This window comes from Patella vulgata, chromosome 3 (genome assembly GCF_932274485.2).
Source record: "Patella vulgata chromosome 3, xgPatVulg1.2, whole genome shotgun sequence".
In the NCBI taxonomy this organism is placed as follows: Eukaryota; Metazoa; Mollusca; class Gastropoda; family Patellidae; genus Patella; species Patella vulgata.
Genome location: NC_065881.2, coordinates 60,052,180 through 60,280,128, shown reverse-complemented (window position 1 = coordinate 60,280,128; position 227,949 = coordinate 60,052,180). Strand labels below are relative to the sequence as shown.

The 227,949-nt window shown below is 33.1% G+C and overlaps 9 protein-coding genes and 2 long non-coding RNA genes across 20 annotated transcripts; 9 read left to right on the top strand and 2 right to left on the bottom strand.

Moving 5' to 3' along the window:
* Window positions 1-13,383: 13,383 nt before the first annotated feature.
* Window positions 13,384-14,302, top strand: LOC126815165 (IgGFc-binding protein-like; the record flags this gene model as incomplete). Its single annotated transcript, XM_056099295.1, has 3 exons — window positions 13,384-13,783; window positions 13,982-14,071; window positions 14,286-14,302. Coding segments are annotated over 3 exons (507 nt in total), but the record flags the coding sequence as incomplete, so codon positions are not given.
* Window positions 14,303-32,955: 18,653 nt separating this feature from the next.
* On the top strand, window positions 32,956-40,291 carry LOC126816798 (uncharacterized). 3 transcript variants are annotated; one of them, XR_007678602.2, is made up of 5 exons: window positions 32,956-34,085; window positions 34,386-34,424; window positions 37,157-37,289; window positions 37,989-38,064; window positions 38,865-40,291. It is a non-coding gene; the product is annotated as an uncharacterized LOC126816798 (long non-coding RNA). The 3 variants fall into 3 exon arrangements; XR_007678603.2 differs by lacking the exon at window positions 32,956-34,085 and having other exon boundaries at window positions 34,326-34,424; XR_007678604.2 differs by lacking the exons at window positions 32,956-34,085; window positions 34,386-34,424 and adding an exon at window positions 34,652-34,855.
* Window positions 40,292-59,650: 19,359 nt separating this feature from the next.
* On the top strand, window positions 59,651-63,411 carry LOC130012111 (uncharacterized). The gene is made up of 6 exons (XM_056099294.1): window positions 59,651-59,834; window positions 60,597-60,738; window positions 61,124-61,350; window positions 61,570-61,665; window positions 62,395-62,781; window positions 63,331-63,411. The coding sequence occupies exons 2-6, from the start codon at window positions 60,711-60,713 to the stop codon at window positions 63,409-63,411; spliced, it is 819 nt and encodes a 272-aa protein (XP_055955269.1). The 5' UTR covers window positions 59,651-59,834; window positions 60,597-60,710.
* Window positions 63,412-68,505: 5,094 nt separating this feature from the next.
* LOC130012110 (von Willebrand factor D and EGF domain-containing protein-like) lies at window positions 68,506-71,467 on the top strand. Its single transcript, XM_056099290.1, has 5 exons — window positions 68,506-68,612; window positions 69,114-69,263; window positions 69,616-69,787; window positions 70,286-70,423; window positions 71,463-71,467. Exons 1-5 carry the CDS (start codon window positions 68,550-68,552, stop codon window positions 71,465-71,467), a joined length of 528 nt encoding a protein of 175 aa, XP_055955265.1. The 5' UTR covers window positions 68,506-68,549.
* On the top strand, window positions 70,813-182,994 carry LOC126816797 (uncharacterized). The gene is made up of 158 exons (XM_056099289.1): window positions 70,813-70,987; window positions 71,463-71,577; window positions 71,805-72,071; window positions 72,778-73,032; window positions 73,479-73,726; window positions 74,130-74,222; window positions 74,342-74,749; window positions 75,086-75,162; window positions 76,003-76,066; window positions 76,647-76,859; window positions 77,378-77,489; window positions 77,906-78,014; window positions 79,348-79,505; window positions 79,872-79,987; window positions 81,132-81,287; window positions 81,937-82,120; window positions 83,123-83,313; window positions 84,214-84,429; window positions 85,133-85,247; window positions 85,410-85,673; window positions 86,786-87,049; window positions 87,914-88,161; window positions 88,550-88,642; window positions 88,944-89,330; window positions 89,529-89,605; window positions 89,811-89,874; window positions 90,097-90,306; window positions 90,717-90,828; window positions 91,304-91,312; window positions 92,314-92,411; window positions 92,743-92,898; window positions 93,411-93,591; window positions 95,755-95,972; window positions 96,705-96,797; window positions 97,126-97,500; window positions 98,114-98,190; window positions 99,209-99,272; window positions 99,967-100,173; window positions 100,657-100,768; window positions 101,424-101,532; window positions 101,886-102,052; window positions 102,674-102,780; window positions 103,168-103,248; window positions 103,882-104,047; window positions 104,623-104,813; window positions 105,179-105,391; window positions 105,814-105,928; window positions 106,210-106,445; window positions 106,738-106,830; window positions 107,883-108,281; window positions 108,599-108,675; window positions 108,868-108,931; window positions 109,542-109,766; window positions 110,377-110,476; window positions 110,640-110,748; window positions 111,517-111,680; window positions 112,042-112,148; window positions 112,453-112,611; window positions 113,166-113,346; window positions 113,750-113,943; window positions 114,176-114,385; window positions 114,756-114,870; window positions 115,079-115,302; window positions 115,882-115,974; window positions 116,864-117,253; window positions 117,607-117,683; window positions 118,015-118,078; window positions 118,741-118,938; window positions 119,163-119,265; window positions 119,675-119,783; window positions 120,009-120,181; window positions 120,473-120,579; window positions 121,055-121,216; window positions 121,879-122,059; window positions 123,774-123,964; window positions 124,631-124,840; window positions 125,769-125,883; window positions 126,115-126,750; window positions 127,294-127,517; window positions 128,046-128,138; window positions 128,650-128,916; window positions 129,429-129,631; window positions 130,342-130,405; window positions 130,718-130,921; window positions 131,206-131,326; window positions 131,775-131,883; window positions 132,156-132,322; window positions 132,615-132,721; window positions 133,650-133,805; window positions 134,434-134,611; window positions 135,257-135,447; window positions 136,101-136,316; window positions 136,985-137,099; window positions 137,414-138,010; window positions 138,636-138,871; window positions 139,485-139,565; window positions 139,810-140,202; window positions 140,466-140,542; window positions 140,849-140,912; window positions 141,582-141,782; window positions 142,463-142,574; window positions 142,863-142,971; window positions 143,673-143,842; window positions 144,637-144,740; window positions 144,941-145,090; window positions 145,673-145,853; window positions 146,204-146,394; window positions 146,776-146,955; window positions 147,317-147,431; window positions 147,595-148,230; window positions 148,714-148,931; window positions 149,444-149,536; window positions 150,089-150,481; window positions 150,682-150,758; window positions 151,058-151,121; window positions 151,471-151,686; window positions 152,036-152,141; window positions 152,386-152,494; window positions 152,917-153,077; window positions 153,187-153,293; window positions 153,659-153,805; window positions 154,299-154,479; window positions 154,821-155,011; window positions 155,394-155,603; window positions 156,126-156,240; window positions 156,950-157,594; window positions 157,923-158,152; window positions 158,816-158,908; window positions 159,238-159,624; window positions 160,274-160,350; window positions 161,003-161,279; window positions 161,686-161,909; window positions 162,164-162,324; window positions 162,670-162,785; window positions 163,281-163,436; window positions 163,836-164,028; window positions 164,538-164,725; window positions 165,405-165,617; window positions 166,030-166,138; window positions 166,410-167,048; window positions 167,605-168,210; window positions 168,887-169,122; window positions 169,365-169,457; window positions 170,017-170,406; window positions 170,623-170,702; window positions 171,513-171,576; window positions 171,868-172,071; window positions 172,690-172,792; window positions 173,910-174,024; window positions 174,968-175,110; window positions 175,219-175,334; window positions 176,012-176,167; window positions 176,714-176,909; window positions 177,509-177,693; window positions 178,368-178,604; window positions 179,018-179,132; window positions 179,717-179,885; window positions 181,914-182,994. The coding sequence occupies exons 3-158, from the start codon at window positions 71,849-71,851 to the stop codon at window positions 182,053-182,055; spliced, it is 28,320 nt and encodes a 9,439-aa protein (XP_055955264.1). The 5' UTR covers window positions 70,813-70,987; window positions 71,463-71,577; window positions 71,805-71,848; the 3' UTR covers window positions 182,056-182,994.
* Window positions 95,041-96,777, top strand: LOC130012137 (uncharacterized). Its single transcript, XR_008787435.1, has 4 exons — window positions 95,041-95,161; window positions 95,419-95,533; window positions 95,755-95,972; window positions 96,705-96,777. It is a non-coding gene; the product is annotated as an uncharacterized LOC130012137 (long non-coding RNA).
* A 1,307-nt stretch (window positions 182,995-184,301) lies between the features above and the next one.
* LOC126815512 (uncharacterized) lies at window positions 184,302-197,758 on the bottom strand. 7 transcript variants are annotated; one of them, XR_007677953.2, is made up of 7 exons: window positions 194,535-194,578; window positions 193,344-193,452; window positions 186,846-187,104; window positions 186,293-186,397; window positions 185,654-185,754; window positions 185,367-185,441; window positions 184,302-184,786 (listed from the first exon to the last, which is right to left on the bottom strand). XR_007677953.2 is itself a non-coding variant. In XM_050541198.2 (7 exons), exons 2-7 carry the CDS (start codon window positions 193,363-193,365, stop codon window positions 184,717-184,719), a joined length of 663 nt encoding a protein of 220 aa, XP_050397155.2. In that variant the 5' UTR covers window positions 193,366-193,452; window positions 194,535-194,578; the 3' UTR covers window positions 184,302-184,716. The 7 variants fall into 7 exon arrangements, 4 of the variants coding, with proteins under 4 accessions (XP_050397155.2, XP_055955573.1, XP_050397156.2 ...); XM_050541198.2 differs by having other exon boundaries at window positions 193,313-193,452; XR_007677954.2 differs by lacking the exon at window positions 193,344-193,452 and having other exon boundaries at window positions 194,535-194,576.
* On the top strand, window positions 189,253-193,026 carry LOC126815511 (cilia- and flagella-associated protein 70). The gene has a single exon (XM_050541196.2). The coding sequence runs from the start codon at window positions 189,627-189,629 to the stop codon at window positions 192,978-192,980; it is 3,354 nt and encodes a 1,117-aa protein (XP_050397153.1). The 5' UTR covers window positions 189,253-189,626; the 3' UTR covers window positions 192,981-193,026.
* LOC126816049 (UPF0489 protein C5orf22 homolog) lies at window positions 194,806-196,684 on the top strand. The gene has a single exon (XM_050542172.2). It carries the CDS (start codon window positions 195,046-195,048, stop codon window positions 196,294-196,296), a length of 1,251 nt encoding a protein of 416 aa, XP_050398129.2. The 5' UTR covers window positions 194,806-195,045; the 3' UTR covers window positions 196,297-196,684.
* A 539-nt stretch (window positions 197,759-198,297) lies between the features above and the next one.
* On the top strand, window positions 198,298-211,665 carry LOC126815166 (ATP-dependent RNA helicase DDX54). Its single transcript, XM_050540724.2, has 19 exons — window positions 198,298-198,599; window positions 199,518-199,632; window positions 200,105-200,175; window positions 200,557-200,742; window positions 200,989-201,038; window positions 201,492-201,533; window positions 201,880-201,975; window positions 202,454-202,637; window positions 203,039-203,170; window positions 204,022-204,232; window positions 204,663-204,797; window positions 206,051-206,142; window positions 206,760-206,895; window positions 207,345-207,418; window positions 208,319-208,507; window positions 208,791-208,933; window positions 209,780-209,992; window positions 210,591-210,697; window positions 211,397-211,665. Exons 1-19 carry the CDS (start codon window positions 198,351-198,353, stop codon window positions 211,663-211,665), a joined length of 2,694 nt encoding a protein of 897 aa, XP_050396681.2. The 5' UTR covers window positions 198,298-198,350.
* Window positions 211,666-213,861: 2,196 nt separating this feature from the next.
* Window positions 213,862-226,186, bottom strand: LOC126815062 (DNA endonuclease RBBP8). 2 transcript variants are annotated; one of them, XM_056099931.1, is made up of 13 exons: window positions 226,155-226,186; window positions 223,907-224,020; window positions 223,447-223,510; window positions 222,590-222,679; window positions 221,841-221,959; window positions 221,445-221,511; window positions 220,923-221,148; window positions 218,017-220,042; window positions 217,321-217,435; window positions 216,437-216,539; window positions 215,947-216,094; window positions 215,123-215,302; window positions 213,862-214,202 (listed from the first exon to the last, which is right to left on the bottom strand). In XM_056099931.1, the coding sequence occupies exons 2-12, from the start codon at window positions 223,992-223,994 to the stop codon at window positions 215,163-215,165; spliced, it is 3,186 nt and encodes a 1,061-aa protein (XP_055955906.1). In that variant the 5' UTR covers window positions 223,995-224,020; window positions 226,155-226,186; the 3' UTR covers window positions 213,862-214,202; window positions 215,123-215,162. The 2 variants fall into 2 exon arrangements, with proteins under 2 accessions (XP_055955906.1, XP_055955907.1); XM_056099932.1 differs by lacking the exon at window positions 226,155-226,186 and adding an exon at window positions 226,006-226,095.
* Between the last annotated feature and the right edge of the window lie 1,763 nt (window positions 226,187-227,949).

Sequence of the window (227,949 nt, the reverse complement as noted above, 5' to 3'; positions counted from 1 at the left end):
ATTGGACGAAAAACCGAGGTCCCGTGTACACATTGGCGTGAACGTTAAACCCCATTTCATTTCATTTTCATTTCATCTTATATAATTCATATTGTGATCAATTACATAGCTAATGGTTGACTTGTTTAGTGTTGAGTGGGAATAAAATCAATTTCTCTACATGCATGAAATTGGATTTATCTATGGAATTCCAAGCCGAAGGACCTACCAGTTGTCAAAGACAAGCATGGGATAGAACCACACTTAATTGGTGACATACATTATGGTCTAAAACACAAGTATTAGTCCAATCAGTTCCCAAAACCTTACCCCATCACCAGCCCCACCCAATACACACACACACCATACATGATTAATTTCATTATAGTTTGGTTAAATACACGGGGCTAGGAATCTGTAAAGGAAGAATATTTTGTAAAAGTACAACAAACGTAAGTAAACTCCTCTAATGATAAATGGTATCTGATAGGGACACTTTAACTGTTTTCCATCAAATCGTCTTCATACCCGTGTTACGCTGTCATAGGATGCGGATGGAAATCCCTGGATATCAAAGGCAGTACAATTTTAAGGTTTATAATGACAGATGTAATATTGAATATTCGAGTCCATTTAACCAGCCTGGTGATTTCCATGGAATCCTCGTCAATGATGATATATTTAAACTTTACATATTTTATATTAAATCGCTATTTCTAAGGTAATATTAGGAAATATTACGCGCCTGTCAAACACCACAACCATTGAATGGTGCTTTCTTCTCCCCAAAATGATACTGATAAGGTTTACACATCAACTACAAAATTACATAGCGTTTGAGGAATGAAGCATGCTCACCTCCAGTGGGTAAGATACACAACCCAGTGTATTAAAAAGAAACTGGCACACCTCATTTATTTTACATTCATTTTATAGAGCTATAGTTTCAGCCTCCAGCAAAACACCTAGTTTGCCCCTCAAATAGCTATACTCACCTAAAATAACCAACAGTTTTTAATGTTTGCCTATGAAAGAAGAAAAGTTACCAAGAGAGAGAGAGAGAGAGAGAGAGAGAGAGAGAGGGGGGGGGTTTAACGTCCACTCGACACAAACTAGGTCATTTCGGGACTAACATATGGTTTAATTTTATTTCAATAATTCGCTTGCGCGTAGGGGTCTTTAGTAGTTACGTAGTTACCAAAGAACAGACAAACCGCTTGGGTTTGGTATTGTTCTGGACTAATATTCGGAGTAATGAACTACCGCAATCAAGTAGTCCATAACATTTCGAAAATAATCAACACCTATGTATTTTGATTATAGGTCTATATGGAAGTGGTTAGAATATTCAGCTCATAATTAACGGTTCCCATATGAATAATTCGTTTTACCATGTGTGTTTTTACCCTTTTTGAGCATTCAAATAATTACTGTCCAAAAATATATTAGCGTTAAAAATGAAATGAGGTAGAGTGTTACTTCTCGCCAACGCCTTACCGGGACTGTGATGTTAGGTATGCAGTGACAATGCACCAATCTTTCCACCTTCTGTGCCATGCTTTTATGTACACGGCAAAGTGCAAGGGTATAGGACCTTTGGGTTACCATTTACTTCTTTGACTTAAAATGCTGATCGTTGTACCCTGATTTCATAGTCACTAGATGTTCAGCTTCTGGACAGGTCATTTTAACAAGCCAATTTCCTGATGATTAGAGCACCAGTCTAACTTTTCAGCAACAGTATGAAAACATCGTTTGTAAAATGCACATTTATGTATAAAACAAACATTTCTGGGGTCGGTCATCTTTTTTGCTTCATCGGGTTAAAATGGTCAGACCATTGTCAAAAAATAAAATTGCTTTTATGTGTGGAGTGAAAAAACTTTTGATACTGACAAAAATAAGAATTTGAGCTTTTAGGATGCCTTCGTATATCTCGCGGCTGTCATTGAGTCCTCCGGTTTCCTCCCACTGCTAAAGACTCCGACGCATAGGCGAATTATTGAAATAAAATTGGACCATGTCTTAGTCCCGAAATGACCTAGTTTGTGTCCAGTGGACATTAAACCCCAGTTCTCTCCATATATATCATTTCAATCTCAGTAATCCGATGTTCTAACAAGTTGATTATATAGGCATGTCTTAAGTGTCTAATTAATATACTGATGTCCAAAAGAAAGTATACACACTAAAGGTATGACTAAGTTTTGTTTAGATTTAAAAACATTTGATAAAGCATTACTGAGTTTGTCTCTTGCGTCCAGACTCAACATTTCTAAGCAAAATAAAAATGTGAAACAAATTGACATTCTACCCAAATTCCGTATTCCATGGAAAACGGTTGATGCAGCACAAAATGCACAGTGTATACTTTCATTTGGACATTTGTATAGCTTATATTGCATTTAACGACCTGTAATAAGCAACTTTATATCTTACATGATGCATCTTTAAACTAAAATTAGTAATCAATTAGATTTTTAGTGTGGCCTCAATAAAAGAAGTTTATCTCACGTTATTCAAGAAACACCATTCTTCTCGTTCAAAGCAAAAGTTTCAATCGTTGAACTTGACCCTTAGTCAAAGCTGTAGTTAAATATCTAGACAGTTAACGCTAATATAACATGAAAAGGTCAAACAGTAAAATACCAATTATCATGGTATTCTGACACACCTCCTAAACTAATAAATCCAAATAAAACCTTTTCACAGTAATTCATTGTTATATGATAGCTAAAATGCTTATATAACAATACTCCTATGTCTAAACTCGATATAAAAGTAGAATGTAGCGCCGCCGTTCGGGCAAAATTCCCCTCATAGCCCATTGTATGGTGCAGAAAAGTTTCCAATAACTTTACGGGGGTGCTTCGGGCGGGGTAAGTATTTTTATATGCCTTCTGTAGAAAAATTGCGTCTCCGAAGCACAACGGATGGTATATAGTTTTATGTGAATACACCCCTCACAGATCGAAATTATTAGAACATTTACTCCGATGGTGGCTTCAGTCGACTGATGTTTTGTTTGCCGATGGATGCATTAATTCAATTAACAAATGAAATGAAAAGTGGTTTAACGTCTTACTGTCCTGTTCCGACTGGGCATACGTCAGTGTGCTGTGAGGGAAATTTTGCCTGGAAAGCTGCGCTACGTCCTATTCTTATACCGAATTCCAACTGACAGGGATCTTTTACTTGCCAGCCAAAGTGTACATTGGAACTCGGTTTTTCGTCCCACCCGAACGACTATACGTTGTCCCTTGCCTGGCCCTCAGCCATGCACCATTGACAAGGAGGAAACGCGAAGGAAAATACCAGTGAACTTTCTCAGGATCGAACACGGCACCTCCAGCGAGCTGACATTCTACTTACTGAGCTACCGTGACTCCTTTAATTAACAATGAAGCCACGTATTAGTACATTTGATTCAAACATAAAACTTTAGGAATTAAAGTCTATTATAACCTGAAATGTTTTCACAAGTTCCAGATCTGTCTGATTGGTTTATAATCTGGTATTTACAGATGCATTATATAAGATTCATACAAAGAACTGGTCGTTATTTCTATAATAGTTCAAAAATAGATAATGAGAAATGAATATATTGAAAATTCCACCAGACAAATTACTTCATTACGATCGAATTTGTGAATGGTTACTGGTATCGAGTTTCAGACAGGATGCAATTCAATTTGTATCCAGTTTGTATTACTTTAATTCAAATAAAACTTTTAATCTATAATAAAAAAAAAAGCTATGAGCCGTACTATTGTCGGGCCTTTTATCGCCCGTCTTTATTTTCCCGGTTGGAGCAGAAAAGTAGGACGTTAAACCTCATTTCATTCATTCATTCATTCATTTGTCGACAGTCTACGTGAGTGACGTCCTGCATTTTCGGAAATTTTCGTCTAAACCGTTTAAAGCAGATATGACGGACATTGTATTATCCACTCAATATCCAAGCTATCCGGTGGTCTAAAGAGTTGATTATGGGCTTGACAACTTTTGGTCTTAGAAGGAATTATTAGTGAACCGAAATACGCCTGTGTATCTGTTATCACTCGTCACTTCAGTCAGTTACATAGACGGATAACTCGTGTTTACCTTTTGCATTCGTCACTTCCGTTTCTTGAAATCTTCACAACGCACCTTTCGTAACAATGATCTCTGCGTTAAAATTATTTTTGGAACGGGTTTCACCAGTTCTATTATGACCGACACCAGTACTTGGGTGTACTGAGTTTTAAGGGAGATAACTCCAATTTTGTGTTCAGTAGATTTATAGTCGATTTTACAATATAAAAGTAACAAACATGAATAAATAGTTTATTCCAGTAAGTAGGTCTAGGGCCCATAATTACAAAATATAATTATGTACAACAGTGATTTAAGAAATACGAAAATAGTAGACATATAAATGTATATAAATAATAAAATGTGAAATTGAAATTAAAAGAGATTTATTTTTAGTTGTACATAACTCATGGGACATATATCTATTAATGTTCACATTATTAACAAATTTTGCAGGTTTATATTTCCATTTGATACAAACACATAAAAAATGAACATTATCTTCATTGCTTATCTTACATAATGGACAAAATGGTGTTTTTTCTCTCTCAAATTTATGCTAGAATTTTATAAGAGTAAATATCAAATAAATTTACTTCTGAATACTTTTTTTTTAAATTTGAGAAGACATATCTCTAATACACTCACATGTACGGAAGCGTTATATATAGGGATCATGCAAAATTTTGTAGAAGTATCCTGCGACCCTGTGATACTTTCTCGAAATCCCGTGATCCCCTGGTAATTTTCTCGAGATTTCAATTTAATGTTCTCGAAATCCCCTGATAATTTTCCTGGGATAGTCCCATCCTGTATTAACGATCTCGGGAATTCGGGTTAATCTTCTCGAGATATTGACATCCTGTGTAAATTTTCTCGAGATGCCAAGCTAATATGAAACCTTATATTATGATAGTGTCTCCACGTTGTGAAGCAACCATTATTGGCTCAATACTTCGCACCAAATTTGTTTTAAAAAATGCTCTAGCATTTGTTACAAAGGAAAACTACTAACGCATAAAAGAATAAACGGGCAATCGATAGGGTTCACCCATTTTCTTATGATACTCATGATTTACACTAAATTTGAAATATGATTAAAACGATAGGGTTCATCGTCTTATTTTTTATCCCAATACTTCACACTAAATTTTAAAAATCTAAAACCTTATCACGTTAGCTTTTAATGTGTGAAGCCTTAAATTACAGACATGCTTGTTAAAGTTGCAATTTCATATTTTTAAGTTATATTTTTAAAATTTATTAATATAAAGCCTTAAAATAGATGTTATCTATAAGAATAATCTATTAATCCTATAATTCACTATTGCCAGTTGAGAAATTGGCAAAAATATCATGTTCAACTTCAAATTCAAAAGTTTGAAGATAGCTATTCCATGGGGGGGGGGGGGGATAGAAAAACAAGGGAGGTAATTGTGTTATTATTTCCGGGGTCAAAGGATTTTTAAGTGGGAGAATAATACCTATGATCATATAATAGTGAGTTGACAACCTATTGAGCAAAAGACATAGAAATAATTATGTTTTGACTTTCTTAGAAAATATGAAATTATCGCTTTAAATTATTCCAATTTAATGCGTGGGCGACGTTTATTGAAAATGTCATTTTTTGCATGATTTTCAGACCATATTATTTTTAGAATAAAGCTAGACACAGATTTTATTGTCTTGTGGCACAAATGCTTCGTGGCAGATTTGAAAATAAAAATCCAACGCGTTCACAAGGTTTACGGGCAATAGGAATCACGCCATAACAAAATGTCAGGGAGCGCTGCAAATCAATAAGGTTCATTCTCTATGGTAACAATTAATCCTTGCAAAAATCTAGATTCTATCCGTTCACAAGGATAAATTCCACGGAACGCCGAAAATAAAAAGGGTTCCTCTGCTTATGACAACACCAATGATTCAAAAGACATTTGAACGATAGCCACGCAAAGTGTGGAGATACGCCCACGCATCATTTATGTCTCAACAGCAGATTATTCGAAAGGAAAAAGTGGATATTAAATTGAATAAGGATCTAGCATTCTTCAAGAAATCTAATCTCCATCGTGTTCACGTGTTTGTTATATCTCTGGGACAGAAAACCTTATATTGTTGAAAATTAACAGGGGTTTTTAATTAGACATTAAAGATACATTATGGGAGATAAGATAAAGAGATGGCAGTTCTCGCTATAATAGTTAAAAACTAGATAGTGTAAAGGTAATTTGCTGAAAATTTCAGTCAAATTGATCCACTATTAGCCGAGAAAGAAGCGGGTGAAATTTTTGCATAGTCTCGGTCATCATTACTAAAATCATTAATACAAACAGCATAGTCTCGATTATCCACTTTTATTGATTTAATTATCAATAGCCGTTAGCGGCATATAGGAATCTAATTTAGATAACATTTCAGGCCTAAAGAAAGACTTGTAATAGGCAGATTTTGCTCTTGCATAATGCATGTTTAATTAACTTATCCAGACCATAATCAACTCTAGATGTCAATGCTAGCCTTCAATGTTTATTGTATTAGGTTCCGATTTGCTGTTCGACTTCCATTCATGATTTAATCATGAAGTGGATAATCGAGACAATGTTTTTTTTTATCGTACCAACTTTAGTAATGATGATCGAGGCCAGACCGAAAATTCAATCGTTAAAATCTCGGTTCAGAGTGGTTCAATTTGGCTGAACATTTCAGCAAATTCCCTTTACATTATCTAGTTTGTAACTACAGTATTATAGTGAGAACTGCCAGCTCTTTACATAATCTCCCATAATGTATCTTTAAGGAACAGAAGGTCACATAATGCTGAATATCGATAGGGTTCGTCCTCTCATCGTCCCATATTTAAAAAAAACGGACAAAAAGTGTAACTCTGAAACAGAAGTATGTGGAGTACTGAAAATCGAAAGGTCCTAGTGCTTCACGCCACGTAGCCTCTATTGCGTTAACAAGGTTTTCGGAAAAATGTGGGGGTGGGGGTAACTCCAGAACGACGAGGTGCGCTAAAAGCGACAGGGGCTGTCCTCTCATGGCCCCAATGCTTTACATTAAATTTGAAACAAATCTGTTAAAAACTGTAGGCTCTATCGTGTTATTAAGGTTTTAGGGGTGGGGGTGGGATAAACACCAAAACGACGGGTTGTAGGGCGCTGAGAATAAGTAACAAGAGCATCGCTAACGCAGCAATATACGTCCACATTCCTGTTTTGTTTGATATGGTCCAGTTTGCTTTGAGAGTCTGTGAAATAAAACTGGGTTGTAGGACTGCTATCAGTTTAACACTTCGTTCACATTAACAGAACACAATTTTTATTTTAAAACAATCGATGTCTTTATTCTAAAATCATGACGTTTCGAACAGGTATGCAAAGTTTCAAAAGGATCTGTTAAGAATTGCGGTCTGTTGGCAAAACACAAGACACACAAACATTAGGCGTGGCTCTGTCCCAAGGGGTCGAGCATGCACCAAAAATAATAATAGAGGTCGGCCTTAGGATTAAGGAATAAGTATAAAAAGTAGCCTTAGGCTATAAGGAATAAGTATAAAAAAGTTTTCAAGATGATCGATTAAGAAATGCGGTCTGCAAGTGACACACAGACATAAAAAAAAGAAAATGGGCGTAGCTCTGCCCCTGGGGGTTGGGTATTCACCACAAATAATAGGGATGTTCCTTAGGATAGAAGGAATATGTATTGCTAGGTTTCAAGGTGAAACGATAAGAAATGCGATCTGTAGATGACAAACAAATAAATAAATATAAGGGATGGGCGTGGCTCTGCCCCTGGCGGTCGGGCATGCACCAAAAACAATAGGGGTCATCGTTAGGGTATAAGCAATTCATATGAAATTTTTTCAAGACGATTGATTAAGAATTGTGGCCTGTAGGTGACACACAGACATAAAAAGAAAAGAAAATGGGCGTGGCTCTGTCCCTGGGGGTAAAAAAACAATAGGGATCATCGTTAGGGTATAAGCAATTCATATGAAAAAATTTCAAGACGATTGATTAAGAATTGTGGCCTGTAGGCGACACACAGACATAAAAAAGAAAATGGGCGTGGCTTTGCCCCTGTGGGCTGGGCATGCACCCAAAACGATAGGGATGTTCCTTAGGGTACAAAGAATAAGTGTGCAAAGTTTCAAGATGATACGTTAAGAAATGTGGCCTGTAGACGACAAACAAACAAATACAAAGAATGGGCGTGGCTCTGCCCCGGGGAGGCGAGCATGCACCAAAACAATAGGGATCATCCTTGGGGTATAAGGAATAAGTATGTAAAGTTGATACGTTAAGAAATGCGGTCTGTAGATGACAAACAAATAAATAAATATAAGGAATGGGCGTGGTTCTGCCCCTGGGGGTCGGGCATGCAGCAAAGGCAATAGGAATCATACTTAGGGTATAAGCAATTCATATGAAAATTTTTAAAGACGATTGATTAAGAATTGTGGCCTCTAGGCGACACACAGACATAAAAAGAAAAGAAAATGGGCGTGGCTCTGCCCCTGGGGTCGGGCATGCACCCCAAACGATAGGGATGTTCCTTGGGGTACAAAGAATAAGTATGCATAGTTTCAAGATGATACGTTAGGAAATGCAATCTGTAGATGACAAACAAATAAATAAATATAAAGAATGGGCGTGGCTCTGCCCCTGGGGGTCGGGCATGCACCAAAAACAATATGGATCATACTTAGGGTATAAGCAATTCATATGAAAATTTTTCAAGACGATTGATTAAGAATTGTGGCCTAGTATAGGCGACACACAGACATACAAAGAAAAGAAAATGGGCGTGGCTCTGCCCCTGGGGGTTGGGCATGCACCCCAAACGATAGGGATGTTCCTTAGGGTACAAAGAATGTGTATGCAAAGTTTCAAGATGATTAGTTAAGAAATGTGGCCTGTAGACGACAAACAAACAAATACTAGAAATGGGCGTGGCTCTGCCCCGGGGGGTCGGGCATGCACCAAAAACAATAGGGATCTTCCTTGGGGTATAAGGAATAAGTATACCAAGTTTGAAGAAAATCCATGAAGAATTGCGCCCTGTAGGCGAACCACAGACACACACACACACACACACACACACACACACACACACACATACATACATACACACACACACACACACAGACAGGGGCGACGGCATAATACGTTCACATTATGAATGTGGACGTATAAAAAGTACACGCACACATAAAAATAGCCGAGATCTCGAGAAAATCTACACAGGATGGCAAGATCCCGGGAAAATTAACTCGAATTTTCGAGATAGTTAACACAGGATGGGAGATTCTCGAGAAAATTGTTAGGGAATTTCGAGAACATTAAATAGAGATCTCGAGAAAGTATAACAGGATCGCAGGATTTCGAGGTCTTCTACAAAATTTTGCATGACCCCTATACGCTTCCGTACTTTTGAAAAACTGAACAGCCCTTTTTAGCCTTCGTTAAAGTCTCAAAGGAATGTACATGTACCTTTAATTTTGTAAATATCTTTCAATTCTTGATATTTATAAAACTTTCCTTCTGGGGATATCAAATCTGAAATTAAACTCACACCATTATTATGCCAATTTTGAATATGGTCCAGTTTCATATTATAGTTATACCATAATGGCTGCTCACTGATTTCAATATTATTGTCATAAAGTAAACCTTCTGAATACTTGCCTGTGCTATCAAAAAAAGAACACATATCAAATCTTTATACAAGATTTGATAGTTTTCCGGTCATTGCAACTGTCATACATACAGATTAAATTAAACATATATATGCAAGAGCTAAATCTGCCTATTGCAGATCTTTCTTTAGGCCTAAAATGTTATCTAAATTATTAATTAGACATTAATTAACTTATCCAGACCATAATCAACTCTCGATGACATCGTTAGCATGCGATGTTTATTGGATTAGGTTCTGATTTGCTGTTCGACTTACATTCATAATTTAATCATGAAATGAATAATCGGGACTATGTTTTTTATTGTATAACTTTAGTAATGATGATCGAGGCTAGGCCGAAAATTCAATCGCTGAAATCTCGGTTCATAGTGGATCAATCTGACTGAAATTTTCAGCAAATTCCCTTTATGGTATCTAGTTTTTACCTTTTATAGTGAGGACTATCAACTCTTTATCTAATCTCCCATAATGTATCTTTAAGTTTAAAGTGACAGACAGATTACAAAATTAAATCAGAATTCAAACTATTTATTATTTCTTAACAATCTGTCTCTCAACAACCGTATTATATAAATGGCGAATACTTTTGAAAGTGGTGTTAAATTTTACTGAATTATTACTGTTGTTGGGGATTTAACAAAATGCATACAATAAACCATTACATTGAATTGTCAATCAGTAACAGCAATGGTGATCTGCACAGATTAGCCATATGATAGATATATCCATTGTTTTACTGTGTAGAGATTAGGAAGATAAACGGATTAAAACCCTTAATCTCAGGGTTATCCACAATTGTCCAGTGGTATCACTGATCGTGTGCAAGATCAAGATTAAACCTGCATAAACATTGACAAAATATTAAATATTTCTAATTTTTGAGTAGAGTCGATGGAGATACGACTAACGTGAGACCTATTCAAAATGTCATCAAAATATGATAGTTTCTTTTTACATGGAATATTGATGTTAATCTGTCAATGTATAAAGATTGAAGGTAGGATTTCCACACGGCTATTTATATTAACTATCATTACGTGTGCATATGAAGGAGGTGGATAAAGAGCTCGCCGTTCTCTCTATATTATTTCAAAAATAGAAATTGCAAAATGAATATATATTGAAAATTTCATTCAAATTACTTTATTCTGAGCCAATGTTTGTAGTTTTGACAAGATGTATTCGTTGATCGTAACCACCGTACTGGAGATTCGAGTCCTAGCCTTGCTTCGCTATTTTTGAATCTGCCCTGGTCGCGAGGCTACGAATTATAGTTTTATTTTGAAATTGTCATTGGTGGTTTACCGTGTTGTCAATGATATACATGGGACCCGGTTTTTCGCCCCATTGACCAACCAGACGCTTTTCCCTGTGTTTCCTAAATATCTTTCTCGGCTAACATCGGGATCTTTTAGTCACGAACTTTTAGTTTCCGTATTAGTTGTCCATAATAAACCACTAATCCCGCCGGATAGCCATGTCTATATAATTGACATAATGATTATCATGTCACTTATATAACAAAAGAATAGAAATTAAACAACCGACTCTGATAGCCTTTCTCAGTGGGTATTTTGTAAACAAATGACATGGGGTTTAACGTCCTACTGTTCTGCTCCCACAGAGTTAGAGGGGCATACGCCAAACACTGTGCTATGAGGGAAATGTTGCCTGGGGAGCGGCACTATGGCCTACTCTTATATCGAATCCAACTGCCAAGGGAACTTTACGTGCACGCCAGTGTATACACGGGACCTCGGGTTTTCATCCCATCCGAACGACTAGACATCTGTGAACTATCTCGGCGAATGCAGGGATCGACCCCCAGGCTAGCGAGTCAGCGTCTTACCCACTTGACTACCTTGGCTCCCTATTTTGTAAACAAGATCAGGCTTATTAAATTTTAAAATTATAGCGCTGGCTAAATGCTATAAAAGAGAATGTCTGTTCGTTGTAAAATAATTTCACAATTTTCAGTTTCTTTAAAATAAATTTAAAGTGGCCATTTATTTTGAGAGAGAGAGCGAGAAATGGGGTTTAACGTCCACTCGACACAAACTAGGTCATTTCGGGACTAACATATGGTTTTAATTTTATTTCAATAATTCGCTTGCGCGTAGGGGTCTTTAGCAGTGGGAGGAAACCGGAGGACCCGGAGAAAACCCACGAGATTGGACAGGCGACCCTACTTCTTGTCACGTACAACCGGGGGTTCGAAACCACGCCAGTTGACTCAATGAATATATATTGAAAATTTCATTCAAATTACTTTATTCTGAGCCAATGTTTGTAGTTTTGACAAGATGTATTCGTTGATCGTAACCACCGTACTGGAGATTCGAGTCCTAGCCTTGCTTCGCTATTTTTGAATCTGCCCTGGTCGCGAGGCTACGAATTATAGTTTTATTTTGAAATTGTCATTGGTTGTTTACCGTGTTGTCAATGATATACATGGGACCCGGTTTTTCGCCCCATTGACCAACCAGACGCTTTTCCCTGTGTTTCCTAAATATCTTTCTCGGCTAACATCGGGATCTTTTAGTCACGAACTTTTAGTTTCCGTATTAGTTGTCCATAATAAACCACTAATCCCGCCGGATAGCCATGTCTATATAATTGACATAATGATTATCATGTCACTTATATAACAAAAGAATAGAAATTCTTGAATGAGTTTCGAACCTAGCGACCATTTAGACAAGGAAAATAATAATTTGTTCTTACGCCACATTTTGGTTTCTGATTTACATACTGAAACTCTATAGGGTAGAACATTATCGTGGGGATCACGTGGCTAAGTGGGTAAGACGCTGGCTCGCTAGCCTGGAGGTCGGGTGTTCGATCCCTGCATTGGCCGAGAAAGTTCATCCAGATTTTCCGGCGTGGTTCCCCCTTGTCAGTGATGAGACGAAAAAAACCGAGGTCCCGTGTATACATTGGAATGTACGTAAAAGATCCCTTGGCAGTTGGAATTCGATATAAAAGTAGGCGATAGTGCCGCTGCCCGGGCAAAATTTCCCTCATAGCACACTGTATGGCGTATGCCCGTCTTCATTAGCCCAGTATAGGAGCAGAACAGTAGGACGTTAAACCCCATTTCATTTCATTTCATTAAGAACATTTACGTCTTCAATGTAATTCAGTAGCCTTTGAGCAATATTGCTTTGTTCACAAAACTAACAGATTTAATCACCAAGAATAATCTTTATGTTCTTTCTTATATCCTAATAAATAATTCCTTATAGCTAATACCAAATTAGGTTATTTTTCATTGTTTCTTCCAGAAAATAAAATAACATCATTAATATTTCAGGACAAGACAGCAGTGGGACGGAATTTATCTTCGGGTTTCTAGAAAATTCTGGTTACGCAAATAGAAAACTAACTACGAATATGGAGATTTATATAACAAATATCGCAGACACGGGTGTTAATGTTTCTATAAGTGCCCCTTTGAGGAAAGAACTGGGTTTAGATTCCACATTTAGTATATTAGCTGGAGAAACCATTCGTAAAACAATTCCATTAGAACTACAACATAGTTCGAAATCTGTGGAGAACAATGGGATTTATATTACTGCCAGTGGTGACATTGCTGTTCGTGCCATAAATAGTGAGCGATTGTCCAGTGATTCATTTTTGGTCCTGCCCGTGGATGCTTTGGGTAGCGACTATTATCTCTTAACCTGGAAGAGTAAAGCTACTTTCAAAATCATAGGAGTTGTTGACAATACGAGTATCACCATCATGCTGCCAACAGACGTCAGTCTCGTAGTCGATGGTGTTGCATTTAATGATTCATTCACGGTTCAACTCAATCGTTTTCAAACCTTCACTTTCCTAAACGAATCGTCCGAGATTGATCTTACAGGGCTTCACATAATTACCAACCAACCAGTGTCCATTGTCAGTGGCAGCAAACGGGTATCTATTGACGGAACGAGCTCTGACCATCTTGTAGAGCAAATGCTACCAGTTGAATCCTGGGGGAAGACATTCATAACTATACCCCCATATAACGGTTGGGCGGACTATTATATAAAAATTGTAGTTAGTGAAGACGACACTTTTATAACAATGCCTTACAACGAAACCATAGGCCCAATACACAAAGGTTACTACACTTTAATTACCATTCCACGACAAACATTCGCTTTAATAACTACTAACAAACCTGTCCTGGTGGCCATGTTCGTTCGCTCAAAAACAACCGTGGCGAATCGTGGAGATCCAGCGATGGTTATAGTTCCTTCCATTGAACACTATTTCGTTAATTATTCATTCGCAACACCCAAAACTTATGATGGCAGTAACTTTTATAACTCTGTGTCGGTGGTGATAAGGGCTAATGACACTTCCGGTTTAACATTGGATGGAAAAACTGTATCTGACAAGAACTGGCAAGAAGTGCAAGGAACCGATGTGTTTCAAGGAATCAGTTTGCCTATTACCCCAGGGGGTCATACCATCTCCCATATAGATCCAAATGTAAACTTTACTGTCCTGTTGTTTGGTTCTAACAGGTTCGACTCGTATATGATGATGGCTGGTCTGAGAATGATATTTATAAATAAGGTACATTATTTTATTGTACTAGTAAATAACAAGTTCTAAAGTCATAAAATCTTTAGTCAGGAATCTATTTATAACTCCCAAGTATAGAGGTTTTAATAAAAGTATTAACTTACGGTGATGTTCAATAAGATATTGCTTTACTTTAAATTCAGCATCGATGAATTTTTAATTTTGTGACTGCCCTCACTCCCAATTGTAGTTAATAATCGCCCAAATACATATATTTACAATGATTTACCTGGTGGAATATATTTCAGAACTGCTCAGATATTGGACGCATGAAAGATACATATTGTGCAGATTTGAGAAGAGGTAAGATCTTGACATCTATTTTACATTAGAAAGATATATCAGTGTTCAGCACTAACGTAAATCGAGTAACCTCCCTTGACGTGAAAAATCCACATCCATTACCTACATATCTCGCCACACTCGGGACCCCTATTTCCTTGACAAACCAACTCAAAAGTATAGAACCATCAACCTCATTTATAAATTACATTTTAAAGACGATCATACTTGGACGAACTCTTCTACAAATTAGATTTCACAATGACCTATAAAAAAGTGATAATGGACAAGATAAGTGAGAGATGCTAATTGTAGCTAGGCCGGTTGGGGAAGTTCGGGTATTTCTGCCAATTTATATAAATGAGTATTTTGGGGAATACTACCTCTAACCCTAACTCTTTTCAAAGACTGAACTTGGATCTAGTTTACCTTTTACCCTTTTAAAAGGGCTATTCCCCAAAATATTAGAAACTTCCGTTTTGATTCTACGCCTGGGCAATCTGGTTAAAACACAGATCCTATTTCGTTTCGTTTTTATAGTACAAAATTTCGTTTTACTTGTCTTTACGACACTTGGATCTGGAAGAGTTGTTATTTAACTCGTGTTCTGAATGGTGTCAGGGATAAGCCAATGAAACGGTCTATTACGGCGAGCTTTAGGCGTGTTTTGCACGGAACTGTGGGTAATCCACTAGTAACATCAATGCTGATTGGTTAATCAAATGTCTGACATCATCGGGTCATAAGTCGGTCTTTTGACCCCTGACGTGACCTATCGCTATAACTTGTCAGATCTTCATGTAATGTAGGCCATCGAAAGTATAAAAAAACGAAACGAAATATAGATCTGTATATTAATTAGATTGACGCCTGGGAGGGTTTCTGGGGAATTAAACAACCGACTCTGATAGCCTTTCTCAGTGGGTATTTTGTAAACAAATGACATGGGGTTTAACGTCCTACTGTTCTGCTCCCACAGAGTTAGAGGGGCATACGCCAAACACTGTGCTATGAGGGAAATGTTGCCTGGGGAGCGGCACTATGGCCTACTCTTATATCGAATCCAACTGCCAAGGGAACTTTACGTGCACGCCAGTGTATACACGGGACCTCGGGTTTTCATCCCATCCGAACGACTAGACATCTGTGAACTATCTCGGCGAATGCAGGGATCGACCCCCAGGCTAGCGAGTCAGCGTCTTACCCACTTGACTACCTTGGCTCCCTATTTTGTAAACAAGATCAGGCTTATTAAATTTTAAAATTATAGCGCTGGCTAAATGCTATAAAAGAGAATGTCTGTTCGTTGTAAATTAATTTCACAATTTTCAGTTTCTTTAAAATAAATTTAAAGTGGCCATTTATTTTGAGAGAGAGAGCGAGAAATGGGGTTTAACGTCCACTCGACACAAACTAGGTCATTTCGGGACTAACATATGGTTTTAATTTTATTTCAATAATTCGCTTGCGCGTAGGGGTCTTTAGCAGTGGGAGGAAACCGGAGGACCCGGAGAAAACCCACGAGATTGGACAGGCGACCCTACTTCTTGTCACGTACAACCGGGGGTTCGAAACCACGCCAGTTGACTCAATGACAGGCTTTATGATACAGCATGCACGTGCTAACCATTCGGCAATCCACCCCCCACCCCCCATTTATTTTGTATTTGGCGCAGTATATAATGATTGAATTGACTTATAATCACTGTTTTAAATATCTTAATTGACTGAAGAAACATGTTATCTAGAAAAGCGACATACTAATGTATTTGTTTCATTGTGTTACTCGGGTGCAGGGCGGAGGGTTGGCAAGGGACAACGTATAGACCTTCGGGTGGCACGAAAAACCGAGGTCCCATGTACACATTGGCGTGTGCGTAATGAATCCTTGAGAGTTGCAAAATTTCCCCCATTGCACACTGCATGGCATATGTTCGTCTTCATTAGGCCAGTCGGTGCAGAAAAGTAGGACGTTAAACCCAATTTCATTCTGTTAAAAATGAAAAGCGCTCGTCTGTAAATTCAGCGTTCAAAACAAAATAGTAACAATTAGAAACTTTTGGGGAGAAATATTCCAATACTTGATCTGTTTAGATCCCTGGCAATACATCTTTCAACCCTGCCCATTTTAATTTTTTGTAGGAAATCCTAATCCGCGTGGAAAAACCACTGCTGGATAAGCGCTCGTTAAAAGGGCAACTTATTTACGCCGTTACACATTTTCATTAACACAGTCCCGTTAAAAAAAAAACTTCGGATGTATCACCGTTACACCCTACTGATTGCTGAGTTCGAATTCCGTGAAATTCGGACATAAACTGCCGAACAAAATGGCTGTCCCTCGTACACAAATAGTGTAAATATATAGTATATAAAGGTTGTGGACCCTTTAGGGGCAACAATTTTGATCAGATTTCGATGAAACTTGAAATACATGTTTATAACCCAAAGATCTTGGGTCCTTTCCATAATCTCGCATATGAGATCGTAACTTCCTGAAATTATGGCCCTTGATTGTACAAAAAATCGCGTTTTTAGCTTGTGGTCCCTCTAGAGGTCACACTTTTTATTCGATTGAAAAGAAAAGTTTGAATATATCTCTGTTACACCCTAATGATGGTTGAGTGCGAATTTCATGAAAATCGGTCCAAAACTGCCTGACAAAATGGCCGCCCCTCGTACGCAAATAATGTAAATATATGGTATATCAAGGTTGTGGAACCTCTAGAGGACACAATTTTGATTCGATTTTGATGAAACTTGAAATACATGTTTATAACCTAAAGTTCTTGGTTCCTATCAATATTCACGCATATCGGATCGTAACTTCCTGAATTATGGCCCTTGATTGTACAAAAAAAATCGCTTTTTATTTAGCTTGTTCTCTATCCATCTATCCAAAATTTGATTTTTAATAATGAATAAAATTATTTGAATAACAGATATTCCAAACAACGCAATCGGCGGGCGAGGCCACGGGAAAATATCTTTGAATGGAATTCATACAGCCCACCTCCAGTTCTGTTGTATTATATCGTGCAACCGCTTGAATTACAATCAATGCGTTGACGTCAACAAAACTTGTAAAACATTTCTAAGGTTGTTATCTTCATTTAATATACAGACCACGCTGGTCTATTCAACTTTGTAAAAAATGTGATTATATAGCCTTGTAAAGGAATGAATTGGTGTTTTATATGTCACATATTGCGACCTTTGAATAACGATCCACCACAAAATGACGAATACTTTTCTAGTACACTTTATATATATGTGCTTGTAAAATGAGTCAAGGCGAAGGTCATCATAATCCATAACACTCTTAGCCACGGTCCATGTAGAGGCCCAGTGATTATGCATAGTTTTAGGGCCGCCAAGATATTTTTTGTATGACGGAGCAAGACAATTTTTTGACTTAGGGAAGATGCAATGTCTGTGACACCAACTACACACCAACACACCCACACGTCTTAAAGTACAATGTTACCATCCACCGATTTTAATATTTAATGTGACGAAAATACAGGTGTTCAGTTGTTGTTACTGGACGAAGCGGATTACACATGGCAATTTATTAAAGATGGATTATCTAAGCGCTAAATCTGCCTTTTACACGTTTTTATTTTGGCTTCAAATTTTATATAAATTATTATTTAGACTTTTTTCACATGGCAAGCCTATAATCAACTCTCTCTACGATCGATCACCATTGAATGATTTAATTTAACAATGGAGAAGCTAGGCTGAGTCTCAGTCTATCTATGTCAAAACAATCTATGTCAAAACTGCAAACAGTGATAACGTCGCTGAGACTAAAGTAATTTGAATGAAATTTTTAATATAATGATTTTGAATTATCTATTTTGGAACTATTATAGCTCTTTATCTAAATGTTACATAATGCATCTTTAATCAAATATTTTGGTTATATTCATTATCCATCTAGAAGAAAAGGTTCTAAAATTTAATAGGGGACGCCTTATGACTAGCCAAACTGGGCGTTTACAAGGTTTACAATATCTCCGCAAAACTTGGTTTTTGAGATTGTGGGCTGCATAGCTATGAGTAAGTTCATAATTAACTAACTTCACATTGCGGTATTAAAATATTAAAGCATACTGTTCCTGAATCGCGACAGGCCTATGCATCGATGAAAAGGGTTTTAGATGGAAAATCGAAATAAAACATTGAGCACAACATTGATCAAAACTAGGTAATGTACTGACTGCTATTTCTCATCCCGTGAAAATCAGTTTTTATTTTGAATTGTCCATTACGACCCGATATCCTGTCATGGACACTGGATTCTCCAAACATCATGGTATTCATCTCGATGTTCTTCTTCTGTCTGATTATTATGAGGTGTGACACATGTGCTACCGCAGTACTTAAGCCAGGTTTGCGTTGCCTTTTGTGGCAACGTACCTTGCGTCAGTGTGGGTAGCAACGCCCACCTTTACGCAAGCATTTCTTGGTGTGCGTCACTATTAGCTTCACGATATATATATGTTATATATATATATATATATATATTTGGACGACGCATGCGCAATGTGAAAAGGCTGAAAGGCATCACTCAACCGAAGTACCACTCACAACTTGCGATGAACAAAGCCCATAATCTATATACGGCTTTGGGTGACGTTATGGTTGCGTCATCTAACGTACCTGCTTGCGTAAGTGTTATATATACCAGTCGGAAATATAGCGCCCATGGCAAGCACTATTATCTGACAGTGGCACCTTTACCATAAAATCAGCTCAAAAATACAAGTCAATTTCGTATATCCCGATGAGCTCGAAATTAAAAATACTACTGACAGTGACAATAACGCTTCCTACTTGGATCTGCGTCTCGATTTTGACAATTGCCATAAATAGTCCATGTGACAGACCTGGGATTTTGGAACATCATTACCAATTTGATGAATAAATTCAACCATGATTTTCAGTTAGCCTGGTGGCTGAAGTGTTGAAATTTGGTTGATGGACTTCCGGGTTACTTTGCTAAATTGCATTTTGGCGGCCATCTTTAAAGATGGCCGCCGTTATTTCATTGAAATTGAGCGCATCCAGGGAAACCTTCATAACTCCTGAAAAGATCGACCTATGGATATGGAATGTGGCTCACAATGTTCACAAGAAAATGCTTCTTCTGGTGCTATATGATACTTGTTGTTGAATGAATCATATATTTTCCAAATCAATAGATTATTCTGGAAAAAACAACCTTTTGGCATTTTTATTTTCCCAGGTTTTCATGATTTATTTTATAAGTTTACTACCAAATCCTGTTCAGAGTAATTTTAGCCAAATTATGTGTGTGGTCTTCTTACGTTATTCAATTAGCGTAAATAAATACGCCCAGTGGTCCTCCCTATACAGCTGCGGTGGCCGCAAACTCAACAAAAGTCGTAAGTAGACTGTCAAATTTAAAATGTTGAACGTCGGCGAGGCAGGGCACAAACTTAGTGAACTTTTAGCTAGTGTGTCACAATCGAAACGATATTTGGGGACGGGTTGTTTCTGTGTCAAAATTTGTCCCTAAAGACAATTTTGAGATTATGTCACTTCTGTGACGTCATTTTCGGTTGGGGTTCTGTCCGATGTCCAAAATGACCGCAAGGGAGCTAAAGATGATCCGAACAATTATAGGCCAATCTCAATTCTCCCCACAATTTCAAAGATATTCGAAAGGCACTTGAGCACTCAAATTCAAACTGATTTGGAAACCTTCAATGTTCTTTATGCTTACCAATCTGGATTTAGATCAAATCATTCATGTGCTACTGCACCGATCCGAATGACAGATAATTGGCTTGATGCTATCGATAATGGTGCGATGAGTGGTATAGTGTATCTTGATTTTAGCAAAGCATTTGATCTCATTGATCATAAGCTTATTATTGAAAAACTACATCTTTATCGATTTGATAATAATTCACAAATTTTGATTGAATCATATCTTGACTCACGGAAGCAAAAAGTATGTTTAGGATCAATTACCTCCTCAATTACTACAGTCAAATGCGGGGTTCCACAAGGGTCGATCGTGGGTCCTCTCCTATTCCTTATTTTTATAAATGATTTCCCACTCAATATTGAATCAAGTCAGATAGATTTGTTTGCTGATGACAGTACCCTGCATTGTTCACACAAAGATATTTAATCCATCGCCAATAATCTCCAAAATTATCTCTATTTGGTTGCTAAATGGTGTGAAAACAATGGGATGGTAATCAATCCTTCGAAAACAAAATCAATGCTGATTTCATCAAAACACAAAAGAAATCAGAAAAACCTAACTTTATCACTCCATGGTGAGAAAAATGAGACGGTTACTACCGCAAAATTACTTGGAATTCAAATTGACCAAGACCTTAATTGGGAAGCACAGATAGCAGATATGTCTAAAAAAACTTGCATCAAAAATATTTCTCCTAAATAAGATAAAAGATCATTTACCTTACGAGACAGGAATTTTGTTTTATAACAGTTACATACTACCAATATTTGATTATTGCTCTATTATTTGGGGAAATGCTACCAAAAGTAGATTAGACATTCTTTTAAAATTACAAAAGAGGGCAGCAAGAACTATTGTTGATGCACCGATTGAAACTCCGTCCACCTCTTTATTTACTAAACTCGGTTGGCTTACCCTTACACAGAGGATTCTTTACAATAAAATTGTCTTAGCATTCAAAATTATTACATTTAATACTCCACTTTATCTAAATTTCTATTTTATTGAAAAATCTCTTGTTTCCAAAACGGATATCTTGCTCAGTTCACAGACCAGTAAATTTCTTTTTCTTCAAAATTGCAAAACAGAATCCATGAAACGTACTTTTCATTATTCTGCATGTCTTTTATGGAACAATCTGCCTTTTGATATAAAGATGTGTAAAAATGTTGAAAATTTTAAGATTAAACTGAAAAGTCATTTATTTTGCACACTGAAGGAACCATAATATTCAACTGATGACATACTTATTATTTTTAACTTGCAACTGCATTCTATTTTATTTTGTGTGTAATTATAGTGTTCTTCCTATTTTCTACTTGTATAATGTATATGTTTTGAAGTTTGGGAGTGACTTATCAAACTTCCCACTTTAAAATGCTATTGCATTTCTAATGATTTTAAATTTATCCTGATATTACATGTATTATGTCTTTGTAGCTTAGGAGGGACCTATGGAAGATTAGTTTTTTTGCAAACTAAATACGTTGCCTCATTAAATAAAGTTATTATTATTATTATTATTATTATAGTATCATGCAAGGTAGGGCTTGTGATATATCATGTATAGGGTTTTCGTAGCCACTGAATTTAAAATTGAATTATTTATTGGAATTTTCGATGAAACGGAAAGGTTTGTTCCGCACAGGTATTAGCTTAGATGGGACAAATACAATTTGTAGAACCAGATATTTGATGTTAGTGAACCCATTTTTTCTAGGACACCTGTTTCACACAAAATCTTATTTTCTATCCAGACGAACCTTCAGTATAATAATCTATATGCATACAAAGTTTATGAAAATACACATTCAAGCAGCATTTAATATGGTCTACCACCTGTAGGACACTCCCTTCAACTTTAAAATAAATTGTTTACTGAAATTTCGATTAAACGTAAACTTTCTGTAAAATGTAAAATACTCGACTAATATACCAGTTGTAACATGTTTAACATCATATCTTTCCACGCGAATTAACAATAAATTGTTCATTCGATAAAACGGAAACATTTTTTATACTTGTAAAATAAATACCTATTGTGTATATGATACGTTGAAGTCTACCATGTAATACGGAAATTTGCAAGACGTTTATAAGCACCATATCTTTCTACATGAACTAACAATAAATTGTCCATTGGCTAAAAAGGAGACATTCTTTTTTATATATATAACTGTAAAATAATATATGAATTATCGTTTTAACATCATATCTTTTGCCTCCCTTTTCAGGGATGGACACTCAAAAGGAGTATGGTAGTTTCGGGGGTCCATAAACTAGTCAATGTTCTCGCGTAGTTATGAATTTATGTCGTTTTTGATGAATTATTAAGATATATGCATAAGCTAAAAACACCAGGATATACTCTAGAAAGTACCATTTAAATTACAGTCAGTTTTTTCAAAAGAAATTTCGAGTCTGGTTGTAGAGAACCCTGTCGTTCACCTCACGGAGCAAAGATAAGCCTGTCCTATCCTAGGTATCATATGTGTAATTTTATGTCAACTTCACAATTGTTAGTATAAATATAACATTTACTTGACAATTATCACAATTTTCATCTGGCCTTAAAACATTTTAATTGGATTTGTGTTCCTGGTGTTATAAGCTTTCCAAATATGTATAGTTTGTTTAATAGGGAGGACCTTGTAGCGGAACTGTGTTTCTAAGCAAGCTAAAAAATTTGGTTGCAGGCCTACTAGACTATACGACAAAAGTTGCCGGGCATAGAGGCGTTAATGTCAAAACGGACCACATTACCATTTCTGAACGAATAAGAGATCTTAAATTCTTAACAACTGGATATATCATAAATAATTCTCAATACGGCTTAAAATGGTGCAAAGGCATAGTAGATGAAATTAAAATGACTCACTATTTTGGTGAAATGTCTTGTGATCTGTGAGATCCAAAATAATCAATTCCATATTATGCCCCATTGTATTGTTTATGGGGGGTGTGTGTGTGTGTGTGGGGGGGGGGCGCATAATAAGATGTGTCATTTTTAGCAGTATCATTAACATCATTTTCAGCATTATTTTTGAGTTTTTATTCATGTTCAGTGACTCTGAAAACCTTATAAAAGAGACATTATAAGCTATATAAAACAGTCATTCTTGTTATGGAAATTCTGACCGCCATTTTGAATTTTCCCCATCTTGGATTTTTAAAACTCTTTGTTTAGATTAAACAAACATTGTGCAAGAGCTAAATCTGCCTATTGCAGGTCTTTCTTTAGGCCTGAAATGTTTTCTAAATTATTATTTAGACATTAATTAACTGAACCAGGGCATAATCAACTCTCGATGGCATCGGATGTCTCCGATATTAAATAAATTAGAACGTATCAGTCATATTTTGATTTAATCTAAAAATGGAGGAGCGAGACTTAGCTTCGAGCAACCAGTACAGTTGTTGAAATTATTGCCATTTTGTCGCCATTTTGAATTTCCGCCATCTTGGATCTGGGACACTCATATTTGAGATTATTTTTTATGATCAATGTTTCTGATATCTATTCAATCACTTAAGTTGACCAAACAGATAATTTGGCTTATATGGGTCTGAACACGATTTGTTAGTAAACATACGAACAGACAAGAAAAAAAAAATCGAAAATGTTGCTTTTTTCAGATTAATCTTTTATTTTAAAACTGATAGTATTGATTAAACAACATATATCATATACCAGCAGATGCAGAATTATATTATGAACATTTTGAGATATATTACATATCCATATAGGTGAAACTGTTGAGGAGTTATGAAGGCTTCCCCGACTCGCATTATTTCAAATAAGAAAAAAAACGGCGGCCATTTTTTTTAAAGATGGCCGCCAAACTGACATTTGGCAAAGTGACCCGGAAGTCCATCAAGCAATTTTGGACACTTTAGACCTAAGGCTAACTGAAAATCATAGTTAAACCAATTCATCAAATTGGTAATGAATATCTGCCTGTCACATGGACTAAAACTGAGTGTTAAATTGTACGATAAACGTGATGACTTTGACTTTCCGATTGTCAACTTTCAATTTATTAGTAGTAACAATCCACTATCACCACGGAGGGCCTGACAAGGACAGCTGTCTAGTCGTTCGGATGGTACGAAAAACCGAGGTCCCGTGTACACATTGGCGTGCACGTAAAAGATCCCTTGGCAGTTGGAATTCGATATAAAAGTAGGCCGTAGCGCCGCTGTCCGGGCAAAATTTCCCTCATAGCACACTGTATGGCGTATGCCCGTCTTCATTAGCCCAGTTTAGGAGCAGAACAGTAGGACGTTAAACCCCATTTCATTTCATTTCATTTCCACTATCACCAGCTTACGGAGCGTATGTGTCTCAGTTAGTTCGATACACGAGAGCTTTTTCCTTTTATTCTGTTTTAAGTAGATCGGGGCATTTGTCATCTAAGCTTCAACTATACGGGGATACTTGCCCAATAAACTAACAAAAACCTTTAAAAAGTTTTATGCCCGTCATATGACTTGATTATAGACTATAACATGTCTCTTTCGGCTATTATTCTAGATATATTTAAACATACATTATGCAAGAGGTAAATCTGCCTATTGCGGGTCTTTCTTTAGGCCTGAAATGTTTTCTAAATTATTTATTAGCCATCAATTAACTTATCCAGGCCATAATCAACTCTCGATGGCATCGGATTTCTCCGATATTAAATAGATTAGAACAGTTCAGCCATATTTTGATTTAAGCTAAAAATGGAGGTGCGAGACTTACCCTCGAACAACCAGTACGGTGGTTGAAATTTTTGCACACGTTTTGTGAAACCTTCAAAAGCTAATATCTTCAAATTATTCATTTTACATTATCTATTTTCGAACTATTATAGCAAGAATGGCTAGCTCTTTATTTAAATCTTACATAATGTATCTTTAATTGACGCGTATACTATCTTCCTGATAATGTCTACATCTGTTAACACTGTTCATTATGTGCATTTTGCATATGGAAGTCCATTGACCAATTACGCTATTTTACCGAGATGTCGTCTAATGGTTTGGATGCAGCTATGGCGGGTGTGGCGTCAGGCGGGGAAAGCTTACTCTTCCGGACAGTTGTTACACTGTTCGTCGTGTATTCTGTACACGGTGAACAGTCTTGCTGATTACAATATTTAGCCTTTACCGTTTTCAAATTTTGTCTAATGGTTTGAATTGTTCGTACATATTTTATTGATAACTAAAAAATTATGGCAATACATGAAAATTGCACTTTCCTTGCTGTCGTTAGTGCTACATATTACTGAAGCAATGGCCCGAGAAATCCCTCTCTGGCCATTGCTGGATTAGCTTCTGATACTTGCGCTTTTGAGGGAGTGTGTCTATTCTTCCCGTCCAATCAAATCTATCCAAAAGCACAGCAACATGACAGCCCTTCGTTTAATCAGGGGTCTTCCCAGGAACTTTGGACAATGATTTAAGGTATTAAAAACGGCGAAAGTGTTGTTCGTCTCAAAACAATATTGTTTACATTATATCCACAGAGTAAAAATCGTGTTGACAGTTGATAGCCTTGTTTGTCACACAATTAGTTTTTCTGCAATATTCTGCTATGCACTGGTTGATTGGGCATAATAAAATCGTGAGTCATGACGTAACGTTATGTAAACATATTTGGTCCAATTTGGAGCTCTGTTTCGTATTGTTACGCAGTAAGCTATTGGTTGTTAATCGGACTATTTGCCAGTCATAATTTAGAACAAGAATTTGCTTTGTTTACAGCAGTGAGTAATCATACGAAAGACTGCGAGGAGTATGTTGGTACTGTGGTCTTGCTGTCAGTGGTGCGCCCTTCATGTTGGGTCTAGGGCATACCGTAGAGTGTAGACTGATACGCCACTAGGTTTGTCGCAGAATCACTGCAGCGTTTCCACGGAGCCAGTTTAAATCAATTATTTTTCGGGCGATCATCAAAATTTAGAGCTGTGGCCAAATCATGAAAATAATAACATTTTTGTGGATACAAGAAAAAATATGAAAATTATTCCATCCCGTAAAATGAAGCGCTCTAGTTCCAGAAATTCTCTACGCTAGGATCTTTTTGCCGATTGGACGCTATCTGGTAAAGAAATGCAGGTTCATTTTTCGGGCGCTGCCAAAAATGATACAGCCCCCATGGAAAATCGGCCCGTATGCCCATGACTAAGCCTGAACTTAGTGGTTTATTTTATTTTATGTTGTGTAGACCTATCCGTTTACCTTTTACTTACCACTATATAGATGAGTATAAGCTTACTGGGTACAGTATTTTATTTAATGTCAGCCTGCCCTTCAGGTCATGGTCGCTTATTTAACGAAGTTAACATCTGATATGTCTACAAGTACAATTTAGGTGATTTGGGAGTTGCTACATTTCGTATTTAAAACTTTTTCAAAAATACGATGAAAACAGTTTTATTCACTGAAAAAAGTTCGGTATTTTTCAGGTTAAATATTCAGAATGGATTAATATATTATTATTGGTATAGTGCTCTCTTTTAGCGGGGCTCTTTATAGGTTAAAAAGGTGACCTAGGCTTCAAGTTTTTAAAACGCCCACCCTACAGCTTAACCGAATTTATTAATGTAGTATTGAAATTTCTATTGATCACCATGCGAATGAGAGTTTTAATATTAATATATCTGACTAAAAAAATTTTGATCGTGTAACTATATTTCAATTTAATTTGTCAAAAGCATTTTTTACATTATTATAGTGTTTTGATTAGAGTTTATATGTATACATAATGTTGCCTCAGATTTAAAAGGGTTTAGTTTATTCGTCAAACCCCCTTTTCATTTGCTCAGCTGAATAGTCTCATGAAATGGCTAAGATTAAATAGCCCGTCTGTAGAAAAGAGCTCATAATAGCGTGATTATTTCATTATATATCTTACGTGGTCCATAACTTAAGGCGAATGACTGTACTACTTAATAGGGCTCTCTTTTTTACATATCTAAGTAAACATGGGCGTGACATTATTAATATTGACATATTAGTATAAATTAAATAAAAGCAACCGTGTTTTTTACAAAATTTTCATTATAATACTATTGATTCTGTTCTCTATTGAAGGCTTAAGGAATTTAACTTTTCCGATAATGATAATAATGGTTTATTTAAATAAATCAGACTTGTGTAATAAGTTATCGCACTTGTTTTATTGTGGCTTTCTATTGAATTTGTTACCACCCTTGTTCCGTTGGTGACACTGACTTAAAACCAATGAAGAACAGCCGCTGGGAAAGAAAGTTGTTTTTATTTTTTAGGGATCTGCTTTAGATAATATCCTTTATGTATACCGTAATCGGTTTTTCCATATTTTTTTTTTATTTTTTTTGTAAAATGTGCACATGTTAAGGGCATTTGAATCATAGGTCCCGTGTTCGAATCCCGACGTGAGCGAAGAAGAACCGTTGAGATTTTCTATGCGAAGTCCGCCCGTTTCAGGAAAGACACCGACACCGTGTATCTAGTCGTACGGATGGAACGAAACACAGAAGTCCGTAGTGCGAATTGGTAGTGCACGTAAAAGATCCTCGGTTTCCTGGACCCATCTCTCCTCGCAGTTTACTAGAAACAATTAAAATAAAAAATTCCGAGACGTTAAAACTAATTTATTTCCATTCCGTTCATTAAAGTCCGTGAATCAGTTTTATTTCTCGCCACTCTGAAGTCCAAACTACTGCTATGGATAACAGCAAGGCAGGGTATTTATAAAACAGCTGATATCATTCATTTGAGGAGCTCACATGTACAGTTAATACTTTATATATGTGATATGTTGCACTTTTTAAAGAATATTTAAATATAATTCAATATGAGCTGTTGCGCTCATAGTAGGTTTAAGATATGAGGTATTGTTGTGAAATTTCATAGTTCTTTTAGATTACGTTGTATGAATAACCATATCTGCCAAATTGCGCAATATCTTTTTTTCACAGTAATGATATTTTGTCGGGTATCACATACCATAGATGATCCAATGTTTCCATCCCCTCCGGCTAAATACACCGATGTATATAAGTTCGGCATTTTAATGTTTGTTGGGGTATTATTACCGTTCTTATCTCTGAGCTTTTACCTTTAAAATCATGCCAGGTGATGAACACGACGCAGGGTATATTTATTTTTTTCGGGACGCATTTGTCTTGTGGCAGGTTCAAGCAGCCGACAATTTTATTTTAAAGATGCATTATAGAGCTGGTTGTTCTCGCAATAATGCTTTGAAAATATAGATAATGGAAATGAATGCATTAAAATTTATGTCAAGTTACAATATTCTCAGCGAAAATGAATGTTTGAAGTTTTGACAAGAAATCGCGTAAATACTCTCGATTGTCAAGTACCTTTGCTACAATAATAAACGAGGCCTTGGCTTTCCATCAGGGGCGTAAATGTGGAGTGTGTGTGTGGGGGGGGGGGGGTACACCCCCCCAGGAAGAAAAATAGTCGGTCGCAAAATCAGTGCAGTCGGTCGCAAAATAAGAGCAGTCGGTATCAAAATAAGTGCTCACTGCATACGTCACGCTACTCACGCAAAACTTTAGTATAAAATAACCTTGTCAACTTATCATGTTTGAAAAAAAATGTTGTGTTTCACTCTTATTCTGTTGTGAGTATGTTTGTCTATGAACAAAATTTCCCCCAGGGAGAAAAATAGTCGGTCTCAAAATAAGTGCAGTCACTGCAGTCGGTCTCAAAATTATGCATCGGCGACTCAATGAATTAATGAGGTAAACAAACAATGCCAGAATAGATCCCAAATACTATGTATGTGAATCCGTGAGCCTAAATTGCATACGCCACACAAAACTATAGTATAAAATAACCATTTGAAAAAATGTTTGTCACTCTTATTCTGTTGTGAGTATGTTGTTCTATGAAATGTTTCTCCCTCATGGCAAAAAAATAGTCAGTCTCAAAAAAAGTACTCTCCGCAGTCGGTCTCAGACTAAATGAATTAATGAGACAAACAAACAATTACAAAACAGGCGAAATTGACAGATAGGCCACAAGATTCTCTCTTGTTAGCGAGAATTTGGTTCCATTTGCCATGACAATGACTAAAATTTTCAGGCCCAGTTCCGAAAAATTAAAAGCTCGGTTACATATCTGAATTTTTTTCGCGCCTGCGGCGCTCGATTCCGTTATAACATTATTCTTCTATTCCTCTGTTTCTTATACTGTCTCAGCACTATCATATTCACAATTATAGTGACCTCCCCGTTATACTGGTGTGTAGGTCGTGGGGCGTCAGACTATACAAATGTTATGTCAACTCTTGCGAAACAGGCGGAATTGACAGGGGCAGATCTGTCCCATTGGCTCACATTTTTGGTCCTCTCGTCCTCAAGACTTTCTCCCAGCAATGACCTAAAATGCAAGGATATTGACTCATTTTTTCAAAATTTTCTCAGGTTGCTTAGTGTTATAGACACAATCATCATATGACATAAACTTTATGTCAACTTAAATAAAACTGCTTTCCGGGGAGACAACGATCGGCGAACAACTATATAATTATACAATACTGTCTATGTTCCAATGGGACGCTTAATGTTATAGCCAGTATTTTGTTGACATTCATTGTGGGGTGGGATTTTGGATGGCGCCCTAGATTTGGAACCACCCCACCCCAACCCCCTATTCCCAGCTTCTAGATCCGCTGTGCACATGGCCTCTAGAAAACTCTCACCTATGGTGCGCGGTTCCTGACTGTGTCACTCGTACTGGGGGTATGTGCATCAGTCGGTCGCATTTTTGCTAAACACCCCCCCCCCCCAAACAAAATCGTTATGTACGCCCCTGCTTTCCATGTTAACGTTTAACTAAGATGTGGCATATATTGTCGAATCCACACAATATCTCAGCCATCCGAAGACCTATACAGAGTCGATTTTTGACTTGTCGTTTGAATAAATGTCTAAATAAGACTTTCTATGAGATATGAAATATGACGAAAGACCTGCAATAGGCAAATATATCTCTTACATTATGCATCTTAAATCTTGATATTCAGATTAATTTTGGGGCTTGATTCATTGTTTCAAATTCGTGTATCTCCATAGGGCGTAAAGCTTTACATGTAACTCAACATTACCCAGAGTCTTCGACATTACAAACACGAATGTGTGGTGCAGTCCCCCCGCACTTACTTTTCAATAGTGATGGTGTTATATTGCCGTGAAAATATGGAATCCGGATATAAAATATTTCAGACACAGTGAACAAACTTAAAACCAGTACACGCCGCTGTGTACTCTATGCTTTCGGTCGCCTTTTGTAATGAGGCGCCTTTATAAACGAGTCTAAACGTCAGTGCGTAAGCCAAATGTCAAACCGTAATTTGGACTGCTCACGTATTTCGACGAACAAAAACTGATTAGAAATTACAATAAAAGTTTTAAAAACTAAATGTAAATCAGCTTATATACACTCATATTCCGTTAATATGTGCCTTTTGGCCCATTTTCGTTCATTTTATGTTGCAATATATATAAATTTAGCTCCGTTAACTTTGATATTTTGTATTATCTGTGTGGGTTTTTTGGGGTTTTTTTACTTTTTTTTTTTTTACTTTTTTTTTGTCGGTTTATTGTTGGTTGTATTGCACTGTAAACTATGCACTATTAGTTCACGTTTTCCCCTGAACTGATTCATAAATATATTTCTGTGAACTATAAAGTTTATTATCGTTGATTAAGGTGATGATAACCGATGTATGAGAGAGTTATGTTTTTGTCAAAATTTTGTTGTCATTTTTAAGGTCCATGCACACACATCCACACTCTTAGAACACCCTTGCTAGCAATTTCATAATCTTAATGAATGAATGAAATGTGTTTTTAACGGCAAGCCAGAACCAACCGGGCTATATTGCATCAAACATATCAGAAAACAAAATGTTTAAATAGGTAAAATTAAAGTATTTAATTGGGTTGATAATAATGTGTTATTTCGAGTAAATAATTGATAATGTGAATTTTACCTCTCGTGCCTAAAATCAGTCATAGGCATTGTGAACTATGGTATTTTGTTCCAAAATCCAGTCTAAGGAATATTTATTAAGATTTATTGAGATTTTCCATACAACTAACTGGTCAGTGTTGTATTAGCAGGGGTCATTTTACCGGTCTGGTTTATTCAAGCGAAGGCGTAAACACCAATCAAAGCTATCGATCGTTCATATCATTATTTTGTGATACGTTTGATATATAATCAATTTTATCGATACAACTTCTCTAAATCGATATGAATTCCCTACATGGTTTGATAATTATTAAATCTGCTAATTAACTGTCTATACGCTATGCTGTTGTTATATAATTGCATATAAAATGTTATTTTGTATTGCATTATAAACAATACAGAAATATGAACGCGGGGGATTTTGGTACAATGCTATCATTGAACGCTCGGGTGTGTAGGGTCTGTGCTCATTGTCAACGTCACGCATATGGGTCTTACCTTTTTCACGCGGTTTTATACTCACCTGTGGCTAGAAACTGCATACGGTCTATCGTACCGGTGAATAATAGGGTGTAACGGATATGAACTATCTTCAAAATACACTTATATAAGATAGGGATTTAGCAAGGAGTATCTGTCAATCGGCGCACATTGTTGGTAAGTGCTGATGTCTCCTGAGTAACTTGTGTGATATGAAATTGATGATATGAAATACAGAATATTTGTTTGGCTGCTTTTACAGCAACTGATATCTTCAATAAAAACAGACGAAGGTATGCAATTATTAATTTTATAATTTATCATTTTTTTATGTTTTATTATTTTCTTTCTTACTTTATATTAATATAATATAAAATGTTATTATTATGGAGCCATTAAACAGGTATTGAACCACAGGTGTATTATCACAGCTCATTATCTTTTTCATATTTCAAACAACTTCTTATCTACTTTATAACCATCAAAAATAAGAATACTTTATACAAATTAAGTTATGGTATTATTTGGCCATAACATTTATTCACGTATAAATTTGTTTGTGTTGACGCCTGTTATTGCAATATTATTTTCTTCTATCACATATTTTGTACAATAGTAGACTACTGTTGCTCATCATAGTTATTCAACCGTGTTATAATCTCTTTCTACGTTCAACTATAAAGACATTATTTCTACCAGTAAAACTTACATTAATGCTGATTGATTGTAAACTCTTCATTGGGCGTAAAATTGTCAGGTCTAATGACACGTTTATCGATTAACACATACATTCCAAACTGAACTGAATTATCCGTAGTCCTTCTGTACCAGATATAAAATACGCCCGATCAAAAATCAATCAACTTTTATTTCTTCATTCTAATGAACATATTTATATAAATAACACTAAATAATTACCAAAATATCACCCATTTTTTTTTTTACTTTTCGTGAAATAACCTCTCATATTTTTAAGGCAGTCTGTAATATAAATTGTTTAACGAAACTTTAATGCTGTCACGTATCTATTACTGATATTTAATATGACGATGTGATGAATAGCCTGAAGGAAACTGTATACAAGATAATTGGTACACTGAAAAAACACTTGTGTTGGATCTCAACACAAGTACTTGTGTTAAAACTAATCTACACAAGTTATGTGTTGTTTTGCATTGCATTAACACAAACTTGTGTCGATTTATAAAATCTTGTGTGTTTTTTCATATCATTAACACAAGTAATGTGTACCTTCCACGATTTGTTTTCTTTTTAAGAAAAAAACTCCATACAAAGTCTGAATTCGGGAGTCGTCAAGTTTTAAGAAAAGTAATAAAGGGCTTAATTCACATCTCGAAAATCACTGGAAGGGAGTGAGTACCAATTAATCAGACAATTGCCAGACAGACTTGAATGTTAATTGGTGTTAAGTTGTCTGTATAGTTAAAATGTCTGTCTTTTTTTATTGACCCAATAAACTGATAGACCAAATGAATATATAGTGTACATGTGATTTTCAGCACCCTGGTGTTTTCGAAAATTGATTCAATGTGCAATGAACAACAAAAATGAGTAAAACTCTTAATAATGTAATTGGTTGATGTAATCGAAATTGGACAGTATTGGTTAACTGAAAAGTAACCAATCAAATTTAATTGATCATCCACGTGTATCTCATAATCGACTTATTGATATAATGGTTCTCCAAGTTATCTATACTTTTTGTCTGCGATATCACTTCGGTGGAAGCGGGCGTAAAATACAACTAACTAAGAAGAAGTATCTATACTTTAGTCATTGCGACAAATTCTTTCTTTGATATTATATCAGCGACATTCAGTTAGATGTAGTGACGTTAGCATCAACAGAGTGCTTTAGCCGTGATATTTTTTAAAAAAAAATTATAATGGTCACATAGAATACCAGACCGCAGGTTTGTAAATTTTTACAAAAAATAAAACCGTGTATTTAATTTAGCATGTATATATTGCTTCTATGTATATAATAATTCGTTTCGTTTAAAACAGTCAGATTTAGAACGACTGCCACTGACTGCACCGAAATTCTATTTATATAATGGCGCCACAAAGAAATTTTTTTTGATGTGTTCTAAAAGTGTTCCGCTAATTCAGCAATCTAATGAACCTGTCTTAATTTTTCTGAAATCGTGCTTAATTATTATTAGCTAATCGGCGCTACACCGTTGTTCAAATACTTATAATTGCAAGAAACCCCCGACTAGGACCAGCAGGTAAGAATCTGTCTTGATTTTATAGTAATGCCCGGTTGCAATTATTGGCCGCCATCTTTGATTTTTATAGACGTTCGGGCCAAAAAAAAAGGAGAAATGTATATATCCAGACATGGACTATAGCTAGATACTAACTTTTGTGTTAGTTGTTTATTTGAAATGTAATCTTAATATTTCTGTAAAAGAAAAAAACAACAACAAACAAATCAGCCTTTTTTTTATATCAATGTGTAGGCCTTATAATAATTAGACTTTCAATGATTCAGAAGTTTCTCTACAGTTTCGTTATTTTTTTTCCAGTCATTGATGTTAGCATATGTACTACACAAAGAAAAACAGGTAACAGAATTTCATTTCCTTTTAATATATTTTTTAAATAATGGCCAATAATTGTTATTGTATGTAACAGGAAAAGTATTTATCTCTGTAGAGAGAGGGCGAGTAAATGGGGTTTAAAATTCACTAAATTCACTTGACACAAACTATGCCATTCATTTCCTTGTATTAAATTGGTCGAATCAATGATGGGTTAGTTGTATTTTACGTCCGCTTCCACCGAAGTGATATCGCAGACAAGGTCGAATCAAGTAGGCCCATGCTTTATGTCCTAGAATCAAGTAGGACGGGTAGTCTTCTTCCGTTTCCGCCCTTTTCCTGAACACTGTCTCATTCTATTGCCATCTGTGTATGTTGTGTTATATTAATTCTGCATAAACCTAGAGTTGTTGTTAGTGTTTGTCGGATAGATCCTTTATACTTACTGGCGCTAGGTAATTTTGAGGCTAATATTGTTCAATTTTATTTGAATGATTTGCTTGCGCGTACCGTAGGAGTGTATTAGAAACAGTGTTCGCGCAGGTTCGAGAACGGCTGAAGAACATGAAAACACTTTCATGAGTCTCGAACATGAGAGAACGGTATCCAGATTAACAAGATGAATTAAATTTATACAATCTGTTACGATAACTTGTTTGGTATTGACTTCGCTATTAGGCATACTTATGATAAATTATGACTCCATTTTACTCCTTTTCAATTCTTTGGATGACGATTACATCACCTTTTGATACGCCCACATGGAAATGTGGTCGCATATTGTCATCGCCCTCGTCCGTAGGTTGTCCGTCGTCTACAGACCTGATTATTTTGAAATTGATATGTTGTTTATTTTAATGAGATGAATCCTATTTAATTTCAATAATTTCCGTTAGTTTCTTCTGGAGTTATGGCCCTTGTTTCACTTTGTGAAATTCATTTGCATCTTTTAAATTAGTAAAACGAAGACGTCTATTAAATTTCTGCGATTTCCGTGAATTATGTCTAGAGTTGTGGCCCTTGTTTCACTTTTTCGAACCTTGTGAACGCGCGAACAACAAAATTATCATCCGATTTGTATGCATTATTTAAATTAGTAAAACACAAAACAAAAAAATCTGTCAAATTTCAACAATTAAGGCCCTTGTTTCAGTTTGTAGAACCTTTGTAAACCCACAAACGACAAAAATTATAATCTTTTCTTGTAAATGCCCACATTACCTACAAAAGAATGAATATGCGACAATCCCTGTTGACTGAGCAAACGATTAAACTGCTGTGGGCATATGTTTCGTTGCCTGGCAACCTAACTTATTTGATGTTATACTGGCCACATACTACATCCAATTTTCGAACGGTATTAAACTTTTAAATTAATAAATGCACCCATGATGCTGTTTTCTCAGCAGTTATCGATGCGTCGACCATGTTTGTTCTCCCTCACACCAGCTATGAGGTAGTGTGGGATTTGAGAACGGGAACGTGTTCGTGAACGCATTCCAGACTGCTCAAGTCCGACAAGAACCCATTCTCCGTCCGTTCTCTGCACCGGAACACTGTTTCGAATACACCCTAGGGGTATTTAGCAAAGGGAGGAAACCGGAGGACCCGGAGAAAACCCACAAGGCTGGACAGGCGACCTTATTCCTAGTCACATTCAAGTGGGGAATCACATAATAATGGCCTATTTCAAATAAGATATTTGCATATAAAGAAAGTAGGCCTACAGCCTCTTTCAAATGTGATATTTGCATATAAAGAAAGTACAAACTTAAATCGTCAGTACTGGATAAACTAGCCAAAGGATTCGGCTGAATCAATTGGCGCTAAACTTCACCTAGTTTATCCACTGACATACGCCCGAATCAAACATGTTTAATATATTTGGTCGAATTGTATTTGAGTGGTGTGTCCTGCTGTCCGCTTCGCCGAAGCATTCGTCTGATTTTAGAATTCATTAGCCAATCACCACTCATTTATATCGAGTGGGTATCACAAACTAGCAGTCGAACTGTGACACGGGTGCTACAGCCAACAAATTCCAACTACCATACTATCGGCTTAAATGCACGCCAATTGGACCTCAGGTTTTGTGTTCCATTGAAACTACTAGAAATGAAATGGGGTTTAAAGTCCTACTATTTTGCTCCGAACTGGGCAAATGAAGACAGGCATACACCACACAGTGTGCTATGAGGGAAATTTTGCCCGGACAGCGGCACTGCGGTGTATCGAATTCCAACTGTCAAGGGATCTTTTACGTGGACGCCAACGTGTACACGGGACCTCGTTTTTTCGTATCATCCGAATGACTAGACAACTGTCCTTGTCAGGCCCTCCATCCTGCATCACTGACAAGGGGGAACCACGCCGGAAAATCTGGGTGAACTTTCTCGGCCAATGCAGGGATCGAACACCCTACCTCAAGGCTAGCGAGCCAGCGTCTTACCCACTTAGCCACCATGACGACTAGACAGGGAATCCATGCTAAAAAATCCAAATGAGCTTTCTCGGTCAACACTGGGAGCAAACCTACAAACTCCCGGGTAGCAAGCCAGTGCCTTACACACTAAGCCACATGGCTCTCTTCTAATTACTGTGACAGTCCAGTCACATGACAAACAAGGGTTATTAAAACAGATTTTCACGGCTTCGGTAAGATCTTCGGGATTCAAATGGTTTTAGATATCACACAGTTTGTATATGGTAAGGTATCTTAAACAGTTAATTACATGTCACATATTTATATTTTTCAGTTTCCATATTAGATGCCATAGCAAATCAAAGATCATATAATAAAATAAGTCAAAAAACCCAAATATGGGAAAAAAAAGAGCTGAAGAAATGGTGATTTGAGCACCTATGATTTCTCATAGTTGTTTTTTGAGGGTGAGTGTTCAATTCTAATAGAAAAGATTGTTGTTGTGGTATTTTAGAATCTCACCATAATGTGTTTGGCACAATATAGCCCGGTTGGAGCTGATGTGACATAAACCTTAATTTCATTTTATTATTTGGAATTTAAAATTCAGTTTAGTATAGTAAAACTGTGAAGTACATGTATGTGCACAGACAGAATCTTACTTATGTCCAGATACATGTAGATATGACTATCTCATCTGTGGGGACCTACGGTGACCAAGTGGGTTAGACACTGGTTCGCATATTTTAAGGTCGCGGGTTTGCAGTAAGACAATGCAGAACGGAGGGCCTTACAAGGACAGCTGTCTAGTCGTTCAGATTGAACAAAAAAACGTGGTCCCGTGTACACATTGGCGTGCATGTAAAATAGCCCCTGGCAGTTAGAATTTGATACAAGAGTAGGCCTTAGGGTCACGGTACCCGGCAAAATTTCTCTCATAGCACACTGTATGGCATATGCCCAACCTCATTAGCCCAGTCGGAGCTGAACAGTAGGACGCCGAACCCCATTCCATTTCATTTTTTTCATTTTGTCTCATCTGTGACAAAGCAAACCAACACATTACAATACAATGTAATTAAATTAAAACTTTCATCTTTTAACTGTCGAGTCGATTTAAGTCAACTAATACATAGTATGTTTTTTTTCTCCGTTAACTACATCAGAAAGATCAAGACAGTTGAAAATGGCTATTCATATTATGGAAACTTTTTCTCACAGAGCTTGATAATCAGGTAAAATGTAAGTAACATACATATTTGTATTTTTAATCATCAACTAGTTCTATACACTTGCTTGGTAATCTAGTTATTCTTCTTGGGGCAATGCCTAGGACTCAGCTATTTCAAGTACTTGGCATGCTTGATTTTTGCCAATCACATCCATTACAGTAAATAGCAGTAAAATAATGATGGACAATATTTTACTTTTCAAATAGATTTCAATAGATTTTAAAGGGTAATATCCAATTTGTTGTCAATGGAAATAAAATAAGAATGGGTCCAAAAATAATTAGACATTGCCAAGTAAATAGGTGCTGCCAATGATGTAGTAGGGAATCTGGATTTGCAGACAATACATGTATGAACCGGGTGAATAGTTGACCTATTATGAGACTTCAGTCCCAAATCTCAAGACTTTTTTCTGACTTGGCCTGACAATGACAGCTGTCTAGTCCTTCCGAGGAGACGAATATTGGAATGCACGTAAAAGATCCCCTGGCAGTTGGAATTCGATATAAGAATAGATGATAGTGCCGCTGCCCGGGCAAAAATTCCCTCATAGCACACTGTGTGGCATATGCCCGTCATTATTAGCCCAGTATAGGAGCAGAACAGTAGGACGTTAAACCCCATTTCATTTCATTTTTCTGACTTTTAACCCATTTGATTTGAGCATAATAATCTGCCTGGGTCTTTAAGTGGACAAGACACAATAAGCGTTACGCAAAGTTGAAACCAAATAGAGACTCAGTCTCGATGTGGCAAAATAAATTGTTTATTTAAACATTGTATTCTTATTGCCTACTTTTTATTTTTTAGGCTGGAACACCCTTGAAAGAGTATTTGGTGTATGATAACAACAAGAGAACCCAAGCATCAATTTATTTTATACTTCTGGGAAAGAATGCATTTGACCCAATTTTTAAATATTTATTTTTTGTTATTAATGTTAAATTTTCTTCCAAAACACAATTAGATTTTAATTCTCTTCAAATATGTATGTATAATATAGCAAGTAAACTGACATATAAATCACTTAGAATTTGGTCGGAAATCATAAAGTATTTAATAGGCATTACTAGAAACCAAATGTAGATCAAATACACCCAGAATTACAAAAAACCTTGACCTACATTAAGGTGACTTTCCCTTGCTTATGAAATGAAATACGTTTTAATATCCTGCTTTTCTGTGTTCTTAGAGTGATTCTACCCTACCCTTATATCAAATATTTCAACTGTCAAGGGTTCTTTAAAGGGTACCCAGGGGGGCCGAATGGTTAACACGCACACATTTGATCAGAAGGTCTGTCATTGATTCAAATAATTCAATTTTCAAGGGTTCTTCAAAGTGTACGCAGTTGGGTTGGTTTCAATTCTGGGGGGTGGGGGTGGATGGCCGATTGGTTAGCACGTGCATGCTGTATCATACGGCCTCCTGTCATTGAGTCAACTGGCATGGTTTCGAATCCCCGGTTGTAGACAAGGAGTAGGGTCGCCTGTCCAATCTTGTGGGTTTTCTCCGGGACCTCCGGTTTCCTCCCACTGCTAAAGACCCCTACGCGCTAGCGAATTATTGAAATAAAATTAAACCATATGTTAATCCCAAAATGATCTAGTTTGTGTCGAGTAGATGTTAAACCCCATTTCTCTCTGTCTCTCTCTCTTTTGATTCTGGGCTTGTACCCAATTATCCCTTGCCATATCCAACACTGAAAAGTGGGAACTATGCCGGAAAATCCAGTTGAAATTTCGCGGCCAACGCCTTATGCTCACTGAACCACTGTGGCTTATGACTTGTGATTGTATATAAATCTTTTGTACATATGATATTTTTTTATTTCAATCCTGTAATCTTGATGCTTTGCTTCTTTTATTTATAAAATATTCATTTTGTTTGGGTTTTTTTTAATGAGGAAAAGGCTCTACATCATTTTATTACTCCTGCAAAATAGAGCAATTTTCTTTTGTTAGTTTTCTGTGTATGCTAGTTATTTCTAGATGCCTCACAAATCACTTGTAGTGTGATTTTGTAGCATTTTTCAGTTTTTGAAATTGTTTCAATTTAGTGCATAATTAATCTTATTAGTGCTTAGTTTGGATGTTATTAAATTTAGATATATTTGAATTATATATTTTGGGGTATGGGGTAGGGATACTGTGTACATATCTTTATATTCTCAGTTCTTGTTTTGGGGTAAAGAACAATTTAAATAGCTATTTTATATTTTGTGATGGGTAAAGTGGGGGGGGGGAGGGGTCATTATATATAACACAACATAATTTGTATTAGAATTGAAGTCTCTGTTTTTCTGTTAACATTTCAAATATCTATTTAGTTTTGATGTATTAATTTACTTTTTCCTATGATTTTATGAATAAATAATAATCTTACAAAATTTTTTTTTGTTTCCTTCTTTTATCAAACTTTACAGGTCTAACAGAGCAAAGAGAGGGGTCCTGCATAGAAAGGTTGCTATGCTGGATATAAATTGGGGAAAAATACAACACAAGTTTTTGATGATGGTTATACACAAGTTTGTATGAAACCACACAAGTTTCAGAAATTTCAACACAAGTTTCAGAAATTTTAACACAAGTTTCAGAAATTTCAACACAAGTTTCAGAAATTTCAACACAAGTTTCAACACAAGTATTGTGTAGATTTCACACAAGTTTCAACACAAGTTTTGTGTTGTTTGATACATTTTAACACAAGTTTTGTGTTGTTTCAACATTTAACACAAGTTTTGTGTTGTTTTAACACAAGTTTGTGTTGTTAAATAGAGACACCTAACTTGTGTTGAATTTAACACAAGTTTGTGTTCTTTCAACACAAGTTTTTTTTCAGTGTATAGATGCACAGTGTTGTTAACATGTATGTGAAAATTTATAAAATAAACCCAAAAAAATTTACAGTATACAAATTTCCAATTAAGTGTCTTTTCAACAGCTAATAAGTCCCATGTCGCTTGAGGTTATGGGAGCGATGGGGCGTTAGGGACTGAACTCGCGAATAAAATATCCCTTCATTCGGTGATTTATCTAGTATTAGATCTTAATGAGAAATAAACTCCCCTACTTTCTGTGTCAAGACTTGCGTCTGCATGTTGTCCTAGTATACAATCAAAAACGTCTGAAAATACCTAAATTATAAGCAAGGCTGATTGGGTTAAGTTGTTTAGTAATTCGTATCGAACGAAAAGAGTCTAGAATAAATACGCAACTATCATTACCACTCCGTAACACAATCTACACGTACATGTAAATCGAAATATAGCCTTCCTTTTTCGTAAATAGTAAATCGATATTTAACGTATTTCTACTAAATATAATCGTATTAAAGAAAATAAACGGCCGAATGCCGATTGTCACTTTCGAGGAAAGTCAGAAAACGAAACTTAGGCTGCACAGTTAGTTCTGTTTGAGAACAAACGCGAAGCCAGACTTGGATATTTAATTATTAATTAGATCCATTTGATAAGGCCAACTTCAAGTTTGGTCAAAGGTCACCAGATGCAAACAGAGCTAACCCTGACCCTAATCCTGAACCTAGCCCTAATGCTTACCCAAACTCTAACCTACAATCCCGCCAACAATCACGTTCCCTAACTTAATTACATCTCAGCTACCATGACGAAAATTGAACTGGATTTAACAGATAGATTTAGTCTTAATTAAATGGGAACGTTTATAACAAAATAGTAGCCTACACTAATTTTTCAATATGGCGACCATCCAGGGCAGAGATCTATTCGCAAAGTAGATAGTTATTTATGTGTAGAATGGAATGTCGGTTGTCACGTCATACCCATTTTGTTATAGTTTAAGAAACAAAATTTTGGACAGAGTCAGAATTCGGTTTAGCTTCAAATGAATGGAAAGAAAACGAACCCATGCTAAAATTTTCATCGGCGATTCCGCTACTTGATGCAACATTACTCGCCCATGTCCATTCGCCTTTTTAAGACATAAAAATCGCTTTCCTCCGAAACCTATAAATAATTCGTGTGACGTTCTAAATAAATGTCCAGTGATCAGTATAGGAGAATATGGTGAAATTAAGCGATAACATCTCAGTTTACTCTCAATAAGATCACTAACCAGAACCCTATACGTATTCATGTGGTGCTTATATGTTGAAAATGGCTAAAATCCTAGGTTGGGTGCTGTATGACCTCTCTTTTCAGCTGTAAAATCACCCATGGCTTTAACTAGCTCTAAGACTAAAGTAATGTAACTTTTGGACGTAGTTCAATATGCCCAAAGGAACAATTCTGACCATATATTTTTTTCCATATATGTATATATATATATATATATTACCTTGGAATTTCCGACATTGAAATTTGTGTAAATCTAGAATTGGGCGGCAGCAAATTTTTAGTTCATCTTTGCACAACAAATCTAGGATAGCTACATCTGAAAGATTATCCCCTTTTTACCGATAAATAGAGAATTTGACACTTTCTGTGGTGTCTAGATTGTGTAAATGCTTTGTGTTTCTGGTTGGTTGATATTTAATATACAATAGAGGAATATACTATAGGATTGAGATTTAACTCGATCGTGAGAAAATGATAAAATCCCGTATAAAGCTTGGTAGATGCAGTCTTTTTAGTGTGTGTGTTTAGTTTCTCTAAACTTAATATACAATTACACTGATCCCGACATCATTTCGTATGTTATTTTATTACCTGTGGAACAAAATAAAACTTGAAAACCTTATATACACAGCTATTGTAGATCATAAATAATGATTGGGTCTCCTCTAGTACACAGATCTCTCTCTCTCTCTCTCTCTCTCTCTCTCCTAGGTGATTCTACCCCATAGTGTCTTTCAATGATAAAAGTAAACATCTATAATAATAGGGTTCATGTTTGAGCATTTTTAACAGAGGAATGTAAATGGCATTCAACTCTTAAAATAAATGATAAACTTTATGTCGTGTTATCTATGTAAATAATGGGTCGCATAATGTTAGTTCGTGCCATTTGGTTTGCATTCTTAACTTTGAGATAAAAACTCTCCCGAACCCGGAACTTTAGGAGTGTTCTCGGGGTATATCTACAAACACGAGTCGAGGAATTTTTGAATTGTTCAATGAAATGTTCACATTTCAGTACTTTAAGGCGATTCTCACCAACATAAATGTTTGCTGGGGGTGGGGGGTAACGAGGTTTCGGTGACAGAGGCAATTACTCCGTGAACGGATTGGAGTAGGACAATATACACGTGGGTGTATAACAGGGTGGGTGTTAGTCTCAAAATTGACGTAAGAAAAGAAGAGCTAATAGGGGATTATATGTACATTTCTATTAAAGATAACTATCTTAATATCTTAAAATGATAAACGCCCTTAATCTTATTTACATACATGTGAATTGTTCTCAGTCAATGAGTTGTCTACTATCAGCGCTAAATACGTTCTGATAAAATATTTATGTTTTGACTTTGAGGTGCGTTGTAAAGCTGACCCCTCGCTGACCGTTTATATCAATATAATTTTGGATAATTATCTCTCTTATTGAATAAAGCCGGTACTCTTTACATGTATTTGCCAATATATTATATTTTCCATACATGAATTATATTGACTATTAATAGGTCAAACTAGTTCAATATCATTTTGAACAACCCCTTTGTCAGATAAGTGATTCACTTATTGAATAATTTCCGCGAAAGTTGCTATCTTTGCATACCAATGTATTATTGTAGCAAAAGCCCGTTACTTTGTGAAAGAGAAATTCGAGCCAGGGCCCTGTTTCACAAAATCTCTTTAAAATCGTCTTAAACTAAAATTTTATCCTAACTTAAACATGCAAAATCCAAGAGCTGAATCTGCCTATTGGTATCTAAATTAGTAATTAGACATTAATTAACATATTCAAACCGTAATCAAATCTGGATGTCATCGCTAGCCTGCGATGTTTATTGGAATAGGTTTCGATTTGCTGTTCGACTTCCATTCATGATTTAATCATTACGTGGATACTCGAGACTATGTTTTTTATCGTTCCGACTTTAGTAATCATGATCGAGGCCGAAAATTCAATCGCTAAAATGTCATATTGATCAATTTGACTGAAATGTTCATCATATTCCCTTTACGATATCTAGTTTTTAACTATTATAATGAGAACTGCCAGCTCTTTATTTAATCTCCCATAATGTATCTTTAAGATAGAAGCGTTTAGATAAAATCCGCTAAAATAATATTTTGAGTTAAAATTTTTATCTTAACTTAAATTTGTGGCATTTCACATAAATATTTTATGGACAATTTTAACTAAAATCAATTTTAACTTAGGACAGCCGTCACACTCTCCTAACTTAAAATCACGACATTAAAAAACATTGATTAGGGCTATGTTGTTAGATCTATTGCGACATATAGACATGTCATATGCAAAGTATTTACTCATATGGTTCATTTGAAAAATGTTATAGACCTATTTGAAATTAAATTTTAATATCATAAATTTATTATTATTTCTTAATGATATTTCAAATCTAGGCATCAGAACATTGGCTATTGTTGTTAAATACTTTTAAAATTCGACAATAATTTATAGTCTAGATTAGTCGTTTGAATCAGAAATATCATATTATGTTTGTGACAATTCCCAATAGTTTCTGTTATCCAAAATGCCATAAAACTACGAAATTCAAGTGATTTGGTTTATCGATACACATGGTGGCTAAGTGGATAAGACGCTGGCTCGCTAGCCTGGAGGTTGCGTGTTCAATCCCTGCATTGGCTGAGAAAGTTTATCGGAATTTTCCGGCGTGGTACAGGACGGAGGGCCTGATAAGGACATTTGTCTAGTCTTTCGGATGGTACGAAAACCCGAGGTCCAGTGTACACATTGGCGTGCACGTAAAGTATCCCTTGGCAGTTGGAATTCGATGTCAGAGTAGACCATAGTGCCGCTGCCCGGTCAAAATTCCCTCACAGCACACTGTATGGCGTATGCCCGTCTTTATTAGCCCAGTCGGAGCAGAACAGTAGGACGTTAAACCCCATTTCATCTCATAATAACACCAGCGACCGTCCAATCCTCGTAATGGGGGTATACGTTGAAATTTTTAGATGATCAATGGTAAACGGTTTCCCGGTACTTGGAGCGCGTTTTCCAATTGGTGGTTATGTATTTATAGTCGTGACTGTCGAGGAATATATCTTTGGTTTCAGAATATAATATTGTATAATTTTATAAGAACATAAACAATCAACTCTTTCAGCCACAGTTTGCATAGTTAGTTGTCATGGTGTTCGTCCCATTGAATTTGCATTATTATTATGTATTATTATTATTCTCCGTGTAAATTTTATGTTCGTCCCACTGAATTTGCATACACAGATTAAATTATTTATTATTATTCTCCGTGTAAATTTTTTTTCTATGCCTGATAAATTTTCACTCCTGTATACCACTCCCAGTTTACTATATACATTGTTGTAAGTGTTAAAAACTAGGAACCTGGATTATCGCATCCTTTTACATGTTATTTAAACCTCACAATTTATTGTTTAACTTTCTAAATATTTAATAATGGGATGGTAATCTTATTTCTTATCACCACCCATTCGTTCTATTTTTTGAATAAATAAATTTGTTTTGATGTAAACTGGCATCTAAGTGTGATGATGTCCATTTGAATGAATTTAAAGATGCATTGTGCAAGAGCTAAATCTGCCTATTGCAATTTTTCTGGCTTCAAATGTTATTATTTAGAAATTTATTTACATGACAAGCCCATGATCAACTCTTCTGGCCAATAAGTGGCTAATAATAATAATAAAAACTTTATTTAATGAGGCAACTTATTTAGTTTGCAAAAAAACCCTAATCTTCCATAAGTCCCTCCTAAGCTACAAAGACATATGAACATGTAATATCAGGATAAATTCAAAATCATTTGAAATGCAATAGCATTATAAAGTGGGAAGTTTGGGAAGTCACTCCTAAACTACAAAACATATACATAACACTAGTAGAATATAGGAAGAACACTATAATTACACACAACATAAGATAGAATGCAGTTGCAAGTTAAAAATAATAAGTATGTCATCAGTTGAATACTATGGTTTCTTCAGTGCTCAATATAACACATCTTTATATCAAAAGGCAGATTGTCCCATAAAAGACATGCAGAATAATGAAAAGTACGTTTCATGGATTCCGTTTTGCATTTTTGAAGAATAAGAGATTTACTGGTCTGTGAACGGAGCAAGATATCAGTTTTGGAAACAAGAGATTTTTCAATGAAATAGGAATTTAGATAAAGTGGAGTATTAAATGTAATAATTTTGAATGATAAGACAATTTTATTATAAAGAATCCTCTGGGTAAGGGTAAGCCAACCGAGTTTAGTAAATAAAGAGGTGGACTGGATTAGAGTACATTAATTGAATTATAGCACACCCACCCGCCATTTAATCGGTTAACGCTGAAATGGAAAATCGGGTACTTGTCAAAACAATCATAACTTCGCTAAGAATAAAGTAATTTGACTGAAATTTTAAATATATTCATTTTTCATTATTTATTTTTAGACTATTATACCGACAACGACCAACTCTATATCTGAATTTTACATATTATGCATCTTTAAAGATACATGTATATTCCATTAAGATTAATTAGCTGATCTATTGTGCCCGCTTACCTTTTTTTTGGGGGGGGGGGGGAAATCGAAAATATGACATTTTTTATGAACAATAAAATATGATTATAGACCTACACTAATAACAAAGACACCCCATCATATGCAGTTTATTTGACGGGTTTATAATGTGTACTGTTAGATTCAGAGGGCAACGATTAAATGCAGTAATTATAGTGGAGTCTATCGCTAGCCCATCACACACTCAAATTTGTAAGTGATGTGATGCGGTAAAATGATAATATTGAGGTTTGGAGTTGATTACATTTTGATAGGATACAATATTTTAGGGTGTATCATGATTCGCCGTACTATCAGTAAGATTACTTAAGTGGTTAGCTCTTATTAAGGCAATTGAGCATACGGTTTATGTAAATGATCTAGTTATTCACTGAAATATTTATTCACTTAAACATGCATTATGCAAGAGCTAAATCTGCCTATTGCAGGTCTTTCTTTAGGCCTGAAATGTTTTCTAAAGTATTAATTAACCGACCCAGGCCTTAATCAACTCTCGATGGCATCAGATTTCTCCCATATTAAATAGATTAGAATGGTTCAGCGATACTTTGATTTAATCAAATATGGAGCACCGAGACATAGCTTCGAACAACCAGTACGGTGGTTGAAATTATTGCACACGTCTGTCAAACCTTCAAAGGCTAATATCTTCGCTTGCAATAGAGTAATTTGAATGAAATTTTCAAATTATTCATTTTACATTATCTACTTTCGAACTATTATAGCAAGAATGGCTAGTTTTTTATCTAAATCTTACATAATGTATCTTTAAAGTGTTTAAATCATTCGCAAAACGAATACTCAGCAGTAGTATACAAAATCGATTATATCTAAACACTGAAAAAATAATGTCAAATAGACGTTTTATTTTCACTCATATCAAAGAAGTTTAAATCTCGTATGAAGTTTATCTTTGGAATGTGAATATTAAAACCTAATCGTCGGTTCGTTGATTTGGTTTTGTCTCTTTTTGCTTATTATTATTAGATATACTCCAGTACGGTATTGTATACGTATTTATAACGTTTTACTTGCAAATCCGTTAAATTCTCAATTACGCCAACCCTGATTCAGATAAAGATTTTTGAATGTCAGAATTTTAACGCTTCATGATTGTTTGTTAGTTTTATTTGATTTTAACTTGTTTGATCTAATAGTAAGTGCAGGGGGACTGCACCACACAGAATTTACACAAAAACAAATACACGGCCAAGGTAGAAGGCCGGGTCCTTTATTTGATCCTTATAATTTTATTCGGTGTTTTACAAACACGAACTGCGCCTTTCAGACAGTGTCGGGCGCATGATTGATTATCTTGCCCTCGTGTCAATGTGTACTCTATAGATGAAATGAATATGTACAGTACTAGTTTTATTTCTAGTCTATAGACTGTTTTTCTTTGATCCATATTTCGAACACGTACATTCTTTTATTGTTGTTAAAAGCATGTTATAATCTGTCAATCTATTCAAAACCTCGAAAACAGGTCTAACTGTAAATATGTTGTACCAATCGAACTATTATTGCATATTTATATAACTTTATATTAAAACCTATTATTTAGGTTGTATCTGGTTCTATGTGAAATGAAATATAGGCACTATACGGCCTACTCTTAAAATCGAATTCCAACTGTCAAAGGTTCTTTTACGTGCACGGCAATGTGTACACGGAACCTCGGTTTTTCGTTCCATCCACCCTCTGTTCTACACCCCTGAACTTTCTCGGTCAACGCAGGGGTCGAACACGGAACCACCAGGTGGTATTCCACGCCTAAAATGCCATGCCCCCCCAGCTAGGCTAGATTAGCTCAAAAGTGTACGACATGAAAATCGTACAGCAGTGTACCATATTCAGGTTATCGCCTCTTCCATACTTGCTAGATATTAGTATTCTACGCATCCTGTCCGGTCCGTAGCATTTTGGGCGTGTCTGTTAGAGGTAAACCACCGCACAAGCTGTGGTAGTACTGAACAACTTCAACGCAGTTTACAGGTTTCAGCTAATCAGCCTAGTTATGGTCTGGAAATTAGATAACTCTTGTCAGGGACAATCAACTACTACAAATGTCTGGCAATGGTACACTGCTGTTCGATTTTCATGTGGTACACTTGTGAACTAATCCAGTCTTATAGTTGGGGGAATGACATTTTGGGCGTGGGATACCACACCCACCACCAAATACCCGACAGATTTACATTCTGATGATACCAGATATGCATGAATTGATACCATATAGGAGAAAATTGGTACACTTTTCAGCTAGGTTGACCACCTCGGCTCCCGCTTTAAATCTACTAACAGCAACATGTCAAGGTTCCGATCTTGGGTTTGTACTAGGAACGCCTGTCAGGTTACTTCCCAGTTTTTAAATACCCCTGCCTGCAAGCGATGTAGGCTACTAAAGTACAAACAAATATTATAATATTATGTTACTTCCCAAGTGACTTGCTTTGTATCAAGTGGACAAAATGAATGAACATATCCACAATCCCCCGAAACAGTGCCTCATCTGTCTGGCTGCCATGTTGTCGTCAGCCATAACAAAACCCTAAGAAAATAGCTAAATATTCCGGACTATCCTATAATCAATCAGAAAATATATTTGAGAAAATCTTAACGTAACTTCCCACCATTTAATGATAATGTTCAACGCAGAATGTACATATTGTTTCTTTTCGTAACCTATAAAAACATTTTTATGACAAAAGAGAGGGCGTTACAATATATGGAGTGTTGGATATTTAATTTTCAAGAGTTCGTCAATTTTTTGTTAATGTAGATTTTAATTCGTTTTAAAGAACCAGAACCTAAACCACCCACGTGATTTAGTAAATCATATCTCACATTACCGTCTGTATGGTAACTCTACCTACCGTGGCTTTATTTATATCTATTATCTATTTACTTATATATGTAAGTAATACTTATATACAATATGTACTTCTATTACTATTAAATTTCTTCTCATGTCGACAAACCACACCCGCATCTGAATTATTATGGATAATATGTTCACCCATGTAATATTAAACCAATATTTAGGGGTTCTTTTTTTAAAAAAGAAATAATATAGGTTAAAAACAGAAACAAAATAGCTAAATAGCTATTAAGGTTGACAAAATGTAATCATTTTGGACAAATGTTGAAAAGTAAGAAATATCAAATAGGCCTACTTCTGCTTTAACACGCACAGATTGGGTCATTTAGAAGATAAAAACAAATATTTCTTAGTAGACTTATTTTTTATCTATATTCTTCATAAATGACTACTGTGTAATCACTAGCCACTTTTTTGAAATTGTCCAATCAAAAATCGATGTCAGTCAATCGATGCACAATAATTGTCTACGGAACACGCATGTTAAAGTTCCATGTCGATCGTACTTGAATTGGTGGGGCATTCGGCTTTCTTCTGGTCCAATAAATGTTATTCTTAAAGGTGCATTATGTAAGATTTCGATAAAGAGCTGGCAGTTCTCGCTATAACAGTTAAAAGTATAAAAGGGAACATATTGAAAATTTCAGTCGAATTACTTTATTCTGAGCGAAGTTATGGCCGTTTGAAGAATTAATAGTGTAGTCTCGATTCACATTGCTACCTATGTTACGATTATAAAGAAAGTCTAGATTATCCATTTTTAAATTAAATTATTAACTATTAAAAATTAAAACCATTCGATACTCTATAGAGTTGACTCAGAGCTTGGCATGTGGATAAAATGCCTAATTAATGATTTATATTACATTCGAGACCGAATGAAAGATCTGCAACAGGCAAATTTAGCGCTTACATAATGCATCTTTAATTTTACTTATATATAAGCGACAAATAATTACATCTTATGTATTATAGCCATCTGTTCATAAATCTGCACTTTAAATGGATAGTAGAATTAGTTACTGGGCACTTTAAATGGATAGTAGAATTAGTTACTGGGCACACACATAAGACAAGGTCATATTGAACCGACTTACAAAGTTGTTCAATCTTACGAAAATATACCGAATAAGGCTACACAGGCGATTTCTTTTATAAAAAAAATTATATAGAGGTTATTTCAAACGCGTTTTCAAAACGAAAATTCATCGGTAATTTTGCAACAGGAGATGTCTTTATCTAATTCTTTCAAAAGTCTGTCCCTAATACATTATGTACAGCTTGATAATGTATTACTGATAAAGAACTCGACAATACCCGTACATGGGTGTGAGTCTTTATATTGAAGAACGTCGTATCGGATATCATAATTATGTTGACACTTACTATTTAATAAAATGTCCTCGGCATTTTTACTTCTCATTGAAATAAGTATATGAAAGGAACCTAGTCTACCTGCCACGCTGAATAGCGACCCCGCCTACGGGTTTCTATACACATTAAAAATACCCTGTATTCAATATAAATCCATATACCTCTTTGATTGGGGTAAAAAGTAGGATTTGAAACCGTCCAAGCTTGTCTTAATTTATCGTAACAAATAAATTTTTGTATAGAGCTTGTCTTATAAATGATCGAAATAATAAATTTTACCAAGTTTAAAGTAGCTAAGTCTCTAACTCAATATCATCCAAATTCTTCGACATTGAAGACACAAATTATTTGTCTCTTTAAACCAACATTGATGTTGTGATCTTACCTGAAAAGGGTGGGCTTCTGATATCCAATATTTAAGACAAAATAAACCTTTTACCATTGGTACACGAATCGTGTACCATAATGCGTTTCAGCGTCATTTGTAACAAGGGGCTCGAAGAACGAGGTAAGACATATTCCATAAGTTATGTCAAACAGTGACGCTATATCCGTATCTGGAGAGCATGCGCAATAAATAATTTCATTGTAGACTGGTATAACCGGACTCTGGAAATAGCCATTCGATTGAGATTTCTGGCGTATTTCGCCGAACTTAACTGATTAGAAATTACAGTACAAACAGAAATGATTGAATGTAAAGCAGTTTATATACACTCATATTACATTATTATATGCGTTGTGACGCATTTGTGTCAATTTCTAGATCCCAAATAATAGCGACTTAGCTCCTTTAATACTTATTTGTACCTAAATCAAAGTGGATATTTTAAGTGCACACCAAAGAGTACACTTGACCTCGTTTTTTGTATCATCCGATCGACTAGATATGCACTGTTCTTTGCCGGGCCTTCCGTCCTGCACCATTGACAAAGGGAAAACCACAATGAAAAATCCCGAGGAACTTTGTTAACCAATTTTAGAATGGAACCCGGGTCTACCTGGTTAGTGAGTCAGTGCCTTACCCGAAATGACATGAAATGAGGTTTAATGTCCTCTGTTTTGCTCTGACTGAGCTAATGAAGACGAGGGGCCTGCGCCATACAGTATTCTACAGCCTACTCATATCGAAAATCAACTGCTAGGGATCTTTTACGCAGGCCTACACGCGAGTATGAACACGCGACCTTAGGTTTCGTCCAAGCCGAACAACTATTCTGTCCTTGTCAGACTCTCCGTCCTGTACTACTGACAAAGGGGAAACCACGCCGGAAAATTCCGATGAACTTTCTCGGCCGCGACATAACGAGCCAGTGTCTTAATCATTTAGCCACGGTGGCTCCAGTGCCTCACACACAGAGTCACTTGTCGGTAGTTTCCAGTATACAAAGTATTAGTAAAATAGAACCTAATAGGCAGTGTACATGTATCACTGGATGCCTAACAAAAGGAAATGACCACACGTAAAATTCAATGTATTGCATATGGATCTTCACGCGAACGATCAAGCGGAATGTGATCTTAACGCTGCCAAAATGCCTAACCGGGCTAATGAAAGCAGGCGTGAGGTATGAAAAATGGGTGCTATCACGGTAATCACAGCGCTGCAGTCATACTCTTATTCCGAATTCTGTCATGTACATGTACACCTAACTTTGTTTCTTCCGTCACTAGACTGTTTCATGCCAAGCGTTCTGTCTTGCTACACTGACTAGGGGAAATGAGACCGAAAAAACCCGAGGAACATTCTCGGCCAACACCTATGAGCTCTACTAATTAGCGATGATGAAATGATATGTAGTTTAACGTCCTACTGTTCTGCCCCGAACTGGGATAATGAAGACATACATACAGTGTGCTATGAGGGAAATTTTGCCCGGACAGTGGCACTACGGCCTACTCTTATATCGAATTCCAACTGTCAAGGGATTGTGCACGCCAATGTGTACATGGGACCTCGGTTTTTTCTTCTCATGCGAACGACTATACAGCTGTCCTTGTCAGGTCCTCCGTCGAGCATCACAGACAAGGGGGAACCACGAACGTTCTCGGCCAATGCAGGGATCGAACACCCGACCTCCAGTCTAGCGAGCCAGCGTCTTACCCACTTAGCCACCACTAATTAGCGACCCAGCGCTCTCCGTCAATATATTCGTTAGCCAAGAATGTGTCCTAGAAGATTAAGGGCTATAGGATCAAGTAGGAGGAAAGAGGGCTACATAGGTTATGTTATTTCTTTTTAAAGAAAATAAATCTCAGGCCCATTTTCGATATTATATTTAAGCGGCGTTAATAAACGTAGTTCATTGCAAATCAATGTTTTAGATTCACGCCTTCTCGGCTGGTTGGTTTTTTTTTTACTATTCGGCTATATATATATATATATAATATGACCTTTTTGAACTGTTGGATTATTAATTTATGATATATATGTTTAATATGACCTTTTTGAACTGTTGGTCTATTAATTTTTGATATACATATATATGAAGTTATAGGGACCTTCTAGTACTGATCGAATCACGAACTACGACATTAAATTTTGTAACATTTTAAATGTTTATTTTAGCCACAATCCTATATGTACCGGGTACTTAAGTTAATGACTACCTGGTACCCTCTCGTTATAATTTATTATGATACTTTTGAGTATATACCATTCAAAATAAATGAAACGAAATGGAGTTTAACGACCTACTTTTCTGCACTGACTGGGCTGGTGCAGACGGTTAAAAAATAAAAATGTTCACTGAAGTCACTATATGCTGATTTCTTTTCGTTTTCGCCAAGCAAATCCATCTCTACACGTACAAACGAAACCTAAACATTTGACTATATAATTATTATTTTGATATCAGAACATTGTTAAACTCAAAATGACATAACGAAATTTTAATGTTGGAATTATGGAGACACGCCATCTTCATTGTCGACAATAATTATTGGATGAAAAATATTTTCAAAAATTTTATATAAGCAAATAAAAACCAAACGCAATGGTTTGATTGGTACTGTTAGTAAGCTCTTGCTATTCGCAAGCTAATTTGAGTCGACTAATACAGTCAAGGTATCCGAGGTATATGGAATAATATGTCGATATTGGAAAGATAGAAATATTAGTGTCACATTATTACCAAAATATCCCAAAGTAACAGAACAAACAGAAAAAACAACATGTTTTGATGAAATAAAATGGAGTTTAACGTCCTACTGTTCTCAGGGGCGCCGGAATGCACGAAGGCAGGGTACCAAAAGATAGGGCGGGGGGGGGGGGATCTCTCCCCCCGGCCTTTAGAAAATTTGTCAATTCCGAGAACGCTGTTTAGAGCGCCTCTAGCATTCCAAATTCCAACATAAAACCCTTTAAAATATATGATAATTAAAGAGACAACAGCCTGATTATTCACAATTTTCGTATCATGAGCAATTCATCTCATAAAAAATTGTGTAATTGAAAAGGCTAATAACTATAAACAGAAATTACTATCACTAAATCACTTGCCTTTATCATCTCATCATTAGGGCATGGGTATACATGTAGACCCCAGAAAAGGGCAGGGTACCATTTGTATACCCTGGTACCCGGGTTCCGGCGCCCCTGACTGTTCTGCTCCTATACTGGGCTAATGATGACGGGCATACGCCATACAGTGTGTTTTGAGAGAAATTTTGCCTGGACAGCGGCACTACGGTCTACTCTTATATCGAATTCCCACTGTCAAGGGATCTTTTATGTGCACGCCAATGTGTACACGGGACCTCGGTTTTTCGTCCGATCCGAACGACTAGACAGCTGTCATTGTCAAGCCCCCCCGTCCTGCATTACTGACAAGGGGGAACCACGCCGGAAAATCTGGATGAACACATGTTTGATAATTATGAGCGTAAGAGTGACAAAAAATTATGTAAAGTCATATCACATGAATTAATTAATGTCTTTTTATTTATTTTTTTTTTCAGTTTGCAATACCCCTCTCGGATTACAAAATGGCGACATTAAGACTGAGCAAATCAGGGCCTCATCTGTCAGCCTTGACCAATCTCTTTCGAAGATAAGATATAACTGCTGTACTGGTAAGTTTTCCTACTGGAATGTTTTTATCATCCGTATAGAAAAAGTTCTCTGACCCAATGCAAGTATAGCTGTAAATTAGACACTATATCTATCTAGATTTTCTGTACAGAAAGAAGAAAGAACAGGCCCACCGTACTCCTTAGATATAACATAAAATAAAAAAGAATCCAGAGTTCTTGAGAAAATATAGACGCATTTTTGCTTAGTCATAGATTTCAGACGACCATGTTAACTTAGCTATAGTAATGGTATCTGGCTTCTCCAGATCTTTGCAACATTCATGTACATCTTCTTGTGACCGTTCCCACTGGGCAACAATTTTCGATCAACCCCTTTAGCTACGCCACAGTCCCATTGTTGTTGATGAATCATACAAATCGCCGCTGCAGCAACTGAAATTTATAGTAGATTTCATAAGAAGCACACGACTCCTGTTCGGAATCACAAAAATTTCGGACTCTTTATATCCTTTGCTTTGAGATAAAGCCCTAATGGCGAAATAAATACTTTCAAAGACACCCACTAAAAGCTTTACGCACACGTGGCTGGGAATAAAATGGGTCAGTGACATATTTAATCGTAATATAACATAAGCAAAATACGTCTTAGTTATACACACAGTCACGAGCTCTTATTGTGTAATAAGAAAGATGATATTACCGCTTAGCGATAATTGATAAATTTAATAGACAGTGAAGAGTTTATGTAACCCGTGAACATTTTTTAGTGCTACTTGACTTAAATTGCATCAAAAATATTTAAAACAAGCGGTTGCCATGCAATATACGCCCACGTTTTGCAAGAGATTGACATACAAGCTAAAAAAGCGATTTTCTTGCAATAAAAGATAATGCGTCAATATCAAAAGGAACTGGGTTCCGTGGGATATACATGTAATCATACATTTTAAGTTTCAGGCTAAAAACATAATTTTTCGTACTCGTACATCCATGACGTTACGCCCCAATAGTATACATGTCAATATCGAAAGGAACTGGGATATTTGAGAATAAACCTATATTTCAAGTTTCGTCAAAATCGGATAAAAATTGTGACCTGAAGAGTGTCCACAAGCAAATTGTGGATGGACGTCTGGGGAGGACAATATACGTCCACATGAAAATGGCTGTATAAAAAAACCTAAATTCACCCTAAAACACTTTCTAGAAAGAGTCGGAGCAACATACATAGATAAATACAGCATTTTGTTATGTTTCATTCTAATTCGTCTGTAAATAACAGTGCACGCACCAATAATCATTTTGCATCCTAAAAATATACACATGTTAAAACATATTAAAGTTACAATTTCATATTTTAAAGTTATATTTTTAAAATGTATTAAAATAAAGCCCTAAAATAGATGGTATCTATAAACAGTCATACCTTGTTAAAGAATAATCCTATTAATCCTTTTATTCACTATTGCCAGTTGAGAAATTGGCAAAAATATCATTTTCAACTTCAAATTCAAACGTTTGAAGGTAGCTGTTCCATGGTGGGGAACAGGAAAACAAGGGAGGTAATTGTGTTATTATTTCCGGTGTGAAAATTTGATCGTATAATTTGATCGTATAATAGTGAGTTGACAACCTATTGAGCAAAAGACATAATGTTTTGACTTTCTTAGAAAATATGAAATTGTAACTTTAATGTATTGTTGCTTCCGATGAGACGATACTGATCTTTAACTTTGCTTTTTTCGAAAAAAGTAATATTTTCCACGGCTAAAGCCCTACTACTATGTACTCAGATTAATTATTGGACATTTAATTAAAAATAAAAATCAAGCCAGGTGGCGTTAGTCTACCACTTCCGGTTTCGGAGTTATGACCCCCGAGCGAAGCCGGGTATCTGTCTGTCTGCCTGTCTGTTCGTGCTTGGCGGCTACACTAGGTCTGCCCCGAGTCTGAAATTTGGGGTATAGGGGTAGCTCGGACCGGGGAGTAACATAGGCCAGATAGCGTTAGTCTACCACTTCCGGTTTCGGAGTTATGACCCCCGAGCGAAGCCGGTCTGTTCGGGGTTGGCGGCTACACTAGGTCTGCCCCGAGTCTGAAATTTGGGGTATAGGGGTAGCTCGGACCGGGGAGTAACATAGGCTGCTTCCGGTTTCGGAGTTATGACCCCCGAGCGAAGCCGGGTATCCTGCTATTATATATATAAAAGCCGCTGTACAAAGTTTCGCACTGTGTTTACAAAAGAAAGTTAGTACTTTATAGGGTCCTCAAATGTTACATACACATTAAAGATACATTATGGAAGGATGTCGCGTGTGCATTGGTGTGGTTTCCCCTTGTCAGTGGTGCAGAACGGGGGGGGGGGGCTGGCAAGGACAGCTGTCTAGTCGTTCGGATGGGACAATGTATACATTGGAATGCACGTTAAAGACCCCTTGGCAGCTGGAATTTGATATAAGAGTAGGTCATAGTGCCGCTTCCCGGGCAATTTTCTTCACTCTAAGCCGAGAAAACCTTATTTTAAACTTACTGTAGCCTCGATTGTCATTGTTACCGGCTGTCACGTTAATTAACAACGTCTCGGTTATCCATTTTTACGGTTAAATCATCAACGGGCGTTGAACAACAGATCGGATTGAAATCCAATGAATATCGAACATATAAGATGGCATCGAGAGTAGTGTATGGTCTTTTCATGTTAATAAATGTCTAATTGATAGTTTATATAACATTTCAGGCCTAAAGACAATCTGATTAAAACACATATCCTATTTCGTTTCGATTTTTTATAGTTCGGAATTTCCCTCATAGCACACTGTATGGCGTATGCCCGTCTTCATTAACCCAGTCGGGGCAGAACAGTAGGACGTTAAACCCCATTTCATTTAATTTTCATTTCACATTATGGAAGATTAGATAAAGAGCTGGCAGTTCTCACTATAATAGTTAAAAACTAGATAATGTAAAAGAAATATGCTGAAAATTTTAGTCAAATTGCTTCACTCTAAGCCGAGCAAACCTTACTTTGAAATCACTGTAGCCTCAATTGTCATTGTTACCGCTATCACGTTAATTAACAACGTCTCGATTATCCATTTTTACGGTTAATCATCAACGGGCGTTGAACAGCAGATCGGATTGAAATCCAATAAAAATCGAACACGAAGATGGCATCGAGGGTTGATTATGGTCTTTTCATGTTAATAAATTTCTAATTGATTGTTTATATAACATTTGTATTTGTACACTTGGCACCGTGTGGTGGCATTAGGTGAAATAGCCCGCGTTACCCTAAAATAGTAAACGAGATTAGATCTTTCTATATCTATGTGTTCGGTAGACCTTATTTATAAATGTATATCGTGTAATGTTTGTAAGTTTTTTCTTGTGTGTATCATTATTTATGACTTTTACAAGATATTATCTCTCAACACCCTTTCCATAATTGTACCCACATAAAGCCGGCTTTAATCCACAAGAATTTACTTGGGAGAGCAATACCATTTATCGAGGCGTAAACTAGATGTAATCATATTTACCTGTATAAATAACAGAGCAGTATTCACAAAAAAGTCCATTTCAATTTTATTAATATTTTATCAGATATTTAGAGTTATGTAAAATTGTTTGTCAACTCCCCATCTGTAGTTTTACGTTTTGTGGTTGAGGGGGCGTTCTTATTAACCTTTTAACTATCACATATTAATGGCCGCAACTAACGATCTAACATGAATACGATCTACAGCTTTGTTTAGGCGATTCTTTTCTAATTCTGGTTCTGTTGCTTTCTAAAAAAATAAATCACGCGTATATGACCCTGCGCGCCTACCTTAATTCACAGTTAACAAACCCTTAATAAATTATCAATGGAACAATGATAAAATATAACTTTCATATAAAATGATAGAATATTATAAGAAAATGCAAATAAATCAATTGTCTCTATGTGGGGGATACAGCGCGACACCGAGGCTCGGCTGGAAAAGGTGAAACCCCCGTGGTTAAATCTAACAGATTTGTTTAAAAAAAAAAAAAATTAGCGTAAACGAGTATGAGTGTTTTATCTCACATAGTATTATTTTATTTTATTTTTTTTTTACGAAAAGACGTTCTTACGAACACTTTATAATGTATCCCTATTATATCGTTGTTATATGCCAGGATTCGAGAATATGAACCAAGATGTCCCAATACATTTACATTTATTGGAATTTCTCTTTTAAGAGAAATATGTGGCGATCTGTGCAGATGAATTAGTAGTTTTCACCCTGGCTTGAGAATAGAGTTACCTTTCTTGGCCCGATCTCTTGATTGGAAGATTTGAAAGGTCTTTATTTACAAACACGCGCAACGCACAAAATTGAATTTTAGACAGCTGACTATATTTATAAGCTATAGTCAAATTTTGAGTTGAGCATTGTCGATTTTAGTCCTTTTATACTTTTATTTAATGTAGTCATTATGTGAATCATTGGGCCATTGCCTTTGTCTACAGCATGGCTAGCTATAGATGTAGAAATATTCGCGATGTCGAGGACCTATCAACAACTTTGTAATATGATTTAACGAGTGAATAATTTATACTTTTATTTTATTTATAAGGAGAAGAATTTGCAGCTTGGTGCCCTGCTGACAATAAGATTGGAGAATGGGTGGAGATAAATTTTTATCAGCCCACGTCAGTTTCTGGAATCAAGTTACAGTCTCCACAAGCAGTTGGCACCATAGAAGGAAACTTGACAAAATTCAGTGTCCATGTTGAACTGATTTCCTCACAACCAGGAGTTCTTACTAATATCACTGAGGTTAGATGGAATTTATGATAGGCCTACACAACCTTCTGTGTTGAAAAATATACATGTAGAAACACAAAAATTGACAGTTGTTCTTTACCTAACCTGAAGAATTCAATCCTAATTAAAATTTGTTCTGATTTTAATTGTTGCTGGCAAACATTAGGCTATTTACTACTTCTCTATCAATATTCTATGTTCAAAATTCTTAAATCAAAATTTAGCCACTGTGATTGGCTAATGCATCCTTTGGCGAAGCATCTTTTATTTTCATTGGCTAGATATGAAAGGTCAGGTCAGAGTTGTTAAATATATTGTTAGACCTCACTGTAGAGTACATTACATGTAAACTACAGTGGACTCTGTCACTTCCGACATCTGAATACTATCGCATTCTGTGAAATCCGTCATCATTTTCATGTCCCGATTTATTTCCTTATTACTTCAACCTAAAAAGTTTTGAGTAGTCCGTATTCTGAATATTCCGAAATACGACATCAATCAGCGGATTCGTCACACGATTTGCGTTGAATTAACATTGGATAATCCGGCCATCAATCAGTGGGTGTTAACCGACAAGCAATCAAGCAAATTAAAACCTGAAAAGTAGTCACTTAAACCAGGCCCATGATTAAATCTAGTTTTCTAAATTTAGAGAACTGCAATTTTTAATCTCATATTTCTCTTTATCTCAATTCCCCAGATTGTTATTATTGCATTATTATTTATGATTATTATGGTTTATTACAATTATTTGGATTTGTTATGCTGCAGGTGATCAATACAACTCTAAATGCTGAAACTGAGTTTAATGTCACCTTTGACATTGTCACAGTAAGAAGAATTCGAGTTGTTGTTGAAGAGTTTAACATTAAACCATGCTTTCGTATGGAGATTCTAGGATGTGTCCCAACAGGTATTTACACTACATTTTTTTTTGTCTAAGAAACATTAGAATAGAATAGACTATAAATTGCATGTAATGTTGAAAAGCATATTTATCTAGTATTTTAGAGGAAAAAGCACAATAGAAATCATTAACATTAATCTGCATTCAACAAGAAATATAAAACAAGTCATCAATATCAATCAAACAATGAAAAGCCCTTGTTTTATACAGTAAAATTTTTAGTTTTGTGTTTAGCATACATATATAAATGGAATCTGAATTGTCTACCTCGATTAAAATTTTCATTTATATTAATAATTACCTATAAATCCTAAAATTTAAAAAATTAATGCAGACTTTACATTAATTCCACAATATTGATTTTTATCAAGTTATTTTATTGACATTTCAGATAAATTAGCCCCGGTTGGTGTTGGTAAACCAGTGTTGGATCTAGAATACAATTCTGTAGATAGTATACAATTAGTATGTAAAATAACAGATCAACCATCACTAGGTATACAATATCAGGTAACATGGTACCGAGAAGATATTGCCATTAAATCAACACTCTTACCTAGATCAGTTCAACAAGAAAAACTAGATGTTACTGTCGACAACTTTAAAAATCAGAAAACAGTAAGTAAATAAAGATTGTAATTATATTTGGTTTGGAATTAAAAAATTCCATTTTGCTAAATTTGAGTCTGAAATAATGTATACAAATTAGTCACTCACAATGACTTTAATTAATTTTCCAACTACCACTAACTGCTGTTGTAGGGGTCAGACGACTGACTATTTCTTTGTTGTGTAGCAATTTTCCGCATTCTTATTTATATATCAATATTTTTGTAGCATCAATGTTCAATCAAGGCCTGTCATTCTCTAGACTGTGATAGTGAGGTTTATAGTGTTAAAGTTGAAAGTGATTTATTTTTACCAGGAATAAAGGTACGGTATTTCTCTTATTATGTTTTTTTTTAACTTTAAGGGCATTGAGCAGTAAAATGCACATTTTAAATAGAGGTAATAAGCTACATTTCAACACCAAAAACATCGTAAAATATCAATTCAAAATATTTTAAAATCGTTGTTTATTATTTACCTTCAAACGAGATTTTGTGATTTTGGGTTAATTCTTTGAATACGTCCACAACAAGTTTTAAAATACAATAATTTGGACGAAAAAGTAAATATCTACTTCAGTGCACTACTTCGCTGCTCTAAAAATCATTTTATACATTCAAAAATCAATAAATCAAATTCAGCCATGTTCCAGTCGCGATAATCACGTCTTAGAGGGAATTCCTTCTGACATCATATGTATAGATAGACATCAGTGATCCAGTGTGAAACTGCTGCTGGACACGGCCATGATTGTTTACAGCGGATGACGTGAATGGTGTATACAACGTCATAATTTAGTCAAGAACTGATCTAGGTCGGGGAAACCTTCTCGTTTGCTATAAATAGTTTTTTTCTTTCCGTTTGTACCTCCATTATTACACACCAAACGGTCAGAGTTTTATGTGTCCTCTGGGTTATTTTACACGTGGAACAAGTATGCAAAGTTTTAATAAGATTGGTGTTGAAAAGTAGAGTAGAGTTACAGATTAAGTTCATGTTTTGTGATATTCCATTAATTATTTATTGAATTATGTCCCTTTGGTTCCATTACAGATGTTAAATCCAGGAAATGTTGAAATCTGTGAGGGAGAAGTTGGTAATATTGAAATTACGGGAAATGCACCACCAGCTTTGATATGTCTCATAAACAACCAAAAACCTGACTGCTCCATTAATCTTCACACGATCATAACAGATGATGAACCAGTGCGATGTACCAATGATCGAGTATTACCTCAGATAACTGTCCTAACTTCCTCTGACAAACAAGCCCAGTGCAATACAGTGTTTGATAATTCTAACTGGGATAAAACCATTCAAATTCCTATCAGAGGAAATGAAGATTCCCTTCTTGATGGAACAAGAACAAGTACTATTACATTATCAATTGTTCCTGAAGGATGTTTGGATTGTATGCTAAAATCTGTCCAAACTGTCAAAGTAAGTTACATGTTATTAATTTCAACGACAAGTTTCAGCACTGAATCTTGAACAAGGGGACATTACCTGAGACATTTTGAACTTTCATTACTTGTGAACAGTGTTCACACTTCAAAACTTTTCCAGCTGAAAATTTTAGCTATTGCATTGTTTGTTAGAATCTGTTTTATGAATAAGAGAAAAGGTCTTAAAATTTAATTTAAGCTGTATTTTGTAATTTCTTAGTATGCAATTAACCAACAGATAGATATTTATGTCTGGCATCATTAATGCTATGACGATAACGACTGGTACAAATACATGTAGCCCAAATGAAAGCCCTGACTTGAGCCTTATGTAGCTGCCATGTTATCTCCCCAGAAGAAACAACGTTCTATTTATGTCAGTAGGAATTTAATTCTTTATTTGATTCTATTTATTTTTTATTCTGATGAGTAATTGGTTGTTTTAATTATTCTGATGAGTAATTGGTTGTTTTATTTATTCTGATGAGTAATTAATTGTTTTATTTATTCTGTTGAGTAATTGATTGTTTTATTTTATTTATAGGTTGAAACCTGTGACAAAACTCCATCGGCATTCTGTAAATCACTCAACACTGGTCATATATCAACTTTTGATCAATCGTAAGAACATGTTTAATTAAACATATTCATAAATCTTTTGTATTCTTTTTAAATGTCTGCTATTTTGATATCATATGGTAAATTAATCTTTATCTCCAAATAATTTTATGCTGATGTTATTGTCTATGGATCAAATTATACATGTATTGAATTATGTGTAAAAACCAAAAAGGAAGATAACCAATTTTTATAATTTAGTTTTTCTCAATCATTGTGTTGCAGGTTTTATGATAATCAACATAATGGTGAATTTGTTTTATATAAACATGCAACATTACCCTACTCTGTAAGTTTTTATAATTACTGTCCTTTAGTATTCATTTGATAATAAATAAAACTTTATACAAACATATACATGTTTATTAAATAAAGATTAAAAAGAAAACATTTTGGTCCAAACATTATTAAAGTCACTTAATTCTTGCATAAATCATAACCATTCAAATGTTCATCTGTTGTTTTTTATACGCCCACATTGAAATGTTGTCGTATATTGTCGTCGCCCCCGTCCGTCCGTCCGGCTCTAAAGGCTAAAGTTAATATCCGATTGACTTTAAATTTATATACAGTGTTTAAGGCCATGATACGAAGAAGCCTATTGATTTTCAGCGATTTCCGATAATTACTGCCAGAGTTCTGGCCCTTGATCACTTCAAAAAATCTTGTGGACGCTCTAGAGGCTCAAGTTAATATCCGATTGACATTAAATTTATACACAGTGTTTAAGGTCATGAGACAAAAAAGTCTATTCATTTTCAGCGATTTTCGATAATTACTGCAAGAGTTATGGCCCTTGATCACTTCAAAAAATCTTGTGGACGCTCTAAAGGCCAAAGTTAATATCCTATTGACTTTAAATTTATACACAGTGTTTAAGGTCATAAGACGAAGAAGCCTATTGATTTTCAGCGATTTCCGATAATTACTGTCAGAGTTGACTTCAGATTGATACACAGAGTTTAAGAGCTTGAGACGAACAAGTATATTGATTTTCAATGAATTTTTCTGACTTGAACAGCTAAATCCATGATATTAAAAGTTTTGTATACTAAACGTTAGCATGGGGCAGAACTTTATAAAAAACCAAACAAATTCTAATGGTTTTCTGATAATTACTTCATGAGTTGTTACTCTTAATCAGATTTTAGTGTATTACCGAAAGAAGTAAAAATATGCGACAACACTTGTTGACTGCCCGGACGATTTAGCTGCTGTGGGCGTATGTTTCGTTGCCTGGCAACCTATCTTTTTACTTCAAGCCACCATCTTTGTCTGTCTTAACAAATAAAGTAATGATAATTCGGCTATTTTTACATGAAGTTTTTTTGTGTTATACTCAGATGCGCTTAATAAAATAATAACAATTCGTACAGTTTTGACTTTTGAGCTGTTAAGAATGTTATGGAGATTTTATCAAGAATGCTTTGATTTGAAATTGGGTTATTTTTAGGTTCACATATTTAATCGACTGTGTGATGAGAGTTCATCTGTATCATGTACTTGTGCTGTAGCCATACAATCTATAGATGATGTTATAGTTATTAATGGTTGTCAAAATAAAGATCATCTGGAAGTTTCTGTATATTTAAATGGTGACCTTCATACAGACACAATGATCTACAGTTTTAATGGTGGCAGAGAGTATGAGGTAAATAATACTTATTTAAAAATGGAAGCAAGTTTTATATTCTATGATCTTGAAATTGGACACATACTGTATTTGTTTGCAAATAAGAATGAGTGTACTATATAAATCAGGGACCCAGCATCTAGGAATTGTGACGTCATATAAAAAATCGAAGTCCATCAATTTTCCAAAGTACAGGCAGACCATGTTCCATTAGGCCGTACTGGAATTGGCGGAGCCCTGCGTTTTAATTGAAATATTTGAATTAAATGTTCGTAAAACTCTGCAATAAACATTGTCTCGAACATGACTTATATGTCATCATTCCACATGAATTAAACCACCTGTAATATTTTTGATATCATAAATTAATTACCTGATTGGTCACTACTGACTTAGGTATAATTACCATTTGAATGAGTGGGTTTAAAACATATAATATTACTTATATTTTCTAGGTTTTTTTACCAACTGGTACAAATTTATACGTAAAACAGAATAACAATAACTTTATTAATACATGGATGTATGCTGCACCTCAAGAATTTAACAACACAAGAGGTAAAAATCTCATTAGATTATAATTTTCAAGAGAATAGTTAACATTCTTTTGAATGTGAATACAAAAAAAGCCATGTAAATTATGAAAGTTATCCTTACGCTATGTCTTTAGCCTTTAGCCATCAGATTTTATTCAATCCGTTCTTTATGAAGATTTGACTTTCTCATTTTGGAAAATTTTCTCAGTAGTACCTGAATCATTTGAGCACAGATTATTTGTAGTCGACATGTGTCTTTATTTTGATTTGTAATATTTACAAGATTGTGTGGTTTGTATGATAATGATCAAGTCAATGATTTGTAATATTTACATTATTATGTGGTTTGTATGATAATGATCAAGTCAATGATTTGTAATGTTTACAGGATTGTGTGGTTTGTATGATAATGATAAAGTCAATGATTTGCTCAAACCTGATGGAACAACACAAAATAATAATGTTAAAAGACCTGATGATTTTGCTACAAGCTGGAGGTAAGAATTATTTATCATCCACAAAGCCTTCTTAAAGGCTCAATACCACTCTTGTTGTAACTGAATAATATGTCCCAATCTTTATTCTGGTCAACAAATTGTACTATTTTAGAATATTTCAATTAATTGATGATACAAATTTCATCTTAACACATCTTATTTAAAAATTTTGAAAAATTCAACATAATGGTTTGAAACGTCTAACGTAAACCTTTTCAAATGAAACTTCGATTTAAAAATATTTTCGAACCCTTTGGACAAGTAAAATAGGATGTAATGGATAATTTACACAACAGGTAGGACACTTAAACATCTAGTACTTAGATAGAGATATTATTTATTTTCTGGAGCTTTCAAGCCAGCAAGAGTGTTATTGTCCCTTTAAAAACCTATTTTCTTTAGAATACTCTAAAGTTATGAATATTAAATTTCACAGGTGTCCTTTCTTCAAGTTTTGTTTTTCTACTAAATAATTTGCATATCTTAGTGAAATTATTGAGACCTCTAGATTTAATTAGTCCTACTAGTAATTCAAATGATGATTGTTTCTTTCAGAGTTTCTAGATCTGATACTATGTTCTATGGTATATGTTCTGATCATATGTCAGCCATACAAATGGTGCCTTCAGAGAGGTGTGAATGTCGATCAGCTGACAGCACCAGATGTCAGACATCACAAGTTATCATATGTCCATCACTGAGTTCCTACTTTCCAGGTAACATACAATCCAATCTGTCAATCAAATGGTTCTTACTTCTCCAGTTACATTTAAATCCAAACTGTCAGTTTCTACTTCCTAAGTAACATTAGTTCTGATCTGCCAATCACTTAGTTCCTACTGTCCAGGTAACATTTCATCTAATCTGTCAATCAGCTACTTCCCAGGTACACTATTGGTACAAATAGGATAGGAGCTCACAATGAATTGAGCGTCTGGAACAGGGTTCTTAATCCATTTTTAAATGAACCGGCCACGGGTAGGCCTAACGAATAGTTGTCTTTTCAACAACAAACATGTTGGTTTATGCATACTCTATTCACGACAGTAATTGCATAATTCACTAATTGCATAACGTATTCGGGATATAATAGCTGAAACTCTGAATAAACAAGACCTTTGTAACTGCATACGTGTATTCATACATCGCTATAATATCGAAATTTAATCCAATTATAGTCATATTATTATTTCAGCAACTTGCATTGCATATTCCTACTTTTGCTTTCATCCAACTAAACGGAAGTTATAAATTAGTAAAAACTACAAGTACGGTACATATAAATGTTTTTTTTTAAATTATTTTATTCGTAAGCACATGTTAATATATATATATATAAAAATAACAAAGTATATAAATAACAAAGTAGCACAAATCAGTTTCCGTGTATAGTCGGAACTCTGAAATATGCTGTGCGTGAGAAAGGTCACGTGGCCAATTGTCGTGATTCAGATTAGTTTATATTATTAGTGTTACCAGTATACAATTGTCCGGATTTAATGCAGCAGGACTAGTTCGAATATCTGAGAGGATCTCTTCCTCAATTTCACTGGATATTAAAGAAATAAATTCACCAAAACAATTTAAATCACGATATACATTTTTTGTCATTTCATGTCCCTGCTATTCAATTATTATTATTGTTCATAATTTTCGATGGCAATGTTTCTTTTTGCTATGAAATACGCATTTCGGATTAACGGCCGGTTTGAAATAATTTCTATAGATTTGGGAATTAAACTCTTTGTTATGCCATCGTCTTTCTTTGCTGCGCAGGTATGATCGTGAGATTAATATGGTCTTTTATTGCCGATAATTTGGTTGACCTATATTAGACGTGGGAGGATCTCCGGCTTTTGGAATTTCCATTGACGACGTGCATGCTTGAAGTTCAAGGTCAACGCTGCCATCACTATCTTAAGTTAAATCTCGTTTACGTTTCCTGGTGTCATTCTGCGAGTTGTTCAAGTAATTGGCATGATTACCTCAATTAAGTTGTTTATTTATGAAATAAGCCGAAGGTATTCATTGTAATGATTGACTCTTTGATGGGTTTCTTAATCGACGAGTAATAATTAACTCTTTGTAATCGGCCGAAAGTAGATTGATCTATGAGATGTGTCCGGTTAATTGTTTTACCAATCGGCCTGATAATTTATTCTTTGTAAATCGGCCGAAAGTAGATTGATTCATGATAATTTAGTGGCCGGTTCATTGTTTTACCAATCGGCTAGATTAAAGATCAATCGGCTAAAGCCGACAAAAAACAGCCGATTAAGATCCCTGGTCTGGAATGTTTTGTATTGTCAGAACTGAAATCTTGGTGAGCGAAGAATTATGTTTTGGAGTCAGCACAAAGCCCCAACCTTTTCAGGTGGTTACTCAGTTTGCATTTGATAATTAAACATGGGATCAATTTTTTTTTTTTACAGAAAAGGACATAAAGTCTGAGCTTATTAAATATTCATCATTCCATCCCATGAATTGTTTAGAGGGTGTTCCTGTTATTGATGAATTTAAACAAGATGAAGATAAAACCATTGTAAATATATTTACCATTAATCCTTTTAAAGAGACCTTGACAAGTGTTGTCCTCTGTTTTATAGGGAAACCAACAATATTGTTTCTATAAGCATTTAACAATATATTATTATTTAAACCAGCAGTTTGGTGAATAAAAAGACACCAGGAGACACTATACCCCAGTCTACCAGCATCTTTAAATTTCACCCACAGTTACTGTGCTGTGGAAATCTTATCAATAAAATAAGATACATAGTGTTGAAACAAGTAGTTACAATCTATTATTTCCCTTAATAAAGTATTTTGCATTAACCAAAAAAGAAAAAAAAATGATTACACAGTGTTTCAAAATATTATTGCAAAATCCTCTCAAGGTGGATGTGGTCTTTGGTTAATAATACCTCGCTTTAAAATGGTTAATCTGATCATGACAAAGTGATAAAAATGATCTAATAAAATTATTTATGTGGAGAGATATAGATAAAATTGTACCTATGTTTGTGTTAATTTTTTACTATAGGATGACACATTTCCTGCTGATTGGAATGAAACTAGAGCTGAATCAGTTTGTAAAGACTATATAGAAAAATCTAAACTGGCTGAAGTCTGTGGTAATGTTACAACTAACTATGAAGCAGATGATTTGATATACTGTATTGATAATGTCAAGGTTTGTTAAATAACAAAACTTTAATGTTCTAATATTTTAGTGAAATAATTTTATATATCTTTGTCATATCGCAGTTTGGTTTGGCCCATTCATTTTTATTTAACAAAAATATCACCTCAGCCTTGACAATTATGGTGTGCATATGTTGTGCACATAATCGGGCAATCCTCGAATGATCAATCATGTGGAGAACTTGAGGCAAGTATAATAAGATCATACTGTATATAATATACAATAGAGTGGCATGGATTCAGTTGTAAAAAATTTGATCTTGTCGGAAAAATCGAATGAAGAAAGAATTCAATAAGGATTTGAAATAACTGCTTAAATATTCATATTTTTGGGTTTACAGTATAGTGGTGGTACAGGTAGATGGAATACTGTATTATTTGATGCCATGTATGTACGATGTTTCTCACAGTTATATTATAATCTTACTCGTTGGCCTGCCAGTACACCTCCGTTAGATATTGTCAGTAAATTATGTCCTGATACATGTAATGGCAATGGTGATTGTATCAATGGTAAGATACTTTGATATTCTGTTGAATAATTAAAGATAAAAACATATCAAATATATTTAATACTACAAAAAATTTAAACAAATTTGTGATCATTTTTGTTGAAACAAAATTTTTCCTTTAAAACTTAGCACATTGAAAACTCTATTCATTGACTTCTAAAATTCTACAGAAATGTGCTAGAGAAATAGTCCAATCGTAAAAGAGATTCAACCCCCCTCCTCTCCCTCTCTGGCTCAGTGATAATTAAAGTAATCATTTCAATAACATATCCAGACCTTTAAAATAACTAATGCTTCAACACATTGGAATTAGCTAATAATCATTTTAACCAATCTCAGTGGCTAAGATTAGTCTTTAAAGAAAACAGCGAATTGGTAAAGAAATACTTAGATCTTCATGTAATGTACTATAGGCAATCCAAAATTAAAACTGGAATGTAAAAAATATCAGACTCATTAGATAGAGCAAACTTACCATAAGTTTTATTTTTATTTTTAGGTTTTTGTATTTGTAATCCTGGATATATAGGAGAAGATTGTTCTATAAATAGCACTATAGTGCCAACTATTACTAGATTACAATATGATGGTGTATGTAATAACAGAATATATTCATGTGATTCGGTAGCAGTAGAAGGTTATCATTTTGTCAAGAGTAACAGTCTGAAATGTCAATATAAAGAAATTGAGGTTGGTATAATAAGAAAAAATAAAAATTTTAATAAAATACCATAGAATTATTAATAAAAAAAGATAAGATTATTATTAATAAAATAAGATTATTGATAAAAAAAAAGATAGATGAAAATTTCAACAAAAATTGAAACTGTTAAGAAAAATTTGGATAGTGTAATATTTTTACAGACATGTACTAGTCTCCAGCTGAGCACAAAGATGAACAAGAAAACCCAACAAACTGTTTGCTCTCAAGGGTCAGATCAATTGTTTTGCTTTAATTTATGACATGATTTATATCAAATAGGTGAGTTCTACAGGATACACCAGTGATAGAGAATGGAAGGAATCAGAAGAAGTGGTATTTGTTAATATAGGATTAATATCTTGTTCTTTACCTAAATCTGGTGATTATTTGATACAAGTTACTAATACTGGTAAAGATTGGAGTCAATCAGCTATATTCTTAACACGGGACAGAGACTGTTTTATCTGTGATTCACAAAATGGAACCTGCAAACAAAGGGTAAGTTTATACTGTTGAAGTCTCAAGACAAGTGAATTAGATGTTTATTTTGGCTGTGTTACAGTGATTATTTCAAGACTGGTCACATTTTTGCACTCTTATTTCTTGTACTCTAACTTATACTCTATGATATCATTTTTAAACACTTTTTAACCCTATGGATATCTTCCCGTGTTCAGACTACAAATTTTAAGATTTCTTGTATATACATACATGACATGTATACTAGAATAGTACAATGTTTAGGAAATGTTACATTTTGATAGGGTTGAATGCCTTATTGTTAGTCTGAATTCTTTTTGTGTGGAGTCTGTATATCTGCAGACCCTCCGAGTTTGTCTTCTGGGTTTTGGTTTTTGTTTGTAGTGCAGTTCTCTGTGAATGAATTGCGTACATGGTAATGAATATTGGACAAAAGAGGTCTATAGAACAATACCAAAAAATATATATGATTTACAATTTCTATTTATTACAGAGTAATGCATGTGTAATAGAAAACAAATGTTATTTTGAGTACACCTACAAACCAGATAATTTCTCTTTGATCTGTGATCCAACTAAAGATCTTCAACAGTGGACTTTAAAAAGCTGTAAGTACTAGTACATTGTTTTATTTATGTCCTTTAAGTTATAGTGTGGTTTAATGAAATACAAATGTATTTTGAAAATGGTGCTTTTTAATTTTTTAGAAAATTAGGTAGGTGGAGGTACATATTTCAGTGCCTCACTAACATTGTTCCTCACCTCTGGAGCAGAATAACCGAAGGCTGTTTTACCAACTGCAGATTTAGTTCAATTGTACTACTTTTGTTTTCAGCTCTTTGTGCAAGAAGTACTGGAGTATGGAATGATACTGCTGCTATGGCTATTGGTTTCCACAATCATAAAACACTGTTAGATGTATCTGATCTCGACACTTGTAAAAATTTATGTGTTAATGAAACCAAATTTGCCTGTCAATCATCGGATTACGATTCAACCACCAAGGATTGTCATCTTTCCAAATATCGACGAACAGACGTACAGAAATATTACTCCACATTTGGTGACAGTTTCACAAATTCTGAGTGGTATTGTGATGCAGGTAATATCCTTTTAAATTCTGTATTACCTTTGTCTTCTGCTTGACAAATTAATTATTATGAAATTGTATTAATGATTACGATGTACAATCCCACCTTTTATTTACAGTCTTTGGAGTATAACACCTGCAGCTCAGACAGTGACTGTGCTGTACGGACTGCACAGTGCAGTGGACGCTTATGGCTAGCGCCCGGTTCCATTCACTTGATCTCATATATACGTTTGTTGTTTGACATGTCTGTGTATATTGTGTCCCGTCCGTAGGTTTGTTTTGTGTGATGCATTGCCCCTGACCAATGAGAATCAGTATACAGAGCCCCGAGTTTAGGCATAAAGATCAGACTGATGATAGTAGTCTACTTTGAAACTGTTAAATTTTAATGTCCTTTATGTTTTGCCTGCATTGATATTTATGACCTACGAATATTGTCTTCTCAGTATTTTTGTCCATCATAGCAAACAAACTTTATCCATTTTTCTTGGAATGCAGTATGTTTAGAATTTAGTGGAAAACTACCTAAAAATGTTTTGCCTGCATTGATATTTATGACCTACGAATATTGTCTTCTCAGTATTTTTGTCCATCATAGCAAACAAACTTTATCCATTTTTCTTGGAATGCAGTATGTTTAGAATTTAGTGGAAAACTACCTAAAAATAAAGAGTTACTTTTTTTCTGGTAATTAAACTTTGTTTTTCTATTGCAGATCATTGCCAAGGTTCTAAGATTGAATGGAAAATGGAATCCAATATGGCTGTTAATAATTCAAAGTATACCATTATATCTGATATATGGTCATCTGATGCTTGTAGAACACGATGTCTAACGGAGATAACTTGTAATTATATATTACATAATACTGAGAGAGGTCTGTGTTTATGGTCAACAGATATAGTTACAGAGGAAACTGGTCTGGTGTCGGCTCCAGGATGGACCTATCACAGGATAGAATGTGCACAAGGTAAGGTTATTTGTATTTCCATGGATTGAGTGTCAAAATGAATTGATAATTTTTTTTTTAAATTAGCAAATTGAATTAAGCTACTTTGAAGTTTCCAATCTGTGTGCAACCGAAATCCCACTCTATGCCGACCTGAATTCCAACCATCCAATCCGACTGTTAGAGCTGCATTCACAAATAATCGATGCTCGAAAAATGTCGCACAAAGTAGAGTGACTGCAGACAATTCAGTACAAATTCGTGGTATTCAATTAAAATAGAAAGTAAAGTTTGTGTTTTATCAGATTTCGGGGACTTTATTTTGCCAACAAGATAAAATAATAATTTTTGTTTTCATTTACGCGTCAGCTCGAAAAGTCAGATTGCCGAAAGTTATATGATACAAACATTTATTTTTTGCCCATACATATAAAATCATAAATGCATTTAAATGATTATTTTTGTAGGTTCTCCTAGTGATCGTAATGGACCCGAAGTACCAATGGCTACAGTAATACCCACATTTGTCGGTGCAGACGGTAATGATACATTTGAGTGTAAATTTGATGAGATAACTGATGAAGAAAAGAAGTTGCGATTTGATATTCTATGGAAGGTTGATGGTGTATGGATCTATGAAGATTTACCAGATGATAATGTTACAGAATCCTTTCTACCTCATTCTTACGCTCAACAAGTGACAGCTGGGACACAAGTAGGTCCTTTTCATATTTTTTTAGCTCTCTTTTGGCATAAAGTGGGCACACAATCTCATTGATAGGGAGGACAAATTGATAGTTATCTATTTAAATTAACTGTTACTGGTTACTTTGTTTTGTTAGATTTTACAGTATTGTAGAATGATTTTACAGTATTGTAGAATGTCAGTTTATAGATTGAGCCACTTTTAAGATATCGCCATTGATTATTCAAATTATTATTTTAGGTTACATTTACACTAGAAGTAGTGACAAAAACTAGGCTAAATGCTGCATTGTATTTATTTAATCGAAATATAGGTAAAATCACCCTTTTATCATTATGAAATAGCTTAGAATTATAGCTAAAACATTTGCATGTCTTTGACCCTATGTAAGTATTGTATGTATTTTATTTAGATAACATGTGCAGTAAGTGTTTGCTATGATGAAGCATGTGAAGATTCCAGGGGTAAACTGTCTGTTTCACAAACATATACAGTTGAATTAACAGTAAGTAAATTATTTTATACTTTTGTTTTACGGAACTCTTATTAAAATCATTTCTAATAATTAATATATTGAAGATTTACCATGAAGAAATAATTTTTTTTTTTTTTTTTACAATACAGGTATCTAAAAATGGCGATCTGACCTTAATTGAAGGTGAACCAGGGGAAATGATTCAGATCCATGCCACAGCTCCACCATACGTATTATGCCGTAACAAATCTGTCACAGACCAAGCTATGTGTGAAATAGCAATCATGGTTGAAGCTGTTGATGATGACAAACTCACCTGTCCAAATGGCGATGACTTGCCTCAGACATCTATAAGAATTACTGAAGATGGAGAAAAAGAATTGTCCATCTGTCATTTAGTTATAACCAACGAGAATTGGAAGAGAAAATATGAACTGAATGTAAAAGCCACAACGGATAATAAATATGACGGAGATAAAACCGGTAGTCTGACAGTATTGGCAGAATATAGAGTAAATGGTGCAACACAAGTAACTGATACCATCCTCAGCAGCAAGGTAAACCATCTACATATAATATTTATTACCTGTAAAGGTGTCAATTAATAATATGTCCTATTTTCAAAATTACAATAATGCACATTATAGGATAGATCACTTATTTTGAAGGAATAGTCTCAGATATATTTTAATGAATAAAACCATGATCTGCGTAAAAGATAATGGTTAGTTATGAATTTTTTCATTATACATAGGAAAGAATAAATAGGAAATAATAAATAAAAATGCTACTGTTATGACTACTGTTTTTATGTCTGTTTTTGTCAACTTTTTTTTCGATTCTGTATCTAATTATAGAGTATATTATTTTTGATGTATGATATTATATTACAGTTATCTATTATGGATAATGATAGAAGTGCTCTATGTATGTCAGTTAATGATCCTCATATATCAACATTCGATGGCATGTAAGTACATCACATACAATATTATAAACTTTTTGTTTGCAGACAGTGGTATAATTAGAAGGTTTGGTAGCCCACCGTATTCTGGGTGACATTATTTTTAAAACATATGCCAAAAAACTGGTTTGATTAAACAGCATTGACGTCATATAATCATGGGTTTTTGTCTCCATACAAACCACAGTGAAATTATCTGTTTGATCTCCATGATCGTTATTTTAGATATTAAGCGCTTGTGACATCATCGGAGGTCAATATTGCAATATTAACCTCCTTGCATATTTCACAATTATATACAAGAAAATCAATAACACACAAAGAATCTATTTATTAGATAACAAATAAGTTTATTGTGGGATTTGGGGTGTTGATTGTTGTACTTTGGTCTGACAGTTTAATGGGTTTTGGTTGGAAACTGGTTTTATTCTCATCAGGCGATTCTTCATTATTTAGCAAATAACTGATTTTCAGCCTCTGTTTGTTGACTGCATGTTGAAGAATAGGGTCAATGTGACGCGTGTTGGTAGTAAACTGCACTCACATGTATATTAACCTGACTAATCCATTTTGAAGAAAAAGGTGTTTTTGCTGTTAATCTCACTTTGTTTGTATGCCTAATAGTAATATAGACCTCTCACCCCTCTGTTGCTATTACAATTCATTGCCAAGGAAAATAGTTTGATTTTACTGGTTTGATTCCGCATGTCACATCAATGAATAATCATTTGTTAAAATAAGGACTGTGTGATCATGAGATAACTAGTTTTTACAAATGAATGATTAGTTATGTTAGAAAAAAATGATAATCGTTTTTTACTTAACTATATGTAATATTTATTTCAGATATTATAATAACTATTATCAGGGTGAATTTGTATTATACAAACACAAAACATTACCTTACTCGGTAAGTATTTTCATTCAATGATTTGTTACCTTTTTTAAATCACTGGGTAAACAAGAATAATCTGCAGAGTTTTTAAAGTTAACTTTTATATATTTTAAGTTCTCAAATAACCCATTAAGTCAACAAAACAGAAGACATCGTTCCTTTCAGACTACATCACAAAAACAGAAATGTGTAAAATACAATATTTGCACTATGACTCAATGATGCCTATGTCTGGCCCCCGGATCCATTCACTTGAATTGATATTTGTTGTTTATTTCATGTAATGTCTGTGTAGTTTGTCTTGTCAGCAGGTTTGTCTTTTCGGTTTTGTTTTGTGTGTAATGCAGTTCTCCTGCCCTGACTATTGGTAACATGATTGGCAACAGTCCTGGCATCTCAGACATTTTCACATCCTCCAGGTGTTTGATGTAAATAGGCATATTTTACAGAACTAAAATGCTAATTGAAAAAGATAAATATTTCAAGTACCTATACTGTACAGGAATATAAGAATTACCTATATATACATGGGAAATGCACAATTCATTTTTCAATTGATAAGATATTTTTCATATATAATTATTTATATTTGTAGGTAAATGTATTTTATCGTAGTTGCGATGGTCGTGTATCATGTAATTGTGCTGTAGCTGTAAGAGTTGATGATGATGTAGTAGTTATAGATAAATGTGGACCGAAGATAGAAAATACAATAGGGTTTTATCCTATCACCGTCACACTATATCGTAATGGACTTCTTACACCAGGATTTGAAATATACAGTGAGTTTGGTGGCAGAGAATATAGGGTAAGAATTCTATATTTAATGTAACATTTGATTTGGGGGGAACTGAAAAAACTACATTTGTTGCCTGTTCAAGCCAGGATCGATATTGTCTCTTGCCTATCAGTGTCTGGATGCAAGTGCTTCGAAGTACCTTGCAATCTCTTGAAATTTTATGTCCCATCTAGGCAATTACAATCAATAAATCAGATAAAAACTTTGTGTTCCACAGTGGAAGTTAAAGTCATTTGGTGGTCGCTCTTTCCGTGTCGCGGCAACTGTTTGAAGTATATTACTAGACACTAGGAAATTATGCACCATTAGTTTTACAATGGACATATTCTTATTATTTATTTTAATTTAATTTAGTTTGTTATACTCAATTTCTATAAATCTGTGCCCTATGCTTATTTTTGGGAACGTGAGATGCCATTGATCTCATTGATGAGCTAAATATTAAACAAGACATGCATGAATTTGCCTTTGAAGGTGGCTGTGGATGAATAAAGAGCTTACTATAGATTTTTTTATATTGTTTTTAGCTTGTATTACCATCTGGTACCACGGTGTATGTAGGGAGAAGTGTTATCCGTGGTTACAACTATATTAATGTTTGGTTGAAAGCTTCAGCAGCAGACTTCAAACAAACAGAAGGTAAGCTAAGCTGATTTTAGTTTTCAAGTAGTTATGGGGCCATACAAACAGTACACTTGCTGACTCAAAAGTACAAATGGCTTAAATTACTATTTCATTACCTCATAAGGTTACTTAATTTCTAAACTATTCCATGTCAAGCATTACATTTTAACTGCATTTTGTAGAACACTGAAAGTGTTTCACATAATATAAAAATTGTAAATTTTCAATTCTAAGAAGCATATATAAGTCACAAAAGACAAAGGTCACCTTGTTTTGCAAGCTGGTTAATTTAACACTTGAATGACAATCCACAAAGTTAATATTTGTTTGTGTATCGCAGATCGTTATAATGACTATATTATGATTTACTAAAACATGTAGCTACATTGAAATATTCAATGACAAATTTTGAAATATGTTCTCTTATACAGGTCTATGTGGTACATTTGATGATAATACTAGTAATGATTTTATGATGTCCGATGGTACTCTCTTTAATGCATCAAATAATCAACCAAATGCTTTCTCAAAAAGTTGGAGGTAAGATTATTGAATATAAGTAATATGAAAATGTTAATATTTTATAACTTTTTTTGATACTTCAAGATTTTATCTAATGTTGGTTTCAGGAATCTTTGTTTTCTTGCATGGAATCAAAGATTAATTTATTACACAATGATTTAGTGTAATAATTATTACACCCACACTTATGTTATGTTTAAACTAATTCTTTTTATTGCGAAAGCTTTATTTCAATTTTCATACGCCCACATTGAAATATGGTCGTATATTGTCGTCGGTCCGGCGTCCACAAGCAATTGTGGATGCTCTAGAGGCTAAAGTTAATATCTGATTGACTTTAAATTTATACACAGTGTTTAAGGTCTTGAGACGAAGAAGCCTATTGATTTTCAGCGATAATTACTGCCAGAGTTATGGCCCTTGATCACTTTGAAAAATCTTGTGGATGCTCTAGAGGGCAAAGTTAATATCCAATTGACTGTAAATTTATACACAGTGTTTGGGGTCATGAAGCGAAGAAGCCTATTGATTTTCAACGATTTCCGATAATTACTGCCAGAGTTATGGCCCGTGATCACTACAAAAAATCTTTTGGACCTTCTAAAGGCCAAAGTTAATATCCGATGGACTTTAGATTTATACACAGTGTTTAAGGTCATGAGACGAAAAAGCCTATTGATTTTCAGCGATTTCCGATAATTACTGCCAAAGTTATGGCCGTTGATCACTTTGCAAAATCTTGTGACGCTCTAAAGGCTAAAGTTATCATCCGATTGACTTCCGATTGATACACAGAGTTGAAGATCTTGAGACAAACAAGTATATTGATTTTCAATGAATTTTTATGACTTGAACAGTTAAATCCATGATATTAAAAGCTTTGCATACAAAACGTTAGCATGAGGCAGAACTTTATAAAAAACAAACAAATTCTAATAGTTTTCTGATAATTACTTCGTGAGTTGTTGCTCTTAATCAGATTTTAGTGTATTATAAATGTTTCATTACCGAAAAAAGTAAAAATATGTGACAACCCTTGTTGACTGCCAGGACGATTTATTTGCTGTAGGTGTATGTTTCGTTGCCTGGCAACCTATCTTTTCTTTTAGTGTTGTTTTGATAGCTTTGATTTCCAGTGTTTTGTACAGAAAGAATTTTGTATTTTTGATAACCTGGTAAACAATATCAAGTCTATCAACCCTATGTGATATAGTAAAATGGACAGTTTATCCAATATTTCTGGTCCCATTTTGATTTCTGTTGTCATGTATTCTTTCCTGTAAATTTATTTGGAATATATTGTGCTAGATTCTTGGTTTAGATATTCTAAAGAGAAAGTGCTTGATTTCAGAGTTGATTTAAAAGATAGTTTATATACTGGAGTTTGTCCTACAGTAGATTCACCACCAACACCAACAGTTAAAGACACATATTGTTATTGTCAAAAAGCTACCAATGATTCATGTCAACCAGGCAATGATATAAAAATATGTCCCTTTGAAAAAATTGGTAAGAGATTGACTTCACAATATATTTTTTTATTATTTTCATTGTTGATTTTTTTAATTTTTGTATCGGTACAAATTTTGTTGTTTAACTTTATTGATGTCCATTTTAACTGAAGATTGACTCTCATTAATAAAAAAAAGAGATACACAAGAAATTTTATCACTCTCTTTTATTTGAAAATATTTGTGTAAAATACATTATCTGACATAAATCATTTTTCAGAAGAAAAAAATGATTACATTTTGATGCTCTTTCTAGTTTTGAAAACTGCTAATTTGAAAATTCCTGAGACGGGGTCAACAAACATAAAACAAAATATCTATAATAACTTACAATGTAGCTTTAATCATTTTGAATGTGGTTTAGGTGTAAATATTAAATCCCGTATGTTAAGAGATTCTCTGTTTCCAACCAAGTGTATAAAAGATAACCTGGGCCAACCGTATCCTGATTTTGAATACGATGAGAACGCTGAACCTGAGGTATGTGTTTTTCTTTTCTTATTATGGGGGCTGTATGGCCGAATGGTTAGAATGGTTAGCATGTGCACACTGTATCGTAAGGTCTGTCGTTGAGTAAACTGGCATGATTTCAATTCCCAGGTTGTACGTGACAAAAAGTAGGGTCGCCTGTCCAACCTTTTTGGTTTTATCCGGGTCCTCCGGTTTCCTAGGTGCAAGTGAATTATTGAAATAAAATTAAACCATGTGCTAGTCCCAAAATGACCTAGTTTGTGTTGAGTGGACATTACACACTCTCTCTCTCTCTCTCTCTCTCTCTCTCTCTCTTATTATGATTTATTTTTTTTTTTTTTTTACCAGTTGAGGGTTTTTTTTTCCTACTCATTATAGTGTTGAACTATTTGACCCATATTCCAAATAATGGCTGCAGTAGTCAACCAATTACAGCAGCTTGACTTTTAACTGGAATATTCCGAAATCCCAGCTTAGGTTGAGAAAAATCTCAAATTTTTTCATGCCTGATTCTCCCTTATCACTGAAAGAAAAAATATTGCCTTATCATTTGGATGGGAAGAAAAACAAAATGAAATGGGTTTAATGTCCTATCGTTCTGCTCCTACTGGGTTAATGAAGAAAGGCATACTCCTTGCAGTGTGCTATGAGGGAAATTTTGCCCAAACAGTCCACCTGTCAAGGGTTCTTTTACGTGCATGCCAATGTGTACACAGGACCTTGGATTTTTGTCCCATCCAAATGACTATACATTGTCCCTATACAAATTCCCCTCTCTAGCATTGACATGCGAACAGATGCAATAATGACGGTATGTTAGTCTCAGAAAAACTGAAGTATTGTGTTGTGACGATGTTAAACTCCATTTGTTTTCTTCTCATTTTCCAAGTAGAATGAGTATTTAACATTTCATCACTCCAAATAGAATCAGTATTTAACATAATCTTTAAGTGGCATTTATCGATTTGAAAACACGTTAACAAAGCACAATTTTTATGAAAAACAATCACTGGTTTTATTCTAAAAGCACATTGTTTTGACTAGTATGCTCTTATTGTTATCAAGTTATCAGTGTTTAACATTTTATCATCTATGTAATAAACTCAATTTATATTGATATTAGTTTATAGTTCTTATGGTATTTTTTTTCCAGTTAATATCATTTCCAACTGCAAGTGGTTTATCTGAGAAAGATGTACGGGGGATGTGTACATATACATTGAGTTTTACAGACTCTATAAAACCGTGTGTATCTGTACCAGATGTTGATAGTAAATTTGCACACGAATCTTGTGTCGAAGATTTAAAGGTAAATTGTAGTTCTTTTATTTAAGAACCTTGTGATATATTTAGCCAGTGATTATTTTGACTAGACTAATCTTATATACTGACATCCAAAAGAAGCTACCAGGAGATTGACTAGTATTTAAATCCATGTGTAGTTCGATACTGGAGCTAAAACGATGTTTAAATATGTCACCTAAATACAACAAGATCCTGTCTGAATTTCTATATATTTTCTATGTACAGCTTTATTTATTCAATAGTCTTGAATCTTGATATAGTTTCTTTTATGATGTCAGTGTAGACAGTTATCTTCTGATAACAACACGATTTAAGTCCTTCAAAAGTAATGGAACATATGAATGATTGTTTAATCAAATTGTTATGTCTGTTTTTTTGTCATATTTAGCCAGAAAAAGACAAGTTATATAATTTCAAACTGCATCAATATTAAAGAGTGTATTGACCCACAGCAATACCAATTCACAATTCCTATTAATTATAATATATTGTTATGCTTTTATCTTGATATTCTGATATTTTAACAAAAGAACAATTAATTATAGAAAGACCTCAATTGTAAAAGGGTTTAGTAAGAAAAGCTTATGACTAACTGTAATGTTAATACATCCAGATTGTCCACTGTACAAGATATTTGAATACTTTTATAATAGATAACCAGTGATATTGTGTGGCAAAAAGTAGCTAAAGAGAATGTAAAAGTACAGTGTGAAATACAGTTAAACTGGAATATAAGTCTGTGGGTAGATAATGGTAATAATACTATAGCACCACCTGAAAATATATTAGATAATTTATGTCTTGCTGAATGTGGTGGCGCCGGTGATTGTGTCAAAGGTAAATATCATTTTATGACAATTATGCGATTAGGATTTTCTCAATTTGAAGGCCTAGGTGATATCGCAGACAAGTTGTCTTAGTTTCATTTCTATAATCTTAGTGCATGCGCAGGGGTCTTTCCTGTGGGAGGAAACCGGAGTACCCAGAGTAAACCTACGAGGTTGAGAAGGCGTCCTATCTCCAAGCCACACCAGGGATCGAAACCACAACTGCAAGCCGGAGGAGATCGGCCAGCTAGTGATCAAAGCATGAAACTCTAGACCAATAAGCCATCACAACCCCCCTTTCGTCTTTGAATTTAATTACATGTATATATGACTGCTGAAGCAAGAGTGAGGCATACAAAATGAAAATGTTGTGATCTTGTAGTTGTTTGTAAAATATAATGACAGTTGCTGTAACATGCTGATTTAACTTTAAAGGCTCAACACCACACTTGTTGTAACTGAATAATATGTCCCAATCTTTATTCTGGTCAACAAATTGTACTATTTTACAATATTCCAATTAATTGATGATACAAATTTGATCTTAACACACCTAATTTAAAAAATTAGAAAAATTCAACTAACTGATTTGAAAAGCCTGACGTAAAGCTTTTCAAATGTGACTTGGATTTAAAAATATTTTTGAACCCTCTGGACAAGTAAAATAGGATTTAATGGATAATTTACACAACAGGTAGGACACTAGCACATCTAGTACTTAGAATAAGGCTATTTTTTATTTTCTGGAGCTGTCAAGCCAGCAAGAGTGTTATTGTCCCCTTTAAACATTCTCAGTCATGCTTATTATCTACATCATGACATCTGTCTACAATATCCATTTTCATTAGACATTTGTAGGTTAAATTATGGCTTAAGCTTTCAATAATCTCCCTTTAATGTGTCAAGGGAGATAATTTCATGAAAGATTTTTTTTTTAGGATTTGATGTTTTAACCTTGGTTATAAATTAAGATAAAGGATTTGTAATAAAGCAAGTCTGTTTCTGTTACTAGGTAAATGTATGTGTCAGAAAGGATATACAGGGCCAGACTGTTTTTTGAATGAAGATGAGGCACCAAGTCTGTTTTTCCTGGGAAATGGTGGAATATGTGATTTACAGAATAATCCATGTGATGAAGTTTATGTTTTTAATAACAATACTGTGGAATCAGATGTGCTTTTCTGTCATTTCTACAAAGTTGAGGTTAGTATTAAAATGTTGAAGAATTCAGTATAAATTATTTCTTTTTATTTAATGGTTGATTTATTGATGATGGAGGATCACATGGCTAAGTGGGTAAGACGCTAGCTCGCTAGCCTGGAGGTTGGGTGTACGATCCCTGCATTGGCCGAGAAAGTTCATCCAGATTTTCCGGCGTGGTTCTCCCTTGTCAGTGATGCAGGATGGAGGGGCTGACAAGGAAAGCTGTCTAGTCGTTCGGATGGGACGAAAAACCGAGGTCCCGTGTACACATTGGCGTGCACGTAAAAGATCCCTTGGCAGTTGGAATTCGATATAAGAGTAGGCCGTAGTGCTGCTGTCCGGGCAAAATTTCCCTCATAGCACACTGTATGGCGTATGCCCGTCTTCATTAGCCCAGGTTAGGAGCAGAACAGTAAGACGTTAAACTCCATTTCATTTCATTCATTGATTTATTGATGTGATTACATTTGCAAATTTGTGTTTTTCTTGTTGTTGTTATTTAGTTGTATTTTATGTCCACTTCCACCGAGGTGATATCGCAGACAAGTGTTTTTCTTATAATTCTTTTTGTTTTATCTGTTGTCAAGATGATTTTGTCACTAATCAATGTTTTTTTTCTTTGGAAATTGCCTCAAATGTTAATGGCACAACAATTATTTCAGACTTAAGGCAGAAATAGACTTTCATAGCATACATATTATCAATTTAGGAAGTTATGGCTATTTAAAGCTTGCTCTAGGATCGTTCATTTCTGTCCAGGAACAACAAATGTGTTTATATTACTATCTAAAGAACGCGTTTTAAGTCCTTATTTTGCGAAATGTTTATAGTTTGATTATTTTGAATATTTTACAAAAATGATGGATAATCTACAATGTATTATCTTATTTTAAACTACAGACAAATGCAACAGGTTATAGTATAGTTGGTGGAGAAGAGTTACGACAAGCTGAATACATATCTGTCAATCAACTCATCTGTCCATTACCAGAGAAAAGTAGTTACAGTATACGTATTAGTAATAATAAAACTATACTCAGTGCACCAGCTTTATTACTAGTCTACGATTCTCTATGTTATAACTGTAATATCACAGAGGGCTCATGTCAACTAAAGGTAATTTATATGGTTTTATCAATATCGGGGTGCAGGTTGGAAGAAGGGTCTAATGCTTGCACTTTAGATCAAATGTATGTCATTGAGTCAAGTTTAATGGTTTTAATCCCTCACTTGTACATGACAAGGAGTAGAGTTTCCTGTCAAGCCTTGTGTGTATTCTAAGGTTCCTCCGGTTTCCTCCAACAGATAAAGACCCCTATGCTCAAGTGTATTATGAAATAAAATTGAATCGTAAGTTAGTCCCAAAATGTCCAAGTTTGTGCCAATTTTATGTTAATCTCCAGTTCCCCTATCTCTCTTTATTAAAATGTTGGGTGGTCGAGTGATCTAACAAATTTGTTGTATATAAAGCCTTTTATCTATGCAACAAATGAGTTCTATCCCAGGTTTGTACCTGACAAGGGATGGTGTTGTCTACCTAATCTCATGCTTTTCTCTGTATACTTCAATCCATTTCCTCATATTTCTAAAGACCAGCACAGTCTTGAAATGAGAATATTTCTTTCTTTTTGTCTTTTTCAAAATGTATGAAATTGAAAAAAGAACATGCAACGCTATTGCAAGATTATTTTTTTTTCTTTAGTATTTGTTATTTTGTTTGGGTTTTTTTCCATTTTTTTGTAGTAAATTCTGGCAATATTATTTTTATGAAGGTGTCTGGTTCAAGTTAACATCTGCTTTTTCTTCTATATATTTTCAGAATACAGCATGCCTCATCGAGAAACGTTGCTATGAAGCTGGTGAATTTAATCCTGTCAATTCTAGAGAGTTCTGTGATCCTGTTATTAATTCAAGTATTTGGCAAATGGCTAATGGTAGGTTGAATATATTCTTCATTACATTTACTTTGACACAAAGTATACTTTAGGGGCACATCTTTTATACCAGTCATTTTAAAACCTAATATCCATTTGATGTAAGAATTTTTATTTCTGTATTTCTAAACTACATGTACTTTTTTTCTATATTTTACACAGATTCATGTGAAACCCTTGATCTCATGTGGTTAAGCCAAATGAACCATTACCTCCAGGATTCTGTACAAAGTGTTCAAACAGTGGAAGTATCTGATTGTCGAATGGCTTGTTTAGATCAGACTAACGATGCCTGCTTGTCTTTTAATCATGATAATACTAATAACAACTGTACATTAAATTCTGAAACCAAACATACCAAACCTGGAAGTTATATGACAGACAATGAAAACAAACTATCTTATGAAGAATGGATTTGTGAAAACAGTAAGTGTTTTATACTTATATTACCAAATCACCAGGACTTCATTTTAACATACATTTATGATAAAGATAGTTGTTGTGTTGCTTTCATAAGACTTTATTTATTAAAAGATGAGTTCGGTGAATATTTAAATCTGAATTTTCAGAAGAGTGAATTATCTTTGAAATATATCTAGTGTGGTGGATTAGTGAGTAAGATGTTGGCTCACTAACCTGAAGGTCATGTGTTTGATCCCGGTGTGGGCTGAGAAAGTTCATCTGGGTTTACAAGGGGGCCTGGCAAGGGACAAGTATAGTTGTTAAGATAGGAATAAAAACCGAGGTCCTGTGTACACATTGGCGTGTATGTAAAGTAACCCTTGGCACTGTCTAGGCAAAATTTCCTTTCTAGCACACTATGGTGTATGCCCGTTATCATTAGCCCAGTCAGTGCAGAATAGTAGGATTTTAAACCCCATTTCATTTCAAATATATATACTGTAAGACATGATATTGATGCATCACAAAATTAATATGATGTTAAGAGAGTCAGTATAAATGTGTATTGAAGTTAATGCATTCCACCATATCTTACTCTTGCATAAATTAGTAGATTTCTGTAATTTTAACATATAAGTAAATCACTAGTTACCAGATAATTACATATATTGTTATGTTATCAATGACCTTAATTATCATGTTATCTAATTAATTAACATTTATTATTGTATTGTTTTGAGGGATGTTATGTTTGATAATACTACTGATTTACAGGATAACTAACTAGTCCATACTTTATTTGTGTATATAAATAATGCAACCATAGGTTTAATGTAAAGCATTAATTGCTCACCTTCATTTCTTGTTATATATTAAATGTAAATTTTTAACTTATTTGTTATGGCATCAATGTTTATCTGTATACATTTTGAAGATAAAATGAAAATAAATTTGGTCTAACATTGATTCGATTGCTCCGAATCATATTAAAATACTATTTATCAACCTGACAGAAGATAATTATAGACAATAAAAAATGTTTATTGTGACACCCCTTCTAACAATGATTTAATTGCTCTGTATTGTATTAAAATATTATTTATCAACTGATGTGTAAATATATCTTTGATTTATAGATCCATGCAGTACGAGAGGTATAACATGGAACAGACGACCAGGGTATGCTATACTAGGTTTAGCCATGAAAACAACCAAACAGATTTCTTCATTAACAGCCTGTCGTAATTTGTGTCTTAGAGAAACAGGATTCTTGTGTAGATCATACCAGTTGTATGGTTCGTCTAAAACATGTTCATTGTTTAATGTTACTATGATGGAAGCTGGAAATAAATTTGTTAAGTGGCCAGGAAATATTTTTGAAGAATGGGCATGTGCTAAAGGTAAGGGAATTGCTAGGGTTCAGTTTTGATGTAATTGTTTTTACGGAGAAAGAAACATGTATCACCTTTTCTTTATTGGAGATAGGACATGTTGTTTTAAGGATGTTAGCAGTGTTGGATGGCTGAATGGTTAGCGTGTACTTGCTGCATCATAAGGCTGCATCATTGAGTCAACTGGCGTGGTTTCGATTCCCCGGTTGTACGTGACAAGGAGTAGGGTTGCCTGTCCATCCTTGTAGGTGTTCTCCGGGTCCTCCGGTTTCCTCCCTATGTGCAAGCGAAATGTTGAAATAAAATTGAACCAATATCTTAAAGGGGTTACGTGTCCTGATAAGTGGTTTTCACTTTCACATCCAAACAACTCAATATTTTGAGCTGAAATTTTGAGACAAGGTAAATACACCATTCCTTTATATTTTGGTGCTTAAATTTCATACGTACACAGACTTTTATTTCTGAAACTGTTAAAATCGGGATGGTCCCTTTAAGATATATAATTTGATATGAAATGAAATGGGGTTTAGCGTCCTACTGTTCTGCTCTGTTTGATATGATCCTTAGATTCACCCAAAAAACATATTTGACAAAATATATTTATTTCTTTACAAATTTGCTACAATTAAATCCCTGTAAGTACCCAAATCATTCCCTTAAAAGAGTTCAGAAAACTGATTTGTTATATATTTTGGGGGTATTAAACCTTACAAACTCTGGCAAAATATTTAACTCGACTGACTAATGTAATTCAACAAATGAAAATAGATTGCTTATCAGCATAAAAATGTGAAAAATTAAGACTATATTATTCAAAAACTGAATTTTTCAGTAATAAAGTTAACCAAATTATTTCTAATGTACATTTAGGTGCTGATCTTCCAATACTCTCCAAAAACCCTGAAGTTAATGTTGAACCAGAACCTACCCAAACCAAGTATACATTGTCTTGTGAGTTTGCTGCGATTGTATCAGATAAAATGGTAAACTATACAGTCGAGTGGTTTATAAATAACCATATTGTACAAGAAGATGTAATAACATTAATGTCCGGTGAAGAAACAGGAAAATTATATATGGATTCATCTCTCTTAACTGGTTTACAATATGGTATGAAGGTATGTGAACAAAACTTTTATCCTTGATCAAAGCAAATTAGAATGTTTTTCTCTTTCTGCAACATGTAAATGGTAAAAAAGAACTACACATAAAAATTTGATACTCAGGGCATTTTAAAAACTAAAATACAGAGAAGAAGCCACATGAAATTTTAAAAGCAAAAAGCTTGTGCTTACATATTGCACTGACGATTAGTTTCTAATGATCTGTAAAGAAATGGCTTGTATGTACAAATCCGTAAACATAAATACTGAAATAGTATTAGTGATTTTCGTATGATTTATATTTATCATGTTTTAAACGTAAATATTAAAATAGTATTAGGGATTTTTTGTATAATCATGGTTTAAATATATGTAAATGTAAGGATTATTGTATAATTTATAGTTATCATGTGGAGTCAGTGCTTGTGTAGTAATGAATGAAGCCTGTATCAATGGTGCCTTTAGGAGAAGTAACATCAGAGAACTTAAAATAGAGGTAATTTTTTTATTAATAATGTCATTTGATTTAACTGTTCAATAAGTAAGTCACAGTAGTTGTGTGGTAAGGAATTGCTAAAAGTAACAGATTATTGAGTACATAAAGGTCCCATTGTAGGTAGATTTCTGCACTAACAATGGAAATAAATGACCTGAAAACTGTTGAAAAACAGTAAACCCCTTTTACCATTCCATTTTTCTCAAAAATATTCAATCAGTGATCATACTATTTACAATTACAAATGACTTATTGTTAAAATTTTAAGATTTATGTGTAAAAATCGTGGGTTTTTTTCCAGTTTGAAAATGACATGGACATTGAACTAATAGAAGGTGATGATGGGGAAGAATTAGAGATAACATCTAATATGCCACCATCTTTTCTCTGTAACTCAACTACTAATGATAACGATTGTAGTTTTGTTATTATGGCCCAATTAGGAGCAGACGACAATGATACTGTTTGTCCTAATGGCGGTGGTATCATCAATCAAGCTGTTCTAGGATTTAAATCATTCTGTGGATTAAGAATAACGGCAGAAAATTGGATGCAAAAACACAAGATTCCACTAAAAGCCAAAGTCGATTCCATATACGATGGAAATAGAAAACGAGAATTGAGTTTTAACTTCCAACTACTTCTAGCAGAAACAGAACTTTTCAGTACAAGTCTGCAGACATTCCAGGTATATAGTTTTTGTTTAGTGCCTTGAGTGAATGTTTTTATTTTATATATTTGATTTTTCAAGACAAACCGTTCATTTGACATCATGGTATGTAACAAAAATAAATCCTTCGAACATTTTAGTTATTTTATCTTATTTATTTGTTTATTAGTTGTAAATGAGTATTGTTGATAAATATATTTTTTTTTTTTTTTATAGTTGAGCATCATTGATAAAGATAGACCTGCTATTTGTTCATCTGTCAATGGACCACATCTTACAACATTTGACGGCAGGTTAGTTTTGGAGAGTTATTATTCTTTCACTTTTTTTTTTCAACAATGGAATTATTTTATATTTGCAAGTGGCAGCATTAACTATTAGGCCAGAGAAAGTAGCTATTATTGCAGTTGGAAAAACAAATGCAAGCAATGAGCAATTAGAATACTGTAATCAGTGCAAGCCCCACCGTTGAAAATATTTTCTCTAATCTCTTTCCAGATATTTTGATATTTTCTCAGAAGGAGAATTTGTTCTGTATAAACATACAACAATGCCATTACAGGTAGATATATCATATAGTTTTTAATTACATTTTTACACTTTTTGAACTGTTGAAATAATTTGTATTATTTTAAAATCTTAAAAGATTTTACATGAAGAGTTTTAATTGAAAAGTGAAAAACAAGATTTTTATCCAAAAATACAGTATTTCTCATTAATACTTTCTTATGCAGCTTTATTTATGTTTATACAGCTTAGTTATTTTTGCATGTTTCTTATAAAGGTTCGTACATATTATCGTTCCTGCTTGAAAAATGGCATCTGCAACTGTGCTGTGTCTGTTCAATCAGGTGATGATGTCATCATAATTGATAGATGTGGAGCTAACCAGAAGACACCTAAAAATTATCCACTACACACACAGATGATACTGAATGGCAAATTGACACCTGGTACGAAAGTCATGAGATTGGGTGATGGACTCAAATACAAGGTTAGATTGCTTTGTTCTTTTTTCACCCCAGATATTTTCTAATAAGAATATTAACCCTTTATCGCCTGTAAATTTTGAGGTTTGAAAAGGTCAACTGGAATTCAACAATTGGATGTTAGTCTCAATTAAATCCTCTTGTCCATCCCAATAGACAACAGCTTTATCCTGAAGGCGTCACAGATAAAAAGTTATTTCTTCTCTTTAGCCCTTTAAGACATGAAAGGTCTATTAAATATCTGAAGAGGACGAAATAAACTTGCTATGTTCACCTTCCACTATTTGAAAGCATGAAATAAAACCAACCTGCTGAAATAGTAAATAGAATTAATTTGTAAGGGGAGATTACCTGTCTTAATAGATATCTCTGGTGATCTTGAAAGTTAATAAAGAATTGATGTATTTTTTAACAGATTGTATTACCAACTGGAACAGTCGTTACTGTACGAATAGGTCAAGGTGTTACATCACAATATCTTAATGTATGGATTCGACCATCTGCTTACGATCTGACCAGAACACAAGGTATGGTATTTTGTCATTCACATGTATTAAAAGTCAGCAGATATATTTAATTATTTTTCCATCGATATTACAGAGAAGCACTTTGTGAAATAATAGTGCTAATACAGATGATATTTATGTACAAGAATGTCTATAATCAGTTACATGTCTTACGAAGCATTAGATTGTTGATTTTCAGAAATATTAGAGTACGAATATAAGGGATTACTTTTACAGCATAACAGTACCATTGTTTTATGTGATTTGTTCTTCTAAAAACTAAATAATTTGTATACAATCATCTACAATTTTTGCATTGTATGAAAGCCCTTTAATTTCAGTCTTCTATAAAGAAACTTTGAAATGAAATAGCTCAGAAGTTATTCCCCCCCCCCCCCCCTTAATGAGTAAGAAGGTAGTTTCAATAATTTGATATCATTTGTATTAAATAACAATGGTATTTAAATGTATGTTGTATTATATGACTATATTACAGGTTTATGTGGTAGTTATGATGGCGATAGTACCAATGATTTAATACCAAACAATAAACCGATAGAAACTACACCAAAAGCTTTTACATTATCATGGAGGTAAAAATAAAGTTTCTATATTAATTTAAATAATACATGTATTTTGGTTTTATTCATAGTTATTTCAACACCAATCATGTAATGGAATGGAATTAAATGAACAAAAAAATAGTAAAAGTTTGTAATAGTGATCAATACCATCATACAAAGACATTGCTTTAATGTTTTGATAAAACTACAATACTGTATATATATTTAAATATAGTATGTCATTTTCTCTAGAAAGATGTAATTAGTGCCAAAAGTCAATTTTAAAGAATGCATGTATCTTAGGAAATTTCCAGCCCCAGGTCCTATTTCAGAAAGCATAGATGAAACATTTACTATGTAACTCTGTTCAACTAACATGCTGGTTAATCCAGATTTTAATTTACAGTTATTGTTGATGTTTGAAGGAATGTTAATATCTATGTTTTTATTAAGATCTATGAAGAATGAGAGTATATATAATGGTGTGTGTAAGAAGATAGGTGTAGGAATGGATATTATGGAATCAGTTTACTGTGATTGTTTACAGAACAATAACGATACCTGTGATTCCATGTTACAAATATATCCTTGTAACCATGACAACATGAAAGCCACATTTACATCAGGTAACTTGAATGCTTAATTTTTTTAAATAAATTATTTTTTCAATTTGATATTTGATACAGATATATAATGCATGTTTTACATTGAGTTAATTTATTTTTCACGGTTTGACTCTGTACCCAGTTTGTCTTGGTACCTTATATCTTTGTAAACAATAATGTAAAATAAGTAAGAAACACAATATGAAATCAACAATTTATACTATCAATAAACAGTTGTTTCTTAAAATGCTTTTTCTTTTAAGTCTACGAAATCCAAATTTCGTCTATTGTATTACCATTACAAGTTTTACAATTTAAGTATTTTATTTTGTTTGTAGGAGATGATATAACAGATCTATTAGTAAAGAGATCTAAAACAGCAGTATGTGATAAAACAGCACTACAATTTGATTATAATGAAGACTTCCAGTTACAGGTATAATTTAAATATTTTAAATTTGAAAAAAAATATATATGATATTATTAAAAATTTATCTTTTTTTGTATTTTTTCTATCTAAAAGGGACTCACAACATACAACATAAACAAAGAAAAACCATTATTTCATATTCTTCATATTTAAGGACATCAGATTAATTTGAGTAAAGTTTTGAAACATAGGAAATTAGAAAGCAAATATATTAAGAGAATGTCAACAAGGAAAGCTCATAAACTTAGCAATTTGAAAGCCCGATGTACAACTAATTTTCATGAGAAGTGTGTGCATCAGTTTGTTTGTAACAATATATCTTTATCTGTCTTTAAAGGAACGAGATTGGCCAACATTGTCCGGTTTAACTAAAGATAATGCTACAGAATATTGTACCAAGCTATTGACAGAGTCTAAACCAGCCAATATGTGTTCTACAGTACCTGATCTACAGATGGATTTAATGCTTAAATCTTGTGTTTCTGATATCAGGGTAATGTTCTTTTTCCTATTGTATCTATGTTTGTCCTCCTGGTTTTCATGTTTTGTGTGGTGCCGACTTCCTGCACTATTTAAGAAGTAAATTTATGTTGTTAGAATCTAGAAAGTATATTCAAAGGCAGAAATTTCACAGAATTGAACATTTAATATATAATCCCTCCCACAAGAAATCACCAAGACAGTTTTTTTGGGGGGAGTAAAACATGTATTACACCTCATGTATTTCACAGAATTGGACATTTGATATATAATTCTTTCTAGAAGAAAGCACTTAGATACATTGGTTTTTTTTTTGTGTGTGTGGGGGGGGGGGGGGTGGTATCAAAAACTTATATTACAGCCCAATTATAATAAATACTCTTATTTCATCAGTGTGTTGAAAGTCACCTTAACAAAATTAAAGAATGAATTATTACAATAAAACTTCAAATGTACATGTATTCTTGAATATTGTGTTTATTATCTTTCGTTTAAATTGTTTTATTGTCTTTGTTTATTTAACAGATGAATAATAATATGGATTGGGCTATTACTTATATAACTAGTGTATTAGAACGATGTGTTATAGAATTATATAGTAATATAAACATGTGGGTAACTATTGATGATGTACAAGTACCTGATCCAGCTATACTAGATATTATCTGTTTTAATGATTGTTCTAACAATGGTACTTGTAACAAAGGTAGGTTTCATTAAATACTTCACAGACATGATTTAGCTGTTGAGCTTTGGTATTTGCGTTGGTCGAACATTGCACACCCACCTAGCTAGACAGTGAGCCGAGCAGAACCATCAAAATTTTGAAGTAGATATTTCCATCAATTGCCACAACTACAACATATTTACCTTGACAACATTAAAACTTTTAGTTATTGGGACTGACACAGATGATGACACTTGACTGCAAGTATCTGTAACTCACAATGGAGCGACCCCACTATTCAATATAATTTGCTAGTTTGATTAATTTTAGAAACTTAAAAATTATTCACAATGTATATTTAGCTCATTTGCTAGATTGATTAATTTTAGAAACTTAAAATATATTCAATCAAAGTGTTTTTTGTTCAGGTGTTTGTGAATGTAAAGATGGGTTAATTGGTGCTGATTGTTCAGTAAGAGCAGATGTACCACCTATGATATATAATTTATATAATCTTGGACTGTGTGATGTCACTGTCGACAAATGTAATGAAGTTATTATCTATGGAAACAAGTTTGTGCAATCACCAAATCTTACCTGTAAATTTCAGCAAATCCTGGTAAGTATTAATAATATAATATTAATAATAATTCTCAATTTATATAACACAAAAATACCTTATGGTAATTTCTATTGCGCTTTTCAAGTTTGAACAAACTCATTCACTGCTAACAACATTAAGCCTGGTTGAAATGATGAGTTTTAAGCTGAGATTTTAAACTTTCCACAGTTTGGGCCAGCCTAACTGACAAGAGGATTGAAAATACATTGTAGAATATTTATCGGTCTGTGTGGGACACAGTAAATTTTAATTGAGGTAGAATATTCATTAAGTGACTGTCTTGACGGAGTTTGATAAGGCTCTGGCACTAATAACTTCAAATTACGGTAGAATGTTTGATGATTTGTTAGTCATCTTCATTAGCCCAATTAGCACAGAATAGTAGGAGAATAAACCCCATTTCATTTCGACGATTCATTAGATGAGATTCTGGCCAGTTCTATGATGTGCATGTATTTATTTGGGGATTAGGTCGGGGGTACTGTTAGCTTGTTTCAAAAAAATTTAATCTTAAGTTGTAAGCATTTATATTCATAATAGATGGGTGATAAAATAGATAGAGTGGAAGGAAAGTTAGTATAATGTTAATTAGACTGGTTTTACAAGAAAATATATCAGTGGTGTTTTAGTTTCATAGTTGTAACACATCTCACCAGTTATCCACAATTATAACTGAATACTTTTAAACAAATACTTTTTTTTATATAAAATGTCATAAATTTTATGGCGAGTTGAATAACCGGGCCCTGGTTTGATTTATTTCAGATTGAAGAAAAGAACTATACTGTTGTAGAAGATACTATGGTTGAAATAGCTGCTATCTTTATTAATTTTAATCAGATAGTTTGTCCTGTACCAGCTAATGTAGATAGTTATATTATCTATATTAGTAACGATCAAACATTGTATACAACTGAACCAAGTATATTTACAGTTTATTCACCAAAATGTCACAAGTGTGACCGATCTGGTTATTGTATTCTTGAGGTATAGTAAATTTAGATTTTCAAAACTTAACTTTTCTTTAAAATCCACGTTCTACTTTGTTCTGTTAATAACTTTGAAATATAGTCAGAAAATCTCATTTTAATCACATCAATATATATTTCCAAAGAGATTTCCAAAATTTCATTATGTTCTGGTTTATTGCATCTGTCAGAAAGCTTGACTCTGTGGAATGTCAGCATATGAATAAATAAAGATATATGTTTTATGTTAATGTTTATTTACGTGTATATTTTTAGGATAATACCTGTTTTATAAACAATGTCTGCTATGATTTTGGTGTTAGAAAACACGATAATAACAGTTTGGTTTGTGACCCACAACAAAATTACCGTGACTGGAGCACGATACAAGGTATGTTAAGTGATACAGGTTAATAAATTTTGCTGTGTTGTTCTATAACTTGTACAGTGAAATCACACTTTCTAAGTCCAGCAGCTGGAGAGATAAGAATATGTCTTTAAAGTAAGTTGGAATCCCAAGATTCTGGTTTGAGTGGCCCGTAATACTGAGGTGGTCATTGAGCAGGATTTACCATTTTTTAAAAATGATAATTTTGTTTTGGATTTTTTCAGACTTCCCATATCTACAGACAACACCTAATATAAGTATAGTATCTAGTGATGATGAGTTTAAGTTTATCTGTGAATTCCAACTACCCAACTTATCTGATGTCAAATATTACATAGAATGGTTTCATGACAATGTTATTAAAACAATTGATCTAGTTGGTAATGAAACACAAGTGGAATTAGACATTGGAGATGTTCAGAACATCACATATGGATCAAAGGTGATATATCTTTAATACTGTATATATATAATAAAAAAAAAAGGTGATATATCTTTAATACTGTATATGTAATAAAAACAAAGGCGATATATCTTTAATAATGTATATGTAATAAAAGCAAAAGGTGATATATCTTTAATAATGTATATGTAATAAAAGCAAAAGGTGATATATCTTTAATAATGTACATGTAATAAAAACAAAAGGTGATATATCTTTAATACTGTATATTATGTAATAAAAACAAAAGGTGATATATCTTTAATACTGTATATGTAATAAAAACAAAGGTGATAAACCTTTAAATACTGTATATGTAATAATAACATAGACATCTAAAAATTGAATGCACTTATTTCAGTCAAATTTGAAACTAATTAAAAAATGGTTTCTAATCTGATCGGTTCAAATAAAAATCAATGGATTATCACATGGAAACAGGTTTTAGTTTCAAGTTGAGAGTATCAATCGGAATCTGAACACATTTATTTGGTTTATAGTTTTGTGATAAAGGTGTGGTTAACAAATTAAAATGAAAGACAAAACAATTAGAAGTTAACTTGTGCTATGACTAAATCTGTTATCCACAGTGTAGATTTGTAAAACCAAACAAACTGATTTCGAACTAGTTTGATCCGATCAACAGAAAAGTTTTCCAAATTTGTTTAAGACCCAAATCAGTTTCCTTCCTTTAATTTCATTGTTAATTTGTATATGTATCTGTTATTATAGATTGAGTGTGGACTAAAAGCATGTTATGTCAGTAACTGTAATGCTTCCATGAGTCAACCAAAGAAAAGTAAACCATTTGTTGCTGAAGTGAAGGTAATATTTATTTATATAATACATTTTATCATTTCATCTTTTTTATATGTTTAAACAACTTTCTATTTACTAATTACATTTAAAAAATTTTTGATTAATGTTGAAACCTAAAAAATAAATACCTGTAATTTTAGTTCAAATTTCCTTTAGCACATCAAAATAGAAGTTCATTGTTTCCATTTTAATAGTATTTAAAAAAAATAGCATCAATAACAATATGATTTATTAAATTGATCGATCTGAATTATTTTGAAACCAAAATATATTTTGGTATAAATACTCTTTGATTGTCTTTAATCTTGAAGTACATTTTTAATTTTAAATCTAGGTTCTTACTGAAAAACTGACTGTCGTAGAAGGAAAAGAACCCGGCTTTATACAAGCACAGTTAACAGTTCCTTCTAAATATCTCTGTTATGGTACAGAGACGTGTGGTATTAACCTGAATGTCAATTTACCAGAAGACGAGGATGAATATGCCTGTTCATCGACTACTAACTATTATCAGACGGTCTTTGTTTCTACTGAAAAAACACCAACATGTCAGATATCAGTAACAGGATCAGAAGACATCATACAAATACCTATTAAAGCTGTTGTGGATGGCCTGGTTGATGGTGAAGTTGAGCGCAAAGTAGAAATTACCACAACTGTCATGTCTGGTGAAGTCATACAATTTAATGGAACCATATCAACATCTATGGTAAGTTACAGTTGTACGTACATGACTACAGTTTTAATCGTTATATTCCGTCATAACATTCCTGTCTTCCAGTGTAAAATGATGTTTACATACCCAAATTATAACATCCTAAGATATAGCTGTTGCAAATATATAAGTGCTTGAATAAACCTATGGTGCAATTATAAGGATTAATTTGGTTCTTATTCAGTGATGACTTTGAAGAAAATTCAAAAGTATAAATATACATCTTTGGTATTTAAACTTACAGTAATCAAAGAAAGAGAGTTAATGATAAATTCCAAAATTATGCCTTCCTACGATCTTATTGACTGAATATGATTCACTGTAATTTAATCGACAGAGTATAATTAATTAACTGTAAATCTTATCAACTGAGTATGATTCACTGCAATCTTATTTACATGAGTATGATCCATTGTAATCTTATAGACTGAGTATGACTCATTGTTTCTTTGTGTTATTTGATAAAAAAGAAACTTTATTAAAAAAAAAAAAAAAAAAAATAAATTGACTTACAAGTGGTATTAATCATTTTTAAAACTATATATCTGCCTTACATGGTACAGGAACTGTATCACAATTTAATATTTATATATTTTGATATTTGAAGGTAACAATAGAAGATAGAGATACAACAGCTTTATGTGGTTCTATCAATGATCCTCATATAACAACATTTGATGGAATGTAAATATAAACCTTACATTTTTATGTGAACGTATATTGCAGGCCCCCCTGTCCATCTGTCAATAATTTGTTTGTGGACATTCTACAGGTCTCCATTTTTATCCGATTTTGACGAAACTTCAAATATAGGGTTATCTCCCAAAGATCTTGGTTCCTTTCGATATTGGCATGTATCGGATCGTAACTTCATGGATTATGGCCCCTGATTGTACGAGAAATCACGTTTTTAGCTTTATACGATTTTGATTAAACTTGAAATGATATTTGCGCATATCGGACCGTAACTTCCTGGATTATGGTCCCTATGCGTGTGGTCCCTCTAGATGTCACAATTTTTATCCGATTGTAAAAAACATTTTAATATATCACCATTATGATGACTGAGTTCGAATTACATGAAAGTCGGATCGAAACTGCCAGACAAAATGGCCGCCCCCTGTACACAAATAGTGTTAAAGTATGTAATATCAATGTTGTGGACCATCTAGAGGTCACAATTTTTACCCAATTTCATGAAACCTAAAACATGTGTTTATATCCCAAAGATCTCGGTCCCTTTCAATATTCGCACATAACGGAGTATAATTTCCTAAATCGTGAGGTCACAATTTTTATCTAATTTTAAAAATCGTTTAAATATATCATCGTTACACCCTGATGATGATTGAGGTCATAATTTTTATCCGATTTAAAAAAATGTTTTAATATATCACTGTTACACCATTATTATGATTACGTGAAAATCGAACAGTGACTGCCCGTCACAATGGCCGCTCCTTGATCGCAAATTGTATAAAAGTATGTAATACCAAAGCTGTGGACCTGCTAAATGTCACAATATCCCCATATCTCAGTCCCTTTCGATATTCACGCATTTCAGACCATAACTTCTTGGATTATGGCCCCTGATTGTACGGAAAATTTCCTTTTATTGTTAGCTTGTTCTCTATCCATCTTGATTTTATATTTGGTTTTATTTTAGAATCATTTATTGATATTCTATTTGTTTATATTTTAGAACATATGATATATTTAGAGAAGGAGAGTTTATATTATATAAACATGATGTTCTACCTTATGAGGTATGTTGTATAGGATATCATCTTTACCATTATTTACTAACAGTTGAAAATTACCTGAGGGCCATGATGACATTTATTCTGTTTACAATAATATAAAAACTAGTTTTGTAAATAATAAATAAACTAATGAGATCGTGAGATCCTCTCATTGCTTGAGTCTAAAAATATACTGAGACTCGATGAAAATGCACCACTGATTTGACTTGAAGTGCTGGGGAGACATAAAACAACTGAAATGTGATTTGTTTGGCATGATTGTAGGATGAACATTTATTGACACAAGAAAATCAACAACAAACCTAGGAGGCTATAACAACTTTCCTTTACAGTGAATGAAACATAGGCACAAGTGGTACAAATCAAAAGCCAATAACTTGTGTGTGTCCATCTCTAGTAGCCACACATCATTCAACATCGCTGCATGAAGGAGATGGACCTCTGAATGGCTGCTTGTGAAATCCTTCTCCACTCTCGTTGCAATGCTGCTTCTAGTGGCTCTGTACTCATGCCCTCTCAAATTAATGTGCCTTTAGTATCGTACTTCAGAACCCAACACTTAACCAGTTAAAAGGCAGTAGATAAACTAGAAGCATTTTGATTGTTGGAAATAGGTTTCCAGGTCTTTTGATAATTAATAAAGTATTAACATAATGAATAATGTATTAGAATAATAAAAGTCCAATTTAATCTGCAGGTACATGCATTCTATAGACGTTGTGGTAAGAAAGCTGCATGTAATTGTGCTGTAACTGTTAAGTCTGGTAATGATGTCATATTAGTTGATAGATGTAGTTCTCGTTTGGGATCCTCACGTTCACCAACAACTATAACTATATACAAGAACGGTGAACTTACACAAGGAACAAAGATCTTCAGATACTCAGAAGGAAAGAAAATTAAGGTAAGAATTTTTAGGTGTTATAATTATACAGATAACTCTAGACAAATATCCATTTATTTGAATTGCTATAGACTACAAATAAAATGTATTAAACATTGAATGCCATAGTTTGTTTGGACTAGATACTAAAGATTGATTAAAGAAACTAAAATCTGTTTGACCTAGATCTAGATAACATATAGAATTAAATTGATCTGATAAGTTGTTTTGATTAATGACGGGACAAGCTTTATATGATTAAATTTTAGTTTCGAAAGATGAATGGAGCAGAACAGTAGGACGTTAAACCCCATTTCATTTCAAATGACGAAGTAGGAGTTATTTTTTTTTTTTTACTAATTAACATTCGATTTTTGGTTTACTGCAACACCAAATCAATTGTCTGTATCTACGAAAATATGATTTTGAATAAGGTCAGATTGTCATCCATGAATTATAAATTTAATTTAACTAATATTGATATTAAAATGTATCTTTTAACAGATTCAACTACCTGGTGGTACAGCTATCAATATTAAACCCGAGACAAGAAAAAAGATAGGTTATATCAATATCTGGATTCAAGCTTCATCTAATGATTACAATCAAACCCATGGTAAGTAATAGTTCAAGATACAATTAAACCCATTGTAAGTAATAGTTCAGTGATGATGATGATGATGATGATGATGATGACTTTATATAGTGCAAATACTCCAAAAAGCCTGACTGGGCTAATGAAGACAGGTATTTAGAAAACAGGATTGTCTTTAATTTAGAATTAAATATTGATAATGTAAGAGCAGATTTTATAACTAACGGCAGGGCATTCCACATCAAAGCTGCTGATACTTAAAATGATTTAAACCAATTTTTTTCAGTTGACACAATTATACTGTAATATTATAGTATTGAGATTTGTTAATTATTAAAATTCCATTTGAATGTAATGTAGGCATACATCAAAACAAGGTATATAAATAACCTTGAATTGACATCACTAGTACAGAGTAAAATATTACTTTTAATCCAGAAATGATTTTGGGTTTACAATTAAACATCATTTATGCATCAGCTGGATAATGAAGACAGACAGTTGTTAAAACAAGGCAATATAGTAATTTCTTATGATATATAGTGTTTTGTTTTGAAAGTGTCGATAACATTTCTGAAATTGAACATGAAAAACATTTTAGAATTTAATCAGTAGTCAATGAAAAGAGATGATGTGTACATATCTTTACCTCTGATTACCGTATTATATTGTGTAGGATTATGTGGTACATTTGATGGAGATGAAGATAATGACCTAACATTACCTGATGGTACCATATATACAGGCAAAGAAAAAGAACCATATGGTTTCTCTTTGAAATGGAGGTAATTATATCTAATTTATTCATTTCATTAAACCAATTCATATTAGACTTAACTAAAATCATCAAAAAACAGTGCTATGGCTTGCTTATATCAAACTATTTATTGGATTAAACTGAAAACAAATATTTGTATCACTTGTAGCTTCACTACTGCTTTGTGTCTTTGATATTATTTTGGTACTATGAATGGCCAAAAACTATAACCAATTGACAATGCAAGCCAATCTCCTTTCATTGAATAAACTACAATAACACAAACAATCCAAAATGTTAAATTGAATGGTGAAGATATTGCATAATTGAACCTGTATAAATGACAACTACTAATAATATATAAATGTATTTATTTTGTAGAGTTGATGTGAAAGACAGCCATTATTCTGGTATTTGTGTAGATACAGTAGAGGAAGACAGTAAACCAGTGATGTATTGTAGATGTCTACCAACTGGAGCACAATGTTCACCTGTTAATCATATAGCAACATGTTCTGGTGAAGATGACAAGAAACGTTACACAGATGGTAAAATATTATTATTTATAGTAATCAACTCTGTAAACATTTCAAACTCTATTTCTTTAATGAAATGGTACTTTTTTTGCATCAAATGTTAAATTGTATTTCTTCAGTCTCAATGCACGAGATGGAATAAATGAGTAATTATTTACCAATACAATAACTATTTATAAAAACCTGATATCAAAATTTGACTTTTGATATTTTCATAAAGGACTACTTTATCTGTGCATTTATTCCTCAGTTTTTCCCTGTGTACATGCAAATCCATAATTTGTTTAATATTATTATCAGATCATATCTTTAAAGCAAAATTTTCTCTTTTCTTAGCTTCTGACTTGTGACACTAATGTAGCATCTTCTATATTATCATTATACATTTTATAGTGCACAATTTCCATGATAAAGTGCTCACATGCATTTTACAAAATATGGTACAGAAATTAAATATACAAATAAAATAAATAAACTAAAATACAAATAAGACATACATGTAAACATTGAAATCAACTTAAAATCTTATATATATTCCAATCTTTTACCTCCCAAAACTCACTCAAGTTTTGGTCTAAAGGTGAAAAGTGAATAATTTGATATTGAACAAATTTTTATTTTTATTATTACAAGGTACTGATGTGACAAATCTATATCTAGAAGAAGCTAGGGAACCAATAGGTTGTACTGACGATGTCACTAAGATAGAATTTGAATATGATGTTGACTATGTATCACCTGTAAGTCAACATTTATTTAGCATGTCCTCTGATGCTCAACCACCTGAATTTTTCTATTTAAATTTATAAAAAAATAAAAGAATTTCTATGTTTGAGGTGTGTATTAGTCAGTAAAAAATAATGTTCGTTATCATATGATTTGGCTATGTAACTCAATCAGAGATGTTCAAATTAGAATTTATGCAAATGCAAAAAGGTATGTAAATTGTCAAGCTTTGATTAATATTCTGATGTTTGGAACCACTGATTACACTTGCATTATAATGGATCTGTTTTACAGAAAAGAATTTGAAGATATATTATGATGTTGGTAGTCCACATACAAATATGCAATAACTTCACAATAATATAATCTATTTAAACATTTTTGTATGTTTTTATTTGTAGCCATCAGTATGGCCAACTCCATCTGGTATAACAGAAGATGAAGCTCAAGAGATATGTTATTCTTATATATTTAGTAAAGAAGTAAGCGTATCATGTTCAGAAATAGGTATATTATCACTAGAACTAGAGAGAACAATCACATCTTGTGTATCTGATATACAGGTAAATATATATCATGATTCCGTTTTATTATTCACTGTATTTAGGCTTAAAATATTTAAAATTTGATTCTTTAGATTGTAATATAGATTGTAACTATGTATTTAAATTTAGAATTGAGCGCAGATATAGCATGTCTCTTCACAATTAAGACAAATTCAGATCTTTTAGTTATGGTACACGTTAAATTTCAAATAGAAAATAATTTCAATCGACAAGCAGATTTTTAACACTACCTGTGGCATGATTTGGTATGGGTATCTCACTTTGGTTCAGTAGATGCATTTTTGATAACAAAATAACTAATTATCTTAACCTGGATATTTGGTTTGCCTGCACAATATACAACACAGTACCCTGTAAAACTAAAAATAAGTAGTAAAATATATATAAATAACAGAAAAGCAACACCAGCAACATGCTATTGGACTTTCTACTGAAAATGCAAAATATTTATAAAAATTAAAAGTGACAAAGTTAGAAAAATTGTCCAATTTTTATTTCATGAACTTATAAACTCAGTCGTATGACATGATTTTTGTGGTATATTTTCAGATGTTGGATGATAAATCATGGGCTGAGACAGCATTAGATAATTTTGTAGAGAATTGTTTATCAGTATACAGTAGAGATGTTACTCTGTTTATAAGAGGTAGGGTATCAGAAGTTGTAGAAGAAATCTGTCCTAATCTCTGTAGTGGAAATGGTTTTTGTCGCAGCAGTAAGTTTACATTATTATTATTCTAGTTCATATCTACAGGCTTTAGGTTTTGTACAGTAAGACATTTTAAGCAGTAAGCTTTCACAAGGAATATGTTGGGTTGAAAAGTAGTGAACTGAACACACAATCAAGTCAAGTCTTAATTATATGATCAGTATAAGCACCTTTGCGTTATCATTCTTAAAGGGCATACTTAAAATACACAAAAATGGGTCTAAAAGCATATATTAATGTAGCATGAAATGTATATAAAGTGATTTATATTTCATTATTTTTTTTTTTAATTTTTTGTAATATTTCATCAATTGTGTTTGGTGAAATATTTCAAGAGTCTAAATTGAACAACAGTTGTTTACATCTGCACTTTTTTTATTATTATTTTGCTGTTTGTGAATCAGCCATTATTTATTACTTCTGCATTGTCTTGTAGGATGTGTTTTTCTTTGTTCATTACAAATGGCATCCAAAACCATAGAGTATTGTACTGTTTTATATACATGTAATGTATTGATCCGTACATAAAGGTGCTTTAATCCATTTAGTAGTTTTATAAATTGTTCCTATGATTATTTCAGGTACCTGTGAGTGTAATGATGGGTTTGTTGGAGATGATTGCTCTGTTAATGTAACTGTAGCACCAGTATTAGACATGTTCCGACCAGGATTAGGCTGTGATTTAAAGGACAATGATTGTATGAGTTTTGGTATTATTGGTGGACCGTTTGTTAAATCAGACAACTTAACTTGTAAAGTTGAGAAACAAGAGGTATGATGTATTTATGATATGTTTAATTAAAGATGATACATATATATCCTTGTATACATACTTGGGCTAATATTTTTATGCAATAATAAATAAATTATATTTACCATGCCTGAGTTCATGCAATTTGACTCCACTAAGAGAAAGATGACTTTGATTTGTTCTAATTATTAAATATCTGTATGCAAGAGATCATTAGAAAGTAATAATTTTAGCAGGTGATTAAACATGCTAGATTTTATTATTGACTTAATGGATTCAAGCCTCTACAAACAGCAAACTGATATGCACAGAACATGGATTGTGTGGAATTATTTCCTATTGTTAGTAATATTAAAATGAGTATGATTTCTATTGTTATATTTCAGTATGCTGGGAAGTATGATTATGTATCAACAGGAGTAGTGACTATAACACAAGCTGTATTTTATACCTATGAATATATTGTATGTAAATTACCTAGTAGAGGATCATATACCATCAGTATATCTAATGATGGTATATTATATAGTCTTCAACAATCTCTTAAAGTCTATGATACCAGATGCTTTGAATGTTCCGATGATGGTTGTCAATTAATGGTAAGTAAATTCCTCCACTACTAATGATCACTGTGCACGAGCAAATTTAAAAAAAAAAACAAGATATACCATATATTGGTTAATATCGAATTGACGTTAAATGCCATATAGTTCTCTAATTATAATCTTAATCATCCAGTAATAGAATTATAATCCAACCTTTATTGATAATAATAATCAATTTGTATAGTGCTGATAGTTCCACCTAATAAGCTGCTCCAGGTTGCTCTCTACAATTAAAATACATACAATGTAAAAAAGAATAGTTGTAAAACATTAAAAAAATTAAAATGTCAACATGTTCACTGAAAAGCATGTTAACCGAAGGTAGGTATCATAGAAATGGTCTAGCATGGGTTTTGACAAGACTTTATCTAGAAAATAGAATTGTATAAACTATATGAATATGTTCTGTTTTCCAGCCAAGATTTTGTTATATTGCTGATAGTTGTTATAAAATTGGTGATACCAACGAAGATGATAAAACTTTACTGTGTGATCCAAGTCGTAACATTACATCGTGGACAAGTCGACTAAGTAAGTTTTTAATATTCAGATAAAATTAGACTATGTACCTAAACCATCAGATTTCTAGCATGTACACATGCTCCTAATAAGGCGAAATATACCATATATGAAACTATTGCGCTAAAAATGTTAGGCTTTGCATTTGTTTTAGATTCTTATTTGCTTTTACATTGATTATGTTTCAATTTTTAGCAACTGTCAAAAATATGAAATAAAGAAGTCTTATTGATTTTAAACTGTTTCTGACAAATTGTTCGTATTTTAACTTTATTTCCTTACCTTTATTTCAGGGTTTGCTGATATTGGTGTGGTGCCAACATTATCGACTAGTTATAATAAGAACGAGTCTATATTTAACTTTGATTGTGATTGGTCTAACTATGTAGATAATGATACAACTCTAACTATATATACACAGTGGTTTGTTGATGATGTACTAGTAACAGAAGTTGAAATAGAAAGAAATATCACCATGAATACTGTATCACATACTACATTAGATTCTTACCTTAACTATGGTTCTAGAGTAAGTGTAGTTTTACAAAAACCTAAAGGACTAGTTTCCTAAAGAAAACTGAATTGTCATAAATTTGTGATGATAATTGTTGCAACCACTCCTAGATTCATGATATCAAGCCTAGAAATAAATCATTTATTTGTCATGGAAAATATTAATGTCAGGTAGGAATACATACTTTATCTAGACTGTCTTTTTTTTTTGTCCAAATACAAAATTAAGTTGTGATTTTGTCAACTTATTTTGCCAGGTGATATGTATGGCATGATTTTGTAATGTAGATATTGTTTATATATTGTAGGTATTTTGTGGTTTAGTTGTATGTAGTACATCAGATTGTAATAATACTAGAAGCCCTTTTGTTAAAAGTCCAGAAATCACCATTCAAGTAGAGGTAAACTATACAATTCAATCTTTGATATTTATCAAATTGCAACAACTACATACATTACAACAAAAAAACAAACCCCTATGAGTCACGTACGCCATACGCTGAAGGAAGCTTAAGTAGTTACGGATCGGCAAACTTTCCTTCTATCGTATTACGAAAACACGTAATTTTATAGGAATATTACTGACAAAAATTTGAACACCACACGTGAATTAAATATGAAAAATACCGAGGTGTTCCTATTTTAATTACGCGCGGATTTGAATATTTTGTTGACGTAAAGAAAACGATTCTTATTCCGGAAGTTCTGCATTCATTTGCTGCCGTATAAACAAAGACACGTAATGCATACTATTGTGAATTTGATGCCGAAGCAGGAGTTTGTAGGAATGTTACTGAGTTAAATTTGATTACCGTACTGGAATTAAATATGAAAAATAGCGAGGTTCACCTTTTTTTTATTACGTACGACATTTGAATATTTTGTTGACAAGTGATTGACACATTCGATTGCCGAACGAAAATCGCTTACGGGACAGTGCTTACTATAAAGCTATGTGCTATGAGTCACGTATGCCATACGCTGAAGGAATGTTACAGACATATATTTGATTACCGTACGGGAATTAAATATGAAAAATAGCGAGGTTCACCTATTGTTATTACGTACGGCATTTAAATATTTTGTTGACACGTGATTTTTAATTGTGGTATGAATCCGTCTGTTTATATATCGATAAGAGTTATGCCCCTTTATTTTCGGTAAAATGTCCGACAAGGAAAATTTTGAAATCCCATCACTGACACACACACCCTCCAAATTATTTTTTAAAAGGTAATGAAATTTAGATGAGTAAAATTCAGAAACTACTACCAGAAAAGCCTCTTATTTGTTAATCTTTCATGTAAAAAAGCCTTCTTATTTTAAAAACGAACAAAGGTACCAATTGGTTGTCAAAAATATCCTAAGAAAACCTACATAACAAACTCAACTTGTTTTCATGAAATAATTTGTCATGTTGTATGAAAATTGTTGAATTTGTTTTTACTTATAGGTCATCACCAAATCAAGTTTGGTACTTAAAGAAGGAGATGATGGTAAAGTATTCCGAATTAAGTCCACCTTCCCACCATTTGTTTTGTGTAATGACACAGACTGTTCCATTCCATTAAACTACCATATTCCACAAACAGAACAAGACATCAAATGTCCTGGTTCAGATTTCATCATTCCTCAAGCTGTTATAGAATTAGTAGATGCAGACGACAGTAAGCCATCTTGTGGATTGACTCTAACTAAAGAGAATTGGATGAATGAGTTTACAGTATCTGTTCGTGCTACAGTTGATTTGAAGAAAGACAAGAATCAGAAACGTAAAGTAATGATCAATACCAACATACCACATCGTACTACTATCGGAAAGATGACAACTTATGAAATTGGCAAAATAGAGGTAATATGTTTATGTTGATAATATGTGCTTTTATAATGTTATGATTGTGTCATTATAGTGTCGTTATAGTCAAAACACTGTGGTTGTGTAGTTATGAACAGTGTGCACAACCATAATTGCTTTTTCTTAAAAATAATTTTTGAAGCTCTATTGAAGTTTAGAAATTGACATTGTGTGCTAAAGATCCCTTGAAGGCTAAAAATTATATGTGTCCCTGGTAATAATAATTCCCTTCTATTGGTCTGTTTTCATCTGAAAATGACTGAAGTGATTGAAATTGTATATAGTATTAAATAATGTGTATATATATTTTATAGTTGGAAATTGAAGATGGAGATAAAGGGGCTTTATGTAAATCTATCAATGATCCACATATTACAACATTTGATGGAAGGTAAATATAAACAAGTTTATTAACATTCAGTAGTTCTATAAGTCTGAAAATCTATCATTTTAATAACCAAAAGAATCAATTAAATAATTCACTTCAAAGAGACTGAATGCATGAGATTTAACTTCACAGATAAATCCACTGACATAGTGTTAACTCATTTATTCACCTAAATAAATAAATTCTATATTTCAGATACTATAATAATTTCTTTGTTGGAGAATTTGTTCTCTACAGACATACAACATTTGATTATGCGGTAAGTTGGAAAGTCAAACACCATATCCAGCTTCAAGGCTGTAAATATTCATTTGAAGTGGAATCAACCTTATTAAAGGGAAATTCTGGATAAAGACCACACCTACATGGAGAGTTGTCTTTGAAAAAATTTGTCATATGTATTTTTGTCAATTTTTTTACATGTGTTCAGATTTCTCTCTGAACTCTGATAACAGAATCTCCTGTAGAAACAAAATTTTATATTTCAAGGAAAATTTGTTGTAAAGTATGGGTGCTAAAAATATCTAGTCTAATTAAAATTATAACAACATTTTCACACTGTTTTATTTTACTATTATAGTATTACTGCACGGCCCTCCATTTGTTTCTAAAGGATTTTTTATACATGCATTCATTAATACTTAGATTGTCATTGGTTAACTCCAAATAATCTACCAGTCAAAACTTTTTTGATGGGTTTTGATTATCTAGACATTTGATTGGATATCTAAGATTAATTTACTTAGATGGTGATGAACTGACAATATGAAAAGAATGGAAGGAAGACATCAGATTTTAATATGATTGAAAAATATTGTGTTTCCTATAAAAGGGTTAGTTATATTCTTGGTGTTACATTGTGATTTCAGGTTCATGCATTCTATAGAGAATGTAGTAATAGTAAGAGAAAGAGATCAGCATCATGTAATTGTGCTGTAGCTGTAAGAGTTGATGATGATGTAGTAGTTATAGATAAATGTGGACCTAAAGATGATTATAGTAGAAAATATCCTGTAACAGTTAATATGTATAAAAATGGAGATCTTACACCAGGATTTAAGATAATCCAATATAACCACGGAAAGAAATATTCTGTAAGTATCGATTTATTATATTCCTATTTGCATGAAGGATCGTGAATTGTTTGGTAAACTGTCATTTCAATTAATGTAATGATATAAACCAAACTAAACATAGCTAGACATGCTACATGTTTTTAGAAACAAACTGCCATTATGGACTAAAGTTGCTTACTTTCAAATCCGAGGACCAACATGTACCAATGTTAATACCGGGGGGGGGGGGGGGGAATGGATGGCCGAATGGTTAGCACACGCACGCTGTATCATACGGTCTGTCATTGTGCGTGACAAGGAGTAGGGTTGCCTGTCCAACCTCGTGGGTTTTCTTCAGGTCCTCCGGTTTCCTCCACTGCTAAAAACCCCTACGCACAAGCGAATTATTGAAATAAAAAAATTAAACCATATGTTAGTCCCAAAATGACCTAGTTTGTGTCGAGTGGACATTTAAACCCCATTTCTCTCTCTCTCTCTCTCTCTCTGTTTATACAGGTGCCCAATTGTGGGTTTGGAAAGCTGCAAATTGATTGAATTGATATGAAATTCACCTCTGTCAGTGAAGGGATTAGAACCATGATGTAACCAAACAATATGAATATGTTTAACTGTGATGATTTATTTCTAGATAATGTTACCTGGTGGTACAACTGTTACAGTACGAGTTGGTAGAAGAAATATTAATGTCTTTATACAAGCATCTACTATAGATTATAAACATACTGAAGGTTTGTAATAATGCAAAAATAAATTCTTATCCTACTAAAGCTGAAATTAGATGAATTTAGACTTTAGCCAAAATTGTAGAATTGATTGCTCTCACAATGTTAATTTTGTTTTTGACGAAAATATTTTTGTCATATATTCTTTATTTGATTTATAATTCTACAGGATTGTGTGGAACATTTGATGATGATAAATCAAACGATTTTCTTACACCAGACGGAGAATATCTAGAACTTAAAGGAAAATATCCTGATACATTCTCACAGACCTGGAGGTAAGAAAATGATAATTATAGAACTTTATTCAGAACACCCAAGAAACAGACGGCTTGTATGTTTTCTTGAATGGGTTGTTAAATTCACTAACAATTTAAAACCCATCATTAAAGAGATGTACATTAAATGAGATACGGTATGGGTGTATTTCTTACATATCAACAAAATGTGGGTATAGGCAGTATTGTATTAGAAAAATTCTCTTGGAAGAGTGCATTCTATCTGCTTTTCTATTCTAACAAGAAATCAATAATAATAGAAGCATTTCAAATCAACTTTTTGAAAAACTTGAGGTGCTCTCATTTATTTAATCCAAGAATGCATTAGTGACATCGTTAATACTGCCAGATCCTTCAATATGGCATTTGAGAGAAGGCATCTAGAAAGATTTTAAATACGGATTCTAATAGCTGGCATTGTTCTCTGTTTATTGTTAGACTTTCTTCTTCAAGATTTTTGTAAACTTTGAATGCCAAATTTCCGACTGCTGAATATGACTAGACTTTTGTATTTTAAAGCTCAGATATTTAGTCACTTAGCGATTAAGTATTTTAGATGATGAAGATGCAATAAAGGTGGATAGAATTGTTTTTCATGGAGAAAAAAATTGAATATCAATCACCAACTAAGGGAATCAGCTTATGGAACTGGAAATTTCATTTTAAAGCCCCCAATCAGTATTTAACTAATCAGATCTTATAGAAAATGTTTTTATCACCTCCTCACTACACAAAGTTTTATATATTTAACTTATTTTACTTTCACAGAGTCAGTCTAATGAATTCACTATATAGAGGAGTATGTGCCAGAACTGTAGAAGCTGTTACTAAGACAAAGACTTTCTGTTCATGTGGTGCTGAAAATGCTATAAGTTGTGGTGCTGATGGTTATGTTTCTGCTTGTTTTGAGGAACTTGGTAAAAGACGAAAGGGTAAGTCCATAGGCTAATTTACTCTTCTTCTCATCAACAAAACTGTTTTGAAGAAGTCATTTAGCACCAATACATATTCCAAACTAACAGTAATACGTGATATTTAGTGGGGGAGGGGGGTGATAAAAACTGTGATATTAATGATATTGATAGTTTAACATTCAACAATCAAACACAATAAATACTAGATTGTATTCATGTGTAATCAGTGGCTTGATGTCCAGCCAGGTTTCCCTTTGTCAGTAATGTGGGATGAGAGGGCCTGGGGTAGACGTGGTAGATGGAATAGAAAGAAGAGTAAACAGAAGATAATAATATGTGATATGGATGCAATATAGATATACTTATACTTATTAATCAGGGATTGATATAACAACTCGTCTGATGGAATCAGCCATGAAACCTGGTGATGATTGTGATGAAATACCAAATGAAATCTTTGAATATAATCTGACAGCTACTCCACAGGTAATTCAAAATGTTTACTTTAATTAAATTTAATCAATCTCTGTATAAAGAGAGATACAAAAAGCAGCTTTCTCATGGTTAGACTTTAATTATGAATTTTTGTGACAAAGTGGAATTGATCTTTAATGATAAATGATATTTTTTGTCTTACACTATTTTATTGTGGCCCAAGACATATGTATCGAGAGGGGAGTAATTCTTATGTATCGAGAGGAGAGTAATTCTGCTAACTTTTATTTTTGTACCGTAGTCCCTTTACTAATGAATACTGGTAGTGCATATAATTGTAAATTTATTTTTACAGATACCAACATGGCCGACACCAGGAGGATGGACGTTACAATCAGCAACTGAATATTGTAGAAAGTTTATATTGGAGAGTGAAACTGGTTCTTTATGTACAAGTAAAATACCTAGCCTAGATAGTACTACAACTATATCAGGATGTGTTGAAGATATTCAGGTAAAAATTGTCTTGCCATAAGTTTTTCTTATCTTGGCACAGATTTAAGAATTTGTTTTGAACAGTTGAAAAATTTCTTTAGTATGCTATCAAAGCTATTGTAAAAATAGTTTTGAAGCTATTTATTTAATGTTATATTGGCAGTCTTTTACATTACACCTGCCTTGTGCAAATTCAATTTAAAAAAAAATGATCTAGTTGAGTGGTTGAATCTGGGAATGGGCCAAGAAGAGCCTCAGGAGTTTAAAAGTCTGGTGTTCACTTGTCAAGGGTAGCACCTCATGAGTTCAATAAGGAATGTTTTGTATAGTTGTCAGGACAAACAGGGGTCAACCTGTATGCACATTGGCATAAAAGATCCTTTGTAGCTGGAATTGGATATAGGGAAAGCAGAAATGCGCTGCCCTAGCAAAGTTTTATTCCATGGCGCTGCCACATGAAATAGAAAATAACTTAATTTCGATAATTTTAGTTTGCCTTGAGCAATTGCTCTCTAGTTTTAGTTTATAAGACCTTGAGATGATCATTAGTTTTACTTTTCTGTTTTTTAACAGGTACTAGATGACACGTCGTTTGCTGAAACGGCTCTAGCTACCTTAAATCAACAATGTATCATAGTCATTGAATTTGATATCACATTCTGGGTGGTGATTGAAGGACAAGTGACAATATTTCCAGAGATAGATAATTTCTTGTGTCCTGAAAATTGTAATGATCAAGGAACTTGTAGAAATGGTAAGTTGTTATAAATGAATAATACTATGAATTCTGAGGTGGTCAATGGTGGATGATTTCTGATCATCTTCCCAAAGTCAAGGTAACGCAGTTCAATTATACGAGTCCATAATTTGATAATAGTAATTTGACAGCATAGTAAAATATTAATAGTACCCTGCTAGAAAAGGATGGGTCTCTAATATTCAAATAATTATATTTATAGCTCATATACAGTATGTTCGTAAAATGAATATTGAAAGCTTTACTTATTATCATTTATTTCAAGGTGATTGTGAATAACAAATTGTTGTTGTTGTAACTTGTACATGAAAGTATACAGTATTTGTGTAATAAATTAATACTATTTTTATATGTTTTAGGTATTTGTGTAATAAAGAAATACTATTGTAATATGTTTTAGGTATTTGTTTGTGTAATAGAGGTTATGCAGGAGATGATTGTTCTGTAGATGTAAATCAACCACCAACTATTTATTCTACACTCACCCCATTTCACTGTGATAAGAAAGCTAGAAACTGTGGTACTACAGTTTATATCTATGGTGAAAACTTCTACGAGTCTGATAAATTAATCTGTGCTACTAAACAAATACAGGTAGGATCATTTACAATGTTATATAAATCATAATTTATTTGAATTATGGTTCTTTGGGAATGTATTAAGGTTTTCTTTTTTTTTCTTTTTTTTTTCTTTTTTTTTTTGAAAATAAAAACCTAATTTGTCTCAAAAGCCCACGACTTTAATTAAAGAAAATTAAAGAAAATATTTACTCATAGGAGTAACAGGGGGTTATTTACTACAACCATTATATTTTCTTCTATTTTAGTTTTCGAGCAATGGAATAGAAATATCAACAACAATAGTTAAAGTTACAGCAACATTTATTAATATAAACACTGTATCATGTACTCTACCAACTGAATCCAGTTATTCTGTCAGTATCAGTAATAATGGTGTTACATTTGGAATGTATGTTAATATATTTATTATCAACACTGACTGTGTTACATGTTCAAATGATGGATGTCAGATTATGGTAAGTTAGAATTTAAGAAGCTTTTATAATGTTTATTATATTAATGGAGAGAGTTTTATATTTTAGACTGATACATGTTATATAAATGGAATATGTTATTTTTCAGATTATATAATACATGTTGTATTGATTGAGTATATTTTAGACTGATACATGGTATATAAATGGAGTATGTTTATTTTTCAGACTGGTACATGTTATATAAATGGAGTGTATTTATTTTTCAGATTGATACATGTTATATTGATGGAGTTGTTTATGTTTTAGACTTTTACATGTTATATTGATGAAGTTGTGTATATTTTAGACTATTGATGGAACATGTTTATGTTTTAGACTGATACATGTTATATAAATGTTTATATTTTAGACCGATACATGTTATATTAATGGAGTGTGTTATGGAGTAAATGATGTTAAACCTGGTGAAGCTGAAATGTTCTGTATACCATCTGTTAGTAAATCAGAATTCTCACAAAAAACTTGTAAGTACTTTTATGAAAAACTTGCCTGCTGATATTTTTTTTTGTTTAAAATCGAATCTATTTTAATGCAATTAATCTCTTAGATTTCAAATATCCAATACCTCCTTGAAAACCATTGAATAATGAATTTCTGTGTTGTACTACATAAATGAATATGATTTTACCTTTGTTTGAATTCAATGACAATGATTGGTTTGATTTTTTGCAGCCTATCCAAATGTGAAAACACCTATGTTGAGTGTTGTCAATCATGAAGAAAGTCCTTACCAGACACTAAATTGTGAGTTTGAACGTAAAGAAACACTTGATATACAATATACAGTGGTATGGTATACATCACAAGAAACTATAATAGATGAAGGTCCTTTTACTGAGACAAACGTCAGCATAGCAACTGTTGAAACCTTTTCTAACTTCAGTCTAGGTGAATCGGTAAGTATTCTGCAATATAATTAATTTCAATGACTAAGATTTATAAACAAATGGGTAAAATTCTCTTCCATGTAAGCATAGTTTGATTATGTTAAGTTGTTTCTTTATCATAATCCTTATTCTGCATGGATGACGTAAAGATTAAAAAGTAAAATATATTTGACAGTCTGTAGATCTAAATATTGGAATAACATGTTTGGTACCACATATTTAGAACTATTTTCATTATTGGCCAAGATATTTACATAAATTTTATGCTTCCATTTTATATTCCTTTGCAAGACATAGTTTTAATTTTGTGAAGTTTTCTTTGGGGCATGATGACAATGTTATATTACAAAAGATAACATAAACACATAAAAATAAACAATTTAGAAAATTCTGATTTGTATTAATTAAAATTTAAAGCTATACAAACAAATTGAAGTTCATTTGTGGCAAACATTTCTAGATAAATAAACACTATCTCTTAGTTGACATGAAAAATTATCAGTTGACATCAAATATTTCTGGAACTGAAAGGGTTAATAAATAAAAAATGAAGAACACTGTACTGTATTTATAATGTAATGTTTACAGGTCCACTGTGCTGTTATAGCTTGTTTTACATTAAACTGTGATACAACCAAATCTCCACCTAGAAACAGTTCTATTATAAAAGCTACAGTAGAGGTAAGTCTTATACTTTCAATAATTTGATTCACTCAAATAGAATTTCATGGCTATTCATATATTTTATGTGCAAATTACAAAAATTCATCATCATTTAAGGGACTGGTAATCTCACTAATCCTGTGTAAACTACACTATTGTGAAAGTTGAATCTTGTAAAAGGACTATCAGTCTAATATGGTTTAATTCTGTTCAGTATATACAAAGATATGATGAATTGATAATTTCTCATCACCCACAATAGACGATATGAACAGGATATGGTAAAAAGCCTTTAATGGGTTCTTATTAAGGGGTGAGGCTATCGAAAAAATTTAATTCTGAAATGTTAAAGCTATTGAATTGAAAATAGTACAAGTAGTTAGGAAATGTAATAAACAAGGGAAAACTAACATTGAAAATAAAGGAAAAAAAAGGTTTTACCAGGGTAACACTTTTTTTTTTGGAAAAAGTATGAAAAATGTAGGTACACCATATCTCTGGCACTTATAAAGATAAATGTCTCATTTTACGACTGCTCATTCTTTAATGATAACCCCATTTATATTGATAAATATTTTAACATTAAAATGATAATTCAAATTGCTTTCTGTCTGATTCTGTGGTAGATATTAGTTTATATATCCTGCAAATGTATTCATTCATTTGATATGATCACCCCTCTTTGTTGCTACATATATAAATGCTATATTTGATGTAAATGTAGGAGTTGATAATACCCTTCTTATTTCATTAATAACAAGCCAAATAAATACTTTAGGCTAATGATTTTATTTTTCTGACCATATTTTCAGATAATATTGAAAATATCCTGAATGCGGAAATGCCATCATAATCCAAAATATGACACTAAAATTGTTTCTTAATGAGAATCCTTTTTGTATTTTAGATACAAGAATCAAGTTTAACTGTGGTGGAGGGTGGATTAGCAGAAATGGTGCATATCAAGTGTCCTATATCACCTGGTTTCTTCTGTGGTAAATTATCTGATTGGAAACAATGCTACATTCTAATCACCACTCAAATCCAGACTTACAAAGAACTGAAATGTCAGGATGAGACTGTAACACAAGCTGTGATTGGTTATGCTGATGATATGATGCATACACCATGTGGTATTAAAGTTACTTGGGAGAATTATGGTAGTAAATTAATGATACCTGTTAAAGCTACTACAGATATGTTACGTGACAAGAAACAGATACGTAATCTTGATATACATGCTGCATGTTGGAAAGAAGAAACAGTCCTCACTACTATATCAATAACTACAATAGAGGTAAGTAATTTTATACAAATAGATCAGAATTACACTAAAACTTAATTATAAGAATAGTTTAGAATTACACTATTAGTTCAAAGTAACGCTAAAACAGAATTTATAATTGTTCAGAGTTAAGCTGAAACATATATATATAATCATCAGAGTTAGCCTAATACAGAATGGTCATAATAGTTCATAGCTTTTCTAACACCAATATTATGATATCATTATTTTACTATGAGGAATTCATATATAAATCATTTCTTATGGTAAAAGGGTAGGACAAATCTATTGATGAGCTTTCCATTATTGTTATATGTGTCTGTCTCTATATGTCTATATATGATTATATAAACTGGATGTTTTAGCTAACTATTGAAGATGTTGATAAGAAAGCCTTATGTAAATCAGTTAATGATCCTCATCTAACTACATTTGATGGCAGGTAAGTTGAACATGACGCTTTCTACTCACAAGGAACATTTTTGTGCATTTCAGTACCACTTATCACTCTGGCATATTTCCACATATTTTGAGTCCACTTGTTTTTACTGGATTTTTTTATTTTCATTTTGCTTTCATTTTATTACTAAACAGAACACAGATTACGTTTGGTTCCAACAACATTTGTTACAAAATTTTGGAATTGATAACAAGTTTTTCTGGATACCATATCATATAGATTAAAAATGTGAAACTTTTGTGTTAAAATATAATATAATAAGCATGAATGAGATGTATTGTATTAAGATATTTCTTTCTTACATTTTTCACAGGAAATACAACAATTTCTTGGTTGGAGAATTTGTTTTGTACAAGCATAAAACACTTCCATACGAGGTGAGTTATTTCACAAATATTAATATTATAGTTTGCCCTTTTGTTAGGCTTATGAATTGGATAAATTGGTCTGAATTTGAAAGGTAATTTATTAGCACTAACTTTATATTAAATAAGTTGAACAACATACGTTATAGATATATAAATAATCTTATTTGGGCCCTCAGTGGGTTAACATGCTTAGTCTCAACCATTCAATCTATAAAAATCTTCTTGGTCTTGTAAATCATCTTTGAAAGTGATGAATCAATCTGTTTTATCGCATCTGTCACATGATTATTTCATTCATACATACATATTGATATATTCTACTCTTAAGATACAACCGATAGTGATTGAAACTAGTAATTTCCCAGTTCAGCTATAATAATATCAATAACCTTACCGCCATCATTGATATTGACGATATTTAGAGATCGTGTGGTATGAATATAATTCAGGTTACCGCCACTGATTCAAAGTCGTTAAGTGGGATTATAGCCATAAATAAACAAATATGACTGAGGCGTAACCTACCTGCAACACCCTGAACATATGAAAGGACTAAAAATATGACTCATATTATTATTACAGCTGACTAGTTAATACAGTCTTGGAGAATATTTAGGAAACATATTAAATAATGTTTTGATGTTAATCTTGTGTGTGTAATCTATTTTAAGGTACATGCTTTCTACAAATCATGTGGTAAAAAGGCCTCTTGTAATTGTGGTGTGGCTGTCAGATCTGGAGATGATATCATAGTTATAGATCGTTGTCAAGTGAAAGGCAGAAAACCATTGAGAGTTCAGATGTATATAAATGGAGAACTAACATCAGGGACAAGAATGATTCGATACTCTGGTGGACGAAAATATAGGGTAATTATCTTAAAGACCGAAAGCTGATTTAGGCTTTTTTTATAATTCTAAAAGATTTATCCAAGGTATAATATAGCAATAGACAATTATTTTGAGGATCTGATGTCCCCATCTGAGCGGTTTGTTTTCAGAAAAATTAGGAAGATAAGTAGCTTTCTGCTAATTGATACAGGGACAGGTAAAAGATAGAGTTTGAAGTATATATATATGTTGGCGTTTTTCAGATTTATTTGCCAACAGGAACTCTTATTACTGTCAAAGATGGTAGAAAGAAATTTATTAATATCTGGGTGAAAGCTTCTTCTTCTGATTATCAACAATCTATGGGTAATTTGTTAAATTTTCTACATTCATTTTGTAAAAGTATAATTATTGTGATGTGATAGTCATTAATTGTAAAATTACTAAATGAAATAACTGAAATCAGATAATTATTGTGGTGGTCCTAAATTGTAAAATTACTAAATGAAATAACTGAAATTATATATGTGGTAGTCCTAAATTGTGAAATTATTAAATGAAATAACCAAAATAATATAATTTTTCTGGTAGTCCTATAGCCTATTGTAAAATTATTAAAGGAAATAACTGAAATCATATAATTAATAATCAACAAACTCATGAAAAACTTCTGTTGTTATTCAGTGTTCAGAATTAATGTTTATTTCTTCCTTCATTATGATTAATTTGACTTTTTACAGACTATTTATTGATATGCCATGGTTTTTTTTAATAGGATTATGTGGAAGTTTTGATGATGATAAATCTAATGATTTGTTGATGTCTGATATGACAGTATCATCTGAAACAGGAAAATATCCAAATGAATTCTCTAATAGCTGGAGGTATTTTTTTCAAAATTATTATTTACATGTATATATATATATATATTATGGCTTAATTAATTTACCTCATTTTGAAAGCTAATATGTTAGTGTTTGCTCATAATATATCTCCAATGCTTCTATATTTGATATAAATAGGCCATAGTACAAGTAAACAAAGTGATCACTGTTTATGATTTGAATTTTTTTTTTCATGACCTCTCATATTTATTTCAATATTTGTAGAGCAACTAGTACCTTTTACAATGGTTTCTGTCCAGAGGACATAGAAGGAGGCGAATTTGAAATGCCACAATTCTGTCAATGTACACAAAATATGGATAGTGTATGTAGCAAGGGCCTGGATGTAATTAATTGTGCTGGTACAAAGAGTTCTAAAAAGAGAAGCTTCAGAAAAGGTACAAATATATGTCACAAGTTGTTTGTTTAAAAGATAAAAGTTTTAATTCATGTAAAATTAATGATTATCACTTTTGGCGATAACCAGTGTTTCCCTTTTATTTTGGTCATATGATGTAACTTACATACATTAGTGAAGTTCCCTAAATATACAAACTTGTGGCTGTTTGTACAAATTGTAATATTTGGATAAACTATCTAGGCAAACAAATATTAGATAAAGGGAACTAACCCTTAATGGTTTGCCATGCTTAATATATTAGTCAATGACACTTTTGCTTATTTTTCAGGAGTTGATGTAACATCAACTTTTATGGAAACAGCAAAGGTGCCAACTAAATGTGTATCACAGATAACAACAGAAATATTTGAATATGATATCAATTATGTACATGTGGTAAGTTAACCTTTATTTTGAAAAATTGTTGAAATTGACTTAAATGTATTAACAGTATTTTTATTACAGTCATTAAATTATCAATTTTAATTAAATTGATGAAAGGTAGATAGTTATAGTGAGTTTAAGTTGACTAAGGCATATGGGCACTTAAAAATAGTCTGAAATTTTGGGATTTGTCACTAAACAACATAAGATAGCTGAAGGTTTTTTTTTTTGCTGCAAAAACATAACTCTGAGATTTACATAGTTGTATGAGATTAGGATAAAGATGTCTAAGAATCATCCACATGGAATAAACCATCTTCATTTACTAAAAATATATCTGAGATAGTTCCTGTAAGTTAGGATTTGTCTAGTGCAAAACCAATGTCATCTCACATTAACAATAATCAAAAATATAGTTGATAGTCAGTCTTACAAGACCTCAGATTTGAAAAACAACATTTGACTAATTTGTATATTTATTGTACAGGATGTAGATTGGCCAACACCAAGTAATATAACAGAAGAACAAGCTAGAATTATCTGTACTAATTTCATGAGAACAACTTCTATAGGAGCTAAATGTCTGGATTTAATAGGAATAGATATAGATTTCATTACAACTGTAGAATCTTGCATGGAAGATATCAAGGTATAAAAAATATTTTTCTGAATATGCATTCTTTATTTGTTAGTTATTCTTTCATATGGGGGAATGGGTGGTGAATGGCCAATTTGGATTAGATTGTAAGGTCTGTCATTGAGGGGGGGAGGGGTTGGATGGCTGAATGGTTAGCGTGCGCGCACTGTATCATAAAGTCTGTCATTGAGTCAACTGGCGGGGTTTCAAATCCCTGGTTGTACGTGACAAGGAGTAGGGTCGCCTGTCCAACCTCCGAGTCCTCCGGTTTCCTCCCACTGCTAAAGACCCCTACGCGCAAGCGAATTATTGAAATAAAATTAAACTATATGTTAGTCCTGAAATGACCTAGTTTGTGTCGAGTGGACGTTAAACCCCATTTCTCTCTCTCTTTTTAACATGAAATCAGTTATATATCAATATAGACTCTATCTGTGTACCTAAAATTCTAAATATAGACAGATAGTCACTACAATAAATCAACATATCAAACTTACCGGGTAATTAAATAATTTTATTCTTTACCGAAATCAAAGTTTAATTAGTAAAAAATAGAATTGACAAGATCTGAAGTATTTTTAAAATGCATATTACCATTTTCTTTGATTTGCATTCTTTTGATTCCTCTTATTTATTTTTTTAGCTTTCTATTCTGTTAATACATTTTTTGACAGGTAACAGATGATATTGACTGGACAAATACAGCTCTAGAAAATCTCAAGATCGAATGTTTCTTTGAGATCACATTTAATGTTGAATTGTGGGTTACAGTAGGAGATGTATTTCAACCTAATGTACAGATAACAGAGGCATTATGTATTAATGAATGTAGTAAACAAGGAAACTGTGTTGCTGGTATGTTTATTATTATTTTATTTTTTTTATTAAACATGCATTATGCAAGAGCTAAATCTGCCTACAATCTGATTAAAACACAGATCCTATTTCGTTTCGTTTTTTATAGTTCAAAATTTCGAATTACTTGTCTTTACTACACTAGGATCTGGAAGAGTTGTTATATTACCGGCGTTTTGGTTGAAGTTTGGGATTAGCCGATGAAACGGTCTGTTACAGCGCGTTCTTGGTGATGCACGGAACTGTGGGTAAACCACTAGAAACATCAACACAGATTGAGTAAAACTGGTCAGATCTTCTGTAGTGTAGGCCATCGAAAGTATAAAAAATAGAAATGCAATATAGATCTGTATATTAATATATAGTTAATAACTGAGAGTACAATTGTATGGATACATTGCCCTGTAAATTACAAAACGAAGCCAGGATTTTCGGAAATAAATTTTGTTACAGAGACGCACAATTATAAAATTCTGAACAGTTTTTGAACAACGGAAATAATATTCGAAGAAAGAGAATAGAAAAACATGGAACTGTCACCCTGTTATTAAACCGATACCAATTTGTTGATAATAATTTTTGGTATTTATAAAAAAAATAACGTTATATACCTATTCATTATTAAAGATATTTAAGGGTGAGATTCAAGGCCTGTAAAACGAATGTTGTTTCATTTTGTATTGCACCTGTGGTCATTTTCCCACCCAACTCTCTAACCAAATAATTAAGACAAGACGGAAACAAAATAACGGACTATGGGCATATTTATGTTTGTAAACGCCCAAACTATAGCTTATTCATACACAAAATTTGAATTGCTGCGACCCCCTTATATGAAATGATCTATCCCGATAAGTGACGTAATTAGCTTCCATTTTTGTATTTCTTGGATGTCAAGTTTGTGAAGAGTTCAATTTTACAACAGAGAACTTTTTTATTCGCTGGGATATTTAACTGTACAATGATTTTTATTTAACCAGAGATAATTTCAAACACACAGATAAAGCTTATAATAACTGAAGTTCAGTAGTTTGTTCATAATTGAAGAGATCTGTTTAAAATTTACGTCGGTTCAGACAGTAAGATATATATGTTAATATTGATACATGTAGATATATGTCAATGCATTTATTAAATATGCATTATGCAAGAGCTAATCTGTCTATTGCAGGTCTTTCTTTAGGCCTGAAATGTTATCTAAATTATTAATTAGACATTAATTAACTTATCCAGACCATAATCAACTCTAGATGGCATCGCTAGCCTGCGATCTTAAGTGGATTGTGAGCCGATTTACTGCATAACTTTCCTTCTCGATTAAACTATTAAATGGATAATAGAGACTGTGCTGTTTATCGTACTGATGACCGAGGCTAGCCAGAAATTTCATTCGCTTAGTTCTCGGTTCATAGTGGATCAATTTGAATGAAGTTTTCAGCAAATTGCCTTTACGTTATTTAGTTTTTAATTATTATAGTGAGAACTGCCAACTCGTTATCGAATCTCCCATAATGTATCTTTAATACATGGGAAAAATAATCATAAATATACAACACTTTATGAATTTGTTGGGTGGAGCTAATAACTTCAAATGATTATTAAATTAAAATTCTGTTCATGTCTGCAAGTTCAGCCACAAGATCAGTCATATCACACTTTCTGTTGGTGTGCATTTTTCTGATTGTTTTGTATATAAATTATATTTGTGTTTTAGGTGAATGTATTTGTAATAGTGGATATGGTGGTGAAGATTGTTCTATAGATTTAAGTAAACCACCAATATTAGACTATATATTAACTGGTACAACATGTAATATACTACTAGACAAGTGTAATATAGTCAATATAATTGGTAGTGGTTTTATAGATAACAATAATCTCACTTGTCACTTTAACACAATACAGGTAAAAACAACTTATTTTACATCTTTCATTATTTTGATTTATCATGGGATAAGTTGACTTTAGTAGAGGTGCAGTAAAATACTGTGATATATACTTTTTGTAATGTTGACCACAATACTGTTTTTGTATATCAGTATATCGCTCAGAGATTATCCAAGATACTCGCTATTTGAAAGAAAACTCCTTGTCACAAATCTGTGACATAATGTGTGAGCTATGTAACCAAATGCTAGTACTTATCTTTATATTGGATAATTTAATATTCATACCTGTTTGTGAAAAAAATCATTACTTAATATTTTGTGTGACCACTTGGTACAGTTAAACTTCCATTTTAGCAGCAAAGCAACAATGGAAAAAAAAGTTGCTAGATAACCATGATCAAAATCGGACTTCATGTGTTTGGATTAGCTCTGAACTACCTTTTCTTATCACAGTCATTCGATTCTCAAATACTTTTACTAGATTTATTGTTTGTTTACTTGTCATCGTTGAAAAAAATAATTCCCGATTGATACCCATACATTTCAATAAAAAGAAAATGTTGAATTACAACATTGTTTTGTCTTCCGAAAGAAGATAGACTTTGGATTATCCTTGATGCTTTATGTCTGCTATAGATTGTCAAAATCAAGTTATAAAATTGGTATAAAATATATCTTTTAGATTGGTGGTAAATATGACCAGCCTGAGAATGAAACAAGAATGCCAGCTATATTTGTTAGTTTTGAAGAAGTTAAATGTGTATTACCAGGCTATGTAAATGTCAATATAACTATTAGTAATAATGGTATATTAGTCAGTGAAATACCACTAACACATATAGTTTATAATCCTTCTTGTGAAGTCTGTACACCATCTGCTTGTCAACCACGGGTAAGTTATTTAATTCTGTTCTGTTTCAGGTTCAATTAACTGTTGAATTTTAATGAATTACTGGTACATTAAGATACTTAATTGAATTTGTCCATTTGCATATGCTCACCCCATCCTTCCACTGGATACAAAAGTTGTTAATGTAATGTAGGGTAATATTAATGAATTAGCACTTTCACATAAACAGCCATTTGAACTAAAAATTATTAAATATTGTATCGATAATTGAACACACACCATATACAGATCATACAAAAAATTATGAATCAGTATTCTTAGTAACTTTTAAGAATATAATTTAATCTCATTATAAGCCGTATAATTTGTCTAAACAGATAAGTGCATCTAAAAATTTGCGTAAATACTTTTGAATATTTATCATGTAATAAAATAAAACCAAGTACGAACAATCCAAACCATTAGACAAAATTCGAAGTCCTAAAAAAACGGTATAGGCAAAATAGTGTAATCAACAAATGGACTGTTCACCGTGTACAAAATACATGACAAACAGTGGTAACTGGTGTCCGGAAGAGTAAGCTTACCCTGCCTGGCGCCACACCCGCCATAGCTGCATCCAAACTATTACATGAAATCTCGATAAAATAGTGTGATTGGCCAAATTACTATCGGTATGCAAAATGCACGTGATGAACCGTGTTAACGATGTAGTAGACATAATCAGGGAGATAGTATACGCGTCAATTAAATATATCTAGAATAATAGCCGAGAGAGACATGTTATATTTACCAATCAAGTCAATATGACGACCATAAAACTTTTTAAAGGTTTTTATAAGTTTAGTGCGCAAGTCACAGCCATTGATCGATCCATAGTATATCAATCAATCTGTCTTCATTATCCCAGTCAGTACAGAAAAGTAGGATGTTAAACCCCATTTCATTTCAATCTATATATTTATTACAGGATGATATCTGTACAATAAATAGTCAGTGTTATGAATGTGGACAGATATTTAAAGATGATCCAACTCTATTCTGTGATCCAGCTACCAATAACACAATGTGGACACAAATTGAAGGTAATACTAATATTAATGAACATACATGACAATGTGAAGTATTGATTTGATTTGAAATATTAAACAAGGTGTTTTAGATGTGTGTAGAGTTAGGCTGTTCCATAGTACTTTCAGAATACTCTGAATAATTATTGTTTATAAAAAAATATAAACTTTCATTATATTCTCTACAAATTGTATTTATGTTAAAATAAACATTTATTTTTTGTTTTTTTGTTTTACCCTTTTCAGCTTCAAGCATAAGCATAAGCCGATATCCATTTGAAAATATTGTTGATTCTATGCTGAAGACTCCATCACTGGATTGGGTATTGACTGGAAAACCAAGTCTTGTAGAAGGATTTGGAGGTGGAAGAGCGGTTCGTTGTAACGCTGGACAAGAATCAGTACAAACTTCTAATCTGCATCCTATTCTCTCTGCTCCAAACAACTGCTCCAAGGGATTCACACTTAAATTCTACAACAAATTTGAGTCTTTCTGTGAGAACATGTATCTTATATCTACTGGTGGAGATGTTGCTGATTCTACAGGTATCGCTGTCTATTACCAGCGAAACCGTCTTCTATTTACCGTCAGTACAGAAGACAAAGAATGGACCATTGTACTACCCTACAAGAAATTGAATGTATTTGAGGAATATGAAGTCAGTTGGGAACGTGGATTGGGATTAGAATTGAAAACTGGTGGAAAGATTAGGAAATCCATGAAATATCTTCAACGATTAACCCGAGGAAAGAAACAGAGTTCATTGAGAATTGGTGGTTATAGATCTGGTAGAGGAGAATGTAATGGTGTTTTTGTTTTTGGAGGTTTAGAAGTGTATAATGCCCATACTACCGTTCTACAAACACTCAATGTTATAACAGGTAAGTACAAGAAATCTCAAATCATTCGTGAAAAAAAATATCTGCCCTATTGACTTACTGATAAAAGAAATATTGAAACAGTTGCTATTCAAATAATAGCTGATTCTAAGCACTTAGATTCCAGTATAAGCAATTCAAAATTTAGTTCTAAATAAGATGATCAAACATTATCATCTGGTGTTTTATTGTGATAGGTGTTTGGGCAAGTTCCATTTTCATATCCTTACAATAAATCAAAGTCCTCTGTTTTTGACATGAGATTGGTTTTATCTCAACATTGGATCAAAAGATCAATTAAACTGACTAAATCCTTTGATTTTGATGAAAATAAATGTGTGGGTTTGATTAAATTTGAGGTGCTTATGTCTACTTTTATAAATTTAGATTTTGTCAGTTAATATTTCAAATATGAAAAATTAACTGTATCTTAGACTGTTCACTTACCCAAAAAACACATCAGATCCTAACAATTCAATTTTTTTTATGACCTAAACCAAATATCTTTTTCTTTACAATTTTATGAGATATTTATTTTTATTTCAGAACTTCCTGCTATATTTGTAAAGCCAACCATAAATGTGACATTTAACTCTGATAGAAATGTAACAGAATTTAGATGTCAGTTTACAAGACTGGAGAGAGGAGATGTGGCTTATAAACTTAAATGGTTTATCAGTGATACAGAAATTAAAATGGAGAAGCTGACAACTGAATCTGAGGGTATTTTACTAGAAACTGAATATACCCAATGGACATATGGTGTACAGGTGAATATGAAATGAATTGAATTAAGGATTAAAGTCCCTTATTTTCGAAATCCAACTGTCAGGGGTTCTTTTAAGCGCACTCCAATGTGTACACAAGATCTGAATGACAATATGTTGTACCTCGCCAGGCTCTCTGTTCTGCACCACTGACAAGGAGAAGCCACACCAAATTCCCAATGAACTCTCTTGGCCAACACCGGGATCAAACATGGGGCCTCCTTGTTAGTGAACCAACATCTTACTCACTAAGCCACCACGACTCTCCAGGTTAGAAAAAAATAGATTTGACCGAACAATGGCATTTGAGTATATTTTTGATTAGGAACAAATATTAAATTCTTCAGTTTTTAATATTGCCACATTGTTATAAATAATGGCATGTGCCGTGCATCAAACAAGGTTTGTTTTAAATTCAGAAGCATCTAATACCACTTATTTTCAAGACTTCTAGTAGATAAAAAACATTTTATACTACTTTTGCTTGAGATTTTAATTTTTTGACATTTTAAATATTTTATATTTTTACAGGCGTATTGTTTAGTTATACCATGTTTCTCATATGATTGTGATAATACACAAGGAGCTGGTCAATCAAGTGTACTCTTAGAAGCTGGTATTCTGGTATGTAAACGTTCATGTTCTCATGTTAGTTTAAAGAGTTCTTGATTTATAAAGTTTGATTGTATGTGAAATTTGAGACAGATGTGCCATTGAGACAGACATGCCAATCTGTCGATGAGATATTTATACATTTTTTAGGATTCATTACAAGTACGAACCCATGCATAGCCTCCTCGGACAAAGTACTTTGCTCTCTTTAAGTGGGATGGGATAGTGATCGAATAACCAATAATTAGGAGTCATGGGTTGGTTTGAATATGATGTGTTATAAAATGAACTACATTCATTCTCTGGTTGAGAAATATAATGGTACCGGTAATTAAATTTTGCCATAGACAATTTTGATCTTTATTGGGGAGAAATATTCAAATTTTTCTTATTTGGCATGGATCAGACCATAAAATCTAAAAAGATTTTATTATGTTAGTGATATGATTATAAAAACAGATGTCATTAGAAATTTGAATCATTCCGAGTAATTATTGTAGAATATTTTATCTGTTTATTTCAGTATTTAAATCAAACCGAGATAAAATTATATGAAGGAGCCATGACATCTTTCATCTATTTACAATCAACCGTACCTCCACATCTACTGTGTCCTATTGGTCATGGAACAACTGGTGTCACCACTATACAAACACAACTGACAGATTTTACTGGTAAACGGAAACAATGTCCTCAAGGAAATCCATTGTTTCAAGCTGTAATTGGTACTTCTGGTGATTCACAATGTGAATTTAGAATTACATCAAATAACTGGAATCAAAACATGAAGGTAAGTATATTAAACAGAATACAAACAAATAACATTGGTAAAATTAAGAAATGAATGAGATTATAATTGAGAAATTTATGAGATTATAATTGAGAAATTTATGAGATTATAATTGAGAAATTTAGGAGATTTTTATTGAGAAATTTATGAGATTATAATGGAGAAATGAAAGAGATTACAATTGATGAATGAAAGAGATTACAATACAACTGAGAAATAATGAAGAAATTTATGAGTTCGTAATGAAGAAATTTATGAGATTACAACTGATAAATTTATGAGATTACAGCTGAGAAATGAATGAGATTACAATTGAGAAATAAATAAGGTTACAACTGTTAAATTTATAAGATTACAATTGAGAAATGAATGAGATTATAATTGAGACATTTATGAAATTACAATTTAGAATGGAATGAGATTACAATTTAGAATAGAATGAGATTACAATTTAGAATCGAATTAGATTTCAAATAGAAAGGAATGAGATTATTATTGTATTTTATTATCAGTTACCAATCCGTGCTACTATTGACGGTGTTATAGATGGTAATTCTAAAGGAAAGTTACTTATATCATCTGAGACAATATGTGATGGTAGTACAGATACAACCATAAAGCAAATTACTGTTGTTGATGTAGATGTTATAGATAAAGATAAAAAATCTATCTGTGGGTCAGTTAATGATCCTCATATGAGAACATTTGATGGCAGGTGGGTTGAAATGTCTTTAAATCATTTTTACTTTAAAAGTTAAGTAGTAGCAGTTAGCTATGGATGTGGTTAGGTAAGCCAGCAATAAAAATCAATGATTTTTGTTTATTCTAAACAATTTTATTAGAAGTCTAATAATTAAAGTTACATTATGTAAGATAAGATAAAGAGATGGCAGTTCTCGATATAATAGTTAAAAACTAGATAGTGTAAAGGTAATTCGCTGAAAATTTCAGTCAAATTGATCCACTATGAGCCGAGAAAGAAGCGGGTGAAATTTTTGCATAGTCTCGGTCATCATTACTAAAATCATCAATATAAACAGCATAGTCTCGATTATCCACTTTTATTGATTTTATTATCAATAGCCGTTAGCGGCATATATGAATCTAATCCAGCCAACATCGAAGGCTAGCCTTGACATCGAGAGTTTATTATGGTCTGGATAAGTTAATTAATGTCTAATTGATAATTTAGATAACATTTCAGGCCTAAAGCAAAGACTTGTAATAAGCAGATTTTGCTCTTGCATAATGCATGTTTAATCATTGTTTTAAGATTCGTGGGAAATATGTAATCATTAGGTGAGGTAAATATGTATGCACTGAGAATTAAAAACTCTGGTCAATATATAGTATTAGCCATTTGAATCCTAAAAGATCAACATCCATATTAATTTGTATGAGTAAATGATTCATGTTTGTTTTTAGGAAATACAATAACTTTTTGGAAGGAGAATTTGTTATGTACAGACACACCACCATGCCATATGAGGTAAACAATTGATGCTAAAGATAAATAAAACCACAAGGGAATAACACATGTATCTCTGATATTACAATGATGATTTGAAGACATTGTATTAACACCCCATTTCTAGCATTAGGTTCTGCAATAAAGTTCCCTGAACATTGTTGAATATTATATTTATTTCACCTTGTATTTTATTTAAAAGAATGAAAGTAATAATATGAATGCTTATCATAATATTTTTTTCTTCGTTCTTGGTAGTAGTTGGCTTAAATTCAAATATCGTGTTGTCTATTTAGTGGTTGATTTCAGATCTAATGCTTTTATTTTTAACAGGTTCGAACATTCTATCGTTCTTGTAATGGTTTTGCTTCCTGCAATTGTGCTGTGGCAGTTCGTGTTGGTGATGATGTCATCTTGGTTGACAGATGTGGTGCCAAAAATACGGGAAAAAAGACACCTATGAAAATAACAGTATATAAAAATGGAGAAATGACTAGGGGATTAAAGATATTAAGATACAAAGGCTCCAAATATCAGGTGAGTTTTATTATCTATTTATTGTCATCACCATTAATCTATCAATCATTCTTTCTATTTGTTCTGGGGATGATGCAACCCAGGAATTTGAGTCTGTAGGTTATGTTGACTCTAATGGGGTTTATCATATCAACAGCACTTCATCATAAATGATTCTTTCTCACCTGTGTTGGTATTACAGATACAAATACTGTACAATATTATTTAAATATCTGTGTTAATACATTATGAACTCATTTTAAAGTGGTATTTAATTTTATTTGTTTGTTTGTTGTTTTTTTCAGATTGTATTACCTACTGGAACAACTGTTAGTATCAAGTCTGGTGCTAAATCTTATAAAACTAAGTCTAATTTTATTAATGTTTGGATTAAAGCATCCGCTGCTGATTTTGAACACACACAAGGTAATAATTCTTTCATCTTAAGTTAATAAAATATGTTGTTCTGTAAATGTGATTCTGATGCTAGGTAGAACCAGATTCACTTGCTTCATGTACAGGTTTATATTGTGTATATGATGAATGATATATATTTGTGTTTTATGTAATAGGTTTATGTGGTGTATATGATATATTGTTGTGTTTTATATAACAGGTTTATGTGGTGTATATGGTGAATGATATATTGTTTTGTTTATGTAATATTTTTATGTGGTGTATATGATATATTGTTGTGTTTTATATGACAGGTTTATGTGGTGTATATGATATATATTTGTGTTTTATATAACAAGTAAATGTGTGGTGTATATGTTATATAGTTGTGTTTTATATAACAGGTTTATGTAGTGTATATATTTGTGTTTTATATAACAGGTGTATGTAGTGTATACATTTGTGTTTTATATAACAGGTTTATGTGGTGTGTATGATGGAGATGATGACAATGATCTGCTTATGTCAAGCGGAAAACTATTTACAGAACGTAAAAAATACATCAACAAATTCTCTGAATCTTGGAGGTAGGATATTGTTTATTAACTCATATTATTTATAGTTAAGTTGAATAGAAAATTTGTATACACTTATATTTATTGTTGATCAGTTCTTACATTCAAAACAAAGGAATGACAGGTCATATAGGCTATGTTTGTTTCTCAATCCCTTTCAATTTTTTATTTAAAAAAAGGTGATGACACTTACCAAAGATCAACTTGAAATGATTCATAATCAATTGTGATTGAAATGATTCAAAATCAATGGAGAATAGATATGTTTACTATTTATTTTGTAGGGTATCTAAAGAAGAGACATTATACAATGGTTATTGTCCAGATGATAATGATGAAGATGAACCAGAACCTATGTCTTACTGTAGTTGTCAGTCAAATAATTTATGTGAATTAGACAGTTATAGATTAGATTGTCGTCCACCCAATAAAAAATCGGGCAAATCTAGATGTAAGTTTTATAGCACCTACACACCTTGTCTAAAGCTATCATCTAAATGTCATATAGTAATTATATCTCATATCTTCCATGAAACGTGTCAATGGATACACAAACCCAACCAATAGTGTAGTGACATATACACCGGCTTAATGAGTTCTGCCTGATTACTAACAATTTTAACTGACTCAGAAACATTATGTATATAAAATAATGACTTTGATCTGTTTTGTCAAATGTATTTTCATTTGTAAAAGTCAATGATATCAACTTTACAGTGATGTTTTCTATTTTTTTCTTGTAGATGTGGATGTAACTGATGAAATCCTGAACTTAGCTGTTGAACCAAATAAATGTGTTACACCTGATGAAAAAGAAATCTTTGAATATGAAATAGACTATGTTCCCAAGGTAGAACATTTTTTACCAAATGTTGATGCTTTGGTCATTTTGAAAATTGTATTGGTAATTTTTATCTGCCCATATTTAGTGTGGAGGTATATTGCCACAGACCCCACCCATCATTCTACCCACCCCTTTGATTTTTTGTCAATTTTGCCGGGATTGTTCATTTGGTGGTAAGGGGGAGCTACGGTGGCTCAGTTGGCCCACTAACCCAGATTTCCTGTGTTTGATCCCTGCATTGGCCTGGAAAGTTCATCCGGATTTTCCAGCATGGTTCCCCCTTGTCAAGTTGGCTGGGCCGGCAAGGAACTATGTCGAGGTCCTGTGTACACATTGGCTAGGATATAAAAGAACCCTTGGCAGTAGGAGATAGTGCTGCTGTATAGGCCAATTTTCCCTTATAGCAAACTGCATGGTGTATACCCCGTCTTTATTAGCCCAGTCGGTGCAGAAAAGTAGGATGTTAAACTCCATTTCATTTGGTGGTAAGGAAGAACCCTATCAAAATTTTCGGTCACAAATTTCAGAGTTATCCCTCTATTCAGGTTCAGTCTTATGAACATTGTTTGTACAAGACAAAACTTGTAGGATTTTAAAAAACTTACTGAACTTATGAAAGCCTATTTCAAAATGTTTGGATTGTAAATTTAGACGTGTTTTGCTAATTTCATATATCTAGTTGTATTTTGAATACAGATACAGAATGCAAAGGGCCCAAAGAGGAATGCAAATGAAATTTAAACTTTTTGTAGATCTATCTCCTTGAAAACCTTACCTATTGAAAGGGCTAATAAGTGTACAACTTCAGTAAAAGTAACACCCCCTGGTGGCACTGTGAATGATTTGTATAACTCATGAAGCACTGTAACTTCTAATTTTTGTTTTTCCATTATTGACATTTTTGTTTAACATAAATTATTTACACATATTTTAGGAACCTGTTTGGCCAACACCTAGTGGTTTAGAAGAAAAAGATGTTAAAGCAATATGTGAGAATTTTGTTGAGTCATCTTTAGCTGTTAAAGATTGTGCTGCTTTAGATGGTGTTGATTTTGATCATGCTCTAGAGTCTTGTATAGAGGATATTCAGGTATTTTTAATTAAATTTTCAGTATGATCTGAGGGTGTAAAATGTTACTATCCGGGGGTTTCTGATTTTTCATTGTTAGGATAAATGTGGATGTATTGGACATTTAAACCTTTCAAATTGATCATAACATATTTCATGAAATGTGATGGTTGTGAAAATTTTTAATATACATAGGCAATTAACTAGAGGGTTGGCATTTTACAATATTAACATCAATTAATGAACAAATCATTTATATAGAACTGTTGCTCCATATTAAAGGATACCGACAAAACAATATATAACATGGAATTGGCCATTGAAATGAGGCATGTCCTTACCTTTGTAAAACAGATCTCATATTTATACCAGATGCGATTTAGCTTTTCTTTTTTATTTCGAGGGAAGAGAGTCGTATCTGTAAGTTTTGTTTGGACAATTACATAGCTAATACATTTGACGAACAGGACATACAATGAGCAGTGTACAACATACAAATTTAAACTCTATGTAAAGATGAAAACTCAATTGCCACTGCCAGGGCAAATGTCCTACAGATAAGAAAAGTGGTGTATCCAATCATGATCCCCTTCACAACCTGTAGACCTGTAATATTTTATGATTAAGATTGGTAATTTTTAATTTTCAGCTATCTGATGATCGTGATTGGGGCAATGTTATGTTAGATAATATAAAAGAACAATGTTTAGAAGTAATATCAGTAGATATATCTTTATGGTTTACTGTAACTGGTACACTACAGATACCTAATATCTTCTCCATTATATGTCCATCTGATTGTTCTGGTAGAGGAAAATGTGTCCAAGGTTTGTATTTTGTTGAATTTCATTATTGTTGAAAACCTATGTTTAGTACTATCAGATATCTTGGTTTCTAATACCCCCGTCAGACCGGGGTGGGGTCCTTACTGCGTTGCTACAGCTATGGAAAATGATCTCAGAGCGTGTCAAAATTACCATAAGCATTGATGAAACACAAGATATTGTGCTGAGGTCGCCATTGGTCCCCAATGAACGTCGAGTTAGTGTGTTTGTTTTGAGCATGTTCAAAACAAATTCCGAGGTTCTGCGATCTGACCTGGAAAGCTGTGAGAACATGGTTCTTTTTCCAAGTTTGTAATTTTTTGGGACATTTTCTCGCATTGTGTTCAGGTTGTGCATTTTCTGGTCTCCATACGGTCGCAGCAGCGCACTAAGGATGCCAACCGGCTATGTAATTTATCATTGTGGTACTTGAGGGGGCTCCAGCAGCCCTCCCCCTTTTGCGACGACCCCAGAATAGATCAATCAGTAATCAGTGAATAAGCACATCAGTAGTCTGTGAATAGATTAAAACATGGTTATGAACTCACCAATCAAAACTCAATCACTAGTATTATAACAGTTTAAATATATCACTGTTGGATAGATTTATTAGGACTTTAAACCATATCATCCTATATTTATTATCAGGTATTTGTGAGTGTGATAATGGTTATATTGGAGATGATTGTTCTGTAGAAGTTAACAAACCACCTGTTCTAGAATATATAGAAGGTGGCAGAACCTGTAACTTGATAGAAGATGACTGCACCGAAATTAAAATTGTTGGAAGTGGATTTGTAGATGTTGAAAATCTGACTTGTCACTTCACATTAGTTGAGGTAAAGAAAGTATATATTGGAGAGGTAGGGAGGGTAATTATACCTTTTGACAACCCACAGGGTAAAACACAGATGCACCTTTTTAAGTGATTTCTAAACTTCCTTTGCTTTACACTTTTACCAACAACTAGTCATAATGTGATATGAATTGTTCGCATATTCCTGAAAAGTGAAAGATATGTACTATTTTAATGTAAAGATATGTACTATTTAATGTAAAGATTGTTATTATGTAATAATGTATAATGGATTATGAAAAGACCCCCATGTTGAATGAGTTGGTTTTTACGAAAAGAATGCATAATTATTATCATTTTATATATCTAACTAAGACACATAAAGATGGCGATGTAAAATCAATGAAAGCATTTTTAATTGTGTATGGTGTTAGCCTTGATTCTGGCAGTAAAGCTTATGTACAATAATACAATAATGAATGCTTATGGTCCTTCCTTTGTGTCCATTTCTAATGTTTTGATGGTTTTAATTGTTAAGCATGTTATTAATAAGCATGGTGCAAATCAGTCTGCAAAGATACCCCCACCCCACACCCACCCCCCACCCCCACCCCTAAATGGACTAGTTGGACTGAACACAACTTAAACATTGTCTTTGAGACGTTTTTAACTGATATTGTCTCACATATATTACAGCCTAACTTACTAGAAGAGATATTTATTACTACAGATGAAATATTCACATCTTCAGCTATTTTCATCAGTTCTGAATCTGTTACATGTCGACCAGGTAGAGAAGCATCATTCAGAGTCAGTATTAGTATTGATGGTGTTACTAAAAGTGAATCACTAATCTTTGTGTCCTATGATCCTGTTTGTATGACTTGTGACAATGATAGATGTTTTATTCAGGTAAGTAATGTAATATATTACCTCAAATCACAAACTGTTGACCAGGTGAAATAAATATTCCTAGGGTCATAAATTAGTCACTCAAGAATGACTAATGCTTGTTGCTTGAACTCAATATAGAATATAATATGTTATTTAAAGTATTGATGCGTTATAAGCATTGTTTGCTAAAATATTAAATTTTTCACAGCTTAAACCTCGCTAAATTTGTATTCAGATTTATTTAATTTAACATTTAATTAAGAAAGCCAAATCAAAATACCAACGTCAGATAATCTACTGGTTCGAATTATATCAGATTTAAACTAGGCCCATCAGGTTTCGTTCGCTACCAATAAATGATGGCAACATTTTGTTAGGCTCATGCACCATATAGATCGATGAAATTTCAATATACTTATTGAACCATATTATATCTTGCAAGGAATTCCTATAGTGCCAAATGACACATCAAACCTTTAATATAAATATAACTACCTTTCAATCAAAATTTTAAATGTACATCAACTCAGTTTAATTTGGATAGTAAAAACATTAGAATCTTACATTATTATATTATCTCTCTCTAAAACCAACAGAATCATAATTTTGTATTAAGTGTATAAATCTAATCAGGCCTGAATATTTAATTGAATTATTGAAATTACTAATATATTTTATTTTTTCAGGAAAATATCTGTGTGATTGATTCTAAATGTTATGCCAATGGTTTTATCAATCCTAACAATAGAAGTTTGATATGTAGGCCTGAAGTATCATTAACTGACTGGCAAATATTTAAAGGTATTTTGTATTATTTATAAACATTAGATTTTGTTGTTCGTTGTTAAAGGTATTTTGTGTTATTTATTAACATCAGATTGTGTTGTTCACTCTAAAGGTCACAGGCCATTAATTGAGTTCCTACTTTTTATGTTAAAAGCTGTGAACATTTGAGCTATTAAAATGAATTACTTTTTGAGATACCATTATTTGACAAGCTGTGTGGAAATAACGGGGCCATTTGAAATGGTAAATGGAATGGTACCTTTAGAATGAATACCTGATATAATAATTCCATAACTTTTGATAAAATTTGTTTCCTCCCTTTTTTTCAGTACAAGAAGTTACCATTGAACGTTTTATCTTCCTGAGAATAATCAAAAATATTCTTGTAACATCATCTTATAACCTGACCATATTTGGTAACCCAAGCTTTATACCTGGACCTGTAGGTGGAAATGCTGTATTATTCACCAGTGACAAACACTACCTTGAGTTTACTAATCAACAGAACTGTCTCGTGGATTTAAATCGTTGTCCATTAGGTTTAACAGTGTCTTTTAATTTACAAATACAAAAGTTTGTTAATAAAATGTTGATCATGTCCAGTGATGGAATAACAATGTGGTGGAAAGGTAACAGATTATATTTACAGGTGTTGCTTGGCAACAAATTATGGGATGTTAAGCCTAAATACAACAAGAAAAAAATAACAGGTTTTGTTAAAGTAGAATTCAGTTGGAGTGAGCAATTAGGTCTAAAGATATATTTTGATAATAAATTAGTGGACACTGATAGAAAATACAGACGGCTGAAAAAAGTACCTGATCTGTTAAGAAGGTTACGTATTGGAGGAGGTTTGTTTGCTATAGCTGATTGGAATGTTGTATTTGCTGAAAGAGAAATTGTCAAGAATTTTGATCTAAGTATTGGTAAGTCCACTATTTGAAGAATATTTTCATTTCGTGTGATTTTTTATTATTTTTTCACTACATTGTAATCTGACAACAGACAAACTGTCAGTCACCATCATATTATGACATCATATTCTGTTCTTATCCCACCATTGAATCCAAATGGTTATGCCCCAATACCACTCTCATAAACACTTTCGTATAATCAAATGCAATAGGCATATTACCAATACAAACATTTTTATTATTCAAAAAGTACATGTATGCGATTTAACCGCAAATGTTAACGGAGTACAACATAGAAAAATAATTAAAATCTGATTTTAATCAAATTGCTATTTGAAGTATGTATGGCCAGAAAAACATCCATATTTTATTAAATATATAATTGTTATATAACAGAACACAATCTCACCGTCTGGAATTAACGTTTATTGATATATAAATCCATCTAACTTTCATCTTACAAAAGTAACCGTGAACTCGTACATGTATCACCTAGGCATTTGCATTCCTGAATTTATTTGTTGAATGGGTAGCTATTGTTTAGGAAATGATGAATTGCAAGGAAATGAATTATGAATCTTAGAACTTTTGTTTTCATATAACATTTAATGCATTATTGAATTTTGTGATTTTTCAGAACCTCCAATATTAGATTCAAGACCAGAATTGGAAATAATAGTTGATAATGCAACCCAGGCTGTTAGTTTTGAATGTAAATTTAAAACTTTGAATAATCCCAGTAACTTAAAATATGCAGTAACTTGGTTCCATAATAAAGATATACTACAGCAAGTCCAAACAAGTTTTGTTGGTGAAGAAGGCAAGATCACTCTTACAGAAGACAGAATTAATTCATTAGAAATCAATGACAAGGTATTTAATTATGTTATCATTTTCAAATAATTTATTTTTTTGAGAGAGAGATAGAGAGAGAGAGAGAGAGAGAGAGAGAGAGAGATTTAACTACACTCAATACAAACTAGGTCATTTTGGGACTAACATGGCTCAATTCTATTTAAGGGTCTTTAGCAGGACCCAGAGAAAACCGACGAGGCTGAATATTGGGTTGGCTTATATAAAAAACTTTTATATGGTTACTGTTGCCACCTCTATCCGTAGGTCCGTGAACAATTCTTGTACACATTTTACAGGTCCGATTTCTTTTTTTAAACTTGCTAAGATTGTTCAATTAGTCCCAAGCACAAATCCTAATAAAATTTGCAGATCAGTTGTAAATGATTTAAATTCTGCAATTCTTTAAAACGTTCTGCAGTTTCAAGTTTTTGAGATTTTTCTTTTAAACTATCTTGAAGTTGTTTAGTTAATCCTAAGGGGGGAATGTATCAAAAATTAGGGTTGCACTATAATTTTGTCACTGAAACCTTGTAATCCTTGTTATGATTATTGCCCCTGAACTTGAAATCACCCCTCAAAATGTTGATGATACTATGTTTAATTAGTTAACTTTGATACTGTTTTTGTGCAGCTGTACTGTGCTGTAGCTGTTTGTAAAGATGATAATTGTGGACCATATAGAGAGAGTATAACCATTGTAGCTAACATGAAGGTAAAACACAATTCTATTACTCTGTTTTAATACATTTAGTTGGAGTATAAAGAAAATTTGAAATCAAATGTGATATGATTTTGCACTAATTTTAATTGTCTGGTTATTCTTGGACTAAATAAATATTTAAATTTTTATTTATGATAAAATATTTTTTATAACTAGACTCTCACAACCAGCTGACATTTAATTTATAAAAGTTAGAATCTGTAAGGTGGATAACTTATTTATTTCATTGTTTCAGCTTCACACTGAGAAACTGACAGTATATGAAGGTGGTTTATTTAATTATATTGAAGTCTCATGCTCCATACCACCTAGACTCTTCTGTTTATCACAAGATCGTGATAGTTGTAAACTGTACATTAGAACAGAAATAGAACGCAAAAAGGAACAGAAATGTCAAACAGGAGAAGAAATTGTACAAGCAGTTTTTGGTGTACAGGAATCTAAAGAGGAACAGCAACCATGTTCTTATTCCATCACTTCTGCTAACTGGTTTAATAAGCTACGTATACCAATAAAAGGCACCATCGATCAACTCAAAGATCGCGATCAGACACGTGAAATTTATGTATCAGTACAGATATTTGCTGGAGAGCTACTCTACCAATCTGCTAAATTTGGCTCTGTTGAAGTAAGTAACAAATTATCAAAAGCAAATAATGGACACTATTTGTAGTAAGTTGATATCAAAAACCTGTTTATCTTGAAATTACTGGTACATGGGTGGGCAGCAATCCTTGTTTGTATACAGGGATTTAATTAAAAGCAAAGTTCATTGCAAACTTCTGTTTGTGTCAGATATTGTTATATATCTCTCTATTGTCTTTTCCTACTTTTATTCTTAATATCAAGTTTCCTAGATTCTACAGCTTATATTTTATTATATTTGTTTAGTTGAAAGTTAAAGATCGTGATAATCTGTCATTATGTAAATCTTATGGTGATCCACATGTAACCAGTTTTGATGGAAAGTAAGTACAAATTATACATATTATCATAGGTACAAAATATGTTGTAATGTTGGTTGTCAAATTCCCAAATTTTCATAGTACTTTAATATTAATTATAATTACTTGCTGCAAACATTCCTCAGTACAAGCAGGGAAATGACAATTTAGTCAGAAAAGTTCATCAATTACTGACAAGCAATTTGTAGGAAATAATCAATATCAGTTAGCAGTAATTTTCAAGGCAACAGTTGTTCAAGCAGCAATTAGTTAGCAGTAATTAGTTGGAGATGACAGTTGTTCAAGCAACTTGTATTTTTATTATTACAGTAAACATAACAACTATTTGGAGGGAGAATTTATTATGTATCGACATAAGACACTACCATATGAGGTAAGCATTAATCAAATTACCGGTATACTAACTTGAAGCCCCAACATGGCAGTATAAAAAATTAAAGATGCATTATGTAACAGCTGTGTCTGCCTATTGCAGATCTTTTTGGGGCTTCAAATGTGATATAAATCATTATTTAGACATTTATTCACATGACAAGCCTATGATCAACTCTCTAGACTATCGGATGGCCCAGAGTTAAATGGATTTGAGCACTTACAAGATTTAAAAATTAAAGATAACATGGATAATTGAGACTGGGCCTTAGTTGTCGAGTATCGTTGCTATGATAATAAATGATCTGCACTACATCTTCAAATGGTCATAACTTCCCCCAGTATAAAGTAATTTGAATGAAATTTTAATTATCTATTTTTAAAATATTGTACCAAGAAAATCCAATTCTTACACAATGCATCTTTGAATATTGAGTTTAAGGCTAATAATTAGTGTAAAGTGTTAATTGGATAATGATTTAGATGTAATAAAGTCACTGTAGTTGTTTTGTATATTTTATGACCTATATTTTTTTAGTAAAGTTACTATTAAGTTTTTTCAAGCTACATTTTTATGAATGGTGTAGAAACTCTGTGAAATTGTAATCTAAAGTTAATTAGACTGATATTATATGAGAGTCGTATATCTAATAATTAAATTTGTTTGTAGATTCGTACCTATTTAAGAAGTTGTGGTAAAGCCTCCTGTAACTGTGCTATATCTATTAAATCTGGTGATGATGTCATCTTCATGAATAGATGTGCCAATAGGAGGGGATCTTTTGTACCTATTCAACCAAAACTTTACTTAAATGGAGAACTTACACCAGGCACCAAGATATTTAGACACCGAGGTGGCAAGAAATATAAGGTGAGACATATAATCAAGCAATGTCCTAAGAAATATGAGGTGGGGCGTATAATCGTTTCTCACTAAGCAATTTTCAAAAAAATATGAGGTGAGGCATATTATCATTTCTCTCAAAACAATGTCTTAAGATTTCTCTAAGAAATGTCCAAAGGAGAAGGTTAAATGCTTGCTCTGTCTTAGAACTCTTTGTTTAGTTGTTTGTTTGTGGGGGCTTAAGGTCCACTTCTATGGGGGAGGGGGGGTGGGCTCTAGATACCCCTTCTTATTTGAGGAGATTTCAAATCTAACAACCTTTTTTTTTTTTTGTTCCTTTTGTATTTGAATTCTACTAGAACAGTTGAATTGTTAGAAAGCTAGACAGCATTAAATCCAAGTTTGTGTCAAATTTCTGGCCATATTAATCATCCGATATCAGGACTTATTAACTTTTGTAATACTAATAGGATAGTTTTTGTTCACATTCAAATACATGTATGCTGTTAATGTTTTACCCTATGGTGCTGAAATGTACCCTGCAGAGTCCTTTCCTTTCTTTGCTTATCACAAGACAAAATGTGTAGGGTAAAGAGCCAAGCTTTAAATGATGCTTAGTTTATAGAACTGCTAATTCTTGTGCAGCTTTCTTTTTGACTTGACAATGAGCAGATGTTATAAAGATGATGATCTATTATATTTTACAGGTTATGTTACCAACTGGTGGTATTGTAACTATTTCTCATAAGAGAGGAAAATATTCTTCTTATCTTAGTATTTGGTTTAAGGCTTCTTCATTGGATTATATGAACTCAGAAGGCAAGTATATACAGAATGTATTACCAGTACTTGTAAAACTTACCATATTTATGGCTGTGGCATAGTCAAAGGGTATATGTCTGTGTGTCTGTCACATATTTGTTTCTCAGACGTAACTACTTTGAGATGATCCACACATCAAACGTGTAAATTTGTGTCTAGTAATATTTAGAAATTTCAAAAAATATTTAACTTGTTTTTTTTACGAGTAGTACATATGGCAGCAGAATTCAATGACTTTGATATTCTATTGATAATTATGAAACTATATGTGTTATATATTACCAGGTTTCTGTGGAACATATGATGATGATAAAACTAATGATCTGATGTTGTTAGATGGTTCTCTATTCCCTGGACGTTCTAAGAAACCACTAAGTTTCCTATACAGTTGGAGGTAATACCATGTTGTTGTTTCTTTTTATATAGGTCCACATTGATATGTCATTGTATATTGTTGTCAAACTTGTTCATTGCTTGTGAATGCTAAAGCTATCATTCGTTTGACTTAAGATTTATACATTGTGTCTATGCTTCTGAGAAGAAGAAGACTATTTATTTAGCTGTTGATGTATGTTTCATTGCCTGGAAGCTTATTGTTGTTTTTTGATAATATAAATGTATATATTTACTTGGATAATAAGAAATATGTTGCTGGATCTGGCTAAAGGAACCACATGTGTCATAACATCTGAACACAACTATGCAGGATTTTAAATTATACATTCACAGACCTTTAAATTGGTTGTGACATAAATTTGTCTTGAGATATTTAGATGTAAAGTTGGTACACAACAAAATATTCTTTTGCAGATAAAAAGCTATTGAAAATTACTGAAACAAACAAAATTTTAAAAAACTCATTGCAACTGAAATTTTGCATATTTCTGATAAGTTTTCACCTTTTGAGTGTTTGGTAAAATAAATATATGGTCAATTTTTTAAAGATAAATATGCTGAATAATCATAATTGGGAATAAGTACCATATATGTATTTAAAATAGGGGGTCTGCCACACATATTATTTAACCAGAGCCTGTCATAAATGTTGTTGTTTTTCTAATTAATTTATTTGAAATTATTTTGAATAAATAACAGAGTTGAAGAAGAGAGTAAGAGTATGTTTAATGGTATATGTCCTGAAGAAGATATGGAACTAACAGATACTACACAATATTGTCAATGTATAGAAGATAGTGAACCAATGTGTGCTGTAGGTCTTGATCTTATTAACTGCAACTATAAAAAATACAAAATGAGCAAAAAAGGTGAGTAGCATTAACTATAAGTCATAATTGGGTCATTTGTTTGACCCTTATTTCTATTGCGGGAGGGGGTGTGTGTCAGGGTGGCTAAGTGGGTAAGATGCTGGCTCTCTACCAAGGAGATCGGGTGTTCGATCCCCTGCATTAGTTGAGAAAGTTAATCCAGATGTTCCAGTGTGGTTCCCATTTGTCAGTGATGCAGGACAGAGCACCTGACAAGAACAGCTGTCTAGTCGTTCGCATGGGATGAAAAACTGAGGTCCCGTGTACACATTGGCGTGCATGTGAAAGATCCCTTCACAGTTGGAATTCGATATAAGAGTAAGCTGTAGTGCCGCTGTTCACGTACAATTTCCCTCATAGCACACTGGATGACATATGCCTGTCTTCATTAGCCCAGTTCGAAGCAGAACAGTAGGACATTAAACCCCATTTCATTTCATTTCATATTTCTATTTGAATTTATGATATTTTTAATGACCAGGAAAAATCAAATAATCTATTACCCCCACCTCCCAACAAATTAAACAGTTATGTAAATTATTAACCACTAAGTTTACCCACACCTATGTAGCTAGGGTAACTGCAGAGCTTTTCCATTCATTATCCTACAATATAAGTGTATCATGTTATGGCATCTACCTTAATACTTGTAGACTGACAAACCAAGGTTCCCTTGAAATACCTTGAAAGAAACACATACTTTAATAGATTAACAAAATACTGAATATTACTGATTCTTATTTTCATTAATATCCTAACTTTGTGCAATATAATATCAATTCTATTTTTTATAGCGAGAGACATCACAGATTCTATGATCGAGCAAGCAAATGAAGTACAACATTGTCTACCCACCAAAGTAGAGAAACTAGAATTCAATCTCAACTATACCTCTCCTGTAAGTATTAGCTAACATAATTTTCAAATAAAAAGTTATTTTGTTCACCTAGATAAACTAAATTTCAATCTCAACTATACGTATTAGCTAACATGATTTTCAAATTACAAGTCATTTGGTTCCACTAGAATATTTTGAAAAAGGGTTAATTGTCTTTAATCATTGGGCATTGTCATATTTTGAAACTTTCTACACTGCAGGATGTATCATGGCCAACGAAAAGTGGAATAACAAAGACAGGAGCTATGAATCAATGTAGAGAATTTATCGAAGCTAGTGCTATCTTTTCAACATGCCGTACTTTCATAAATCTTGAACTATCCTTAGAATCATGTGTTGAAGATATTCAGGTAAGTAATTTATACTTTAGTATTTGTCTTGTTATCAAAAACTGACAGTTCCTTGATTTTAAGAAGGTGAACTGGCTATCCTGACAACTGGCCAGTTGAATTATCTGTCAAGCTGAGCTCATGGTAACTTACTACTTCGATGTATATTGTCATTTTAAGTAAAACATATATAAATATATGGCCTCTATTACACTTTGATAAGTTTTAAAATTGGACAGCTAATTCTACTGGTCATACCACAGCATGGACATAAATTAATATTGCTAGGTATCTAACTGCAAAATTATCTCATCTTTGGCATGCATGGCATATATCACATTTTGCATTGAAGCTTTTTATAAATAGATTTGATCTGTGAAAGATTAAAGATCTAAAACTGTAATTTCACATCCTCATTATTTTTCCATGGTATCTTAGTGTATGCACAAAAATACCATGACATTTGGAATACAAAGGAGAATAGACACAAAATTGACTTACCCTGAGTATATTATAGAGTATAAGAAAATCCATGTTAATCTCATTTCTACCTATATTAAGAGTTGATTAGTTGTTAAAGATCATTCTATTGTGTTATTTCAGATATTAGATGATACAGGAACATTACCTAGTTTATTTGATGATGTAATGATAACATGTTTAGCTACTCTAGAAGTAGATGTTAATCTATGGGTAAATGTAGCAGGAAACTTCGGACCACCATTAGCTGTAATAGATATTATTTGTCCGGATGATTGTAATAATCATGGAAAATGTCAACAAGGTTAGATTCAATGTTAAACTTTCTATATATTAATAAATGTTATTAATTCTGAAAAAAATCATATTTAAAATAACTATAAACATATGTAGATGTGTTTATGTTACAGGAGTATGTACATAATGTAATTATGGGTTTTAGTAATTAGATGTTTATGTTACAGGGGTATGTAGTATATACATAATGTAATTGTGTGTTTATGTTACAGATGTATTATGTGTTTATGTTACAGGAGTATGTACAGACCACACAGTATAATTATGTGTTTATGTTACAGGAGTATGTACACAATGTAATTATGTGTTTATGTTACAGGTGTATGTACACAATGTAATTATGTGTTTATGTTACAGGTGTATGTATATGTAATGATGAATGGATAGGAACATCCTGTGATGTAAAAGCAATAGAACCACCAGTATTAATATCAATATCAGGTGGTAATTTGTGTGATATTACCAGATACGACTGTACAACAATTACTATATATGGATTAAACTTTGTAGAAGTATCAACTCTTATATGTCAAATTACATATGGAGGGGTAAGTTTTCCATGAAAGATATTATATTGATAAAAGCCATCTGTTAAAAGTGTTCACATTAGAATAGCATGAGCAGTAGCATTCAAACTGGCTATATCATTCAAAATATAAAAGCCCAAGTGATATCAAAAACTTGTGGGCTCAGCCTATTAGTCCTCATAAAATGGATTGCAGGGGTAATCAAGTTTAGTCATTTGAAGGCGTTAAGATACCAAAATATGTCCACCATATGTATCTCTATAACACCATAGTGAACAAAGGTCAGGTTATAGCCATTAGAAAAAAATCCAGAAAAATGTGAAATAGGTCTAATATATAACATCCTTTCTGCATACAAAATAACTCTGAGATAATGTTAAATTTACTTTCTTTTTATATCAGAGAACGATGAAGACACCAGCTATATATATGGGGCCTGAAGTTGTTCATTGTACTGTACCTGAAACGGGAATCTATGATATCAGTATCAGTAACAATGACCTCACATTTAGTACAGTTTTGAAATATCAGGTGTACAACTCATTATGTGTCACATGTGTAGGTGATACATGCTCAGATCGGGTAAGTACTAGATATAGACAATTTACTTCTAAACATTGGGTATATTTGACAATATATAGGTTACAACACCAACAATCGAACATTAATAGACCGGAGGCTCAGTGCTGGTTTATAACCTACAACAGTTCAAGACGAGAAAGATCATAACAATGCTTCTGCCTTATATAGTGTTTGCTTATTTCTATCTTAGGTAATGATTGATTCTGTCAGTATGTTAATTGGATCATCAATAAACTTAATTAGTCTATTTCGTGTTTGTAGTCAAGCACCAATCAGCTCGTTAAACTACTATTACAGAAATAATTAACTTAATTTTTAACAATAGTAGATTTTACTTTATGGTAACTATTTATATTTGAAGGATGATGTATGTCGAATTAATGGGAATTGTTATGCTGATGGTTTCTTCAACCCTGAAGATGCATCTCAAGTGTGCTCAGTATTAATATCTAAAACAGACTGGACTGTTATAAGAGGTGTGTACTCATGTTTTAGATCTATATTATTACATGATCCGAAAAGATGGTTCAGTTTCAATTGTATGGGATTTATGGTTGTAAATCACACGTAAATTAATTTGTGTTAATAGTCTATAAATGACATTTTTTGGGGATATATCAATCATCTTTTCTATTACAGTTGACCAGATAGAAGAACAGCGTTTTACCTTTAAAGAGATCGTGAACAACCTTCTGATAACAACTGGAGGAAATATTACCATTAATGGTGACATCAAACTACAGAACAATGAAAGAGAAAAACTAGCTTTAGTTATTGGAGAAGACAATCAATTCTTAGATTTGACATCGCTTGCACATAAATGCTTCCATAGTCCAGAGAAGTGTGGTCTCGGAATTTCCTTGTCGTTTTCTCTTAAGCTCAAAACCATAAAAGATAACTCTTATCTACTGACAAACTGTGGAGATGAAGATGATTCAACTGGTTTTGCAATCTACTACAGGAAGAAAAGTTTGTATATCACAGTCAGCACCCAGAAACGCAAATGGCAACTCATCAGTTCCAAAATTAAAACCAAAAAGTATAATGATTTTGTTTTGTCATGGAGTCAACAGACAGGATTAAGTTTATCAATCAACGGGAAGAAAGACAAGAAGACGAAGCGATATGAAGATAGAGATGTACCCAATCCTCGTATTTGTAACCTATACATTGGTCGTCCACAAGTTCTAGGAATCTTCTCTGAATTTGAATTAGAATTGTGGCAGACGGTATTTGCTGCTCAAGAAGTTATAGAAAAATTGGATGTTATTGTTGGTAAGTTGCACATGTATGTAGAAAATATGAGTAAAAGATTTTGATGAATGATATCCAGATAAAATTACACGTTATGCTAAATAAATCACCTCTCTTAATAGTATATACTCGGATACTAAATTGAACATTCTGGAATTGAATTCTCTCAATCCCCAAAATAATGACAATCAAGTTAAAAGGGAGATTTTGGGCTAACATGCATCAACAGAATAAAAAGAATCCAACCAATCATTACATCTGAAACCTATTTATTGTGTTTAATTCTATTAACACTACCTCAGTTGTCGGGTCTGACTGAACTGTGACAGAACTGAATTCTGTGTCACTCATTTGCAATTCTGTCAATTCGAAACATTTCAGACTGACAATCAAGCTTCCCGTATGTAACTGATAAAACCTTTCAGTGCTCGGCTTATGTAAACTTTTTTACGGTATAGTTAACATACATATGATTAGACTTACATTGTTTGTTGTCTTTTCTAGGTTATCCCAAACTACCAAGTGTACCGAAAGTGACAGTAGAAATGATAGAAGGAGATATTAATATTATGTGTCAGTTTGAATTAATAAAAGGTTATGATGTGGAATATACAGTAGAGTATTTAATGGGAGAAACTGTTCTGTTAAAAGATACACTGAAAGATGGTAGAGTTCCCATACTCACTAAAGCTCTGATAAATAACATTAAATCAGGTGATAAGGTTAGTATATTATATACGGTACTTAGTACTATACACTAATTTAAAGTATCACAAGTCACTAAAATACCTTGACTAATAGAGCAATAAATACATACGGCCAAACCAATTTGAATTTTAATGATATTTCCATTTGTCAAGAATCTGAAGAACTAAATTCAAATTAGTTGGGCCTAATCTGAATATTTTAAAACTAGTGAGAAGGTGCATCCTTTTCTTGATTTAATGCCAAATTTCTTAAAACTGCAGATTTTATTTTAGCAAGGAAGTGTTTAGCTTGTTAAAATAATTTTGTTCTTATTTCACAATAGCATTTTAGATATTGATATATCAACAACAAATTTTCAGGTTGACATTTGAAAAATAGGGATTGTAATGAAACCCAGTTGACCTGCTATCTGCTTGTGACACATTGATATATTTCCATAGGATAAAATCAATTATTTGAATTTTATTTGGTGTTAGATGTCATGCATAAATATTACAGTTTTGAATCTATCTATATTTTATTTTAGTTACATTGTTCAGTAACAGCTTGTTTTAAAGATGATTGTAAACCTAGCACTGGTCCAGCTATAACAAGTGTTGAAGTACAACTAGGTATTCAGGTAAGTAAGATCCAAATTTCCATGGATGCTTTTACACTCAACAATAGATGGAACTTTGTAGGTTACCACGTTGCCTTGTGTCCATGGAGCCACGATGGCTCAGTGAGAAGGCTCACTAACCAGGAGGTCTGGGGTTCGATCCAGCTGTTGGCCGAGTATGTTCTGCATGATTTTTCAATGTGGTTTCCCCTTATCTGTGATGCAGGATCGAGGGCTTGACAAGAAAAATCAACTAGTTTTTTGGATTGAACGAAGAACAGAGGTCCATTGTACACATTGGCAAACACGCAAAAGAACCTGTTACAGTTGCAATTCAATTGCTGTCCGAGCAAAATTTTCTCGATAGCACACTCCATGGTGTCTGCTCATCTTCATTCACCAGGATGATGTAGAAAAGTAGCGCGTTAAAGCCCATTTTAATTCAGTCCAGTTTCAGTACTACACTGAAATGATAATTACATCAACAAACAATTAATATTATCGTTTAGAATATTTCAGCCATGAACATTACAAATGGCTGGCTATAATTGTACCAATTTATATATATTTCAGATCCTTACAGAAAAACTGACAATTTATGAAGGCTCTTCCAATGAAATGATCTCTTTCAAGAGTAATATACCTCCATCTTTCTTCTGTCCATCTGATGAACTTGAGAAATGTGAAGTAAGAATAGAAGCCAGTATCCGTGCGGCTAAGAAAAGGAAATGTCCTGATAAGAGAGTCATCTCACAAGCTGTTATAGCATGGACTGGAGAGGAAGGTGCTGTTCCATTCTGTGGTGTTACACTCAGTAAAGAGAAATGGCAGGAAGAACATGTGATTAAGGTTCGAGGTGTTGTAGATGGATTAAAAGATAAAGATCAAGATCAAGTGGTGGATATTACTGCATCTGTTATGATTAGTGGTGTTAGACGAACAACAATAGAAATTGGACAAGTGCAAGTAAGTGAAATTAGTTTACAAATACTGATGTCATTTTGTTTTTGTACATATTCTTCACTTTTCTCAAATTTGTCCACAATATTTTAAATTCTGTCCAGTGATCTGCTTTTGTGTCATTCTTTCAAGGCTAATAAATGCATTATTTAAGGGAGGTAACTTATGTCTGACTTATTGATTTTCATTGTATATTTATTTCTTAGATAAAGATTAAAGACAGTGATAAAGAATCAACTTGTAGATCCATTAATGATCCTCATATAACAACTTTTGATGGCAGGTGAGTATCGTTCAGATAATCTCAACGAGTTACATGCCGTCTCACTAACCTGAATGTTCTGGGTTGGATTCCGGTGTTGGGCCAGAAAGTTCCTGGTATTTTTTTCAGTGTGGTTTCCCGTTGCATAGGATGAAAGACATGGCAAGGAACAGGTGATGTAGAAAAATAAGGCGTTCAACCTCCATTTCATTTCATTTCCATATGATTTGCGATTTTAATTTTTGAAATTCGTGTCATGTCGAAAGAAACCTACTTGACATGAAAATGTAAAATTGATATATTTTTTGTTTTTTTTACAGAAAATACAATAATTTCTTTGAGGGGGAATTTGTATTGTACAAACATAAGACATTGCCATATTCTGTAAGTAATCCTTTCTTATTTTCACTTTAAATTAATGACCCATCATTAGATGCTTAGTTATCACAAACAGAAATTTGTTCACAATGACACATTAGCAGTGTTTGAACACTAAATATTTACTAGTACAAATTAACAGAAATTATGATTTTTCTTATGAACTAGAAAAATAAATTATTATAGTTTGAAACTCAAAAGTAGTTATTATTAGCAGACTTGAACAGATAATCTGTAGGCATACTCATTTCACATATTACCAAGAAACACTCTTTTGGTAATGGCAGTATTTTTACATTTGAAATATCTTTTATATACCTTTAATCAATTAAAAACTGGAATTTTTCTTTTACAGGTTCATTCTTTCTATCGAGCATGTAATAATAAAAAACATAGAACAGCATCATGTAATTGTGCTGTAGCAGTTAAGGTAGACGATGATGTAATTCTCTTGGATAAATGTGGTGCTAAAAGAACAAGTCAACGTTATCCATTAAATATCAAACTTTATCAAAATGAGGAATTGACAGAAGGCTTTATTATAACTAAATATAAATCTAATAAATATAGGGTAAGTATTTGTATACTTTTGTTATTATATAAAGTGTAGGTCATTTAGTGCATGAGATAAAATGCCACAGAACAAAGACAAACACACATCTGAACATGTTTTGATACAATTTGCTGCTGCAGTATAAAATCACATCTACTTTGCTTATATAATTACAATTTTCAATGGAAGAACTGACAATCCTCTCTGCCAATGTTCGGCCGATTCTACTCAGAATATGGGGTCATAGTGTTGAACAACTAGCATCTGGAAATTCTAGTGAGGAAATTTATTGGGACTAGAAGAAAGGGTTGTAAGTACCTTCAACGTTTTATTCACTTTAGGATGTAATTAATGTTTATAATTGTAGATATATTTACCTAATGGTGTTAAAGTAATTGTAAAAACATCTAAACGTAAAAGTTTAATTAATATTTGGATTACATCGACTGGTGGTGATACTGGTAATATAGAAGGTAAATTATAATAATATTATACATTATAACTGATTCCATCTTCCTTCTAGCAAAAATCAGAGCAAAAATGATTTAATGAAATGCCTTACACAATCACTTGGTTATTGTTCATAATTTTGAAATTTGAAATATGCATAGATTATCTTGTAAAACTATTCAGATTATCAGATAAATTATGATATTATTGTACAAATAAAACAGCATTAAATAAAACTAGGATTAATGATTATGTATTTTTGTAAAGGTTTATGTGGAAACTTTGATGGCGATTCTAGCAATGATTTAGTGATGTCAGATGGTATAGTATCACAAGAAAAGGGCAAATATCCAGATATATTTACACAATCCTGGAGGTATGTTTTTATAGTGGGATTCTTTCAGCTAGTCTTAAAGACGAACTCTATCAAAGTTTAGAGAAAACAACAATTTATAGCCAAGTAAAGAACTCTGTGGTTTAGATTTTTATAAGAATATGTCTAAACTAGGGGGTTTATTCAGCTTGCCCAATGGATCATAAAAAAATGAAAAACTGCCAGTATTTTCCTTCGTTTAGATATAAATATGTTGGTAATATTCAATTTCTATTCTCTCAGTTGATTAAGTTGTGGACTTGTAATCCAACATTCTTCATGCGGATCCACCAACAGTTTAAAAACACCTCTTTTTTTTCTATAAATAGAACTTATAAGCACATCAAATTTGTGTAATTATGTAATACCCATCATTAAGTTGATATTTGTTGGCAATGATTTGACTTGTGTTTATATTATTAAAGAGTATCGTCGAAAGAAACACTATATGATGGATATTGCGGCAAGTCAGTTGTAGATCTAAAAGCTCCTATATTCTGTGATTGTATGTATGGAGCTGATGCTGTCTGTTCACCTGGACTAGATGTCTTTGACTGCAACAAAAAATCCAAAGGATCTAGAAGAGGTTAGTTAATTTTATATACACAATTCTTTAACAACTTTAGCAATTTGGACATCCACAATTTTAACCTTGATGTTTGTAATATTCTGTTAATTTCCTTATTTTATTTTAGAAAAGGATATGACTGCTGAACTTATGACAAAAGCCACAACACCATTGAAGTGTGTCTCGACTGAACCAGCAATACCGTTTGAATTTAATATTACCTATATTCATCAGGTAAATATATTCTACAATTACATGTCACATGTCATTAATTCTGCTTTTGGTGGATTTATTGTTTCAGATGAGAAGTGCTTATTGCATCAAAAACTAACCGACGCTTTAACTGTAGGGTTAATATGAAGAAAAAATTCTACGACAATATTTTCCAGGTTTCTATGGCATTAAGATGCTAAACAAATGACTATTATCATCATTCAATTAATTATTTTAACAGTTGATGAATTTCTAACGAACGTGCAGGCACACTTTTAAGGTATAACCATCTAGTGGACACTTATTAAAACAATATATCTAGCATTTATTATTTTATAATGAAATTGAAATGACTATTGTTTTTTCCCCATTACTATATTACACAGATTGTTGACTATGGTATAACATTTGATCAAGCAGGAAATTATTGCAAGAATAAACTATCACTTATACCTTCTGCTAAAGATATAGAAACCATATTAGGTAAAGATAAAGTAGAAGCATCTGTAATGCTATGTGTAGAAGATATCATGGTAAGTTAAAATTGTGTTCTGGGGGTGGGAATTGTCCTTCAAGTCATTGGTATTCCGATGGGAACCATTTGTTCACCTTTGCTGGCTAACGTCTTTCTGTATTCTTGAGTCAGAAATTATCTAGAAACTTTTCCCTTTGTTGAAGTCTGTATTATTAAACAGTATGTGCTCCATTATACAGTGCAACATAAAGCAAGACTATAAAATAATTTCATTGTTCACATCTTTTGGTTTTATAGGAATATTTCTGTTAGATATTTTATCATATGCATTCTAATTTAAAAACAAATATACATCAGTGCCATCAGCTAAGAATCAAGGAAGAAGTCTAAGTTCTTATTCGAAGAGAAGGCTGCTCTTGATTTCAATTGTCTAGTTTTCTAATGGCTTGGACCTGTTTACAATTTTTTTTGTATATTGATATTTTCTTCATTGCTACAGACCTATTTTATATGAATCTTAAAATTTGAACATTTTTTCTTGTCTTTTTCAGTTAACTGGAGATTTTACTTGGGTAGATGTATTATTAGAGAATGTAAAACAACAATGTTTATTAAAGATAGAAGTTGATGTAGATCTATGGGTAGAGGGTGAAGATGGTACACCTAAATTACCACCAGTTGTAGATCTTATCTGTCCTAATGAATGTAGTGGTAATGGTACATGTGTTGAAGGTGACTATTTCTACTTCTACAATTCAGTATTGTTAGATATAGAAAATGAATTAACTTATATGTAGCTTGTTTTTTGTTGCAAATAAAATAGAAATGTGAAACATATGGTATATTTTTATTTAAATAATTTGCTTGCAAAAGGGTCTTCCAATAGGCTGTGGAAACATGAGAACTTGGAGATATGCAACCCTTTTACTTGTCACATTAAAATGTGTTCTGTTAATTGTTATATGATTATTTGTAGGTATATATGTGTATGTTGTTGTTATTTATGATTATTTGTAGGTTCATGTGTATGTTATTGTTGCATGTGTATGTAATTGTTATATGATTTTAACTAGGTTTATGTGTTTGTAATGGAGATTATACTGGTGATGATTGTTCTGTATTACCTGCTATACCACCTATGTTAATTAGTTTTGCTGGTGATATGCTGTGTAATTTACATCAAACTAACTGTTCTACTGTAACTATATATGGTCTAGGATTCTCACCATCCAATCAACTCACATGTAAATATCAAAGATTAACTGTAAGTAACATTTAAATCACGTCCTCTACATAATTTCACAATATAAAAATTGATAGAAAATACTTGAAAGATTTTTACCCATGAATTAACATATAGTCTGTTTTGTAAAATTTAAGTCCTATCTGCCACAGCATTTACATCCATTGTAGGGTTTTGAAGAATTGATGGAACTGTTTGACGAATTATAAGAAGAAACCTATTAAGATCTGCATCAATTTTATGTGACATTATTGGCCCTCTCACTGAAACTTAAGACTTGCTGAGATTGTTCAGCTAATCATATGGCAAAACCCTATCAAAATCCAGATTCACCTTGATAGGATTGAACCATGTTGAAATTCAGTGTCGCCCATTTTTAGCTGGAATCTGTTATATATTATAGATGGATAAGTTTGAAGTAACAAGTGATACAGCAGTAACAAGTTTAGCTATATTTAAACTAGAAGAACAGATAGAATGTATATTACCAGATAATGAATTTAGTTATTCTATCAGTGTTAGTAACGATGGTATAACATATAGTACACCACTCAACTTTATTAGATATAACTCCATTTGTCAGACATGTACTAGCAATGGCTGTCAAGATAGAGTAAGTTTAACTTTAATTATTAATATACAAAAATTGTTCTATTTTGTATAATCTTATAAATAGTGTAGGAATGGAAATAGTTCTCTTTAACAGAGCTTGTTTTCTAAATGAGATATGTGTCATTTGATGGTATATCCGTTTTAGTCATTTTGTGTGGCATATATATAAATTTTACCGCATTAGTGGACAGAACAAGCATTGATAAATTTTTATATTGACCTATGATTGCGTAATTATCTCATTTTTGGCAGGAATGGCATATACTGTGTTTTGCATATAAGCTCTTCAAAACATTTTTGAAAACTACAAATATGTCAAATAGGAAATTCTTTAAAATAATTGTTGTTTTACTTCATCATATAAGCTATTATTGATATTTTCAAATAAAACTCTTTTTCACCAAAACCTGAAAAGGATATTTTTCTTTTTTTTGTCAAAACAAATGATTAGTTGGTGATTTATGTTCGGCATGTCTGCTATAGAACTATTTCGTATTAAATATATATAATTTTTTTTTTCAAGACTTCTATATGTAGGATTAACAATGTGTGTTATGAAGATGGATTCTCTAACAAAGATAATGAACAAGAAATCTGTCAGATTGATTCAAGCAGCACACAATGGCCAGTTATAAAAGGTAAATTTATTTTTAATTTGACTGTCAATGTTCACCTGCAATTTAAAATCACTGGCTGAAAAATTTATTTGCCAGTCAATTTCGTATTGGAAAATAAAATTCAGATTGAATTACCATACCATTTCTTTTCATGATAAATTTTAGGTGTCACAACTTCACAGCTATTACATAACGAAGGTTGGATGTCATGTTTATTTTGTAGAAAATCATTAGGCTTTCACATGATATTGCAGCTGTTACCGTTGATTTATTTCATTAAAGTATATGTCACATGCTGTGTATATAAAGTTTCTTCCAAACTTGAAATAGAAAGAAGTAGATATTATTATAGCCATTTGATAGTGACAAATTAATGTTCATCCAACTCAATGGTATAGATTATTTATGACATCAATATATAGTGGATGATATTGATGATTTGGTACCGATAATTGAATGAAGTAAAATCACCCAGGGATTGTATTGACTAATTTGATTAGTCTGAAAAAGAACTGGCTAGACCAATGAAAACACTTACCTAGAATGTAGATTTGGCAATAGTTAACTATTGATAGTTTTTTTTATCCTTGCTTCAGAGAAAGGCAGAGACAAGACTCTCGTAATGTTGATAATAGATTAGTTCATATTTTTTAATAGTATTTTTTTGTTGACAAATAAATAAATTATTCTGTCAAATCTATTTTTAATATACTCAATTTAATTTATTCAGCAACTGATGTGAAAGTTACGAGACTAGATTTTGTAGAGGTTGTCAGCAATGTATTAGTTACAAAATCATTCAATCTTACATTGATTGGCTCACCAAAAGCTGATGTGGGACCATTGGGTGGTTTAGCTGTTCTATTAGATGGTGCTACCCAATATATCAACGTAGGTGACAAATCAACAGAATGTATGGGTGATCTTCTTAAATGCAAACTTGGTCTAACCATATCATTTAGAGTTAAATTCCTTGAATTCAAAGAGAAAGCAGTAATCCTCACTAATGGTGCAGAAATTCCTGATAAATATGGGTTAGTTATGTGGTTACAAAATGGCCGGGTTAATTTGCGTGTGAACACAAAAGAGAAAGAATGGACATGCTCTACAAGTAAATTCTCCATCAATGTGTTTATGAATGTGAAACTATCATGGAGTCAACAACTCGGTCTCAAGTTTTACCTAGAAGACAAGATGGTGTGTAAAACAGAACGGTATATAACACGAACCAGGAAAGATATAACAGTTTCAACAACGTTCAATATCGGCAGCCCGGTTGAAGTTGGAGAATTTGAGAAGGCTAAGATGTCAGTTGAAGGATTAAATGTTGCTTATGCAACACAGGAAACCACAGAGAAACTCAACGTTTTAACAGGTGGGTTATCAAATATCCCAGTGATCTTAGAGGTAGTTAGTTGGTTCCCTTTCACATGTCCAAATGAAAGGAAATATTTCTCACCTAGACATTAGGAAGTTGTAAGAAAGTAATGTCTGTTTCTTTCTTCTCGCAAAGATAATTCTCTGGGTGCGCATCTATCTTTTGATTCGAACCAGCTTATAGAATCCTATGTGTTGCTCATATATTGTTATCGGTGATTATGGAAATAATCTCAGAATTATCATAAATTTTATTAGAAAATATTATTCTTTGTTTCATATCTTGCATAATTTACATAAACCTAAATTTCACCCTTTTTTTTCAGTTCTGCCAATATTTGAAAAAGCACCTAAAGTCTCTATTATTATCGACAAGACCAACCCCATGGCAGCCATATCATTAAACTGTAGTTTTGAGCCATTAGATATTGAAGGTGTACAATATAGAGTTAAATGGTATCATGGTAAAGATAACGTTATAAGTGAATCTCTCATAAATGAAACATCAAGCATACTTCAGGAAACCAGTCTACCACAGTTGAAATATGGTGATGCTGTAAGTAATAAATATTTAAGCTATTGCATATTATTGAACATTGTATTTATGTTACATTGATTTTATGGCCTTTCACATGATAAAAATATATGAGTTTCTGCTAAATTTATTTCAATTTTTGAAATAGTATAGTGGGAATGTTAAACTGCTTATTTAATGACACTCAACTCATAATTAGTGTCTTTGTATGACATGTAACTTACTATATACATATTCCTGGGTCATTATTTGTACATGTGATATTTATATGACTACAATACATTGTCCATTTGTATTTTTTTATGTATTTAAATGACTTCTTTTCCATCTCAATTCTGCTTAAAGATGCATTATGTAAGATTTAGATAAAGAACTGGCTGTTATTACTGTAATTGTTGCAAAATAGATAATGAGAGATGAATATATTGAGAATTTCAGTAAAATTACTTTATTGTGAGCAAAATTATGCGTGTTTGAAGTTTTAACAAAATAATCTTGATTTTAAACGGCAAGAGGGGTCTAATCCACTAAATGTCCAAGCCATCCAATGTACTAGAGGGTTGATTATAGGAATAAAATGTTGAAATGATAGTTTATATAACTTTTGAAGCTAGAGTGGAATAATGGTCATATATTTTAACCTTTCTGGATTAAGATTTAAATCTGTTTTGTATATGATTACAGATTGAATGTAGTGTGTCAGTTTGTTATATTAGTGATTGTGATCAAACTACTGGTCCAGAGAGAAAGAGTGAACCCATCACAGCAACATTACAGGTAATAAGATCATATTTATATTAGTCTCATGTAAATCAACTGAGACAAGATATTGATACATAAAATTCATACCACATGTTCTGCACATGATTAAAGGTTGATAGGCTTGTGCTATATTTTATAAGGTCTCTATCAAAGTTTCAGGAATACTGTCTCACATGTGGACTGACAAGGAATAGGATTCTCCAGAGTCTCTGCTAGAGACCACTGCAAAAAGCTTATTTTTTAACAAGGAAATGGAACTTTAATCTCTCTCTGTTTTTCTTTTCAATAAGTTCGATGGCTAAATGAAAAACATGAATCTGTACTAATTATGTATGTTTTTGTAGGTAATGACTAAAGAAATAACAGTTTATGAGGGTGGTATGGAAGAATATTTATCTGTAACATGCCTGTTCCCTCCAAGACTATTCTGTCCTGCTTCTAGTAACTGCACCTTTAAGATCACTTCATTCTTCAAATTGGTTCGACGTGAAATCAAATGTGCCGACAGACGTCAAGTACCTCAAGCTTTGATTGGCTGGACTCAGGAAAATGAGAACAAATTCTGTGGTGCTCTTATCACACCCTTTAATTGGATTTCTGGTGTACGTATTCCAGTCAAAGCTGCCATTGATTCACTGAAAGATAAAGACCAGACACGAATTTTAGATGTTATGGCTCACGTAATGGAAAATGGTCAAAGTATTTTTATACAAACAATGTCTACAGTTACGGTAAGTTCTTTAATTCATGATCATACAGCTCAGCTTATGCTAACCTGTTCAAGGAGCATTCCCAGATTGCATAGTGAATCAATTCATAAAAGTATGTAAATTTAACATCAAAATGTGAAGAAGTAGTCTGAAAGGTTCAGCTAAAATTTTTTTCAGCTCAAAATAATCACTAGGATTGGACAGATGCACCTCAAATTCATTTGTAGCAGAATTAGAAAAAAATGATATCTTGTGTTAGTCCCTAAAAAACCAAAGTATAGTTAGGAAGAGTCATTAAACCCCATTCATTTTATTTTCTTTGAACTGAAAGTCTTTTGGGAGTGTTTTGATTTAAATAAAGGGGAAATAACGAAATGTGTGGTTTTGGCCGAACAACCAGCATTAACAACATTGTTATCAATGATAAAATATATTAAAAGAAGAACATACATCAGGTTATCAATAGTTCATGACATACCTGATATATAGCAGAATGGCTGACAAACGGCGACAGACAACAAATGCTGTGTTCTCTAGTATTCCAACATAGCTGTTCCACAGTGAAACTTTGCACGTGCAGCTTAAATTATTACCGTAAAGTTATTAAAGATATGTACAGTACGTATAAATCAATACCCATTTTAGACAAGAATATTTTTACCTGTTACAGGTTAAGATTATAGACAGAGATCAAATAGCAATGTGTAGTAGTACTGGTGATCCACATATGAAAACATTTGATGGACGGTGAGATTTAAAAACTTTTACATCTAATTGGAATTTTTTTTGTGGGTTTTTATGATCAAAAGTATTGTTAATATATTTTCATTTCTGTAAATTTAAACTCCACATTATCTATAACCAGAAATCATACCACAAGACAAGATTGATCATTAATTTGGAGATTCCAAAGAGTATCTGACTCAAATCCTGTTTCAGTTTATTAAAAATTATTCTGCTGTAGTTTACAGTAGTGCCGTAGTGGCTGTCGGATTTAAAACATGTCTTCATAAATTTAGATTGAATTTAAGAATACCATTTCATACCTTTGGTAAGCAGGCATGTTGGTTTAGATAGTTTAAAAGGTGTTTTATAGTTAGATCCAGGCCAATAGATTGTTTACTACCAAGTAGTTTCGGAAAGGAATCACATCATATTTCTCTAACCACATGGTGTATTCTTATCGTTTGAAGAGCCTTTCGTTTGTAACATGACTTGTCATATCTTCTGGTGGCAATATCTCGAAAACAGTTTAATCTTTTAAGAGCTAAAATTTTCAGGGTTTTTTATATGTGATTTGAACTGAATAAAAAAGATTATGGCAAAACAGAAATGACATGCTGCTATTGCCTCTAGTTCCTTTAGTATGTGTTTCAAAGAATGTTTTTATTTTGTTCAGAAAATATAATAACTTCCTAGAAGGAGAATTTTTGATGTATCGTCACAAGACCCTACCATATCAGGTTCACGGTTTATATAGAAGCTGTTTGAATAAAGCTGCATGTACCTGTGCTGTCGCCATTAGATCGGGTGATGATGTCATAGTTGTTGATCGCTGTGGTCCCAGTCGTGGAGAACCTAACAGAAAGACCCCGGTAACCATCAACCTGTACATGAATGGTGAACTTACTCCAGGAACCAGGATTCTCAGATATCGAAATGGAAAAAAGATAAAGGTACATTAATTGATCTCTATTGGAAATATATTTGTGCCAGGAAACCAAGCATATTTTAACATCTATTATGTAAACAATGAAATATGTCACAAGCTTCCAGGAAGATGAGGATCCATCCGTTCTACCAAAATTTGAAATTGTACAATCCCTGGGTTCACTTGATTACTTTTAGTAAATTTTTTAATACCTGTTTAGATAAATGATCAAGTAACCGTTGTTTCAGGAGAGCACATCATAGAACACAGCAATTGTTGGGCAACCTGAAACATGTTTAATACTCACTGGAAGTAGTCAATGGGCCACCGACATCTGGATTTATTTCATTGGAGAGTAGCATGTGTTTAACATTATGCTTTAGGATCAGTTAGAGCATTTATGAGATTTTTTAAATGATATATTTGTACAGGTTATGCTACCAACAGGAGGATATGTTACCATCAAAAAGTCAAAAGCCGTAGGAGGAAGATATCTTGATGTCTGGTTCCGTGCGTCTGCTATAGATTATGAACAGACAGAAGGATTATGTGGTACCTTTGATAAAGATAAAACCAATGATTTAGTGATCAGACAGACTGGAGCACTATTTACCGAGAGAACCAAACAACCAACAGAGTTCTCTAGAAGCTGGAGGTAGGAAATTCAAAATTCTGTAATATGATAGAAAATCTCTTATTCCCAATAGACTACCTTACAACATTATAATAGAGGTTTGGTTAAGCCTCATCATTTAGGTTTCTTAGAAGAGCAAATGAACCAGTTAAATGCATTTAGTTTCCTGTAAGCAGAAATAGACTGATAATGGAATATAATTTTATCATTAATAAAATATTATCAGTCTAATGCTTGATTGAAGATGGATAAAATAAATATATATATTATTACAGAGTATCAGTTGAAGAATCTATGTACACTGGATATTGTACAACAGAAACACCCAAGCTCACACCTCAAATGACTTTCTGCAGTTGTCAAGATACAACAGAAACCTGTGATATTTTACCTGAACACACGTCTTGTGCTTCTGTTGCAAAGAATTCTAAAAGAGGTAATAAGCAATATTGTATTTGTAACATTTTACTGGACAGTTTCTAAGGGTAATGTAATTCTTATGTAACTATTTGATATAGTTTGTAAACTTTACCACCCACACGTCTGAGTTGTAGACAGGTTTATCTAGTTTCAACTTTATTGCTAGTCAAGACATTGATATTTCTGTGAAAACATATCAAAGAGCATCAGGTAAATTGTCTGGGACTAGAACAGATGTTTCTATCTATTATTTGACATATTCATATCAATATATCTGGGATTTTTCCTTTAAATATCACATACTTGATATTGTTGTTTTATGAAATAGTAGTGATGTTGGTTGTAATTTTTTTTTTTTCAGGTAAAGATATTACAGAACAGTTATTATTAGATACAGAAACACAGAATCCTCCAGAAAAATGTCAGACTAAACAAACACTAAAGATATTTGAATATGATATAAATTATATATCACAGGTATGTATTTGAGACTTAAAAAACTATTGATGAAGTGTTTGAGATTTAAACAAAGTCTTGATGAAGTATTTGAGATAGATTTAAACAAAGTATTGATGATGTATTTAAGGTAGATTTAGACAAAGTAATGATAAAGTATTTGAGATTGATTCAGGCAAAGTATTGACTAAGTCTTTGAGAGAGATTTAGGCACAGTGAAGTATTTGAGATAGATTTAATCAAAGTATTGATGAAGTATTTGAGATACATTTAAACAAAGTATTGATGAAGTATTTGAGATAGATTTATACAAAATATTGATGAAATATTTGAGATAGATTTAGACAAAGTGTTGGATAATAATATATTAATTACTGCTCATCAACAGCTTCAATTTTATTTAATAGACTTCCACAGCTTAGATACTGGATTGATTAATTATTTTGTAGTTAGATATTGTAAATATACTAATTATTTTTAACATCATATTGATATTGTTGTAAAATCTCTTTTCAGACATTTAATTGGCCGACACCTACTAATAAAACCGAGATTGAAGTAGCTAAGACATGTAGAAATATAATAGAGAATACAACATCTGGTTTAGCATGTAAACAAGTTAAAGGCCTTCAAATAACAGACAGTATAGAAATCTGTATTGAGGATATTAAGGTATGTATATGGGCAGTTACTCAATTAATATTGACCTGATAACATCTATGCATGTCAGGTTTCCATCTCATGTTTGTACATGACACAGAGTAGGATCGCTTGCCTAACTTGGGGTTTTGCTTGGATTTTAGTCCTGTATTATGTAAAATTCTCTGTCTATGGAAGGTTGGGTGGTTGAATTGTGCACTTTAGATCATAATGTCTGTCATTGAGTCAAGTGGCATCTTTGTGATCCCACACTTTACATGACAAAGTGTAGGGTCCCCTGCCAAACCTTGGGTTTTCTCTTTAAGAAGTAGTAAGAAGACAGGAGTCTAATGTTAATATTGAATCCATTATTAAATGCATGTTTTTTCTTGTTGGAGAATATTTGTAAATTAGTATAAATTTTTACTACAGATTACAGATCTGATTGAGTGGGCTGAATCCGCTGCTGATAATTTTATACAAGAATGTAGAACTGCTATAGAATATAATGTTGAACTATGGGTTAATGAAACTGTAAATGGACAAGAAGTAATTATACCACCACCAGATATTATAGATAAATTATGTCCTGGCGACTGTAATGGACACGGTAAATGTGAAAATGGTAAGTTTTATAATCTTGTGATAACTTGCAGGGTAAACTTATGCTATCATACAGTCATATTCAGCGTCCCTTTTTATACGCCCACATTTTTATGTTGACATATATTGTCATCTGTCCAAAATTTGTTTGTGGACACTCTACAGGACACAATTTTTATCCGATTTTGACAAAACTTGAAATATAGGTCTATCTAACTTGTGGATCCTCTAGAGGACACAATTTTTATCAGATTTTAAAAAATGTTTAAAAATATCAACATTTTTTTTTTTAGCTTGTTTTCTATCCATCTCTTGCAAAATGTAGGCTTTTCTTTCCTGGCAACCGCTGGTTTAGACTGTGAATCAAAATATCATGTTTCAAATTTTTCACTATAGAAAAGTGACGCCCAGTTTTACACACCCAACAAGATAATTCCTTTCCTTGCATCGCACACTGTATGCTTGTCTCAAACTGACTGAAGTATTGTGTTGATCAAATTTTATTCCATTCCATTTTTATGATATTTTTAGGTGAATGCATATGTGATGATGACTACAGTGCTCCAGATTGTTCAGTGAGTCTAACACAGCCACCTACAGTTTATAGTACAGCTAGACCATTATGTGATAGTCGTCTGTTTAACTGTAGTCAAATATCTGTGTTTGGAGAATCATTCTTAGACCTAAATACACTTATCTGTAAACTTAAATTAATAGAGGTAAGAAATTCATTTAATTAAGAATTAAAAGTATGCGGAGCATGATATATGTCCTGTAGTAATTCATTTAATTAAGAATTAAAAGTATGCGGAGCATGATATATGTAGTATATGGAGCATGATTTAAGTCCTGTAGTGTAGGAGGTAAAATAGATAGAATGGTAGAATTATTGCGATGTTTTGTTTTCTCTATTATGTAATCTCAGAATGATTCACTGATTAGACCAGTTGATAGGATGCAGGAAGGTCAGGATGTTTCAGAGAATAAACAAAATAATGTCAGCCTCCATGCTGAAAAGAAAAATCCTCATTTATGACATCATTTACGTATGATTCCCCCAAATGTTCAGAGAATATCAGTACACATGGAAATACAAATAATTACGTATAGAAATTTGACGTTTTTTCTGCTGGCGTAAAGCAGACCTTATTGTTACAGCAAAGGGTAAAGATGTTACAAGAAATTTTCCTTTCTAGACTGAGTCAGAATGTTAGAAAGAAGTGACCTCTTCAAGAAAGTTTTTAATGTTACAGAGAATCTAGTGATAATCCAAATGACTTTTCAAGGGGAAGGCTGGACGTTAAAATGTAATGCAAAGAATTGACCTCTATATAATCATAAAGTGAAAATGTAGCTAGTAGCATTATGTTTAACAGTCGTTGCATATATCTTTTTCAGAAATCGGGAACATCATTTACAGTGACTAGTACGAGTCTAGATGTTTCAGCTGTATTTATCAGTGATGAACAGATCATATGTAATGTAGATAAACCAGATATATATGAAGTAGCTGTCAGTAACGATGGTCAACTTGTCAGTGCTAGATCAATTCGTACAATAACATTTGATTCTATTTGTTACATTTGTACAGAAGATGGATGCACTCTGAAGGTATTGTAGATTTATGGCTTTCTTTTATATTTATAAAACAAACTTTATAAGTTTATAGATACTATATATACTATTAACACATTTATTTTATGTCGGTGATACTATTAAAATTTATGTATTTTGATGAAATCTGGAAAATGTTTCCATAGCATCTCCACCATGTTATATTCGGATCCTTGGATCCTGAGGTGTTATACTAAACATGTGGGAGAAAGTGAAAAACCACCATTCTCCATGTTAAAATTCTAATCTCTATCTTTATTACCGTACTCAAAAAGGCAAAAGAACTACAACATAAGGCAGACAACTTGTATCTAATTTAACATAAGGGATCAGACCACAATGATATTTAATATACCAATATAATATGACAATAGAGTTGTTGCGAAATTAAGTTTGTTTTATTTTTCAGTCTGATGTATGTGATATAGAAGGTAGTTGTTATGGTGAAGGTTTCATTAACCCTGTAAATACACTGGAAAAATGTAGTGGTGGAATAACAACATGGGTACCAATTACAAGTAAGAAAGATTACTGTTATATTGTGTCAAATTACTGTCTCTAATGTCAAGAAAAAAGCCTGAGCTGCATTTATACAACTAGAGGCCAATCCTTCTATAATGAAAAAAATACATTATTCTTGATTTGATTTGCTTAAGTGTTAGCAGGTGTAAACTATTGAAACTCTCTAAGAACTGCAAGCTTTGTACCTATATGTATACATCTTTGATGTTTATAAGATAAATCTTTTTGTCTGATGAACCAGTAAATATATTTATATCTATTTTTCAGGAAATGAAATAATGTTATTTAACTTTTACTTCATGAACATTGTAAACAATATCCTGATTACTACCACTACCAACTTGACCGTATTTGGTAATCCGGTCTTAGTACCTGGTAAAAATACTGATATGGCGATACAATTGAACGGTATAGATCAGTACATCAAATTTACAGATAATATACCTCCATGTCTGATAAACCCAGAAAATTGTTTACTTGGAATGACTGTTTCCTTCAACTTAAAAGTAACAGGAGTAAAAGAGGATATGTACATATTTACAAATGGAGGTGATTTGGTCAACAGTTATGGCATAGCAATGTGTTACCGTAGAAACCGTTACCAAGTTACAATCAGTACCCAAACTAAAGAATGGACTGTTTTTACAACAGATATAAAACTCAACATCTACATTTCTATAGATATATCATGGAGCATCCAATCTGGTTTGACACTTTATCTTGATGGCGAGATGGCAGCAGAAACAGCTAAATTTATCCCCCGTAATGTCACTGAAACCAAGACTCCAGATTTTATCATTGGAAAAGCTGCAGAAGTTGATGATTTTGCTAACGTCTCTATCAGTGAATTAAAGGTTATTAATTCTACCCGACCTGTTGCAAAAGCTCTGAATATTGAGGCAGAAGGTAAGACATTAGCAATTATTATGACATAATAGAAGGTGAGACTATTCTAATGTTTCTTTCTGTTTTATTTTTTGGGTGTTTTACTCCATGTCATTATAATGCATAGGTTGTGATTGGTTGGCTCAAGATCAAGTTACCAATCAAACCTTTGGTAATGCGAATTCTGCTAAGTCTTTTGAAATGGCATTTTTATTCCGACATTTAATTGGTTGTCTACAGTCAAAGGTACTATTATGCTATCATCGGTAGTGGGGTTGGGTTGTTGGCCGAAGGTGATCTTAAGATCTGTCATTGAGTCAAGTGGCGTGGTTTAGATTTCCCGCCTGTATGTGACAAGAAGAAGGGTCACCTGTCCATCCTCGTGGCTTTTCTCTGGGTCCTCCAGTTTCCTCCCACTGCTACAGACCCCTACTCGCTAGCGAATCAATGAAATAAAATTGTACCATATGTTAATCCTGAAATGACCTAGTTTGTCAAGTGAGCATTAAACTCTCTCTCTCTCTCTCTCTCTCTCTCTCTCTCTCTCTTGATTTAATATATCTTTCATATTTTATAGAAGGAACAACTGTAGCTCCAACAGAAACAACTGAAAATATCACAGAAACAACACCTACAAACCAAACTGAAGCAACTACAGTCGCAACAACAGAAAATGACACAGTCAGTACACCTGAAACAACTGAAAATGTCACGGTCACAACACCTGAAACAACTGAAAATGACACAGTTACTACACCTGAAACAACTGAAAATGACACAGTCACAACACCTGAAACAACTGAAAATGTCACAGTCACAACACCTGAAACAACTGAAAATGTCACAGTTACTACACCTGAAACAACTGAAAATGACACTGTCACAACACCTGAAACAACTGAAAATGTCACTATACCTGAAACAACTGAAAATATCACAGTTACTACACCTGAAGCAACTGAAAATGGCACTGTCACAACACCTGCAACAACTGAAAATGACACTGCCACAACACCTGAAGTAACTGAAAATGTCACAGTCACAACACCTGAAAATGTCACAGTCACAACACCAGTAACTACTCCTGAGACAACTAATACAAGCCCAGAGACCACTGCTGACACATCTCAAACAACTGTAGAGACAACTGCTGCTACCACTGCTGCTACCACTGCTTGCATATGTAAGTTTGTTGTTTAAAGTGTGATAAACATTTTGTTTTGTATAAGTTGAGAAATATTGAAATGCTGAAATTATCTTGATTAAACCTTGGGTAGTTTAGATGTGTTGTACTATGTCGTTAAATATAATATAACATGATTTATGAAAAAATATAGGATTGTCTTTAAGAGTACTGTAATTTAACTTTTTGGGTAAGACTTTTTACAAGAAACAGGAAACAAAAATTTGGGAGAAGAGTGAAAATTTGGGACCAAATTATACAGGCATTTAGGGTCTTGATTTTACTATATAGTTACATCTGGGTGTTTAGATGATATTGTATGCAAAATATAAGGCAGATCTGGTGATCCACCGACAAGATGATTTAAGAGTCAGATCATGTCCTAAGTCAGTTGGATTATAGAGTTAAAAAATGAAACTAAAATTAGTAAACAAGCCAATTTCGGCTTATTCATGTAGAGTTTTCCCCATCACGATCGAAGTATCCAATTCAATACTACATTGTGACAAAATCAAAGATATTCAGCAGCTACACTTTGGCTCCATTATGTTATTCTTATAGGCATTTTCATTCTTTTAGGCAGTCATATTCTCAAACTGTTACCTTCCAATCATTTACATTTTGATTACCTTTCAATCATTTACATTTTGATTCCATATAATGTTATTGTTTACAGCTGCAGCAGATAGTTATCCTAAAATGCCCGGTGCTCCAGCTCTAAATTATGATTTAAATGGTGATAAACTATCATATATATGTAAACCACAGAAAGCTAGTGAAGAGGGTGTTGTTTATGGTATAAGTTGGATGGTTGGTGATACTACAGTTAAACAAGAAGATATAATAACACAAGAATCACATGTGTTAGATTATAAAGATATAACTAATACAACAGCTGTTTTATCTAATGGAGTAAGTTCATGTAATCCTTTTATTTTACTTTCTCATACATAATTTACCTTCCATCACATTATGAATACTAGTTCATTTGTATTGAACAAGCCATTTTTTAGTACTACATTTTGTCCCATAAGAGTTTATTACAAGAACTATATTTTGGTGCACGGCATGACATGCCAGTGGTGCCAAATGGGCTTGAGGAAAGTTGATTTTTTTTTTTAGTGAATTTAATGTTATCTTATTTTATCTTACAGATATCATGTCAAGTGACAGCTAGTAATCCTAAACGTTGTACAGTAGAAACAAGTCCACCTTTAGCTAGTATTCCAGTAACATTCTCTAAACAGGTATATTGTTATTAGTTTTATGTTGTGTATATCTTTCTTGTGTGAATCAATCATGATATAGATACCTGCCCCTCATTCAGTCCCCTGTTTGGATTGATGTGCTGACATTGAGAATGATTTGTAATGGTAGAATACTTTATTGAGAAGGTTGCATTTACTTGTACTAAACACAAGAGACATTTATCAAAGTCTGTAAACTATTTCTCGTGATAGAAGCCACAATCTGATTATATTAAGTAAAGCCAGGAAAAAATCTTTTAAGACAACACCAATGAAACAAATGGTACATTTTTTGGATACATTTCATAAAACAGTATAAAATTATGTCTTGTCTACCATCTTATATTCTTCATTTTAGACACATTGTCAAGTGTTGAAGATTGTTTTCTATTGCTTTGTTTCCTATTGACTTGATTTTCTCCATCAAGCATGTCCAGATTAAATTGTGTGCAAGCAATATTTCAATACATGTATATGGTTTACTAAGTTTTAAGATTGCGTGTGGTGGGTTTACTTTGCTAAAAGTGTATTAATACCTACATCATTTATAAAATTTCAGGTTGTTAAAACTCAAGACATGGTCCTGATAGAAGGTGGTGACGCTCAAGATGTTACTATAACATTCAGTAAACCTGTAGATTATTATTGTCTACTCAAATATCGTCAAACTTGTACAATTTCATTCGAAGCCAAATTAATTAGAGGAACTAGACCAAATAAATGTCTTAGTGGACAACTGATTAACACTGTTGTAGTTGGTTACCCTGGTGAACTGGCTTCTGCTTCCTGTCGCACTCCAATCAAAGGAAGCTCATTGGTTCATACCATGTCACTGACGGCCATTTCTGATCGGCAGTATAAGGCTTCTGATCTAGAAAACGAAGTAGAAATAATGGAACATGTTACTCATGGAGGAACTGAATCTTCAGAATTGATTGAAAGTTTTAAGGTAGGTGAAAAAATTAAAATTTTGTACCATTCAAGTTTTTTTTATGCATTCTTTAACTTTTTTTCCATTTTCTAAACAATCGTGAATTGGGATCGTTATTAAGATTATGATCTTGGAAAATCTGTAACAAAAGACATACATAAATTATTGAATAAAGAATTTATTTATTGTAGTAGACATATTATATAACAAGGGATATATGATTTTGTTATTTAGGTATCTGTTAAGAGTGTTGATTTAAGATCAACGTACTGTAATTCAGTTGGTGATCCACATATTAAAACATTTGATGGAAAGTAAGTTTAATGTTTTTCATTTTGATATTCAAATATTATGTACTTCTTTAAAGGGACAATAACACCCTTGCTGGCTTGAAAGCTCCAGAAAATAAATAATATCTCTATCTAAGTACTAGATGTTTAAGTGTCCTACCTGTTGTGTAAATTATCCATTACATCCTATTTTACTTGTCCAGAGGGTTCGAAAATATTTTTAAATTGAAGTTTCATATGAAAAGGTTTACGTTAGACGTTTCAAACCATTATGTTGAATTTTTCAAAATTTTTAAATAAGGTGTGTTAAGATGAAATTTGTATCATCAATTAATTGACATATTCTAAAATAGTACAATTTGTTGACCAGAATAAAGATTGGGACATATTATTCAGTTACAACAAGAGTGGTATTGAGCCTTTAAGTTTTGAAATTTGTATAAGAGACTTATTACTTATATTTTTTTCAAAACAGTGCACTTTACAATGTTAACAAATGAGGTACATGAAGTGTTTTGTTTAACGTTGAATTGGAATGATAAAGAAGACAAACCTCTTTTCATGAAATATTACATTGGTGGTCTGTAATTGATATTTGTAAAGTGTTAATCATCTGTAAGCCAGTTGAATATTTGACCTATCCAAAATGTATTATTTTTTTCCCAGCTATAGCCAATAATACTCTTAATCAAAATAATGACACCCACCACCCAACCTTTAACATTAGTCGAAGGCATTTAAACATTTTGTTCCTCTCTCCCCTCCCTTCTGGAATTCCTACATATATCACTACATTAGTCATCATTCATTTAATTTCTATGTTTATATCTTCAGAACTTACGATAATATGAGAACTGGTGAATTTATTTTATATCAACATACGACGATGGATGTAGAGGTAGGATAATATATGTATTAATACTCTCTAATACCTTGATTAAAGCATGGCAGAAGTTATGCTAGGAGGATGTGGATTGGGCTGAGGGGATACAATGTGACTTGTTAATATCAAAATTAAGCCATGTATTAGTTCCAAAGTGATCTAGTTTGAGTTGAGTGGACATTAAATATCTCTCTTTCAAGTACACTTAAATGTACTTATTTTTGACATTAAACGGAAATATAATACGAGTTCCATCTTCTAGCATATCTTTTATACGTATTAAACTGTTGATCTTGTTAATTACAGGTTAGAGGTTTTTATGTAGAGACAGGTAAAGGTAGTAGTGGATGTGGTTATACTATAAGATCAGGTGATGATGTGTTTAAAATTAGTAAATGTGAACTACAAGATGATGCTGAGTCTTTTCCCTTTATACCACAACTGTTTGTTAAAGGTGACATGTCTCCTAGTACTAAAATATATCAAGAACAAGGTGGACAGAAATTTAAGGTATTATTTGTTGCATTATTGACTTGTTGTTTGATAATTGATTATTTATTTCACTATAGAGAAGCAAGGATTCTTTTTCATAATTCTTCTTTGGACTTTTATATAAAGGCAGTACATTTTAGCTGCCATTCACAGATATTTGTCATTTAATAAAACTTGTTAATTCTGTTAAGAAGGGTCTTAGAACTCTTTATTCTAGTTACAAGTAACTAATAACCAAATAACTCCAGTTGTCTGGTTAAGTTTGGTGCAAACTTCTTGACTAATGATCAACTTGTGTCTTAATAAACATGTCTATAACTCAGAGATGTGTGTAGTGACAACTTACTGATATACTTCATTTTATAAAATTTTGCATGTTATTGATACGTTTTAATTACCTATTGGCAAAGTTAACAAACAGTATTGAATAATTCTGTTTATCAAGTCACTCAATGAAAACTAGGAGACAATTTTATAACTGTTTGGATGTTTTCCAACAGCTAAATATTTTCAACTGGCTGTTTTTTAAATATTGGCATTTAATTTGCATACTTATGGGTACCCTGTAAAAATTGGAAAGAATTACCAATACTTTGTTTATTTGAATATAACCAAAGTAATTATTGTTGTCAACAGATAATCCTTCCATCTGGTACTAAAGTTATAATAAGGAATGATGATAAACAAACAATGAATATATGGATTGTACCTTCGGGTAAAGATTTCGGCAAGGTCAAAGGTAAGTACATAATGATTAATTAGTATATTTGTATAGTATACATATATATACTGCACTCTGATAGTAAGTGCAGGAGGACCACACTATATGCAAAGCAGAACCGACAAGACAAACCTGTAGACAAGACAAACTACATAGACATTGCAAGAAATAAACATCAAATCAAGTGAATGGAGGGGGGGGGCAGTCGTAGGCCTGTAAAGATGAAAATGATAAAAGAAATTTGATTTACAAGAAAAAAGTAAAAGAAATAATGCAATCGCTCTTGGCGGTAGTCGTCTCTTGAAAGGCGATAGTCTGCCATTTGACCTCATGAGTTAGAATATCGAACAATTTTAATAATAAGGGTAATAATAAAGTGTAGTCAATCAAGTTAAGAGTTAAGACTAGCCTTAGGCATGGATTTCAAGGGGAAGAGAGAGAGAAATGGGGTTAACGTCCACTTGACACAAACTAGGTCATTTCGGGACTAACATATGGTTCAATTTTATTTCCCTAATTTGCTTGCGCATAGGGGTCTTTAGCAGTGGGAGGAAACCGGAGGACCCAGAGAAAACCCTCGAGGTTGGACAGGCGACCCAACTCCTTGTCACGTACAACCGAGGATTTGACTCAATGACGGACTTTATGATACAGCGTGCACATGCTAACTGGATTTCAAGGGGACTTAGAGGGACTTTTGTTAGAAATACTTTTATTTACATTAACTTATCACTATAGTACTATTATACGACTGTGCTAAGAAATACAATTCAACTAAATATTGACCTAAGCACACACACCTTCAATAACTGTACTCTAACAACCATCCCATTCATGGTAGATCTGCCCATGTATTTGTACATAATATTTTAATTACCAAGTAATAATTTCTGTCCTTTCATAATGTGATAAATAAGATGTTATTAAATATATTTCTATTGTCTTGTATATCTTTAGGTTTATGTGGTAACTATAAATAATGCGATCAATATGATGGTGTTAATTATATTATATATTTTGGGTTTATGTGGTAACTATGTGATATATATGATGGTGTTTATTATATATTTTTAGGTTTATGTGGTAACTATAATGTGATAGACATGTTGGTGTTAATTATATTATATATTTTTAGGTTTATGTGGTAACTATAATGGTAATGATGCTGATGATTTAACAGGACAAGATGGTACACTATATACCATGGTTGACAAAACTGATGTTGATGATGCTTTTATTTTGACGTGGAGGTAAGAACTGGTACTTCTGTTGACCATCTCAAACAACAATAAAACTGAAATAAATCCAATATAAATCTGTATGTTTTTAAAGAGACGTTAGTGAATTGAGGTATTGACTGGTCAGATCTATCAGTGATTTATAATTGTTTTATTATTAGAACAGATGAGATAGATGTTTTCAAACAGTTCAGCAATGCTCATGTAAAATGCTTTGCTCTAAATAGGCCAGTGCTTAAATTTTTTTGTGAATAACATACAGGTATATGTAACATAAGATTTATTTTCCTATGCAAACTGGTAATTCCTCCTTAAAGAGAAATTTATATTGTTCTGCTATAGCAAATACTACCCAGGTCATATTTAAAACACAGTTTACAAAACACTTTCTACAAAAATATATTTTCAAGCATCACTGAACTCTTATTTAGAAAAGAAACAAATTAGGATGTTCTTTTATCACTGAGGTTTAATATATAATCAATTCGGACAGTTAAAGATGCATTATGTAAGATTTAGATAAAGAATTGACAGTTCTCGCTATAATAGTTAAAAACTAGATAATGAAAGTTAAAAACTAGTCAATGAAAAGGGAATATGTTGAAAATTTTGTCAAATTACTTCATTCTGAGTGGAGTTTTGGCCATTTGAAGAACAAAGTAGTCTTGATTGTCGTTGCTACCATTGTTACAATAATAAACAATGTCTCGTTTATCCATTATTTACTTAAATGATTAACAGGCACTCATGTTTAAATCCATTGAAATCCAAAACCATCCTATGGTCTAGAGAGTTGATTATGGGCTTGGCATGTGTGAATAAATGTCTAATTAATGACTTATATAACATTCCAAACAAAAAAGATTTAACTCTTACATAATGCATCTTTAATCATGTCTACCAAAATGTAAATTCAAATCCTGTAGATTTTAATATTTATGTTCTACTATTATAGAGTTGTTGATAGTCAGAGTAATTATAATGGTTATCCAGGAACTGTCAATATGGCTACACCTATATATTGTAATTGTTATAATGAAGAAGAATCAGCTTGTGGTTATTTCTATGATGTAGATGAATGTGGTGTCACTACAAATGGTAATATTCATTTATTTATATATTTTTTTCCAATCTTCTACATAAAATGTGTCTTGGAACCTAATACAAAATAAAGACTAAAATGATTTATTAATTTGTTGTTTTCAGGTGAAGATATAACCCAACGACTAGTAACAGAATCTATAGCTGCTCAACAAACACCAACCAGACGTAAACGTGCTACAACTAGTTTTACATATGATCCTAACTTTAATGCTGCTGCTGTAAGTTGTGATTTTTTTTTATTTTAAAGCTGGAATCAGGAAAAAGGCTATCCTCAATAATGTCGGGTATTTTCCAATATCTCCTTTCTCATGTGTCATTAATAATGTTATTTGACTGTACATTGTATTCTCTTATGTATATAAATGTATGTGCCAGTGAATAAAGTCTTTCTGAAATTCAAGCTGGAATCTGGAAAAAGGCTATTCTCAATAACGTCGGGTATTTTCCAATATGGTTGAATTTATACTCGAACATCATGTGGGTTGAAGGCTTAACCCATAATGTAAGATGGATTATTTCAATAAAGATTTAAAATTGGATATTCTTCAGGGAATGATGAGGGTGGAATAATTTGATGAAATGTTTTTTTATCTTCTTTACTACTTTACTTTTGGCCCCTGGATCCATTCACTTGATGTATTTGTTATTGATTGTTTGTAATGTCTGTGTATATTGTCTGTACTTATTATTTAAGTGTTTGTTTGTAATAAGGAAACCAAAGGCTAAACTGTTAGTGCTACAATCTTTATCTATAGGTTAATTCCTTTTCAAAGTCAATAAATTAAACCTTTCAAATCACATATGTACTTAAAAAATATACTCTTATTTCAGCTTTTATATAATACAGTGTCTTTTATTATACCATGCTAATAATTTATTGTTTTTCTTTCAACAGACAGCTACCTGGCCAACTGCTTCTGGTGTAACTGAAGCTAAAGCTAATGAATTATGTACCAATAAAGTTAGATCAGCTAAATCTTTTGAAATTTGTTCTAACTTCTCAGCTGATGCATATGCTGTAGAAATAAGTAACTGTGTTAGAGATATCAAGGTATATAGTCTATATAGTATCACTTCTCTTACAATCCTAGATCTACTGACTATGATATTAATTTTAATGAGATCAGAGACCCTTATGTAATTTACTTCACTCAGTCTTTTTGAAACCAGGGGGTCACAGTGTCTAAGTGGGTAAGACGCTGGCTCGCTAGTCTAAAAGTCGGGTGTTCGATCCCTGCATTAGCCGAGAACATTCATCAAGATTTTCCAGTGTGGTTCTCCCTTATCAGTGATGCAGGACAGAGGATGGGACGAAAAACCGAGGTCCCGTGTACACATTGGTGTGCACGTAAAAGTTCCCTTGACAGTTGGAATTCGATATATAAGAGTAAGCCATAGTGCCGCTGAATGGGCTAAATTTTCCTCATAGCAAACTGTATGGAGTATGCCTGTCTTCATTAGTCCAGTTTGGAGCAAACAGTAGGACGTTAAACCCCAATTCATTTCATTTTTTGAAACCAGTCTTTCAGTGAACTTAAGTCTAGTAAGAGGAGTGTATTTATTAACTATATTTCTATAATGACTTTGTGTTTTGTAGTTGACAGATGATATATCATGGGCTAATAGAACATTAGCAGATATACAAGAAAAATGTGAGATTAATACGCTACAAGATCCTACTACATGGGTAGATAACAATCCTACTGATCCAACAAAACCTCCATCTTTACCCGCTGCCTTGGTTAGTACCTTCTGTCTCAATGATTGCAGTGGTGCTGGTACCTGTAATAATGGTAAGTACCAGGTTTATGATATACTTTCATAAGATTAAATTAAGCATTGTGTTAATGAGACATAACAATTAGTCACAAAATATTGTTATTTTAATCTTTATTTCAATTCATTCTGTTTGTGTTAGATTTAATAAAGATACAACATGTCAGATTTTTTAACATTTATCTCTAAATTCAAAAGTCAATATGCACTATTTTCATATAAGCACATCCTAATAGAAAAATAAAAAACTTCATGAAGACAGAATTACTTTTACTTCATAAACCCAAAGATGTCAATGTGAAACCAAAAGAAACTAATGCATACTTTAAATACTCATAACTTAATTGCTTTTATCGATTTCAATATTGTTTGAATCATGATGTTTTTAATAGACAGACATTTGATTGTGTATGGTCTTAACTGACATGTTGGAATTTTAAATTAGTTTAATTAGTTCTTTTATATCTGCTGAGTAAACACCATTTTTTGAAACAGACATCCTATAGTTACTTATAGATGAATTAGCAAAATTTGCACTTAAAATGGTAGTTAAAGTTTTGACGACCTCTATGAACTTGCCACAGATCAGTTTTTATTATTTTGTTATATGTTTTAGGTGTATGTAGCTGTACTCCAGGATCAGATGGACCTGATTGTTCTATAGGTGTTAATATAGCACCAACAGTCTTACCTGATAGTAATACAGTATGTACTATAACATCAGCATGTAATCAAACATTAATAACCGGTGATAACTTTGTTAAAGGAAACAATTTGATATGTCACATGGAAGAAATAGAGGTAAGAATCTATTAATAATTTCTGTTGGTAATTTGATATTCATTTATGCTGTATTTTAAGAAGCTGTTGTTAGATTTTTATTATTTTTCAATATTTTTGATAAAAAGTAGTTTAAAACTGGATTATTTAGGAGACATATAGTTATTGTTTAAGTTAGAGGACAGTTATTACTTATTTAATACCACTTAAATCTTTGTATTTTTTATTCAAATTTATGATACTCTGGCTCGCTAGCTTGGAGGTCGCGTGTTCGATCCCTGCATTTGCCGAGAAAGTTCATCAGGATTTTCCGACGCGGTTTCTCCTTGTCAGTGGTGCAGGACGGAGGGCCTGACAAGAACTGCTGTCTAGTTGTTCGTTTTTTTACAAAAAAACATGAGGTCCTGTGTATACATTAGCGAGCACATAAAAGATCCCTTGGCAGTTGGAATTCAATGTAAAAGTAGGCCATAGTGCTGCTACCTATGCAAAATTTCCTTATAATACACTGTATTGCATATGCTTGTCTTCATTAGCTAAGTATAGGAACAGAACAATAGGACGTTAAACCCCATTTCATTTTGAATTTATGAATCCTATAATATGGGTTACTGATTCACCAGTGTAGTGTAATGAGATTTTATTGAGATAAATGTGGATAATATTATCAACAGTTATCTATCTTTTTCTTGTAGATTGATAGTACAGGAATAATAAATAGAGGTACTATACATACTACTACAGCTGTTTATAGAAGTTTATATGAAGTTCAATGTCCTATGCCTGACAGTAATAAGAGAAGTTATGCTATACGTGTTAGTAATAATGGTCGAGATAAATCACTTAGAGAAGCTATATACAGTGTATATGATTCTAGATGTACATCTTGTACAGTTAGTTCAACAGATTCTACAGCTACCTGTACTGTTAAGGTATGTTTGAAGACTTCCTGTTTCACTAATTCATTTATCTTTCATTGTAGTAAATCATTGTCTTTTTCTTGTCAGACATAACATCTACTTCCACCTAGGGTGATATCGCAGACAAATGTTTCCTAGGAAACTTGCAAGAAGACCTAGTCAAAGATGAGAGAGACTCATCTAGCGTAGGATTGAAATGGAAGAGTGATTAAGAAATTTTACTGCCTCCATTTCCTTGATTAAAGGACTTTTAAATTACAATGAGGGTGTCTTTCTATGAAGACCAGACGCCATAACTGTTGTAATCCATCAGTCTACTAATGCAATCACAAACTGATCAAACAAGTTTTCAATAATTGCACCTTTAGTTACTACTATATATAATTAGGTCCTCACATGTATAAATGTATTTTTGTTTATTTTAGCCGTTGATATGTAAGATAGATAATGTATGTTATAATAATGGTGATAGTAAAACTGGTGAACCATGTTCTATATGTAATGTAGATTTATCAACAACTACCTGGTCCAGTACTGGAGGTAATATTATATCACTATATACAGTTAACAGGAGACTCCGGATAACAGGCACTAAACTTGCACTGTTTTAATAATAAATGATAAATTAGGATATAAAAAAAGTCATGCCTTTAGTGTATATAGTGGGATAGACAATGTATTGTTGAGAGGTAAAAGAACCTGATCAAAGGTCAGTGACATGTGCAGCACCACATACCATGCAACATCACTACATGAAGGAGATAAGCCTCTGAATGGTAGTTAGTGGGATCCTCTTAGCAGTGTTGCTTCCAATGGCTCTGTTTGGGTTGTCAACCTTTGCATATCTATGTGTCTTCTACAGAACTGTCCAATGTCTTACAATTCACCTTGTATTTAAAATATACAAAATGCATTGTTAACTGGTAGATTGAGACACCATTTCTGTCAGTTTAATCAATGTGTGAACTATATACGTGAACAGCCAGACTGCCAGGCTGTAATCTTTGTCCAGACTAATATTCATTGTAGTTAAAGCGGAGACAACTAAGGCTGGAATGAACAAAACTAACAAAAAATTGACAATCAATTTTTTGATATGTGTTTCATTTTTTTTTGTCTTTCAGCATCTGGTTGTTCATCAATAGCACCACCTAAATCAACAACAACAGAAAAACCCTTTGTATCTAATAGTGATAATATGGAGTTTAATTCTAGAACAGTTATTATAGCTGTTGGTGTTATAGCAGGCTGCATGTTATTACTGATAATTATAGTAGCAGTTGTTATTTACAAGTATGTTCAATTTTATTCATACATAGTCTTAATTGATGACAACTTGTCATTGACAAATCTCCTGGGAGTCATCCTGTTATGAAATAGCGTCGGCATATTCAATGGTATTTTTTACTCCTGTCAACAGTTTTTATTCTTCAATCGTATAGCAAATTGAGCATTTACGATGTTTAAAGATATATTGTAATTGGAGTGATACATATCCTTATACAGTGATAATAAGTTTCTAATAATATATTTGATTGATAAGTGAATAATTTTTAAGATACTCGTTCGTTAACCGATGACAAATGAACTTATCTCATATATTTTAGTCATTAACAGTAATACTAATACGTCTATAATCCTTAAGTTTTCACACCCCTCCGTCATAACACCATTTGATTGGGGTATTGCAAGATTAAAACATCTTCTGGATTCAAATCTAGACATGGGCCTGGTACAGCCTTTGGAACTTCTCATGCCTGGTTCTCACTTTTCAACGAAAATATCTGAAAGTGGGCTTAGTCCATTCTCAATAGTCAAGATTTGGTTTGAACAAAAAACTGAAATCCTGTGTAGAAGATAACCAGAATTTGAAATTCAGAGGAATTCATATTCCTGAAGCAATGGTCCGAGAAATCCCTCTCAGGCCCTTGCTGGATTGGCTTCTGATACTTGAGCTTTTGAGGGAGTGTGTCTATTCTTCCCATTCAATCAAATCTATCCCAAGTACAGCAACATGACAGCCCTTCGTTTAATCTGGGGTCTTCCCTAAAACTTTGGACAGTGATTTAAGGTATTAAAACCGGTGAAAGTCTTGTTCGTCTACATACAGTATTGTTTACATTGTGTCCTCGTTGATAGCCTCGTTTGGCACGCAATTAGTTTTTCTGCAATATTCTGCTATGCACTGGTTAATTGGGCATAATAAAATCGTGAGTCAGTATGTAATGTTATGTAAACATATTTGGTCCAATTTGGAGCTTTGTTTAAAGCGTAAACATATTGTTACACAGTTAGCTATTGGTTGTTAATCGGACTATTGACCAGTCATAATTAAAGCAGTGTTTAGTGGGATTAGATCTAATCAAACGAAATACTGTGGGGAGTATGAGAGGAATTAGCTAAAACACCTTTTTCCTCCCCTTTCACACATTAGCATAGAAAGTAAGAATGTTGGTCTGAAGCAATATATTAAAGATATATTATGGGAGATAAGATAAAGAGATGGCAGTTCTCGCTATAATAGTTAAAAACTAGATAGTGTAAAGGTAATTTGCTGAAAATTTCAGTCAAATTGATCCACTATGAGCCGAGAAAGAAGCGGGTGAAATTTTTGCATAGTCTCGGTCATCATTACTAAAATCATTAATATAAACAGCATAGTCTCGATTATCCACTTTTTCTGATTTAGTTATCAATGGCCGTTAGCGGCATATCGGAATCTAATCCAGCCAACATCGAAGGCTAGCCTCGACATCGAGAGTTTATTATGGTCTGGATAAGTTAATTAATGTCTAATTGATAATTTAGATAACATTTCAGGCCTAAAGAAAGACTTGTAATAAGCAGATTTTGCTCTTGCATAATGCATGTTTAAGCTATGATAGAAAAAACTAGATTGCTACTTACTGGAAGAGTGATGTTATAAACTGGACTGCACACACAGATTTATAATATCAGATATGATGCCTGTGGCACACTTTTATCTTCTCTTTATTCAATCTCTCCATCTTCATTAGCCCAGTCAAAGCAGAACAGTAGGACGTTAAACCCCATTTCATTTTATTTACACTCCAGTCTCAAAGTCAAAGATTACATAATGGGAGATAACTCCAAAGGACTCAATAACTAATAAAGGGGAGGAAACCCATTCCATGAAAGGTGGCAATAATAAACGACGTGTGGAGGATATGATGAGATATAATTACTATATGACATAATTATTCACTATAGCTATCATTTCTAAAGCATATTGATGTATAGTACCATGATAAATACATTAAGATTATATATTACCCTATTTGGTATTTTATTATTTTACAGAAGAACAATTGCTTCAAAGAAAAGACGTAGCGATTCATCAACAGAATCAGACAGTAGAGTATATGATGGTTTCTATGGTTTACGTACAGAAAAGACCATGACATTACGAACAAGTAGAAATTTTGATAGAGAAAGTATATGATGTGATGATTCTACTGGATGCAAAATTATCTTAAAATTGCTATAATATGTCCTATTATTGTTTTGTTACTGTTTATAAAATCAATTTATGACAAATTATTTACTTCATTATTCACTTCTTTATTACTAATAACATCACCTTCCATATTCATCAATATTCATATATGTTTTATAATATAGATAAAGTTGAATATATTTTTATATGATAACCTTGAATAGAAATCCTTTTATTTTTATACCATGTTTGTGTTTATTAAATTTAAGATTTGTGTGATTTTTTTTTTACTCAATCTAAATGGCAGTATAATAAACCTTATAGAAGTATTAAGCTGATGGGAGTAGCTCAAGGCAATAATTATAATGTCTTTCTTTACCACAATAATATTCAAATATATACATGGAAAAGTTATGACAAATATGCCTATTTGAAATAAGGGTCATGAGACATGTGTCATTAATAATGTTATTTGAATGTACTCTATAGCCTCTTATAATAGTGGTTTCGAATCCCCGGTTGTACGTGGCAAGGAGTAGGGTCGCCTGTCCAACCTCGTGGGTTTTCTCCGAGTCCTCCGGTTTCCTCCCACTGCTAAAGACCCCTACGCGCAAGCGAATTATGTAAATAAAATTAAACCATACGTTAGTCCCAAAATGACCTAGTTTGTGTCGAGTGGACGTTAAACCCCATTTCTCTCTCTCTCCCTCTTATAATATATATATGTTTGTGCCAGTGAATAAAGTCTTTCTGAAATTCAATTCGAATATTAAAATGTAAATTTAATTTAAGTATTTTAAACAAAATGTTTGTTGCTGGCTAAATGTGCTAGTTTTATATTTTTTGAAATCGTGAGATTCATATATTTGTTATCACTTTATACATTCCTAAATATATTTCTGTTATATTTTACAACTTGAATAATAAAGATTCATTGCACAAATATATACATGGAAAAGTTATGACAAATATGCCTATTTGAAATAAGGGTCATGAGACATGTGTCATTAATAATGTTATTTGAATGTACTCTATAGCCTCTTATAATATATAAATGTGTGTGCCAGTGAATAAAGTCTTTCTGAAATTCAATTCGAATATTAAAATGTAAATTTAATTTAAGTATTTTAAACAAAATGTTTGTTGCTGGCTAAATGTGCTAGTTTTATATTTTTTGAAATCGTGAGATTCATATATTTGTTATCACTTTATACATTCCTAAATATATTTGTTATATTTTACAACTTGTATAATAAAGATTCATTGCACAAATAAGATAATGGTTACCATTGATTTTGGGAATAACACCTGGACTGTATTTTACCAACTGTTAACATCCAGGGACTGGAAATGAAATGCGTTTAGCGTCCTATTTTTCTTCACATACCAGGTTAATGTATTGATCTATGAGAAAATTTTGCCCAGGCAGTGGCCTTAGGGTTACTCTTATTTCAAATTCCAACTATCAATGGTTATTTTACGTTCACCAGACCTTGCCAGGCCTTCCATCCCGAAACACTGATTAGGGGAAAAATACACCCGAAAACCTGTGTCTTGGCCAACACCGTGATCTCCAGGTTTGTAAGCCAGTGTCTAACCCATTGGAACACAACCCGGGGATTGGTGTCATTCTTATACATATGAAATCCGGTATTCAACTATTTGCAATATTCAGAGACTTTATGTGTACCCTAGCTGACAGATAGCTTTGATACCTTTGATTTTAATAATAGTGTATGACCAGTAGAAAGGGTGGGTTTACATCAATCTGATTAGGTTCTGAAACTTGAGAAACCCGAGCCACTCTTAGCTCAATATATCAAAAAATATACTGTCGAAAAGTAATGTCAAAAATACAAGACAATCTGAAAATTTAATAATCCTTGTGTGTATATTTGTGTTGAAATGAGATGGGGTTTAATATTCTGGGCTCATGAAGACTGGTATACGTCATGCATTGTGCTTTCGGGGACATTTTGCCCGGACATAGGCATCACAGTCTACCCTTATTTCGAATTCCAACGCCAATGTGTACACGGGACCAAGGTCACATCGGACACTGTTCATTGCCAGATCGAAAAATCCAGATGAGCTTTCTCCTAGAACCTAAGACCTCCTGGTTATAGCAAGTCAAAGCCCTACCCACTGTGCCACCTCCCCTCCCCCACTTTGCTGTGGTGAATGGCTATGATGTTGGAAAAGGACCACCGATCACGATCTTTTAGTTGTACTTCTCTACACACTTGAGCATGTTCAGAGGAAAATAATTTATTCATTTATTGTATATGTATATTTTACGTTTTTCAAATATTTTTCTTAATATAAAATTGATATTCTAAAATAATAATAACACAATTTATACTTTTCATTGCCATGGACATAATCATGTTTATTCAGATATGAATCCAATAACATCGTTCCTTGAAAATATAAAGTAGTTTGATTCGATATTAATCCATAATGCAGCACTGCCAAAATACATTTCAAAATATGCAAATGAATTATTTGACTGTTTGGTATCAGACATTAACCCTTTCATAGCACATTTTGGAGCTTCATTCATAGTCCATAACATTTTAAAAGCGTTTTAATAAATAGTCATTGTATAATAGCACATTTATCACATTTTCCACGTATCAATAGCACTGTAATCTGGAAAACCTCAGTTCAGTCGTCTAGTATAATAACTTCAGGAACTTCCTGACAATGTTCATCGTCTGATTCCATCTTGGACTCCCTGTAAAAATAACAATATGTTGAACATATTTATTTATGGATAAAATACTCATTTATGGATAAAAATATATACAATGCAATATACAATTTAATATTATAGCATTTAAATATTTACATTTCCTTGAGAGTCAACATTTAATTATTTACATTTTCAAAGTCAAATTTTTTTTTATATACAATGTGTGAATTATTTGTGTGCGTTGGTTTTGCGACATTGTCTGATCCCAAATAAGCTATTTACAAAATTATTACCATGTGTTAAAAACCTCTCATCACTCACAACTAGAAGTGTATCCAGTTGATTCACAACCCGACGCTCAAAAGATGGGTAATCATATTCATTATAGTGTGTATTCACAGCTGTGGTATCATCCCACCCACTATGCATTCACACCTACCATGTATATTCGCACCCACTATGTATATCGCCCACTGTGTATTATGTATATTCACACCTACCGTGTTTATTCACGCCAACTTTGTACATGCGTATTCAGTCACTACTATTTCTAGTCTATATAAATCCATAATTCAAGCATCATAAATACTTTATTCACAATAGGTATAATAAAATTACTTACATTGTAGATGATTGTTGAGTTGTATCAATACTGGTTATTGTATCATGTAAAACTGATGTAGATGGTGCATTTCCCCTAAAATTAAATAAGTTTGTGTAGCGGGGAGAGAAATATATATATTTGAAAGCAAGCGTCGACGGGGCTATATATAGTTTCAAAACTTGAGAAACCGGAGCCACTCTTAGCTAAATATATAAAAAAATATAACGTCGAAAAGTTATGTCAAAAATACATGAAACTATATGAAACACCAAAGCTAAATGAAAAATAAAAAAAAATAAACTCACCTTTTATAAGCTCTAATAACAACACTAGCTCGTTTGAAAATTGCATTTCTAACCAAATCTGTATCTAATTCCTGGTTCAACGTTGGATTCAATAGGAATACCTGTAACAATATATTATAAGATTAATATGAATTCATATTAACGTCAATATTGATGTATTGCAGTTGAATAACATAAATAATTCATAAATCAACATCATATTACGATTTAACAAAGTGAACAATAACATTACAAAATACCATCGATGCTGTTGAAAAACAAAAAAATAAAACGCAGGGTGAGGTGGGGGGGGGGGGGGGGGCACTCCGGGCCCTCCCATGTTCAAATTCCGGAACACAACCATGAAATGGTCGGCCTACATAATATGCATGTGCAATGCAGCAGTCGGTAGACCAAATAATGAACAGGAATGGAAAAATTATCGACGTTTAGGGTTGCCGAAAATCACTCTAATATAATTGAAAACAATAAAACAAAAGTATAGATCGGTTCTCGGGTATTATAAAATAGATTGTATGAAAACGGGGAGCCAAATAGATATCCATAGATTGATATGGTTTCAATCGTGTTACATGAGCATGGAACCGAGTCTGTCGGGTGGATAGGCAAACCGCGACCCCAAAATTTAATTTGCGTTACCTGTCGTATCGATTCCAACAACAATTCTCCGTACTTTATGGAATCTTCGATCTCATCGTTTATCTCTACGTGTGAAAGGTCTGCTAAAACACTTCGTATACAACTCTGTAAAATAGAAATAAAATAATTTTGTAATTTCGAAATACGATTATTCCAACACAACCCAATATATATAACTATTATTGAGATATTTACCCATCTCAAGAAAACAAAATGCATATTTTTAACCTTCGACGTTATTGACGATATAATTGATATCATAAAATTGAAATTTGAAAGTAAAACATGTTGACTTTATTTTTCTCCTTTATTCGTCACCAAAACAACTGTATCTAATATTAAATATAATTTTGTCACAAATGGCTGTTGTATCTCAGGTGCTTTATAGCTAAACGTTAAATTCTAAAATATATTGAATAAATTCATTGATGCAAAATGGGTGTGTCAAACGCGGGAATCCGGTGGGGCATTTACCACGGTGTGATGCATACTTTTAAAGAGTTGAAAAAGTTTCTTTTCCATTTAGTAAAAAATCAATAATGAATTTCCGTACCGATAGAAAGTTTTTGGCAGTTCTTTCCTCTCTGCTACGCTCACTTCTTCTCGTTGCAGAAATCAAAAGTTCTCTTTGAAAGGTCTTTGGTTTTATACATCCAAATATATGATATTGTCCAATGTATCGTCTAAGTCGGTTGAGGGGGGAATAAAATTCATCGGATCTTAGTAGACAATCAGGAAAATCACGTTCTAAGTCATCTCTTTCATATTGTAGTTGAATTAATTCCGGTACAATACAGTCAGTGTAGATTTTTCTAGGTGGAAATATAAAACCATATTCATCCATGCACATAAGATCCTCACTAGGTACGTAAATAATACTTAAAGACATAATAATAGATTTCTTGTAAAACAGACCCGGAAGAAATTAAACTTGATTCAGATCTGATGAAAATTTCTATTGGGGGGTATTTAAAGGGGAAATCTACATTTGACAATATGCGAACTTATGATTTTTGGAAAGGATTAATAGGTTGTGAAGAACTTGGTCTAGACATACAGGCGGTACTTATTCTCCTGATTATGCGTGGTCGTTGTTTGGCGACGGACACTATTATCACTTTAGGGAAAAAGTTGACAATACTGATTGGCACGTGATTGAGTAAAGCGAATGTGTAATGTGAACGTATATTCATTTACTATAGGCACAAAATGGAGATAAACACTACTTTATCTTTAATTTATCAAAATATGGCCTTTAAAGCAATCAGATAAATCTTTGGATAATAAGAATATCCTAATTCTTTGAATACGGTTATTAGAATATTCTAATTCTATGGATAAATTAATTTTGCCAATTTCAATTGCTTCTTTTTCCACTTAAAGATACATTATGGGAAATTAGATAAAAAGCTGGCATTTCTCACTATAATAGTTAAACACTAGATAATGTAAAGGGAATTTACTTCAAATTTCAGTCAAATTGATCCACTCTGAACCGAGAATTTAGCGATCGAATTTTGGATCTAGCCTCGATCATCAGCCTACTAAATTCGGTACGATAAAAAAACATAGTCTCGATTATCCACTTTTTGATTTAATAATCAATGAGCGTTGAGTAGCAGGATCGAATTCTAATCCAGTAAATATCGCAGGTTCGTGATGACATCGAGAGTTGATTATGGTCTGGATAAGTTAATTAATGTCTAATTAATAATGTAGATTATAACATTTCAGACCTAAAGAAAGACCTGCAATTTGCATATTTAGCTATTGCATAATGTATGTTTAAATCTATAGACAACAATTATTTTCTGTGGTAAAGGAGCTAAGTCTCTAACTCAATATTGTCCATAATATTCGAAAATAAACAACACGGAATGGAATTCAATATTGGTCCATTTTAATCAATATTGATAGGCTACTGTGATCTTGCTGTGGAAATATGGGATCCTAATATCCATTATTTAAATGCAATTAACATTTTAAAATTAGTACACGAGTCGTGTATCCTATGGTTTCGGGCACCATTCGTAATTAACAGTCAAAAATATCCTACAAGACAATGCGGAAGTTATTATTAATGGCTGATTCACAAACGACAAAATAATAGCCTAATTAAAAACGTGTAGAATAGATGACCGTTTAACATTGATTAGAAATTACAATATTATAAATATTTTTTTTAAATGAATATAAATCACTTTTTATGTGCATTCATATTACATTAATATGTGCTTATAAGTTATAGATCCAATTTCGTCTATTTTAAGGTTCAAAAGACACGCCCTTTAAATTTTATTATCTTTTAGCCTTTTCCTACATCCATTTATTAAAATATATTTTCCTTTAAATCGGGGGATTGGATGACCGAATGGTTAGCGCGTGTGCGTTGTTTCATAAGGTCTGTCATTGAGTCAACTTGCGGTGTTTCGATTCCCTGGTTGTAGGCTACATTACAAGATGGATAGCCTGTCCAACCTCGTGGGTTTTCTCTGGGTCCTCCAGTTCAACCCCCCCCCCCCACACACACACACTGCTAAAGACCCGTACGCGCATTGAAATATGAAATTGAACAATATGTTAGACCCGAAATGACCTAGTTTGTGTCGAGTTAACGTTACCCCCCCCCCCCCCTCTCTCTCTCTCTCATTTCGTCTCTTAAACTTAAGTTAATATCAGAAAAGGAATCAAATATTTTTCAACGCAAAAAAAATACAAGAAAGGCTGCAAAGTCAAACAAGGGTATTTTAATTTTAATATTATGAACGATATCTCTTGAACATTGGCCTATGTTTTTAATGTCTCCATGGTATCATAATGCCATAATGGAATGCGCCCGGCTGATTGAGACTACTGTTGCGAAGATACACACCGGATGTTTACATCTAAATTATCTTGATCAGTAGGACTTATTCTTAAAAGGAAATAGTATTGGATTATTTAACGACCGGGTAATCGAGATTATAATGGCTGTCAAGAGTTAAAATTGTTCACGTTTTTTTGTCAATCTAACAAAAATAAAGGATTACTGCTCGACAGACTTTGATTTAAAGTCTTTATACTCGTGGAAATACCCCTTAGTGAAGTTTTAACTTACGGAACTAAATTTGGATAAGGACTGTGAACAATTTTAACAACTTTCCCACCGGTTCGGCACTCTATCAGTCTATCTATGTGAATCGTGATTCGTGCTGAGTGAGTGAATTCATTCATTAACAAATCTCGTAAACGAAAACTCTTCTCAAAACAATTACAGAAAACCGTTACGTTTATCAGTGTTTGACAATACAATCAGAAGTCAACTAGCCAAGTGTAGCCCTAGATATTTATAACCATGACAGAAGTGGAAACCGCGATAGTACGGCCACCCGAGCCTGTAACAATATCGATTGTGAGTGCTAGAAATTTACGAGGTCAAAAAGGAGATGCCGTCAGTGTTGTTATTAAAGCTGAGTTTGGAGAAAAGGTTTTAGGGGAATCACCTAAAATAGACAGCTCAGCAGATGAACCAGCAGAAGTAAATTTTAATGCAATTCTCAACTGCGCCTATGATGATCCTCACGCTTTGGATGAAATAGCTTATAAGCCTGTAGTTTTAACAGTGATTGAAGTGCTACCAAAAGAAAAACGACAAAAGGAAGAAAAGACTCATTTATTGGGACAATGTACTGTGGATTTACTCCCCTTAGTTCGAGGCGAGACCAAAGTCAGCTACACCCTACTTGTAAATGCTGTACCTGGTTCCCCATTAGAGTCTTTACCAGCCGAATGCCCCCAACCTGAAATAGATGTAAATATATCTGTACAGGAGCCATTACTGGTTGATAAACATCTTAAGAATGGAAATCTGATCAAAATCACCATGGAAAATTTACTTAGCCCACCAGAAACGTGGACACTATCAGGAACCCAGTACCATTATGCTGCTGCTTTACCAATTCCAGTAACAGAAGACAAAGAAGCTCCAATTGTTTTTGCAAATGGTCAGTTAAAGCCTGGTTCAGACAAAGAATTGCCAAATAAACAGAAGAAATGGAGTAAACCTGGCAATGCTCAAGGAAATGCTGTTTATATTCCTGATAGTTTTGTGGTGAGTGAGCCAATAGAAGATGAAGATGGCGACCTCAAAGGCAAAGACGACAGAGAATTTAGACTTATTGCAGAAACTGAGAAAAACAGGGTCAGCTGGACAACAGAAAGGAGATGCTTTTTAGATAGTGCTGCTACGAAACATCTCCAAGATGAAATTGCCAAAAACCGATTATGGCCCGTGGAAGTAATGAGGTTAGCTCAAGCATCTGGCGGAAAGGGTAAAAAGGAAGAGGAAGGTGGCATCAATTTCCACGGTATTGCATTTGTGAATCTGGCACCATTACTTTATCCTGGGGTCAAAAAGATAAGAGGGGCGTACAAAGTTTGGCCATATTCTGATCACATTCTACAAGAGAAAACTAAACGAAAGGGAGGAATATCTGATGAAGCTTCTAAAATAGCTATGAACATCCTGCAACACAATTCCACCTCTCCATCACCTAAAAAGGGTGCAAAAGAACCAGAGAAAAAAGATGTGAAAAAAGGAACGTCCCAGACAGTAAAATCGGACACAGGATCAGAATTAGATGGACAACCACCAGTAAATGCTGAAGGACAGATGTATGTTGAGGCCAAATCTTTTGTTATGCTAGAAATTGCCCTAGATCGACCCCTCATTCCAAAGCGTCAACCAGAAGAACTAGCTAGAAAAGTTGCTGAATATATTCCTCAACGTCCTCAATTTCCTAAAAGAACCGACGGTGCCCAGAGATCTGTAGAAGATTACCATGGACAAGTAGCTAGTGTTGCAAACCTCATTTTAGATGAATTTAGAGGGACTTTTGGAAATGAAGAAACTAGTGGGGAGCTAAATAGTAACGAAGACATGGAAACTAAACGGCAAAAGCTAATTTATGAATTGAATTCTTCAGGGAAATATTTTGCCTTTAAAGAACAGTTAAAGCATTCTGTGGTGAAGATTGTTCGTGAGAAGTACTTGAAAACAACCAATTTCGATGACAGGCAAGAATTGCAGACCTTTCTGAGTGAGCTGTACGTTTACCTAGTTGATCAGATGCACTTGGCACTAGGTGATACTCTGGATGTAGGAGACCAGTCCCCAGTACCAGAACCTCTCACAGATTCCAACCAACTCAAACATTTTGCAAAGGAAGCAGAAGTGAATGAAAATTACGAGTTGGCGTCTAAATATTACCAAGAGAGAATTGCCCGAGAAAAAAACAACGCCGATAACTGGTATGATTATGGTACCTTTAATCTTCATATCAATGACATTACTAAAGCCGAGGAATGCTTTAAAGAATGTATATCCATTAACCAGAAGCACTTGTACGGGTTGATGATGTACGGCGTCGTTTGTAGCCTTTTGGATCGTAAAGAAGAGGCAGAAACATTTTTTGAAGCTGCTACAAATATTGATCCAAAAAGTATCCGAGCGTGGACGATGTTAGGATTATTTTATGATTCTATTGGAAACGACATTGGGGCTGAAATGGCGTACATGGAAGCGAATAAACTGAATCATTCCGCGGCTGTCGCGGCAGCCAAAGTAGCCAAAACAGATACGAAAGAAAAAACAAACCTAACGCCACCAGGTTTAGACAACGAACCAAGCAAAGATTCTGAGGTATTAGGTGACTGTGGATTATCAGTTCCACACATCGACATCAAATCCGCCTCCACACATGACAGGACAGCTCTTACGTCGGCTAAATCATCACATAGATCGATTGACCGACGTGGCTCGTCGACCAAGAAATCTGACAAAATCCCTTCTGCATCTAATAAAGCGAAGGGTCAAGAACATACGACGGGGGCCCTTTCAATTTCACGCCCGGCCAGTCAACAGAAGGCGGCCAGTATGATGGGAACCCCCCAGCCCCTCGATGATACCATTGAGGATATTCCACCAAGAGAACCAACCCCTTTGCCGACTTGCAGTATTTATATGCAGACAATAGAGTGGCTTTTAGAAGCTAAAGCAGTTCCGTTTGCCGAAAGGGCTCTAGCACACGAATTACTGTTACCCGGAAATGGCCATGGAGGACCATCAATAGATTATCAAATAGCTTTGGCACAATTAAACTTACAGAAACGCTGTTTTAGTGAAGCAGAAAAATGTCTTAAGATAGCTCTAGAAATGGAACAACAGAATCCGGATGGTTGGGCATTGATGGGCCATGTGAAATATTTAACAGGAGACACAGAAACCGCTAGAGAGTGCTTTGAACGAACAATATCATTTATTGGTGATGCTCTTGAAATGCATTCTATTTATCTACGCTTGGCATCTATCTATCTTTCTGAACACAAATATCAAGATGCGAAAAATGTATTTTTAATGGCATGTAGAAAGTCGCCCTCCTGTGTTTCATGGCTAGGTGTTGGAATCGCCTGTTACAGATTAAACGAATTGTTAGAAGCCGAGGATGCGCTGTCAGAGGCCAATATTTTGAACAACAGCGATGCAGAAGTGTGGGGTTATCTTTCTTTGGTTTGTTTAAAATGTGGTCGACAATTGGAAGCAGAACAGACTTACAAATATGCTTTAAAACTGAACCTACAGGACAAAGCTTTAATAAATGAAATTTACGAAGTTCAACAAGAAGTTGGTTTTGGAAATCCCCAATTTTGAAAAAAAAACCAACAAAACTTTTTCATTCAAAATTTAAATAGAGTACCGATCATTAACGTTTATTAATTATTGTGTTGTCATATCTATTTGTCGTTTGGATAACCGTTATTTAAACTTATTTAACAAATTATGAAAATCGGTAAATACATTATACAGTATTTAAATTCAAATAAACTTATATTTCCGTGAACTTAAAACATCTATCATAATATGTAGACCCTTTATTACTGTATACCACCAAAATGTACATAGAATATTTTAGAGAAAATGCTTTATATTTATTTGATATTTATATTATTTTGTAATATTGTTAAAAAAAACCTATTATATACACTTGAATAATTTGACTGTGTAACTTATTACTTTCTGTGATAAAACCATACATCTTTCTTTTTAACTTTGAATCCCCAGATGAGCTCTTGCTGACCTTGTGTATAAATTCTCTTCTTGTCCGTCCTGAATAAATTCTAAGCTGCAACCAAACACATAAAACGAAAGGCAAAATCAAGAAAATAGTGAGTAGCCACAGGCACTTGAAGGGATTAATCCCTTCAAGTGCCTGTGTGAGTAGCATATACAGGATTGTCGCACATGGTACCCACCATAACTATAATGAAAATCATACACAGACAGGGGTTGAAATAGGGTTAGAATGAAGACGGGCATCCGCTATAATGCAGTGTGCAATGGGGAAAATTTTGCCCAGACAGTGGCAATACAGCCTACTCTAATCTTGAATCCCCAAAAAAGGGTTCTTTTAACCAAACACGCCATTTTTGGTCACATCCGAAGGCGCTACTTGGCAGGTCCTTCGTCCTGCACCAATGCACTCAAGGGGGAACCACGCCTGAAAATCCTGGGATCGTTCCTGGCACATTCAGGTTTAGCGAGCTAGCGCATTACTTACTGAGCCACCGTGACTCCCACCCCAAAATCAAGTAGGACATATTATATATAATATGTATCTCAAAAATGTCTTAGTTGCGGCCAGTAGTGTGATGTTTTTGTAATTTGTGTGTTAATAATTTCCAAACGTCGTTTTGAAGAAAACTTATTTTATACGAGTCGTGCGGTGCTGCTATATTTTAGGCCTTTTTTGAGTGCGTCTCTGAGTTCGATCATTGGCTTTGCCCGGGAATAAATCCCTGTTGTAGGTTTTACAAGGTAATAACGAGATACTTTGAAGACAGCTGTTATAATGGGCAAGCCAAACATTTTCACTGAAGTACAATTAGCTTATGTACCAAATTACCCATAGGGGCCTATAGTTTTGTGCGCTATAACTATCCTAACTTTTCAGTAAAATCACTATTGTTAAAATAGATAATTTGATTGGTGAAAGGGGGTGGGGGCTCAGTTTTTAAGGTCATATTTGACATGGAACATCCTATTTCTGCTACCACTGGACTGATAGGGACGGACGGAGGCTATCCATATGAATATGAGGGAAATTTAGCACGTAACGCCAACATGTACACGGGACCTCGTTTTGTTGTACCATAAGAATGACTAGACACGAACCCGAAACCTGGTAGCGAGACAGTTTTTACTCACTGGGCTAATACCGAGGCTCCCAATTAGAAGTCAAAATACGACTAATAGTAATACGAGTCTAAATTTTTATATGAAATATGAAATTCCGGACATTTTGTTATATTCCCCTTGAAATGTTCATCCTTAGATATTTAAATTATTTATTTCCTGGCACATTCATAATAACAATTTAGAAAATATAAAATTCTGGTCGGTTTGAGAAAAGAAAAATAATAAGCCAATTACTAAAATTAGACTACTTTCAATTTACCAATCACGTGATTTCATTGCAGTCACGGTCATCCATTTTTTGACTAGGTTAGCTTGAAAAAGACATAACGAAGCGTTACTGTTATTTGAACAAATTGAATCCCCGTGCGTCTCATGTTATAAACAGTGGCATAGTATTGGTATTATTGTGAAGCAACTTTCCACAAAAAAGGTGTTTGTTTTCGTCGGTTTAGTCCAAATAGGCCATATTATAGCCATAGCCACACAATTCACTATCAGCCAGAGCGAAAGCCAAAGTAGCATGGCTAGTTTTTCTGATCTTAAGGTTTTTTGCGTAGAAGATCACCACGAAGTTGTACCACATATTCACAGAGCAATAGGATCTAAACAACTGCCTTGGGAAAATGTTGTTATGGTTCATTTTGATTCACATCCAGATTTACTTATTCCATTTAATATGGAAGCAGATGTGGTTTATGAAAAAGAACAGTTGTATGACAAACTCAGTATTGAAAATTGGATAATCCCTCTTGTTTATGCTGGACATATCAACGAGATTATCTGGCTAAAACCACCTTGGGCAAACCAAATACCAGATAAACAAATTACATTTTTAGTTGGTAAATGTAAAGAAACTAAGGCTATTCGAACAACTTGCAAGGAAAGTTATTTTGTAAATGAACTCCTATATGTGCCTGAAAGTCAACTAGAAAATGTCAAGACTGTAAAGTTGACAGTTATTACAATAACCACAGATCATTTTTGCGATTTATGGGATGAAAAATCAGCCTTAAATCAGCAAGAAACCAAACCTACTAACGAAACAATATTGTCAGAGGGTCTCGCATCTGGTAGGAAAAAGATTAAGTTGGACAAAACATCTGAAGTGACAATAAATGAAACCACTTCTACTCTTTTTAAGGATTTAAAAGTAGCTTTAGCAGGACGAAAATTTATTTTAGACATTGATCTCGACTTTTACTCAACACAAAATCCCTTTAAAGATATGTATACTGAAAAACAATACAACATTCTGAAAAAATTGTATAATTGTCCACCTGTTACAGACTATTCAGAAGAAGGTATAGATAAATGTGTGAAAAATAGGACAGAACAACTTGTTTCTATTAAAAACTGTTTGATGAAATGTTCAAATTTAACAGAGAGTGAAACTCCTTGTGAAACATTTTCCTCAGAAAGGTTTACTCTCATAACAGAACTTGTTGAAGATATTCAAAAGACGGCAAGCGACAAAGAGAAAATTGACTGGGAAATGGTACATGAAGCTGGATGTACCATTGATGATAGTGAATTACCTCATCATATCAGTACCACAGAACAAATAAATCACTTAATCCAAGTTACAAAAAATGTATTAGAATCTCTACCTAGGCCAACCTTAGTGACATTATCTCGATCCAGTGCTGATGACTATTGTCCAGTGAGTCAAGTAGATTATATAGAAGAAGCTGTATATATGATTTTGGAAGAGGCCTATGTATATGTTAAAATAAAACGGATCTATGAAGAAAATTTATCCGAAAGTGATTGACATTGAACATTAAAATAAAACGGATCTATGAGGAAATTTATCCGAATGTGATTGACATTGAACATCATTGGATATTATCTTTAATCAACAAATTAAAAAAGAACCACTTAAGTTGTGTGAAATATGAAAGTGATGATTTTATTAAATTTGATATGCAAACTGTCAATTGATGTTCTTCTTTTTCTATACTCAACCTCACAGTTTGATTAAAAAATTTAAAACTAACATTATTAGGTCAATTGATTTAGGAATTGTAATTGTAAAGAGATTGCTCTATTTTGAAACAAATACCAGATCAACCAAATGATTTTTTTACTAACATTTTAAATGAAAATGGTTTTGATCAGAGTGAACACTACATTTGTAAAACATATAAAAAAATAAATAAATAAACACCACCACTTCACATTTATTGAAAATTGTTTTGTTGATGATGATAGTAATAAAAAAATTATAATTGATATATTTTGCATTTGAAAATGGTAATTGTGGTCCTTGGAACGAGTGTACTTTAATGGGCATTAATGGGTTGGTGGAGTCAAGTGGTCTAAAGGTCTGCCATTGAGTCAATCAGTGGCGTGGTTTCAAACCCAATCTTGTATTTGACAAGGAATAGGGTCGCCTACCCAACCTTGTGGGTTTTCTCTGGATCCTCTGGTTTCCTCCCACTAATATAGACCACTACGTACAGGCAAATTATTGAAATAAAATTGTATCATTTTAGTCCTGAAATGACCTAGTTTATGTTAAATGGACATTAAACTTCATTCCTGGCTATCTCTTGAATGGTATCTACTTCAGAGCTGGGGTAATGGTAATGGAAATGTAATTAATTACATTCCAAGAATCATGTAATGATAAATTACTTTTCAATTACATTTTGGCACATATAAATATTTCCAATATAACTAGCCTTAAATTTTATAGCACGAAAGAAGTACATTAAGTCTATCTGACACAAATCCAATTCATTATAATGTAAAAAAAAAAAAATAATTTAAATCTGTTTTAACAAATTATAATAAGAAGGCATTAAACATTTTCTTTTCTTTTTTTATGGGTATGTAAAACCCTTTTTTAGACATATAACTTAAAAAGTGGATTTCTGAAAAGATGTATATTGTAATTAAAGATTAGTGCTAATTTGCAGGCAATCACTCAGTCAATCAGTTAGTTAGATTAAAAGACAATAGTCTTACTACACTTTAATCTTAATCTCAAGGTAACAAGTGACAAATCAAACAATGGCCTAAAACAAATATATATTTTGTTTTAGAGTCATGCTGATTAATTCATCAGTAATACAATTATTATAGACAAACTATTTGGAATAATTAAGAATTTTATAAAATTACTTATGAAAAAAATACAGATAATTAACTATACTTACAATTCATTTTTCAGGTCATACAGTGAAGACATCAGTTTTTGTCAAAACTGCCAGTCACTTGAAAATTTGCCTTGATGTTATAATATATAAAGATAACAATTCATACACATACATGTATATCTATTATTATGAATCAAGGATTATTTTGAGTTTGATTTTGTAGGCACTCATGGCAGAAAAATAAGGTTGTCTCTTATATTTTTATGAAAAATGTTTTTTTTATTTATATAGCCATAAAGTAATGGTAATTAATTAATTTCAATGTAATGGGTAATGGTAATTAATTACATTGCTAAAAATGAGAAAGTAATTGTAATGATAACATTTAAAAAGTAATGGTAATGTAATTAATTACATTGGCAATGTAATTGCCCCAGTCCTGATCTACTTTTCCCTTTAAAAAAGGTAGGTGGTCACAACCTCAAACATAGATTTCAAGAATAGGAACGTCGCATATTAAAATTATCACGAGCAATTGACATAAACGTGTTTTGTAAAGGCACTTTTTCAAAAGGAGTTACCTCACATTCTATCTCACATGGGCGGTCTGATCCCAGAATATAATGAGAGTAGCTCCACCTCTATAGCTCTTTAGAAAGAGAGTAGAAATCGGTCCAAATAGAAATTTCAGCACGTGTTGTTGTTTACTAATTAATTTGACAACATGACAAACGTAAAAGCTAAGAAATCAACTCCGACCAAAAAGTCTAAAATTAATGGCAATCGCAAAACAACCAAACCATCCAGTTCCTCGGGTAAATTTAAATCGAGTAAGAAAAAGACATTTCCAAAGAGAAAAAAAAGAGAAGATTATGATGATATTGATGATGATAGTGGCGATGACGAACAAATAGGAATGGAAGACGATCAAGATGAATTGGAGGTTGTTTCTGACAAGTTTTCAAATAAAAAGGTATAACTAGAAAAATTATAAATGGGGCTGAACCTCTTTTAAAGCGTTGCCATAAAAAATAATGTCTGATTTCATAACATATAAATTCATTAAATTGTATTTTTGTAATACCGGTCTTTATTCTAGTTCAAGTCTAGTTCAGCTCTGTAAGTAGGTCTGATTACACTCACCCTGTACGTTCAGGAACCGTCCTATGGTTAGCATGTGCGCGCAGTATCATAAGGCCTGTCATTGAGTCAATTGGCGTGGTTTTGAATCCCTGGTTGAACGTGACAAGGAGTAGTGTCGCCTGTCCAACCTCGTGGGTTTTCTCCGGGTCCTCCGGTTTCCTCCCACTGCTAAAGACCCCTACACGCAAGCGAATTATTGAAATAAAATTAAACCATATGTTAGTCCCGAAATGACCTAGTTTGTGTCGAGTGGACATTAAACCCCATTTGTCACTCTCTCTTCTCCCTCTCTTAATGATCACAGTGGCTAAGTGGGTAAGACGCTGGCTCGCTAGCCTGAAGGTCGAGTGTTCGATCCCTGCATTGGCCCTGAAAGTTCATCCAGATTTTCCGACGTGGTTTCCCCTTTTCAGTGATGCAGGACGGAGGGCCTGACAAGGACAGCTGTCTAGTCCTGCGGATGGTACAAAAAACCGAGGTCCTGTGTACACATTAGCGTGCACGTAAAAGAACCCTTGGCAGTTGGAATTCGATATAAGAAGAGTAGGCGGTAGTGCCGCTGCCTGGGCAAAATTTCCCTCATCGCACACTGTATGGCGTATGCCTGTCTTCATTAGCCCAGTTTAGGAGCAGAACAGTAGGACGTTAAACCCCATTTCATTTCATTTCTCTTAATGACAAAGCCCACAATTACTAACTTAATGATAATAGTGATGATGACTGTACATTGATATTTTAATTCCTTTAGTCTGAACACGATGAAGAATATGAAGAAAATTTTGAAGATGAACTTGCCAGTACAAGAGATCAAGTCAAAACTCAAAACAGAAAGAAAAAGAAATCTGGTGGCTTTCAATCCATGGGTAATTTAGTATTCTCAACATAGGAAATGCTGGGCTTTGGGATAAGGTAGCAAGTTAACAGAGAATGGAAACATTGATATGTCTTAATTTTACTATTTAATTTTGTTTATTTCTTATATTTAAGACGCTGCCTGCCAGAATGAAATTTGAATATAGAGTTTGACACCAAGTACTATCATTAACAAAATTTTGAGTAATAAATTGTTCAAATCTATCAATTATAACTTAAGTGATGACCATTATGTTTTACATTAATGTACTTAATAACCTAATAGCTATAGTATTTATATATATATAATTTATATATATATATAGTTGTGCTTTTATACAGTTAAGATAACATCATTTTTTCGGTATTTCCTATGCTGCATGCATTCACGTAATGCTGTGTGTCTCAGAAAATATACTTTTAACCTTAGAATATATTTTAAATTTTTCAGGAGGTAAATGAATATCTTTAACTGTATTTCAGGACTTTCTAATAATGTATTCAAAGGTATTCAAAGAAAAGGCTATAAAATACCAACTCCAATTCAAAGAAAGGTAAATTACTCGTACATGTATTTCTATTATAGTGGGTAAAATATGTTTTAATCAATCAGCTGGTACATTTCAGTAAGTCGTTTAATTTAGAGTTAATTTCCAAAGTGCTTTAAACCCATTTCAAAATTTCAATAAAGACAGGCCATTTTTTTTTCAGTAATATCAAGAGCAAAATAATGAGATTGTATGTTTTTAAAACAATGTTTGATTTGCACTTTGTAAAGTAGACGTTGTTTCATTTATCTGACATAATGATTTTGAGAAAAGGGGGGGGGGGGTCTAAATGACAATTGAAGTGCTTTAGAAAATATAGAATTATATTTTGTATCTAATAAAATCTATGTTATATTCTTTTTTCAATTGATCTGCTTTTCCTTGCAGACAATTCCAATCATCATGAATGGTAAAGATGTGGTTGCTATGGCAAGAACAGGAAGTGGTAAAACTGCGGCTTTTCTGATACCAATGTTTGAACAGTTGAAAATTCATTCTTCTAATGGTGCCAGGGCTATGATAATGTCACCAACGAGAGAATTAGCTTTACAAACTCTAAAATTTACAAAAGAGGTAAACATAAAATTGACCTTTGCTTAAATGTTCACAAGAAGATAATGGGTCTCAAAAAAAGAACCACATTTAAGTATGCTGATCAAATTGCAAAATATGACGAAATAGCTCTTTTGGTTGGATATGATTGCCAAAATAATTTATAGGTTGGTTGTTATATTTTATGTTATCAATCCCATGTTGTTTCTAGCCAGTATTGATACCGACCGAATGTGTATTTTTCTTATACATATCATTACTTTTCAGATTGGTAAACAGACAGATTTAAGAGCCGCTGTAATTCTGGGTGGTGATAGGTAGGTTTATTTGCATCTCTTAGACTCTCAACATATCAGAATACCTGTTCAAATAAACGTAAATTATTCAGATAATGTTAACTGACAACAGAGTTCTATCAGGAATGTATTGAGCTACGATGTAGTTGCAGCGTTTTCCTCAGTATGTATTTTGAAAAAAAATAAAATGAATGGCTCATGCTTTTGAACTCATTGATTTTAAAGTTGCTTTTTTGGTATTTTGTCTTAGCTAAATTATTTTCCTAGCCTTGTGGCTATGGTTGGTTGTGTCAGCAGATTGAACTATGAGTCAGAGCACAAGATTAGACATCAAAATTTTGCAGAATATGATTTTCGATTGTGCCTGATTGATATGTGAAAATGTACTCGTAATATGTGGGCTTGGAGCCAAGACTCCAATATATTCACTATTCAGGTGAACTGTTTTTACAAAACATAACATTTATTTTACAGAATGGAGCAACAGTTTTCAGCACTGCATGAAAATCCTGACATGTAAGTATATTATTAGCATCTTAAACCTCAGTAAAGCCGAAAAGAATAATACTAGTGGAAGTCAACCTCAGTATTAGGATGTTTTCACGGTAGCACCATAGATAAATACTCTCAAACACAAAAAAATTAAAATCGACAGAATGAGGATGTTTAATATTACACAACTTTATGATGCAGACATGGAGTATAAAATGTGTCTTTAAAAAATCTTGGGCCAGTGAAAGTCAGTCTCAGTATTATATAATGTAACCAAGTGTATGGTTTTCTGTCGAACATCCAAGGGTTTCTCCAGCACCCCTCAACGTTTATTTTAGAAAAATAATGAAGTCATTTATTTGTTTGACAGAATTATAGCAACGCCAGGAAGATTTTTACATGTTACCATGGAGATGAATTTGAAATTGAAATCCATGGAGTATGTGGTGTTTGATGAAGCTGATCGGTGAGTACTGATACAGATAAAACAAATCTATATTTACTCTTCTTCACCAGCAGATTATCTTATTCAATAGCTCAGATTCTTTTACGAAATGAAAAATTAAACTACTCTTTCTGTTCTGTATGTTAATGATACAGGAGTGGGATTAAATTTAGCTCTCATCATTGGTCAACTCTGTTCTATAATTTGTAGATTATATGATGCTAAAGTACAATGTTAGTTTTTAATTGTTGATAGAGCCTGCTATCCCAGACCCCTGGGAAAATATAGAAAAACAGTTGATTACTGGTAGAATATAGATTAAAAGTTGAATTTCAACTACTTTTGATATTAACTACAACAGTTGTGCCTCTTTGTTACAAAATCTTGATTATTGTCCGATCTTTCTTAAATCTATATAAGCTGTTAAGCTAATAAAAGCAGGGACGAAGTTAGTGGCTGATGAGCCTGTATTGCAACCAATGTTTTTTTTTCTTTAAAGGTTATTTGAAATGGGATTTCAAGAACAATTACACGAGATAATTCACAGATTACCTGATTCGAGACAGACCTTATTGTTTTCTGCTACACTTCCTAAACAACTGGTGGAATTTGCTAAAGCTGGATTATCAGATCCAACGTTAATCAGATTGGATGTAGATAATAAACTTAGTGAACATTTAAAGGTAAATTAATTGTGAAAAATATATATGGGTATTGTATTCATTGATAGAATAAAACAATCCTCAGTTTTTTTAACTGTAAAGATGGATTCCAATCCAGTCCTGTTACAGTAGTGAGTAGAATTGTTACGTAATTAAATATGGTGAACAAAATATGTTGACTGATGATTGAAAAAAGTAATTATATTCCAAATAACATTCAACTCGTAAATTGAAAGCTAAAGCATCTTAGAGATGGCTTGGCAGATTTACCTCAAAATATGGATACTATCTAATTAGTACACACCTGATGTAAAATCAATTCAGATAGAGTGAATGTCTATTGTGACATTAAAACTCTAAAACCAAGTATTCCTTTTGTATTTTGATTAAAATTAAACTCTATATTTTAATTTATTTTTCAGACTGTATATTTATCATGTAGATCTGAAGATAAACCAGCCTTATTAGTCAATTTATTACAGAATATAATACCTAACAGAGAACAAGCCTTTGTGTTTGCTGCTACAAAACATCATGTTGAATATCTTAATTTGGTAAGCACAAGTTTGAACAAAGACTAGCTGGCTGTTTGATTTAGGCCCGCTTTTCATTTACGTGTTTCCGTCAGCTGAAAAGTGCTGTGTTTCTGCTCGCAACTTTTTGTATTTCCATGTGTATGGAAAAATTTCTGAAAAGTTTGGAGAATCACATGTAAATAATGTCATAAGTGAAGATTTCTCTTTATACTGGTATTATGTTAACCTGTAAAACTAGTATATAAAGAACGTGAATTGCATGTGTAAAGTCGCCGCCTTTTATAATTATACCATATCAAAAAATCCCTGTGAAAATGCTTACATGGAAACGGCCTATTACATTTGCATTAGACCTACTTTTTCGCCTGCTTACATGGAAAGAATTTCAAATCACCTTGCAGAAAGTAACCGAGTACTAGCCAAATTTGTTTCAGGACACTTACTTTTAAGGATTTTATGTACGTCTACATCGTATATTATTATTGCACCCATCATATCATTCATCAGCAGTAATTGCTTGTTGATGCAAAAGACAAATGTTGAACAAGATGACAGGCCTGACAAAGTCTGAATTCGTGACTGATATTGTCTCTGACAGGTACCTTATTTCCAGGCTTGCAATTTTGTAAAAACCTGACGTCATTACTTTTATTGACGATATGTTGGATAAAAAGATGTTTCCTTATATCATTTTGTTCTTTAACTTATCATGTCCCAACTTATATGTATCTGGATTCTGGATATCAAATGCATACATTTGACTTAGTCATTGGTTTGTGTTGCCTGTTTCTATTGACAGATGACAATATATGTTTGCTGAATTCTTTAAAGGGTGTGCATGATTCTATGTATGTTTTTCCTACTTTCAGATTTTAGAAAAGGCTGGTATATCTTGTAGCTATATTTATAGTTCTTTAGATCCAACAGCTAGAAAGATAGCTGTAGGTAAATTTCAGATGAAGAAAGTAAGAGTTATGATAGTGACTGATTTAGCTGCTAGAGGAATAGATATACCTATGTTAGATAATGTTATCAATTATAATTTTCCTGCAAAAGCTAAATTATTTGTACATAGAGTAGGTAAGTATATTTATAAATTTGAATTATGTTACAAATAGATTATTTTGTAGCTATACATGATAAAGAAATAGATAATATGCTAAGGATAGCTAATTTATTCTAGTCTACAACCTTGGCTCTAATAAAAGCTGAACTTATGTGAAAGTTAAAAATCAAATGACAATTTCTGAAGTCTTTACAAAAATGACTCTGGTACACATGCATGGACAACAACAGCTTGCATTTGCCTATAAATATACTTCTGTCAAATAATAAAGTCCATAAATTGTAGAAAATTAAGAACAGATGGAATTACTGCTGTCCTGGCAAAATTCTCCTCTTAAGCATTGCACATGTGATCATAGAATGAAAACGATAAAATATTCGTTAATCTCAAAATGTTCTTTTCATTTTATATCATGTTGATTGTCTGTATTTTTGTATATTTTAGGTCGAGTAGCAAGAGCTGGTAGAACAGGAACAGCATTTTCTATAATATCACCAGATGATGTACAATATCTGATAGATTTACACGTCTTTCTTGGGCATCCATTAAATCTTGTTACACCCCATGCAAAATATGATGGTATAAATATGTTTATTTTTATTGATTATTTAAACTTTACAACAAATTTAACTGTGTATACATGAATGAGTATCTTTTTTGACCACAATAAAGTTGATAGCATGTTGCTAGTAGGTCCCATTATTAAATAGATTTGGACTAAATTATATAAAACTTGTTACATCATAAAAATCATATAAAAATTGTAGGGATGTATTTGTTACATGATCATACAAACTGAGAGGGTTACACCAAATATAGGATGTTTTAGATATTTTCAACTGTTAAGAGTCCAGTTTAGAAATGAAAGTTTTCAAAGTACAGTAAAAGTAACAATGCATCATTTGCATTTTTCACTAAAATATCAAATTTGTCACAGCATAATCAATGCTAATATATACCCAGATTGATTATTTAATATGTAATTAAGAAAAGAAAATCAAAATACCAACACCAGATAAAACTCCTGGCTTGGATGTAATCAGATTTAAAATAAGCCTATCTTTTGTGATTATTCTTAAAAAAAATGGCTGCAGGCTTATTAGATAGTGAGCAGCATAGTTTGATGAAATTTTAATTTAGCATACATGTATGATATAAATACCTAACCTAATTGAACCATTTTTGAATGATATTCATCTTTCACAGTATTCTAGTTTGCTAGTGATTCCTATTGCTTAAATGATGCAAAGAGACTTTAAAGGGCTAATCCCAATAATTTTTTGGAGAATAAAACTGTTTAATTTTGTTTTAAAATCCCTTAAAATCCTCTACCTAAGGGCCGAGCAACTAACTCAATATTTGTGATAAGTTTTCAAATAACTGAAACCCGTCAGTCTCAATCTGGAAATGGAGACCGGTGTCCCAAGCTGTATTATTCGGTGTCTAGATAAAAACAGACATTTTTTGTATAAAAATAATGTGTAGGTGAAATTTACCTTTCATTATCAAGTACATCATTTGGGTCATTCACTGCATAGACCGCTCAATGAACGGGAATCGATTATTAGGTCTCCCAACGAAAAAATTGACCCGAAATCTTAAAAGGGTTACGTGTCCGGATAAGCAGTTTTGACGGTCAAGTCCAAACGACTCAATATTTTGAGCTGAAATTTTGAGATACGGTCAATACACCATTCCTCTATATTTTGGCGTTTAAATTTCATACATACTCAGACTTTTATTTTTGAGACTCTGTTCAAATAAGGGATAGTCCCTTTAATATCAGTGTAAAATGAAATGGTCAAGTACATCAGTTATTTATTATTTTATAGATGAAAGTGGATTATATGGAACTTATCCTGCTAATTTCTTAGAATCAGATGTACAGACATTACAACAATGGCATTCGGAATCACATGATATGGTAAGTATACCATTAATTAGACCAAAGTAATGTAACATATTTATGTCTGATATGACATATTACACTAATTTAGCAGTCTGATATGACATACTAAACACTTTTTGAAATCAAGGTATGTAGAAAAGGCAAGCTCGTAAGTGAATCAAAGTCAATTGTCAGTCTCTGCAGTTCAGTTTTCAGATGCAGGTGGCAGTAGTTCAGCTGTCCACTGCAGGTGGCACACAGAATTATCTTTTTTGAAAGTGTTAGGTTTGGTTTTCGTTTAAATTGTTTATTTTTAATTGTGATGATATGTGTATACATATTTAATCTTTCAAATATTTCTCTACGGATAATTATTAAGATGGCCTGAAAAATCAAGGTCCCTTGCTGAAACTGTTAGTACACAAGAAAGCCCACTTTAATGTTTGATTTCAAAGATGAGTAATCAGAAACACTTTTGTCAGTTCAAAATTCCACCTGCCCCCATCTATCCACCTCCCCCCACCTCCATCTCATGCTTATGTGCCCATAGCAGCATAACATATAAAAATTAATATATTTTAGTCTCAGAGTGACTGATGCCTATTTTTTGTCTTTATTCTAAACGGTTGGATATTCATTTCTCCTCATTCCAGACTGAAATGAAGAGAGTATGTAGCAATGCCTATAAACAATATCAAAGATCACGACCCAACCCAGCAGCAGAATCAGTAAAACGTGTCAAACAAATGGAGAATGATGGAGTGATATTAGGTGTTCATCCTATTTATCGTAAGTTAATTTTGGTGCATTATATGTTTTATGTTGTTATAGATAAAAAGTTTGTTAAATTCATCCAGTTTGATATCAGTATACACAAATATGCTGGGCGATCATGAATGAACAGTTCACAAAACACTGCTGCTTCAAATTTATTCAGTTATTAAGGATTTACCACTGTAAAAGTGTAACTTACTTGATCAAAACCTTTGATAACATATAGGAAATTTTGTTTAAAAGGCGGTGCCATTTCACTGGCTGTATTATCAAGGTCAAAGATATTATCATGGTGTTGTCACAGGCCTAGATAAACTTTTGATAAACATGTCTTCAGATTTAATTGAGTGATCCACATAATAGAACAACCTTTTTCTCATGGTTGAAGGTAAGGGACATTCATCTATCATATATAAAATGGTAATGCATATTTATAATATAAAATTATGGTTGTATATATTTAGGATCGAAAGTCAATGATGGTGATGAAGCACAACAAAAACTGTTAAATGCCTTAAAAACATATAAAAGTCGTTCAGTAAGTAGTATTTCTTTTTGTAGAAAATTTCTACAGACTTTCTTCCATCTGGATATATATATTCTTAGAAATGTATTCACAGTATCAGTGACTACAAGATTGATCATATTCTTGTCTTACAGGGTCAGGACTGTATAGCACAGTGAATGCTTACCGAGGATTCATTCTCTTCAATCAACATGTGTTGTTTATTGCTTGCAGGGGGTTGGTGGGTGGCCGAATGGTTAACATGTGTGTGTTGTATCATAATGTCTTTCTTTGAGTCAATGTGAAAATGAGTAGGGTCGCCTGTCCAACCTCGTGGGTTTTCTCCAAGTCCTCCGGTTTCCTCCCACTGCTACACACCCCTACACACAAGCAAATCATTGAAATAAATTAAACCATATGTTAGTCCCGAAATGACCTACTTTGTCATGTCGAGTTCATGTTAAACCCCAATTCTCTCTCTCTTTTTATTGCATACAATATCTGTGTCATATCTGCAGGGTTATCTTATCAGTTTTGTTTGTGTGTAGTGCAATCCCCTGCACTTATACTTGTATTGTAAAATTTATAGGGGACATATATTGCTTTAGCAATACTCTCAGAATGCTTGATTTATAATTATTTTTACATCTTATGGGGGGTTGGATGGCCGAATGGTTAGCATGTGCGTGCTGTATCATAAAGCCTGTCATTGAGTCAACTGGCGTGGTTTCAAATCCAACCTTGTGGGTTTTCTCCGGGTCCTCCGGTTTCCTCCCACTGCTAAAGACCCCTGCGTGCAAGAGAATTATTGAAATAAAATTAAACCATATGTTAGTCCCGAAATGACCTAGTTTGTGCTGAGTGGATGTCAAACCCCATTTCTCTCTCTCTCACATCTTGTTATTATTTTGGTTTTTGTCTATGATATTTCAGACCGTATTTGAAATGAGTAACACAGCTAAAACAAAGAGCTCTGATATAATGAGAGAAAAACGAGCTAAACATCAGACGGTGATATCATCAAATAATAAAAGATCGGAACAATCTGTAGATGAATCGTCTAGAAGAAAAATAAAAAACACACACAGTGAAGAAAACGAGACAAATGCTGATCAAATACAGGTAATTAAACCAAGCCCTGTTCAATGTTATCAATATTATGATCCATATAATTATGTTTGTAACTTTGACTAATCCAGATATCAAGCCAAGTGATTTCATGGCTATAGTTACATATATAAAAAACATTTCAAGTACAAAAAGGTGAAGATATTTCTAAAAAATAAATAAAAAGTAAACATAATTTACATTTTATTGATCTGACTGTTCTCCTTGACAATTGGATAATTATTGATTTGTAGGGATGATTTTTCATGTTACCTAAAACAAAATTTGTTGTTTCTAGTCAGTGTTTAGTACAGTCATAGATGGTAGAGCTTCAACAAAATATAACGACCCCAGCAGAAAGAAGAAAAAACGAGAAAAACTGGGACGTGATGAAGAGAATTATTTATCTTATCAACCTGCTGATTATCAAACAGAAAAGGGGTGAGTTTTATTTTAGATTTAACGTTTATTACCTGTTGTTATGATCAAATTTTTTAAAATCTTCTTTTCATTTCAGTCTTAATCTGAAACTTAGCATAGTGAAGGTTCTGTCTAATTTATGTTTTGTTTTTTTCATCTAACAGACAAAATCATTTGTTTTTGTCAAAATCAAACTTTGGCTGTCATGTATGTAACAGATAATGTGATTGAATCAGTCATTTAGACTTATTAAATGAGTATTATGGAAGATTAAATAAAGAGCTGACAGTTCTCACTATAATAGTTAAAAATAGATAATGAAAACAGAATATGATGAAAATTTCAATCAAATTGCTTCACTCTGAAAGAAGATATCAGGGATTCCATTTTAGGCTAGCCTTGAGCGTCATTACTACCATTTGTACGATAATAATCAAAGTCTTGATTATACATTTTTACGGTATCCAAATCCACTTAATATCGCAAGCTATTGATGGTATCAAGAGTTGATTATGGTCTTGATAAGCTAATTAATGTCTAATAAATAATTTAGATAACATTTCAGGCCTAAAGAAAGACCTGCAATAGGCAAGTTTAGCTCTTGCATAATGCATGGTTAATTAACATTTAAGTGACTTTTAGATATATTTTCTGTTGATTAAGCTATTATCTAAGGATGTAAAGTGTGTCAGTTATCAACAGTATTTTAATCAAAATTGCTCCATAGTCCTTATGGGGCAATGTCAGAATATCATATTAGGATGGTGGATCCATAGCTAATTCAAATCTTGCTTTTCTCAAATAAAAATATGTAAGCCTTTGGAGTTTGAACTTATGTATTTTATTTTTATTCTTATTTGTTGTTAGGTTTAGTTTAGGAGGATTTGATCGTGAAGTCGCTGGAGCAGAAATAGAAATAGTTGGGGACGATGTTGATACAATACGTAACCAGAGAAGTCAATCGAAATGGGACAGGAAGCGGAAGAGATATGTTAAAGATGGCGGGGGTAATGATCCTACTAAAAAGAAAATACGAACAGAAAGTGGTGCTTGGATTCCTGCTTCATATAAATCTAGTGTATATCCTTTAAATATATATATATATGATTGTTTTTTAGACATGTATATCCCATTCATTGGTCAATCTGATTGAAATAATATATATCTAAATTACGTTGATTGAAATAGATAAGCAGTCAGCATTGGTATTTCGGGAGGCCTTTCAGATGGCTCAATAAAATCTTCAACTATAAAGTTTGATGATTTTAATGGCTGATTCTTTCTAAAAAAAAAAACCTTCTGCATCCCACTGTCGTAAAAACAATTTAGAGTTATTTAACCTAGTGGTCTAAAGTGCTGTTTTACTGATCCCATGTCTCTCTCTCTGTCTGTTCAGTAGGAATGTACATGAACAAGGAGAAAGTTGAGCTAATGGAATGAGTAACTATTTTAATTAGAATAATGACAAAAGGAAAAAAATAGCTGTCGGCCATTTTCTAGAAGCTCTTTTGTTATTTGAAAAAGAACCCCACTATTTGTAAACCAACACAATATTTTGTCTGGAACATGACATAAATCTGTTTTATGTCAAATACATCTTTATGAAAGTTTTTAAAATTCATATTATATTGTACATTCAAAGATATTTTCATGTTATTTGTCCTTGACCTATGTTTACTTACGATGATTGGAAGAAGAAGAATAGGATTGAAGATACTAACTTTGATGATGATAAACAACAACAAGAAAATAAACATTTTACAGTCATGGGTACTAATAGAAGATGTAAGTTTCTAACATTTATTATACACCAGTCTTAAAAATACATTCCCCACAAAAGTATTTACAGGGTAGTTATTTACAATATAAAAATATGGTAATTTTGATATATATGGAGAGTAGAAACACCCAGTCGTACTAGAAAAATACTGTAATCCCTGAATAACACAAATGGAGCACAAAAGACAAAAAATATGCGGGTATCTCCTGGAGTGACGTCAGGAAGCACTTATTATGTGTTGATCTAATGGCTAATGGTTGTGAGAACATTGAGAGGATTAAATGTACTGTAGACTATGCAATTAAACCACAGAAAAAGATGGCAGAGGATAATCCATGAATTTACTTAGGCTTTGATATTTATGATAAATGGACAGTGACTAACGACAGATACAAGCTCAAAATGGATTCTCCCTTTATAGAGTCATGTGATAAAGATAGATTCTCGCTGCATGGGGTACTTTTCTTTGGATTAAAATGTTTTGAGAGAGATTTGAAGCAAACATTTGATAGATAAATAAGTTTGAATATGTTTTCAGTTGCAATATGTCATCTAATTCAAACAGTTTGTAAAGCACTTCAGTCTGTTCATTTCAAATTAATATTAGAATAAAACCATCTTTCATCTCGAAGGAAAAAAACATATTGTAGAGGTGACTACATTCTAAACATTTTATTATTATATGTCTATGTATCTTATTTCAGTTCATACTAAAGGTATGAAAGGAGTACAACAAGTTAAGGATAAACAAAGATTTAAGAAGAAAGAAATAAAAAGTAAAGATGAGATTTTGAAAGAGAGAAGTAGAAAAGAAAGAATACATAATTATGAGAATTTTAAACATAAGAAAGCTAAGGGTGGTAGTAAAGGAGGAAAAGGTGGTGGAGGAAGAGGAGGAGGAAGAGGTGGGGGTGGAGGAGGAAGGGGTGGAGGTGGAGGAGGGGGTGGAGGAGGAAAATCTAGAAAGAAATAAAAAGACATTTCATATTCATTACTTGTTTCAATATATTTATAAAATCTTCAAAAAAATAAAAATATGTCTATTCTCCTCTGTGTTGTTTTATGAAGACAATCCTAATGTGACCAGCTGTAGCACAATGTGGCACATCTACAGCTGTAAGAATGTAGAAATTATCTTATAAGTTTCCAGCTTATTTATTTTTAAAATAGCCTTTATTTTATATCACCAGGACCTGGAAGGCAAAAACTAATCATAGTGCACAAAAATTGATGGTTTGGTCCAGTAGTTTTCAATTGCTTTCTTTCTGTAAGTAGGGGGGTTTGGATGGCCGAATGGTTAGCGCATGCACGTTGTATCACAAGGTCTGTCATTGACAAGGAGTAGGGTCGCCTGTCCAACCTCTTGGGTTTTCTCTGGGTATTCCGGTTTCCACCCACTGCTAAAGACCCCTACACGGAACACACAAACGGATTTTGAACCATGTTAAATACCGAAATGACCTAGTTTGTGTGGAGTGGACGTTAAACCCCGTTTCTGTAAGCTATGTCAAAAACCAATTTAATACAAAATGTAAATTTATGAACCCATAAATCTCATTTAGTCAGTCTTTCTGTGGGTCTGCATTAGATAATAATTGCAAGCCAATTTCAAATAGTCTGTGGTGTGATATTGTTAATAAAGACGATTGATCATAGAGGATGGTATGAGCATTGGTTATAGTGCCAACTACCAAACCCATGGCAAAATTCTACCAACACTCATAGAAAATATAATCCATGACGTCCTTGTTCATATTGACAAGATGTTTATTCTGTTCTATTTTTAAACCAACAAATCATCAACACAAACCAGGATAATTAAAGACTTACAAATGTCTTTGGTTTCAATGATCTTGATATGCTTATCCTTATTAACAACTTGAGTCAACTGGGGTGGTTTCGATTCCCCAGTTGTACGTGACGAGGAGTAGGGTTGCCTGTCCAACCTCATGGGTTTTCTCCAGGTCTTCTGGTTTCCTCCCACTGATAAAGACCCCTACAAGCAAGCAAATTATTGAAATAAACTTGAACCACATGTTAGTCCCAAAATGACCTAGTTTGTGTCGAGTGGACATTTAACTCCATTTCTTTCTGTTATTAACAACTGAACAATCCTAACAAGTGTATATTAATACCTCATAAACAATCCAAATATCTCATCAAGTCAATAAATCTGCCATAAATTGTTTTCATAACTTAGGTTCTTACTAGCTGAACCATCTTAGCTAGTTATAAAAATAATCCCAAATACTGTCTGTAGAGCGCTTACAAGATTTCAAAGACTGGGGCAATTTGCCCAAAACCAATGTTGTACTGTGAATTTCAAAAGGTTCCCTCCTGAAAAATCCCAACAGGATCGTGTTACCACACCAAAGATCAATTCTCTTGATTTTTGATGACTTTTTGGTGTATAATTGAAGAAAAGGGTTTGAAAATACATTTTCTGCCAGGTTTTGGTGAATATTCATGATTTTGAGGCAGAAGGATACCAGAGTTGAGAGTTTGGTCAGATTGAAATGTAGGGCTGAAAATTGCATGTTTACTGTTCTTTACTTTCAGTTTGTGTATCTCATGTTTTCAATGATGAACCTCATATGTGCTTTCGCCACATGTTACTCCATCTGTGGTAGAAAGCTTTCTACCCAACGAAAATTTGGGAAAAAGTTAAAGCCAGTCTAAGAGACGAGAATTAACATTAAAGTCAATGGGGAAAATCATTAGTGATCTGTGGCCATCTGTAGGATCACGTGCTGCCAGCTCCTCGTACTGCATGGGTTCATCAATACTGACACTGATTGCCGCAGACTGTGCTCTATTGATGGCTCTACGTTTGACAAATTCTAAATCGGTGCCGTTGTTGACTTCAGATTTGTAACCCTAGTGCCTACTCTTCTCTGTTAAGTAAAGTTGTTATGTCCCTCATGGGTTGTTAATTTTGTTATGTTGGTAAATGTCCAGCCTACAATCATGAAAAAAATGTCAGCTGCATAATGTCTCAAGAGCAGAGTCATTGAGTATAGTTTGAATTCATCGCAGGGAATCTGAAGTCTACTATCTTGGCTGTCAGCAACAATTAATGTCATCAAATGAAGTTTAATATATTTATTTTATCATTTCTTTGATTATCTTAGAAAAAAATATAAATATCAGTACATACAAACCCCTTCTTACAAAATTTATATGCATTATTACATTCCTTGAAAATAATAAATCAAAATTCCATTCATACTAATAAATAAATACACAACTTCAATATTTTTAATCGTGATTCTTTAAATTATTAGATTACTTGATTCAAAATTTAATCTGTGTACATAATATTAATATAACAAATAAATAAATTCATAATCCGACTGTGCAAACAGAACAGTAATTTAATTCTTTGTAACAAATGAGTGTAGCACATTAATTATGTTGATTCTATAATTAGGTTATAGGTATTTATGATTCCAGATCTAAATGTATAAGGAGATGATTCCACCATTCCAATCACTAGATCATATCAAGTATCTGAAACAAATTACAAAATATCTTCAATGATTATCATAATAATAAACTCAGTGCATGATCAGTGCAGATTCTGAAAATGCATTTATTCAGAAATTTATTGTTCATGTTATTGTAGCAGACAAAATACTAAAAACCTTTTGCTAGTTCATTATTTTACATTTATAAGGAAATTTGTATCTGCAAAGTTCTATAGACTTTAATAATTTTATAATAACTTTAAATCATTAAAAGTTTACAATCGTTCTTTTATTGCACTCCGTCATCTGTATCTCTCTTTGACAAACATATTAATAACAATTAAGTTTTCCATTCTTGTACAAGTCAGCCCCTTCTACAGCCTTTACATTTAAACAGTGCATATTTTGACGTTTGAAATATGTGCGAAAGACCTGGCTTTGAGTACCTTTAATGTCCATTTTAAGATCTAAATGAAATGAAATGAAATGGGGTTTAATGTCCTACTGTTCTGCTCCGAACTGGGCTAATGAAGACAGGCATACGCAATGCAGTGTGCTATGAGGGAAATTTTGCCCGGACAGCGGCACTATGGCCTACTCTTATATTGAATTCCAACTGTCAAGGGATCTTTGACGTGCACGCCAATGTGTACACAGGACCTCGGTTTTTCGTCCCATCCGAACAACTAGACAGCTGTCCTTGTCAGGCCCTCTGTCCTGCATCACTGACCAGAGGGAACCACGTCGGAAAATCTGGATGAACTTTCTCGGCCAATGCAGGGATCGAACACTCGACCTCCAGGCTAGCGAGCCAGCCTCTTACCCACTTAATCCCCATTTTAAGATCTGATAGCCTAATCATTCTGTTGTGATATCAGGCCATATATCATTCTCAAATGTTAACAATAATTTTTATCTGTAAATGTGATGCCTAAACTATGTTTAGATTATATATAAACTTACATTGTATAAATTGAGCAATACCACAACATGTAATATGGTATTATTTAAAGATTAAATTATCTTCTTGTTCAACATCCCCTCCACCACCATCATCTTCAACTTTTGATTTAAATTTTTTCTGTAGTTGACGTTTCCTTCGATAGTTAGATGGTTTTGTATTTCTCTCAATTTGAGCATAACCTTCAAAATAAATTAATACATAGTTTACACACGAATAAATGAAGAGAGGGGGAAAAATAAGTCATATTAGCCTCCTCAAATTGTTACACTTGACATGTGTGAAATGTTGCCAGGTTTCTGCCTATGCTGGGTACTGAAATCTGGACATTTTAATGGTGAGTCAAGTCTAGAATAATATAAGATAATACAGATAATAGACATGATTCAGATAATAAATGTTATCAAGTATTATCAGCGTCAATGGTGGGTGGCTGTGACCAACATAGTATCTGGAGAATGAAATTTACTTTTTTATCTAGTCTACTTTACAAAAAAAGGCCAATTTTATGGTTTATAAGTCTAGTGGATACAGATGCTCTTCCCGGGTGATCAGCTTTCTTTTGGATAAACCACCTTGTTGTTAAATTACCACTACACCACTGGTCAAATGGACAAAATGGCATTCAGGAATATGGGGATGGTCTATTTTATAATAATCACATAACAGGATTTCCCCCCCCCCCCCAAAAAAAAAAAAAATATCCAGAGACTAACTTTTGACAATCAATTCAATTGGTTGCTGATATTGTCACCATATTTTATATAACCTACCATTTCAAACAAAGAACATACATTACTAGATAAGATATTACACTATAATGTACCTCGTTCATGACATTCTTGTGTGTCCGGGAACCCAATAGACCAGAAATGTTCCGGAGTATCAGGGGGGATATAATCAGCTCTATGTCGTGAACAATCTTGAATTCGACTCTGTATTTCATCTTCTGACATTCCTGTTGACTTATAGTACTATAATAAAACACAAGAAACAAACTTTATAAATTACACTGACACCATAAATTATAAAGTACTCAGCTAGAATCTTTTTTAAATAACTTTTAACTTCCTTTGTTGTTTCCTTTAAAACATAATTTTTTCAATTTTGGATTCTAGCAACCCCCTTTTCCATCAAACCAGACCAAAGCAATTTGAAATTAGTCTAGCATTTAGATTGATCCACAGCAGCAGTCCCACTATTTGTAATGTCAACATACAATGTAGCCACAATTTTCTGCAAACAAAGATTTTTGCACGCATTAAGACCACAAGAACAAATCTTGAAGTTACCTTATACAATATATATGAACTTACCTCATAACACTCTTTACAACTATGTCCTTTTAACTTTCTTCTTTCATCTTGTTTTTTAACAACTTTAACATGAGCAAATTCTGTATCTTTTTTCTTGTTCACTCTAAAGATATGAACAAAAAAACCTTAATTATTAGTGTTTCAAACAATATGAATTCTACGTCCTATCACATGTTTCTGAAAAGAGATATTCTGACCAATAAATTTTAAATTTATGATCTAAAGAATCTGAAATTTGATAGTGTTCTTCTTTATACCCAACAATCACACAGACTGTCCTTTATAGAGTTCATGAGGAGATAACTCTAAAACTGACAAATTATGAATTTTGATAGTATTCTTCCTTATGACCAACTGCAAATTTGAAAAATTTTGATAGTATCCTTCCTTATGACCAACTGCAAATTTGAAAAAAAAAATCTAATAAGAGCTTCAGTGTGTACAGTGTTCACAAGTAAAGTAGGATGAACGACTACATTAAATGTGTGTTTCAGTGATTAGGGCACGGCTCACTAACCAGAAGCTGCTCAGATCGATTCTGGTGTTGGCTGCGTAAGTTCAATTGGAATTTGTGGCTTGGTTTTCCCTTGTCAGTGACGGCCTGGCAAGAAACAGTATCTAGTCATTCAGATGGTATGAAAAAAACAAGATCCTGTGAACACATTGGCATGCATGTAAAAGAACCTTTTCGAGATGGAATTCAAAATGTAGCAATGTTGTCTGGGCAAAATTTCCCTCATAGCCCACTGTATGGTATATGCCTGTCTTTATTAGCCCAGTTGGTTTAGAAAAGTAGGACGTCAACGGTCAAACCCAATTTCATTTTATTTCTACATTAAATGTATTATAAAAACTGTTCATGAAAAATAAATTATTTATAGTACCTATCAAAACTAGAATCAAAAGAAGGTTGTTCTTCAACATGATCATCATCTATAATTATATCTTCTTTTAATGTTCCTCCATTTTCTTCTTCTTCTTCACCTTCATCTTCAATATCTGTTAGTGGAATATTTTGATGATATTAATATATTTTTTTTAACTGCAGGGAATTCTGAATTTATTAAGTGTCCAAGGGTGGGATGATTTTTAAAGAAAAGTGATGATAATAAAGGATAATGAGACATTTTAACATTTTGAACTACTCTGTTTGGTTAGAGACACAAAGGAAACTAAAATTCCATATAATTTTGTTGCAATTATTTGTTTCTAATTTTTACACCACATTGTATTCTTAACAAATTTCTATCACAAATGTGTTCTAAACACAAGATCTTCATTGTCCACTGTCTCTCGAAGAAAAGAAGGGGATTATTACACTGATTTTGTACGTACTATCAAAAGAGCTATATTAGGGTTATGCCTGATTGTTACTGACCCTGAGCTGAACTCACTGAAAACCACTATAATTTGTTTTAAAACTTGTAAATTGAATATTAAAATGTCTATATCTCAGCAGTGGAATAGATGATGTGTCAGATTAAAATGTATAGTCAAATAAAATCAACTGATTAGTGAAAATATCCAAATCCAAAATGCCCCTTAAACAAACAAAACTAAAGTGTCAACAATATTCCTACCTTCTTCCTGTGTTTCCATGGCTTTAGTTCTTGTTCTTCTGGCACCAAATTTAAAACTCTTAGAGCTACAAGGTAGACTTTGAGATTCTTCATTTAATGTCGAGTCTAAAGTTTGTCTGGTATTTTTCGAGTTGGTGGTCAGCTTTTTTTTACTCTGTTTCTTCAATGTAGGAGAAGCTTTTAAAGGATCTATAGACTCACTGTCTTCACAGTACTGAGTTAGTCGAACATCTGGTCCAATACTTCTATTTAATCCTGCTCTACAATTATCACCATCTGATGGAGTCTGCTCTTTTGTGTTAATAAAAGCAATGGGTGATGGTGCAACAGTTTCATCCAAATCTCGTAAAGATTGATCCAAACTCAGAGGTTTGATTGTGGGTAGGTAAGACTTCATTGGTGAGGATTTCCTTGGCGATCGTCTTAGTGGTATGATTGGTTGACTATCAGGAGATGGAGCCACTGTTTCATCAGGATCAAGTGATTTATTTGGTGATTTATAGTTTTTATTCGGTGAATTTAGGGGACTCTGCTTGTTTGCACTGGGTCGTCTTTTGCGAGGTGTTGACATTTTGGTAGATGATAAAGGCTTTTTAAACATTTCAATTCCATCCATCTCATCATTGACTTGCTTAACTTTTGCTTGTTTTTTAGTGTTATATTCTTGAGAAGTGGTTTGAAATTCTAGTAGTGATAATTTAATTGCTTCTTCAATCTTTTTACGTTCTAATTCCGATTCAACAGATGAGACGGCCATTTTAGGACTGTTATTAAAAACTTGACTTAAAGTTGTTTGCTTCAAGCTAGAATCTGGAATGTCAATGACTGCATTTTTGGAGGAGCCCCTTTTCTTTGATTTAGATTGATTTAATTCCTGTGATGATGTCTTTGACTCCTTCTTTTCAGATGAGGATGCTATCTTTTTTATCTTGGAAGACTTTGAGTTTCTTAAAACTCTAGGGAAAGGATCACTTTCCGTCATCTGCGGTTTGTAACATTTTCCCGATTGTAATAGCAACGGAGATACTGGTTCCTCCAAATCAGACAGTTCTGGCAAATCATGCTTTCCGTCCATTTTATTTTTAGAATGGTCGTTTGATCGAGTAAATACTGGCGAAATATGAGTGGACGACTTCTTCATTTCCTGAGGTATATCAATACGTAATGGTCGTCGCTTGCTGTTCTCAGACAAAACATCTTTCATAGAAGTATCATCAAAATCAATATGTTTTTTAGTTTTGGATTTTGAGTTTCCAAGTCTGGTTTGAGATTTTTCTATGTTTCCTGTTTGGTTCAATTTCTCAATTCGACTGGTATACCCAGAGTCTGGAATATCATCTAGTTCATTGTCAGCCTTATCAGGATTTTCAGTAACACTGACATTCAAGGAAGGATGAAGTCTGCTCTTATTTATTTCAGGTTCACTAGTATCAGAAACTGGACTGTTGAGAATATCAGTAGTGTTATCCATAAAACTCTTGGAAGCCCTATGATTAATTGCTTTGATTTTAGATTTGGACGGATCATCATCCGATGTACCGTTATCAATTTGGGATACTACAGTTTTTTCCGTGTTCAAATCATCATCGCTTTCATCACTATAGGAACTGTATGTTTCCATACCTAAAGTTTCAGGAACAACAATATTGGCTATTTTATCACCTTCACCATGGTCAGAATCAGCCATATCTTCATCAGTGCACGAATTGTTCAGTGTTTGATGAAAACAAGTTTCAGGAACAAAATTATCTCCCTTTGAATTGATGACAGAAGGTGAAGTTTTCTTTTTTGTAGTTAGACGATTACTTCTTGGTTTTTTATCGTTGGTATCACATTGGATTTTTTCACTTGGAGTAGCTGATTCCCTACTTTTAGCACAACCAGTACTATTCTGGCTTGACTTTTTAACTTTTACTTTTACTTTTGAAACCAAATCTGGAGAAGTATTTTCTGATGAATTTCTATCTTTTTCACTGATTTCTGAACCGGAAGAAAATTTTAATTTTTTATATGTAGGTGATACATCCTGAAGACAATAAGAAAAGGAAAAAATTGAAATAAATAAACCAGTTCAACAGTTTCAGCTCAAAATATTTGGCTGTTTTGAAATGATCAACAAAACAGTTTTATGAGTAACACTTTTAATTAAGAGTGCTTGCCTCCAATTTTTAAATGAGTGACTTGATAAATGTGACTATTTGTAAAATTTGTAAACTTTGCCAAGAGGTAATTTAATGCACAGCAGTTATATAATGTGCCGGAAAACAAATAAATGAAAGTATAGCAGGAAGTTGTCATTCGCATGTGCATGAGGTAAAGACAGGTGTATCCAGGCACATGATAACTTTTAGTCAATAAGTTTATTTCCAACTCCACTTGACAAAAGGACATCGGTATCTCTTTGAAAACTTATAAGACTATGATAATGGTTTCTATGATAATGCTTTCTATGAATTAACCAGTTTCATTCAATGCAATGTATCTTGGGATTCTACTTTTATTAAGAATAACTTGAAAACCAAAACATCAGGTTAATGAAGAACATACTAAGTTATATTTATAGCACGGCTTTCATGAGTTAACAGGTTTAACCAGAGGCCGAGGGGTTAAACCTGTTAACGTGTGAAGCTTGCTATAAATGACTTGTAACATTGACAACTGCTCAACATGCTTATTGTTATTGCACAGAAAACCCACCCCACTTCTCTATATGATTTCTACTAAAACTAGTGTAAACCAGCAAAAGTGTGCAATAACATTGAATATGTCTAGTTATTGCATGGTTAAGCTCCACTCAATCTACTAGAGGGAAAACAATCTGCTTATTCAACGAAAAGAACAAAGGACGATTTCACATCCATGTTACAATTATTTTAAAATAAAGTAGTAATTAAAAGAACACACACCTCTTTATGTCTTGCTCTTTTATTTTTAAATCTTAATTTATCATTCTTCAAGTTATCTCCACCACCATCTTCTTCCAATTGTTTGCATATCTGTTGTTGTTCTTGTGATTTTTTCTTTGCACTATTGACAGTAGAATCTGGACTAGGTTTCTTCTTTTGAGAATCTGTTCCACCGCCTTTGATAAATCCAGTGATCAATTTTGTAGGAGTCCCCGAAATGACTTCCCTAAAAAAGTATTTTTTTCACTAAGAAGTTTGGGTGTGCCGAAAACTACGATGCAATGGCCTATTTTTTATTCTGATCACTTTGATCTGAAATCTCAACCATGGCTACTAGTTATTTAATGTTATATAAGGTAAAGTGCATGACTTTTTTAAAGATAAAAAGGGCTGTATATTTCATATATTGTTTTCTTTCAATTAATCCTGTATATCAATGATATTACATATTTAAATTAATCCTGTGTATAAACGATACATGATTTTGATTATTGTTTATGTGAATGATAAATATCAACAAACCTGGATATCATTTGATTTGACATATCTACCAATGGAACGTGACCTGATCTTTCTGCTAATTGTTCTTCTGTTAATAAAATAAGACAAGGTAAACATTTAATAGCATAACTAATGTTACAGTTTAATAGATTTAAAAGCACAATATTGTTATTAAAATAAAATGAATAGGGGTTTAATGTCCTACAACAATGTAATTGTGATTATCCATTCAGTTTTATCATCCACATGTATTTTGTCATGTATGAATACAATTGGAGTGTACTTTCTAGCAGCAACGACAACACTCTACAATATTTGATTAACCATAAACGTTATATCATCATCTCTATCTGCATAGTAAATCAACATGATTACTAGACTATCAAACTTTATTAGGCTTCATGCCTGAAAACTTACTTAAAAATTTAATCATATTATCTTTTTCTTCTAATGTTTGTTTATAAGCATCTTGTACAACTTTCATAGACTGTTGTAGGTGACTACACATAGTACAGGCTTTGTCATCGTTTCTAGATCTGAAATTTTTGTTATTAGTACAATAAACCTCACCTGGGTAATAATTTAAACTATTTTATCATACATCTTATTCGTTGATTGAGAACTAAAATCTACACTAGGAATATAGCTGTAATTAGTGTAAACTAAATCTTGCACATTTATTTTTTTCAAAAGTATCAAGTAATCAAACTGATTATCAACTAACTATACACTAAGTTTCATCCCTCTCTATCAGATATCTTGTCCAAAAGCATCAACCAATGAAATTTCTTTAGTTCAAAATGTTAATCATTGAACTCAGTCAAGACATTCACCTAATGAACATCTACATCAAGTTCAAACATTCTACCTTAAGTAAAAGCAGAGTCGTTATGTTCCAAAGTCTTGATCAATCAAACTGCTTATCGCTCCTTAGCTATCAAAATTGTTAAAAATCAATAGAATTCTTCGGCTCATGACCTTAAATGGTAAACAATGTGTATAAATTTCGGACAATAACTTTAGAGCACCAACAAGATTTTTAAGATATGGCTAAAAATCAATAGACTTTTTCGCTGTATGAACTTAAAAAATAAAATGACTAATGTTACTCATATAAAATGTTGATTATCTGTTACACATGTAGAGCTCATGTTTTTACAACTTACGATATTTTATCTATGCTGTTACTCAATGTATTTTTTTCTTCTTCAAGTTTGGCATTTTTCTTCTCTAAACCTTCAATTTGTTCCATCAATCTGTAAATTAAACATACAAAAGTATTTTACCAATTTGCTTTATGCTAGGTTCTCACTGTCATGCAATGCAATATAGTAGGATTGTCCCTGTTCAGTCCACGATCTGGTACTTGCAGATACGTTTGGATATGATCAAAACGATTGCTAAGACTGACCTCAATGTATGATAAGACAGGATAGGACCATCACGATTACTCCACGGTGAAAACCATGATTTCAATTGTAGCGTGAATTTTGATAGTGGGAACCTAGCATTAAAAATTAACAAGTGTCACTGCAGATACCGCTATATATTACAGGATTCGGTAATGGTGTGAAATAAAACAAGAACGTTCACAAGCTACATGTACATGTGTATGTCCAACATATTTTCACAAATCCAGGACAATAACTCTGCAAATATTTTCAAATTTCAACTTGCCCTAGATCTAATGGAGATATATAAAGATAACATTTCAGTAAAGTCTATTGTACTTGAAAACTATGTTTTATATATTCTGACCAATTCCATGCCAAACTAATCACAGATCTCGTAGATATAAATTTACAAATCTCATTCAAATTTTTAAGTTATGGACAAAAGTCCACAAACTATGTTCATTACAATCAGATGAAAACTTTGTGAAAATAAGCCCATTCAATAAATCTGAGGAATAACATTATAGAGTCTTTTGCATTCACTATCTATTTTTGACAAGTCTGTGAATGACTGGCTAATCACATTCAAACTTAGTACAGTAAGTAAATTTTAATTCCATATTCCATACTTTTCCTTTTCTTGATCCAATCCTTCATATTTTTCTATCCATTGACCAAGTTCTGATTGATATTCTGAAATATGAAATCAAAACAAATGAATGAAATGGGGTTTTAAGTTAGTTTAACATCCTACTTTCCAACACCAACACTAGAGACAAGGAAGACAAGTAAAATCAAATGATTCTTTTTAAAGAATATTACATACATGTAACTGCAGTACCGGTACTGAATAAGTTGAATAACATGTTATATTTAAAAAGATTATGTTTGAGTTTTTTTTAATGATTGGTTTAAGGGTTTTTTTTTAATGATTTATTAACATTTTTTAATAAATTCTACCCATACACTAGTTAATTAGTCTTAAAAATAATTCCCGAAATCAATCACTGTTTAAAAACAAAGCTATGCCTGGATGGTAACAATTTTTATGTAATTACTGATTAACAAAGCATATTAATATCACCATACCTTTAACTGTGTTTCTATGGATATAAAATACTTCTTTTAAGGCCTGCTCAATCGACACTTTTTCTGTTTTCCCACTTAATGAAGCCATTGTAACTTTTTAAAGGGCAGGTAGGCCTAAACAAACATGATGAATTTATTATTTCCTATGTATCATAATTTATCATTTCATATACTTGGTAGCAAGTAGAATTTCATTATTGTCATAAACACTGCTAGGCCTATGCTCTACTGTTTAGGCCTATACACTGTAACCCAGGTATCATTTAAAGATGGGTTCCCGCGTACAAACTGGGTGATTTAATGGTATATATGGACCAAAAACATATTCAAACTAATTCATTTGTCATAATTATGCTTCAAATCCTTCTCAAACATTGTAATTGTGAAGGAATGCCCTGCTATTAAAATTTGATCAAACCAGGTCATGTTTACGTCACGTCTTGGGAGTCAGAGGAGAATTCATTGCATACATAAGACAATGTTGTCTTTAATCGCTTACTATTTATTACAAATATCGAATCCTAATTAAATTCTCGGATTATCCACTACCCGCGTCTTTTTCCGTCATTTTTATCTCAGAAAGTATTGTACGCCTAACTCTTCATAAAGTTTATCAACTTGTACATCAAACGCTCAATGTTCGCTTGTGACCTTTGACATCATGCGTGCAGAAGTTCCTAATCGTCGGGCTGTTGATTAGGGGAACCCTTACATTTTTATCCTGTATGTGCTCCATGAGTGTTTTTCGGGGAATCCAGTATTTTTCTAGTAAGATTAGATATCTCTACTTTCCATATATGCCAAAATTGCCAGACTTTTATTGGAAATAACCACCCGATAAATACTTTCTGGGAACCCATCTCTAATCTTGTGTATCTAGCACTAATTTCTTTCACATTCGTTTAATATCCAATCTTTGTTTAAAAATTCGTAAAAATCGTTTAAAATCACCATAAATCGTTTAATTTGTACTTTTGTCCAGTTTAAATCTGACCATTCAATTTCGATAATGAGTGTCTAATTTACAAGTGTTTAATTTCTCAATCACTGTTAAAAAAATAAACAACCCCAATTGATTAATGATGTATAATGATTAATTTTTGAAAAGAGGTCAGGAAATTAAATACTTGTAAATTGGATACTCATTATCAAAATTAATCAGTCAGTTTTAAACTGGACACAAGTACAAATTAGATGATTTTTGGTGATTTTAAACGATTTTTTCAGATTTTTAAACAAAGATTTGATATTAAACGAATGTGAAAGAAATTAGTGCTAGATACCGTACACAAGATTAAATGATACCCGGGTTACAGTGATACATTTCATGAGTTTTCAAAGATTTTGGCCAGATTGATTTGGATGAAATAAAAAGCTTAAAGGAGCTAAATCGCTAATATTTGGACCTAGAAAATGACACAAATGGTTCGCAAGGCATATTATAATAATGTAATATGAATGTTTATAAACTGATTTACTACATTCAATCGTTTATGTTTTTACCGGTACGGGTACTGTAATTTCTAATCAGTTATATATGTTCGGCGAAATACGCCAGAAGTCTCAATCGAATGGTAATATCTAGCATCTGGTTATTCCAGTCTACACGATAGTATCTTCTCCAGATAAGAATAATATGTGGTCAACGTTTGACATGACTTGTGGAATATGTCTAGCCCCGTTCTTCGAGTCGCTTGTTACAAATGGCGCTGAAACGCGCACTATGGTACACGATTCGTGTACCAACGGTAAATTGTTTATTTTGTCTTAATTGGATATCAGAAGCCCATCTTTTCCCGGTAAGATCACAACATCAATGTTGATTTAATTAAATTGACAAATTACTTCATGTTTTCAATGTCAAAGATTTTGGAGAATTAGCTACTTTAAATCAAAACTTTTATGTACGGTAACTTTTATTTGACTAAATATAGTAGACATAAATAAATGCACGAAGGGTGTCGAGTTAAACGGGTGGGTGGGGAGACAGTACTGTCACACACAGTGCCAGTGGGGCTAACTTGATGCAAATTGTTTGTTTACATTTTTTCTGTATACAAATTAATTTATCGTCTAATAATAAATAGATCTATTCTTACACATGAGTGAGGTTAAATAGAAGGATATCGAAGCTATGTAATTTAAATGAACATATTACTTATCAAGAAAACCAGAGCGGGATTTTAAAATTGTAACAAATTCACTCAATTGACAATTGATCAAAAAAACATCGTTTCACATTACGTACTCAAATGTGGCGCCGTATTATATCACCCGGATACGGAAATAAAGCAAAAGTAGAGAGTGACGTATGGAAACCTGGTGTGCACACGACTTTAGTCGGTGTTCAATAGTAATCGGTCCTTAGCTCTTTCGGACCAGATTCTTAGCTCACTCGGACAATTATCTGAAAGGCAAGAGTATTTAAAATATGTTTGTGTAGCAGGATCGATGGACAACGGACTATCCCCTTTCCAGGTCGCGGGTTGAACGAAAAGAGACAAAGACAGGAACACAGCTATACAGTTTATTTACAATACACAGGAACAAAACAGCCAATTATTTACAGAAAGAAGAACAAGTAGAAGACAAGAAGAAGAGCACCTGATAAAGGTGCTCTTAAGAAATGAAGAATTAGAACTAATAATGTATAAGGAAACCATATACAGGTACAAAAGAGAGAAACACCGAATTAGTAAATGCAGTGCTGTAGAAAGAAATTGTTGCCTTCAAGATGGAGATCTAAGAAAAAGTGACTAAAGGTGAAACATGATGTTAGGACAGTATCTAAGTAACAGAATACTACTCACCATGTTAAAATAACATGTTTAAACTATAAACTAAACTAATTATACCAACTGGAAAAACAAAACTTACTGGATATACAGGACAATAGAACTGGATAAAATACTTAAAGAGAATAACATCCGATTTTAACGAAACTTGAAATATAGGTGTATCTCCAAAAGATCTTGGCTTCTTTCGATATTGGCATGTATCGGATCGAAACTTCATGGATTATGGCCCCTGTTTGTACGAAATATCACGTTTTTGGCTAGTGGACCCTATAGAGGTCACAATTTTTATCCGATTTTGTTGAAACTTGAAATGTAATTTTATAACCCAAAGATCTCGATTCCTTTCGATATTCGCGCTTATCGGACCGTAACTTCCTGAATTATGGCCCCTGATTGTACGAAAAATCACGTTTTTAGCTTGTGGACCCATAGAGGTCATAATTTTTATGCGATTTAAAAAAACGTATTATTATATCACCGTTACACCATAAGGACGACTGAATTCGAATTTCGTGAAAATCGGCCTAAAATTGACAGACAAAATGGCCGCCGTTCGTTCTCAAATAGCGTAAAAATATGGTATATCAAGGTTGTGGACCCTATAGAGGTCACAATTTTTATCCGATTTTGTTGAAACTTGAAATGTAAGTTTATAACCCAAAGATCTCGGATCCTTTCGATATTCGCGCATATCGGACCCTTAACTTCCTGAATTATGGCCCCTGATTGTACAAAAAATCGCGTTTTTAGCTTGTGGACCCTATAGAGGTCAAAATTTTTATCCGATATAAAAAAACGTATTATTATATCACCGTTATACCATAAGGATGAGTGAGTTCTAATTTCGTGAAAATCGGCCCAAAATTGACAGACAAAATGGCCACCGTTCGTTCTCAAATAGCATAAAAATATGGTATATCAAGGTTGTGGACCCTATAGAGGTCACAATTTTTATCGGATTTTGTTGAAACTTGAAATGTAAGTTTATAACCCAAAGATCTCGGTTCCTTTCGATATTTGCGCATATCAGACCGTAACTTCCTGAATTATGGCCCCTGATTGTACGAAAAATCGTGTTTTTAGCTTGTGGACCCTATAGAGGTCATAATTTTTATCCAATTTAAAAAAACGTATAATTATATCACTGTTACACCATAAGGACGACTGAGTTCGAATTTCGTGAAAATCGGCTCAAAATTGACAGACAAAATGGCCGCCGTTCGTTCTCAAATAGCGTAAAAATAT

What these genes read in the sequence shown, in the direction of transcription:
- LOC126815166 (XM_050540724.2), top strand. Translation starts at nt 198,351, where the DNA reads ATGACAAACGTAAAAGCTAAGAAATCAACTCCGACCAAAAAGTCTAAA. An exon ending in CTGCATGAAAATCCTGACAT is followed by an intron (nt 201,534 to 201,879) that starts GTAAGTATATTA and finishes TTTGTTTGACAG; the next exon opens with AATTATAGCAACGCCAGGAA. An exon ending in CATGGGTACTAATAGAAGAT is followed by an intron (nt 210,698 to 211,396) that starts GTAAGTTTCTAA and finishes ATCTTATTTCAG; the next exon opens with TTCATACTAAAGGTATGAAA.
- LOC126816797 (XM_056099289.1), top strand. Translation starts at nt 71,849, where the DNA reads ATGGCTATTGGTTTCCACAATCATAAAACACTGTTAGATGTATCTGAT. An exon ending in TGATTACAATCAAACCCATG is followed by an intron (nt 100,769 to 101,423) that starts GTAAGTAATAGT and finishes TATATTGTGTAG; the next exon opens with GATTATGTGGTACATTTGAT. An exon ending in AGTTGAAATATGGTGATGCT is followed by an intron (nt 158,153 to 158,815) that starts GTAAGTAATAAA and finishes ATATGATTACAG; the next exon opens with ATTGAATGTAGTGTGTCAGT.
- LOC126815062 (XM_056099931.1), bottom strand. Translation starts at nt 223,994, where the DNA reads ATGGCTTCATTAAGTGGGAAAACAGAAAAAGTGTCGATTGAGCAGGCC. An exon ending in TAATATGATTAAATTTTTAA is followed by an intron (nt 221,512 to 221,840) that starts GTAAGTTTTCAG and finishes TTTTATTAACAG; the next exon opens with AAGAACAATTAGCAGAAAGA. An exon ending in AAAGAGCAAGACATAAAGAG is followed by an intron (nt 220,043 to 220,922) that starts GTGTGTGTTCTT and finishes TATTGTCTTCAG; the next exon opens with GATGTATCACCTACATATAA.
- LOC126815511 (XM_050541196.2), top strand. Translation starts at nt 189,627, where the DNA reads ATGACAGAAGTGGAAACCGCGATAGTACGGCCACCCGAGCCTGTAACA.
- LOC126815512 (XM_050541197.2), bottom strand. Translation starts at nt 187,181, where the DNA reads ATGTCTTTAAGTATTATTTACGTACCTAGTGAGGATCTTATGTGCATG. An exon ending in CTGCCAAAAACTTTCTATCG is followed by an intron (nt 186,398 to 186,845) that starts GTACGGAAATTC and finishes TCTATTTTACAG; the next exon opens with AGTTGTATACGAAGTGTTTT. An exon ending in ACTCAACAATCATCTACAAT is followed by an intron (nt 184,787 to 185,366) that starts GTAAGTAATTTT and finishes TTATTTTTACAG; the next exon opens with GGAGTCCAAGATGGAATCAG.
- LOC130012111 (XM_056099294.1), top strand. Translation starts at nt 60,711, where the DNA reads ATGGAGATTCTAGGATGTGTCCCAACAG. An exon ending in TCTAGGATGTGTCCCAACAG is followed by an intron (nt 60,739 to 61,123) that starts GTATTTACACTA and finishes TTGACATTTCAG; the next exon opens with ATAAATTAGCCCCGGTTGGT. An exon ending in ACTTTAAAAATCAGAAAACA is followed by an intron (nt 61,351 to 61,569) that starts GTAAGTAAATAA and finishes ATATTTTTGTAG; the next exon opens with CATCAATGTTCAATCAAGGC.
- LOC126816049 (XM_050542172.2), top strand. Translation starts at nt 195,046, where the DNA reads ATGGCTAGTTTTTCTGATCTTAAGGTTTTTTGCGTAGAAGATCACCAC.
- LOC130012110 (XM_056099290.1), top strand. Translation starts at nt 68,550, where the DNA reads ATGAATTGTTTAGAGGGTGTTCCTGTTATTGATGAATTTAAACAAGAT. An exon ending in AAGATGAAGATAAAACCATT is followed by an intron (nt 68,613 to 69,113) that starts GTAAATATATTT and finishes TTTTTACTATAG; the next exon opens with GATGACACATTTCCTGCTGA. An exon ending in ACTGTATTGATAATGTCAAG is followed by an intron (nt 69,264 to 69,615) that starts GTTTGTTAAATA and finishes TTGGGTTTACAG; the next exon opens with TATAGTGGTGGTACAGGTAG.